The 250,161-nt window shown below is 43.0% G+C and overlaps 5 protein-coding genes across 19 annotated transcripts; 2 read left to right on the forward strand and 3 right to left on the reverse strand.

Moving 5' to 3' along the window:
- Positions 1–8,580: 8,580 nt before the first annotated feature.
- On the reverse strand, positions 8,581–57,466 carry slc25a42 (solute carrier family 25 member 42). 6 transcript variants are annotated; one of them, XM_078556114.1, is made up of 8 exons: positions 56,085–57,460; positions 38,797–38,888; positions 34,957–35,068; positions 34,150–34,175; positions 26,230–26,396; positions 18,322–18,438; positions 14,422–14,573; positions 8,581–12,508 (listed from the first exon to the last, which is right to left on the reverse strand). In XM_078556114.1, the coding sequence occupies exons 2-8, from the start codon at positions 38,839–38,841 to the stop codon at positions 12,183–12,185; spliced, it is 945 nt and encodes a 314-aa protein (XP_078412240.1). In that variant the 5' UTR covers positions 38,842–38,888; positions 56,085–57,460; the 3' UTR covers positions 8,581–12,182. The 6 variants fall into 6 exon arrangements, with proteins under 6 accessions (XP_078412240.1, XP_078412242.1, XP_078412241.1 ...); XM_078556116.1 differs by lacking the exon at positions 56,085–57,460 and adding an exon at positions 54,489–54,589; XM_078556115.1 differs by lacking the exon at positions 56,085–57,460 and adding an exon at positions 51,456–51,592.
- A 7,574-nt stretch (positions 57,467–65,040) lies between these two features.
- On the reverse strand, positions 65,041–82,518 carry armc6 (armadillo repeat containing 6). 3 transcript variants are annotated; one of them, XM_078556110.1, is made up of 8 exons: positions 82,431–82,518; positions 81,361–81,680; positions 80,644–80,723; positions 75,765–76,335; positions 73,784–73,929; positions 70,565–70,696; positions 68,487–68,624; positions 65,041–67,784 (listed from the first exon to the last, which is right to left on the reverse strand). In XM_078556110.1, the coding sequence occupies exons 2-8, from the start codon at positions 81,479–81,481 to the stop codon at positions 67,572–67,574; spliced, it is 1,401 nt and encodes a 466-aa protein (XP_078412236.1). In that variant the 5' UTR covers positions 81,482–81,680; positions 82,431–82,518; the 3' UTR covers positions 65,041–67,571. The 3 variants fall into 3 exon arrangements, with proteins under 3 accessions (XP_078412236.1, XP_078412238.1, XP_078412237.1); XM_078556112.1 differs by having other exon boundaries at positions 81,361–81,548; positions 82,431–82,482; XM_078556111.1 differs by lacking the exon at positions 82,431–82,518 and having other exon boundaries at positions 81,361–81,847.
- Positions 82,519–82,969: 451 nt separating this feature from the next.
- Positions 82,970–87,509, forward strand: LOC144689011 (testis-specific serine/threonine-protein kinase 6-like). The gene has a single exon (XM_078556113.1). It carries the CDS (start codon positions 85,209–85,211, stop codon positions 86,160–86,162), a length of 954 nt encoding a protein of 317 aa, XP_078412239.1. The 5' UTR covers positions 82,970–85,208; the 3' UTR covers positions 86,163–87,509.
- Positions 87,510–96,909: 9,400 nt separating this feature from the next.
- Positions 96,910–97,722, forward strand: tssk6 (testis-specific serine kinase 6). The gene has a single exon (XM_078556120.1). It carries the CDS (start codon positions 96,910–96,912, stop codon positions 97,720–97,722), a length of 813 nt encoding a protein of 270 aa, XP_078412246.1.
- Positions 97,723–121,429: 23,707 nt separating this feature from the next.
- Positions 121,430–243,566, reverse strand: gatad2ab (GATA zinc finger domain containing 2Ab). Of its 8 annotated transcripts, none has more exons than XM_078556103.1 (13): positions 243,134–243,566; positions 189,135–189,202; positions 175,209–175,506; positions 148,856–148,985; positions 147,685–147,816; positions 143,311–143,400; positions 137,927–138,058; positions 136,168–136,338; positions 131,262–131,538; positions 129,905–130,107; positions 129,232–129,318; positions 127,837–128,020; positions 121,430–126,218 (listed from the first exon to the last, which is right to left on the reverse strand). In XM_078556103.1, exons 2-13 carry the CDS (start codon positions 189,154–189,156, stop codon positions 126,085–126,087), a joined length of 1,860 nt encoding a protein of 619 aa, XP_078412229.1. In that variant the 5' UTR covers positions 189,157–189,202; positions 243,134–243,566; the 3' UTR covers positions 121,430–126,084. The 8 variants fall into 8 exon arrangements, with proteins under 8 accessions (XP_078412229.1, XP_078412227.1, XP_078412228.1 ...); XM_078556101.1 differs by having other exon boundaries at positions 136,168–136,359; XM_078556102.1 differs by lacking the exon at positions 243,134–243,566 and adding an exon at positions 198,013–198,040 and having other exon boundaries at positions 136,168–136,359.
- Positions 243,567–250,161: the final 6,595 nt, after the last annotated feature.

Below are 250,161 nucleotides of genomic sequence, written 5' to 3' on the forward strand. Positions count from 1 at the left end.
GTATCTTTTAACTCCATCTACCTGCCTTGGTTCAGTATCCCTTCATACCCTTGCCCAACAAAAAACTCCATTTTGAAGTTTTCAATTGACTCCTCACCTCAATAGTTCTTTTGGGGAGACAGATCCAGGTTTCCACTTCCTTTAGCTGAATAAGTGCTTCTTGACATCACCCCCTAAACAGTCTATATATATCTAATTTTAAGTTCTGGACACTCCCACCAGAGGAAATAGTTTTTCTATGAATTGCATTAATCGTCCTGAACACCTCGATTACATCACCCTTTACTCGTCAATAGTCCAGGGAATTCAAGCCTATGCCATCAATTGTCTTCAGTATATAATTCTTTTAGCACAGTTATCATTCTGGTTGCTTGCAGTAGGTAATGCAGGTGGTAAATATGCCACCTCATGCCCCTACCTATGGCCCCTCATGCATTCCATGCCAAGGTATGCCCCCCACCTACCAACCCACCCACTCCTGGCCCCTCATGCCTCCATGTCTAGCTGTGGCGCCTCCATGCCCATTCACCCACTATACACTGTATAGAACCAACGCACTCTATTGGGGTTATATTGACAATAGAATGTTTTAAAAAAAACTTTTAAAAATCATTCATTGATAATGTTCCACTTTATTTTTTTTAAAACTGCTTTTTACTACAGACCAATAAAAGTGTCAATCACCCAGACCCTTTAAAGTATCAATAGCAGTAACTGCAAGCACTTGAAACCTCTTTACCTTGTGTAAATAAACATTGTGAAATTGGCAGCATTGATCAGAGCCAGAGCTGTCAATCAAGCAATGTTTTCCCTGGGGCTTAAGTGTTTCAACAAGCTAATGGATTTCTGGGCTCTGAGCCAAGCCTCATTATGTATTCTTGGCTAATAGCTCAGGTATCCATTGGAGTACAAAAGTATCTGAGCCCCAGGGAAAATGTTGCTTGATTGACAGCTCTGGTTCACTGATCTTTTCTGTCAATTGTACAATGTTTATTTGCACAAGTTAAAGAGGTTTCAAGTGCATGCAGTTTCTGCTATTGGTTCTTTAAAGGATCTGGGTAATTGACACTTTTATTGGTCTGTAGTAAAAAGGAGTTTTTTTTTAAAGTGGAAAGTTATCAATTAATGACTTGTTTTAAAGCTTTTTTTGCACAGCCCATTGGTTCTATACAGTTTAAAGTAGGTGAATGGGCAAGGAAGTACCATAGTTTGGTTGGGGGCATGAGGAGCCAAAGGGGTTGGATAGGGAGCATAGAGAGCATGACGGATAATGGGAGTGGGTAGAGGGGCATAGTCTGGCATAGGGGAAATAAAAAGGACCTTTTGAACATACTTTCAATAGGTTCCCTCGTGCAAGCTATGGTCCATAACACCTTTGAGGTGCCATGAACAATGATTCTTTGAAAAACTGGCCCAACTCCATGAAAATTGCAGGGGGCCTAGGACATGCCTATCCCCACAATAGAGCCGGCCAGGTTGGGAATGAAGGGGGTAAGCTCATGACATGAACTAGCCCCCACCCTTAAAAGACCCAGTTAAAAATTGGGAATCCCTGGAATGGGGTTGGAAATCCTGGAATCAGGTCACATTCGCCATTTTTAATGGTCTGTGGAGTCTCCCCGGATTGGAGAAAATACAGCCCATTACCTCTGTTCTCTCTCCACAGACAGTGCCAGATCTGCTGAATATTTCCAGCATTTTCTGTTTTTATGGCAGAATTGGCTAGACCTTCCATGTCAGGTCCCTTACCAAATGCCACCTTCTCCTGCAGCAGCACCTCCCAAACTCAAAACCTCCACCGCCGAGGACAAGGCTGGAGTGTACATGGGAACACCACTGAGCTCCCCGCCAAGTCACAAACCATCCCAACTTTCATATGCATCAGCCATTCTTTTGTCATTGCTGGAGCTCCCTCCCTAACAACACTGTGGGAGCACCTTCACCCCATAGACTGCAGCAGTTCATGAAGAAGGTCCACCACCAGCTTCTCCAGAACAACTAGAGATGGGTAATACATATCTCAATACATATCTCATTGGGGGATATTGGAAGAGTTGCCTAACAGGGCAACATTTCATGTCCCAACATGGACTCACTTTCCTGCTACCTCTATATTCCCACAAATAGCCTTTAGTTACTTTGGCAAATTTTTCAACATCTATTTCCTGTGTTTAGTAATACTGAAAACATCTTCCCCCATATGCAGTCACTTTCCTCCACATTTTTTACCAGCAGTCCTTCAGACAACAACTACTTGCATTTATATAGCAACTTAATGTAGCAAAATGTCCTAAGGTGTTCACAGAAGCATCATCCTAACTCATACCCGAGCACCATTCACTGGCAAACATTGGCTCCTATCGTGTAACTCAATTCTGAAAGTCTCACTGTCACTTTCAAATCCCTCCATGGCCTCACCTCCCTCCCTATCTCTGTAACTTCCTCCAACCCAACAACCCTCTGATTCTGGCCTCTCACGCATTCCTGATTTCCATCGCTCCACCATTGGCGGCCATGTCTTCACCTGCCCGGGCCCTAAGCTCATGAATTCCCTCCCTAAATGCCTCTGTCTCTCCACCTCGCTCTCCTCCTTTGAGATGCTTCATAAAACTTACCTCTTCAAACAAGCATTTGGCCATCTGACCCAATATCTCCTTGGGAGGCTTGGTGTCAAATTTTATTTGATAACGCTCCCGTGGGATGTTTTATTACCTTAGAAGCGCTATATAAATGTAAGCTGTTGGTGGTGTTGTTACAATTCAATCTTTAAAAAAGGGATTGATATGGGCAGATTTAGGTTTAAAAACCATCTATTTTAGACATACATTTCTCAAAATTAAACAACACCCTGTGTCTCAAAAGTTGATGTTGTTCCTGCCAGTCATAAAGGTCTCTCACGATGCTTTTCAACAGCTCTGTATATTTGTGCCATCTTTTTGGATTAACAATATCAAGATCTTGCTCTTTCGTTCAGTGTCGGTGGTAATCAACCTGCTGAGGGCTGCCAACTCGGTTCAGATGTGTTCCTGAAAATGTTGATACCTTGCCTTGAACTTACCAGCCCAATCAAACAGCATTTTACTCATCTCCAATGTTTTTATAACTAGTCACAAAAATATTCAAAGAATATTCTTTTCCCTTGGGTTTGTTCACAGCTGTGTCCAGGAGATTAATTTTTAACTCCTGCAGACTCCAGGTCAACCCTGGAGGGTTGGCAACCTTAGACCTGCTCTATTCAGCACTCAAAGAGTTAAAGAATATGCTGCCTGTCTGGCCTCCACATTAAAAACATCAGTGTAATGAAATGCTAGGATACCAGGTCTCTCCTGCAATACCAAGGTTAAATGGTGCATCTGTTTTTGGGCCTAGTTAGGCCTTCATCGTAGCGACAGTTGCTAGGGTGTAGGCTGAGGGTAGTGGCAGCAGACATGTTTAACAGACATCCCAGACAGTATCCCTTGGGTATAACACAATGAATTATACACTGTCTGGAAAACCGAAAAAAAAAAGGAGTTACATTCTGATTCCAGATATTCTCATCCACGCCTAATTACAACTCAATTCATGAGCTCAAAACATTTCATCCCAATGTAGAAAAATTCTCGATCAGAGAGTGATGTTTTCCACGGCAATTCATGCTCCTCACAAATAACGCATGGGACATGATCACTCCAATTGTTTTATCTCACCAGAGACCATCATAATCCAGCAAATCTGATTAAATGAGGCGATGTTTAAATACCAATTGTGAAGGAGAGCCCCAGTAGTTAGTTCCCCGCTAACTAGCTAAATCACATTAAGTCGCTAACTAGGTTGTATTTATAAGGCAGGAACACCAAGGTGTTCATTTGCATTTTGATATCTAATGGACCAGTTTTGCCTTCAGTCATTTATTTCCTTTTGTCTCTCTCGAAGTCTTAGAGGTCCATGTGGGGTATATTTTTGGTCATATTCTGACTCATTCCAGTATCGATCTGGTGGTTCCTCTTCATTTGCCATTAAATGCAGGTGCCGTACGCGTGTGATGTTGGCAAGACCTACCCCCCTTCTAATTACTGTCTGATCCTGCTTCTCATGAGTTAGAGCATATTGAGATTTACTAGGATGATACCAAATCTGAGATATTGTACCCATCAGGATAGACTGAACACAGTCTCTAGCCAAGAGAAGGATGAGGGATGAATGGATGGAGGTCTATCAAATCCTGAAAGGCGTTTGATTGGATAGATGGAGAGAATTCTCTGCTTGTGTGTGGAGTGCTAGCAGCCATGAATATAAGATAGTCACTAATAAACTGGTCCTGGAGCAAAATAATTCCGTCAGTATACACTCATTGCTAAGTTAATAATGTCTGCGTTGGCTAAGACCTTCTGTACAGTGAACTGACCACTGGGTCACGGCCTCCTGGGCGTCCATACCACCACTTCAAGGACACCTGCAAGAGAGATATGAAGATGGCGGACATTGATACTGACAATTGGGAGACAGTTACTGACAGCCATGCCCTCTGTAGGCTGACTGTTTTGGAAGAGCCTTGGAAGAGGTGAGCAGAGACGAAAAGCTCAGCTGGCCGAGAAGAGGGCCCAGAGAAAACAGAGGCCAGCAAATTGTGCACCTCCTTAGCCCACCGTCTTCCTCTACGGCAAATGCGTCAGAGACTACCGTGCCGGAGTGGAGCTGCTGAGGCAGATCAGGTAATGGTTAACACAGAGCTGACCACCGCAGCGCAACCCAAAGTTTTACGAGACAGAAGGCCCCCTAATAAATCCAGTCAGGAATTCAGAAAAAACTTCTTTACCCAGAGAGTGGTGAGAATGTGGAACTCACTACCACAGGGGAGTGGTTGAGGTGAAAAGTGTAAACACATCTAAGGGGAAGCTGGATAAACGCATGAGGGAGAAAAAAGTGGAAGGATATGGTGATAGGATGAAACAAAGTTGGGTTTAAGGAGACTTGTGTGGAGCATAAAGACGGACACAAACTAATTGGGCTGACCAATCTATTTCTGTGCTGTACACCCTATTTGAGTGAGAATGGTGCCACACAGTGGCTCTTGTGAGAACTGACCAAAATTCTTTGTGACAAGAGTGGTAGGTAAGTCATTGGGTTTTATTATCCTTAACCACTTGCAGCATGGATCAAAAACAATATTTTCTCCCAAAATACATTTCCTGTATATTTAGTCTAGTTTGTAATATATTACAAGATCACAAGTCAAGACCAACGGTGTAGTGGGTGGGAGATATTTGGGCCAATGCACGTAAGTGTAATTCAGCCCTCAGTTTCCAATCATACAAATATTTTGAATTAATATTGTTGAAGTAGCAGGTTGGTGAGACAACAGAAGTCCCTTGAGTAATACTGAAGTGGTACAGTGCCACCACTGATGGGAGGTAGCAACCACAGCATGACATATTTACATGGGAGGTGTACATTATAAATTACTACACCCACATTAAAATGAAAATAAAAGTTGATATAAAAATTTGACAACAGGAACTGCATAGAGATGTAAAACGCTTAATATATTAATAGATATGCAGTGTTTATATCCTGCTAATCGATCGCTTGTCTGTATCTTCTAGGCGCCTCTATTAATATGTAACAAATTGAAGAACATATTGACTCCCCTCTCAGTTTAGAACAACGGGACCATGATTTTTTGGAGTCAATTTTGTTTGAGTAATCTAGAAGGGATTATTTCTCGTTCCTAGTTGTAGACATGTGGTTCCCAGGAACTAATGCGCAGCAAATAAGAACATAAGAGCTTCAGAAACAGAAGTTGGAGTAGGCCATTTGGCCCTCCGAGCTGTCTCCCGCTACTCAATGAGATCCTGGCTGATCTTCTACCTTAACACCGTTTTCATGCACTATCCCCGTGTCCCTCGATGGTCTTAATATGTAGAAACCTATCCATCTCAGTCTTCAGCATACTCTCAGTCTCCACAACAGTCTCCGCAGCCCTGAGGCAGAGAATTCCAAAGAACCACCACCCTCTGAGTAAAGAAATTCCTCATCTCAGTCTTAAATGAGCTGCCCCTTATTCTGAGACTGTGTCCCTTGGTTTTAGATCACCAAGCCCCCACCCCCCCCCCCCCCACCCCAACCCCCAACCCCCAACCCTTAACTCTTGTGGGAGAATCTAGAACTAGGGGTCACTGTTTAAAAATAAGGCGTCACCCATTTAAAACAGCGAGGAGGTGAATATTTTCTCTCAGAGGGTCATGAGTCTTTGGAACTCTCTTCCTCAAAATGTGGTGGAAGCAGAGCCTTTGAATATTTTTAAGGCAGAGCTGGATAGATTCTTGGTAAGCAAGGGGGTGATTGGTTATCAGCGGTAGGTGGGATGCAGATTTCAGGTTACTATCAGTTCAGCCGTAATCTTATTAAATAGCAGAGCAGGCTCGAGGGGCTGAATGGCCTATTCCTGCTCCTTCTTCGTATGTTCCTTATTCATATGTTCGTGAGGTCGAGCTGGGTGTTGTCAGTGTGCATATGAAAATTAACATTGTGCTTTCAGATGATATTGTTGAGAGGCAGCACGTAGCTGAGAAATTGGAGGGGGCCAAGGATGGATACTCGGAAGGCACCAAAAGTAATGGGGCTGATGTGGGAAGAGGAACCACTACAAGTGATACTCGGGCTATGATTAGATGCTAATTAATCCAAGTGAGAGAAGTCCAACACACTAGACAATGGCGGAGAGGCACTGGAGGAGGATGGTTTGGTCAATTGTGTCTAAGGCCGTAGACAGGTCAAGAAAGAAGAGGAAAGTTTACTTCTGTCACCGTGGAATAGGAAGTAATTTGTGATTTCCAGTCCATGGCAGGGACAGGAACCTAACTGGAGGGATTCCAACATGGAGTTTCAGGAAAGATGGGCAAGTATTTGAGAGGTGACAACATGTCCAAGGGTTTTTGGAGAAGAGATGGGGCGGTGGTCTGCAAAGACAATGGGGACAAGGGTTGGTTTCTTTGAGAAGGGTGATGATGGAAGATTTGAGGGAGAATGTCTGAAGAAAGAAAACTATTGGCTAACATGGGGACCGGCGGGGGGGTGGTGGGAGTTGGCGGGGGTGGGGGGGGTGGAGGAAGTTGAGCGGTCAGCAGCAGCAGCAACAATTTGCCTTTTTATAGCACCTTTAACAAGTGTAAAATATCTCAAGGTGCTTTACAAGGGAGATGAATCAAATCAATTTTGACACCAAGGCACATAGCAAAACTTACATTTATATGGATGACAACAGGATGTCCAAAGCACAGCCAATGATGTACTTTATTTTATTCATTTACAGGATGTGGGTGTCACTGGCTGGGCCAGCATTTATTGCCCATCCCTAATTGCCCTTGTTTAGAGGGCATTTGAGAGTCAATCACATTGTTGTGGGTCTGGAGTCACATGTAGGCCAGGTAAGGACAGCAGATTTCCTTCCCTAAAGGACATTAGTGAACCAGGTGGGTTTTTACAACAATCAGCAATGGTTTCATGGTCATCATCAGACTTTTATTCTAGATTTTTATTGAATTCAAATTCTACCATGGGATATGAACCCGGGTCCCCAGAGCATCACTCTGGGTCACTAGTCCAGCGACAACACCACTACGCCATCGCCTCCCCCTAAAATGAAGTGTAGTCACTGTTGTAATGTAGGAAATGTGGCAGCCAATTTTTGCACAGCAAACTCCTACAAACAGCTATGAGGACCAGATGACCATTTTTTTTCAGTGATTGAGGATAAATATTGGCTAAGACACCAGAGGTACTTCACCTGGCCTTCAAAATAGTGCCACGGGATATTTTACACGCACCTGAGAAAGCAGGTGAGGCTTTAGTTCAACATCTCATCCAAAAAATACCACCTCTGATAGTGTCAGTACTGCACTCGCAGTGTCAGCCTTAATTTTTGTGCTCAAGTCCTTGAACAGGATTTGAACACAACCTTCTGGCTGTGGCTCAGTGGGTAGCGCGCACATCCCTGTCGTAGAAAAATACTAGGGCAGGTAAGAAAAAGCTGGTCAAAGGGACAGGTTTTAAGAAGCAGCTTAAAGGAGGAGAGAGGTAGCGGTTTAGGGAGGAAATTCCTTAGGCAGCTGAAGACATGGGTATGATGAAAGCTGGGGAAGCACAAGACCCCAGTTTGGAGTAATACAGAGATTAGTGCTATCATCCCATACCGTAATGTTTTAAATTTTGAATACAAAGTATTTTGGCCACAAAACTTAATGTCAAGAGGGTAAATGCATTTATAGTGTAGTCTCCCGTGCAGCTACCAGCTGTTTCTCTCTCTTCCATCGCAAAAGATGGCAGTAGCGTCTTCACAAAAACCACTGCAGGCAAATTTTCAAACGATCTCCTGTGAAACAGCACCCTCTGCTGCCAAACAAATTTACTACAGAAAGCAACAAAAAATAAATAGAGGATAAGGTCTCTAAATCTGAAAATTTCAATGGTGTTCTTGACCCTCTCCTCTTACGAAGGTACCAGTCAACAGGGTGGTTATCTTGCGTAGCCTGGACATTGTTATTAGAAGGCTTTGATCACAGCACAGCCCAATCCTGTCCAGATTCTACTATTCCACTGTTATTTTGGATTTCCAGCATCCGCAGTTTTTTGCTTTTATCTACTATTCCAATGCTCTCCTGGTTGGTCTCCCACTTTCCAATCTCATTAAACTTCAGCTCATCCAAAACCCTGTTACCCCATTTCCTAACTCACACCAAGTCCTGTTCACCCATCCTCCTCTGCTGGTTGAGCTATATTGACTCCAGGCTCAGAAATGCTTCGAGATCAGAATTCTCATCCTTGTTTTGAAATCTCAGTCACCCTGGTCGCAACTTCCTCCTGCAGCCCTAGAACGCTCTTGGCCACTTGCACATTCCCAATTTTAACTGATCTACCATTGGTTGTCACACCTTCAAGCTCCCTTTGCCCTAAGCTCTGGAATTCACTCCCTGATCCTCTCTCCTTTAAGACACTTCTTAAAGCTTTATCTTTGACCAAGTTTTTGGTCACCTGCCCTAATGAATGGAAGGTGTTGCTGTCTCACCAAATACGCACACTTTTGAACTGTATCAAGAGCTGGACCTCTAATTTTCTCTCCACGTCCTTTCTTCCCAGCCCTGGAACGACAGTGGTAGCATACATTGTCTACACACACTAGTGCAGCACTTCTCTTTGAACAGGTTGGCTGAGGATTAGGTTCAGCATGAGGTGATGAGAAGTTCAAAGATAACCTTGAATAATTAGTGTTTAAAACTACCCTCAGCTGTGACATGCGCACACACACTCATTTCCACTGGCACATACATCACACACTACAGAATAACACATGCATCAGCAACTTCTATGTCCAGCTTTGCAAGGCACTGCCTGCCATTGAGATGGGACAACTTTGGTGCAACGCTCCCATGGTGGATCCGTGACTTTCTGTTCTAAGGAGTCACTCAACACCAAGCCCCTTAGGTTGAATCCAGTTTGTGTTGAAATAACTAAACTTGTACGTAGCAGTGGCACCACATGGAGCTACAAATGGACTCTGCGCCCCTGTACTTCAATGAAAATTTGAAACAGAATGGGGGGCAGACAGACAGAGTTCAAGGTCAGTTTCCAGTAATGTCTCCTTCCCCAGGAAGTTTATGAGCAGACTACAGGTGAAGATGAGAATTAAGCTTGACGCACCCCATGGTCAAACAGCTGGAAGTCACTCCTGGTCTAGGCTGGCACTCCTGAGAGGATGGCTGGCTGGCTGACTGACTGACATTGGCTGAATGGCTCCTTATCCAGAGTTACAACTTCAGGTAGCGATGTGGAATCAGATGGGGAACAAAAATGTCTGACATTCTCCACAATTCTTGGGTCTTCCCCCCACCAAACAAAATAACAGCAGTCTCTCTTTTTTTAAACTCAAATAATTTTATTTTTCATCAACTCAAATAACTGACTGCAGTTCAACATCTTTGAATCAAAGTCACTTGTGATAAAAGGCAAATCCCAGGGCCACATTGGGTCTTGATGCAGACTGGAATCCAGCAATGAAGCAACATGACTGGTCCCCTCTCTCCCCATATACACTGCGCACGTCCACACCAGGTCTCCTGGCAGTTACTGTTGCGGTTACACAGCAACCAGTGCTGCAACTTGTGGGTTTGGGTAACAGGCCTGATCCTACAGAGTCCTCACTGACAGGAGGCCCCCACCCCGGTGGCGGAGGTCCATTCCCTACTGTGTTTGGCGACCTGAAATAGCAGGACAATGCTATGGGGAAAAAAATGTCGAATTGCAAATATCATACAAGATAATCATTACGTTTTGTGAAAACAAGACAGAATAAGCTGGGCTAGAGAGATACTTTGGGTAGGCTGAGATATGGGAGAAGAGAGACTTTTTGGGTGGGCTGAGTAAGGGGCCCAGGAGAGAGTTAATTCACTCCAACACTTCATCTCCCTTGAGAACCTCTGGAGATTTTCCTTTCTCTACAGATTTCATTGTGACTGCTCCTTTACCAATGGAATTTTAAAGCAGGAAAGTGGGAATGTGTTATAGGAAACAGGATCAATTATCTCCTTTCTTTTTTGTTCTTTAAACATCCGTTCCGGATTTATATCCTTTCATGATCTGACTGGGACATAGTCCAATGAGTGCCATTCCCCCTCTGCACCTCATCCTTGTTTTCACAAATTAGAAGCACTCCTTCAATTTGGCTTTAAATTTTTGTGCTCATCGAGGCAAGAGGATAATACTGCAGAAAAATGGGACCAAACCCATTTCAGGCATCTAATGACAGATCGAGCAGTTCCAGCTAAGATGCATAAGTTAGATACAGAGTAAAGCTCACTCTACACTGTCCTCATCAAACAATCCCAGGACAGGTACAGCACAGGGTTAGATACAGAGTAAAGCTCATTCTACACTGTCCCTATCAAACACTCCCAGGACAGGTTCCGCACAGGGTTAGGGAAGAGATGTACATTCCTTAAAGGAATGTCACCTCCTCAAGAGATACATTAGAGCTAAAGAGAGCAGCAGGGTGAGATAAGGAGCTTCTGTGTTTGGCAACATCCAAATCACTTGTCAATAGCCCCTTCATAAACAGATAATTTTAATAAGTTATTAGTGGGATATCTCAGAAACCTTTCAGATGAGAGAACTGAACACTTGGCAATAGTAAACTGCTAGGATTCCCAAGTTCTCTTGTCCCAAAAAAGTGGGAGCCCTTTGCAAAAGGGATAAAAGAGGAACAGCTGCTAGTTTGGGCTTCATTGATCCAAACAGCAATGGGTTAAAGCCTCATATGTAATGTTCCAACTATCAAGGAAACGTCATCTTGTCCAGTTTGAGGGTGTAGGGGCTTTGTAAATATTTTAAAAACTAAAATAAATTACTTAAAAGTTTGACAACGTGCAGTTGTAGACTTCCAACCCAGCATCTGTCATTTTAGATCGCGGATTGTGAATGTGTGCCCAAAGCCTTTTTTGTAACCACTTCTTGAAGGAGTCGGCTCCAGCTGCAATACAGCTCATAGGGCGGCTCTCCTCAAGTGGCTGATCTTCAAGGGCGAGGCAGCACAGCTGTTTCTATAGGCTATCTTCAACAAGGTTGGGGCTTGGGGAGGGTGGTGGTGGTGGGGGGGAGGGGGTAGGTGGACCTTGCAGGGAAAAGCACAACCCACCCAAATCTGCACCTGCTCTCCCTTGGTATGTCCACAGTGCTGGACAGCAATCAGGAATCCTACCTGCTTCTCATCCAGTGCCCACAAACTTCCCTAATGCTGAGACCAATGGCAGGAACCAGACCTGGGACCTTCCAGCATGCAGTCAGTCACAGCCTCTCTTTACTGAATGGGAACATTATTCGCATATATGTTGCATGGAAGCCGTGCAGGATACAGAGTATTCCTGTGCTGTGTAAACCCATTAACTTTATCTTGAAAAGCAGACAACTTAAAGAGGCCTCAACAAAAATCAATATTAAATTAGGCTATTTCAACAGTGTCAGGGTGGGAGATTCAGGACGCAGTGTTTCAACTGCCATTATGGCACAATTAACTCCACTGCCTAGCACACTGTTGCTCCAGTTTGTAAATACTTGTCCAGCAATTGTCAATTCCCATCCTGGACACTTATTAGTATGACACGTCTTTCTTCATTCAATCTCAGGTTCCAGATTGTCCGTCCTTGTAATTACTACCTTTGTAAGGTACCATGGTCCTGAATTTTGCGGAGCAGAATCTGCATGAGGTCGAAGGTGGTGAAACTGGTCCCCACGGCAATGGGGCCCTTTAACCAGTTCATGCTGAGGCCCTTGTACAGGCCACTGATAGAACCCTCTTCTGCTACAATCTGGCGCATCGTCTCAACAATGCCGGTGTACTTGCGGCATTGCACCCCCGCTGTCTGCATCCGCCGCCGCACCACATCCAGCGGGTAGGAGGCTGACTGGCCAATCAGGCCAGCACATGCTCCGAAAAGTAGCCGCTCATGGGGGTACGGATAGGATCTCTCAGTGTACTCTGAAATCAAATCACACACGTACATTATAAGCTACAGGCCCATTAAAACATGTCCTTTCCTAGTGATTAGTCTCACAAGATACTTATGAATAAGGGAGGGTATTCGGCCCCTCTTAATTAATCCATACAGGGCTTCAGATACGTGGGTCGGCTGGAGAAGCTGGGATTGTCCTCCTTAGAACAGAGAATGGTAAGGGAGATTTGACAGAGGTGTTCAAAATTATGGGGGGTTCTGATAAAGCAGAGGGGGGAAAATATTTTCACTGGCTGGAGGATTGGTAACCAGAAATCACAGATTTAATGGAATTAATGGAAGAAGCTGAGGCAACATGAGGAGAATTTTTTTGTCTTTTTTTAAACACAGATTATGATCTGGAATACTCTGCCTGAAAGGGTGGTGGAAGCAGATTCAATAGGAACTTTCAAAAGGTAATTGGATAAATATTCGAAGGGGAAAAATTTACAGCGGCAGAGCATGGGATTGGATAGCACTAGTTACCAAAAAGCTGTCATAGGCCAGATGGGCTGAATGGCCTCCATGTGTATTGCATCATTCTATAAGCAGACTATTAATTTGCCCATTCAATGTGTTCTTCTGCCCTCTTGCATTTGACCCTTTCTACTTTCCATGTTTAGGGTTAAAGGCTACTGACTAAAGCAAACCTTGGAGTACAAGTTCCAAAGGCTAGTAGCCAGCAATAATCATTGCTCTGGTAAATTGAAAATAAATACAGGAAGATGCTGGCCCAAGTCTCTGACTCCTCAAGCAACACTTCATAGGGAGTGGCATTTTCACACATGGGATTGCAGTGGAGGGGGTCAGTGGACATCACAAGTTGCTCTCTGGCTACACCTGCTGGTAGTAACTGGCACAGTTCCTACAGAGCAGCACAACACAAGAACACAAGGGATAGGAGGAGTAGACCATACAATCCATCGATTCTGTTCCACCATTCAATATGAAGGCGGCTAATCTTGGGCTTCATCTCCACTTTCCCACCCGCTCTCCATATCCCTCGAGTAGGATTAACTAGATAGCTCTTGGAAAGAGCTGGTGCAGACACACTGGGCTGAATGGCCTCTATACTCTTCTATGACGCTCTCTCATCTTTGCTCCAGTTATGTTCAGCTTTGTTGCACTTGGCCCTACATCAAGGCTTCAGTGAAAAATAAACTGTCCCTTCTGTCCCCCAGAATAAGGAGGATTAAAAAAAACTGGAAACCAAAAAATAAACACTGGTTAAATTTGGGCTTTAAGTGGGTGAGAGAGAGATGGCCGTATAGAAAAGCTCAGGGTACAAAAAAGATAAGTTGGGATTTTAGTTCTAACTCAGCTGCAATTAGGACAGAGAGAAATAAGTACAAACTAGTAATTCTAGCTTCAACTTTATCATTGACCTTCCCCTTTCTTCTTTCCTTCCCTCCACTATTTTCCTTTCTCTGTACTTGCTTAAAAACCAATACATTTCCAATGTTTGACAGTCTGACGCAAGGTCAATGACCTGAAATACTGACTTTGTTTCTCCACCAACACTGCCTATTGTGCTGAGTGTTTTCAGCATCTTCTAATTTCATTATAATCAAAGTTAATGTTAGGACTGACAACAGGAAAATCTTCAGGAACGAAGACGTATGGAATTGACTTGCAGATGGAATAATGGAGGCAAAAATCTAAATTATATGTCTCATTGGGGACGAGGGCACAGTGGGATTAGGACCTTTCTGGATGTACGAACTAAGATAGAACAAAAAGCCACACTCAGCCAAAATGGTATTGTAAATCGCATAAAATCCCATTTGTTGATGGGGGCAGGGGTCTCTCAAGCTTGGCTCCACGACCTGCTCAAACAACATGGAAACTGTGTTCTGCGCACTCCCTCCAAAGCTCACCATACTGCGAGCTGCAGCCATACCTGCGTGTAATTTCTTGCACGTTTCGTAAGTGAAGAAGCTGAGCCCAGCATAAGGAATTACCCCAAGGATGGTGGGCGAGAATCCACTGTACAAGGTCTTGAGTCCTTCATCTCGTGATATCCGGATGAAGACATGTAAAATATTACCATACCTATTGGCACAAGAAATATAAAATACACCATTGCCATCATGAAACACTTCACAAAATATCTTGATAGAGTAAATAAGGAAAAAATGCTTCCAGTGGCAACCTGAGGATGCAGATTTGAGGTGATTAGAAAAAGAACCAAAGGTGACATGAGGAAACATTTTAAATGCACTACCTGAAAGGGTGATGGAAGCAGATCCAATAACAATGGCAACTCCCAAACCTGTAACCTCTCCCACTATCTAGGATGACAACGGCAACAAGTACATTGAACCACTTAAAAGAAATAAAATAGAGCTGTGGGGGGGAAAACTGCACAGCAGTGGGATTAATTGGATTGCTCTAACAGTCAGCACAGGAATACTGGCTGAATGCCCTCCTTTTGCGCAATATAATACTTTGATTCTGCGCCGTCGTCATGTTAATGGCTAAGTAATCCAGAGAATTCAAGTTAACAGGTAACCGTGGCAGTTTAAGAATTTAAACTCATTCTTGAAAAATAATCTTGGAATGAAAAAAAACATACTGGAGTCTTCAGCTCTCAAGATGCTCAACACCATCCAAGATAAAGCCTGATTGACATCTAACACCATCAAGGATAAAGCTTGACTAGCATCTCACCTACCAGCTTAAAAACTCACTTCCTCCATCATTGACTCTTTCCCTTCACTTGTGGGCTCTGGCACCTTTTCTCTTTCAGAAGTGTCACCCTTGGAATGAAATATGAAACTAAGACCGTGTCTGTTCAGTAGGTGTAACTTATTCCATGGCATTATGAATGCACAATGGCAGCAGTGTGTACGATTTACAAGGTGCACTGTATCAACTCGCCAAGGCTTCTTTGATAGCACCTTCCAAATCTACGACCTCGACCTTCGAGAAGGACAAGGGCAACAGGCTCATGGGAACACCACCACCTGCAAGCTCCCCCAGCAAGAGACACATCATTCCGAGAGGGATGTTCCTTCATCACTGGGTCTAAAGCCGGGAGCCCCCTACGCAACAGCATTGATGGAGCACCCTCAGGCAGACTGCAATGGTTTAAGATGGCTCACCACTCAACACCTTTCAAATGCAACTAGGGGTGGTGAAATAAATGCTGGTGTTCCAAGCAACATCTAAGTCCCGAATATATGAAAAAATGTAAATAAGAATGACCATGAGATTGTTGGATTGTCTTAAAAAAAACACCAGGTTCACTAATGCATTTTAGAGAAGGAAACCTGCCACCCTTATCCAGTCTGGGCCTATATGTGGCTCCAGTCCTACACCAACATGGTTGGCCTTGTACAACCCCATGAAGTGGGCCTAGCAGGCCAGGCACCTCAGGGCAATAAGAGATGGACAACAAATGCTGGTTTTGCCAGCATTGCACATAGCCCAAAAATTAATAAAAATAAAACGTTCAGAATGTATGAACAAGATGGACTCTTTCATATGGTTTATGAATGTCGAGGAAGGACATCAGAACTCTGCTCTTTTTCAAATAAATAGGATGGTTTATGTCCACTGAACAGACATCTTTGTTTTGTTAGGAAATAGAGATAGTTTAAGTAAGTTATATTGGTATTTGTGGGTGTTAGGAATGAGTTTTAGCTTTAAAGCTTAAGTTTGATTTGTATTTGTGTGTGTGTGTGTGTGTGTGTGAAAGATCAAATGGAGCTTTAGTTTCACTTTAGAAAGGTGCTTGCATTTCTAATGAAGAGTTTTAGGACCCCTAAAAAGAAAGTAAACATACAAGGGAAGAAGGATTGGACTGTTGCCTAGCAACAGGGGCCCAGGGAGGCAGGTCCCTCCCACAGGCACACACACAAGAGGAGAAACAGCAATTTGTTTTGGAAGCTGTTGAAGTTCAGTTGGTTTGAAGACAGCTGTGAAGAAGCAGCCTAGAAGGGGCAGATAGCATTCCCAAGTTAAAGAAAAACCCCACAAATCCAGGACAGTGGAAGAGGGGAAAGTCCAAAGATGACCTTCTAGTCAAAGGAAGCACAGGAACCTGGGAAAAGGTCCTGTTGAGTGAAGTTAAGAGTGAGGGGCAGAGGGAAAGGTTCCAAGCTTCAGATTTAAAGAGACAAAAGCTGCAGAAAGCAGATTTAAAGTGAGAACAGGTTACAAGAGGTAAGAAGGCCCAAAGAGACAACTAAGGTCTATAACTCTTTGCTATGAGCATATGAAGCAGTGGTATACTGTTGACAGCTGAGGCAGTGAGACAGAGTGTGTGGAAGACAGCTTGAATGTACATGGTGATCCAGAGAAGGGGATTATCGGAAGGAGAGTTTGAAACCCTGGAAGTGAACCCTTGCGGAAGGTGTCTGAGAGAAAGCATCGGTTTGAGAGAAGATTTCAAGGCAAGGTCTTGGAGAGTGGAGATTGGAAATCCTCAAGTGAAGGATGGAATTCAGTGAGACTGGTTGGCTCAGTGTGACAAACGTCGGGGGGGGGGGGTGCTCAAGGAGAGATCCACGGCGTGTTTGAGGTGGCATCTGTCATTTTGTTTCAGATTGTGGTGTGTCTGACCACAGGGTGCCATAGGTTTACATGGACTGTGTAATTACTGTGTACATTAGAGTATAAGATAGCTTCTGTAACTTGTGTTATCCTTACAAATCTCTACATATCTGTAAAGGTATCGTTCTGGGTGAAGGAGTGTTGTAATATAGTTCATCTTTTCTTGTTGAATAAATGTTTTATTCTTTTGTTAAAAGTTCATCAGCTGACTCCTGTGCCTCTGTTCAGTAGCTACTCTCCACATATCCAAACAAACAAATAAAAGTTAGGATCTATCAAGCTGGGTTCCACTCTGGGATCAGGCTTGTCCAGGGGTAACCTCAGCTAGGATCATAACAGTTTCACATTTTGTTCCAAGGGTGGCACTTCCGGGAGAGAAAAAGAGCTAGAGCTCATGAGCAAAGGGAAAGAGCGAAGAGACAAAAAGAGAGGGAGAAAAAGTACATATCTTTCATAACCTCTGGACATCCCAAAATATGTCTCAGCCAACAAAAGTACCATTTGAAATCTAGTCACTGCTGTAAAGTAGGGTAAGGCCAGTCATGTTGCACACAGCAGGATCCCACAAACAGAAATCTGATAATGACTATAAATGTTTTAGTGATTTTGATCGAGGGATAAATATTGACCAAGGTACAGAATCAATGGGCCGAAGGGCCTCTTCTGCACTGTGATTCTGTGTGAAGGACATCAGAAAGAACTTATGTTCTTCTTTAAAATAGTGCCATGGGATCTTATACATCCACCTGAGAAGGCAGACAGGACTGTAGTTTGACATCTCATTCGAATGATTGTACTTCCAACAATGCAGCACTCACTCAGTACTTGAGTGCACGGGCAATTTGTTTAAGTGTGCAGCCTCCTTAATTATTTTTACCCAAGCTGCACATGTACAGTAACTTACTTTATGCTGTAAATTTTTCCCATCAAACTGATAAAGTTTTGAGCCTTCTGCTTATTTCAATGTGTGATACATTCCAGATTGTTACATGGTCTTTCGTGCACAGACCTTTGAAGGAGCCAGTCTAGGTCGTTGAGCACAACATCATGGGTGAGCTGGTGTGGGATGGACTAGACGGCAGCAGAGCTTTGGATGAGCTCAATTTTATGAATTTTATTTTATTATGAATAAAATTATGAATCAATTTTATGGGCTGGCCAGCAGAGCCATTTTGGGCAAACTACGGTTAAGGGAGGGTTGCTTCATTCAGTCACTCCTCACGGTGCTGCTTTCAATACTCACATTTCCTTTTGAGTTACAGCCATTCGTGCTCGCACCAGGTCTAGTGGGTAAGTCAACGTGGTGGCTGTAATACCGGCCATTGAGCCGGCCAGCAGCCGTGGGAGGGGTGGTAAAGGCCTGGAAAAGAGAGAGGAAGAGACAACCATAAAATTAAAATTCAGCAGAAAGATCTGTCATAACTGTTGATGGGTGCTCAACACAAAACAGGAGATGGGATGATACTGAAACCAAAAACTGCATTCCTTCCACGGACCACGTATTCTGTCATGGAATCCCAAGAGATCAAATTAATCTCCTCTGGTAAATACCTAGCTAAACTCACATCCCATTCTGGACATTTCAGAGGTTGCAGTAACTCAGAAACAAAGCTTGAAGGGTAACCTAGTTCTTAACACAAGAGACCTCAAGTCTACTCAATTACCCCAATAACTGAGGGAGATGTCAATGAGCATCTCCTTGTTTTACATTTACCCTTTAGAACTAGGGATTTGAACCACCCCGGGAGCCAACATTCTGTACAGACCTCCATCTTACATAACCCATGGTGCAGCTCTGTCCAAGTTACAATGTGTCTGCCCTCACCTCCCCACTCCCTCGGTCAGATAGCCTGTTTGATTACGCGGTGCATGTAATATTTTAGTTAGGGTATAAATTTGCTCTGGTGCTCTTCACTTCACATTCTTTCTAACACAATTAACCCATTTAAACAAGTTGACAACTGCTTTAAAACAGCACAGAAATAAGTCTTATTTACGGTGACACATTAAGTCAGACTGCCATAACCCACTCCTGCTCCCTTCAGCTCCCTCACACTCAGGCTCACTGGTTCCTCCCTTCAGTGCACCATCAGACACAGTGGCTGTCCAACCTTCTGGTACATGAGCAAGTGTACAAAGAGAAGGACATGGTGGCCTTTTTTCACTTTGTTTTCTGAAATATGATTGATTGTTTTTGGAAAAATGGGGAACAGTGCTCTTTGATTATATATTTTCTGCAATAATCATCAGGAGAAACTGGTTGGAAGGAGTTAGTACGGTAAATGTGACAGTGCAAGAGAGTTCAGGGGCAGCAATCGTTCTAAACAAATAGGTAAGCAAGTACCTAATTTCCCAAGACCGATAATAATCATATTTTAGAGAGCAGAACCTGGAATCCAAGACTGCTACCTGGTCCACCCCACTGAACAGACTTGGCTCAATGGGAACTATCTTGCCTGACCCAGAAAGATGTTATGTTCAAACCCCAAACTTGTGTTGAATGCATTATCCAAGGCTGACATGCCAATGCACTACTGAAGTGGGTGTGGCACTGTTGGAGGTGCTACCCTTTGGATGACACTAACTAAGCTGCTGTCTGCATGTTCCATGGAGTCACGACTCACGGGGGGATAGTACGCTGCAATATCAAGTCCCACTGCTCCCCAAGCTACGACAAGTGTGAAAAGGTTTGATCAACCCACCTAATTGTTTAATTTAGGTTAACAGAATACGAGCACCAGTTTGTAAACAGAGTGCAGGAATCAATGGACTGATTTTGATTGATGTCTTCCAAATTTCTTTCAATTCTTTGTTGATGACACAAGGTGGTCTTCCCAGCACTTTCAGTCTTTAGTTCACTAGTTGAGCACTTGCCTTTCAATATCTTGAACAGTGATTTTCCCCTTTTCCTTTTGACAAGGGTTTTCAGAGAGAGAGCAGGTTATAGAGATATGAGGAGAAAAAGCCAGCCAGCTATTATTGTAGAATTACTAGAATCTGACACACAAGAGCAAGAAGTTTTAGGTATTTTTTCTTTTCAGGCTAGGAGCTATTCTGCTGCATTGCTCTCACACAAACCCTGATCACCTGGTCAGGAGGCAAACTAAAACATTGTTGCCAGGCAGTTCCACATTAGAACGGACTCCTCCTCGGCACCGTCCCTGTCTTTCATGGCGCACACTGTTCCAGGACAGCAACATTATACATATCCCTCACACTGTTCCAATAGACATGTCTTTAAAACTGCAGCCATTGTAGTTTTAGTCCAGAGTCCAACAGAAATAAAAGATATGTTCTTTACATGCCTCCACCCTTAAAAGAGATGCAACACCATTTCAAAAATGCGTTTCATCACAAGGTATGTGACACATGGACAACAAAACACGAGACTTACTTCCATTCATCTTTCCTCCCCCTTATACAATCTTCAGCATTTCTTACCCCTCTAACTTATTTTAGTATTTTACTCTCGAGTCAATGCATCCACAATCACATTATCTTTGCCAGCAATGTGAAAAATCTTTACATTGAACAGTTGAAACAACAGACTCCAACTAAACAGTCTCAGATTTCAAGTTTTAAACTTTTTAATGAACGGCAGTGGATTATGGTCAGTGTAGATTAGTGTTCCTTTGTTATGGTGTTGGACATAAACTTCAAAATGTTGAAGAGACAACAACAATGCTAGAGTTTCTTTTTCTACTGTAGAGTACTTCCTCTGATATTGATTTAGTTTCTTGGAAAAGTACCCCAACAGCTTCTCTATCCCTAATTTATCTTGTAATAGGACTGCACCTGCCCCCTAAATCACTAGCATCAATTGCCATTTTAAAAGGTTTGGTAAAGTCAGGGGTGTGCCAACACTGATTCATTTATTAAGATTGTCTTCAGCTTTTCAAAGGCTGCTTGGCATTCTGCCGACCATACCACTTTTGCCTGTTTTCTTAACAAATTGGTGAGAGGTACAGCTATTGTGCTGAGGTTAGGCACAAACTTCTGATAAAGTCATAAATTCCCAAAAACCTTTTGATATCTCGTTTAGTTTTGGGAATGGGAAATTCTAATAGAGCATTCACTTTTGCTGTTCTTGGCAACATTTGCCTTGTCCTACGATGTGGCCTAGGTAAGTTACCCTTGCTTTTGGCACATTTATGATTAAGCCAGCCAACTGCAATTACTTAAACGGATCATCTTATTGCTTTACATGTTCTTCCCATGCGTTATTATATATTACGACATTGTCTAGATAAACCACAGAGTTATGTACTTCAGCTACAACTTGATTCACAACTCTCTGGAATGTAGCTGGGGCTTTTTTAAACCTAAACGGCATGAATCAACATTGGTACAATCCACTTGATGTAACAAAGGCAGATATTTCTTTAACCCTTGATGTTAATGGCACTAACCAGTACCCCTTCAACAGGTCAATTTTAGAAAGAAATGAGGCAGTACCAACCCTATCGGTGCAATCTTCTAACCGAGGAATTGGGTACAAATCTATCCTGGTTACTGCATTCACTTTCCATCACTCCATACAAAATCTAGTTGATCCATCTGGCTTAGGAACCAGCACTCCCAGTGAACTCCAGCTGCCTCGGCTAGGCTCAATCAATTGATTTTCCAGCACATATTGGATCTCTATTTCTACCTGAGCTTGTTTCTCTGGGTTCAACTGATAAGGATGTTGTTTTATTGACACCAAGTCTCCTACGTTCACATCATGTCTAGCTAATGTAGTACATCCAGGTGTATCCCTACAAATTCCCTTATACTTCCTAAGTAACGTTATTAGATCTTCCCGTGGTTCCCCCTTCTAAATATGTGAAGACAGTGTCTAACTGTCCCAGTATTTTCGCAATGGCTAGTTGAATTGTAGGAGGTTTGCTCTGTGCACTGTCTTCTTCTCCTTCTACCTTACTCTTACTGTCTGTCATCTTCCATTACTTCTACCACAAGGCATACTTGCTCTTTCCCATCATCTTCCCTGCAATGGTATTGCTTCAACATGTTTATGTGACATAACCGTTTCTTCTTCCTACATTCAGGAGTATCTATCAGATAAGTCACTTTACTAACTCTCTTAACAACCTTGTGGGGATCATCAAATTTCGCTTTCAGGGGTTCACCCTGCAAAGGCAATAATACCAATACTTCGTCTCCTGTTTGGAACGTTCTAGTTGCAGCATGATTTATCTACCCATTCTTTCATTTTGGCTTGGGAAATTTTTTAATGCTCTTGTGCTACTTTTCATGCTCCTGTGAGTCTTTCTCGAAGCATGGACACAATCTAACATGGAGGATTCAACTTTCTGCTTTAGAAACTTTTCCTTAACCACTTTTAATAAACCTCTTATTTCATAACCATAAATCAACTCAAATGGACTAAATCCAGGAGATTCACTGGGAGAATCTGTGGGAGCAAATAGTAAGAAATCTAATCCTTTGTCTCAATCCTTTGGGTATTCATGGCAACAGGTCTCAATCATGGTTTTGAGAGTCTGATGGTATCTCTAAAGTTTCCTGTGTCTGTGGATGATAGGCGGTAGACTTTGGTTGTTTGATGCCCAAACTGCTGATTATGTCCTGGAAAATTTTACACATGAAGTTAGAACTTTGGTCAGATTATATTTTAATTGGTAGCCATAACGAGTGAAAAACTGAGTTAACTTTTCCTCTAGCACCTTAGCTGTAATTGTCTTTAAAGGAATAGCTTCTGGAAATCGGGTTGTCATATCCATGATTGTAAGGATATACTGATGTCCCGCTTTCATTCTGGGTAATGGTCCTACACAATCTACTAATGTCCGACTGAATGGTTCATCAAAAACTGGAATGAATATTAAAGGTGCTGGTTTGATTACATATTGAGGTTTACCTACTAACTGACATGAATGAGATGTTTTATAAATTGCACTACATCCTTATGAAGTCTTGGCCAGGTAAATTGCCTGTTTATTGATGCTTGGGTTTTCTGTATTCCTACATGTCCTGTCATAGGAATTTCATGTGCTACTCACAATATCTCCTTACGATATTTGGGTGGTACCATTGTCAGACGAACAACCGTCCATTCCTCATCCACAGGTCTGTGAGGGTGTCGCCACTTCCTCATCAGAACTTCATTTTTAATGTAACAGTACTCCGGAACTCCGTCAGCGTCCCACTTCATTACAATGAAAACACTTAGGCCTTCAGGTCTCACCTCCACCTTCATTGCCTCCCTTCCTGATCAGGGGAGATCATCTCAAGGTATTCCCAGCTATCCATTCTTTACCCTGGCTACTTGCCTTCCTTTCACTCTCCTACTTTCTATCCCTTTCAAATTTATGGGAGTGATGGAAAAAAAGTTTAGCTTTATGGATCAGCTCGTAATCGTCAGTCATTACTGCTGCCTGTCTAGCAGTTGCAACCCTTTGGTCTTCAACATGGGTTCTTATTACAGAAGATAGGGAGTTTCTAAATTCTTCCAAGAGAATGCTCTCTCCGAGAACTTCTTAGGTAGTTTCAACTCCTATTGCTCGTATCCACCTGTCAAAACTACTTTGCTTAACCCTTTCAAATTCAATGTAAGTTTGCCCAGGCTGTATCCTAAATTTTGAAACTTTCATTTGTATGCTTCAGGGACCAACTCGCATGCATTCAAAATTGCCTTTTTCACCCTAGAAACCTCCTCTGACAGTGTAGTATAAATTTCCTGTGCTCTACCTATCAATTTGCTCTGCATGGGCAATGTCCAGTTTTCCTTTGGCCAGTTCATCTGTTTAGCTATCCTCTCAAATGAAATAAAGAACGCTTCAACATCCCTTTACTCAAATCTTGGAAGAGTTTGCACAAATTTAAACATCTCCCCACTGGGTTCTGATCTGGAAATAAGTCCTGCCTCACCAACTGGTGTCTCTTTTTTAACTGCCAGCCTTCTAAGCTGGAATTCTCTCTCTCTCTCCTCACCATTTCTAATTCCCTTTCTGCCTGTTCCCTTTGGAGGTCAGGTTTTCGCATTTCCATTGCTTGTTCAAACTCAAGCCTCTTTATTTCTAACTGAAGTCTCACCGCCTCCAGCTGTGACTCAGTGTCAGGTATCACTTCCAACTTTAAATGCTGTGCTATACCTTCGATAATCTCTGCCTTCCTGGCTTTGGCGAGCAATCCTACTCTTAATTTACTTGCCAATTCGATTAACCTGGCTTTTGGGATTCCTTGTAAAATCATCAGGGACCTCTCCTCCACTTGCAGGAAAGCTTTAGCAGTTTCCAGTGCCATCTTATTTTTGATAGCACAAACCTGGTGTTTCCTTTTAGCTTAAATGACTTACTAAATCTACACCCAAATTGTCGATGTCTTTTGTTCTAAAATATCCGGGATGAGCCCCCAAACTTTGTTACGACTCATTGGGGACGGTGCGCTGCAATATCAAGCCCCACTGCTCCCTGAGCTGTGACAAATGTGAAAAAGTTGATCAGCCCACCTAATTGTTTAATTTAGGTTAACAGAATATGAGCACCAGGTTTGTAAACTTAATACGCAAATAATTGTTTATTGAACAAATTGTCTTTAACCAGTGGCAAAAGAAAGAAATATGAACTAATTTCTAACTCTATAACCTAACTCTACCCCTTCTTAAATCTCTACACACACACACACATACAAGACACACAAAAACAGGGATTTTAAGGATGGGATAAAACAGTTCAATAGCACCAATTCCAGAGTACAGGATTCGATGGGTTGATTTTGAGCGATGTCCTCCAAATTCCTTTCAACTCTTTGTTGATAACACAAGGTGGTCTTCCCAGCACTTTCAGTCTTTAGTTCACTGGTTGAGCAATTGCCTTTGCCTCAAACACTGATTTTCCCCTTTTCCTCTTGACAAGGGTTTTCAGAGAGAGTGCAGGTTATAGAGATATGAGGAGAAAAAGCCAGCCAACTATTATAGTAAAATTACTGGAATCTGACACACAAGAGCAAAACGTTTTAGGTATTTTTTTCTTTTCAGGCTAGGAGTTATTCTGCTGCACTGCTCTCACGCAAACCCTGGTCACCTGATCAGGAGCCAATTAAAACATTGTTGCCAGGCAGTTTCCCATTAGACCGGACTCCTCCTTGGCACCATCCTGTCTCTCATGGCACACTCTGTTCCAGGAGAGCAACATTGTACGTACTCCTCAAACTGTTCCAGTAGACATGCCTTTGAAACTGTAGCCATTGTAATTTTAGTCCACAGTCCAACAGAAATAAAAAGATATGTTCTTTACAATGGTGAAATTGTTCTGGGAAGGTGGTAGGGTTGGTAAGAGGAAAATGAGGAATGACACCACCAAGTGGCCAAAAGGTACAACTACAGCATGACAGGTGACATGGCAAAATTGAATTGGAAATGTCGACATGGCAATTTATAATGTTCAAGGCAGGAACAAAACATGACCAAAAATATCAGGGAGTCAGGCTTGCAGACAAGAAGTCTTGAACCCAATACCAAAAGACCTAAACCCAATACCAAAGTTTTAAATGTACAGATAAACGTCAGTATACGATAAGTTCCTGTCAAAAAGTAGGAACGAAACAAAAATATGATCAAATCTCATCCTGTACATTACAACATTTCTGGACTGGCTGGTATCTAGAAAACCCTTTCTTCTTCTCACAATTCCATCCAACAATGCTCTTCTCCTCCAGTATTGCACCATTTAAACAACTACTCCCCCCTCTGCCTTCAAATCACTACACCTTTCAAATCTCTTCTCCCTCTATTTACCTTGCTGGGACAGATCCAGTTTAAGCTTAACAGTGGGGCCTGGACTAAAATCAGGATGGAAAAGTTGCCATCTAAACATTAGTGCTGGATGAAGCCAGGGGTATGGTGGCAGGGTTGGGTCCAAAATCTTTGGCACAATTGATTCATTAGAAAGTCAGCTAAGAGGGCCCTCTGAGCAAAGATATAGCTTTTGCATAAGATAACCTCAATATCTTCCACTATTAATCCTCTGCAGCTATTTAAATCCAGAGAGTTCAGGGAAAGGGTAAGGAGATGGCAATAAGAGAATGGCCTATTCTGAGCCGTGGTGAGGGCATGATGGGCAAAATGCTGCAAGATCACATGACAGTCCCTAATGAGGACGCCTCAGTAATGGTCCAGCTCCTGTGTACTGACCTTCCATGGGTCCCGCAGTAGGATCCCAGAATCTGTTTGTACTGTTCATGAGAGCAGAACTGAAGTGCAGCGTAAGGGACAACTCGGACCATGGTGGCAGAGTTACCCCGCCAGAGGCTGAAGAAGCCTTCCTTCTGATAGGTGTGGTAAATCAGCTTCGCAACTTCCTATGGCAAACAGCAAAAAGAACAATTACTCTTTGGTGTGGAAAAAAAGGTGGAACTTGCATTTATACAGAACCATTCACGTCCTCAGAACATTGCAAGCTGCTTTGAGAGACAGAGAAAGCACGCATAAGGGGGAGGGAGGGCACACACGGGCATACATGAGGGGGAGAATTCAGGTGCAAGGAAAAATGTGCAGGGCATTATTTGCAAAGGAAAATTGTTCAGGGCGACAGGAAAACGCAAGGGAGTTGCACTGTGAATTGCTCCAAATGGCCTCCTCCTGTGCTGTGACCATACAGAGAGTGAGAGCGAGCGAGAGCAAGCATAAGTAGAGAAACTGGGGCAGGCACAGGAAATGGGTCAGGGCAGGGGGCAGAGAAGAAAGAGAATGAGAAAGACTTATGCTTACATAGTTCCTTCCAAAACCTCAGGATGTCCCAACCATTTTACAACCAATTAAATGTTTTTTGAAGTTTGCAGCCAATTTGCACACTGCATTTCCGACAAGCAAAACCGAGGGAGATGACTACACCACTATTTTAGTGATATTCGAAGAATAAAAGTTGGCCAAGACACCAGAAGAACCAAACTGCTCTTCAAATAGTGCCTTGTGATCTTTTAAATCCAACTACATAGGCAGCTGGGATCTTCAGCGAAATGTCTCACCTGAAAGGCGGAACCATAGAACAGTGCAACAATCCCTCAGCACTGAATTTGAGTGTCAATCTGGATTATATGCACAAGGCTCTGAATTGGGACTTGAGCCCACACCTCTGATTCAGATGTGCATAGAGGTTTCTCCCCCAATGGAACAGCATATATGAATTTTCCTCCTCCTCCCCACGTCTGCGCACAACTATGGCACCGTATTTATGGCCAGATGTTAAAACTAAAAACAAACTTATTAAAGTGGGCAAGGCTTTTAAAAAAAAAAAGTTATTTTGTACATGGATCAAGATTAGTCTCTAGGGCAAGTTTTGAACTGTTCTGAACAAGAGCAAAGGCACAATGCCAAACATTGGGTGTCAGGGAGTAAGTGAGTTGGAGTGAAAGAGAAACAAAGGCCATGGGAACAGATGTAGAGAATTCATAGGAACATAGGACTTTGGAGTAGGAGTAGACCATTGAGCCCTTCAAGCTTGTTCTGCCATTCGATAAGATCATGGCTGAACTGATTGTGGTCTCAAATCCACCTTCCTGTCAGTCCCCATAACCCTGAACTCCCTTGTCTACCAAAAATCTATCTAACTCAGCCTTGAATACATCTAATGATCCAGCCTCAGTGCTTTCTGGGGAAAAGAATTCCAGACTAACAACTCTCAGAAAAATAAAAAGTCTCATCTCAAGTCTTAAAAGGGAGACTTCTTATTCTTAAAATGTGTCTCCTAGTTGTAGTCTTCCCCACAAGAGGAAACATCCTCCCAGTATCCACCCTATCAAGTCCCCTCAGGATCTTATATGTTTCAATAAGATCACCTCAGTCTTCTAAACTCCAATGGTTATAGGCCCAGCCTGTTCAATCTTTCTTTAGAAGATAAGCCCTTCATCCCAGGAATGAGCAGGGTGAACCTGCTCTGAACTGCTTCTAATGCAATTATATCCTTTTTCTATTAAGGAGACCAAAGCTGTATATAGTACCCTTAGGTAGCTAGGTAATTATCTGTGATCCATGAGGGACCATAGGCATCTCTCTCTATGAGAGAGAGAGATAATTGGTTATATAGATTGAGGCGCACAACTCCACAACTGCATGGGGCAGGCAAGAAGGCAGGTCCCAAGTCTGCCTCAGACAGAATAGGAATTGAACCAGCACTGTTAATATTATTCTGAACCAGATGCTAGCTATCTCACCAACTGAGCTAACCAGCCCCTCCCTGATACCCTTGCCCAACAAAAAATCTATCAACCCAGAAGGCTCTAATTGACCCAATATGCACAGCAGTTTGGGGGCAAATTTTTCAGGTTTCCACCAGCCTGTGTAATCAAGTGCTTCCTGATTTCACTCTTGAATAATCTAGCTCTAATTTTGTTATGGTGTCCCCCTTTGTTTTAGATTACTCCACCAGAAGAAAAAGATTCTCTTTCTCTACCTCATCAAATCCTTTCCTCATTTTAAACACCTCAATTCGATCACCCAGACCCAAGCACATAATCAAGGTTGACACTTCGGAACAGTACTGTATTGTTGGAGGTGCTGTCTTTCAGATAAAACATTAAAGTGAAGCCCTGTCTGTCCTTTTAGGTGGATTTAAAGCAATCCGTGGTCACCATTTTGAAGGGGAGTAGGGGAGTTCTTCCCAGAGTCCTAACCAATATTTATCATCCAACAAAAATCACAAAACAAAGTATTATCTACTCATCATCACATGCTATTGAGGATCTTGCTGTGTGCAAACTGGCCTTTGTGTTTCTTACGTTAGAACAGTGACTACACTTCAAAAGTATTTTATTATCTGTACTGCACTTTGGACATTGAGGTCATAAAAGGCTCTATATAAGTACAAGAGTTTCTACAAGGGAAGACAAGCCAAATTTTTGTCCTTAATTTAACCCTTTACCCCGAGTACCAGCGCACAAATCTGGTTAACAGTTTACAGTATTTTCTACTGCAGAAAGAGTGACTTCTGACAACAGCTACACAATCTGTTTGAATAGCATATATATATAAAAAAACTTATGTGCAAACCCAATTAACCAACGCAAGGGAAGGACAGGCTTCCAACTCTGGCCATTTCTGCAGATTCCACACACCAGCACTACCTCCGACGGCTCACTGCACCCCCAGCAAAGTTTTCAAGCTGCCACAGTTCAATTCTTTGCAAATGTCTCACAAAATCTATCCACCTCCAAACAAATCTCTTGGACCAAGCTCTCGGGCAGCTCTCCTAGGTGCTCCCCTCCTTCACAATTTGGCAACTGTTTTTCCTTCGTGAAGTCTCTTGGTGCGCATAAACCAACAATGCTGTATGAAGAATGAGCCAATGTACATTTATAATGCTCCTTTGCACCACCTCAGAACACGCCAAAGTGCTGCACAGACAACAAATGACTTCTGAAGCCAGTCATTGTTTTGCAAACAAATGCAGAACCAATTTGCACACAGCAAGCTCCCACAGACAGCAAAGCAACAAATGAGGAGTTATTCTTTTCTGCTGTTTTGCTGGAGAGTGGAACATTAGCTAGCCAATGCACTGGGCAAGCCCCTTCAAATACTGCTTTTGCCAGTTCCAATATCTGGTGCAATGCAAACCACCTCACAATGTTGAAATTAAGCTCTAGAATTCACTCCCTAAACATCATAACATTCAAGGCAATGGGACAAGTGCTGGTAAACGGGATTAGGTAGGTAGATCAGGTGTTTCTCAGTTGTCGGTGCAGACTCGATGGGCCAAAGGGCCTCTTCTGCACTGTGAGATTCTGTGATCTCTCCCTATCTCTCCTTTAATCCTTTAAGATGCTCCTTAAAACTTACCTCTGAGTAAGTTTTTGGTCCCCTGTGCAAGTATCTCCATATATGGTTTAGCGTCAAATACAGTTTGACAACGGTCCTGCGAAGTGCCTTGAATGGTTTTAAGATAAAGGTGCTATTTAAGCGCAAGTTATTACTGCATTGCAGGCAATTGCAGTACTGCTTGTCAGTCGCAAGATGGTACAAACTTATAAACAAACACCTCAGTGGAAATGTTGAGTGGGGTGCACTGTGTGTTTGCAGTTAGGTTCATGCTATAGAATCTAGGTGCCAGCAGCATTTCTTAGACTTTTCACCCCTACCATTGACTGGTTCATCTTGCCCATTTCTCCCACAGAGAGATCCCTGAAGGTGTAAGGTCACTTTTCTTGTTAGCAGCTAAAATCACTGGCATGATTTGTGATGTAAAACAAACCACAAACAGCAGCTTCTGGATTGTTCAACAGGAGCTGCAGACATCAGAGAGCAGCTCATCTAAATCACAGACACATACATGCACAGCAGGCCATTCAGCCCACCATGCCCATGCTGAATCTATTGAAGAGCTATCCAATGAGTCCCATGCCTGCTCTTTCCCCATAGCCCTACAAATATTCCTTTCTCCAAGTATCTATCCAATTCCCAGTTGAAAGCTACCAATGAATTTGCTTCCATCACCCTCTCAGGCAGCACATTCCAGATGATAACTCATTGCATAAAAATAAATTCTCATTTCATGCCAGGCTGGTTTGCCAATTCTCTTAAATGTGTGTCCTCCGATCATCAACCCTCCTCCCAAAGGAAACAATTTCTCATCTACTCTCATCAAAACTCTTTGTAATTTTGAGTACCTCATTTGAATCTTCCCTTAGCCCACTCTGTTATGAGGAGAGCTTCATTAGTCCGCCCACATTACTGAGCTCCCTGATCCCTGGTAAATCTCCTCTGTACCCTCTCCAAGACATTGACATCCTTCCTAAGGCAGGGTGCTCAGAAAGGGACACAACACTCCAGCTGAGATGCAACAAGTGATTTAGTTCACTCAGACTTTTCACAAGAGACACTGTTCGATTATTTCTCACCAGTGTGGAAATGAGAAGCAAAACAATCAAGGCTGCAAACTCTCAAAAATGCCTCATCGACAACAGCCTCTTTAGTCCCTCCCCTAACTCTAATTCCAACTGCTGGTCAAGTATTCAAACATGATGGGAACCTTGCTCGGCCCTATATGGGTCTGTGCTGTTGGTGGATCCCACTCGAAGCTTGCTTCTCATTCACTTGCTGACAGCTGCATATTATATCCCGGTTTTCTCTCTCTCTCCACAGATACAGTCTGGCCTGCTATTTTTAGCATTTTCTCTTTATATTTCAGATCTGCGGTATATTGCTTTTTCCTTTTTATCTCGCTATTTTGAGGTGGTCTTGTCTCTCTGGGGAATTTTCACCCCTCACCTCCTTCAGTGAATTAATCCACCACAAACAAGTCCAACATTAACTCTGGACTGCGCTGAGTAAGCACACAAGCCAAAGCAAAGTGCAGATTCACCATCGTCCATGACCTCCTGTGGTTGGGTTGGAGGCCAGTTAGACACTCGGGAGTGAACAGAATTTGTACCCAACAGTCAGCAAAAAATAAATAAATGTGGACAAATTACTGCATGCTCAGTTTTAGGCACCACACTTTATGAAAGATGTCGAGGCCATGGGGAGGGTGCAGAAGGAATTTACTATGATACCAGGGATCGGAGGCTTTATTTTATTGAATAAGTTAGAGAAACTGATATTATTTTCATTAGGGAAAAAAATGGTTTAATGGGAAATCTAATGAAGGCGTTCAAAATTTAGGTGAAAGATCAAGGAGAATGATCTTGATTGTTTGGAGAGGGGTACCTCGAGGGTATCAATTTAAGTTTACCAAGAGAACAAGGACAAAAATTAGGGGATTTATTTTATGCAGAGAATTGCTGGGACATGGAATGTCATATCACATATTATGGCAGCAAAATCCACAGTAACTTTTAAAAGGGAGAATAGAAAATATAAAAAGATGAGAGGGAGAAGGAAAGAGCAGGGGAACAAAGTTCTCAGAGCCAGCACAGGCACAATGGGCTGAATGGCCTTCTGTGCTGTGTGATTGTAAACAGGCAGTGGAGGGGGACAGGACTCGTAGGTTTGTCGAGTTTGAAAATCCAAAGTACTAACTGATGATGTTGGGTGGAAGTGGGGTACAGGTAGAGATGGTTTTCAATTGAATTAGGTGAAGGTTACAAAAACAAAAATAACCTCAGGGAAAACATTAATGTTCATGCTGCAGTACAGCAGGTGTGGAACTATCAGTAATTTAACACCTGAACTTTTAACTCATACTTGCATATTTCATGCTTCACTACTTAACACAGACATTAATTAACAAGTCTATTTTAAGTCAGTTGAAACTCCACTAAAATAGCAGCAGACTGTCTTGTTTCATGGGCAGTAATTTCTCTGTTGGACAGATTTACAAACAAACAGAATTTTTTTCTTCAAATGAAGACTGAACAGGCTGGGGTCTTTCCTCTAGAAAGAGAGAGGCTGAGGGGTGACATGATAGAGGATTTTAATATTAAGGGCTTCGATAGGGTAAACTTATATAAGACATTGCCACTTCTGAGCGAGTCCAAAACTAGGGGCCATAAATATAAAACGGTCACTAATAAATCCAATAGAGAACTCAGGAAAAACCTCTTTGTCTAGTGAGTGGTATTAATGTGAAACTCACCACCACAAGGAGTGGTTGAGGTAAATGGCATAAATACATTTAGGGGGAAGCTAGATGAGTACATTAGCAAGAAAGGAGGAGGAGGACATGTCGATAGGATAAGATGAGAAGTGCAAGGAGGTTTGTATGAAGCAGAAATGCCAGCACAGGTCAGTTGGGCTCAATGGACTGCTTCTGCGTTTTAAAATTCTAGCTAGTTAACTCCAAGAGATCCACCATTACATCCACCAATCATAACACCTTCTCGCTCAGGTGGCAGCTATTTGGCCCTTCACACCTGTGCAGGCTCTTAGAAAGAGCTGTTCAATTTAATCCCACATTCCAGCTCTCACTCCATTAACTTGCAAATTAATTTTCTTCAAACACCCATTGAATGAAATTGTCTTCTCGGAAATTGCTCGTTTCCCACACTTTTGTTAGTGGGTTCCCTCATCAGAAATAAATGTATACATCAAGTCTACAGCACAGGAACAGGCCATTTCCACCTTGTCCATGCCGGCAGTTCTGCTTCACACAAGGTAAACTTGGTGAAAAGCAGGAGTTTAAATTCACACTTGAAATGAGCTAAGGAGCTCCCTCCAGTGACAGTAAGAAGATACAGCAGCAGATTATACATTCTTGCCGGGTGCACCAAAAAAGGAACTTTTATTTACATACAGTGCCTTACATGGCCTCAGGAAATCCCAGAGTACTTTATAGAAGTAAAAAAATGCTCTTAAAATATAACCACTGTAATGATAAAGTCATCAGATTAGTCGCACACCCCTGCTCTTTTTTTGCATATAGTTAATTCCCATTTTTGAAAAAGTTACAACTGAATATGCATCTATCAACCTTTCAGGAAGTGCATCCTATGTCATAACTCGCTGCTTAAAAATATTTATTTTCTCAGCCTCTGGATCTTTTGTCAATTATTATAAGTCTATGTCTTCTGCCAGTAGAAACAGGTTCTTCCCATCCCTTCTCATCAAAACTCTTCATAATTTTAAACACCTCTACCAAATCTCCTCTTAACCTTCTCTGCTTTAAGGAGAACAATCCAAAAATTCTCCAGTCTCATGATATAAACTGAACTCCCTCATCTCTGGAACCATTCTGACAAATCTCCTCCACACCCTCTCCAAGGTATGGTGACCAGATATGGACATAATGCTCCAGCTGAGGTCTAACCAGAGGTTTATAGTTCTGTTAGCTTTTTCAAAAACCAATCGACTTCAGGTATATTTATGTGACACTGCTCACACTAGGTCTAGGGATACATCATTTTATTTCATACATGAGTTATACAATGCACAATGCATTGCACTGCCGATAAAGGTGGTGTATCCCTTTAAGGCCACCTTGTCCTCAGGTCGATTTGAGACCAATTGTTCCAAGACCAACCTCAAGGTCTGTGAGGGGGTCAGAAGAAACTAACAGGAAATGACTGGCTTGCTTGATCTCTTTTAAATGAGTGAGACACAAACGATGTGCAACAAACAGATGGGTGGGTGAGTGGGGGAGTCGGGGAGAGTGCATGGGGTGAAGACAGAAAGAAATATCCTCACCTTGGCTGAGAACCCTCTTGAAGATACTGTGGATAGGGGAAAAAGAAAATAGTTAGACTTGACAATGCTACAACAGACATTCCATCAACACATATGCAGAGGCATCAAATTAAATGCTGAGATCAAACATTAATAGGTCAGGTACAACATAAAGTTAACCTCCCTTCAACTTTGCCCCAGAAGCACCTTTCATTTCATAGGTCTCCAATTCTCACATCAGCAGGCTGTAAACAACTGGGTTGAGGCTGCCAATTCAGTACCAATATGTGCTGAATTATAGGTGGGTTTTGAGAACGTACATTACATAGAAAGCAAACTGAATTTCCAAACTGGTGGAGAGAGTTGAAAGGAAACAAGAGTGCGAAATGCAAGCACGTTCAAGAGCAAACAATTGGGCAAGGGAGCACCCGAATAACTGAGAAGAGAGAGAGGGAACAAGAGAAAGACAAATAGAATATTATTCAGACTGGGTTTGAACCCAGGCTGATTTTTTTATCCCCCAGCCCTAAAGCCAGATAGTGACCCTCGGCCCACTCAGCAGAATATAAGGATGAAGCTTGCCGCCTTTGTTTCTGTACGACACATGTCAGGCAGTAACTTTACCCACAGCTTTGAGACTCAAGCCAGTCTTTGGTATACTCTCCAAACCAGATGCTAATCTGTGCATCACTGCCAACAACTGCAAGCTCCAATGACCAGGGAACATGCGAGTTGAGCCTGCACTGTGGCATTCTCCTTCATATAAACTAAACATGTAGAGCACATACAGAGTAAACAATGAATTCCACTGTGGCCATCTCCTCCTACCTTGAAATATTATTTTGGCTCTATCCAGTGGTGCCACTGTTGTCTTTGCAACAGCTCCAGCGATCGCCCCCGAGATGAGGGAATTAATTATGTGTCGCCTCCCTCTCACATCCTAGAAAGTCGGAGCAAAACACATGTCAATCCAGAATGATAACATCTTAATTTCCATTTCATAAGTTTGTGAATTTTTCGGTTCCACAAGGTCGGGGTGTTGGGAGGAAAGGTTTCCAATTCAGGCATCAAGTACACAGCACGGGTTAGGTACAAAGTAAAACTCCCTCTACACAGTCGCCATCAAACACTCCCAGGGTAGGTACAGAACAGCTTGATACAAAGTTAAGCTCCCTCTATGCTGCTGAACACTCCCAGGGTTTTCCTTCGTTCATTCACAGGATATAGGTGTCATTTGCAAGGCCAGCATTTATTGCCCATCGCTAGACATTTGAAAAGGTGGTAGTGAGCCAACATCTTAAATCACAGCAGCCCATAACGTGAATATACTCCTGTTAGGGAGCGAGTTCCAAGATTTGGACCCAGTGACGATGAAGGGACGGTGACATCAGAATAGTGAGAGACTGGGAGGTGAATGTGGAGGTATTAACACCCCCGCGAGCCTACTACCCTTGTCCTTCTAGGTAGAGATTGCGGGTTTGGAAGGTACTGTTGAAGAAGATTTGGCAAGTTGCTGCAGTGCATCTTGTGCACACTTCAGCCACGATGCATCAATGGCACAGAAATGCCAATCAGCAGTTTGTTTATCCTGGTTAAGGCAGAATGAGGGACAGCTGAGTGGCAAGAGGCAAAAAAAAAGCTGGCACACAACACGAAGAACAAAGTACAGGGCTGCAGATAAAAAAAAAAACATGAGTGAAAGTGAAAGCACAAAAACAAGCAAAAGACTTGCATTTATATAGCCATGAAATCTGGACATGCCAAATCACGATACAGCCAATTAGGTACTTATGAAGTGTAATCACGACAGTAAGTCCTTGCTGCAACTCACCAAGGCTCCTTAGACAGCACCTTCCAAACCCACAATCTCTACCAGCAAGGTGGCCAAGGGCAAGGGAAAACCAGCATCAGCAAATTCCCCTCGAAGCCACACACCATCCTGACTTGGAACTATATTGCCATTCTTGCATTGTCACTGGGTCAAAATCCTGGAACTCCCTTCCTCACAGCACCTTGGGTGTACCTACACCACATGGACTGCAGCAGTTCAAGGTGGCTCACCATCACTTTCTCAAGAGCAATTAGGGATAGGCAATAACTGTTGGCCGAGCCAGTGACATCCACATCCATGAAAGAAACAAAAGTCACCCTGCTTAATGTTGTTTCATTTTAACGTTGTCACTTCTTTAGGGCCTGTTTTTCCAATTTGCGTCACCATTTTTGTTTTCACATCGTCTGTACTCTGGGCCAGTTGTCACCATGTTCTGATGCCAAAGCTGCCATCGCAGTCACCAGAGGCCAAGGCTGCAGGGAAAGAATGAGGCCCAAGATCCTTGGAGCAGGAGCACAGGGCAGGGAACCTGACCCAGAGGCTCAGACAGGATAGTACCGCCTCTAGGAGAGGTGCCATGGCAGCTTGGGGGCAGGAAGCTGCTGACCGCCAATCAGGTGCTGAAGTGCGAGTAACCTGGGGGTGGGGGCTGTGGAGGAAGGAAACGAGGCTCCCAACTCAAAATGCGGCCAGGACAGGGGCTCAGCCCCCTGCAGACTGTCAGCAGTGGAGTGGGGTGGGTGGGGGGCAGGGTGGCAAAGGGAAAGCTAGCAAAAAATAGAGTTGAATTTCAGGGGTGCTGTGGGTGAGACATAGAAGCCATGATACTCAGGGCTTGTTTGGGTGATTTAGTGTTAACTAATTTGAATTTATACAATATTTCTGTTAGATTCAGTTATTTGTTTTATTTTGCCAGTTATTACAACTAAGAATGCACAGTGCTGCACATGTGCAGTACAGTATTTCAATTTGTACCAGTTCAAAAAGTCATATTGGACTCAAAACGTTAACTCTGTTTCTCTCTCCACAGATGCTGCCAGACCTGCTGAACTCTTCCAGCACTTATGTTTTTATTTCAACCTGTACATTGCTTTTTCAAGGCAAGAGGTTTCTGAAGGAACCTAACTTTGGCTTTAACATTGATTCCTATGGGAACCCATGATTCACTTAAAGTCACAATTTTCAGAAACACAGCCACAACTTTAAGGACTTACTGTATTGTAACTGGAGGGACTGCAACAGGCAGCATAGCAATATCCCACAAAGAGCAATGAGATAATAACCTGTTAATTTGGGCTCGAGGGATAAACTTTAAGGGAGAGTTGCTACTCTTCTTAGCTGCTATGTAATAAGGAGGCAGATCCAGCCGCTACAAATGAATGCACCTTGGTGATAAGGATTGTCTGCAAAGAACTGCTTTAAATACACAGCCAGCTACTTCTGTGCCAGTGTTAAATCCATTAAAGGTTCCAGATTTAGAGATGCTAACAGGAAGGAGCAAACGTATTTACTGCTCGATAAAGTTTGTTACTTGGTTTTCAAATCATAAAAATTCCAAATTGAAAATGTTCTGAAAAGATATAAAATGGCTTTGGGATGACTGGAATCATATCAAACACAGAATCAGAATGAATTCTAATATCGGATGAGGCATAATGAATAAATACAGTGTTGTCACCTAGGCTTATTTAACATAGTGAAACTAATATCCTCCTCCTCCTTCAGGTACCATGCCCTAACAGGGCATTGGTGACCCTGAGCTTCCATTGGCTCAGGCCATGATTATGCTTGGCAACGTACTGCAGTGGTTTGCCGTTGCCTCCTGCAGTATGGCTCACCAGGAAACTCTCCCACTCTTACCACCTGCCATCGGGCATATTACAAGCTGATAGTCAACCTGTTTGGCCATATTATGAGCGCACCTTCTGTGGTCAAGTCCTGAAGTGAGACTTGAAACCAGAGCTTCTGGCTCAGAGGTAGGGACACTACCACTGCACCCCATGACCTCCTAAAATCAATATGCCACAAATTAATAGCATGTCACTTTCTTTCCCATTTACTAAGTTCCGTTTCTGAAAAAAAAATAACGCTGCTGTTCAAGGCAATGTATTTGTTAGGTTTTCATTTAAGGCTCTCCCACTTGTTCATGCAATTGCTTATTCCTAACTTGACAGTACTGATGATAGGTGACAGAAAATTATTTCACCACAGAGCAAATTACAGCCAAATCCAATTCTGTCTTCATCTGTTGATTTTCCTCTCCTTTGCCCACTAAAGCTAACTGTAGCATACCAAACTAACATCAGCTGTCTTCACACAGGTTATGGAATCTGACCATGCAGCAGTATGTTAATTGTATGATTAGCACAATTTTCTCCCGGCAACGCATGCACCATAGTCACAGTCAAACCGGTTTCCACCAGTACTATATCCCAGGTTTTACAGTGACAGATGTGCACCCATCAGTAACGTACCCCGGTGTTACAGTGATGGACCCATACCCACCAGTTCAACTATAGTATACCTACTGCATGCCGGACTGAGGTAAATGCACTCAATACTGAGTAGGAATCATACCAAGCATCCCCAAGTCTAGGCGGTTCAATGCTACGCCTTTACCCATTAGATCATCGGGATGTTTCTTCGATTGTAGCCTAGTGAAAACACTAGGTTTACCAATCTATGCACGGACATCATTTTCCACGTGGATATTAACCATGCCGTTCCACATTTCCATTCTGAGCATCAACGTACTAAGTTTTGGCTTGACAAGGTAATCATTGAGATCTCTGGAGAGGCCTCAATCATCCTACTCCATTCTTCATTCTTACCATTACCTGAATGGGAGTAGTTTCAAGAGATTTCTTCGCAACATTCTCCATACCAATCCCCCTCACATATACAGGACAGGGTGAGGATCACAGGACTCCTGTAAAAGAATAAAGGATCATCGTCAATGACTTATTGCAAGGGTGGCCAAACTGCAGCTCAAGAAAAAATATGGATTCAGTGAGCAGGATGAAAGCAGGCTCACACTGTGCGGCTGCGCTGGACACGGTGGCACAGTCAATGGGATGGGAAGGACGGTCAGACAATTGGTGGAGTGTCCTCATGCTCTAGTATGAATGCAGCAAGTTGATCAGCGACCATGCGCTGTTTGTGACCATGCCTGGGACCCTTCCCTTTCCTGCGTTAATTATTCGTTCATTCATTAATCAAACATTCAGCGAACACATGCAAAACCTTCACTGCGGCCTAAACACGATGGGTTTCTTGCTGAAAACAGTGAGCATTCTGGCAGAAGAAGCAGGGCACTGAGTCTCTCTTCAACTGTGTGCCAGTTTGCAAGCAGTGAGCTGATGAAGGAAGTTGGTGTTATGCTGGAGGTTGGTGCGCAGATTAAAGCTGAGCTCGGGAAGGAATGCTGGATTGCAAGAAAAGCTGCGGGAGCAGGGAGATAAATAAATACATATATTAGTAAATGTTCTTGAATACAATTACGTTTTGTACTATTTGCACTTACATTTTTGTTAAATATATTTCCTCACCCAAGTGTGCGCAATAGTAATAAAATTGGTTCTGTAAAGGTTGTCCTTTTCTTGTGGCTCTCAAATGTCACATTGAGGAGTTTAATAACGGATGCTATTGCTATTGCACTTTCAGCTACAGATTAAAGCCAAACTGGACCGCAGATGTGCTTCCCTAACCAATGGAAATCCTGATCGAAACAAATGTCAGTAATTAAAAAAATGCACACAAGAAAAATCAAAATCCTGAAGGCATTTGAAGTTTTTGTGCCAAGCTGGAGGACGTGAACAGAGTATCTAAGGTAAATAATCTGCCTACAGCCACAGCTTCCATCTCTCTCAGCAATTCTGCAAAACCTGCATCACACATCCCCTTCCCAATCTCTTTGGAATGAGAGTTCAGCCAGCATCTTAACAGTCCAAAGTTCTAGAGTCACCAGATCGTTCTTTCAGTCAACTCTCCGCAAATATCAAGGTTATTTTAATGTAGTGTGCTGGAGAGCCTGCAGCTGATATTTTGCATTCAGCTTCACCAATAAATCGATTCAAGGGTACAGTAACATTCAGACTTTTAGTCAAATGCCCTGGAGTTTTTGCGCCAGATTTGGTTTGTGCTGCATTTTGATCTTATAAACAACTCAATCAAATCTGCAACAGTAAAAGTAAATATTATTTTCAATATTTTTGTTACTTTGTCCCTTCAGCCTATTGTGGTGCCAACTGGTGCCAATGTGGTTTTTCCAACATTACCATTACTGATTTCAAACACACTCTCATGGGCGGGGCGGGGGGGGCTCAAAGCAAAATCCAGCAACTTACCTTGCAAGGACAATGACAATGATTTGCATTTATATAGCATCCTCAGATCAGAAAAATGTCCCACTGCAATTGCCAAAGTTGGGACGGACGAGTGCACAGCAAGCAAAGGTGGCGGTAACCAGGAACAGTTGACCAAAATCTTAGCCAAATGTACATTTTATAGGAGGCTGTTACCGGAAGGGAAAGAACTAGAGAGTTTTGGGAGGGAATTCCACACAGTGGGACCATAGCAGCTTAAGGGGCAATCAATAGGGTAAAAGGTTGGAGGTGCACAAGAGGCTCGAGCCAGGGGAACAGACTGATTGCGAGGTGGAGTTACAAAGAGAGGGGGATGCATTCTTTTTATTCTTTCATGGGGTGTGGGTATTACTGGCAAGGCCAGCAATTGTTGTCCATTGCTAATTGTCCTTGAGTGGCTTGCTCAGCATTTCAGAGTGCAATTAAGGGTCAACCACATTGTTGTGGGTCTAGATCAGAAGAAGACCAGGTAAGGGTGGCAGACTTCCTTCCCTAAGGGACATTAGTGAAATAGATGTGCTTTTACAACAATCGATGATAGATTCATGCTCACCATTATTAAGACTAGTTTTCAATTCTAGTTTTAATTTAATTTAAATTCTACCAGCTGCTGTGGTGGGATTTGAACTCATGTCCCCAAGGCATTAGCCTGGGCCTCTAGATTACTAGTCCAGTGACATTACCACTACCCCGCCATCTCCCCATAATCTGAAGCTTTGGGAAACCTGGAGCCAATGTAGGTCAGAGGACAGCAGGGGTAATGGAAATCAGGATGGATCCCCGCTTACACCTGTATGATGTTAGATTAGGTGTAGCTGCAACACTCCCACAGTCGAATAGACAGTATCGCATAGTCTCAAACTTGACAGCAGGTCACTTAAATGAGGAGCAGATAGGACTGCCAGTGCTGTTGGAAGCACAAACAGCAAACGTCAACAGCTTCTGGAGAGGAGAGAAAAATTAGCTGACAAAACAAAATAGGAATGGAAGAAAATATTGGAGTATACAGACAAGAAAAGCTAAACACTAATTTAAATTAGCAATAAGTGTCTGAAATGCAGGCCAGTTAGCATCCAACAGAAAGAAATGGATAAAGCATCAGCATTGATTAAAGATCAAGCTTCAGTTTCTGCTTTTTATTTCAAACTTCAAGCATTCATTGTCTCTCTTTTCATCTTTGCTAGACTAATGCTAGATCACGTCCTCTTTCAAAGCAAAGATTTATTCTTGGATGCAATCCAACCTGTATCAAGGGTCAGTGCTGTCAATGCTTCTCAGCACGTGGCAAATGCTGCAAGTCCCATGTTCTCAGTTACTGAGTATTTTGAAATGACTGATGTTGAATCACCCTCCATCTGCAGTCTGGCCTGTACACAATCACTCAACACACTCGACACTAAATACAACGCTGCTCCAGCACAATCTGTCTTACCAATAACTATTAAAGCCAAACATAACATGGGGACCAAATGTTATGAATATAATCTAAAAAGATAAACATCCAATGAGGCAGACAGAGAGGCATGGTGGGGTATGTTGTGTGTGTGCAGAGAGAGGGCCAGGTGGGAAGGAGTTGGGGAGAAGACAGTGGGTTAGAGAGAAGGGGATGGGAGACAGGCCAGCAAGGTGGGGAGGGGGCGGAGACAGGAGGGCTGGGGTGGGGGCAGGCGGGGGGGGATATGGAGACAGAACCAGCAAGTAATTTATCACACCTTTCAATACCTCAGGGCAGCCTATTATGTACTTTTGAACTGTACTTGTTGTTGTAATGTAGGAAACAGGTATAAATCTTCAAAAGGAATATTGGTGGAAGCGTGTTAAACATTAACCTTCCTACATTGGGACCTGGGCACAAATCAAGCCCAGACTGCAGGACAAAAATCTCCTCTCTGCTGGCTATGGGAGTCCAATATGAAACCAGTTTAAGCAATTTTAATCCAGCTCCTAGTGATATTGGGCCTAGAGCACAAGAGAGATAATTATTGACACTAAACTGGGAATCTACATTCCTCTAAATCTGGCCTCTTGAGCACCTCGATTTTAAACCACTCCACCACTGGTGGCCATGCTTCAGATTCCTAGGCCCCAAGCTCTGGATTACCCTCTCCTCCTGGTTATCTCACTTTCCTCCTTTAAGACACTCAAAACCTACCTTTCCTACCTCCTTGGTCAAACTTTTGGTCATCTGACCTAACATCTCCTTCTGTAGCTCGGTGCTGTACTTTGTTTTATAACGCTCCTGTGGAGGGCCTTGGTCCCTTTTATTACATCCAAGGCGCTATTTAAATATAAAGATGTTGTTGCTGTTAATCCCACTCAGGGAGGCCAGACAACAGCTGATGTAGTAAGCAGGAAAATTTAATTTGGGTTACTCGTCTAAAGTTGGTACAGGCACAATGATGAGGCCTAACGGAAAATGCACGAGGAGCCACATATTAGGACCAAAATCATGTACAGCCACAATGTCTTCCTCAGTCAAATACCCTATCCACAGCAAGCTCCCATAAACCACAATATGATAATGACCATGTGATGTTAATTGAGGGGGAATAATAAAAACTATACACAGAAAGAAAAAAGATGGTTAGTTTAGACTAACCTAGCTTAGACTAAAACATGTACCCGATATTGAAATGGTTAAAATTGAGTACAAGTGCCCAAAATAGAAGGCATTCCATTCTCCAACAACAAACATTATTTAATGAGCCCAAAACTTCCATTTCAATAATAATTTCAAAAATGGGTCCCAATCACTCCCACTAATAAAATTTTAAATGCAAAGATGACAGGCATTCGGCATGCCCTGCCGATATTGGTTCTTTGAAAGAGAAAATCCTGCAAATCATTTCTCAAGTACGTGTCCAAATGCCTTTTGATAGTTTCTATGGAATCCTTTCAGGAAGAGCATTTCAGATTTTAACAAACATCTGAATGCAAAAAATTATCCCAAATTCCTGTTTAGTTCTTTTACCAACCATTTTAAAATCATAGAACCACAGAATGGTTACAGCACAGAAGGAAGCCATTCAGCCCATCACGCATATGCCAGCTCTCTGCCAGAACTAAAATAGTCCCATTCCCCCACCTTTGCCCTGTAGCCCTGCAAATTTTTCCTCCTCACAATTATCCAATTCCTCCTTTGACAGCCATAATTAAATCTGCCTCCACCATACTTTCAGGCAGTACATTGCAGATCAAAGATCGGTGCATAAAAAAGGTTTCTCCTTATGTCTGTTACCTCTGGTCACTGATCCACTTGCCAAAGGAAACAAGTTTCTCCTTGCTCTATCAAAACCCCCCATAACTGGAACACTGCTACTAAGGTCTGCCCTCAGCCCTCTCTGCTCTAAAGTGAACCACCTCAACTTAACCAATCTCCCTGCTTTTGGCCTCTTGCCACTTGTGACACAGAGATGAGTGCAGCTCCCACAACACTCAAGAAGCTTGACACCATCCAGGACAAAGCAGCCCGCTTGACTGGCACATTCACTTCCTTCACCACTGACGCACAGTAGCAGCAGTGTGTACCATCTACAAGATGCACTACAGGAATTCTTAGGCAGCACCTTCCAAACTCACGACCACTACCATCTAGAAGGACAAGGGCAGCAGATAGATGGGAACACCACCACCACCTGGAAGTTCCCCTCCAAGTCACTCACCATCATGACTTGGAAGTATATCACCGTCCCTTCACTGTCACTGGGTCAAAATCCTGGAACTCCCTCCCTAACAGCGCTGTGAGTGTACCTACACCACATGGACTGCAGCGGTTCAAGAAGGCAGCACACCACCGCCTTCTCAAGGGCAACTAGGGATGGGCAATAAATGCTGGCCCAGCCAGCGAAGCCCACATCCCAAGAATAAATTTTTAAAAATGGCTTGCACAAAGGAACATTTTAAGCGGTGTCTTAAAAGGAGAGATATAGAGAGGTGGAGAGGTTTAAAGAAGGAATTCCACAGCTCAGCTGAAAGCAAGTCTGCCAATAGTGGAACAATTAAAATCAGGAATATGCAAAAGACCAGAAGAATTGGAGAAGCGCAGAGATTTCGAAGGTACTGGGGAGTATCACTGACCCTGACATGCCCTAACAGGTCAGTGAATTCAGGACAGCAGAGAGCAAAAGGGAGAGATTGAAAAAGGGAGGGAGGGAAATTACTAGGCAACAGCCAAAATTAAGCAAAATATACCAAGAGTGGAAGGCAGCAAAGGGCATGAAAGAAAAAGACAGCTCAAAAGTGGACAAGGTGAAAACTTCTAAAGATAAATTAAAAGCGTGTATATCCTATTTCATGAACTGGGTTTAAATACTTTGAAGAAAAAAATTGAGATATTAGGACTTTGTGACTTTCCTGAAAGATACAAGTGCAATAACTTAAATAATTTTCAGTGCCAAAGGCTGCAAATTGTGCTGCAAACACTAACGCAGGACATGGATTGTAATCTCTCTCAGAACCCAAGGATGCAGACACACAGATGTCCATTTCCTAAACTTCCAGGTGCTTTCATGCCACCTACCGATTTGCATCTCTCAAACATTTCAAAACTGCGAATTACACTGACTCTTGCATGGGTGAATGCAGCAGCCCTCTGAGCACCATAAGATTCCACGAGGCAAAATTTCAATGGCATCAGTGGCTCCCACAGATCAATAATTTCACCTGAACCACTGGAATAGCCTGCGGCTTAATTTCCCTTTCAAAAGATTGTACCCTGGGAGGTGCAATACCTCTCAATGTTGCAGATGTGTCAGTCCAGATCACTTAACACACCAGTGCTGTTCTGAGTTAAGTGTTGCATTGTTGAAAGGAAGGATAACAAAACAAAAAGAACTTGCATTCATATAGCATCTTTCACAACCATGAGACACCTCAAAGCATTTTACAGCCAATGAAGTACTTATTGTAATATAGGATATGCAGCAGCCAATTTATGTCCTACAAAGTTCACAAATGGCAACATGATACTGAACAGGTAATTTATTTTAATGATATTAGTGTGGGATAATTATTAGCCGGAATGAATTCCCGATCTCTTTTCAAAATAGTGCATTGGGTCTTTTATATTCTTTAGTGCCAGTTTGACACTAGTGCATAAGGTTTTGAAATGTATGAGTCACAACCCAAACTGAGAAGACCATTCCTTCAGACTGGTCTCATCTTAGGACAGCGAAACCAGTAGGGCATATACTTGAATCCCAGCACTGCCTCTGGCTAAGAGCTGCATTGCCCCTGATTTTGAGGCCAAAGTTTCACACCATTCCAATAAATCAGTCAATATGATACACATGGCACTTCTGGACTCTGAACAGAATCAGAATATGTCAACTAAACAAGCACAGCTAACTGGGCTGTTAAATATTGGTAGAAGATTGGCATGCTTATAGTGTAAATAGTGAACTCGAACAAATCAAACTGTGTGGGAGTTTGTGTCACTAAGCTCAGTACTGGAAACTCAGATCAAAACAAGTAATATTAATACGTCAGGACTAAAAGGAGACACAGTCATTTATATTACAACTGCCAAACCTCAAAGCACTTCTCAACCAAGAATTATTACCGAATTGCATTCACTTATGGGCAAACTTAGCAACCAATTGGTTACAGCGTGAGAATTAACAGTTGATTTGTTGGTTGGTGGGCATTAGGAGATTCCCTGCTCTTCTTTGCATAGGGTCACGTGGTCTTTCAAATCCACATGAACCAAACAATAAGGTTTTGATTTAGCAGCTTTCCTAAAGAGGGTATCACAACAAGAACTTGCATTTATATAGTGCCTTTAATGTAGTAAAGTTTCCCAAGATGCTTCAGAGCAGTGTTGTAAAACATTTGACACTAAGCCACATTAGGATTGGTGACCAATCCTAATTAAAAATTTTTTAAGTTTTAAAGGAGGAGACGAAGAGGCTTAGAGAGGGAATTACAGAGCTTATGACCTAGGTATCTGAAGACACAGTCACCAATGGCAGAATGTTGGAAATCAGGGATATACAGCAGGGGCAGATTTGGTGGAGCGCAGAGAACACAGTACCTGGATAATGCACCGGAACATTCAAGAGTGCTCAACTGAACTGTTGTTCAGCCCTAATCACCTGCTGCTGCCTCTCATTCACTCTTTGAGCTGGTGATAATGCTTCAGAACTGCCAGAGGCAGAGTTCAAATCCTGTGTGTGTGCCATCATAAAGTTTTACTCCAATAACATGGAGAACAGGGTAGAGAATTAATGGTATCACTCTGGATTCAAGATATGACTGGATTGAAATGTGACATCAGATGTAGAGTTTTTTTGATTTGTTCATGGGGCATGGGCGTCGCTGGCTAGATCAGTATTTATTGTCCACCCCTAATTACCTTTGATGTGGTGAGCTGCCTTGTTGAACCACTGCAGTCCATGTGTTGTAGGAACACCCACAGTACTGTTAGGGAGGGAGTTCCAGGATTTTGACCCAGCAACAGTGAAGGAATATGTTCAGAGCGCAAAGTTGCAACAGTTTCCTCACCTATCCACTAAAGCTTAAAGGTAGTGCAAAAAGCAAGTTCTAATCAGGCTTTTCAAATGTTGAAACGATTGAATTTTATATCAGTCTTCATTCACTAACAGCTGTAATAGACTCAATATCACATAAAACAGAGGAGCATAGAAATTAGGGCCTCACGGATTGAGTACAAATAACTTATTCTGAAACATGATGAATAAGTGGCAGAATTTCAGAAACCTGAAAAGTTCTCAGATTTAAATTTAAACTATTATGGCCACAAAAAAAGTTAATAAAAACACCCTCCTTGTGACAGGTGCACACTGGTAAATCAGGCATCAGCCTCCCAACCTGAAGACAAAATAGTAGTGAATATACTCTGTTCCTAATGGATTTTCAATTTAATCTGGTGCAATCAATTAAAACACAATTAATATCCAACCTCAACTGGTAACTGATTGCATCAACCCTAATGGATTTCTGTTATTTGGAAATGTACTCCTGCTTCCACCTCAGATACTAATATTAGAGTCCAGTGATCCTTGCCAGTCAGATAGTGATACTTTCAAGGTCTCCAGCGCTTTTTTTTTTTAAATGCTAAATCGTCACTGGTTTAATATCCTGAAATTCCCTATGTAGCAGCTCAAGGAAAAGGCTTGCATTTCAACCTCAAAGTCCAAAGAACTTCTTCAGCCCATTAAATTCTTGAGAAGTATGCTCACTGTTGACAGCAAGGTCCCACCAACCAGCAATGAGAGAAATGACCAGATAAATTGTCTTTAGTTGCTATATAAATATTGGCTACGACACTGGGGGAAAACTCTGCAGCTCTTCTTCGAATAGTGCCGTGGAATCTTTTACATGCACTTGAGGGGGGGCAAATAGAGCCCCAGCTTGACATCTCATCTGGGAGATGACACCTCCAACAGTGCAACAATCCTTCACTAATGCACTGGGAGTGTCAGCCTAAATTTTTGTGCTCAAGTCTCTGGAGTCAGAAAGCTGTGGATTCTCGCAAAGCCGCAGCTGATACCACTGGGAGCATCACAAGGACTACAACAGTTCAAGAAGCCCCACCATCACCTACTTAGAACAACTGGGGATAGACAAGAAAATAAGAGTCCTGTCAGCAGTAATCATAACACAAGAATAATAATGACAACACTGACAGCAGCTGGCATTGCACTTATCAAGTGAAGGAAGTTGCAGCATTTTATGCCATGCCAATAAAGAAGCATTCATATTCCACCAGAGAGTGAGGATGTTCCATCCCAAACTTAAACAAGAAAATCTCAGTAAGAACTCCTGTCCCGTCAGGAAACTATTGGAGAAAATTCTGAAGGAGAGAATCTATCTCCACTTGGAGAGGCAAGGTTTGATCAGGGAGAGTTAGCATGGCTTTGTCAGAGGGAGGCCATGCCTAACAAATTTGATCGAATTTTTTGAGGAGGTGACCAGATGTGTAGATGAGGGTAGTGCAGTTGATGTAGTTTATATGGATTTCAGCAAAGCCTTTGACAAGGTCCCACATGGGAGACTTATAAAGAAGGCAAATGCACATGGGATACAGGGTAATTTGGTAAAGTGGATTCAAAATTGGCTTAGTTGTAGGAGACAGAGGGTGACAGAAGGATGCTTTAGTGACTGGAAGCCAGTGTCCAGTGGCGAACCACAGGGATCTGTGCTGGGTCCCCTATTATTCGTCATTTATATAAATGACATTGATGACTATGTGGGGGGTAGGATTAGTAAGTTTGCAGATGACACAAAGATTGGTCGGGTGGTTAACAGTGAGGTTGAGTGTCTTGGGCTACAGGAAGATATAGATGGGATGGTCAAATGGGCAAATAAGTGGCAGATGGAACTTAACCCTGAAAAATGTGAGGTGATATACTTTGGAAGGAGTAATTTAACAAGAAAGTAGTCAATGAACGGCATGACACTAGGAAGTTCTGAGGAACAAAGGGACCTTGCCGTGTGTGACCATAGATCTCTGAAAGCAGAGGGGCATGTTAGTGAAGTGGTGAAAAAGGCATATGGGACACCTGCCTTTATCAATCGAGGCATAGATTACAAAAGTAGGGAGGTCATGTTGGAGTTGTATAGAACCTTGGTGATGCCACAGCTGGAGTACTGTGTGCAGTTCTGGTCGCCACATTATAGGAAGGATGTGATTGCACTGGAGATTCACCAGGATGTTGCCTGGGATGAAACATTTAAGTTATGAAGAGAGGTTGGATAGACTTGGGTTGTTTTCGTTGGAGCAGAGAAGACTAAGGGGGCGACCTGATCAAGGTGTACAAGATTATGAAGGGCATGGACAGGGTGGATAGGGAGCAGCTGTTCCCCTTAGTTGAAGGGTCAGTCACGAGGGGACACAAGTTCAAGGTGAGGGGCAGGAGGTTTAGGGGGGATTTGAGGAAAAATTTTTTTTACTCAGAGGGTGGTGACGATATGGAATGAGCTGCCTGGGAGGGTAGTGGAGACGGGTTGCCTCACATCCTTTAAAAAGTACCTGGATGAGCACTTGGCACGTCATAACATTCAAGGCTATGGGCCAAGTGCTGGTAAATGGGATTAGGTAGGTAGGTCAGGTGTTTCTCACGTGTTGGTGCAGACTCGATGGGCCGAAGGGCCTCTTCTGCACTGTGTGATTCTGTGATTCTGCTGCCACCCAATTGTGTTTGCTGTTCATAGAATGGTCATACCAGATAAATATCGAATCTACATCAGGATAGTAAAAATGCTCTGTTCACAATGGCTGTGAGAAAAAAGGATCACATCTGTAATGCCACAGAAAGCGCTAAAAACTAAAACATTAGAGCGTCAGTATGCTTGGCCAAATGTTTGACTGGAGGAAGAGGGACTGAATGTTAACCAAGAACTTTGGAGTTGGGTTCAAGTCTTACATTTTTTCTTTTCATTTTAAAAATTTGTCCTCAGGATGTGGGAAACATGGACAGCAGGTATATGGGAGAACCATCACCTCCAAATCACATACTGTCCTGACTTGACATTCGTCGCCATTCCTTCATCGTCACTGGATCAAAATCCTGGAACTCCCTACTTAACAGCACTTTGGGGGCATCTTCACCACACAGACTGCAGTGGGTCAAGCTGGTGGCTCATCACCACCTCAAGGGCAACAAAAGGGAAGGCAATAAATGCTGGTCTTGCCAGCGCTGACCATATCCGAGAATTATTTATTTTTTAAAAATACTGGCAAGGGTTTGTTTAATGCTAATGACAGCAACATTCTCACTACCTGATTTGTCACCGCCTTTGGTGCACCATGAAAATGTACGAATTATCCAGCGATAAGAATCCAAACATGTCCTCCTTAATATCACTGCACTCCCAGCAAAACAAGTTGAACAAGTGCTTGCCCAGTTTTAGCTGCTGACCCGTGCTGTGGTACAAAGCAAAAACTCGAAAAGACATCCACTGCTACCTCATTTATGTACCCATTCCTCAGCCGAGGACTTGCCTTGTTGCCCAATGTGGTTGTTTTTACATTGCGGCAGATTGCTAGGCAACTTCAGTAGGCATTAATCAACCACTAAAATAAAAGCAAAATACTGCAGATGCTGGAGATCTGAAATAGAAAGAAAGTACTGGAAAAACTCAGCAGGTCTGGCAGCATCCACAGTTGCTCTTTCAACAGATGCTGCCAGACTTGCTGGGTTTTTCCAGCACTTTCTGTTTTTATGTTAATCAATCACATACCATCAGTAAAACCAGGTACAGGTGTCAGGTTCCCTTCCCTGAAGAGGAGTCAACATTTTCCCTTAGTTCCAGCCATAAATCGCCAGATGTTATCAAATTTAGTTTTTTGCAACTTGGCATGGTGGGGGTTTAAATCCACCTCTAAGCTATCCTACCCTTTTTATTAAACTAACCATGTAAATGCAAAACGGGCTTCAAATCAACAATGTCACAGCGAAAGTTAAGTAAGTTAAGTACTATAGATTATTTAACTTGCATAAAAACAAATGATATGGTATTTATCTCATTCTTGAGTGTGGGAGCTTGCTGTGTGTAAATTCGCTGCATTTCCTGCATTGCAACAGTGCATGTCAAAAACATTTCATTGGCTGTAAAGCGCTTTAAGACATTTGATGGTTACGGAAGGAGTTACAAAAATGCAAGTTCTATCTTTCTTTACCTCATTCACAATAAGTAGTTTCAAGTCCCCAGTAGCGACGTAGTGGCTTTCTGGACATACACACAGTGACACTGCATCTTCAGCCACCATGCAGCATGTGTTTTCCAGTAATTGTACCTCACTTTTCAACTAGCTGGTCAGACAACCCTCCCCTCCCACCCTGCCGAGGCCACACACCACACTCTACCCCTGACCAGCTGCCAGGAAACATCAGTGAACATAGAGGCTAACTTTCTTCATTCCACCTTCACCTGGAACAATTCGGCAAAATTCTAATCTGCAAGCACCCAGACTGTCATCTGTTTTTGCTCCAGCACTCATCACTAGGACCTAAGTCTTCCCATTCCAACCCCAATAGATCTACTCTCAAACAAATGTAAGCATCATAAAAATTAGAATCCATTCAAAAGTGGCAGAAGCCAAAGGACAGCAGAGCCAGTAACACAGAATCATTAATCTAACAACTAAATACAGATTAAAGTACACTTACGATTAGCATGCACACAAGCATGTGTTCAGGGGAGGATATCAAAAATCTACACGTTGATCCTTTTTTAGAAGCCTAGCAAAAAGAGTATACACTTGTTTAAAGTGCCCTGCTTCACTGCTGGACACTCCCAGAGTCTCAATTCTGTTGTTGATTTTCTTTCTAATCAGGCTCCTGCAGCCTCATGTGCTAAGCATTTTTAATGATGACAAGGCTATCACAAGCCAACCCTTCCCATCCTTCCTCCACTATTGCTACTCTTTACCCCTAGTCAGGGAAGCACTAATTAATACATTTCTACTGCAACACAGAGCAGCTTCCTCAGTATTCAACACAGTCTTCAATACACTATGAACACACTCTCTTTAAGCAGCCAAAAGTGGAAAACTGGCACTGCTGCAACATCTCCATGAATGCCTTGGTCTCTGTTGGAAGGAAAGATCTGTACCTCATGACATGTATGAAGCAAAAATCATCACACTGTACAAAAAATAAGGGGGAATTGCAGTGACTGCGACAATTACTGAGACAGTTCCTTGTTAAATATTGTGGGGGAGGCCTTCACTTGCATTGCTCTGACCAGATTACAGGCCCTGACATCTGACATCTATCTGAGTCTCAGTGTGGCTACAGAGCTGTCAGGTCAACAGTCGACATGACCTTCTCACTTTTGCAATTACAGGAGAAGGGCCACAAACAGCACAGACCACTCTACATTGCCTTCATAGACTTCACCAAAGTCTCTAACCTTGACAGCAGAGGATGACTCTTCAAACTGCTACAGAAAATAGGCTGCCCTCCTGGACTCTTGGGGGTCATTTCTTCTTTCCACAAGAACATCCACAGCTCCATCAGCACAATGGAGCATTATTGGAGGCTTTCACGATCTGCAGTGGGGTAAGGCTAAGCTGTGTCCTGGTGCCAACTCGCTTTGGCATATTCTTATCCATGTTGGTGTACGCTTTTGGCAAAATAATCAGGGTGCCCACCTGCATACCAGAGCTGATGGCAAAGGTGTCCAAAGTGTATAAAGTCCTAACTGGTGAGTTGCTGTTTGCTAATGACTCCATGCTGACATCCATAATAAAGTTTACTTGCAGCAGGCTGTAGATCGGCTTTCTCGCGCCTGCAAAGAGCTTGGACTAACAATCAGTGCCAGGAAGACCAAGATAATGGGCCAAGTTGTAGGAACTCCACCTTCCATCAATATTGACAACCTCACTCTGGAGGTTTTCAACAGTTCACATACCTTGGATCAAAGGTTATGAGCAACCTATCCCTCAATGCTGAAATCAACACCAGGATGGCCAAGGCCACAGCTGTCATGTCAAAGTTGTGAAGTTGAGGGTGGACCAACAACAAACTAACCAAAAATACAAAGCTGTGTGTGTGCCCGGCTTGCATTCTCAGCAGCCTCCTTTACAGCAGCGAAGCATGGACGACTTATGCAAGCCAAGAAAAGCAGCTGAACAGCTTCCACCTCCATTGCCTCAGACAAATACTGGGCATCTCCTGGCAAGAGAGTGTCGAATACGAAAGTGCACCAGCATGCGGGGAACACCAGCATGTTTGCCCTCGAGTCAGCGGTGACTCCATTGGTTCGATCATGCGAGCTGAATGGATGACGGCCACATCCCCAAAAACATGCTTTGTGGTGAACTTGCTATCGAGACCAACAGGACCCCATGTCTGCAAGCGAGGCCTCAAGTTGACTGGGGTCAAAGTCAATACATGGGATGCCCTCGCTGCTGATTAGAGTGCCCAGAGACAAGCAGTCAGGAAGGGCGTGGAAAAAGTAGAAGACAAAAGAAACAACAGATGATGGAAAAGAGAGCCCACCAGAAGGAAAAACATCAGTTGACCTCAGGCCAATGCTATTCACCTGTGCCATTTGTGGAAGGGACTGCCATTAATGAGTCAACCTTCACAGCCACAACAGACGATGTTCAATCCAGAAGAGAGATACATCACAGACACAGTCCATCGTTTCCCAAGACAGACGGATGCCTGCTACAAACAATGCATCCTCAATATCACATACTCTAAAGAAAAGGACAGAACTTGCATTAACAAAGAACAAAGAAAAGTACAGCACAGGAACAGGCCCTTCGGCCCTCCAAGCCTGCGCCGATCATATTGCCCGTCAACTAAAACATTTTGCACTTCCGGGATCCGTATCCCTCTATTCCCATCCTATTCATGTATTTGTCAAGCTGCCTCTTAAACACCACTATCATACCTGCTTCCACCACCTCCTCTGGCAGCGAATTCCAGACACTCACTACCCTCTGCGTAAAAAACTTGCTCCGCACATCTCCTCTATAGTTTTCTCTTCTCACCTTAAATTTATGTCCCCTAGTAATTGACTCTTCCACCCTGGGAAAAAGCTTCTGACTATCTACTCTGTCCATGCCACTCAATTTTGTAAACTTCTATCAAGTCACCCCTCAATCTCCGTCACTCTAGTGAGAACAATCCGAGTTTCTCCAACCTCTCCTCATAGCTAATAACCTCCAGACCAGGCAGCATCCTGGTAAACCTCCTCTGCACCCTCTCCAACGCCTCCAAATCCTTCTGATAATGTGGCGACCAGAATTGCACGCAATGTGGCCTAACCAAGGTTCTACACAACTGCAGCATGACTTCCCAGCTTTTATACTCAATACCCCTGCCAATGAAGGCAAGCATGCCATATGCATTCCTGACTACCTTTTCCACCTGCGTTGCCACTTTCAGTGACCTGTGGACCTGTACACCCAGATCCCTCTGCCCGTCAATGCACTTAAGGGTTCTGCCATTTGCTGTATAATTCCTGCCTGTATTAGACCTTCCAAAATGCATTACCTCGCATTTGTCCGGATTAAACTCCATCTGCCATTTCTCCGCCCAAGTCTCCAACCAATCTATATCCCATTGTAACCTTTGACAATCCTCTTCACTAACTGCAACTCCTCCAACCTTAGTGTCATCTGCAAACTTACTAATTAGCCCAGTTACATTTTCCTCCAAATCATTTATGTATACTAAATACTTAACTGTGTCTGTCACAACCTCGGGAAACCCCAACACGCCTTACAGCCATTTAAGTACTTTTTTGATAGGTAGTCACTGCGGTAACATCAGGAACCCAGCAGGCAATTTGCACACAACAAAGTCCCATGTTGGTTGAGGTTTAAATATTGGCCAGGACATTGGGGAGAACACCCCTACATTTTTTTTCCAATAGTGCTTTGGGAATCTTTTCTATTCAGCTGAGAAGGTAGACCAGGGTTTCAGTTTAACATCTACATTCAAATGACAGCAACTCTGATAGGCAGCACAGTCCTCAGTGCTCAGCTTGGATTATGAGCTCAAGTTCCTAGAGTGAGACTTGAACCTACAGCCTACAGTCCTATTAATCAGCTTCTAATGTATTGCTAAGTCATTGTTTTATTATCTGGAACCACAGCCAAGCTCTCTCCTGATCAGTCTGTATGCTGATGTTTTAAACACCAGTAAAACAGAAAACTGTTAACTAACATTTGAAAATTTAAGGCGATCCAGCAGATCACCTGAAAACATTTTCTTTGCTCCAGGTGCAACAACATTGCAGAACTTTATGGAGTTAGTAGCATTGAGAAAGTCAGTTAGCTTCACATCAGAAGGGTAAGTCCAAACTGCTCTCAGTCTGGGTGCTGTTACAGTATATACTTTGCATTACACAGTGAAGCCAAAATTGCTTCTGAACAATTCAAAATATGCAACAGAATTTCCCATAAACCTGCCTCTGGCAACTCAGAAAGGGTGACTCTAGAAATAATCCAAGCAAAATTAAAATCCTTTGCCCTGCAGTTTGGTAATTATGTCATCAAAAACCTTTACCAGAGAGATGCGATGTCTGCATTCTGATGTACCTACAGAACCTCATGCACCAGAAACTGAGAGGATGTAATCAGGAATAAAAAGCACTTATTTATGTTTTCTTCAGAAGGAGAGGCATGTGATTGCTTCATTAAAAAAATAAATCCCTACAAATTTGAAAATAACAGAATGCTGAAATCTGAAAAGGAGGATTAATGGGCCAAATCAGAATTGCAGAAATCGCACCATCTCTTCAGATGTTACATGTTGGATACATCCAGTATTTTCTTATTTTGTTGCCTGCTCTTTGATTCTAAACTGGAATCTTTAAAAGGCAGGTTGTTTTTCTTCAAATATTATAAACTGCTCCCAATAAAGCAATAGGGTATATCTGAATTAAAAGCACAAGACAGGTGTTGCCTGTAAAATGGCAATATTTTGGAATATGTCCTAATCAGACAGCTCCCTAGCTGCACTAAAAACACAAAAAAATACATGTAGAAAATCCAAAACCAGAAAAAAAGAGAAAATTTACAGCAGGTCTCAAATCTGGAAGGCGAAAAGATTTAATTAATTAAAGCCCATTCAGCATCCTGAATAAAAATCTCATCCCAAAACACTAACCTGCCGTTTCATGTCACATACGACGCAGCCCCTCTAAGAGGCACATTTCCCACTCGCTGAATATATTTATTCAAACCGTTCCTTAAACATCAAGCTGAACATAGAAAATTCAGTTTGACATTTTTGACAGACTGCAGAATCTCGTGGACAGACTTCCACTGCATTTACCTTAGTCCGCGTGGTCTCTCGATTGATTTTTTGCAAACAAGGCTCTCTGCTGTCCTCGTTCAGCCCAGTTCGAACCTGTGTATATCAGCTATCCTGGCTCAGTCTACCATCCTGATCCTCACTATTCGAACTCACTCTGCCTTGAGTTATCCCTCACACAAAATACTCTGCTCTATCTGCCCTCCTTCACTCACTCTGGCCTACCACAGACCCCTCAATCCCTGCCCCTCCTTCCCTGACTTTGGCCTACTCTTCTCTATCGCTTCGTCAGCCTACGCTGCCCTTCAGCCTGGGTGTTTTCACTGTACCTTGCCCACCCTCTCAATATGTACTGTTCCAGGACACCCTTCTCTCACTCTGGTTTGACGAAGGCTACCTTTCTTTTAGCCTGGCCTGGTCCCCGCTTACTGATTCAGTCCCCCTTGCCCTGGCCTGACCTAGTCCTCCCTCAGTACCCTTTACCCTGGCCTAGTCCCCCCTCAGTCCCCTTTACCCTGGCCTGGGTTGGGCTAGTCCTCCCTCAGTCCCCTTTACCCTGGCCTGGCCTGGGCTAGTCCTCCTTCAGTCCCCTTTACCCTGGCCTGGGCTAGTCCTCCCTCAATCCGCTTTACCCTGGCCTGGGTTGGGCTAGTCCTCCCTCAGTCCCCTTTACCCTGGCCTGGGCTAGTCCTCCCTCAGTCCCCTTTACCTTGGCCTGGGCTAGTCCTCCCTCAGTCCCCTTTACCCTGGCCTGGGCGAGTCCTCCCTCAGTCCCCTTTACCCTGGCCTGGGCTAGTCCTCCTTCAGTCCCCTTTAACCTGGCCTGGGCTAGTCCTCCTTCAGTCCCCTTTAACCTGGCCTGGGCTAGTCCTCCCTCAGTCCCCTTTACCCTGGCCTGGGCTAGTCCTCCCTCAGTCCCCTTTACCCTGGCCTGGCCTGGGCTAGTCCTCCCTCAGTCCCCTTTACCCTGGCCTGGGCTAGTCCTCCCTCAGTCCCCTTTAACCTGGCCTGGGCTAGTCCTCCCTCAGTCCCCTTTACCCTGGCCTGGGCTAGTCCTCCCTCAGTCCCCTTTACCCTGGCCTGGCCTGGGCTAGTCCTCCCTCAGTCCCCTTTACCCTGGCCTGGGCTGGGCTAGTCCTCCCTCAGTCCTCTTTACCCTGGCCTGGGCTAGTCCTCCCTCAGTCCCCTTTACCCTGGCCTGGCCTGGGCTAGTCCTCCCTCAGTCCCCTTTACCCTGGCCTGGGCTAGTCCTCCCTCAGTCCCCTTTACCCTGGCCTGGGCTAGTCCTCCCTCAGTCCCCTTTACCCTGGCAGGGATCCTGGGATACTGGATGACCAGCCTGCTCCGACACCGCTCGCGCCCCGAGGCGAACAACCGGCAATGCGAGCAACCGCCCCGCCCCATCGCCCTCGGCCCAGAACCACATTGGTCCAGCAGGAAGGGCATTCCAGTGATTTCATCGTCCACATCCAATCATAAAGCGGTTATATTAAAGGCGCGACTGATTGGCTGCTGCTCAGGAAGGGCGTCACAGTGATTGCCGTGAATCTACGCCAATCGGATGTCCGTATGACCGACAGGGCGCTTATTGGGTGGGAAGGCGCATGATGGACGCAGTCAGAAACCAATTATAATGCATCAGACAAGTTACGTACGCGATGTAAACATCATCTTGACCAATCAGGAAAGGGATAAGGCGGGACTATGGGTGCGGTTTGGGGAGATCATTCATCATTTGTAAGTAAATTTTATTTGCGACGCGAAATAACAAAAAATTACTTATAAGGGAGGCGAGAGGGGGAAGAGGTATTTAAAATGCTTTGCCTTCGACTCTGGTATAAAGTAAATTTCATTCACTTTTACCTCAGCTTCAATCCCATCCTTTGGGGCGGTGCAATGATTGTTGGCTGATTGACGGAGAAACTGACCAATAGAATAGAGGCGGCGGTACCCGACTCTTGTCAATCATTTATTTAAATGACGACCTATTGACGCTGAGTGGCTTGTGAGGCAGTTAAACCGCGTCGCTGTGGGTCTGGGGTCACATGTAGGCCAGACCAGGCAAGGACGGCAGATTTCCTGACATTAGTGAACCAGATGGGTTTTTAAACAACAATCGACGATGGTTTCATGGCCATCATTGGACAATTGATTCCAGATTTTCATTGAATTCAAATTCCACCCTCTGCTGTGGTGGGATTCGAACCCCGGTCCCCAAAGCATTACCGTGGGTCTCTGACGATAATACTGTGCCATCGCCTCCCGCTATTTAAATGGGCGGGGCTTGGGAAGTGCCAAAAACTTAAGCAAAAAAAAAATCTGACTTGTCATTCATGACATTTTTCTCCCTCCCCCACTTTCTGAAGATACTGACTTTTGCTAGGGATATGGTCACCCGCAGGTGACCCTCTGTGCTAGCAGCCAGCTCAGCTCTATGTGCCAGTCAGCTATTCGACTATAGGGGCTTCACATCACAGCTCAGTTCAACTCTTGTCCTCACTCCAGGTCCACACACCTTAATACTCCAGCAGAAATCACGAATCAAGAAGGTGAACCTTAAGTGCCCCTGACCCCCCACAGCCTCAACACACAGTTCAAAGAAAGGATTGCATTTATAGAGCATCTTTCACAACTTCAGGGTGTCCCAATTACAGCTATTTCTTGCAGTCTTCTGAAGTGCAGTCACTCCCGTGAGATAGGGAAATGTGACAGCCAATATGCACAGAGCAATGTCCCACAAACAACAGAGATAAATGATCACAAAATCTGTTTTTTGCGATGTTGGTTGAAGGATAAATATTGCACAGGGCACTGTGCTCTGCTCTTCCAAAAGTGCCATGGAATCTTTTTATAGGATCATGGAATAGTTACAGCACAGCACGCCATTCAGCCCATATGTCTGTGCAACTTCAGCAGCAACAGCAGCTCACCCAGTCCCAGTCATGACTTTTCCTTGTAGCCCTACAATATTTCTTTTCAGATAACAATCCAATTCCCTTTTGAAAGCCATGATTCAATCTGCCTCCACCACACTCTCTTAAGCAGTGTGTTCCAGATCCTAACCACTTACTGCATAATAATGATCATTTAAATCAGTGTGCTCTGGTTCTCAATCCTTCCTTTATCAACCTTCCCTGTTACCTCATCAAAAAAAAATCAGCACAATTTACCCTTAACAAATCTAGACTGGCTTTCCTTGATTAATCCACATTTGTCTACCTTAGTTTTGTTGTTTCTAAAATCTTTCCCACCACCAAGGTTAAACTAACCTTGTAGTTGCTGGGCTTATCCTTAAACCTTTTTTTGATCAAGGGCGCAACATTTACAATTCTCCAGTTCTCTGGCACCATACATGAATATAAGGACGATTGAAAAATTATGGTCAATGCGTCCACAATTTCCACCCTTACTTTCCTCAAAGTCCCCAGATACATCTGATCTAATCCTGATTTATCAACTTTAAGTACAGTTAGGCCTTTCTAACACTTCCTCTTCATCAATTTTTAGCCCATCCAATGTCTCAGCTATCTCCTCTTTCACTATGATTTTGGTAAAATCTTCTTGGAAGCTCAGCTATGCCCCCTACCTCCATGGGTAAATCTCCCCTTTGGTCCCTAACGGCCCAACTCTTCCTTTTACCACCCTTTAACTGTTATATGTCTATAGAAGACTTTTAGATTCCCTTTTATGTTGGCTGCCAGCCTATTCATATTATATCTCTTTCCTTCTCTTATTTCTCTTTTCACTTTCATCTGAACTTTTACCTCTAGCCAAGAGGATAGATGGAGCCTCCGTTTAACATCGCATCTGAAAGATGGCAAAGCATCAGCCTGGATTTTGGTCTTAAGCTTCTGGACTGGGACAGGGAAACAAAGAACTGTAATATTAGTTAAAAAAAAGTACTAGAGAAATTAATGGGACTTAAAGTAGATAGATCCCCAGGACCTGATGATCTACATCCCAAAGTGTTGAAAGAGGTGACTATAGAGGCAGTAGATACATTGGTGGTCATCTTTCAAAATCCTATAAATTCTGGAATAGTTCCTGCAGATTGGAAGGTGGCAAATGTAACCCCACTATTTCAGAAAGGAAGGAGAGAGAAAACGAGAACTACAGACCTGTTAGCCTGACATCAGTAGTAGGGAAAATGCTAGAATCTATAATAAAGAATGTGGTGACAGGACACTTGAAAAATAATGTTAGGATTGGGTTTAGTCAACATGGATTTATGAAAGGGAAATCATTTTTAACAAACCTGTTGGAGTTTTTTGAGGATGTAACTAGCAGAATAGAAAAGGGGGAACAGGTGGATGTGGTACAGTTAGATTTTCAGAAAGCTTTTGATAAGGTCCCATATAAGAGGTGCGAAAGCAAAATTAGAGCACATGGGATTGGGGGAATGTACTGGCATAGATTGAGAATCGGTTAACGGACAGAAAACAGTAGGAATAAATGGGTCATTTTCAGGTTGGCAGGCAGTGACTAGTGGGGTACCGCAAGGATCAGTGCTTGGGCCCCAGCTATTCACAATCTATATCAATGATTTGGATGTGGTGATTACATGTAATATTTCTAAGTTTGCAGACAACACAAAACTAGGTGGAAGTGAGAGTTGTGAGGAGGATGCAAAGAAGCTTCAAGGAGATTTGGAGAGGCTAAGCGAGAGGACAAAAGTTTGGCACGTGAAATAAAATGTGGAGAATTGAGGTTATCCACTTTGGTAGGAAAAACAGAAATACAGAATACTTATATGGTGAGAGGCTGGGAAGTGTTAGATTTCATCTGGACTTGGCTGTCCTTGCTCACGAGTCATTGAAAGCTAACATGCAGGTACAGCAAGCAATTAGGAAGGTAAACGGTATGTTGACCTTTATTACAAGAAGATTTGAGTATAGGAGTAAAGATGTCTTGCTGCAATTATGTAGCGCCTTGGTGAAACTGTACCTGGATATTGTGTGCAGCTCCGGTCTCCTTAACCTAAGGAAAGATGTACTTGCCATAGAGGGAGTGCATCAAAGGTTCACCAAACTAATTCCTGAGGAATTATCCTGTGAGGAAAGATTAAATTCACTGGGCCTTTATTCTCTTGAGTTTAGAAGAATGAGCAGTGATCTCATTGAAACATACAAAATTCTTACAGGGCTCGACAAAGTAGATGCAGGAAGGATGTTTCCCTAGAACCAAGGGATATAGTCTCAGAATAAGGGGTAGGCCATTTAGGATTGAGATGAGGAGGAATTTCTTCACTGAGGGTGGTGAATCTTTAAAATTCTCTACCCCATAGGGATGTGGATGCTCGGTTGTTGAGTAAGTTCAAGACTGGGACTGATAGGTTTCTACATATTATAAACATCAAGGGATATGGGGATAGTGCAGGAAAATGGTGTTGAAGTAGAAGATCTGCCATGATCTCATTGAATAGTGGAGTGGGCTCAAAGCGCTGAATGGCCCACTCCTGCTCCTATTTCTTGTTATGTATGTTCTTATGTTGAACCTTCTGACTCAAAAGTGAAGGTGCTAGCACTGAACCACAGCTGACAATCAGACCATTTATAAAGCCTCTCTAGCAAGCCCAGATGAGATCAGCTGGTTAGTACTGACTGTTGTATCAGAGGTCATATTCAGTTTTTTTGTTTTACTTAGTTCTGTTGAAATCATACGGACTCGAAACGTTAACTGTGTTCCTCTCAGCAGATGCTACCAGACCTGCTGAGTTTTTCCAGGTATTTTTATTTTTGTTTTGGATTTCCAGCATCCGCAGTTTTTTGCTTTTATCATATTCAGTACAGCTCAGTACCATAACAGCTATTATATCTACTCTTGCCCTATTAATTTTGTAAATATTCAACCATTTATGGCTGGGAAACCAAGAACAGCCACGTTTTGTTTTCTTCATCACAACAGAACTTAGGCACATAACCTAAGCTTGAGAGGCACTGTATTCATTAGGGATTCCTGCATTGTTGGGCGTTTTGTCCTTCAAATGAGATGTTAAACCAAGGGCATGTAAAGATGTCCTGCTGATACAGGAGGATTGCAAAGATTCCCAAGTACTATTTGAAGAGGAGGGGAATCAGCCTTCTGTTCTGACCGAGATAACTTCCCAAATATTCACCACAAATAGATGAGCTGGTTATTTATAAAGTGCAGTATGTCAGACCTTGCTGTGTAAAACAGTTACTGTATTTATGTACACAACAGTAACACCACTTCAAATATTTATGCTTTAGGACAGGTGTCTCCAACCCTGGTCCTGGAGAGCCTATCCAGCTAGTTTTATAGGTCACTTGTTTCTAAAGATTGGGAACGCCTGTCAGTTACTGATCAATGATGCAAGTAATCTCTTCAATTAAGAGAACTCCAGTCCTTAACGGCTGAACTTACAGATGTTTCCAATCAGATTTTGGTCCCAAATGATCTTTAAATTAATTAATTTATCTGCTTAATTGATCACAATGAAATTGATTCAAGTCTTAAATTGGTGATTTAATGGTGACCTACAAAACCCGCTGGACTGGGGCTCTCCAGGGGTAGGGTTGGAGATCCCTGCTTTAGGATATCTACAGTGCAAAATGCTGCCTCAGTGCAAGTGTTATTACAACATACATGTGTGACATTGTCATAGTTTTTTCCCAATACTACATGTTTTTCAACACAATTTGCATCGGATCAGCTTTTAATTTTTGGCTGAATGAAATTTGCACAGATTTTCAATTGTAAATTCTGCACAGTTTGACATTTATGCAAATTAACAGGAACAGGGATTCAACACTAAGATAAAAGCAAAATACTGTGGATGCTGGAAATCTGAAATACAAACAGAAAATGCTGGAAAAACTCAGCAGGTCTGACAGCATCTGTGGAGAGAGAAACAAAGTTAACGTTTCAAGTCCGTATGACTCTCCTTCAGAGCAGAACAGGAATTTAAACTTGCCAAGAAGATATGAAGCTAATTCACCCACAGCTTGAACACTTCTTCTTTGGGTACATCAAGTTTGTGATTCTGAGGGAACTAGCAAGAGGGATAGAGGATAGGAGGGATTATAGGAACTCTGCAACTCATTTAGATCACAGCTGATCTGTGTCTCAATTCCATTTAATTGCCTTTGCTCAATGTAACTTAATAGCTTTGCTTAACAAAAATCTGATCTCAAAATTGACCCCCAACATCCACAACCTTTTGGGGGAAGAGAATTCTTGATTTCCACTACCCTCTTTATGAAGAGGTGCTTCCTGATTTCACTTCTGAAAGTCCTGTCTCTCGTTTTAAGATTATGTCCACTCATTCTTAATTCCCCCTCCAAAGAAAATAGTTTCTCTGCATTCACCCTATAAAGTCCCTTCATTATTTTAAAAGCCTCAGTCGTATCACCCTAAACATTTTGTAATCAACCTAATACTAATCAAGATTATGCAACCTGTCATCATAATTTAACCTTCTAATTTCTATCATATTGGTGGGGGGAGGGGTGTTATATTTTTCAACTTCTACATATACATTCTTGTCTCCACATTTCACCCTTCAACTAAAATGGTCAAATGCAGTCCAAACATTGAAGTTGCTCCCTAATTCTGGCTAGTCTGGTTTAAGAAAAACCCACTCGCTGGCTACACTTTTCATATGCATTAAACTGGTCAACAAACCAGCAGCAAAAATACCAAGAGTTCTCATTCTTCAAAAGAGAATAATTTGCAGAAAGGAATAATTGCTGTAGAAAATGTTCCCTTTGGAAAATTGGGGAACTAAAGCTGTTCAAAAACCAGCATAGATCGCACTTCCACCCTTCGCCTTTTAATATTGCACATTTGTGTTCTGTATGTACAGGAAATATTAGGAACAGGAGGTGGCCATTCAGGCCTTAACTCCATTTACCCACCATGGTTCTTTAAACCAAACAAACATCTGTCAATCTCGGTTATGGGATTCTGCAATTTACCTCCTGTCTCAAAAGTTTTTGTGGGGTGGGGTAGGGTGAGGGCAGGGGAAGAGTTCCAAATTTTCACTACCCTTTGTGTGAAGAAGTGCATCTGACAATATCCCTGAAAGGCCTAGCTCTAATTTTAAGGTTATTCCACCCTTGCTCTGACTCATGAGTCAAAATGATAATGCTACTTTGAAGAAAAATATATTTACAAAGTGTTATGTAAGTCTAACACTCACCCACTCCACCCACCTCAGCTAATGATAGATAGATAGACCTTGCTCCTTAATTATTTTTGCAGGTCATGCTGACAATGCGCCAACATTTGGGGCCAAGTTGACACTTCCAGTTCTTCCCAGAACGGCACTGCAGTGAAACACATTGTGTTTCTATTTTTAGCCACGTCAGACCTCCTGTTACAACACTCCATCCTTGACCGAGAGAGGCAGATGCAGTGCAGAATTTGTTGGTATTGGGAACAGAAGACTATTCAGCCTCTCTATCCTGTTCTAACACTCAATTAGATAATGAATGATCTGTATCTTAACTCCATCCATCCTCTGTGGTTTCATAACCCTTAATACTCCTAATTGTGAAATTATCTATTGATGCCCAGCCTGAACAACTTTGGGGGGCTGGAGAGAGTTCCAGATTTCCACTAATCTTTGTGTGAAGAAGTGCTTCTTGACATCACCCCTAAATAGCCTGGCTTGAATTTTACAGTTCTGTCCCCTTGTTCTGGACCTCCCTCACAAGAGAAAAGAGTTTATCTCTACCACTCCTATCAACACCTTTCATCATCTTAAACCCCCTCAATCACATCGCCCTGTAATTTTCCATATTATGGGGATTACAAGCCTAGTCTATGTAAACTGTCCTCATAATTTAACCCTTTCAGCCCCAGTATAATTCTGGTCAATCTGTTCTGCAACCCTCCAAGACCAATCTTTCCTTGCTGAGGTGCAGCATCAAGAAACTTTCCTTCCTCCATCTTATAATGGGAGGTGCCTTAGAAGCGAAATTCTCAGTCTACTGTTGCACAGTTCCACCAGCAGGGTGAAAATGGGAAACCTCTGACCCAATAAGCAGTTGGAACTACAGCACCTCCACTGCTGGAAGGTTATAATTACAATGTGATGCGTTTACATAGACATTTCCAGTATAAATGTGGATATAGCAACTTATAAAAGGAAAAAAAATCCATGCAGATGGAATATTTTTAATACATTAAAAAACATTAAAAACATCTGAGCTTGACTGCTGAGATGAAACAATAAAACTGAAAATTTGAAATATACAACAGTTTGATCACCATTGGAAATTGGAAGGTTTATGCAAGTGCTTTCAGAGAAAATGTATATGGGTTACTGCTGTGAAAATCACTTTGCTGGACTGTAGTGTAGACTGAAAACTCAGCCTCTGACTCCCCACAGGCAGAACAGAAGAGACAGCCTCACTTACAGCAGGCACTCCTCCCAACCGCAAGACTATAGTATAAATGGGATTTCAAATACACAGTTCAACACAGTGGGGTTTCCCACTTCACAATTTGTACAGGACATGCCTAACCTACGGTAGCAGCAAAGCCTCGATTATCCTCAGATACTGAAGCAGTCCATGTCCAAAGGCAGCAAGACCTGGACAATATCCAGGATTGGGCTGACAAGTGACAAGTAACATTTGGGCCTCCAAGAGCCAGGCAATGGGCATCTCCAACAAGAGAATCTAACCACTGCCCCTTGATGTTCAATGGCATTACCGTTGCTGAATCCCTCACTATCAACATCCTGGGGGTTACATTTAACCAAAAACTGAACTGGCCTAGCCATATAAATACTGTGGCTATAAGAACAGGTCAGAAACAAGGAATCCTGTGGCAGGTTACTCACCTCTTGACTCCCCAAAGCCTGTTCACCATTTACAAGGCATAAGGCAGGAGTGTGATGGAATACTCCCCACTTGCCTGGATGAGTGCAGCTCCCACAACACTTAAGAAGCTTGACACTGTCCAGGACAAAGCAGCCTGCTTGATTGGCACCACATCCACAAACATTCACTCGTTCCACCACTGACGCACAGTAGCAGCAGTCTGTACCATCGACAAGATGCACTGCAGGATCTCACCAAGCCTCGTTAGATAGCACGTTCCAAACCCACGACATCTAATATCTAGAAGGACAAGGGCAGCAGATAGATGGGAACACCATCACCTGGAAGTTCCCCTCCAAGTCACTCACCATCCTGACTTGGAAATATATAAACTTCATTGTCACTGGGTTAAAATCCTGGAACTTCCTCCCCAACAGCACTGTGGGTGTACCTACACTACATGGACTGCAGCGGTTCAAGAAGGCAGCTCACCACCACCACCACCTCGGGGAAATTAGAGATGCGTGATAAATGCTGGCCTACTAGCAATGCTGACATCCTATGAATGAATTTTAAAAAAATCCACCTGAGATCTCAAATATACACCAGGATTCCCATGCAAGCCAGAGCTTCAGGTGGGTGGGAGAAGGGGGAGCTGGATTACTCGTATGAAAAAAAATTGTTTTAAAAAGTAATGGTAAAGATCGTCTAGTTCTAGAGTTGTAAACAATTTTTGGTTGGGGAGTGGGGGGAATCTCTGAATTATAGGATCAATTCTGTCATCAACCAGGAAGGGGAGAATCTCCTCAGTTATTAATGGAAGTCCCATGTTGCAGGAATACTGAGACACTGGTAGGCTGTCTTCATTCCTGATTAGGCTTAAAATTTCCTTTTGGATGTTTTATAGTATAATGTATGTCACCAATAGCAGAAATCACTGCATTCTAAAATTAACAGCTTCGTAATGTGTGCTAAATTTCATTCACAGACCCAGTGAGGGCTGTGGCATAATTAAACAAAAGGATTTTTTTAAAGAAACAGACAAAAAAGTTGAGAATCATGCAGTGTGCACATTCAATTCTTAATGTGGTTATTAATATTGTCGACTGATGGGATTGTGGAAGCAAGTGAGGAGCCTATGTGGAAAGCTGACATCTGTAAAATGACATGCTTAATGCCAGATTATCAACCTGTTTCAAGGTATAGAGGCTCCCAAGTTTGGTGTTAAACACTTTAATATCCTCTTTGTGGCAAGAGATAAGTACTGCGGCAATACAATATTCACAACCGCTGGTCTTGAAACACTTTGCATTCTGCTGCTGAGTATTCACCGAGAAAAACAGGCCCTGGACGACAAAACAATGGAATTTCCAGAACCCGATTACCTGTCAAAGTGTGAGAATGTTCAGACGTGGCAATTTTTAGTGGAAGGATCCTCTGAGTGTGACAGTGATCATCAGCCGACAGCCTACTCCCAGTCTCCCAGAACTTGTCTGCAACGTAGCAAGTCCCATTCATTGAAGCAGAGTTGAGGGTTGCAGCTGGTAGATTCTGAACTCACTGCAGCTGAAACAGTCACCTCAGAGCTTCTCTGGTTGCTTATTCAACGTCTCAGATGGCCACAGAGGAGTTAAATGTTAGAAAAATCCAGCAATATGCAAAGAAACATGATGTGTGTTTTCTGGGTCCATTGTCTTGTCTTATCCCAAAATGGCAGTCAATGGGAAATCCCACCTTTCTGCCCCGTCCAGAACTCATGTAGCTCCACTTTGCAGCCAAGATCCCTCAGGGCAGCTTTCGCCAGGTCCTCACAGTCTTGGTGCGTGGTCTTAGCCTGCAGGATGAGCACCTCAGCTCCCATCTCCAAGATCAGCTGGGAGAAGTCAGGATTGCGCGCCACCAGGTTACGGAGCAGCATGCAGGCCTGCTTCTGTAAAGGAGAGAAAGATCAGCCAACGTTAAAATGGAGGTTCAACAATGGTAATTGTATATTAATTGATAACAAAATCAAAATACTGGATTTTGGATGCTGGAAATCTGAAATAAAAACAGAAAATGCTGGAAAAACTCAGGTCTAGCAGCATTTGTGGAGAGAGAAAGAGTTAATGTTTCGAGTCCATATGACTCTTCTTCAGAGTATATTAATTGATGTTTAATTGTACTGTATTCAGGTGTTGGGCATTAACTGGGGATTCACTTGTGCTCTATATAGCACCTTGGGAATTACATTTTAATTTAAGTTTCATTTGAAGTGTTTGTTTTCGTTAGTAGGTCAGTAGTGCTTTTCAAATGGGGCACTAAATTGGTAATGGGTTTACAGAAGAGGTATAATAGCAACAGACTGAAGCTGCAGTTGTTGGGGTTTGGAGGTGTATACCTGTAACATATTACTCTGTAAATAAAAGCTCCTAAATATCTAAATATTAGGCTCCAGTTCTATTCTTCACTGTCTGACTCTCTGAAAAAGAACAAGCAGTAGACTCTTCAAGCCCCACCTATACACCCTTTCCCCGATCCCTTCCTCGTTTCCCCCCCGCCGTCCCCTTCCATACCACCCTGTCCCCATCTTCATTCTCTGTGCCCATCCTCTCCCCTTCAACCCTTCTCCTTCCCCTCACCCTACCCAACTCACCTGGACGTTCACCTCAGCTGGATGTGTCTTCATCGCCTGCAGCGCCATCAGCGCTCCACCACCCTCCATGATCACGCGACAGTTTTCTGGTTTCCGAAGGGCAAACATCCCCAAGGCAGCACATCCCTGTTCACAGATCTGCACCAACAGAAAACAGTCAGTGATAAAACCCCAGCCTCACCCTTTGATCCTTTAGAGCAATGATGGTTGGGGGGGGGAGGTGGGATGGTGAAGGGGAAGAGGCTTTAATATGGCTTCTGTAAAAAAAATTTGTTCTGAAGGAATTTGGACTGCTAAAGGAATGGGCTGGAAACCTTGGATTAATTATTGACTAAAGGAGCTGAGTTTGGTTAGAAGTATTAATTCACCAGCAAGGCTGACCACATTCAAAAAAATGTTACATAGACTGTCTGGAAGACTACGGAGAAGGACAAGCTATGGAAAACACCACGTGCTGTTTCTGCAGCATCAGTCTGTGCAATCCTTGGAAAGTTCCTATGAAATCCAATAAATGCCTATTATCTTGAGGAATTACTTATAAAATGTAAGAAAGAACATCCATTCCCTGATAGCTGTTGTTGGGTGTCATCACTACATAAACACTATGTTCTTGGTCAGGAGCAGAATTTGTCTTCCTGTCACCAAAGAAAAGCACGCTTCATGTGGGAATATTTAGAGTTCTAATGCACGTTATAAAGTCTGAATGCTTCTCCTCCATTGAGAAGTCAGGGTCAGCAGCCACATTCCTCAACCAAATTCCACATTAGCACTTCCATTGCCTAGAAGGAGTAGAAGCTGAGCAGAGGCTCAAGACCAGAAGGAGCAGGAGCTGAGACCAACTCAAACACAGGTAGAAATTGAAAGTGACTTCAGAATCAATGCAGAGAAGGAGGAGCAGCAGAATCCTGGACAAGTGAGAGGAAAGTTACCTAAAAGTTTGTTTAGTTAGTGAGAATGATAAAAGAACGGCCCTTCTGAAGTCCATAAGAACACAAAGATAGACAAGAAGAACGCCACACAGAATGTGGATGAATAATTAACCCCTCGGTCTCCCAAAGCAAAAGAATTGGTCATTCAGACCCTCAAGTTATACTATTAATTAAGGTTGTATGAATCTCGATCTGCAAACCTTGTTGTATTTTAATGTTAATAAAACCATCTGTTAGAGAAGTTTAAATTCTTTGTTTATTTTGTCTCTGATTATTGTAAAGAGGAAAGAAAGTTAAAACAAAAACCCATACTATTTCATAGAAGCATTGAAGTTACAGCACAACTTGCTAGTCCCCGACTGGTGTTAATCCGGTAAACAGTAGGCATATTATGAGGGAATGTATTGAAGTGAGTGTCTTTGTTATGGTGCTTTGAGCTGAATAATTCAAAAGCATTTGAAAGGGCAAATGAAACAATATTGTTAAAACTGATATGGTTAATAATTGTGTTTATTACACAAAGTTTTGATGCTGTCTTTAAAAGCTGTCGGAGTTGTACAAAAGTTAACATCATCTTAGTGAGTGGTGGCAACTTCTGAGCTTTAATATGATAAATATTGCACCTCCCATACCTTGTCTCAGGTCACATAATCCCAAAATCACAACAGTGCCATAATGTCCTGGACTGTTTTCTTTTGAGAGTGGTCAGTAGCGCTGCATCAGTGAGGGATCTAAGTGAGTCTACACATGTGCAAAGAGAATTGAGAGAATATTACTTCCTCTTCGCCTCCCCCCCCCCACCACCCCCCTCCATCACCACTCCCAACCATACATGCATATTAGAATTCGACTCCCTTCATCCACACTTCCAATTCCATTGATACAAAAGCAAAATACTGCAGATCCTGAAATCTGAAATAAAAAACAGAACGTGCTGGAAATACTCAGCAGGTCTGGCATCATCTGTGGAGAGTGAAACAGAGTTGATGTTTCAGGTCAATCTGATTAATGATCACCAACCTGAAACGTTAACTCTGTTTTTCTCTCTCTCTCCACAGATGTTGCCAAACCTCCTGAGTATTTCCAGCATTTTCTGTTTTCATTCCATTTCCACTGCCTCTGCCTCTGGCTGGTTTGAAAGATCAGTACCTGTGGGCTTCCCATGTGGCGGTTCATGGCTAACACGATCAGGTCTGTTCCACCAGCGTTAATGATTGCATCCTTTACCTCGTCATTACCTGCGATGGCTCGGAACGCACCCAGTACCTGCTTCACCACTTCCTGTAATTTGAGAAGACACAAAAGAGTACTTTCTTAACAGTGGTACACACATTCTGGTGTGCAGTTGTGTAAGTGAGAGGGGCTGTGCTGCTCAACGTGAGTGCACTCTGCCTCAGAAGGGGTGGAAAGTACAATGGCACTTGCAGTCACCATGTGTACTGGTTGAGTTACCAACCTCAAGCAGGAAATGGGCACATACCCAGCTGAGGCGGTTGCCCACAGCCCATGGACTCCTAACCCTGGTCTCAAAGCTGCATTGCCGTAAAACTTGGTCAACCTCTTGTCCCACAAAGAAACCTTCACGCCAACTGCATTCACCAAGCCCACTGCCAACAGCTCCCCCAATTCACAGCCTTCAAATTCTTCATCTCCAAACTTCTCTATAATTTTCTTCAGCCTAGCATGCACTATTCATTCTTCTGACTTTGGCCTACCATCAATCCTTTCTCTCTACTCCTACGTCAACAACACAGCCTCTAGCCACCAGACCCCTACACTCTATCCAAATGCCTTTGCTACAGTTCTTCCTGAACTTTAAAACCCTCTTTACGAATCAAACCTTCAGTCGTCTCCCTAATTTCTCTCTGGTGCTATGCCTGCAACACATTCAAGATACTTGTTAGGTGAAATCACTAAAAATAAAAGCAAGGTTGTTGGACAAGTAGTAGAAAAGTCTCCCTCTCACCAAAGAAAAAGATGTCACATGTAAGGATGATTATAGGGCTCCAATGCTTACTGTAACACTTGAATGTCCTCCTCCATCGATGAGGCCAAGCATTTAGGGCTAATGGACACTTACCCAAGCAGGTTTCCAGGTAACCATTTTTATTTCAGTTCAGAAGAGGTTTACTAGATTGATACCTGGAATGAGCAGGTTGTCTTATCAGGAAAGGTCGGACAGACTGGATTTGTTTCCACTGAAGTTTAGAAGAGTGAGGGGTGACTTGATTGAAGTATATAAGATCCTGAATGTTCTTGACAAGGTGGATGTGGAAAGGATGTTTCCTCCTGTGGGTGAATCCGGAACTAGGGGGGCACTGTTTTAAAATTAGGGGTCACCCTTTTAGGACAGAGATGGGGAGAAAATTGTTTTCGAGGGATTTTTTAAATTCATACACGGGATGTGGGCTTCACTGGCCGGGCCAGCATTTATTGCCCATCCCTAGTTGCCTTTCAGAAGGTGGTGGTGAGCTGCCTTCTTGAACCGCTGCAGTCCGTGGTGTAGGTACACCCACAGTGCTGTTAGGAAGGGAGTTCCAGGATTCTGACCCAGTGACAGTGAAGGAACGGTAACATATTTCCAAGTCAGAATGATGATTGACTTGGTGGGGAACTTTCAGGTGGTGGCGTTCCCATCTATCTGCTGCCCTCGTTCTTCTAGATGGTAGTGGTCGTGGGTTTGGAAGGTGCTGTCTAAGGAGCCTTGGTGAATTCCTGCAGTGCATCTTATAGATGGTACACACTGCTGCTACTATGCGTCGATGGTGGAGGGAGTGAATGTGGTGCCAATCAAGCGGGCTGTTTTGACCTGGACAAAGCTTCTTGAGTGTTGTGACAGCTACACTCATCAAGGCAAGTGGGGGGTATTCCATCACACTCCTGACTTGTGCCTTGTAGATGGTGGACAGGCTTTCAAGAGTCAGGAGGTGAGTTACTCGTCTCAGGATTCCTAGCCTCTGACCTACTCTTGTAGCCACAGTATTTATATGGCTAGTCCAGTTCAGGGTCTGGTCAACGGTAACTCCTAGGATGTTGATAATGGGGGATTCAGTAATGGTAATGCCATTGAATGTCAAAGGGCGATGGTTAGATTATCTCTTGTTGGAGACGGTCATTGTCTGGCACTTGTGTGGCGCAAATGTTACTTGTCACTTGTCAGCCCAAGCCTGGATATTGTCCAGGTCTTGCTGCATTTGGACATGGACTGCTTCAGTATCTGAGGTGTTGCGAATGTTGCTGAACATTGTGCAATCAACAGCAAACATCCCCACTTCTGACATGATGGAAGGTCATTGATGAAGCAGCTGAAGATGGTTGGGCCGAGCGTACAACCCTAAGAAACTCCTCCAATGATGTCCCGTAGCTGAGATGACTGATCTCCAACAACCACAACCATCTTCCTTTGTGCTAGGTATAATTCCAACCAGTGGATTGTTTTCCGTGATTCCCATTGACTCCAGTTTTTCTAGGGCTCCTTGATGCCACATTTGGTCAAATGCGGCATTGATGTCAAGGGCAGTCACTCCCACCTCACCCCGGGAGTTCAGCTCTTTTGTGCAACTTTGGGATACACTGTCTCAGAAGGCAGTGGAGATGGGGTCATGAATGTTTTTAAGGTGGAGGTAAATAGATTTTTGTTAGGCTAGGGAATCGAAAGTTATCAGAAATAGATGGGAATGTGGAATTTGAAACACAAATGGTTCAACCATGATCTTATTGAATGGCAAAGCAGACTCAAGGGGCCAAATGGCCAACTTCTGCTCCTATTTCATATGTTCGTATTTGCTTGTACGTTTGAGTGTGGATCTTTTTCTCAGCTCCTTCTAATAAACTAGTTGTAAGAATCCCTGACACAATTGCACAGGTACATGTTCACATTGTCAAGTACTTTCCTCTTTCTACATAAGATGTCAGATATATAATTTAGCATAAATGATTATGAGGAAGGGTAAAATTATAAGTAATAGAGCTAAGTATGCCTTTTATAGAGCAATTGCATAGAATTAAAAGAACAGAAATTGGGCTATGTTAATGTTCAACACAAGCCTCCTCCCACCTCATTTCATATCTATCAAAGTACCTTCTGGTCCTTTCTCCCTCAAATGTTTATCCAGCTTTCCCTTAAATGCATCTACATTATTCGCCTCCATGCGGTAGTGAGTTCCACATTTTCATCACACTCTGGGTAAAAATGTTTCTCCTGAATTCCTTATTAGATTTATTAGTGACCCTTAGTGTTGGTCTCTCCCACAAATGGAAACACCCTCTCTACACCTACTCTAATGAACTTCTTCGTAATTCTGACTTCTATCAGATCGCCTCTCAACCTTCTTTTCTCTACAGAAAGTGAAAGGACCTGTTCCGCACCCGATGTTCGATGCAGTCCGCTAGCAGGGCTATCATGAAGTTGAGGCCTCCAAGATCCACGATGTCCTGGCAGAACTCATTCCTGACAGCAAGGCGAGACAGCGTAGAGCACAGTTCACTGAGGACAGATGGGTCGTCTGTGAAAGCTGAATAAGAAAAGGAAGGATTTGCATTTATCCAGAGCCTTGCACGAGCACAGGAAGTTCCAAAGCGCTTTACAGTCAATGACGTTCTTTTGAAGTTGGAGACGTTGCAACGTGGGAAATGTGGCAGCCAAATTTGTGCAGACCAAGCTCCAAGCAAGCAACAAACAGCAACGTGATAAATAATGTTGGTTGAGGAATTAAATATTGGGCAGGACACCAGAGAGAACTAACTTTTTCTTCAAAATAGTGGCTGTGGGATATTTTGTGCTCATCTGAAAAAGCAGATAGGGCCTCAGTTTAACACCTCATATGAAAGGCATGTAGCACTCCCTCTGTGCTGCACTGGAAGTGTCAGTCTAGCTCAGGAGCGGAGCTTGAATGCACAATCTTCTGATTCAGAGGGGAGAGCACTCTCCACCGAGCCATGGCTGAAGGAAGGCAGAGGTATACCAGCAAGTACAAACATTGTTAAATATTTGTTCAGTTGATGGCAGGCTCAGGGCTGGGACTTATTTAACTGGTTGGAAACATGTTACTCTGTTTCTGTTCTGCGATGGGGAAAAAACTCATTTCCCTCCCTCAAACTTTGTCACCAAAACGTCAATCTGTCTACAGGCTTTTCTGAAGGCTTAGTCAGTGACAGGGATCCCACTGGATTGGGATACTGAGCTATTTGAAAAGAAAGATCCTTAGGTTGTGCTGATCTTGGAAGGGGAGTGATGGTAGGCCTGCTCTACAAGTGGTCTTAGACAATGAGGACAGGGTTGGACATACTGATCATTTCTCAATGCTGAGTGAACTCTCTGCTTAAGCTTACACTTGAATGGTCATTTTGACAGTGTCTGAAAGGCAACAAACATAAAGACAGATGGAGAGAAGTATACAGACACATGCAGATATATGCAAAGAGATACACACCACAGATAAACATCGTCACATATACACTAACGTATACACATTGGGTCACAGTCAAATATACACAAACATACAAGCAATGACACAAACACACACATTACATGAAAGGCTCCCAGGGCAGGTTTAGATTCAGAGTAAAGTTCCCTCTCCAATGTCCTGATCAAACACTCCCAGGGCATCTAACCCATGCAATAAATGAACTGAGGTGGACAATTAATGAGGCAGTATGGAGGGAATGCTATGTTTTTTTTGAAATAGGAATACTTAATACTAACACTCAGAGCAAGAACTAGATAAAGATTTCATTCCCCTACCAATCACATCCCTTACCTTAATAAGGCCAATCCCTCCTATCTCCAGTGAAATGATCGTATTCTTGCTATTCCTGTGACTACAACGTTAGAATTACATAGAATTTACAGCGGTAAAACAGGCCAATCGACCCAACTGGTCCATGCTGGCATTATGTTCCATACAAGTCTCCTCCCATGCTACTTCATCTAACCTTACCAGCAAATTCTTCCATTCAGTTCTCCCTCGTGTTTATTTAGCTTCCCCTTAAATGCATTTATGCTTTTTCCCTCATGCACACCTTTCAGTAGCAAGTTCCACATTCTAACCACTCTATGGGTAAAGAAGTTTCTGCTGAATTCCCTATTGGATTTATTTACAGCCCATAGTTCTGGTCTCCCCAACAAGTGGATACAAGTTCTCTTCATCTAGCCTATCAAACCCCTTCATAATTTTAAAGACTTCTAATTTTAAAGACTCAGGTCAACCCTCAGCCTTTGCTTTTCTTGAGAAAAGAGCCCCAGCCTGTTTAGCCTTTCCTGATAGTTGTAACCTTTTAGCTTTTGGACGTATTAGTGACAATATTATTCGTTAGGACAGGGTTTCCTGTCGTAATTTCTGTCCCCTACCTTTTGCAGCTTCAATAATGATACGAAGTCCATCGTTCTCCATCACTATCAATTTGGCGTGATCGTGGGAACGGCCAAAGGGCACTCGGATATCGTCATCGTAGGTCATGACCCGCAGGGCTCTGCCCGCCTCCCTGACCACATCAGCCTGGGTACCATGGTTCACGATGGCGCTCGTCAGCAACGCCAGGACCCCGAGCTGCACCAGGTCCTGGCGGTTCTGCTCATGTTTCAGGCAGCTGTGACGGATAGCGCGGATGGTCCCTGCGTTCAGGGCTGCGTGGTCCCGGTGCTGCTTTAAAATCTCCAGCAGGAGTTGCTGGCCCTCCGAGTCAAGGAGGTCTGGCTGACCGTCCAACAGGGCAGCCAAGGCCTGGACTCCCTTCAGCAAGCAGGGTGTGTCAGACATCAGTTGCTTGCAGGTGGAAAGGACTGTGGGATAGGCGGACTTTTCAGCTGCCAGATGACGGTGAGCGAAGTCGAGGCTGCATTGCTCACTGAAGTTAGTCAGGTGATCCCCCATTTCGTCAAGAGCTAAGAGATCCAGGGCTTTCTGAAGCTCATCGAGGGCCTAAAAACACACAAGTAATCACTTGGTAAGCCAGTAACAAATTGTATTTATATAGCATATAATAAACTGTCCAAAGGCACTTCACAGGATCAGAGGGTTGTGGGGCTGGAGGAGATTACAGAGATAGGGAGGGGCAAGGCTACAGAGGAACTTGTAAACAAGGATGGGAATTTAGAAACTTGAGGCATTGTTCAACTGGAAGCCAATGTTGATCAGCAAGCAGCGAGCACAGGGGAGATGGGTGAATGAGACTCTTTGTGAGCGATTACAACTTCACCCAGTTGCAATCTCTGTGTCACAATAAATTATCTCAACCGATCCTCATGTTGAAACAAAGAATCAAGGCAATGTGTCCAATGCTGGCCTTGAGCCATCACATAACTTGCTCCATTTCACAAAAAGAACATGAATTAAGCATAGTTCCATCCCCCCAAAAAGGACTAGGACCAGGAGCCGCCCAGTGCATCAATGGTTCAAGCAAGGACTCCGTCAACAAGTTATTAACATTGCTATGGTTAATGCCATTTAAGCTGTTTCTTGCCAAGAATAGTTACCTAAGGCATTAACACTCAATGCATGTGTTCTGATTGAGTCCCAAGCCTTTCCCACCTAGAGAATGGGGAGCCTGTCTCTACCCTTCATCAAACCCCATTCGGATACACAGCGGAAAATGTGCAAATGCAAATCAGGCAGACTTTCCCATCCAATTGGAAGTTGAGCAGAATCAGAGGGGACTGAATCCATGTCATCACATTGTGTGTGTGGAAGCACAGTGTCAGTCATGGCTCAGTGGGTAGCACTCTTGCCTCTGAGTCAGAAGGTTGTGGGTTCAAGCCCCACTCCAGAGACTCGAGCACATAATTCAAGTAGTTTTGAGGGAGCACGGAAGTGTCAACTGTTGGGTGAGACATGAAACTGCGGCCCCAGTAGATGTAAAAGATGCCATTGCACAATTTGAATAGTTGGAGTGTTCTCCCCTTTGTCCTGGACAATATTTATCCCACAACCGACATCATTAAAAAAAAGATTATCTGGTCACTATCAAACTGTTTGTGGAAGCCGGTGTGCAAATTGGCTCACATGTTTCCTCCATTAAACAGTGACTACACTTCAAAAATACTTCACTGGATGTCTAAGCCTCTTTCGATGGTTGTTGATGAAAATCCACATGTCAAAGGGATAGGAAATCAAGCAACCTGGTGGAGCAGGACAATGATGGATGAACACGCTGACTCAAAGACTCCCATCTGATATCTCCCTCTCCCTGGGTATTTGCATCAAAATATCACAGTCCATCCAAAGAACTGACAACCTGAGCCAGGCTCTCCATCACTTTGTAACCAGAGATGAGCAGAAGTAAAGCAGTGGAGTGGGGAGACTGCACAGATGTGGCTGTCCGCTGCTTTCAGTAGAGCATGGCTATGATCGAAAACTCATTACATGCAGAGAATTGCAAGTTGGTGCTAGACAAGCAGGAGTGGTTTGTCTACATGTATATGGAAAGCTGGCTGAGAATAGTGTTCTCCCCAAAATCCACAAACAGGATTGTCCCGGTAGACCGATCGTGTCAGCCTGTTCCTGCCCCACGGAACTCATTTCTTCTTATCTTGACTCCGTTCTCTCTCCCCTTGTCCAGTCTCTTCCCACCTACATCCGAAATTCCTCTGATGCCCTACATCATATCAACAATTTCCAGTTCCCTGGTCCCAACCGCCTCCTCTTCACCATGGACGTCCAATCCCTCTACACCTCCATCTCCCACCAGGAGGGCTCTCCGCTTCTTCCTTGAACAGAGAACCGAACAATCCCCATCCACCACCACTCTCCTCTGTCTGGCTGAACTTGTTCTCTCACTGAACAATTTCTCCTTAAACTCGTCTCACTTCCTCCAAATTAAAGGTGTGGCTATGGGTCCCCGCATGGGCCCCAGTTATGCCTGTCTCTTTATGGGGTATGTGGAACATTCCTTGTTCCAGTCCTACTCAAGCTCCCTCCACAACTCTTTCTTGATGACTGTTTCAGTGCTGCCTCATGCTCTCGTCTGGACCTGGAAAAATTTATTAATTTTGCTTCCAATTTCCACCCCTCCATCACTTTCATATGGTCCATCACTGACACTTCCCTTCTTTGACCTCTCTGTCTCAATTTCTGGTGATAGACTGTCCACCAATATTCATTACAAGCCCAACGACTCCCACAGTTACCTCGACTACAACTCCTCACACCCTGCTTCCTGTAAGGACTCCATCCCATTCTCTCAGTTCATTCGCCTCCATTGCATCTGTTCAGATGATGCCACTTTCCAAAGCAGTGCTTCTGACATGTCTTCCGTCTTCCTTAGCCGAGGTTTCCCACCTATGATGGTTGACAGGGCCCTCAACCGTGTCCGGCCCATCTCCCGCGCATCCGCCCTCACACCTTCCACTCCCTCCCAGAACCATGATAGGGTCTCCCTTGTCCTCACTTTTCACCCCACCAGCCTCCGCATTCAAAGATCACCCTCTGCCATTTCCACCAACTCCAGCATGATGCCACCACCAAACACATCTTCCCTTCACCCTCCTGTCGGCATTCCGTAGGGACCATTTCCTCCAGGACACCCTGGTCCACTCCTCCATCACCCCCAACACCTCAATCCCCTCCCACGGCATCTTCCCCTTGCAATCACAGAAGGTGCAACACCTGCCCCTTTACTTCCCCCCTCCTCACTGTCCAAGGGCCCAAACACTCCTTTCAAGTGAAGCAGTGCTTCCCTTGCACTTCCTTCAATTTGGTCTACTGCAGTCTCCTCTACATTGGAGAGACCAAACGCAGACTGGATGACCGCTCTGCGGAACACCTTCGGTCTGTCTGCAAGCATGACCCAGACCTTCCTGTCGCTTGCCATTTCAATGCACCACCCTGCTCTCATGCCCGTCCTTGGCCTGCTGCAATGTTCCAGTGAAGCTCAACGCAAACTGGAGGAACAGCATCTCCCGATTAGGCACTTTACAGCCTTCCGGACTGAATATTGAGTTCAACAACTTCAGATCATGAACTCAACTCCATCCTCATTCCTTTTTGATCCCCTTTTTTGAAATTTTTATTTTTTATATATATTTATTTCCCCACCTTTTGTTATTATTTTTAAAATTTACTCCCATTCATTGTTTTATCCCCACCTTTTAGCCTATTTTGATCCTTGCTCCCACACCGTCCCCTCCCCCCGCCCCACCCCCACTTCGGCTATCTATAACTTGCTCATTCCGCTTTCTACTCTTAATGTCACCATTAGCACCTCCTTTAGCCACTATCACCACCATCAACACCCCGTCAACCTTTTGTTTATGACATCTTTTGGAATCTCTCCTTTGCCTCCACCTACCACTGGCCTTCTATCCAGCTTCACCTGTCCCACCCCCCTTAAACAGTATATATTTCACCACATTTTTACTTCTCTTTAGTTCTGAAGAAGAGTCATATGGACTCGAAATGTTAACTCTGTCTTTCTCTCCACAGATGCTGTCAGACCTGTTGAGTTTTTCCAGCAATTTTTGTTTTTGTTTCAGATTTCCAGCATCCGCAGTATTTTGCTTTTATCTGAGAATAGTGTTGTCAAGGGAGCAAGATGCAGATGATAAATAGGAGAGGGAATCTTTGGGCATGCCCAAGAAACCTATGCAGGGAGGAAGAGAGAAAGCATTGCAGTTTGCTGGTTACAATGTGACAAGGGCAGGAGGAGAACTAAGCAAAGCTGGTATCACAGAAGAGAAACAGTGCAGGAGAATGAAATGGTGTTAAAGACTACAGGAACATCAAGGAGGGATAAAGTGACTTGGTCACAGTCATGAAGGACTGCAGTCGTGACTTGAACCATGACAGTCTCAGTGCAATGACAAAGGAAGGAAATAGATCTTAAGGGATTTGTACAGGGCTTGGTAAAAGGGGTGAGTGGTCAAGATCCTAGAGGCAAAGATTAAAAATAAAGCAGTAGTTGGGGAGCATGGAAGTATTAAAGGTGGGACTTTTTAAGGCAGAGTAACAACATCATTTCTGAAGGGTGGAAGAATAGTGCTTGTGGAAAGGGAGTTGCTGATGATTTCAACAAAAGAAATATGGCTGGTGGTCCAACATTTGGTTTGGAGGGGACTAAAAGTATAGGACTATCTGATATGAAAAACCGTTTCAAAACAAATGGAATCTCACTTTTTGAAGAGAGACACCATAGAAACACACCTACCATTTGATAGCTTCATCTTAAGAAAAAATACGAAGAGATATTTTTAAAATTACATCAGAAGCATGCAGTCTCTCACACATTGCCATCACCTGCAGGACATTATGCTTCTGGTCGCTGGCTTCTGCAGTTGTATTCTGGACAGCTTTCACTACATTGATGAGGTCGACACCTACAGGGAAAGGGAAACAGATCCCAAAAAAAGTTAAAAATCTCCAGCACTATCAATTATTTTACTGAGCAACTTTAGTGCATCCAACCCCAATGCTCCTTTTTAACTATTCTTGGGATGTGGACGTCGCTGGGAAGACCAGCATTTATTACCCATCACTAATTACCCTTGAGATGGTGGTGGTGAGCCACCCTCTTGAACCACTGCAGTCCACATGATGTAGGTATACTAAGAGTGTTTTTTTTCCTGTAGTGGTTTTATACAATTGAGTGGCTTGCTAGGCCATTTCTGAGGGCAGTTACGAGTCAACCACACTGCTGTGGATCCCTGGTCACACGTAGACTAGACTGTGTAGGGGCAGCAGATTTCCTCCCCTGAAGGACATTAATGAACCGGATGGATATCTACAACAATCCAGCAATTTAATGAAGTTAGCATTTTAGTCCAGATTTATTAAATAAATTTAAATTTCCTCAACTACCATGGTGCGATTTGTACTCATTTCTCCAGAGCATTAGGCCAGGCCTGTGGATTACTCATTGAGTAACAATACCATTATGTTATTGTCCCCATAGTGCTTTGTCTCAATGTGCCTTTGTACAATCCGTTTATTCTGAATATTGCAAGCTTCACGCACCTTGTGACTCAAATTGTTGTATTGCTTCATTCAAAGCCTCCTCTGGCTCCATTTCAAACTCGGTTATGTTTTCTTGCACGACAGAATCGAACGTCTCCTGAGTAATCCGTCTGCTCGCCATTCTTCTGTAAATTTCACTGCCTTACAGTGGATCTCTGTGACTTTTTTTTTAAATGTATACTTAGAAACTGTAAAACGTACCAATGGATTTGTTAGCGGCATGTATGTAAAATCTCAGCAAAGCTTTATAATTCGGTATTTCATTTCAGATAACCATCACCCTCTGGAATAATTCCTGTAGCATGCAATGTGCATGGGATCTAGAAAGAGGTTGTGAGAGAAAAGGGACATTCTACTTATAAGGAATAAGATGCAGGTGAACTTGAATTTGAAGGATTTGTGGGTTACATGAGGGACAAAGGAATAGATTACGTTGATGGAGTGAGATATGAAGCAATGGAGGCTCATAACCAACATAAAAACCTGTTGAACCAAATGGTCTGTTCTTGTGCTTTAAATTTTTTATAGAATTGCTAAGTTAGGCTCAGTCCTTTTTTATTACTTCTCCCAGAAGGTCACGTGGTTCGGGAGGGTAAACCAGTGGCAATACAATGTCAGGATAATTCCAACTTGACAATCATTGCTCTCCTTTCCAGATGTTTGGAGGTTGCCTGGTCGCTTTCAAAAGGGAACTGAACAAAGGATCATACTCTGGCACACTGGGGTAGGGTCAGAATGAGCAGTGTGGTTTCCGGGCTTGTATGGTATAACATTAGGAACATCCTTCTCACGCCTTCTGAGCCAGAAGAAGCCACAAGTTAAGCACATTTCATGCCACCCAATTCAGTAATTTTACACTTTGCGAAATTAATGAAATTTAGGGGTGGTCCCTAAAATCTGAATGCAGCCTCATGGTGACTGCAAATGGCTATTATTATTTTATAACCAGTTAATCGAGTTTTAAATAAAATGCTCGTGTATTTGAAGAGAGAAACATCCCATTGCTGTGCTGGCAGCCGCTGAATTTGTGGGCTTAGTTATTAATAACAACCTTTCTGCCATCCACCTACCTCAGCCTTGCAGTCCCTCCGTGTCACACCCTTATCCCTCCTCCCGCTCAGTGGTTCCTCCTGTTACTATGGCAGCAGCGGAGATTCGTTCCTATCCGCTTGGCAACAGAGAGGCGGAACAGTTCTACCTGCGCACCCGCTTCCGGTAAAATAATCTTGTGTTTCATGGATTTCTTATTTTTAAGATGAGAAGGAGGAAGGGTTTTTTTTTGGTTCAAATGTGGTTGTTGGCCACATACTTGAGTGTGACCTGGGTTACTTCAATTTTCCTCTTAATAAATGCATTCTTTCCTGTTTATTAATTTAGTTGTACAGAAACCCCTGCAAAAACATATACACAAAATTAGGTCACAAGAATTTACATCAAGTCTACAAAGAGGCCATTTGGCCCATCTGGTCCATGCTGGTGTTTATGCTTCACAGGACTCTCCTCCCAGCTCTCTTCATTAAACCCTATTCCCACCATTGTCTGGATAAAGAAGTTTCTCCTGAATTCCCTGTTGGATTTGTTAGTGACTATCCTATAATGACGGTCAGTTCTGGTCTCACCCACAAGGGATATTGTTGCTGGTTTAAATCAAAAATCGAGCTAAAAGTCATTCTTGTCTACACAATTTAAATTATTTCATGTTGCTATCTTGGCTCAGTTGATAGTACTTTTGCCTCCGAATATATGTGTTAAGCCTCACCAATTGTACTTAATTTAAGCTAATGCAATACTGAGGGAGAGCTGTACTGTCAGAGGGGCTGCCCTCAGAGATCATTGAGGTCTCCATCTGGTTAATCACTTGGATGAATAGATCACTAACATTTAGATCAAGTCTACAGAAACAAGCCATTCAGCCCAACTGGCCCATGCCAGTGTTTATGCTCCACAGGAGTCTCCTCTCAACTCACTTCATTAAACCCCATCAGCATATTTATCTATTTTCTTCGCCCTCATGTTTACCTTGCTTCCTCTTAAATGCACCTATGTAATTTCCTCTAACATTGGGAAGACTGAAAATCTTGTCTTTGGTCCATGCCACAAACTTCTTACCCTCTCCACCAATTCCATCCCCCTCACTGGCCAATTCTCAGGCTAAACTACTGTTAGTAATCTCAACTTTGAGCTGAGCTTTCAAACTCATATTTCTCCATCATAAAGGCTGCCAACATCCACCTCTGTAATATCAGCCACCTTCACTCCTACCTCTGTTCATTAACTAAAGTTCTAACTAATGCCATTGGCAACCTCCAGGCTTGAGTATTCCAATGCTCTCCAGACCAAACCTCACACCGTCCACCTTCAGTATATTTCAAATTGTCCAAGACTCTGCTGCTCATATCCTATTACACTCAGCTATCACCGCTCAATGGATTTTGTGCTCAAGTCTCTGGAGTATGGCTGGAGCCTACAACCTTCTGATTTAGAGGCAAGAGTGTTATCAACTGGCAAGCTTTAAGAACATTGGAAAGTGAGGAAGAGTCACCCAATCAACTCCCTTTCAGAGACTATGAACAATATTTTAGATTCTACCCCATCCATTGGGCTCCCTCAAGAGGAGTTCTGAAAGGTATCTTTCTACGTTTCAAAGTTATATCAAGCAAAACATCTAAATTATTGGTCTAATCTTATATCCTATCTTATAATTTCTTGACCAATTGCCTTCCTTGTCAAGCATTTCTGAATTTCCATGAAAGTATTATATTCCAGGCACACCTAGCTCTACCTTATCTTTCTAAACCTTAGTTTTAATTTCAAGCATTTCTCCAACCCATTTTATAATTATTAATTAAGCTGTGCAATTTTGTTCATACAATCATTGAATGATACAGCACAGAAAGCTACTATTTGGCCCATCATTCCTGCGCTGCCTTTGTCAAGCTGTCCAATTAGTCCCATTCACCCGCTTTTTCCCCAGAGCCCTGTAAATGTTAACAATTTTTCTATGATTTATAGTGTACAACCAGATACTCAAGAAGCCCTCAATGCATAGCAAAAAGTTTTTCCATTTATTGAATACCACAATTACCTGTGTTATAAATAAGGTACACAAGTAGGAGGGGTTGTTGCCTCATGAGTCAAACCTATATCTCCCCCCTCATGTCTCCTCTCATTAAATCGGTGTTTATGTCTCAGTGAAGTTACTTTAGCTCATCAGTGAATGCCATAAGTTACTGAGCTGATGAAGTCATGACCTCCCTTGCCTGTCAAACCTATGATGTCATAGAGGTCAGCATGTCAGTTTGACCTCTTGCCTCTGCAAGAGAGCTCAAAGGTCACCTGATGTCATCCATGGAGACGTTAAAATAAAGTTGTCAAAGCTCGATATAACACATACCACGCAGAGTAAAAGCAAATATGCAGTAAAACTACATAATATGGATTGTAAAAATGCAAATAATTAAGGAATTAATTTGTACCTGGAGTAATCTCAAGGTTTAAATATATCTCTGAGTTGCTAGGGCAAACTTTGCTAGGCCTGAGGTGGGCTTGGGACCAAGATAATGCAAATTTTCTTACATCATTGCTGCTTTATCATTTAGCTCTTTACAATCTAATTCCCTGTCAAACTCCACTGCACTATAATCCCAGAAGGAAAAAACAGTTTGGACCAGTATTCTTATTTCCCAGATTATACTGGTGTTCCATTTTAAGGTATACAAGACCAGTCCAGACCAATATTCTTATTTCCCAGTTTTTACTGTTTTTTCATTCTGGGATCTTTTTGGGGGATTCCCAGAATCAAAAAGGCATGACTTTTGCCAACATTTTGAAACATTTCTTCCAAGGTTATGTCTATAAATGGCCACAAGGTGCATGATGCCTGCAGAAACTTCATAATTGCAAATTATTACAGCACAGGTGTGAACTGGTTTACTCATAAGGCTAATACCTCAAAAAAAAATTGGGGAAAAAAAACATGGCTATGCACCATGTCCGGAGACACATTTTTGACAGAGTTAGGTTATAAACTAGGGAAAACAATCGGTGAGGGCAGTTATTCTAAAGTGAAAGTAGGGAGTTCCAAGAAATACAGGGAGAATGTTGCCATAAAGGTAGTAGACAGGAAGAAGGCACCACCAGACTTTGTCAATAAGTTTCTGCCAAGGGAGTTGGCCATCTTGAGAGGAATCAAACACCCTCATATTGTTCAGGTTTATGAATTCATTGAGGTTTGCAATGGGAAGCTTTACATTGTTATGGAGCAGGCAGCAACAGATCTTCTCCAGCTGATTCAACACAGGGGCCACATTCCATGCAATGAAGCCCGTCATTTATTCACTCAGATCGCCTGTGCTGTCAAATACCTTCACGAGCACGACATTGTCCACCGGGACCTCAAGTGCGAAAACATCCTGTTGACTGAAGAAATGCAGGTAAAGATCACTGATTTTGGATTTGGCAAGAAGATCCATGGCTATCCTGACCTCAGCAGCACTTACTGTGGTTCTGCTGCCTATGCCCCTCCCGAGGTCCTCATGGGGGTCCCCTATGACCCCAAAAAGTATGACATTTGGAGCCTGGGGATCATCCTTTATGTGATAGTGACTGGGTGCATGCCCTTTGATGATTCAAACATCAGTAAGTTACCCAAGAGCCAGCAGAAAGGAGTGGTCTACCCAGACAGCATCCAACTGGAGGAAAAATGCCAATCTTTGATTAGAGAGCTGTTGCAGTTCTGCCCCTCAGGACGACCAGCTGCCAGCCAGATTGTCAAGCACGTATGGCTTAGAGACAACAAGTAGAATGACCCAGAAACCCTATGGGGCATGAACATTAGTTTCTTCATAGTGTTACCATAATGAGTGTAAGGACGTTTCTAAAACCATTCGCAATTAAAGCTTTGAAAGGCACACACACTTTTTCCAGTCACTATTGAAGTTTTGATCGAAGGAGATTCTACCCAGTGAATTGTGCCTGAGGGAAAACCAATTTTCCTGTTGTCACTTAAAACCCTACTGCTATCTTCACTGAAGTACTTGGCAGTTTGGAAAGAGCAGCCTTATTAGAGATTAAACGTCTGAACCATAAGATTATGAAGGAGTTTAATAGGATAGACAGATGTTTCCACTTGTGAACAAAATCAGAATTAGGGGGTCATAAATACAGGATAGTCACAAATAAATCCAATTGGAAATTCAGGAGGAACCTCATTGCCCAGAGAGTGGTGAGAATTTGGAACTCACTACCAAAGGTTGAGGCGAATAGTATAGATACATTTCAGGGGAAGCTAGATAAATATATGAGGGAGAACAAAATAGGATTTTTAAAATTTGTTCTTGGGATGAGTGTCGCTGGCAGGGCCAGCATTTATTGCCCACTCCTAATTGCCCTTGAGAAGGTAGCGGTGAGCTGCCTTCTTGAATGGCTGCAGTCCATGTGGTGTAGGTACACCCACAGTGCTGTTAGGGAGGGAGTTCCAGGATTTTTACCCAGCGACAGTGAAAGAACGGTGATATATTTCCAAGTCAGGATGGTGAGTGACTTGGACAGGAACTTCCAGGTGTTGGTGTTCCCATGTATCTGCTGCCCTTGTCCTGCTAGATGGCAGAAGTCGCAAGTTTGGAAGGTGCTGTCAAAGGAGCCTTGGTGAGCTGCAGCCATACATTTGTAGATGGTACACACTGCTGCCACTGTGTCCCAGTAGTGGAGAGAATATCTAAGGTGGTGGATCGAGTGCCGATCAATCCTATTGTTTTTGCACAAGGGAAGGAGAGAATTGAGAAAGAGAACTTGCCCTTAATTAAACAACAGAGTTCATCAACATGTATTAAATGAAATGCTACTGGAAATCTTTCACCCCTATTAGGAACTGGGCAACATTCCACCATAGAGCAATCCAAATATACGACTACCTAATACCACCTTTCAGAACTTTTTAGTCATCTTTCTACTGAAAGGAATTTCTTTTGAATTTCAAGAGCAATTTATATTCTCACAACTTTTTTTTGAAAAGAGGAGCTCAAAAGATTTGCAAACAGAAATTGATTTTCCCAACAACTAATTAATAAGCAATTTATTATCTTAAGAAAGAACATAGGCCGGGATTTTCCTTGCCTGCATCAGGCATGTTCGGTGGCGAGAGCAGACAATATGGCACGATCGGTTTCACGATGGTGTGAAATCAGTTTGCGATCGTCTGCTCAGCCCGCAGATGGTGGGCAACATTCTCCGCCAGGGGACTTCGGGCACCTCATTGTAATACATATCATATCATACAGCATATCATTATTAGGCCTGCCCGCCGGACTGACCCCCACCCCCACCCCCACCTCCGCCTCCAGCCCCCCACCCCGCGTCGGCAGGAAAACACACCAATGTGTTTCACATCAGCACATAAGCGATGTGCATCTGGCAGGCTGCATTTCGCTCAGAACTTCGAGGTTTGTTTACCTACCTTGCTTCGGTCAGCACTTGGAGTCATCAGTGCCAGGCTTAACAGGCAGCACCACATCACTTTTAGGGGGGCTTACAGCAGGTCTGTACCTACGAGACCAGCCATATGTGGGTGGCTTATCAATGGCTTCAGGGCTAGGGCTTGCTTAGTGTAGAGGGAGAAGTGGCCTCAGGCATGGGAAGAGGCTGCAGGGCAAGGGTCGTACTGGGGAAGGAGGGTATCCCAGGGTGTGTGGGGCACATGTTGATCTGTGCAATTGGCCTCAAGATGGTGAGGGCTGGGGAGGCAGTCTCCAGAGGTGATGAGACCAGATGGACATGTGAGGGTGTGTGTGTGAGAATGGGTGGTGATGTCCCTTGAGCTGGCAATGAGTGAGATGCCAGTGAATGTGTGATGGGCTTCAGTGTGTGAGGTAAAGAGTGATGAGATGGTTGCCATAACCTGGCTGCACGGATGAGATCATTCATCCTCTATCTGCATTGGATAGCCAACCTCTTCTGTGCAACATTGGCACTGATCGCCACTGCCACCACCTCCCATGCCTGGTTGGTCATGCTGCTGCCCATCCTGCGGCCAGAGCTGAGGTAGAGAACATCACGATGGGCCTCCATGGCTTCCAAAAGGCATTCCAGTAACGCGTCACTAAACCTGGGGGTTGCAGTCTTTTTGTCTTCCCTGCAGTGGTCATGGGCTGGAAGCACTGAGATGTGTGCACGTGGCTGGACTTTAAATTTGGCGCCTGGCATGATAGAACCATAGAACCATAGAACACTACAGCACAGAAAACAGGCCATTCGGCCCTTCTAGTCCGTGCCGAAATATTATTCCGCTAGTCCCATTGACCTACACCTAGTCCATAACCCTCCAGACCTCTCCCATCCATGTATCTATCTAATTTATTCTTAAAACTTAAGAGTGAGCCCGAATTTACCACGTCAGATGGTAGCTCGTTCCACACTCTCACCACTCTCTTAGTGAAGAAGTTCCCCCTAATGTTCCCCCTAAACCTTTCCCCTTTCACCCTGAAGCCATGTCCTCTCGTGTTTATTTCTCCTAATCTAAGTGGAAAGAGCCTACTCGCATTTACTCTGTCTATACCCCTCATAATTTTGTAAACTTCTATCAAATCTCCCCTCATTCTTCTACGCTCCAAGGAATAAAGTCCTAACCTGTTTAATCTTTCCCTGTAACTCAACTCGTTAAGACCCGGCAACATCCTAGTAAATCTTCTCTGCACTCTCAATCTTACTGATATCCTTCCTGTAGTTAGGCGACCAGAACTGCACAGAATACTCCAAAGTTGGCCTCACCAATGTCTTATACAACCTCACCATAACATCCCAACTCCTATACTCAATACTTTGATTTATGAAGGCCAGTATGCCAAAAGCTTTCTTTACAACCTTGTCTACCTGTGACGCCACTCAGGGAATTATGTATCTGAACTCCCAGATCCCTTTGTTCCTCCACACTCCTCAGCGCCCTACCATTTACTGTGTAGCATGGTGGACGAATGACAGCCCACCCGCCATGGAAACAGCGTGTTTCCCAAGAATGCATAATGAATGCATGGGTTTGGGATGATACGGTGTGAAAACCCGCCATTGCAACGTTTTACCCGCCCGCTACCACACTTAGTGCAGATCTGGGACGATTCCACCCATAGTAACTGGTCAGCCATTCAGCCCCTCAAGCCTTCAGTTAGTCATGGCTGACCTATATCTTAACTTCATTTATCTGCCTTATGGAATCTGGGTCATCAGAAAGACACCTTTCACCCATTGCTTTGGAAATCCTTTGAGTTCAGTCTGTCTGCCTATGAAACGGGTGATAATTCTTAAAGACAGAGATTCCAAAAAAGGCAGTCTGGACTTTGCAGACAGATCTCTGCATGGACAGCCAGGCCAAGACTGGTTTTGAAAAAATAGTAATCTGCAGGGAAAGGAAGTTGTACCCTAGGTGATGGGTCAGAATATAGAGATTAATCTCTTTAAGTCAAACCATGATGTGGGGTAACAAAGTGTCATCATTATCTTTCTGTTGTTACACAGATAACTGGAACTAAGTATAAAATTAAGCCACCTCATGTTAACTCCGTCTGCCAGTAGAGAGAGTAAAGAAATGTGTGTGACAGTATGAAGGGTTTAACTCACAGAGTTCCACTGGGGTTCTGGTATTATAATATATGATATAAGGGAGTGTGAGTCAACTCCTCGAAAAGTAAGATGCTCAAATCACTTATGGTGGGGAGGAGCCGGTGGGAGGGGTGGCGAGGGGAGTGCAAAAATTCAACTGAATTCAAAATGTTATCTATATAAATTTGGAAGTTGGTTAAAAGCAACATGCAATATTGAAACACATAAGAATTAGAAACAGGAGGAGGACATTTAGCCCCCTGAACCTGCACCATTATTCAACTGATGTTCTACATCAACTCCACTTTGCCACCCAGTTCCCTTGATTCCCTTAGTGCCCAAAAATCTATCAATCGCCATCTGGAATATACTCAATAGCTGAGCATCCGCAGACCTCTGGTGTAGACAATTCCAAAGCTTCACAACCCTCTGAGTGAAGAAATTTCTCCTCGTCTCGGTCCTAGATGGTTGACCCTTTATCGTGAGATATGACTTCCTAGTTCTCGACTCTCCAGGCAGGGGAAACAATCTCCCAGTGTCTATCATGTCAAGCCCTCTAAGAATTTTATACGTTTACATGAGAACACCTCTCATTCTTCTAAACTCCAGAGCGTATAGGCCATTCTACTTAATCTCTCCTCATAGGACAGCCCTCTCATCGCAGGAATCAACCTAGTGAACCTTCATTGCACCCTCTGGAAGGCAAATATATTCTTCCTTGGGTAAGAAGATCAAAGCTATATATATTATTCCAGGTAAAAATAATATTCTTGTGATTAAGGTGATCTGAAATACCCATAATGTAATGGTAAATGGAATAAAAATAGCAACATTGAATCACGCTCAAATCATAGGTAGTCGTGCTTGAGTTTGCCAGGTTGGCAGCCAATGAGAAAGCAAAAAGGTTTAAGGGAGAAGCTTAAATTAAAACCAAGGAACATAGACACAGGAGGAAGCCATTCAGCCCATCAAGCTTGTTCCAACATTCAGTTCATAACTGATCTGTATCTTAGCTTCATCTGCTTGCCTTGGTTCGGTACTCCTTAGTATCCCTACCTAACAAAATTCCACCATAGTAAGTCTTCAAAATTTCAATTGATTTCCAGCCTCCACAAGATTTTTTGGGGGAAGAGTGGTCCAGGTTATCACTACTCTTTCTGTGCAGAAGTGCTTCCTGACATCGGCCCTGAATGGCCTAGTTCTAATTTTAAGGTTATGTTCCCTCGTTCTGGATTTTTTCCACCAGAACATGAGGAATGAAGAGCAGAAGAGAACTGAGAAAAGGAGCAACGTAGGTTGCAAAGAGTCAATGATGTGACGGCCACCAGTGAGCTGGTAAGTTATGTGGTGACGGGCAGTGTAGATAGATTAACTCTGAAGAGAACACACAGTCTTTGCGAACAAGCTGTATAGCTCATCCACGAGGGACCACGGAGGGGAAGGGGGAAGCACAATTAGGAGGGATATACCATGATTTTGAATCATTTTTCCAAACTGAATAATTGGGGAAATAGTTACTGATAAGCCATGTGTTTTAAAAGCAATGTGTACTTTAACAGAGAAACAAGTGCATGCAGATAAATGGACTAAACAGGAATTGTTTCTCCAGAGACCAGGCAATAAATGGGGTTTGTTAGCTTGTCTGGGTAATCAGAAACATGCCTCTCATCCATTGTGCTGGAAACCCCCTTGATCTCAGTGTCTCTGTGAAGCCAGTCCTAAGAACCATCAAACACAGATACCAAAAAAAAGTCAAGTCTGGCTTTTGCAAAAAAGGATGTTGCGCAGAGAGTCAGTCAATAAAAGGCTAAGAATAGACAGGGATCTGCAAAAAGAGGAGCTCCTGCCCTGGCCTATACGCAGAAGAGTTCATTGTTTAAACCAATCGAAACAACCCACTGAAGGGAGGCAGTGAATATCCTTTTGTAATTGAATCTTCAAATAATTGAAGTAAAATAATTGAAGTGAACTTCATTATTTTTCTATAATCAAATGGCAATAAAGAAAGAACTTGCATTCGTATAGCACCTTTCATGACCTCAGGAAGTCTCAATGCACTTTAAAGTCAATAAAGTACTTTTTTGCCATCTAGTAGCTGTTGTGGAGATAAATTGTATTGTTTGAAGTAAGAGAACCTGATTGTGACTATTGCTCTGCATGTTCAACTTACTGTGGAATAAAACAAATTATCAATTCTAAACAAGTCTCTTGGAGTTTTATTTTGATCTGCCTTTGCAAAGATTGAAGAAATGAACATGCTAAAGACACAACCACCTGGTTTAGGTCACAAACATGGCTTCCACTGTTGCACACCCACATATCATTACATACAAGTGTGAACACTTAGACTACTGACTTGTAACATCTGATAAAATATACAGATGAATGTTCACTTCCAAAGATTCAATTACAAAAGGATATTCATGTTAACCAACCAGTATATATTATATTGGACTTCCACAGACGAGGAAACTAATGTTGGAGCCAATTAAAGTTCTACAACAATAATGGAGTTGTTAATTAATTACAGCAATAATTCTCATCAATGAGTCTCCAATAGACCTAGACATGAGGTGAGGATCCCACCCCCATCCAGTGATGGAGAGGCTTTGGGATGCATTCAGTCACTCCAGTGACTGGCCTGTATGACATCGATGTCTCTATGATGGCCGGACTAACAGATTATCAATTACCAAGGTTACTGCCAGCAGTAATGATTGGGTCTGCACAACATGACAGAATAGGACTGGGCACTCTTTGAAAGAGCTATCCAATTAGTCACACTCCCCCTTGCTCTTTCTCACTGCCCTGCGAATTTCCTCCCATTCACGTATTTTCTAAATCCCCTTTGAAAGTTACTACTGAATCTGCTCCCACCACCCTTTCAGGCAAGGCATTCCAGATCATAATCACTCACTGTGTAATAAAAATCTTACCATCTCAGTTCTGGTTCATTTGCCAATTATCTTAAATCTATGCCCTTTGGTTACTCACCCTTAAGCCTTCATGATTTCGAAAGCCTTTATTAAATCTTACCTTCTCTGTTCTAAGGAGAACAATCCCAGGTTCTCCAGTTTTTCCACATAACTGAAGTCCCTCAACCCTGGTATGATTTAGATTGAAATACTCTACAGAAGACCAAAGGAGCCAGTGTAGGGAAATTCCCCAGGACACTGTTCAGATAGTTGACAAGAAAAGTGATTGAGGGCTCTGAGAGATACCAGTGGATGGAATTTTACAAGCTTTGGGACCAAGCAGACACTAATGGTCTTTTCCATTATCATCCATCTGGTTGGTCCAGAAGTACACCAAATCCCATCCACCACCAAAACTAGAATTTATATGTAGTAAAACATCACAAGGCACTTCACAGGAATATAGTCAGACAAAAACAATAGACACCAGGCCATGGAAGGAGACACCAGGACACTTGGTCAAAGAGGTAGGTTTTAAGAAGCATCTTAAAAGAGGGGAGGTAGAGACAGGGGGGTTTTGGATGAGAAGTCCAGAGCTTAGCGATGGCAGTCCTCAGCACAGAGCAGTCACACTGTCACTAGACACAACTCAGACACTTTCTGGTGTTTGTGAAAATAGTTCGAGTGAGCACATTCTCTTCTGAATTACCGTTAATGAAAAACCAAAGCAAAATAATGTGAAGCTGAAAATCTGAAATATAAACAGAACATTCTGTGAAAGTGTCATCAATCTGCAACGTTAACCCTACTTTTTTTTATTCATTCATGGGATGTGGGCATCGCTGTCTAGACCAACATTTATTGCCCATCCCTAATTGCCATTGAGAAGGTGGTGGTGAGCTACCTTCTTGAACCGCTGCAGTCCCTGTTGTGTAGGTACATCCATAATGCTGTTAGGGAGGGAGTTCCAGGATTTTGACCCAGCAACAGTGAAGGAATTGCTTTTTTCTCCACAGCCTATAGCTGACCTGCTGAGTGTTTCCAGCTTTTTTTTTAGTATATACAGTTACTACACATTGTGTTTGTTCTGTGCCCTGTTCACTGCGAGAATTGGCCTTGGCTCCCCAAAGGTTTGGTTTCTACTAACATTGAATCCTAGTTTCAACTATTGGTCTGTTGATCTGAGCCTGAGATGTTATCAGGATTGACTGTTGCCTCAGTTCCCCTGGGAAGGGGAACTAAGTAATCACAGATCCTGACTCCTGATTCCTACCTGGTGACTCCTGTTTGGGATCAACTGTGCAAATTTTCCCTATTTTCTCACTAAATCCTCTTGTCTCACATTCAACACCCATATCTCCTTTGTCACTGAAGTAATCACCAACAAGATCTGTTTGCTCTTTCATGCCAATGCATCTTTTCCATCCAATTCTACTGACTCTTTAATAAAGCCAACATCCATCCAATACTTAAATCCTGTTTTGGGGTGCTTTTCTAACACTCCTTGGACACTCCATGACATGATACAAAAAGAGCGTTGGCTGACTCTTCTCTCATCTCTGGTCTCCGGTCTGACTCCCTTCATACCAACCTACTTTAACCAATAATATTGTGGTCATTGTTCCTCTGATCTTCAACCATGCTCTTACTTATTGCAGTGTCTTATCAATTGAAACCAAGATTCATTGCACTGCCTCCCATTTGAATACATTCTTTGTCAGAACCTCAAAACTGTCCACCTCCTTAACCCCCTCACAATCTTCCCTCCTGTCCATGAGGTGCAGGGTTTTAAAACCCAAATGTGGTGTCACCCAACCCATTATTTCCTCATGAACCTCTCAACTCTATTGTGCTCTCTCGAATGTTGGTGATTTTCCTGAACAACAGGCTGTGAGCCTACACGGGGTTTCTCAATAAACAGAACAATAGAGAAAACAGGCCACGGAGTCTACTGAGGTGGTGGATCATGACAATAGTGTTTATTCTTTCTCCAAAAGCACACTAGTCCCAAGAACATAGGAACGATTAATAATGGGTTAATGTGGCCAAATGGTGTCAAGACCAACCCTGGAATAATAATGGGAGAATATCCCAATGAGGATAAATCTCCAGATTTCTTTAAACCACCTCAGAGAGCTTCGCCATGGGCTGAGGGAATCTCACCATCTGCACGCCCTGTTCAAAGGCTTTTCGAGGAAGAGATTCTTTTCTTTAAGAGACCACCTTGAAGGTGAGATTTCCCACTTGAAAGGAGCTGTTAGTGATAAGAGTTCGACTATGCGGGAGCCTGAGTGAGAAAAGCTGTGTTAAAAGACAAACAAAATCATGTTCATTCCCTGCTTATAAATGGTGATATCTTTAAATAGGAGAAGTAGGATCATAGAAAAGTACAGCGCAGAAGGAGGCCATTTGGTCCATCAAGTCTGTACTATTTCTTTCAAAGAACAATCCAGGAGTTGTCATAGCCCTGCAACTATTTTCTTTAAGTATTTATCCAATTTCCTTTTGCAAGTTACTATTGAATCAGTATGTACCCGTCCTATCAGGCAGTGCATTCCAAATTCTAACCATTCGTTGCATAAAAATGCTTTTCCTTGTGTTGCCTCTGGTTCTTTTGCTTAAATCTGTGCCCTCTGGTTATCGACCCTTTAGCCATCAGAAACACTTTCTCTTTATTTACTTTATCTAAAGCCTTAATTATTTTAAACATCCCTGCCAAATCTCCTCTTAGCCTGCTCTGCTCTAAGGAGAACCACCCCAACTTCTCCAGTTTCTCCATGTAACTACAATCCCTCAACTCTTCTGCACCCTCTCCAAAGTTTTCATGTCCTTACTAAAGTGTAATGCCCAGAACGGAGCACAAAACTCAAGTTGGGACTGAACCAGTGTTTGTTGACGCATTACCTAACTTTCACAGATGTGTCCATTGTTCTCTGAGTAATGATTATTTTGACATTCTCAGGGTTTTTCATCGTAATTATCTTCTTTAACCAATATTTAAAGGTGTATATGAGCTCTAAGCAAAATTTGATTTCCTCTTCTAAGCAGAGTTTTTTTCAAAAATATACTTTATTCATAAAATTTGTAAAAGTGCATCCCAGAACATTCCAAACTGAAAATTACAGGAAGCGCAATAGAATTCAATTACTTCTCCTAATACAGCATGTTCCACTCTGAGATGCCTCAATACAATATCAATCCTCTTGATATTCACAATGTACATTCCATGTCAGGCATACAACCTGAGGGGTTCTCTACAGCCACCAGCCCATGGGGCAAGCCTTCCTCCCGATCTGAACGAGGCTAATGGTGAGACTCCCTGGTTTGTGTCTTTCCCTGGAAGCCCCTTTTACAGTGACAGTGGATATTTCCACTGGGATTGTGATTCCGGATGAGCCAGGAAGATCAGGTTGGAGGAGTAGGAGAGCAAGAGCCAATGTTCCTTGAGATCATCCAATTAGAAATCTCAAGGAAGGAGGATTATCCAATCAGAAAATAACTGCAAGTCAAGTAGGAAAAGCTGCCCATTGGCCACCCAACTTGCCTGCCTTAGGTGATGCAACATGAGCTATCCTATCATTGATGAGGGATCTCATAACTCATAAGAGTTGAGGTCAAGGGTCACCTCCGACTTTGAAATGCAGAAACAAACCTGTCACATTTACCAATTATATATTCTATTTTTTAGCACAAGAACTGCAAATGAATCCCTTATTTTCTTTCCCTTAAAGCAAAAATGAACATGTTTGTGCCTTGGAATGAGTGGAGCTGCATTCCATTATGAGGGCACAAAGGGTTGGCAAATTTGGAAAGCTCGGGTGAAGGGAGTCAGGTTGATGACTGGAAGTGGCAAAGCAATTTATATCTCACTGCAAAATTATTGCAGTCAATATTTTTTGAAAGCATTTGGGTACATGTCTATAAAAGGTGATGGGATGGGGATGTGACACTAGGGAAACTTCATAACTGCAAATTATTACAGCAGATGCATTGATTGGACAAGTTCGCTCATCAGGGTATTGCCTTAACAAGATGGCCGTGTAACATGTCGGGGAGCAAACTACTAGCACAGTTAGGTTATAAACTGGGAAAAACTATAGGAGAAGGCAGCTACTCCAAGGTTAAAGAGGCCATTTCAAAAAAGTACAACAAAAATGTAGCAATCAAAGTGGTCGATAGGAAGAAAGTTCCAAAGGATTTCGCCACTAAATTCTTGCCGAGGGAGTTGGCCATTTTGAGAGGGATCAAGCATCCTCATATTGTCCATGTCTATGAGTTTATTGAGGTTCGCAATGGGAAAGTCTACATTGTAATGGAGCTGGTCTCTACAAATCTTCTACAGTTGATCCAACAAAGAACCTGTGTCTCATGCCAGGAAGCCAAGTGCTTGTTTTCTCAAGTCACCAAAGCCATCAAATACCTCCATGAACGTGACATTGTCCATCGAGATCTCAAGTGTGAGAACATCCTACTGACAGAGCAGATGCAGGTGAAGCTGGCAGATTTTGGGTTTGGGAGGAAGAGCCGAGGCTACCCAGAGCTCAGTACTACCTACTGTGGCTCTGCAGCTTACTCTCCTCCTGAGGTTCTCCTGGGTGTCCCTTACGACCCCAAAAAGTATGATATCTGGAGCATGGGAGTCATCCTATATGTGATAGTGACCGGGTATATGCCATTCAATGACTCCAGCATCAGCAAGTTACCAGAGAAACAGCTTATGGGTGTGATTTATCCAGAAGAAATTACTCTAGAGGAGAAGTGCCAGTCTTTGATAGAGAAATTGTTAACGTTCAGCCCACCGATGCGTCCAACGGCTAACCAAGTTACAAGACATGCATGGTTTAGAGAACGCAAATAAAGGAATATGCTCTAAAGAGGGTCAAACAAGAGCCTTGTTGCATTATTCCTGCAGGCACGGTTCTAAATTTTCCAAGATGGTAACTTGGTTTCAATCAAAGAAAAGTTTCTTTGAACCAGACTTTGGTTATCAACAAAGGTGAAATTGGGTACATACACAGACTTAGCATAAGAGCATAAGAAATAGGAGCAGGAGTTGACTATTTGGCTTATTGAGCCTTCTCCAACATTCAACAAAATAATTGATTTTCGACCTCAATTCACCTTCCTACTCTATCCCCATATTTTTTTAATTCACTTCAGCCTCTGTCTTGAATATACTCAATGGCTGAGTATCCAAACCTCTCTGGGACAGTGAATTCCAAACATTCGCAACTGTCTGAGTGAACTAATAGCTAGCTTCCTTTTTTTAAAATTTGTATATGGGATGTTGAGCATCACTGGCAAGGCCAGCATTTATTGTCCATCCCTAATCACCCTCGAGAGGTTGATGCTGCCTTCTTAAACTGCTGCAGTCCATGTAATGTAGGTACACCCGCAGTGCTGTTAGGGAGTTAAGGATTCTGACCCAGCGACAATTCAGGAACGGTGATAAAGTTTCAAGTATGTGACTTGGAGTCCGTGCTGCCCTGGTTTTTCTAGGATTTAGAGGTCGCAGGTTTGGAAGGAGGCATCGTAGGTGCTGTCATGAGAGAGAGTCTCATGAAAATGAGTGGGAGAGAAATATACAAGGATAGAAGGAGAATGAGAGGAAAAGGAAAAAAGACCTGCATTTATATAGCACCATTCACAACCTCATGACATACCAAAGTGCTTTACAACTTTTGAAGTGTAGTCACTGCTCTAATGTGGGAAACGCAACAGTCAATTTGCACACAGCAACTTCCTTGAAACAGCAATGGGATTTAAAAACTAGCTCATTTTATTTTAAGCGCCGTTGTTTGAGAAATAAACTTTGGCCCCAGAAACTGGGGAGAACTCACCTGTTCTTCTAAATAATGTCTTGGGATCTTTTACATCTGCCTCAGAGGTCAGACAGGGCCTTAGGTTAGCATCTCATCTGCAAAATGGTGTCTCTGACATTGCAGCAATCACTCAATACTGGCATTGGGAGTGCCAGCCTGGGTTATGTGCTCAAGCCTTTGGTGTGGGACATGAACACAGAGGGACATGAACACAGAACCTTCTAATTCAGTGGTGAGAGTGCTACCCATTGGGCCACAGCTGACACTGAATTGTTTGAATAATTTCCTTCCCATCACTTGCCACTGACTCAGTGTCAGAGGGAAAGAGTTGGACAGTGGGATTAGTTCATTAGTAAAGGGCTCTGCCTCGCCAACTCAGTTAAGAAGCCATTTTCAATTCATGAGTTTGAAAGGTCGAGAGTTGGAAGACTACTGGGGTGGGGGGGTGTGGGTGCGCTGGGGGGGTGCAGAAGGGGATCAACAGATTCCAATCCAGTCATGTGATGAGAAGCTTGCCAATTAGCTTGCAATTTAGGCAAGGATCCAAGTGGTTTACTAGTGCCTGTCACCCCTTGTCCTGAACTGAGCGTTTAGAAGATGAGGGCTGAAATTTGTAGCCTGCTTTGTAGTTTTAATTTTCTCCAAAGTAAAATTCATAGTCTTCTCAACCCATGGTCAATTTCAACCGACAGCTTAATTGCTGCTCAATTGGATGGCTAGCTGAATGAGCATGAAAGTCAATACTGCTCTTTCCAGAAGATACCAGATATGCAGATGAATTTTCATGGGTAACCTTCACTCACTCTCAAGGCTGGAGAAAAGCCAAGTTTAGGGGGCTGAGTTTCACCTCCAGGGCAACTAGACTGGGCCCAGAGTTCAGATGGATGAACGATCAAGTAGGTGGGAGGGGAAGACAATCTTTACTCTCCTTCTGTCCACAATGGATACTTCTGCGAAAACTCAACGTTGATGTCATACAGACTGGGAAAGTTGCATGTCCTGTTTGTTGGTTGATATTGAGCCGAGCAATTGGCCAGGTTACATAAATTGCGCTCAACCTTCCCCTTCGGAACAGGGACAAATCAACTCAAAGTTTCTGCACCTGATTACTGTCCAGTGATGTTTGCTGGACATCTTATAAGGATGGAATCATAGAATTGTGCAGCACAGAAACAGGTCAAGGCCAGTGATTGTGCTGGACAGCAATGTATTCAGTCCCATTATCTGCTCCATCTCCATAGCCCAATGTAGTGAAAGTGTTCCCACAGAGCTTCATGTTTTTTCCCAGGATTTTGACCTTGTGACAATGAAGGAATAATGAATGATAACCCTGCCACCTTTGGACCTTGAGCTATACCAGCAGGATGCTTTCATCCATCCCAATTGACCTGCTTTCAATTATTTCCATAGTTTGGATTGTATGAACAAACCTTTCCATTACATTGAAACTTTTAAAACAAAGCATCAACTGGGGGATAGGTGAGACAATTCAACTGGTCCTTTAGTGTACATCCTAACAGATTATAACACAGACTCATGTCAATTGCTGCACTTATTACATTACATATTCAATCATAATTTATGCTTGAGATATGGGCAGCGCTTTATTTATTGTTCATCCTCACTTACCCAGAGTGCTTTGGGAATCAACCACACTGCAGACAACTGGAGTCATATGCAGGCCAGACCAGGCAGAGGTGGCAGATTCCCTTCTCTAGCCAACATTAGTGAACCCGTTGTGTTTTGAAAACAGCTTTTGTTGCCAATATTCCCAGTGCCAACCAACAAATTGACTAGATTTATCCAATTTCATTATTACAACTTGCCCATGGTGGGATTTGAACTCCCATCCTGAGTGGCTCGTCAGCTACTGGAAACGTAACACATTAATTGATACCTTTTTGTACCAAAATGGGTTTGCCACCACTCACAGTTCCTGAGGAAGATAAAAGTGCTGGGGAATGAGGGCGGGAACGATCTTTTCTGCAGAGCCTGGAGCATCAGCGAGGTGGTGATTGGGGGAAGCACCAACAGGGGAGCAGCCAATAAAAGGGCCACTGAAACCTGGAGACCTTACAGTGAGTAACTCGGGAAACAGACCGAGGATTCCCACTGGGAAAATGAAGGGAGAAGGAAGTTTCTTGAACAGAGATATGCTAGAACATGGAAGGCTTAACCACACGTGGCTATTGTGGGAGAAAGTAAAACCTAATTTAAAAGGAAAGGGGATAAATATTTGAAAAGGAGGAATATAAAATGAGCTGGGGTGGTGGAAAGGGGACAGGAGAGTTCACCAGCACCGAAGACTGAATGGCCTCCTCCTCCTATGCTATGGTTTCTATGGAAATTCTCCTTTATCAAATCCAAACTGAGAGAATGCTTTGGAAATGTTGCTGCTGAGCTGTGGTTAGGATGGTAAGCCCTGTGGAAAATGCCCTAAACGTTCAGCCCACTGCCCTAGTTGGTGTGATCTCTTGGCTGGGTTCATGTCAGTCTGTGCTGGTGGCTTCTGAGGTGTGAAGGCCAATCTCCAATGGGGGCTCCCAGCTTAGAGTCGTCACTTTTACATGGAAGCAAAATCAAACACAGAATCCAAGGCGAGATGGAACCAATGGGATTGATTGTGGGGCCTGAAGACTACTTCGTCAGAGCAGGGAGATAGAGGTTATGATTTCAGGGTTAATGTCGAAGAGTTAAAATGATCACTGCTTGTCAAAGGTAATATTTTAAGAAAGAATTGCCTTTATGTAGCACCTGTCATAACCACTGGATGTCTCAAAGAGTTTTATAGCCAAAGAATTACAGCCAATACATTATGGAGACATGGTTACAAGGAGATCAAAGCTGAGAATTAAATCAGAGATATGTGACTTTTCAAAAGGACAAGGAGGAAGGTAAAGGTGGTGGGGTAGCTTTGTTAGTACAAGATGGAATAAGTACAATAGCAAGAAATGATCTTGGATCGGAAGATGTAGAATCCATATGGGTGGAGGTAAGAAATAGCTATACTGTAGGACAGAGAATAGATCAGGAGATAATGAGGGCATGTAAAAAAAGGCAGTTCATTAATCATGGGTGACTTTAATCTTCATATAGATTGGGAAAATCAAATTGGCAGAGTTAGCCACAAGCAAGAATACATAGAGTGTATTCGGGACAGTTTCCTGGAACAATGTGTTGTGGATCCAACCAGGAATCAGGGTATTTTGGATCTGGTAATGTGTAATGAGGCAGGTTTAATAAATGATCTCAGAGTAAAAGATCCCCTAAGAAACGGTGACCATAACATGGTAGAATTTAGCATTCAGTTTGAGAGTGAGAAACTTGGGTCAGAAACAACTGTGTTAAACTTAAATAAGGGTAATTACAAAGGAATGAGGGCAGAGTTGACTGGAGTGGACTGGGAAAGGAGTTTAGCAGAAAAAACTGTTGATGAACAATGGCAGACGTTTAAGAAAACAGTTCATGACTCACAACACAGATATATCCCAGTGAGGAAGGAGGATTCTAGGAAGGGGATAAACCAACCATGGTTAATGAAGGAAGTTAAGGATAGTATCAAATTGAAAGAAAAAACATACAATGTGGCAAAGATTAGTGGTAAGCCAGAGGCTTGGGAAAGTTTTAAAAACCAACAAAAGATGACCACAAAAATAATAAAGAGGGAGAAAATAATCTTTGAGGGTAAACTAGCAAGTAATATAAAAATGGACAATAAGAGCTTCTTTAAATATATAAAAAGGAAGAGGGAGGCCAAAGTGAACATAGGCCCCTTAGAGAATGAGGCTGGAGAAATAATAATGGGGAACCAGGAAATGGCAGAGGAGTTGAATAAATACTTTGCTTCAGTCTTCATGGTAGAAGACACTAATAGCATTCCAAAAATACCAAATAATCAAGGGGCAAAAGTGGGGGAGGAAATAAATACAATAACTATCACTGGAGAAAAAGTACTGGGGAAACTAATGGGGCTAAAGGCTGATAAGTCCCCTGGACCTGATGGGTGGCATCCTTGGATATTAAAGGAAGTAGCTACAGAGATAGTGGATGCACTGGTAGTAATCTTCCAAGAATCCTTAGATTCTGGAAAAGTCTCAGAAGTTTGAAAAACTGCCAATGTAACACCCTTATTCAAAAAGGAAGTCAAAAAAAAACTAAAGGCCAGTTAGCTTAACATGTCATTGGGAAAATGTTAGAGCCTATTATAAAGGATTTAATAGCAGAGCATTTAGAAATACATGATATGATCAAGCAGAGTCAGCATGGCCTCATGAAGGGGAAATCACGCCTGACAAATTTATTAGAATTTTTGAGGAGGTAACAAGCAGGATAGATAAAGGGGAACCAGTAGATGTAATATATTTGGATTTCAGAAAGGTATTTGATAAGATGCCACACATAAAGCTACTTAAAATAAGAGCTCATGGTGTTGAGGGATAGTATATTAGCATGGATAGAGGATTGGTTAACTCAAAGAGGACAGAGAGCTGGGATAAGGGGGGCATTTTCAGAATAGCAACCTGTAACTAGTGTAGTGCCACAGGGATCAGTGCTGGGGCCACAATTATTTACAATATGTATTAATGACTTGGATGAGGGAAGTGAATGTACGAAGTTTGCAGATGACACAAAAATAGGTGGGAAGGCAAGTGGTGAGGATGACACAGGAGTCTACAGAGGGATATAGGCAGGTTAAGTGAGTGGGCAAAAACTTGGGAGATGGAATATAATGTGGGAAAATGTGAGGTTATGCACTTTGGCAGGAAGAATAGAGGAGCTAAGTATTATTTAGATGAAGAAAGACTGCAGAAAGCTGTATCACAGAGGGATTTGGGGGTCCTCGTGCATGAATCACAAAAAGCTAGCATTTCAGCAGGTAATAGGGAAAGCAAATGGAATGTTGGCCTTTATTTCAAAGGCAATGGAGTATAAAAATGGGGAAGTCTTGCTAAAACTATACAAGGCACTAGTTAGACCACACCGAGAATACTGTGAACAGTTTTGGTCCCCTTATCTAAGGAAAGATATACTGGCATTGGAGGCAGTCCAGAGAAGGTTCACTAGGTTGATCCTAGGGATGGAGGGATTTTCTTATGACGAGAGATTGAGTAGGTTGGGCCTGTGCTCAATGGAGTTTAGAAGAATGAGAGGCGATCTTATTGAAACATATAAACTTCCTAGGGGGCTTGACAGGGTAGATGCTGAGAGGTTGTTTTCCCTTGTGGGAGAGACTAGGACCAGAGGGCATAATCTCAGAGTAAGGGGGCGCCCATTTAAAACAGAGGTGAGGAGGAATTTCTTCTCTCAGAGGGTAGTCAATCTGTGGAATTCTTAACTGCAGAGGGCTATAGCGGCTGGTTTGTTAAGTATATTCAAGGTGAGATAGACAGATTTTTAATCAGTAAGGGAATCAAGGGTTATGGGGAGGATGCAGGAAAGTGGAATTGAAGATTATCAGATCAGCCATGATCCCAGTGAATGGCGCAGCAGACTTAATGGGCTGAATGGCCTACTTCTGCTGCTATGTCTTTTGGTCTTAAGCATTGTTGAAGTGGAGTTGCTGTTGGAATGTAGGAAATATGGCAGTCAATTTGCACCCAGGAAGATCCTGTGATAATGTGATAATGACCAGATAGTCTGTTTTAGTGATGTTGATTGAGGGATAAATACTGGCCAGGACACTAGGGAGAACTCCCCTGCCCTTCTTTGAAATAGAGCACTAAGAACTTTTACATCCAACTGAGAGATGGCACCTCCGACAGAGCAGCACTCCCTTGGTACTGCACTGCAGTGTCAGCTTGATTTTTGTGCTCAAGTCTGGAGTGAGACATGAACCCAGAACCTTCTGACTAAGAGAAGAGAGTGCTACCCACCGAGGTATTGTACATTACACTTATTACTACCAGAGTATCAGTGAGTTATTGTACTCCTGTTGGTTATAAGGAGAATCTGACAACATTAGTTATGGTAATTTCAGTGAAATTACCAGAGAATCAAAATTCTTCCCGTCTCTCGACCTCCCTCTTTCTCCCTGGTGGTTTTCACTCACTCTGCTCATGTGCATCCTCCTACTTCTCAGAAATTCACAATAGCGGCTGAAGCAAAACTACAGGGGACCTGACTATTACAAAATTAAGTCCAATAACCTTTGCAGCCAACAGGTGACCAGATGTAAAGCGGTCAGACATCACGTGATTAAGATACAATGCTGTCAAATGTCATGTGATTAGATGCTACACAGTCAGATGTCACATGATCAGATGTTATATGGTCAGAACATGACTTGATCAAACCTTTGGAAATGCCTCCGGCCAAAGTTGGCAGCCCTATTGTGGAACAGAGAAGGGCCTGCTTACTTTAGCAGTGAGGTCAGTGATGAGGGGGCATAGATTTAAAATGATTGGTAGAGAGATTAGAGGGAAGATGAGGAAAATTATTTTCACCCAGAGGGTTGTGGGGGTCTGGAACACGCTGCCTGAATGTCGAGGCAGAAACCCAGAAGACATTTAAAAGATTTCTGGATATGCACCTCAAGTGCGTAACCTGCAGGGCTTCGGGCTAAATGCTGGAAAGTAGGATTAGGCTGGGTGGCTCAGTTTTCGGCTGGCACAGACAAGATGGGCCAAGTGGCCTCTTTCTGTGCCATAAATCTTCTATGATTCTAACAGAAGACAATCGGAGGACTTAAATCAAAGGTTTAACAGAGGGAGCTTTAATAATAAACTGAATCTATTATGGATGCAGGGACCAAAACCATACATCTAAACTGCCTAATTTAAGGCCAAAAATAACGACACAGTTTCTAAAAAACGATCAATGCTGATAAGTTAGAGGGGTAAAGTTCCACCTTTAAGCGAGGGCAACAGAGTATGAGAATTTAAACAAAAACAGAAAATGCTGGAAAAACTCAGCAGGTCTAACAGCGTCTGTGGAGATAAAGACATAGTTAACGTTTCGAGTCCGTATGACTCTTCTATCCTATTTTCGATCTTTTTTCCCACTACCCCACCCCCACTAGGGCCATCTGTCACTTGTTCATGTTGTTCTTTCCATAGTGCTTACCCTTCCCCTGCTATTACCACATTCTGCTTCCTGACCTTAATGCCACCATCAGCACCTCCTTTAGCCAGTACCACTACCATTAACACCCCTTTGTCCTTTTGTTCGTGACATTTTTGTCAATCTATCCTTTGCCTCTACCTATCACTGGCCTTCTATCCAGCTTCACCTGCTCCACCCCCCCCTTAAACAGTACAATTTTCATCACATTTACTTCTTTTTAGTTCTGAAGAAGAGTCATACGGACTCGAAACGTTAACTCTGTCTTTCTCTCCACAGATGCTGTTAGACCTGGTGAGTTTTTCCAGCATTCTCTGTTTTTGTTTCAGATTTCCAGCATCAGCAGTATTTTGCTTTTATCTTAGATTATGAGAACTTCACCAGCCAACGTGTGCCTGGGGCCGGGCACCAGACTATTTAGGAACACAGGGCAAGAAAGCTTTATTTTGCTGGGCACAAAGTGAAAATTCCGCTATGTTACCCTTTCTGCCAGCAAGGTCTCAGGACATGTTCACTTTCAGAAGCAGACACTAACTTGCAGACTTGGGAGACAGACAGCTATGACCACTCATACATTAAGATATATTAAGATAAGGGTAAAATAAACATTTTCCCCAATCCATTCAAATGTACATTGTAAATATACTCTGTAATGGTGAGCATAGTGAGCACTTCGTGTACTGGATTGAAAGAACTGAACTGTATTGTACTTAATGTAATGTCAAATTTGAACTGTTATGTAATCTATTTTTACAAATTTTATGAATAATATATTTTTAGGAAAAGAAATTCTCCCACTCCCTCAAACAAAGGCGAGGTGAGGAGGCCAATGTCACTATAGTGCACAAACTGTAACCCCTACCTTGTTTTTTGGATTAGCATTGCTCTGCCAATGAACAATGAATCAGGTTCACCATGTGACCACTAATAGTCAATCAGCTGTTTAGAAAATGACACATGCACAATGGTCATGTGATTACTATTGACCAATAAACTGCTTCGAAAATAGCATGAATTTCTGCTCCCTGACAACAACAAAAGCCTCAATATGGAGCCGAGCCTAAAATGCAGGCTAATGTCTTAGATTCAGGACTAAGGGAATGCTGCACTGTCAGAGGCGCCTGCTTTTGGATGAGGTCCCATCTGCCCTCTCAAGTGGATGTAAACTCACCACTCACCCTTGTGCTTGCTGACCCAAGAAGATGATCTAGTGATAAGGTAAATCGAGAACTACAAACTAAACCCGAACTGAAAAGATACGGCAATGGAGACCAAACTGGCAAAAGGAAAATTTAGCAGATACTAAAACGTTTTTCTTCACACACAGAGTTGGATTCTGGGTAGGGAATTAAAACAAATAAGCAATAGGAGGTGATGGCGTAGTGGTATTGTCGCTGGACTAGTAACCCAGAGACACAGAGGAACGGTCTGGGGACCTGGGTTCGAATCCCACCACGGCAGATGGTGGAATTTGAATTCAATAAAAATCTGGAATTAAGAGTCCATGATGACCATGAAACCATTGATTGTAAAAACCCATCTGGGTCACTAATGGACGGAAATCTGCCGTCCATACCTGGTCTGGCCTACATGTGACTCTAAACCCACAGCAATGCGGTTAACTCTTAAATGCCCCCTGAAATGGCCGAGCAAGCCACTCAGCTGTATCAAACAGCTACAAAGTCACAAAAAAGGAATGAAAGTGGATGGACCATCTGGCATCGGCCTAGGCACCGGAAACGACAACGGCAAACTCAGCTCTGTCGTCCTCCTTACTAACACCTGGGGGCTGTGAGACAAAATTGGGAGAGCTGTCTCACAGACTAGTCAAGCAACAGCCTGTCATAGTCATCCTCATGAAATCATATCTTACAGATAATGTCACAGACACCACCATCACCATCCCTGGGTATGTTCTGTCCCACTGGTAGGACAGACCCAGCAGAGGTGGTGGCACAGTGGTATACAGTGGGGAGGGAGTCACTCTGGGAGTCCTCAACATCATCTGCAGACCTCATGAATTCTCATTGGCATCAGGTCAAACATGGGCAAGGAAACCTCCTGCTGATTACCACATACCACCCTCCCTCAGCTGATGGATCAGTGCTCCTCCAGGTTGAACACCACTTGGAGGAAGCACTAAGGGTGGCAATGGAGACCAAACGGGCAAAAGGAAAATTTAGCAGATACCAGAACATTTTTCTTCACACACACAGTTGAATTCTGCGGGACTTCAATGTCCATCACCAAGAGTGGCTTGGTAGCACCACTACTGGCCGAGTCCTAAAGGACATAGCTGCTAGACTGGGTGTGTGGCAGTTGGTGAGGGAACAAAGAGGGAAAAACATATTTGACCTCATCCTCACCAACCTGCCTGCCATGGGTGCATCTGTCCATGACAGCATTGGTAGGAGTGACCACCGCACAGTCATTGTGGAGATGAAGTCCCGCCTTCACATTAAGGACATCCTCCATTGTGTTCTGCGGTACTACCACCATGCTAAATGGATAGATTTCAAACAGATCTAGAAACTCAAGACTGGGCATCCATGAGGTTCCGAAGGCCATCAGCAGCAGCAGAATTGTACTCAAAAACAATCTGTTACCTCATGGCCCAGCATGTGCCCCACTCCACCTTTACCACCAAGCCAGGGGATCAACCCTGGTTCAATGAAGAGTGCAGGGGGGCATGCCAGGAGCAGCACCAGGCATACCTAAAAATGAGGTGTCAACCTGATGAAGCTATAACACAGGACTACTTGTGTGCCTAACAGCATAAACAGTAAGTGATAGACAGGGCTAAGCTATCCCCACAGCCAACAGTTCAAATCTAAGCTGTGCAATCCTGCTCCATCCAGTTGTGAATGGTGGTAGACAATTAAACAGCTCACTGGAGGAGGAGGCTCCACAGATATCACCATCCTCAATGATGGGGGAGCCCAGCACATCACTGCAAAGGATAAGCATTTGCTACAATCTTCAGCCGGAAGTGCCGAGTGGATGATCCATCTCGGCCTCCTCCAGAGGTCCCCAGCATCACAGATGCCAGTCTTCAGCCAATTCGCTCCATGTGCTATCAAGAAACGACTGAAGGCACTGGATACTGCAAAGGCTATGGGCCCTGACAATATTCCAGCAATAGTGCTGAAGACTTGTGCTCCAGAACTTGCAGCGCCCCTAGCCAAGCTGTTCCAGTACAGCTACAACACTGGCACCTACCCAGCAATGTGGAAAATTGCCTAGGTACGTCCTCTATGCAAAAAGCAGGACAAATCCAACCCGGCCAATTACCACCCATCAGTCTACTCTCCATTATCAGTAAAGTAATGGAAGGGGTCATCAACAGTGCTATCAAGCAGCACTTGCTTAGCAATAACCTGCTCACTGACCAGGGGACCAGTTTGGATTCCACCAGGGGCACTCCGCTCCTGACCTCATTACAGCCTTAGTACAAACATGGACAAAAGAGCTGAACTCCCAAGGCGAGGTGAGAGTGACTGCCCATGACATCAAGGCCGCATTTGACCAAGTGTGGCATCAAGGAGCCCTAGTAAAACTGGAGTCAGTGGGAATTGGTTGGGGGGGGGAAACTCTCCACTGGTCGGAGTCATACCTAGCACAAAGGAAGATGGTTGTGGCTGTTGGAGGTCAGTCATCTCAGCTCCAGGACATCACTGTAGGAGTTCCTCAGGGCAGTGTCCTAGGCCCAACCTTCTTCAGCTGCTTCGTCAATTACCTCACTTCCATCATAGGGTCAGAAGTGGGGATGTTCACTGATGATTACACAATATTCAGCACCATTTGCGACTCTTCAGATACTGAAGCAGTCCATGTCCAAATGCAGCAAGACCTGGACAATATCCAGGCTTAGGCTGACAAGTGGCAAGTAACATTCGCGCCATACAAGTGTCAGGCAATGACCATCTCCAACAAGAGAGAATCTGACTATTGCGCCTTGACGTTCAATGGCATTACCATCAGTGAATCCCCCACTATCAACATCCTGTGGGTTACCATTGACCAGAAACTGAACTGGACTAGTCATATAAATACTGTGGCTACAAGAGCATGTCAGAGGCTATGAATCCTGCAACGAGTAACTCACCTGCTGACTCCCCAAAGCCTGTCCGCCATCTACAAGGCGCAAGTCAGGAGTGTGATGGAATACTCCCCAGTTGCCTGGATGAGTGCAGCTCCCATAACACTCAAGAAACCCGACACCATCCAGGTCAAAGCAGCCCACTTGATTGGCATCCCATCCACTAACATTCACTCCCTCCACAACCGACGCACAGTTGCAGCAGTGTGTACCATCTACAAGATGCATTGTGGGAATTCACCAAGGCTCCTTAGACAGCACCAACCAAACCTATGACCCATTTCCATCTAGAAGGATAGGGGCTGCAGATAGATAGGAACACCACCACCTGGAAGTTCCCCTCCAAGTCACCCACCATCCTGACTTGGAATCAAGGGCTATGGGGAAAAGGCAGGAAAGTGGAGTTGAGGGTTATCAGATCAGCCACAATCTCATTGAATGGCGGAGCAGACTTGATGGGCCAAATGGCCTACTTCTGCTCCTACATCTTATGATCTAAATATATCGTCGTTCGTTCACTGTCGCTGGGTCAAAATCCTCGAACTCCCTTCCTAACAGCACTTTGGGTGTACCTACACCACATGGGCTGCAGCAATTCAAGAAGGCAGCTCACCACCACTTTCTCAAGGGCAACTAGGGATGGGCAATAAATGCTGGCCTAGCCAGCGAAGCCCGCATCGCATGAATGAATAAAAAAAAGTCAATCTGATCTTGGCTGATCTGCATCTTAACTCCATATATAGATAGATTATCCTTAATCTTCTATACTGGAGGTCAAGTCTATGTAACCTGTCCCCGTAATTTAACCCTTTTAGCCTCGGTTCTTTATTGATGAGCTAAAAGGGTAAATTAACTTGTTTATCCACATCTATTGCATGGGCAGTGTAATACACACAGAATGTCCAGTTCTGGGGAATGGATGTGGATCCAGCCCAGGTTGAAGGGATGTACGTAGCCCTGGGAGTGTTTGATGGGGACAGTGTAGAGGGAGCTTTACTCTGTATCTAACCCCGTGCTGTACCTGCCCTGGGAGTGTTTGATGGGGACAGTGTAGAGGGAGCTTTACTCTGTATCTAACCCCATGCTGTACCTGTTCTGGGGGTGCTTGATGGGGACAGTGCAGAAGGAGCTTTACTGTGTATCTAACCCCGTGCTGCACCTGTCTTGGGGGTGTTTGATGGGGATGGTGTAGAGGGAGCTTTGCTCTATATATAACCCCGTGCTGCACCTGCCCTGGGAGGTCAAAAATCACAAGAAAAATAAAATGGCACCAACGACAATCTTCAGTGTTACTCATTCATTAAAGGCACTGTCAGCATCTCAGGCTGCGACTGTACCATTCCTCTCCTCCCAACATCTACATGCAGTTTAAACAAATTCAACCCATCATTGTGTCTTCAGTTCTGTCTACTTACCTCTCAAGATCAGTTTGCAGAGTGCAGACCAATGCAAGCCACCCTGGTCAAGTGTTGACTCCACTGCAACTAGTTTCTTAAAGGTTAAACATTGCACACAGCTGGCGCACAATCTGTGGGTCAGAGCTCTAACTAAACCGGCAGCTCACGCATTGAAAGAATGGTTTGAGTTGTTGGGAGAACATCTTAAAGTGGTTATGCTGCTGATTATTTGGGGTGAGAAAAAAATAAATTTGACAGTTGTAAGTGAGAGAGGCCGGGATTGGCACAAACACCCACTCACAAATGATCACACACTTACACAAACACAGAGGTTGGTCCCAGGATGGACCCTAAATGGGCCGTTGCCGTGTGAGTGAGGTCAGAATGGGATTTTCAGTGTTGTTAATCTGGTGATGTCACAGAGAGTCCTTTTTTTTGAGCCTCTCTTTTGTGTGTCACGACCTCTTGAAAATGAAGGTATGACCACAAATGCTCACCTTCCATCTGGCCAACAGTGTCGGATGGGATTTATCCTTGCAGGGAGGTGAGATTGATCTTGGCTCAACTGGGCTAAGGAGGTGAAAAGAAGAAAAAGATTTTGACCTGTTTTCTGGTTAGAGATGTCGCAGACGAGAACAGGATGTAGATGAGAACAGTATCAGTTCAAGACCCATAAATCTGAGCCAAAGTGCAAGTCCTGCTGCATTCAAGACAAAAAAAAGGAAGTTTTGTTTTGGAGTGGGCTCTGTTTTTTTTTTATCCTATCTGGTCCCTGCTAACCCACCTTCTCACCATATTCCTCAATCCCACCCACTCATCATGTCCCTCAAACCCAGCTACTCACCATATCCATCAATCCCAATTTCTCATCCTACCCTTCAATCCTACCTGCCCACCATATCCCTTAACCTCATCTCTTCAGAAACACGCCCGATTGTCTCAAATGCATCACTGGCCTTCGTCCACAACTTTATTACTATAGTGGTCAGCACTGAATGAATGTTAGAAGAGCTGTTTGTCTATTTTCAGGGCATCCGACTAGAGTCTCAGATCTCATAAAGCTCCCTGGGCCTTTGCAAAGCAAAGCCAAAAAAGAAAAAGAATTGATACAGTGTCTTTCATGTCTTCAGAATGTCCCAGAATGCTTCACAACAAATTAATTACCTTTCAGAGTGTCATCACTGTTGTTGTCTATGCAGGAGCCATTGTAGACACAGCAGGATCCCAGAAATAGCAAATGCAATAACTGATTAATTAGTTTGTTGGTTAAAGTTTGAATGTTAGCCCAGGATATTAGGAGCGCTGCTATATTGATCTTATTGCTACTTATATTTTATACGCGCTAATCTAATTTATGTTTTCTGGGTCTGGAGGTTTGGAAGGCCTGTTTTTGCCACCGTTGGCTCATTGCTTAAATCCGCAATCAGGACATTCAGCTCTATAATGTTATCAGTGACTGAGGATCAGTGCAAATTAATGGAAACATAGCTTTAATCTGTATAACTGGCACCCTCCAGGCTCTGCACTATTCATTCATAAAGACAATAACTTTGAGGCCCCTGGTGCATGTCTCAGGGAGCAAAATATGGCCTATTTCCACTTCCCCTCTCTACATGTAGTCAGTGTGTACGTGTCTACCCATTCCTCAGCCCCTACTTTTGAAATCAGCCAAGGGACGGCCTTGGCTGCGACACGGGTTCATTGTCTCAAAGATTAGTTAACAGGCCATCAAAAGGCGTACAAACAGCAAATAGCTAAAATAGCAATAAATCTACCCCTTGCAACAACAACTTGCAATTATACAGCACCTTTAACATGTTAAAACCTCCCAAGTTGCATTAGGAGGGTGATCAAAGAGAATTTGATAATGAGCCACAAAGCCTTCTAGGGTGGGGGAAAAAAGCTTGCTGAAATAGCTAAATTTTAAACCACATCTTAGAGAAGTGATGTGAATTAGGGAGGGAATTCCAGAGCCTAACATCTTGGCAGTTGAAGGCACAGCCACCAATGATGGGTCAATTAAAATTGGAAATGTGCAAGAAACCAGAATTGGAAGAGTGCAGAAATCTCAGATGGTTGTAGAGCTGGAAGGAGTTAGAGAATAGGGAGGGAGAAGGCCATGGAGGGATTTGAAAACAAGGATGAAAATTTTAAAATTGAGGTGCTCCTGGACTAGGGGCCAATGTAGATCATTGAGCACAGGTGGTGATGGCTGAACACTGTGGCCAGTTACTTTGTGATCAATACAAGGCCCACCAGGAGCTTTGACAATTCTGTAGCAGTGTTGCACTGTAACAGATGGAACCTTTCAGATGAAATGTTGAAAATAGGTTCTGTCTGTCCTCTTAGACGGACATAAAAGATACATACCAATATACAAAATAAGGAGCAGGAGCAGGCCATTGAGTCCCTTGAGCCTGCTTTACCATTTGACAACATCATGGCTGATGAAGAGTCATACGGACTCGAAACGTTAACTCTGTCTTCCTCTTCACAGATGCTGTCAGACCTGCTGAGTTTTTCCAGCTATTTTTGTTTTTGTTTCAGATTTCCAGCATCCGCAGTATTTTGCTTTTATCATTGCTGACCCGACTGTGGTCTCAACTCTACTTTCATGTCTACCCCCGATACCCTTTGACTTCCTTGTCAATCAAGAATCTTTCTAACTCAGCCTTAAAAATATTCAATGACCCAGCCTCCACTGCTCTCTGAGGAAGAGAATTCCACAGACTAACGGCTCTCAGAGAAAAGAAATCTCCTAATGTCAGTCTTAAATGGGAGACCTTTTATTTTTAAACTATGTGCCTGGTTCTTGTTTCCCCCACATCCTTTCAACATCCACCCTGTCAAGTCCCCTCAGGATCTTATATGTTTCAATAAGATCACCTCTCATTCTTCTAAACTCCAATGGATAAAGACCCAATTTGTTCAACCTTTCCTCATAGGATAAACCCCTTCATCCCAGGAATCAGTCAAGTAAATCTTCTCTAAACTGTTTTGAATGCAATTATATCCTTTCTTAAGGAGATCAAAGCTGTACACAGTAGTCTGGATGAGCTCTCACCAATGCCCTGTACAACTGTAGCAAACTTTTATAATCCATTCCCCTTGCAATAAATGACGATATTCCATTTGCCTTCCTAAACACTTCCTGTACCTGCATACTATGTTTTGAGATTCATGTACCAGGACACCCAGATCCCGCTGTACTGCAGAGTTCTAAGTTCTGCAGTCTCTCTCCATTTAAATAATATGCTGCTTTACCATTCTCCCCTCCAAAGTGGACAAGTTCGCATTTTCCCATGTCATACTCCATTTGCCAATATTTTGCCTATCATTTAACCTATCCATATCCAATTGCAGACTCATGTCCTCTTCACAACCTACACTCCTACCTATCTTTATGTCATCAGCAAATATAGCCAACAATACACTTGTTCCCTTCATCCAAGTCATTGATATAGATTGTAAGTAGTTGAAGCCCCAGCATTGATCCCCATGGCACTCCACTGTTTTCAGCTTGGCAACCCGAAAATAACCCACTTATCCCTACTCTCTGCTTTCTGTTATCTAACCAATCCTCTATCCATGCTAATATGTTACTCCAACCCCCTACATCATGAGCTCTTATTTTGTGTGGTAACGTTTGATGTGGCGCCTTATCAAATGCCTTTTGGAAATCCCATGGCACTATTTAGAAGAGCCCTGATGTGGCCAATATGTCAGTCAAAATCACTGAAAGATGATCCATTCACTGTCACATTGCTGTTTGTGGGAGTTTACTGTGTACAAATAGGCTGCCACATGTCCTACATTAGAACTCAAAAGTAGTACTTTGTAAGGCATTTTGGACATCCAGTTGATGTGAAATGCATTATACAAATGCAAGTCTTTCTTTCTCTCACAATGTTCATACCATTAGCCAGTTCTGATGATTTAAACACAAAGATCTTTTGTGACTTGTCATTAACTCTTGCAGTGAATAAGAACTTTTTTATCAAGCAAGTAGCTCCATTATTTAGTACAGAAAATGCTGGACGTTTACAGCAGGTCCAGGGAAGCCAAAGAAAGGCAGGCTCTTTGGATTGCAGCTACTGCTATAAAGTAGGAAACGTGGCAGCCGATTGGCATAGAGAGCTCCCACAATCCGCAATGTAAATGACCAAACAATCTGTTTGTGATGTAGATTGAGGGATAAATATTGGCCAGGACACCAAGGATATTCAAAAGGTAACACCTGACACTGCAGCAGTCCTTCAGTACTGCAGAGAAGAGTCAATCTAGATTTTTGTGATAAAAACAAAAAGCTAAAAGCTACTGCGGATGCTGGAAATCCAAAACAAAAATTTTTGTGAACTTAGAATCTTCTGACTGAGAAGTAAGTGCAGGGGCATTAATTTGACCTTACACTTTCTCTGTATTTCCAGGGATGTAATTTTATCTTTCTCTACAACTACTTTTTGATTTGCTAAATCATAATAAGAGACAAAGTGATGACCTGCATCCAGTGTATCCCACCAGTTTCAACTCACCAAACTCAGTTGGATCCAAACCTGGAACAACTCTACTGTATGTTATACGATTTTAACAGCAACAATGAGATTGTTCCTTTAATGTATTCAAACATCATTTGATGCTTCACATATAGGTGCATAGAGAACAGATGCTTGATTTGGTAAGGATTGATGAGGGGTGACCAAACACTGTCAGCAAGATAGATCTTGATGAATAATTTAAAGGTGGAGGGGATTATGAGGCTTTGAGACGGGGGTCCAAAGAGTAGGCCAAGGTTGGCTGAACCTTCATTAACCAATGATACAGCAAAGGGATTCACAGCAAGCTAGAGTCAAAGGAACAGTTATTTGAGAGGAGGTTAGAGCTGGGGAGACAGGGAAGATGGGGTGGAGTGAGATCATGGAATGATTTATTAAGAAGAGGATTTTGAATCTGATGCATTGCGGACGGGGACCCATTGTAGATCAGTAATGGACAAGTGGTAGAGCTACTTTCATTGTATAACACTGGGATACAGTACCGTCATTGTAAAATATTAAAGCATTGTACAGGTGGTACAGGTCTGTCACTCAATAACACTTGGATAAAAGACTTAGGTTTATGTATAACCTTTCACATCACATTCCAAAGCACTTTCTGAAATGGAGTTGCTGTTGTGATGTAGAAAACATGGCAGTCAACTGGCATAAGGAAAGCTTGCACAATCAGCAATATGAAAACGACCAAATAATCTGTTTGTGATATAGACTGAGGGATAAACATTGGCCAGGACACCAAGGATATCTGAAAGGCAGCACCTGGCATTGCAGCAATCCCTCAGTACTGCACTGAAATGTCAGCCTAGATTTTTGTAAACTCTCAACCTTCTGAAAAGCAGGTTACAAACTGAGCCACAGTTGGCATAGTATTTGTTGGGACAGGTCTGTCACTGCATAACACTGGGGTACAGTGCTGGTGGGGACAGGTCTGTCACTGTATAACACTGGGGTACAGTGCTGGTGGGTACAGGTCTATCACTGCATAACACTGGGGTACAGTACTGGTGGGGACAGGTCTGTCACTGTATAACATTGGGGTACAGTGCTGGTGGGGACAGGTCTGTCACTGTATAACACTGAGATATGGTACTGGTGGGGACAGGTCTGTCACTGTATAACACTGGGGTACAGTGCTGGTGGGGACAGGTCTGTCACTGTATAACACTGAGATATGGTACTGGTGAGGACAGGTCTGTCACTATAACATTGGGGTACAGTAGAGGTGGAGACAGGTCTGTCACTGTATAACACTGGGATATGGTACTGGTGGGGACAGGTCTGTCACTGTGTAACACTGGGATATGGTACTGGTGGGGACAGGTCTGTCACTGTGTAACACTGGGGTATGGTACTGGTGGGGACAGGTCTGTCACTGTGTAACACTGGGATATAGTAGTGAACAATTCTGAAATACCATTGAGTTAAGCAGCAGCAATGATGCCTAAACATCGACTTCAGCCATTGCTCGAAATGGCCTACGGCATCTGGTTTAGAATTGATGAGGTTAGTGGCCGTGGATATGTTGAGAGTCCAACAAGTGACATGTATAGCTACAGCCAATTAATCAGGCACTGATTCCTTCCTTGTTGAAAGCAAAGTCTTATGTTTAGGTAGCACTTCACACAACCTTGGGACATCGGAAAGAGATTTACAACTAAATAAATATTGTTTTGAAATGTAGTCACAGTTGCAATTGGGGGAGATGGTGTAGTAATCCAGAGGGCCAGGCTAATGGCCCTTGAGTCACTGGTTCAAATCCCACCACAGCAGCTGTGGAATTTAAATTCAGCTGATTAATTAAACAGTCTGGAATTGAAAGCTAGTCTCAGTAATAGTGCCATGAAAAATTATAGATTGTCGTGAAAACCCATCTGATTCACTAATATCCTTTAGGGAAAGAAATCTGCCATTCTTACCTAGTTTGGCCTATATATGCCTTCAGACCCATGGAAAATCTTAAACTGCCTCTTAAATGGCCTAGCAAGTCGCTCATTTGTACCAACCAAAGTCAAAAAGGAATGAAACCGGACAGACCACCTGGCATCGACCAGCAGCACTGTGGGTGTACCTGCACCAGATGGACTGCAGCAGTTCAAGGCAGTGGCTCACGACCACCACCATCTTCTCAAGGGCAATTAGACCACATTCCATAAAAGAATTAAAAAATCTGGCAGCCAATTTACACAAGGTAAATAGTAACTTGATAAGAACATGAATTTGTTTTTAGTGACGTTGGTTGGGAAAATAAACCTTGGACGAAGAACCCTCCTGTCTACTCTGCAGACTATGGTCAAAGACCCTCAATCTGGGACAAGCCAGCCCTTGCAACTAATTTCTGTTCGATTTGAGTTTTTATTTCTTGCTTGGTTGATTGGTCGTGTGTGTGAACTTTGAGACCCTGATGGGAGAGTGGACAAAAAAAGGATGAATATTTCACCAAATGCTTTTCCAGAACTATTTAATGGCCATTACAGGTTGCACATCATTCCAAGCAATTTTTCCATGTAGGATTTAAGCAGTGTTCTCAAGAGCTATAGAACACTGCTCTGTGACTACCAACAAACAAAAAGTAGGAGCAGAAGTAGGCCATTTGGCCCCTAGAGCCTACTCCACCATTCAATAAGATCATGGCTGACTTGTTTGTGTTTTGAATCCCACATTCCCATCCAACCCCGATAACCTTTGATTCCCTTGTCTAACAAGAATTTATTGACCTCAGCCTTAAAAATATTCAATGAACCCCACCTCCACCGCCTTTGGCGGCAGAGTTCCAAAGTTGCACAACCCTTGGAGAAAAAATTTCTCATCTGTCCTAAAACGGCACCCCTAATTTTAAAACAGTGCTCCTTAATTCTGGACTCACCCACAAGAGGAAACATAATTTCCATAATATAAAAGTAAAATACTGTGGATGGTGGAAATTAAACAAAAACAAAAATTGCTAGAAAAACTCAACAGGTCTGACAGCATCTGTGGAGAGGAAGACAGAGTTAATGTTTCGAGTCCGTATGACTGTTCTGATGAAGAGTCATACGTACTCGAAACGTTAACATAATTTCCATGTCCACCTTGTCAATACCGTTCAGGGTCTTATATATTTCAATCAAGTCACTCTTCTAAACACACATTTTCCAGGAGAGGTCACCAGAGAGCAATCAGAAGTGTGAATTCACAGGACCTTACATTCAGAGACCATTCAGCCAATTGCGCCTTTGCCGCTCTTTGAAAGAGCTGTCCAATTAGACCCACCTCCCCCACCCCCACCCCCAAAAAACCTTTCCTTTTCATGTACTGGCAGGTTTTTTTTTAACTACTCCCTTGCCCAGAGACATTGACTGCAATCTGTGCCATGGCTGCGATCAACGAACAGCGCATACTAAAAAAAATATCAATAGAGACAGTGTGAAGGCGTGGGAAGCTTTCAGAACACTTCTCCAAAACCAACGGTCAGGAGAAAAACAGTGCCAGGTTTTAACTTTTAAAATTAAAGCAGGCAACTGTTTTAATTAAGCCAAGAATGCAGCACACTGCATGAGGCAACCCTTCAGTACAAAGTGGAGACAATATGAGGAGACCTCTTGATCACTCTATAGCATTTATTGGGCATGAAGATGGTCTAGTTGCTAAATTTGCTGATGACACAAAAGTAGGAAAGTAAGTGTGAAGAAGGCATAAGGAGGCTGCAAAAGCATATAGTTAGGCGAGTGGGCAAAGATCTGGCAACTGGATAAAAGCAAAAAACTGCGGATGCTGGAAATTGAAAACAAAAACAAAAATACCTGGAAAAACTCTGCAGGTCTGGCAGCATCTGTGGAAGGGAGCACAGTTAAAGTTTCGAGTCCGCGTGACTTGAGAGTCATGCGGACTCGAAACATTAACTGTGCTCCCTTCCACAGATGCTGCCAGACCTGCTGAGTTTTTCCAGGTATTTTTGTTTTTGTTCTGGCAAATGGATTATGTGGGAAAATGTGAGGTTGTCCATTTTGGCAAGGCGAATAAAAAATCATATTACCTAAATGGTGGGAGATTGCAGATGAGATGTAGAGGAGTCTGGGTGTCCCAGTGCATGAGTCGCAAAAGGTTAGTATGCAGGTGCAGCAAGTAATTAGGAAAGCCAAAAGAATGTTATCGTATACTGCAAGGGGAATACACGTGTAGGGAGGTTATGCTTCATTTATAAAGGGCATTGGAGAGGCCACATTTGGAATACTGTGTACTCCTTATTTAAGATGTAAATGTGTTGGAAGCAGTTCAGAGAAAGTTTACTAGAGTAATACCAGGAACGGGCAGATTGTCTTGAGAGGAAAGGCTGGACAGATTAGGCTTGTATCCACTGTTTAGAAGAGTAAGAGATGACTTGATTGAAACATATAAAAATCCTGAGGGATCTTGACAGGGTTAATGTAGAATGCTTCCTCTTGTGGGAGCCTAGAACTAGGGTCACCGTTTAAAAATAAGGGGCTGCACATTTAAGTCAGAGATGAGGAAAAATATTTTCTGAGGGTTGAGAGATTGGGAATTCTCTTCTTCAAAAGGTGGTTGAGGCAGAGCCTTTGAATATCTTTAAGGCAGGCGTAGATAGATTCTTGATAAGCAAGGGATGAAAGGTTATTGGGTGTAGGCAGGAAAGTGGAGTCGAGATTAAAATGAGATCAGCTATGATCTTATTAAATGGCAGAGCAGGCTCGACGGGCTGAGTGGCCTACTCCTAATTTGTATGTAAAGAAAAGCCTCTCTCTGTACAGTACGTCTGAATCTTCAAATATTCAAAGCTGCCCACTGTTCTTGCTGATTGACATTGTTACCCAACCCTCCCGCAAACTGGAGTCAAAGTTTAAAATTATCACCCAGCGTTTCAATCTGTTCATGGCCTCCATTTTCTCTCACCAACCACTGATCCGGCACAACCCACTAATATCCTGCGAGGGTGCCTTCAGCTGGCTGAGCCCAAAGCTCTGGAATTTACTCCCCAAACCACTCCATATCCCATTTCTCCTATTAAGACCCTCCCTAAGACCTCTTGGAGTGGGCAGTTTCAATGTAGACTGAGCCTGCTCTGGGAGTCTTTGATGGAGCAGCATAGGCTGTAGAGGGAAGTTTTACTCCCTAAAATATATCTTACCTGAGCATGCTTGACACTAGCTTTGGGGGGGGGGGCTTAGTGATAATGACTAGTCATCCAGAGACACAGGCTAATGCTCTGGGGACAAGGATTCAAATCTCATCATAGCAGTAGTTGGAATTTAAATTCAATTAAAATCTGGAATTGAATGCTGGTCTTAGTAATGGTAATCGTGAAAGTATAATCGATTGCTGTAAAAATCCATCTGGTTCACTAACGTTCTTTAGAGGGGGAAATCTACCGTCCTTACCTGGTCTGACCTACATGTGACTCCAGACTCGACAGAAATGTGGTTGACTCTTAGCTTCCCTCTGAAATGGCCTAGTAAGCCACTCAGTTCAAAGGCAATTAGGGATGGGCAACAAATGCTGGCCTTGCCAGTGACGTCCACATCCCATCAAAAAAATTAAAGTCTTCATTTATTCATCATCAATATCCTCCACTTCAAGAGTACAAGTATACAAAACAAGAATGTAAAACAAACACCATGAAGTACAGACAGAAGTGCCACAATGCTGTTTGTCCTGTTTATTTGTCATTCAAATGCTAAAAATCCCTCACAATACAATATACATAATCCATTTCAAGCATGGATTTAAATTCCCCAACAGGGCTTCAGTGGGAATGGACATCTCGAGCAATTTCTTTGAAACTTCTTTCTATTAAAGGCTATAGTCACAGTAAATAGAAGGTCCAGAAGATAACCGACACGTCTGCATCGACTCGTGACTTCAGTCACCTGGAATATAAATTTGCTGACAATGCAAAGTGGAGATAAAAGTTCTTTTGCACAGCGCGACTTTTCTGTTAAAACTGCAGTTATTTCCACGTACACGGCCGCTCTCCCACGTGAAAACGGTTTCTGCTTACAGACAATGTGTGCTTGAGGTTTCTGGGGTGTTTGCATTCATTCTAGAAAAATACCTGTCGGTTGCTCTTTCTTCATTCCTCTTCTTTCCCCCAACCATCAATTTTGGGGAAGGAAGGGGAAGAGAAGAGAGTAGGAATGGGGTCCGAAGAGGAAGATGGGAGTCGTAGCTTTCCGATTATCCTGCAACCCAAACTCTCGCTGTCGCAGTGAAGTTGGGCACTTTATTTGGTATCAATTTGTTACTATCGTCCAAATGAGGCACAACGATCTCCTGTAGACTACATTTCCTTCAAAGTATAAAACAATTGTCGAACATAGTTATGTCTGCCCCCGCCCTGCCACAAAACCAAAAAAAAGGTGATGGCCCTCGCCTGACCAGATTTAAAAAGTCCAGTCATGGTCCAAATATATTATACTATGTGTGCGTGTAGGCCCATGTCCACTAGGAACTGCATTAATCGAGAGTGCCCCCCAAACTAACACACATGCCAGCAGGCACGAGACTTCACACCAGGTGGGGTTCAGGTTGAATCCTGGTTTCAGAGGTTGGATCCCTTGCGTCTGCATCTCCATTCCTTACTTTGAGAGGTGGGTTTGGGGCGGGGGTGGGGGAGGGTGGAAGAGGAGCAGGAAGGAGAGAGAGTCCCAAGATGGGATGGTGGATAACAAGTTGAAGTTATTAACCCACCCCATCTTGAAGAATACTCCGGTTCTCGAGTTCCCAATCCCAGGTTTAAGGGATTACACCCCGTTAGAGAGCAAAAAGTACAGGGCACACAGTTTATCATTTATAATGCATTACATTAACTTAACACATTGGATATGGCTCTCCAAAACTTGTAGTATTTGTATCAGCTGATGCAACCAACTTCAATATGTAAACAGTTAGGGGAGCGAGAGGAGAAATGATAAGCGAACCAACACATTCTTAAGGATAGAAGTACGTCTCCTTCTGGCTTAATGAGCAGTGGGCACAGTCAGCAGAGCCCAACTCTCCCAAGAAAGCATGCTGGGCAGTGAGAACAGAAGAGGGAGTGAGTCAGGGACAATCAAAAAAAAATACCATCACACGGTTTAACCCAATCTCTGAGTGGATTACAGTCGGGCCATTTTCTGCACCCACTGCAAGTCTACAATCCACCCTGAATCTTGAATGCCATACCGCGTAAAGATCCAATTAAAGATCGCAATAAACTCAAACTTCTACAACAAAAAAAAACTTCAGTTATGTACATTGCAACAGGGAACCCGAGTCTCCAAGAGAACTTCTAATTATCCAGCTCCGCCCAATATGTTACAAAACGGACAAACTTCCCAGTCTCACCACCCCGCAGCAACCCCCCCCCCACCCCGCCACCTCACCACTCCAAACAAAAAAAATACAATATAATGAAAGACACTGGTACAATATATCCAGGAAGGTGTGCATTTTGTTTTGCAATGAGGGGACAAAATTGTTCTGGTAGTCATACACAAGTAGTATACAGGAGGCAATCTGGAGCAGTGACTAATATGTGAAGGCCTCATTCCTCTACCCTCTCAGGTCTCATTGTGACCCGATTCCACAGAAACCGGGCAGTCCTCTGGAACCTCATCCAAGTGGTCGCTCTTCATGCATGAATTGGCTGAAGGGGAGGGTTTTCGATCACCGTTATTGTGGTTTGGGGTGTGTGTGTGTGTGGGGGGGCCAGGAGGGTCTAGAGGCTGCGTCAAACAGTCGTGATCAATCTTAACCTCCACATACGCAACTGGACTTCCCAATAGGAGTCACTGGATGGCCACCAGCAGCATGAACCTTGGCAGATGTTTCCTAGCTTAAGGAGCACAGAGGCAAAGGGTAGCAATTTCCTGGTGCCCCTATCTGCTGAGATCAAACTGGGATTAAACCTGAAACCTGTTCTATGGTGCTCAGCTCTGCAGTGCATTGGTGTACTTACTAAGTCTCTGCTGTTCCTTATTTGACCCTAGGAGCACTTGGTTGGGTTTTGAAGCTGAATTGTGCATAAACTACCACACGTCCCTGCACGCAGGTTTATAAAATCACAAACATGCTCATTTTGACTCATTTCCATGAGGGTTGAGCCAGGCTCTGATCATTTGCAAATGCTGGGGTCTCTGAAAATTACACTTTGATCTCTGCAGTGGTCCAAATGCACTCCACAATATTAATCTAACTTTGGTGGAATTAAATTTCTTATTCCAGCTAACCAATCACATCCAAAAAAAAACCCCTAAGATTTAAAGCAAAAAAACAGAGACAACCGGCAAAATCTATTTAATGGCTTCCTAATGACTAATCAGATATCAAAAAGGAAGGGGAAAATAAAAAATTTCCCTAAACGTCATAAGAAATTATTCACACTGGAAGGAGAAACAAACAGAGTTAAAACGACAGCTTCAATTCCAGTTTCTCGGAGCTTGGAATGGAGTGCAGAGGTAGTTGGCCACACTTGAACGTTATGGGCGTTCTTTATTATGTCTGCCACCCCCACTCCACTTCTTCCTCCCCCAGCTTTGCCTTTGCAACTTCCGCCTTGACGAAATAGCCTTGACCCACCACTGCTAGTCCGTCACTGCCCAAAAGTAAACACATGGCTTAACATTGGTTAGAGCGTTTTAGCATTCAGATAAGGGCAACTGACCTAAATGGCCTGGGATCACATATGCAGCAAGAGCCTCCTGCTCTAGCTAGACTCAGTGCACATGAGTCTTAAGAAGAAAATCTTCACCTCCCCCCACAATGAGTTTGGAACGCAGACTGAGATCCAGGCCCCTTTAAAAATCTAGCATTGGAAACATAGAAACTAGATCTGCCTTGGACACAATAGGGTAACAAGCCCAAGCACTCCAATGTGGAGGTTCCCAAATAGCAGCAGAGCCACAATTGTGGGGGGCGGGGAATGGAGGGTAGAATGAGGGTAGAGGAGCATTAAATAAAAATGAAGAGATTATTCACCCTTCTGAAATGTCTTGCGCAAAGTGGAACAATGTCTGTGCTCATATCATGTCCTTGACCAGAATGGATATTCAGGACAGCCTGCTCACCAGCTAACTTCACATCGAACTCTCAAAAATCTCAAAACCCTTGTTGAAATAACCTCCTCACCCAAAACAATAGAAAACAACCTGCGTCTCAGGTTACCCATCTATTCCTACAGTGTTAAATGTGTTGCCTGTAAACTAAGTGATGTTCATTGGTGTGTGTGGGGTTTTTGGAGAGTGGCAACCATGAATGGGAGGAAGGAATCACTGGGCCACTTCTGCTGGTAGAAAGTGGGCTCTGGGCAGCAAGGAAACTGACACACTGGAAATCCCCAGCCTCATTGCACATAATGTAATATCGGGCATAACCACCTATTTCTATCCTCAAAAATGAATTCTTATTGTGAAAAAGGTGACACCCCCCTCCCCCATTTAAAACTAAGGTTATGTAGTTAAGTGAGTACAGGTGGACAGCAGGTTGGGGGAGTGGGGGTTAGGTGGATGAAATCCTAAAGAAATCACATGGTTTGCTTAAAAGCGATTAAGCAAGCATGCTTCAAGGTGCAAGAGTGGGAGTTACAAAGAATATATTATCCATATCATGGGAGAAGACAGGGTCCTCATAGTTTGGACAGCATAGGCTGAGCTACTTGGTGGTCCTTCAACACTGCTCAGTCTGCTTGAAAAATCAAGTCTGTTCCCAAAAACGGAACACTCCAAAATGTCCGACTATAACCGGCTCAGTAGCCCTGTTCTCAATTTTACCCCTCACGTTGATTGACACAAGGTTGTGTTTGCGGTCATGATGTGTGAGAAAGAAAAAAAACCCCAAAAAAACTATACAGCTATTGTAGAACTTGAGACTTATGGTGGTGTCCTTTATACTATGAAGGTGAGAAACAGAACACAAACACACACAAGCTCGTGCTCACACACACAGACATGCGCTCTCATACACACACGCACGCACGCACGCGCACACACACACACACACACGCTCACACTCACACGAAGAGCAAGTAAAAAAAAAAATTCTCATTTCCCCATACAGCTTTCATTATAATCTGACAAAATGAATACCCATTTCTAATAGTCACATGTTGTACTTTTTCCTTATACATTGTGTAAGAAGTGTCCAAAGGGCAAAGAAATCCAGAATTCATCCGATAGGGCTACAGGAAAATCGCCGGGTTGCTGGGTTGACGTGGGCTCCACACCTCTGACTGTTGGACTGCATGTTAGCAGTTAGAGGGGTGCAAGGTGATGGCAGCTGTCTCTCGGAGCTATTTCCCTCCCCCCCTACCCCCACCCCGATTTATTTCCATGTGGTGGCCGATTGGCTGATGGATCGTGAGGGGATCATGTCCAGCAGGTACTCGCGCTGACGATCCACGGCTGAAGTTGTCTTGTGCACCGATAGATTCGGGCTAACGTATGCCATGGTAACCCCTGGAAATGGAGAGAAGCGGCAGAAGTTAGTCACCGCACCAAAAAGACAGCATCCTCACAGAATCTGATGAGCAGATTCCAAATTATTTATGTCTGAATGGAAGTTGGCACATTGGCCTGAGTTTTCAATTCTTTTCTCCTCTCATTCTTATCCCCCACTGACTAACAGTTTTGACTGTTACAAATTCTTTACCCCTTATGGATGCCTTTATAGTATTCAATCTCCACACTGGCTTGTGCTCAAAGCATATCGCCTGAGGTATCCGAGTAAAGTTAGGAAGCAGCTGCCTGCACCAATTTGGATCATTTAAACTGAATAATACAGCTATGACACAATAATACTTGCTGCGTCATTTCTTGGACCCAACTTATATGGCAGGTGGGTAAGAGAATACCCATGGAAACAAACACTGGGCTACAGATTAGAGGGCCTATAAAGCAACTTTCTGGGAATGCAGACTAAGTGTCATTTTAATCTAAATTGGGTAACACAAGATGGCATTGCAAGAAAGGATGCCATTTAACTGCTCTTGACAACATCCAGCAAGGTTTCACTCTGGGTTTGCACAGCATACAAGCCTTTCTAAGGTCTGTAGTACTGCACTGTTTCCTGCGAGCAAACCCCCACCAGTAACAAGGTTTAAGGTTCAAGCTGGGGATGTATGAAATGTGCAAAGTCTGGCTTCTACGGAGCTAGAGGGAAGGAAAATTGTTCGCTTTGTGGAGCCCACAAAACAACACAGCTTGGATACACATCCTCAATACCATACATACGTTAAAAACAAATATCACCAAAATGACCATCAAGAACATGCAAGATTGCACCCCAAATATGAGAAACTAAGCTAGTTAAGGAACAAAATCTACATATTTTGATCAAATAGAAAGTCAAAAGGTGAACATGAGACACAGGGAAGGGGAAGACAGAGAGAAAATTACAGGGATGGCAACAAGAAATACACAAGCTAATGTGACATGGAATTCAACTCAAGCAAGTGGATACATTTCAGAAGAGTGCTGATTTTGTTTCTTCAGTTTTGGCAAAGTGTGTCATTCTGCTCAATTGACTATGTTTTGCTGCGCATGGCCAAAACTATGATTTCACTGATATCAAAACATTTTCAGCTGTCCTTTTCATGTCAATGTTAACTTCATTTAATTTTGTGTTCCAATCCCTCCATACCCACTCCACTCTGTTACCTCCTCCACCCTGAGAACTCTGTGCTTCTCCAATTTCTGGCCTCGTCAACCCTTCACTTCCCTCCCCCAAACCACTGGCAACTGCACCTTCATTCCCCAAACATCGCTGTCTCACTCTCCTCCTTTTAAGGCTCTTTTCTTTGATTGAGCTGTTGTGGCAAATTTTGATAACGTTCTTGTGAAGCTCCTTGCAACATTTTACTATGCAAAATGCAATAATCAACGCAGGTTGTTGTACTGAATACTCTAAAGATCTCATTGAAGTCAGGATAAGCTCATGTCGTCCGCTGTGTATTCAGTTTGACACAAAACAGAAGTTTGTTCGATTGCCAGGGAGGATAGGCACAGGCTGAGAACGAATGCATGGGGGCAGAGAGCGAGACACAGAACTAATAAATGGAGAGTCTTGTTGATCTACCTGTGTTGGTGATCTGTTTCCTCCAGGTGGTGGCGTTGCCTTTGCTCCCGGCTCTCTCAGTATGCTTACTCTGCCTACTGACTAGAGCCGCATTCTGCAGCTGAGACGATTGGCTAAACGTGTGCAGCACTCCTCGTGGGTTGGCTGTAATCGACTGTGGCCCTCGAGACAGCTGGCCAGAGCTCTGGATAAAATAAATTCATCATAGTTATTTACAAAAATGCAGGATTTAATTATTGTCTATTTACTTGACTCAGATTCTGTACTCAAAAGATAATGAACTTTGGGGCTTAAGGGCTTTCACACTCTGAGCACAGAAGGTAGACATTAAAAAACTCACAGGTCAAGTACGAGAAGGGTTAGATGCAAAATAAATCTCTCCCTACTCTGCATTAGTCCTAACCTTTGAAGAGAACACTCCATTCACTGCACCAACATCACAATTACGCACTTCCAACAATAGCTTATCCAAGTAAAATTCCAATTACTGTCAAGTCTCAATGTTCAGGTGGATTGCATTTTTAAGATATGCAAACAGGGTTTATTTCAGATCAGCTCAAGAGAGGACAGTGTTTTCTGGTATAAGATGACAAAAGAAGTTGCCTACATCAGGTATATTTTAATGCAGCCTGTCACTATATCTTTAGGTTATTTTTTCGACCACTTAGCTCATCACAGCTGTGAGGTGGAACAGCATGGTCACCCAAATCTGAATTATGGAATTGAGACGGTATTAATCATGTCAATTGTTAAGAGTATACAGGTGGAGGGGATTGATTGGATGGTTACTTGAGCACATAGAGACTCTCAGAGTCTGGGTCGTGTGAGGAAGTATATACCTGTCATGTTTTACTCTGTGAATAAATCTATTCCAAGTAAATACTGGCTGATTTCTTCCTTCACCAACTGGCTATTAGGATTATTACAGAAGGGATTCCACAAATATTGAAAACTTCAGTTATTTTGAGCTCAGAAATCTATTCAACATTCCGATGAAAATTAAATATTACATCACTTCTGATTGGATTTAGCTTCTGTGTAAATTGCATTTTGCAATAAACTTGGATTTCTGCTGCAGCCTGAAATATAATGCATGGCGTTTTTCCATCTTGCACAGCAACCAGAGGAGTTGGGTGGGCATCCAGTACATCTTTCCAATGTGGATCTCGAGAGAGAAAGGGTCACTTGTTAATTCTGCAGCAAGCTAACACATTCATCTCACCCATGATGTGCTCAAGTTTCAGACCACATGAAAATGCTCCATCTGCTGTGATTACAAACAGAATGCTGGGAGAAGTCAGCATTGGAACAGTCATAATTAATCACGGAGACAGCTTTGCAATTCAGTGCTTTCTATTTTAAAGGTTCATTTTGTGAATTATTTGTCTTCCATACCTGTTTCAACGTGTGATGTTGTACTGCAGGGTCCTGCTTGCTCTGTACAGTAGATGATGTCTGTTGCAGTATCCGTTGTTCAATCTCCTGCAAAATGAACAGTGTTTTTTCTATGCCAGTATCTCCTTCATACACATGCATCGAGGAGAAAGGTAAATGCCTGCAGTGGAGGCTTTGGCCACAAGCCCCCCACTCTCGCCCAGCTCCCCCCTCTGACAACCTAATCTGTTTACATTGCTGTTGAAGACGACATCTCACTGCTCTGTCAGGAAGAGATAATTGTGCTGGGAACCTCTATCTATTGGCAAGTTGAATTCTCTTCCCCCTCAAAGTAGACAATAAAAACTTAATCCTCCCAAAATAATAGTCACGCATTTAATACAGGTGGTACATGACAACACGTACATGGAAGATGATTAAAATGTATTGCTTAAATGCATTAAAATGTATTGCTTATCTCAATTCTGTGGTTGCAGTACAATGTGTGGTACAGGTCTGTCACTGTATAACACTGGGACACATATCTCACTGTATAACACTGGGGTACAGTACTGGTGGGGACAGGTCTGTCACTGTGAACACTGGGGTACAGTACTGGTGGGGATAGGTCTGTCACTGTATAACACTGGGGTAAAGTACTGGTGGGTAAGTTTGTAGCTTCTTGCCTGCTCACCTGTTCTTGCTGAAGGGCCTTCACAAATGCTGCTTTCAGACGATTGGTATGTTCAGCTTTCAATGCCTTTTTCTGGTTGGATGTCACGCACTGCTCGCACATGATAGTCCCAGTTTTTCCTTGCCTCCAGCGACAGGTGAAATCGGTTTTACATTGAGAACAGGCATATGGCTCTTGGGTCAGTCCCTGTGCTGAACCTTTACCTGAGATAGCAGGAAAACACATCACAATCGGAACACAAGGTGAACCCACTTGGTTTCCCCACACGCACTCCCCCCTCAAGAGTTTTCATCCGTTTGCTTAACATGACAATTATAGTAAAAACTTGCTCTGCAACAGTTGTGAAACACTGAGAATGTGGTCCAGCAAGGACTGTCCCACCCTCCCATCCACACCTGTACCTTGAGCAGTCATGGCTCCGGGGTTGGGGGGGGGGGAGGCGCGGCGTGTTAAGCCTATGTACCCTAACTTGCACCAAATGCTGGACTCACATCACTGAAGTGCCTTGGGATGCTTTACTAAGTTAAAGATGCTATATAAATGCAAGTTGTTGTTGGTGTTGATGGTTCAGCTGAGAAATAAATTACCCACTATGTAACTGAGCTGTACAGACTGGAAAGGAGGACTTGCATTTCTATAGATTTTTAAATGTAGTTACTGTTGTCATGTAGGAAGATGTGGCTACCAATTTCCACACAGCAAGCTCCCACAAACAGCAATGTGCTAATGACCAGATAATCTGTTTCTAGGTGTTGGCTGGGAGGCAAGTATCAGCCAACAGGCAGGTCAGGATAAACTTAATGGTATCTACAGGATGAACTTGGCTAAATGGATCATGTGGCATTGGTAGAACCCCCAGTCTATCTGGAGTTACCTGATCTCTGCCGGGCTGAAAATGAAGGTGCTGTAGTTGGCCTTAAACACATAGCAAAACTAAGAAAAAAACGAGGAGCAACCCTTTCAGATTTACACCACAGTCTCGTAATTCACAGCTGAGCCCATCCATGACTTCACTCTACGTACATCTGCCAATCATGATCAGCAGTTGCAACCATGGGTTGGTCAATTGTCATCCTGCCTGAAATCTGCTAATGGTGAAAATTGGGTTACATCTGAGCTGATTTAATGATGGAGAATGCTGATTTAGTATGAGAAAAAAAAAGGCAGGTGAGGAAAAAGAATTACAATGATCTGGAATGTACTGCATGAAAAGGGGGAGGTGGAAGCAAATTCAACAGTAACTTTCAAAAGGGAATTCGATAAATACTCCAACTGCCCTGATTTTGGAATCCCAGAGGCAAGTTCCTATAGCTCTAACCAATTGGCAAAATATTGTGCACAAGAACTACCACTCTACCTTGGGTTTCTAGAAGATTATGCACCACCTCCTCTAGGCCCACCAGGTAGATAAACTCGTTATTGGCAGCACTAGGTAGGAAGTTCAGCTCGGGAGCTGGCGGTTTAGGCGGTGGAATTTCCAGCAGCGTTTTTTCCAGCTGCTTCCGGAGAGCAAGTTTGGCCGCTGCTTGCCGACTGGCTGGTGAGTCATTGGAATTCATGACTGACGACACTGTATTGGTGTTGGCATTTGATTGAGACGAATTCAGCGTTGAGGCTTTCATCGTACTCGATGCCTGTAAAACAATTAGAGATTAAGCTGCTCGGTAGAAACAGAGTGTGGTAAAAATTGAGACAGAACAGAGCTCTTTCCCACCAAACACCTCAAAACTATCCTTTTTCCTCCCAAAGTCACAGATTCTTACTGAAGCCAAGTTACAAAAGTACTCTTAACCTCTTTGTTCCCATGCCCAAATTTTATTTACTCATTCACAGACATGGACAATGTTCTTTGTAAGCTACATGTGCATGTAGCCATGCTGCAACCCAAAAGGTACTGTGCAGGCTGCTCAAAGCTGCACTCTTAAAATACTGCACGTAAGCTGCAGCACAAACTTTTTTTTTAAAAGGTACTATGCAATGAAGAGAACAGATTGCCCTCCACCAAAAAAATTTAGATGTGTGTGTCACTAATAAGGCGAACATTTATTGTCCATCTCTAATTGCCCTTTAGAAGCCGCCTACTTGTAAAACTTAAGGCGCGTTATGAAGGTGCTTGACCCAGTAATGAAGGAGGAATGGCCAATATATGTCCAAGTCAGGATGGTGTGTGACTTGGAGGGGAACTTTCAGGTGGTGGTGTTCCCATCTACCTACTGTGGGTTAGCAGATAGATGGGAACACCACCACCTGGAAGTTCCCCTCCAAGTCACTCACCATCCTGACTTGGAAATATGTCATCGTTCCTTCACTGTCGCTGGGTCAAAATCCTGGAACTCCCTCCCTAACAGCACTGTGGGTGTACCTACACCACATGGACTGCAGTGGTTCAAGGCAGCAGCTCACCATCACCTTCTCGAGGGCAACTAGGGATGGGCAATAAAAGCTGGCCCAGCCAGCGAAGCCCTCATCCCAGGAATGAATAAAGAAAATGAGGAAAACTTACTTTGCTCAAAGGACTGTGACTCTTTGGAATTCTCTACCCCAGAGGGTTATGGTATTCCAGCATAGAATAAATTTAAGGCTGGGATAGACATATTTTCAGTCTCACAGGGAATTAAATTATATGGGGAGCGGGTAGGAAAGTGGGGTTGAAGCCCAAGATCAGCCCTGATCGTACTGAATGGCGGAGAAGGTTTAATGGGCTTGCTTCTGTTCCTTGTCAGACTTCTATATTCTTGTGCTTCAATCCCCTTGCAATAAATTCCAACATGCCATTTGCCTTCCTAACTGCTTGCTGCACCTGCATGTTAACTTTCTGCATTTCTTGTATGAGACTTGGAGGGGAACTTCCAGGTGGTGGTGTTCCCATCTATCTGCTAACCCCTTATCCTGAGGCTGTGCTCCCGTGTTTTAGATTCCCCAACCAGTGGAAACATTCTCTTAGCATCAACCCTATCAAAACCCTTCATAATTTTGTAGTTTTCAATGAGATCGCCTTTCATTCTTTTAAACTCCAGAGAATATAAGCCCAATTTACTCAGCCTCTCATCATAGGATACCCCCTCATCCCAGGGACCAATTTAGTGAACCTTCGCTGTACCGCCTCCAGTGGAAGTATATCCTTTCGTAAATGGAGACAGAACTCCAGATGTTGTCTCACCAAAACCCTGTACAATTGTAGCAACAATTGTATATTCTTGTGCTTCAATCCCCTTGCAATAAATTTCGACATGCCATTTGCCTTCCTAACTGCTTGCTGCACCTGCATGCTAACTTTCTGCATTTCTTGTATGAGCACACCCAAATCTGTTTGAACAATAACACTTACAAGTTACACTTTTTAAAAAAAAATTGCTTTTCTACTCTTACAACCAAAGTGAATAACTTCACACTTCCCTACATTATACTCCATCTGCCATCTTGCTGACCACTCACTTAATCTGTCTACATCTCTTTACAGCTTTTTTGTCCTCCCCACAGCTTACCTTTCCACATGGCTTAGTATCATCAGCAAACTTTGACACATTACCCTCGGTCTCTTCATCTCAGTATTAATTGAATTAAATAGCTGAGGCCCCTACACTGATCCTTGCAACACTCTGCTATTTACTGCCCATCAACTTGAAAGAAAACAATTTATGCCCACTCTCTGCTTTCTATTTGTTAACCAATTATAAATCCATGCTTGTATATTACCTCCAACTTCATTAGATCTTGCCAGTCTGCAGTCAGTATATTATTAAAAATGATGCATATTATAAGTCCACAAGTTTATAAAACTTCTGTGGATTAGGTGCAGCTTTTCGATAAGCTCACTGAAGGGAGTTCTTTCAAGATGAATTAAAACACAATGGAGAAACTGGGCAAGGTACCATACGATCCACAATCAAATCACAATACCTGAACCTCTAATTGTGGGGTACATAAGCAGGGTTCAATAATCTCAACCTATTTCCCAGTGAACTGCAGACTGTACTATAAAATCACCTATTGTCAAGAAACAACTACAATTGGTCAATTACAGCAGCTTTAAAAATTTTGCTGAGTATGTCCTTGGTGGCTTAGTGGCCAAAGGCAACCCTGGAACCACTAGAACCAGCTGGAGCTACTGTTTGACCTCGGGTATTTGACCTCAACCAGGGCAGATCTAATGGACACTCTTTCCTTGAACTGGACTGAAGGTGTCAGGGTGTGGTTGGAAGCCAGGTTCCACCATGTTTCCAATCTGAAGCACGTCAGGAAAGAAGAAGATTGGATTTAGCTGCGATTCCTTCCACAGCAGATATCTCCCATTCACAGGAGAGGTGGGAGAGACACTGGTGTAAGAACCTCAAATGTCACTTTGATGCAACATACGTCGCTCTTCTGAAGTTTGGGGAGAGGCAGAAGGGCTAGGTAAACTATCAAGGGAAATGGAGAAAGGGCAGGTAAATGGCGTTAACATAGAGACCAGCTATAATCTAACAGTGTTTCTCAAACTAGGTCTCTTGGAGACTTTCCAGCGGGTCCACAACACAGGCCTGGGCCTTACAGGTGGGCAATCATTCAGGGTGCTGTGGTCAAGAGAGAGTGAATGAGTGGTGGCCAGATGCATGTTCTGATCCTCTTTTTTATTCATTCACAGGATGTGGGCTTCGCTGGCCGGGCCAGCATTTATCGCCCATGCCTAGTTGCCCTTGAGAAGGTGGTGGTGAGCTGCCTTCTTGAACTGCTGCAGTCCATGTGGTGTAGGTACACCCACTGTGCTGTTAGGGAGGGAGTTCCAGGATTTTGACCAAGCAAAAGGAACGGCAATATATTTGCAAGTCAGGATTGGTGAGTGATTTAGAAAGGAACTTCCGGTGGTGGTGTTCCTATCTATCTGCTGCCTTTGTCCTTCTAGACGGTAGTGTTCATGGGTTTGGAAGGTGCTGTCTAAGGAGCCTTGGTGAATTCCTGCAGTGCATATTGTAAATGGTACACACTGCTGCTACTGTGCATCAGTGGTGGAGAGAGTGAATGTTTGTGGATGTGGTGCCAATCAAGTGGGCTGCTTTGTCCTGGACGGTGTCAAGCTTCTTGAGTGTTGTGGGAGCTGCACTCATCCAGGCAAGTGGGGAGCGTTCCATCGAACTCCTGACTTGTGCCTTGTAGATGGTGGACAGGCTTTGGGGAGTGAGGAGGTGAGCTATTCAGCGCAGGATTCCTAGCCTCTGACCTGTTCTTGTAGCCACAGTATTTATATGCCTAGTCCAGTTCAGTTTCTGGTCAATGGTAACCCCCAGGATGTTGATAGTGGGGGATTCATTGATGGTAATGCCATTGAACATCAAGGGGCGATGGTTAGATTCTCTCTTGTTGGGGATGGTCATTGCCTGACACTTGTGTGGCACTAATGTTACTTGCCACTTGTCAGCCTAAGCCTGGGTATTGTACAGGTCTTGCTGCATTTGGACATGGGCTGCTTCAGTATCTGAGGAGTCGCGAATGGTGAATATTGTGCAATCAGCGAACATCGTCCTATGCTCCTGCTCTCCCCTAGTGGTCTGCTATCCCTGCTCCGAGTGCTTCTTGCAGGCTCCTGCCAAGGATTGGCAGGCTCTGCAGTGAGAAACAGGCACACGCATCTTACTGATACCTATCAGAAAATACTGTTTTCTTAAAAGGCATTATTGAAACAATTTTTTACATGCAACATTTTCACACAAGTATTATATGGTATTATAACTTAGGTGGGGAGGTTCTGTGATTAATGCATTTAAAAAAGGGACCTTCAACCAAAAAACAGTTTGGGGACCACTTATCTAACTGAATTACTGTACAAGTTCAAGTGGCTGAATGGCCAACTCATGTCCTTATGGGGGAAGGAGCTTTACTATGCAGTTCACCTTTGATGCACCTAACCCGGCAACATTTGAGTTAACAGTGGGTGAAAGAAATTTGATAACGTTCCATTTCCTGATAGTAATGCTGTTGAGCACAAAACCCCCACATTCCAGAGTATCCACAGCAGGTTAAATAATCAGCACCAAGTCTGATCACACCGTGTTGAAATCAAGATATGAGCTCCATCACCAACCTTAATTCATTCTTTCCTACAATCTCAAAGTTGTGGAGCCCCTTGACGCTCTCACAGTCCTCCCTTCCTTTCTTTCCTCTTATAACCTTCAGAAGTTTCAAAATCCAGACTCCGTGTCACCTGTCTCTCATTTCTCATCGTCCTTGACACTAAACTTCAGCCTGAGATTTACCAAGTTGAGGTATATCCTCCGTCAGCAGCTTACCTGTGGAATGTTGACGAGCAGGCTGGTGTTGGGGACATTGGCCACACGGATTAGTCCCTGCTGAAGAATCCTTTGGCCCTGAATCTGCACCGAGCTGGGCACCGATGCCCGGGGAGCCAGTAGCAGGGGTGGTGGGGCAGTGCTGGCATGTGGCCTGATGGCATGGATTTGCTGGGGAGAAACAGACATTGGCTAACAGAATGGGACAGTGATGGATGAAATGGTGTGACCAGGATGGCGGAAATGAAAGCAAGGCAGAAAAGAAAAGGAAGAGGTTATTCAGTGTTCCTACCAAATACATCACATTACAGTGCAGTCGCATAGACATAAGCAACCAGCTCACAACTGGAATAGCAAGTTGCATTAAGGGGAAAAGTGTGCAAAAACAAGTTAAAAAGTTGAGGGTGGGGAGAAGGGTGATTTAAATCTATGGAGGATAAGGCAAAGAGAAAGAAAAGAGGGCAAAATGTATTTGCAGCACATACTTTCCTGCTGCCCACATGAATATAAAAAGTATTTAAAACCTTACATGTGCAAGCACATTTGTCAACATTTATAAACTTCCACAGCGACATATATAAGAACCACCAAGTGCGCATGCTTATTGCACTAACAACGCAGTGGCTTTGATATGGTAACTTAGAGCAAAACCACAGCAGTGCTCAGGGTGTGCAAGATCATCTCATAAATCATAAGCACACGGTTTAAGGGATCAGCCTCACATCACAACACATGTGGCACTATTCAACCTGTTAAGTAATTTACACAATTGGATTGTGGTAAGATATTCAGCTTAAACACTACACAAAGTCACTAAGGTGATAAAATGCCACTTTATAAGCATGCATCAAATTACAATTCAGTTGTGGAGGGGGAGAAGGGGGGTGATATTTATATCTTTTTCAGCATCGCTGTTGCTGCTGACAGTCTGTAGGACAAAGGACATGATTTTCGCATTCCAAAACTGTCGCTTTGAAGTGCTATTCTATAGCAAGTGAAGACTAAACAACACAGATGTTAAGTTAAACTTTACTACAGGCACAAGGAAATGAAGGCTTCAATGCGGGAACACTAATACAGGTTTGATGCTAGGTGGGCTCCCTCTATATTGAAATCAACATTTTTAAAAAGGTTTTTTCCTTGGGATTGAGTAACACAAACAAGGCATCATTTCACACTTGTCCTATGTTGCCAGTGGGCATGGAGACAACTGTATATTCTCTCAGAGGCATGAGTGAGTCAGTTGGGATTTCAGTAACAATCTGGCAGTTTTAATATTAACTAACCAAGCTACTCAGGGATCCAAGTAAAGCTGTCCTCAAATAAGGAGGTCACATCATCACAAATCATCAAAAAAATTGCAGCTAAATTTATTTTGGCCCTCATCAACATGTATGCAAAACGAATGGGGCTGATTCCCTCAAGTATAGTTACTAATTAATTCGTTGTTAAGTGAAGCACCTAAAAATATTCAAGGGTTGCTACAAGCTGCTATGAAAATAGCAAATTGGCTTCTCTTTCAAATATTTTTTATACTTTAGATGGGGCTACTTGGAGAAGTTTCTGGGTCAAGTTGTATGAGGGAGATGAATGATCACAACTGAATTGCCATGATCACCAATGTCATCCTCCCCAAATTAATTACCAGATCCATTTCTGTATTGAACTCCATGCAATAAAGGAAAGCCATGTATTTTTAGTGGCTATTTCACCATTCCACTAACCCAGGAAACACTGATTCTCCTAGCCAGTTGCTTACCTGTGCGCCTCTCACTAATGGTGGCATCGCTATCTGAGAGTTCTGCTGGGATCCAGGTTTTGAGGTTCCCTGTTGACCACCACGAACCAATGGTGGTGGGATTACCGTACCCACTGTGCGGGCAGTGGTTACCTGCAAGACAGGTGTGCATGTTTAGGAATAGTTTTTATTAAAAACATTGACACTTCTTCTCTCTCCCTCAAATTTCTATGCCAATTTGCCCTCTTACCCAAGCCTAGTCGGATTTAGCTTTATTGGGCATTGTTCAACCTCTGCTCCTTGCCCAAGTGGCCATTATTCATGTGTCAGTCTTGACAGCAAATGCCAGCACGTGTTCGTCAAATCCAGACACAATCATGTCCCAACCTAAAGACTGATTTAGGTGATGCTATAATAGACAACAAGCAAAAACAGAAAATGCTGGAATTACTCAGCAGGTCAGGCAGCATTTGTGGAGAGAGAAAAACATAGTTAATCTTTCAGGCTGATGACCTTTCTTATTGTTAAATGAGTATTTATACTCATTTTCAAAGAGGAGGAAGAGGACAAAATTCCAGTGCATAAATGAGAAAATGATGTGACTTTAAATAGACAAATCTCCAAGACCTAATGCTTCCCACTTCAGACTATTAAAAGAAATGGGTGAGCAAATTGCAGGTGCATTAAGTCAGAGTTTTTCAAAGCCCTCTCAGTACAGGAATTGTGCCTCTGGATTGGAAAATTGCAAGTGTCACTCTGCTACTTAAGAAGGGAGGGAGAGAAAAACAAGGTAACTACAGATCTGCAATTCATCATCAGTTGTACGGTAATTTGCTTGGTACTTGAAATGACACCTTTAAAGCCTTTCAATCAACTTTTTCAGCTCTTATGAAATGCCAACTCATCCAGTGAGTTTAACTAACTCACCACAACCTGGGTTGTGCAGTTCTTAATTCATTATCTCAGATTGATTACACTGCTACCATCAGCTCCAGACCTGTAACCAGTACTTTGCCAAACCTCAAGATATTCAATGTTAGGTGGGGCATTAAAATCTACAATCCAATTACATAATAGGGGCCTTCCAGATATCGAAATGCTTTAAAAAAAAAAAATCACAGTAGACCAGTTCATTTCACTTTAAATATGGTGACCTTGGTGAGATTTTATTCTTGTGCCTCTCTCTTTGGCACTCACTGCTCATATATTTAAATCATTTCCAGGGTAATGTTCCCTATATGTAAAACTTTACTTTGGTCAAGTTAGCAATCAAGGTAAGGGATGTTTAGTGGAAAACTGGTGTCAGCATCAAGCTCTCTGTGCTCTGCCCTTGCAAGCTGCCTCAAACCCAGGGGCTCCTCTTCCTGCCACCAATCTATTTGACACACCTGTAAATTGCCAAATAGCACCACTTTGTGCAGTGGAGACATTTCTGTAGTATAAAGAGTTAACAGATGGGATATGCTAATATATGATGCAGATGATGATGTATCACAGTCATCAGTCAGTCATGTATTAAGACTCTAGAGAGAGAGAGAGAGAGAGAGAGAGAGACTGGAACACCAATCCTAGGAGCAACATGCCTACTCTGAGTTCTGTTGAAGAGTCGTGTGGACCCGAAACGTCGACTCTTTTCTTCTCCACTGATGCTGCCAGACCTGCTGAATTTTTCCAGGTAATTCTGCAGTAGTTTTTTGTTTTTATGCCTACTCTGTAACCTGTTTAGAAATAGTAGAGCAAAACTGAACAGTTCACGTGTTTCTGCAAATCCAACAACTTTAATCGAGGTAGAAAACAAGAAAATATTTATGAAACACATCCCATCCAAGAAATTGGAAATCAAGATAAAGATGAAATTAGAGCTCCTAGGCTAAGTTGATAGTCTTAGTCCAGGCCACTGGTCAGTTACAGTGCAAGTTTAAGTCTCCGATACCACCTTTAAAATCGATACTGGATCTGCTGTTAAAATATTAGGTGATCTCAACTGGCTTCAACCGATGACTCTTCATCCATCAGACATCTAACTGGTCCAGGTGGCACAGAACTTCCAATTAAAGGCAGGAGTATTGCTCTTCACTACAAGGGGCGACAGACCATTGATTTGATGTTCTCCACAATCAATGTACATCCTATTGAGTGGCAAGGTTGGCATACTTCTAGGAATCCCAGAAAAACTAGCTGATGCCCAGCATTTGAACAGCTCACTGTCTTTCAAGGGACAATCTTACGCCCTTTATTTAGAACCAGTGGAAATTCAACCTTCAGAAGCTGAGGGAGTTTATACAATCAGCAACAAGTTCCTTTCTTTCACAGAGGCACCACCCACTATACCCTGGATGGAGAATGAAGTTATGAATCTTCCCATTCTTCAAGACACTACGCCAGAGGTGGTAGATACAGAAGGTACTGTGGCAGGTGGCGACCATCCGCATGAAGACTTGGTGGACCCGAATTGGATTTTCTTAGAAGAAAGTGATGAGGAAGAAGTCCTTGCAGTGCTGCAGGACTTCAGTGCTGAGTGATCGGTTGGAGGTTGAAGTCCTAGAGGATGATCCGCCTTTCCATAGGCGCACCATATGAAGCCTCTGTTGTCTTTATAGAGGAGTCAGTTGCATTTCTAGTGGTTATGCAGCATTCAAATCTTTGTTCCACTGAATCTGCCAATGCATTGCCTAGTCTACCTCTAGATGTCCATGAAGAGTCTTCCAGAGAGAAGGTCTTGCCTGAGTCGATGTCAAGAGTCCATGAAGGAGCACAATGTCAAGAGCTGATAGCATCCTTGGATGAAAGTCAATGGACACTCTCACTTCAGTCCCAGCTGAAAATCATCTTCCCTCCAGAGCTGGATGTCAGCACAGAAGCTGTGACAGAATCATTAGCACTTCTGAAGTTGCAGAATCCAATACAGCAATCTTGTCCCCATATTAATTGCATACAAGAAATCTGTCTCATTACTGAAGATGATGCTGACTGGCCTCCATATTCTCAGCAATTCTTCCCATTACCCATAGTGGAGCAACTTCGTACAGAGAGAAACGTGGCTCTCTTACCACTCCTACAAAACGCAGACAGTCTTTCCGGAATATGGGGAAATTATTGCTGCTACTTTTCCTGAAAGGCTTACAGGAATTTTGTCTTTTTTTCTTAACCCTCTAAGTTCACTGAAATCTTGGATCTTCAATGTCTTTTCACTCTTCGATGCTGCAGAGAATGATGTGGCTGTGAAAGTCTTCCCTGGAGTATAAGGTCATTCCTTTTCTGAAGGTCTTTCCCAGTGTACTTTGAGGGAGCAACAAATTCCTCAAAGTCCTGAGTTTTTCTCTAGTCCTAGACAGTCTAAAGGTCGATGCTCTTCAGTCTTCTCTCTTGGATCAGTCTTCAACTGAAAAGTCCTCATTGTCCTTGCAGTTCAGTCATCCTGAACTCTACGCTCTGGGGCAGCAATTTAGCATCATTGCTGGTAAGTTGGTGATGATGTCCCCTGAGAGGAAGAAGAAACCCCCCCATGTCTCCAAGATGTCTTCCCTAAGGACCGAGAATACTATGGGAGATTGAATCCTCCAGGACTGTGACTTGGGAGGGGGAAGAGTAGGAGTTGGATAGAATCTGTAGTTCTAAAAAGCGAGTTACAGAAATACAATATAAATAATTGAAGACATAGTTTCATATTATTTTTGAAGACTGGATAGTATACTTGGGGGAAGGTGTAGTAAAAAGGGTTAACAGATGGGATATGCTCATGTATGATGTAGATGATGATATACCACTGACTTCAGTCAGTCATGAGTTAGACTCTTGAGAGGTTGGAATCATGCCTAGGAGCAATGTGCCTAATCTGTAACTTGTTTAGAAGTAGTACTAATAAACAAGTATTAAGTAGATATCAGAGTATGGCTGCAGTCTGTCTACTAAGTACCATGCCTAGAGTCCACAGACAGAGGGACCATCTCATAACAATTTCCTACAAACTTTCTCTGATAAAAGGTCATTGACCTGAAACATTAACCTCCATGGATGCAGCCTGACCTGCTGAGCATTTCCAACATTTTCTCCTTTTTATTTCCTGTCAACTTGTTTCTGAGAGACACTATGGAGAACCAGTGTCTTAGTTCACTGCACCATCCAACTGTCTGTCCCATAATAATAATAGGCTAACAGTAGGTTTGCTCTGCATATCATGGGTGGGTGTTTGAACCAATCTGCAGCAATGAATATGAATGGAGGTCTGGTGATGTCACAATGCACCAACAACAGGGCAAATTATAGTCAGTAATGCAGGAATTCAGAAGAAGCAGTAAATAATATGTCGAAAAGTAGCTTTGCAAAACATTAGAACGAATTGAAATTCATGGAAAAATTCTTCCTAAAAGAGTGAAAAAGCTAAGGTCCAGAAGTCAAATAGCTAAGAATTTTAATTCCAAAGAACAGGTTAAGAATCCCAATCCTATGGTTAGCTGTCATTCAGAATTGGTCTTCAGCTAGGTGAGCTCATGATTAAAGAGAATGCAGGCAAGAGATACTCCAGCTCAGAATTAGGAAAATTTTGAAAATGTTTAATTTTTGCCATTTCAATCTGTTTTCAGGTCGTTAACTGATACACACCCTCAGCGATACAAAACAAAAATAACATTGTGATCCCTCTATTTCACACAACTCTCTTGGATGACACGTTCAACGTACAGAATGTTGAGTGTAATCAATGACCATTGGTAACATTTTCAGCAGCAATTAAATTTGACCAATCTGAGCAGGCAGTTACTTCCATTCAAAAAAACTAAAGTCAGGATATACACCCAGTGTTGTCACTAACCTTATTTAGTAGAAGTCCTAAAGGAGTTTCCCATAGGTTATGATATTTCAATTTTGTGTGATGTCATTTATCTATCACCTCACATTACTACCACAGCTGTACCCACCAGGATGTCATTCTGTCAAACAAAATGCTCCCTCCGGACAGAACTCCTAACTCCAGAATTGCTGAGTGCCAAGTGGAAAATTTTCACCAGATTCACTGCACTTCACTGAAATCCCAGTGACAACACTGTGCTTATATTCTACAAAAAGTAGATACGAAGGGGATTATAAGGCTGTAACTCAGTTTTAAGATTCTGATGACTGCGCATTCTTTCAGAATGACTCCCAATGGGGAATTACATCTTTGCAAAGCCAAGCGAAATCTTCAATATTCTCTTGCTGCAATGCCAGTTTGCTGGAACATATCTGCTTTTAGACGTACCCAAGAGATCAGTCTTGGAGCTCAACGTTCTGACAAAGAATCCTTATCTCTTACTGCTACGCTCCTATCCAATCAAGAACTCACCTCAATCCCTCTGTTTCTGTGCCCCCCAACACCCCCTTTTGATTCTTAACCCACAGCCTGGCAAGGCCCCAGTTGCTACACTGACCTGGAAGTTGGGCTTGCCAGTGGGAACATGCAGCGTTCCTCGGACCAGCGGGGGTGGGGTGGCCATGGCAGTGCCTGTCGAAACAGCAGGCTGGGAAGAGAACATTGGAAAGAAGCACAAATACACATGAGAAAGCTGAGGAACACAAGGGCACAAAACAAACATATATTGCCCATTTGAAGAGATATACTGTTGTAAACACCCAGGCCAGTCAGACTGACAAACAATTCAAGTCAGTTGTTTTAAAAATAAGCAATGCAGATAAATTCCAAACTCAGTGAACCCCTTATTACACAAGTAGGGACTTCCCCACTTATTACACAAATAGGGACTTCCCCCCTCGCCCCCAGCCATTTCTCAGCAACATTATAGCTCCTCGTAGTGAGATTTCCACCATAATGTCAACTTTCTCTGCTGCTTAGGCTTGATACAACCTCTGGTTAGTAGTCGTGAGCACTGTACCACCCAGACTCAATACTAAGATTTCTGATCTTGAGTTCATATTTTTCCAAAATTTCCTTTCCTTGAGTCAGGAGCCAAGTGCTTCCATTAATTTAATCATCTGAGAGATAACCAGAGGAGCTGGAGAAAATACAGGGCTGCTGCTACTAAGCAGCTGCCCAAAGGCAAGAGGTCCCTGGCTTTGTCTGGCTCAGGTGGGTAACCTGCTTGGTTCAAATATTAAATGGACAATGGCAACTCACTTTTGACTCTTGGATCCCATTCTGAGGATGCATATTGCCCCATGAAAAACTCTTCTTGTGCTCTGCTTGCCCCAGTGAGACCAATTTTTCTTTTAAAAATAAAAAATGACCAAAAGAATTTGTGAAGTTCATGACTCCAAACCAATGGGTGACTCACATCCAATAAACAGACAAAAGACAAAAGGTGAACAAAGATGGGGGGCAGTTGGTGGAGCACTGGTCATATCACTGGAGTAGTAAGCCAGCGGCCCAGGCTAACGCTCTGCGGACATGGGTTCAGGGCAGCTAGAGGAATTTGAATTCAGTTAATAAATTTGGGATTGAAACTAGCCTCAGTAAAAACCTACCTGGTTCCCTAATGTCCTTTAGGGGAGGAAACCTGTCATCCTTACCTGATCTAGCTTACATGTAACTCCAGACCACAGAGCAATGTGGTTGACTCTTAGCTGCCTTCTGAAATGGCCTAGCAAGCCATTCAGTTCAAGGGAAATTAGGGACGGGCAACAAATGCTGGCCTTGCCAGTGACGCACACATCCCATAAAAAAGGAAAAAGGGTCACATCAATACCTCCCCACCCACTAGATGGTGCATTCTCCTGTACTAGCCTATCCAACCACACTAGTGATTATTGATTCAGGGCAGTGAAGGAAACAGTTTTAAAAAAAACACTGACCAATTTCAGGGGCAGGTAGGTTATCTGTGAAAAATCTGCCAATCAAATATCTTTCAGGAGGTCATGACACTCACGAGGTATTATGAGGAAAATTCATCTTTATCCACTCCCAATACATCGCCATAACTTTCTTCACTCAGGAGCTGGCTCTTTAAAGGGATCACTGAAAAAAGCTCAGTGTATTTACAGCCACTTTAAACCTCACTGGGACAGCAGAAAACAGGAACTCCTAATTCAAATAAGATTGGGCAGTGTTAAGAAAGTGTTAGCAAAAGGTGAAACTTTTAAATTGCATTGCTTGCACAATCCACATTTATTGGCTACTTTCATAATAACTGGGCCATAAAACAGCGATTGATAAAGGTTATGGTTTTAGAACAAGATATCTCTTCAAACATTTCATATGCAGCCTAAGCAAGTCATGGCAAGGTTCATAAGATAACATAGCTGACACAGGGAAAGAACCAAGTTGAGCAACTTAACCATTTGACAGAGTGCCCCCTGGGGCTTTTACAATAGGCATTCCACCACATCACATGCAAAACTTGAGTTTCCTGCAAGATTTCCAGGCATTGAATTTCCCATCTCTCTTTCTCTTCTCCAGCTCTCTACCTTTTCTCTTCATTGCTCTGCTGAAAACAGTGTCTTTTGCTGAGGTACAGGTTATAAGGGGCAGTAGGGGGGTGAGATGCATGCAGCAGTAATTTGTAAAGAGAGAGAGCCTGGACAGCCAGAATTGCCATGCTGCACAGTATTACAATCAGCCCAAACCTGTTCTCAGCTCGGTTTGTGGGGTGAAATGATAAGGGCAGAAATAAGGAGTGGGAGCCTTGGTCAACTGTCTCCTACTCAAGGTTAGGGGCACTAAGGCCAATTACAGAACCACACCTCCCCACCCCTCCCCTCAATCAATGCCACTCCAATTTGCATCCCACACCATCAATACCACTCCAGCTGAGATCAGCTAACTGAACTGAGGCCAGAAACCGATTGCAGGACTTTCTCATCTGTACAGAGAGCCACATACTACCCTTAATAACAGACAATGAAGAGAGTGGCTGCATTTTATTTTAAAGACAGTGATTTTTGAGAAATAGATTTTAGTTAGGCAAGAGTATTAAGGATTACAGAATCAAGATGGGTCGATGGAGTTAAGATGCAGATCAGCCATAATCTAACAATAGTGGACAGGCTTGAGGGCTGACTGTCCTCCCTCCTGTTTCTATGTTCTCACTGTGCAGTAATCATGTGCTGATCTGATTGGTATAAAGCAGCTGCAGCACTTGGCTTTGGCTGCTAGGGGGCAGCTAGTCACCACATTAAAATAAACGCCAACAATTTCTAATATGGCCTTCTGAATCTTGAATCAAATCAGATGGAATAATCAACCCCAGAACTTGATCGAGGAAAGGTTATTCTGAACTAAGCATCATAGAAATCTCTGCAAGAGCTTCAAACTCAAAATAATAAAGAATTTTCTTCTGTAGCACAGAGATATACTTGTATTTCTTAATTAGTCTGCAGCAACAGGTTAGAACTGAAACAAAAGACAAGATTCCAGATTCTGGAAATGCATTTTAAATCAATAGTCAGCAATGAGGCAGGATGGAGGAATACTATCATTGTTTTAAACCCATTAACAGGCCATGCATGGCCCTACTCAGCCCTGTTTAAGGGTGGTCGATTAAACAGAGCTTCCAGAATCCATTCCCCCACACAGGTTATGGTTGTAAAAGATGCACTAACTGTTTATTCACCCTCCCCAAAAATCAGTCACAGGTTCCCCTATTCAAAATGGAATGCTTTTTGGTGGAATTAATGTGAAACAAGTTTTGAATTTTTTTGGGGCTTCAAGTGTCAATGCAGGCACCACATGCTTCCAAATATTCAACCAAGGAAAGCATCACAATCACACTGGGTCCTGTTCCTAACTTATCTCCATGTACACCTTCCATCAGAAATCATTGGACAGCCATCAAAGGGACTGGGGAGTGGGTGGGGTGGGGGAAAGAGAACCCCGGGTTGATTTTCCGGTGTCTGGTCCACAATTGAACATAATGCATTTAGGGACGTGGAGGATAACTGCAGTGACTATCTTGAGATCTGCTAACTCCCGGTGATCTTTAAAGTCAAGCGTTACATTGCAGTTAACAATTACATCTCACGTGAAATACAAACGAGAGAGTGGAGGATCCAAGTGTAGAAGCCTCCAGTCAACAAATCAAGACTGAAATTCAAGACAAAATAGGTGAGCTCCCAATGTTTTTAATCTAGTCAAAAAAGGAAATACATGAGGCAGGTGGGGAGAAGAGATAGGTGAAGTGGTGAGTCACTCTCCTAGCAAAATTTCATTAAACAAAATCCACCCTCAAGTATTTGAGCATTTCAAAAGGGAATTGGATCATTATCTGAAAAGGAAACATTTGCAAGGCTCTAGAGAAAGGCAGAGGATGACATTGGTGAATTGCTGAATTGCCCCCCTTCAGATGGCCAGCACAGAAAACAGGCTGAATAGGCTCCTTCTGTGCTATAACAATTTTATGATTCTATATGCATCTTGCTTGCTAACCAGTTATCTATATTACCTAGCATTACATAGAATATACAGCACAGAAACAGGCCATTTGGTCCAGGCCTGTCTGTGTTAAGAGTTTATACTATACCTGGGTCTCCTCCCATTCTATCTGTCTCATTGCAGTCTTTCAGCATGTCTTTGTTCCCTTTTCTACCATCATCTTGTCTAGTTTTCTTCTGAAAGCATCTAAGCTATTTGCTGTAAAGTGAGCTCCACATTTGTGGAATCCACGTAAAGCTACTCCAGGTACTTTGAGCCATTCTAAATGGCTGAGTTTTAATTTTTTTGATGGTTTGTGATGTATTAACAAATATTTCCATTGCCTTTATTGAGAAAATTGAAAAAAAAACATGGCACTGATTTGGTAGGGTGGGGGTGGGGGGAGCGGATTGCAGGAGACGAGAACAACAGTACCGATTACCTTCGGGATGGTGGCTTCCTTTTGAATTTGGCTCTGTCGAAGTTTCTTAAGCAGGACAAGTTTGGCCTCCTCCAGCCTTAGCTCTTCCTTTAACTGCTTGATCATTCTCTCTCGCTCCTCTGGTGTGCTTTTCTGAAAGGAAGTATTACTTATAAAATAAAGTCTGCCAATTCTTTCCCACTGCCCAACAGGAGTTGGCCAATTTGTCCAAGCAGCCAATCTTCACGTGCAAACCTAGGCATTCATTGTCAGTGGGCTAGACCACCACGGCAGCATTACAGAACCTGATCGGATCCACGTAAGTACAATTTCCAGTGAGGTTCACTCGATCACGATCAGGATCTAATCCTTCCTTCAGGCTAGGGTAAACAGTGTCGGCTGCAACAGTCTCCTAAAGTCACCTTGGTGGGCATCAGCTAATTAAACAAAATGTTTTGTGGGGAAATCTAATGGTGCCTTGTCTGTGTGTTTTTTTTTATTTCCTTGCAGCATATGATATTCCTAGCTAGAAATAAGACTTTCTCTCTGATTGCGTCAGCGTCTGGCCTCTGATCAATAACTGCTCACAGGAGCACCGCTGGAAATAGAACAACACCGTTATTCTCAGTCCACTTATGGTGCAATAGCTTCTCCTGAAGCCAGCAAATTGTGCTGGGATATGTTTTCACAGGCAACTTGAGCAAAAGTATTTTAATTTGGACAGGGGCGACAACAGAAACAGGAACGAGAGGTAAAGATGGCTGTTCATAAGCTAATTTAAGGAGTGTTTCTAAAAGTAAATTATGAAATGGAAATGGCCAGCTACAAAGTGTTAATAATTCCCAAAGTGTTTTCTCCAGTCAGCCTTTGTAGCAGGTGCTGCATTCAGGAAAGAACTGGGATATTATGTATAATCCCATGAATGGAACAGGAATAAGAGTAAAGCTACATTTGTTCCAAAATTCTAGCCACATTTTAAAGAAAAAATGGAATCAGCTAGAACAAGGAAGCAAGCACAGAATTATAAAGCAAAGAGGCCATTTGGCCCATCATATCTTTGCCTGTTTTTGAAATTGCTTTTAAATTCATCCCAGATATATGCAGATACAATAAAGATAATTGTGCATAAACGCTAGCTTATAAAAATAAAATTAAACTGAAAGTTACTGGCTTTGATGAATGTCTGTCTCACCATAATATCGTCTGTATTTGCATTCCTTCCTGGATCTTTAGAGAGACCGTTCATCCTGGGACTTGAAGGTTCGTTGTCAGAAAGGATGATGATATCTGGTGATGGGGCACGCTTTCCCTTTTTCATTTCGCTGCAAGAGATTGGACGAGAGGCTGAACAAGGCAGTAGAGGGGGTTGAAAATGAAACGGCCTAAATTTTTAAGTCTCCAGCTAGCGAGTACAACTTCCTGTCTCATTCCAACAGAATCTAAGATGTCCCCCGTTACCTGTACAAGTACACCCTTCTAGCTCACAATTTACAGCACAGACAAAGGCCATTTGGCCCAACTGGTCTGTGCCAGTGTTTGTGCTCCACGTTAGCCTCCTCCTACTCTACTTAATCTAACCCCATCAGCATACCTTCTATTCCTTTCTCTCACTTGTATACTTATCCAGCTTTCCCTTTAAAGGACATTTGAACCATTCAGCTCAACAACTACTTGTGGCAGTGAGCTCCACATTCTTACCACTCACTTGGTAATGAAGTTGCTCCTAAATTTCTTACAGGATTTACTTAATCTTCATGGTTTGATGATCCTCAGTCTCAACAGCCCAGGGAGCTGCTTCTGCAATACCTGCCTAAGTATGTCTCATCACCTGTGCCCACAAACATAGCCACATTTATTTGTTTTTCGGGTTGCTGTTGGGGGGCGATGGGGAGAGAAAGAGAGTAGGGGTTGGGAAAAGAGGGGCAGGGGATGATAAGAAGTGATTCTCCACACAGACCTAATCACAGGTGTAGAGAGCAATTGGGCCTCTTCTTTGTTGATCCTTGCTTCATTTCACTTCTTTTTAAAAAACAATACAAGCTCTGACAGGCTGTGTAAACTTCCCCGTCTCATTCCCAGAAACAGCAGCTGCCCCAAATGTGCACTTTATAATCTGACTGTTCACACATACATCAACAGTCATGGGAGAGATTGATCATTGGGGAGGAGGGAGGATTGCATGGGAGAGGATGCATTACCTGAAGTCCCCTTGGAGATCTGTGCAACTTTGGCCTTGCATTTCTCATTGCCCCACATTGCAAAGTCAGCAGGTGACAATTACTATAGTAAGGACTGTTCTTAATATTTTTGAAAAGCAACTGTCCTTGAAAGTTAAGAACTGGTCCTGGTGCATCTCAACAAGTCACAGGACTTTTATCAATTGCTGCGTGAAATGAATAAAGTTTTATGTTAACAGCATGTTCACAGAGCTCTTGAATGCTGTGGCACATCTATTTTCTGCTGTTATCTACATATACTGCTTAATCAACAGGCTCTGGCAGAGATGATGCCACTCATCAACTAACAGACAGCATCCTTGCATCTAAGTGACTGGGAACCAACTTCCTGTATGTTAATTGGCCCCAGAAAAAAAGTTATCACATGACTTAGGTATTTCCCTTCCTCTGTCACATGACCACCCCCAGTGAAACCCATGGCAACAGCCGGCTGAAACTGGTCTGTGACACATTGCCTTCATTTTGTGAAGGGAGGTAGGGTTCAGGTACTGAAACAAAATGGAGCCCATCGAACAGGCAGAAAAAGCAACCCTGGTAAGACAAAGAGCAGGCTTCCAACAGCTCAGCCATCACTCCTTCACAGGCTTTAGTTTGAGGGGCTCGTTGTGAATTTAAGGCTATGCTTGATATGTACACAAAAATACTTTTTAAAGCCTTTTTTTTTAAAAAAGTCCTAACGTGAAAGTTTCAAAAATTTCTTTGGAACTCTTGATTAATCCAATGCAACCATTTTATACACAAGAAAGTTTACAGAAATATGATGTACTGTTACAAGAGAAGATCTCTCAACTTGCTCATGTCTGAGGGTGGGAGCACAAATATAAAATTGCTTCCACTTTTTGAAACACAGGCACATTTATCTCAGCATTGTTAAATTTTGTGTTAAACTGAACCATTGATTGGTTTGTGACAGCTTGACCTTTCCGAGGGACTGAGGCAGCCCCTGAAACCTTTAGGTACTTGATCAAGACTCAGTGTTCATCAAATAGTGAGGAAAGTCGGCAAGGGGCAGCTTTTGGACATGGTCTGATATTTGGCCTTCGCTGGAACACTGTTTGAGCAAACTGCACTCCTGAACTTGATGTTATTGGCTGAAAACACTGGAGCAACTCAGGGAACCCAAACATGGTTTTATATGCTGAGGTTTGGGATAATGTTTCAAGTTACTAATTCATTTTATTAATTAAGGTGATTGAGAATATAACATGGAGAACCTGCACATCAATGTAGATGTCTTTCTTGACTCTGTAGTACCTACAGCACACAATTCAGGAGTATGATGAATACTCTACATTTGCCTGGATGAGTTTGAAACCAAGAAGGGCGAAAGCAGCCTGCTCGATGGGCACCTTATTCACTAGCCTAAACATTCAGCTGTGCCGCCAAGGCTTCTTCGGCAGCACTTTCTAAAACTCCACCACCGAAAAGAACAAGGGCAGCAGATACATAGGAGCACCTTCACCTACAAGTTCCCCTCCAAAGCACCATCCTGAAACTCCCTACCTAATAGCATGGCGGGGGCACCCTCATCAACTACCATTTTCACATGAACAGGCAATAAATACTGGTCTTGACAGTGATGCTCATATCCCAATTTAAAAAAAATAAACTTGACAGGATGCTTTTCTTGCAGAATACATATTTGGAACAGCCACTCATCCCGAATGGAAGTATCTTGGTAATCACCAGCCGGAATACCTCCCATCAGATACTTGCAGAGCACGGGACAGCAGAAAAGTGGTCATTTTAATGTCAATGGTAATCTTTAGTTAACAGTAAAAGTTTACTTTAATTGGTGGAAAACTCTTGCAAAGGGCTATTTAACAGTTGAATTTACAAGGCATCCCAACTCCAAGTCACCTCCTATTGACGCACAGAACTTTACAAAAGAACATGAGGACTCTTGCACACCGGCAAGTCCCCAATACATCCATTGTTCTATCTTAAATAAGCCTCAAAATTTGGAAAACATGAGACATCAACAAGATCTATGATCCAGCTTGGTGATTTACAGATGAGGAAATCAGCTAGCCAGCTCTATTGGATACATTAGCTCGTTGAATACATTACGAATCAGCCTATGTTTCTCAGCTTTTTATAACTTTCAGCATGACAATGATTGTAAAACACATCGAAAAGATAATCAACGAAATTTGGAAACACTTCTTCAGATCTAATGTCTTTTTTTACACATACAGGAAATGTCAATAATGCTTTTCCTCATGTGGACTATAAACATCCTGTTTGACCGTAACAAACTGCTCCATTAACCTCATGTGAACTACAATGGTATATGCACCAAGGCAGACAAGTCATGGCACTGAAGTATATGGATAGACCTGGATACCAATGCACAGTTCATGCCATGGATAAAGGCATGGATAAAGGATAAAGTGTCTTGTCAGTGTCCAGGTAGTGAAAATTTCTCCATCAGCAGAACAATTTTTCACGCCAATTCTTCGTCTCACATTGTCCCTCATTGTTATCCATTTTCACTTTGAGGTGTATTTTCCCAAAGCCCTTTATGCTCACAAGTCCAAGCTTTCTACCCAAGCTCTTTCCATTTACATTGTAGTTTGCCATATTTGAATACACTTGCCCATAGCTACCGCTGCCCTATTGGGTCTACTTGTAAGGCCTCATCAGCCATCTTTGGACTCATGGAAGACAATCATCCTCGCTGGTGCCAGGAGCCAATATTTGTGAGGTACTCCCTTACAGTTGCTGATATATCTTTTCTTTTGCTTTTTCCCCTAAAATATCCTCGGCCCAGTGGTTTTCAGACAGGAAAGCCAGCTGTAGCCTCACATAAAAGCATCTCAGGTAGAAGTAAGATAATATCAATGTATCATACATTTTTCATAAACTGCTAACTTTTTTGGTAACCTATTTAGCTTTTTAAAAAAGTCAAATTTGGTCAAGTCTATTGAGAAGGTGCAGATATTTGAGCAGCAAAAATTAACATTCTGGAATGTTAGTTGGACACTTGGCCCTCCAAGTCTGTTTTGCCATTCTATTAGATCATAGCTAATGATACATTCTCCATTTACCCACCCATACTCATCTCTTCATGCCCTTAATTTAACAAAATCGCATTCTTCTTGGTGTTAAAAATGCCAATTGGTCATCATCTTCTGCAGCATTTTGGGGAAGAAAGTTCTCGATCTTCACCCTGTGTTGAAAAACTCCCACTTAACTTGGCTGGGGTGCCTAGAACTAGGGGTCATAGTCTTGGGATGAGGGATTGGCTATTTAGGACTGACTGAGATGAGGAGAAAATTCCTTACTCAGAAGGTTGTGAATCTTTGGAATTCTCTGCCCAGAGGCTGTGGTTACAACATCATTGAGCATTTTCAACTCTGAGATGAATAGACTTTTGGACATAACTAGAATCAAGGGATATGGGGATAAGACAGGAAAGTGGAGTGGGGTAAGACTATCAGTCAAGACTAGGCTCAAGGAGCTGTATGACCTACTCTTGGTCCAGTTTCTTGTGTTTTTCCCATGTTAGACATGTGCCTTTCATTTCTGGGCCCTCAGTTCAAATTCCGCTCAGACTTTTGCCACATCAGCTGTCTGCAAAGGTCTGACGTGATGAAAGCTTGGGTAATATTGCTCCAGTTTCTGGTGGAAACCTAAACCAACCATAATTTGGTACAATTTGATCCAAAATGCATCTCTTATTATAACGTGCCATGGACCCCAGAGGACAGAATGCAACAGTATGACATTTCCTACACTGACCAGGTTGTGGTATGAGCGGATTGCCATTTTAGTGAGAATTAGTACCACTCAGAACTGCAATGTGTGCAGAAACAAAGATCAGTGGGGGGAAAATGACATACACTATATTTCTAGTTTTTGCACAATAACCATTTGCTTGCTCTTCCAGGTAAAACCAAAAAAGTTCTAAGTTCTGCTGGGACAAGGACAGTTAGTCAACATGTCTGCTTGGCGCAGCAGTAGCACACTCAATCATAAGGTCAGGCTTCAAAACCCACTTCAAAGCTTGAGTGCACCATCGAGACTCTCACTGCTTAAAGTCCATGACTTCTAAATAAGGTGTTAAACCAAGGTCTTGTTTGCCTGTTCAAACTGTTCAGTGAGCCAGAAGGGTGGGTTCAAATTCCGCTTGAGTGACTTAAGCACAAAATCTTCACCTGACACTTCCAGCGCCAGTACTGCACTGTTAAGAGGTGCCAACTTTCAGGTAAGATGTTAAACCAAGGCCCTGACTGCCTTCTCAGGGGGATGTAAAATGTCCCATGGCATAATTTTGAAAAGGAACAGAGAAGCTCTCCCTGCTGTCCTGGCTGTGTCACTGAATCAACATCACTAAAACTGGTTATTTGTTTATTTATTTCATTAATGTTTGAGAGAACTTGTTGTGCACAAACTGACTGTCATGTTTCTTTATATTGATGTTTACATTATAACAGGAACTGCACTTCAAAAAAGTATTTAATTGACTTTGAAGCGGTTTGGGGTGTCCTGAGGTCGTGAGTGATGCTATATAAATGCAAGCCTTTTCTTCCTTTAATACCCTATGGCACAATCCTGGTGTCCTAGCTAACATTCATCCCTCAATCAATACCATTGAAAACAGGTTAGATGTTTTTTTTAGATGTGCTCTGCTGCTGTTTGAGGGGCTTTGTTCTGTCCAAAGTCAGTGTTAGGCTCTGGCTACTGTCAACGATAGATACTTGGCATGAAAGAAATTAGAGTGTGCCGTGCATGCCCACCTCCCACCCTTTCACCATGTGCCCAGGGGGTTCAGAAAAATATATGCTTCATCATACTTGAAAATAGTGTGTTTACATTCTTCAAGGGTTAACAAGGAAAAAGAATGAATCCTGCCAATCGTTCCAAAATGGCTGACTTAAACCTCAATTGCTGCATGGGCAGACACAACTATTCACCATTTGTGTCATGTGACACCCACTAATCCTTGGTACTGATTTCACTACTTTGCATTTTTTTTAATTCAATCATTTTCCTGGAGGTACCAGAGCTAAAAACAGTTTCAGTTCAGGATACACAAACCTCAACATGGTGAGGTGACTGGACTTGCTGTAGGGACTGGCATGTCTTCACAATGGGAAATATCATGGAAAAGAATGTTGTTTTGGAAGAGTTCAACAAACACAGGAGCCTATAAGGACTGAAGAAACCATAGTGTTCCCTCCAGGTGATACCTTAGTTAAAGTCTCCATAGATTGTTTGCAGCCATCATTAAGTTCATATTAACAGAGGTCTAATATGCAAGGATTGGTAACCTTTGTTATATACCATTCATCTGTTTTTTGTCCTCCCGTCTTGCTGTCAACACCACTCAAACTGGCTGTTCTTTCCCTCCACCCTTGATAGTCTTGTAGCTTAGAAACATGTCTTCTTCTCAACAGTCCCTTGGATCGAGGATAACCTGCTTCCACTCCAATTCAAGGGGTTCCGAGATAAGTCCAATGCACAATCTGCAGACTCTGCCACATGCAGGTCAGATGGTGCTTGAAGGGTCAAGTAGATTTGTTTGGAGGTTTATGCAGACTCTCTTGACGCTTTGACATTGCCTTTTCGCATTCCCAATGAAGTCTTTCGATGTGCCCGGTGCTTCCTGAATGAAGTTTTGGTTGGTCACATGCCAGGGACCAAGTTGCTGGGGATGTTTGACCTATTCAGGGATACTTTGACGACATCCCTAAAGCATACAATATGCCCCTAGCCAACGCCCAAAAGGGGCTGATCAGTAACTTCAATTCAAGGTTTCAAAACCGACATCAATTGGCTTTTGTAAGGGAAAGATATAAAGGGTTACAGAACGAGGGTGAATAAATGGAATAAAGAAACATCAGCTGTGATCTAATGGAATGGCGGAACAGTTGAGGGAGTGGCTACACCTGAAGCTAGCCATGTCCCAATCAGAGTTATGCAAGAGGGAATGAGGTTGACTCCTGCTGTTCATGTGGGGAACAGACACCATGATGGCATGAAACTAGCCAGGTGAAAGTTCTGTGCAGATACCCTCACCAAATAACAAAATGCTGGAGTTCTGTGTCACTACAACATCATGCTGCTAGTGCTGAGCAAATTAACAGTTGAGATCACTACCAATGGCTGCCACATACATTTAAAAAAAACTCCCAACATCTCATAATACTCTCCTTCACGGTCAACCTCCTACTACACCAACGTTTACTGAGACAGAACAATTGCTCGACAAAAGCATTTTCAGTTCCCAGACTAAAGTCTCCAGGCTTTTCATGATCCAATTCTAGAGTACATCATTATATTACATCCAGTTGATATAACCCCTCAGTTCAATACCAATTAACTCTCCTCTTTCCTTCATGTAAGGTGTTGTTGACTCATGGCTGGCTACAGTTCTACAGACACCAATCACCCTCTGCCAACTTGCTCAATCAGCCCACTTTCACAAGCACAAATAGGCAGTGAGTATGGGCAGGTGTATGTCTAGGTGGATGCATCACAGTGAAGGCCAATTTTCTCTCCACTTGAAATACATTAAATTTTAAGCATTGGTAAAGATATTAAGGGAACAAATAGGCTATTTCCACGTGCAGCAGAGTCTAGGCTTTTTCCACATGTTGCAGAGCCTAGGTATAGGGGGTAGGGTCTCAATGGAGTCAGACATTTCAGGAGTGAAAATAGAAAACACTGCTACACAAAAAAGGCAATTGATGCTGGAATGAGTGATAATTCTAAATCTCTGAGATTGATAGGTTTTTGTTAACCAAAGGGTTTTTCGGGGACATGGGGCAAAGGTGGACATGTGGAGCTAAGTCCCAGGTCAACAGTGATTTCAGTAAATGGAAGAACAGGCTCACAGGGCTGAAAGGGATCCTCCTGCTCTTACGCTAATGGATTTGCTATTCCCATCTGAGGAGCCTTAATGGTCAAGGGCAGCAGCACTAATGCCATCCAACTGAGAACAGCTAAACCAGCACAGAAAGGAATTTGAACTGACTGGCCCTTATAGCTCAGGTTCACAGGGACTTACCAGCTAGGCATTTCTTGTGATACTGCACTTGGTACACTGAAAATGATGTGGGGACACGCCAGGTATCTTGCACTGATGCAGCAATTGGGCAGTGTGCTAGTTTTATTAATTCCAAGAGTTATCCATCCCTGGCCACAAACTCCATTGCATTCAGGACCATTGCCTGCTAAGGCACCAACATAGGTACCGCCACCCATTCATTCCTACTGCTGCTGAAATCCTTCATCCACAATTCTCACTTCTACACTCCATTCCAAAACACTCAACAGTTTTGCCCAGCTTCACTTTACACAACACCAACTCAGTCAGGCCACAGCGCCCAGTCTTCCGCAATTCTGTCTCAGGCAACCTGCACCACCTCCCTGCTCCCCAGCACAGTGATTTCAAAATCCTGGTCTCCATATCCAAAGCTGTCGGTGTCCTTGCTCCATCCTGGCCCCCACCTCTCGTTTTCTAACTCTGCTTCAACGATGGCAGAATCTTCAACCACCAGGCCACAGAAAGAAAGCTTATCATAAGAAAGCTTATCATTTACATAGCACCTTCCATATGCTTGGGATGTTCCAAAGTGCTCTGTAGCCAATGAAATACTTTCTGAAGTGTAGTTACTACTGTAATGTAGGAAATCTGGCAGCCAATTTGCACACAGAAAGATCCACAAATAGCCCAGATAATTTGCTTTTAGTGACGATGATAGGAAGGTAAAGGACAGAGGAGAACTCCTCTACTCTTCCTCGAATAGTGCCATGGCATCTTTTATGTCCACCTGACAGGGTAGATGGGGCTTAACATTTCATCTGAAAGGCAGCACTTGAATTCTCCCCCGAATGACTTGTGCATCGCTGCACCATGCCCCACACCCCCCCCACCTCCTGGGAGATGGTGTTATGGTGGTAATGTCACTGGATGAGTAATCCTGAGGCCCCAGCTAATGCTCTGGGGACACAGGTATACCCATTCCTGAATATGTCCTGTCCCACTGACAGGACAGACCCACCAGAGGTGGCAGCACAGTGGTATGCAATTGAGAGGGAGTTGCTCTGGGAATCCTCAACATCGACTCTGGACCCCATGAAGTCTCATGGCATCAGGTCAAACATGCTGGTTACTACCTACCGTTCTTACTCTGCTGATGAATCAGTATTCCATGTTGAACACCACTTGGAAGAAGCACCGAGGGTGGCAAGGGCACAGAATGTACTCTGGGTGGGAGACGTCAACGTCCATCACCAAGAGTGGCCTGGTAGCACCACTACTGACTGAGCTGGCTGCGTCCTAAAGGACATAGCTGCTAGATTGGGTCTGTGGCAGGTGGTGAGGGAACCAAGCGCAAAAACCTACTTGACCTTGTCCTCACCAATCTACCAGTCGCAGATGCATCGGTTTCGTAGAAGTGATCACATCAATCCTTGTGGAGACAAAGTCCCGCCTTCATACTGAGGATACCCTTCATCATGTTGTGTGGCATTACCACCGTGCTAAATGGGATAGATTCCAAACAGATCTGACAACTTAAAACTGGCATCCACGAAGTGCTATGAGCCATCAGCAGCAGAATTGTATACAACCAAAATCTGTAACCTCATGGTCCGGCACATCACCAACTCTACCATTACCATCAAGCTGGGGGATCAACTCTGGTTCAATGAACAGTGCAGGAAGGCATGCCAGGAACAGCACCAGAGGTATCGACCTGGTGAAGCTAGAACACAGAACTGCTTGTATGTTAAACAGTGGAAGCAATATGTGATAGACAGAACTAAGTGATCCTACAACCAGATTTCAGATGTAAGCTCTGCAGTGATGCCACATTTCAGTCATGAATGGTGGCGGACAATTAAACAACTAGAGGCGGCAGTTGCACAAATATCCCCACCCTCGATGATGGTGCAAAAGACAAGGCTGAAGCATCTGCAGCCATCGTCAGCCAGAAGTGCTGAGTGAATGGATTCATCTCAGCCTCCTCCTGAGGTCCCTAACACAGAACCACAGAAAAGTTAGTGCAGAAAGAGGCCATTCAGCCCATTGTGTCTGTGCCAGCCGCTCATTTTTAATCCCACTGTCCAGCACCTGGTCCGTAGTCTTGCAGGTTACAGCACTTCAGGTGCAGATTCAGATACCTTTTAAATGAGCTGAGCGTTTCAGCCTCAACCAACAATTACAGTGAATTCCAGATGCCCACTACCCTCTGGGTGAAAAAGCTTTTCCTCATGTCCCCTCTAATTTTTCTACCAATCACCTTACATGTATGCTCCCTGGTAATTGATCCCTCAGGTCTTTCCTATCTGCCTTAACTAAGCTCCTCAATTTTTTACATCTCAATTAGGTCACCCCTCAGCCTCCTCTGTTCTAAGGAAAACAACCCTAGCCTATCCAATCTTTCCCCTCAGCTGCAATTTTCAAGTCTGGCAACATTGTTGTAAATCTCCTCTGTACTCTCTCCAGAGCAATTATGTTCTTCCTATAATGTGGTGACCAGAACTGTACACAAAATTCCAGCTGTGGCCTAACCAGCATTTTATACAGTTCCACCATTACATCCCTGCTTTTGTAATCAATACCTCATCCAATAAAGGAAAGCATCCCATATGCTTTCTTCATCACCTTACCCACCTGTCCTGCCACCTTCAGGGAGCTGCGGACATGCACTCCAAGGTCCTCACTCCCTCAAGCCTCTCTCAATATCTTCCCATTTATTGATTATTCCCTTTCTTTGTTTGCCCTCCCCAAATGCATGACCTCTCACTTTTCCAGATTGAATTCCATTTGCCATTTTTCCACCCACTCAACCAATCTTTCTGGAGACAGCTATGCTCTTCACTATCAACTACACCGCCAATTTTTGTGTCATCTGCAAATTTCCCAATCATGCCTTGCACATTTAAGTCCAAATCATTAATATTTACAACAAACAGCAAGGCCCCCAACATGGAGCCCTGTGGAATGCCACTGGATACTGCTTTCCATTTGTAAAAGTACTCATTGACCATTACCCTTTGTTTCCTGTTGCTGAGCCAATTTAGATCCAGCTTGCCACCTTTCCGTGTACCCATGGGATCTCACTTTTCTGACCATTCTGCCATGTGGGACCTTGTCAAATGTGTTATGACACAGCAGCTTTTAAAGGCTGTCATTTAAAATCCCTGAAGGAAATTTATTTAAATAACTGTCATAACCTAGATTTTCAATTGGTATGTTTGAGATGCAGCTCTAAATTCAGGAATAAGACCACCAGTTCAAGAGGTTTTTATATCAAACTAAATGAGACATTTATTAATTTACAACAAGGTATTAAACACACACACAAGGCTATAAATTGATACTATCCTAACTTTTAACAAATTCCCAAATTAATCTCCACTAAGGCAACAATAACCAATAGATTTAACCAGACACCAGGCAAAGCATTTTCACCTTACAAATTCAAAATGAGGTTCCTCTGCAGGCAATTGTAGGCTTACAGGCTTTGAAGTTACATGCCTCTGCCTTTCACACACAAACTACCTTCTGCTTTACCCACCCTGCTCTTCGAATGCAAATTCTTATTGCATCACGAGGCCCTTTGAACTCCTTTCATAATACTAATTTTACTAGTAATATAAACATTGCTTGGTGTCTCCTAGCTAGGTGCAAGATTTCACTCCCACTCTTGAATGCTCTATTCAACAAAATGCAAATATACCTCTACCTCCGTTTACATCTCAAAATTATTATACATTAAAGCACCCAGACTAGCTGGTTTTAATCCAATTAAGACACACACCGACACAACCTTTATTTGAAAAATAATTTCCAATAACATTATATACATTAATAGCTTCATAACAAATGCCTTGCTAAAATTCATGTAGACACATCCACTGCACTTTCCTCATCAATCCTCCTTGTTACCTCAAAAAATTCTATTAAGTTAGTAATGCACAGCCTCCACCTAACAAAACCATGCTGACCACCCCTGATCAATCCGTGCCTTTCTAAGTGACAGTTTATCTTGTGTCTCAGAATTGATTCCAATAATTTGCCCACCACCAAAGTCAGTCTGACCAGCCTATAATTTTAAATATTGGTACAACGTTCGCAGACCTCCAGTCCTCTGGTACTTTGCCTGTACCTAGTTAGGATTGGAAAACAATCCTCAAAGCATCCAATATTTATTCCCTGGCTTCGTTTAACAGCCTGGGATACAAGCCATCCAAGCCTGGCGATTTAGCCATCTTCAAGGATGTCAGTCCCTCCAGTACTTCCTCTCTCATTATGCTTATTGTATCTAATATTTCACACTCCTCTTTAACTAGAATGTCTGCATCATTCTTCTCCTTTGTGTAGGCAGAGACAAAGTACTCATTGAGAACTCTGCCTACATCTTCAGCATCAACACACAAGTTACCACGTACATCTCTGATAGGCCCCACCCTCTCCTTAGTTATTCTCTTGCTATTAATGTTTGGGCCTTCTTTGATTTTACTGGCCAATAATTTTTCATATCCTCTCTGCTTTCTTAATTTCCTTTTTTACTTCACCCCTACACTTTCTATACTCCTAGAACCATAGAAAAGTTACAGTGCAAAAGAGAGGCCATTCAGTCCATCATGCCTGTGCTAGCCAAAAAGAGAAAAAAAAAACAGCCGGTCATTTTAATCCCACTTTCCAGCACCTGGTCCATTGCTTTGCAGGTTACAGCACTTCAGATGCATATCCATGTACCTTTTAAATGAGTTGAGCGTTTCAACCTCAACCACAAACTTAGGCAGTGAATTCCAGTAGCCCAGCACCCTCTGGGTGAAAAAGTTTTCTCTCATGTCCCCTTTAATCTTTCTACCAATCATCTTAAATCTATTCCCCCTAGTAATTGACCCCCCAGCTAGGGGAAACAAGTCTTTCCTATCTACCCTTTCTAATCCCTCATAATTTTGTACACCTCTCGGCTTTCTACAGTATTAAGCTTTTTGTGACTGTCATAAGCTTTCCTTTTCTGCTTCATCTTACCCTGTATGCTTCCCGACGGCCAGGGGCTCTAGATTTGGCAATACCATCCTATTTCTTTGTCAGGACATTTCTACGCGCTTTTGAATATCTCCCGCTGATTTGACACCATTTTCCCTTCTAGTAGCTGTATCCAGTCCACTTTCGCTAGTTCACCTCTCAGCTTTGTAAAATTTGTCTTCCCCGTTTTACTCCTGTTCTTTGTCCTTTTCCATAATGATGCTAAATCTAACTGTATTATGGTCACTATCTCCAAAATGGTCCCCCACTGCTACTTCATCCACTAGCCCAGCTTCATTTCCTAAGACCAAATCTAGAATTGTGCCCCCTCTCTTTGGGCTTGTTATGTGCTGGCTGAAAAAGTTCTCTTGAATGCAGTTTAAGAATTTTTGTGCCCTCTGTGTCCTTCACACTGTTCGTGTCCCAATTGATATTCGGGTAGTTGATGTCCCCAACTATTACTGCCCTATTGTTTTTGCACTCTGTAATTTGCCTATATATTTGCCCTTCTAACTCCCTTCCACTATTTGAGGTTTATAGTATGCACCCAGCAACCCCTTTTATTATTTCTGAGCTCAATCCATATGGTCTCATTTGATGCTTTATTTAGTACACCATTCCTCCTCACAGCTCTAATTGTTTTTTTTAAGCAATAATGCTAATACACCCACCTTTTTTTAAAATCAGTCTCTTGATACTGTCTGAAAACGCTATATCCAGGGATGTTGAGCTGCCATTTTTTCTCCCCCTTAAGCCAAGTTTCTGTTATAGCAATGATATACTGCCATGTATCTGGGCCCTCTACTCATCGTCTTTATTTGCTATACTCTTTGCATTTACATATACACTTTTTAACACTGCCAAATTCCTGTCTTCAGCCAATTCAATTCACTCCACTTGATATCGAGAAACGGCTGAAAGCACTGGATTCAGCAAAAGCTATGGGCCCTTACAACATTCTGGCAATTGTGAAGATTTGCGGTCCAGAACTAGGCCGTGTCCCCTAGGCAAGCTGTTCCAGTACAGCTAAAACACTGGCATCTACACAGCAAGTAGAAAATTGCCCAGGTATATCCCCTCCACAAAAAGCAGGACAATCCAAACTGGCCAATTACCATTCCGTCAGTCTGCTCTCAATCAGCAGCAAAGTGATGGAAGGGGCCGGCGACAGTGCTATCAAGCTGCACTTACTCAACAACAACCTGCTCACTGACACTCAGTTTAGGTTCTGCCAGGGCCACTTGGCTCCTGATCTCATTACAGCCTTGGTTCAAGCATGGACAAAAGAGCAGAACTCCAGAGGTGAGGTGAGAGTGACTGCCCTTGACATCAAGACCGCTTTTCACCAAGTGTGGCATCAAGGAGCCCTAACAAAACTGAAGTCAATGAGAATCAGGGGGAACACTCTCCACGGGTAGGAATTATGCCTATCACAAAGGGAGCTGGTTGTGGTTGTTGGGGATCAATCATCTCAGTCCCAGGACATCGTTGCAGGAGTTCATTAGGGTACTGTCCTAACCCAACCATTTTCAGCTATTTTATCAATGACCTTCCTTCAATCATAAGGTCAGAAGTGGGGATGTTCGCTGATGATTGCACAATGTTCAGCGCCATTCTCAACTCCTCAGAGACTGAAACAGTCCACATGCAGCAAGACCTGAACAACATTCAGGCTTTGGTTGATAAGTGGCAAGTAACATTCGTGCCACACAAGTGCCAGGCAATGACCATCTCCAACAAGAGAGAATCTAAACATCTCCCCATAACATTCTATGGCATTACCATCACTGAATCCCCCACTAACACCCCCCTGGTGGTTAGCGTTGACCAGAAGCTGAACTGGATTGGATTTGGATTGGGCAATAAATGCTGGCTTAGCCAGCGATGTCCACGTCCCATGAATGAATAATAAAACACGAGACCATCAAAAAAGAGTTAGGAGGGGTAGGTCATTTGGCCCCATGAACCTGCTCCACCATTCGATACCAGGACTGATCCGATTGTAGCCTCAACTGCATTTTCCTGTCTGCCCCCCACAACTTTGACTTCCTTGTTGATCAATGATCTAACTTGAGCCTTGAATATATTCAATGATCCGGCCTCCGCTGCTCTCTTGGAGAAAAATTCCGCAGATTGACGAGAGAAAAAAATCTCATCTCAATCTTAAATGGGGGACCCCTAACAACTCTTGTTCTTCTAAACTCCAAAGAGTATAGGTCCGAACTGCTCAACCTTTCCTCATAAGCTAACCCTTTCACCTCAGGAATCAGTGGAGTGAACCTTCTCTGAACTGCTTCTAATGTAATTATATCCTTTGGTAAGTAAAGAGACCTAAAACTTTTACACAGTACTCCAGATGCGGTCCAACCAATTCCCTGTACAGCTGTAGCAAGCTTCCCTACTTTTACACTTGATGCACCTTGCAAAACATGTCAACATTCCATTTGCCTTCCTAATCATTTGCTGTACATGCATATCAACCTTTTATGATTGAGAAATATATTGCTGTTCCTTCACTATCGCTGGGTCAAAATTCTGGAACTCCCTCCCTAACAACACTGTGGGTATAACTACACCACATGGGCTGCAGTGGTTCAAGGCGGCAGCTCACCATCACCTTCTCAAGGGTAGTCAGAATCATAGACGTCTACAGCACAGAAAAAGGCCCTTTGGCCCATCGAGTCTGTGCCGGTCAAACAAGTACCTAACTATTCTAATCCCATTTTCCAGCTCTAGGCCCATAGCCTTGTTGGATGGTTGTATGGCATCTTAATTAGGGATGGGCAATAAATGCTGGCATAGCCAGCAAACGCTCATTCGTAATGAAAGAATAATTGAAAAAAAACCATACCAGCGCGTCCAGATCCCTCTGTACCGTACAGTTCTGCAGTCTCTCTCTTTTTAAATAATTTACTGGTTTTCTATTCTTCCTGCCAAAGTGGACAAGTTCACACTTTTCCACATTATACTAAATCTACTAAATTTTTGCCCACTTAACCAATCTAGATCCCCTTTAGACTCTATGTCCTCTTGACAACTTACTTTCCTACCTTTGTGTTATCAGCAAATTTAGCTACAGTTGCCCCTTCATCTATACCTCTGATCTTCCCACTTAAATGCTTTCCAGCTTTCACTCATCTCCCTTGCCTCCCACTTCACGAGAAGTATCTTGGGATGTTAAACTGTGAAAGAAGCACTGCAGTTTGGGGTACTGTCGTCTTCAATTCTGTCATGGTGCACTAGGGGTCACAAATGACCTTCACTCTCAGAAATCAGGTCCCGGTGCAACCTGATACAATATTGTAAGGGTTACTGGGCAGTTTATTCACAGGAGCTATCGGGTCGCTCAGTTCAAAGGCAAACATCCTACGTGATTTGCTCAGATATGCATCTGAGTGTTAACTTTTTGAATTGAACAGTTATTAAAATTCACAGTCTCTGCTACTGTTTCAAAATATGCCCAAGAACAGACACTGCTTATATCAGGAATATTGACTCCCACCCTTGGAACTGCTCAAGTGCAGAAGCTAAATCAAATACAGTTCACTCAGTGAAGGGCAGAAAAAGTTTTTTTTAAAATTAAGGCACAAGATTTAAGATAATTTGCAGAAAAATCAGGAGAATGAGGATTTTTTTAAAAAATGCAGCAAGCTATGATCTTTAATGCACTGCCTAAAAGAGTGGCACAAGTAGGATTCTATGAATCTTTAACTGCTATAAATTCCAGCACTATGTTACTAACACTTTTCTTGGGCTTCAACTTTTAAACCTAATAATCAACCTGCGCCAAAATCTTATTGGAGCCCTCATTTTAAAAATACAGACCAACAATGGTTGCCAAGATATCCCGCAACATGCTGCAGGGCAGCACAGCATTGCTAGCAAAACTGAAAAAAAAGTCAACATTTTTAAAAATATAGATACCATCAAAATAAAGGTTTGTGCAAACCTTTTTGAAAAACTCAAATGGATCCCTTTTTGAAAAACTCAAATCGATCTCCCCTACCAGCTCACACCCAAAGCTCTCTCATTAAATCAGTGAATTCCAACAGTGTCTTGTATGGAACTCAGTGGCTCCGTATATAGTTACCCAAGAGCTGATGAGATCCTTGCATTGGACTACATCAGGCCCTCAACCAAGATTCCTGCTTTCAGTTGGAATCAACTAACTCCTGCTCGGAAACAAATGCATGAAAACATTATGCACGAGGGATCCTGTTTGCCTGTGATACACTCCATGACACTGTTTGCTGACACTCTTGCCTAATGCAGCCATTTAAGGCAGCAGAAAGCTGCTGGAACCCACAAACCACCTCTGATACCACACCCAAGTTGTTAATTGAATCTCAAGCCAGATGGTGAAGCATGAAACTAGATGCAAATCCTTCTCTTGATGATAGGTTTATTAACACAATGCAGCATTACATGTCTGCCTTCTACCTACTACCCGTGTGTCCTTGTGGTCTCGCTTTATAGTATTCTAGGTGTCTAATTAAACATTGTCCTTCATCTGTGTATTTGTTCAATATAATTAACATACCGTTAACACAGGTGACCATCCTAAATACAAGGAGCACCATGTAAAATCCAGTGCGTTTGGTGTAAGGGAGCTCTGAACTTACTTTCAAATTCTCCCTTCCTCCTCCTCTCTTTCTCCACCTCCCCCATTAAAGCCCCACCTCGACTGAAGGCACTAATTTCTTCTTTTAAGACGTTCCTTAAAACCTACACCTTTGACCATGTTATTGATTATCAGTCCTAAGATGACCTTAATGTGGCTCAGTGTCTTCTTTCTTAATATTCCTCAGTGAAGTGTCCTGGAACGTTTTACAACAGTAAAGGCACTGTATAAATGCAAGTTATGAATCTAGACAGCGAGGAAGGATAGTGCAATCAGCTGAATAGGCTATTAGTTAACAGCAATCAGTGCCTTGAGTCGAGGTGGGGGGAAATAGGGGACTTGTGGGGGGTAATGGGAGGGAAGTGAGGAGGGGGAAAAGGGGTAGGGAGAACCAAGTAGCAAGCTCAGAACTGCAGTGCACAGTAGAGCCTCACACAGTGATGCAATGGATTTTAGAGTGCTCCTTTCACATTTAGCTTCAGCCACCTGTTCATTTTGAGAGCTCCAAAGATGGTTTCCTTCCACTCAGAGCTGCCATCAATTGTTGTGAACTGCTCCAGGATAGCTTTCCCTCATTAGACTTTACAATAGCCACTATGTAGAAGCCTAAGTGGTGGGTTTGTAGCCTATCCCTCCCTATATTGCAATAGATAGCCATTAAAGAACACACAAACTCCTCTACTTCAATGCTGCCAAAACTCTGCTGTTAATAAAAGTGACATTAAAAACGCCTTCTCAGGTTTGACATTTCGTGTTTTGTTCAAGCCACTAACAGGTGCCATTAACACACATGGTGATGAAAGCCCTGCCAAAAGGCTTTTCCTGTGGAGAGCTCCCACTTTGTAAGGTGTTTTTGCACGTTTGGTGGAGGTGATTAAAAACATAAACTGTCTGAAAACTGAACAGGCATTAATTTACACAGTGCCTTATCCCATCCCTGAAACATTGCAAAACTTTGCACATAAAATGAAGTACTCTGCAGAGAAGATTAAGCAAACCTGGGAATTATTTTGTGCACAGGTGATCCCACTAAGTGTTGCCATAACGAGCAGAGTGACAGAGGGCTGCTGGCATAAAGTTTCTCTTGCCCTCTAGTACCATGCTCCAGTATATTTTTTAAATCTATGAACCATGATAGTTGAGGGCGATGATCTATTCAACAGTATGAGGTGTCATAACCAATCCTGTCACCACCCAGCAAAAAGAACTTGCACTTATTTAGAACTTTTCACAACTTTAGGGATATCACAAAGCATTTTAAAGCCACATTAAGGCAGTTAAATGCTTTTGAAGTGTGGTCACTGCTGCAGTACAGAAAATGTAGCAGTCAATTTGTGCATAGCAAGCTCCCAAAAACAGCGATGTGATAACAATCAAGTCATATGCTTTTCATGATCTTGATGCAGGGACAAATATTAGCCCAGGGCACCGGGGAGAGCTCCTCTTCTTCGACAAAGTGTCAGGTAGGACCTCAATTTAACTCTCATCAGTACTGCACTGGAGTGAGCACTGAGATTTTTGCACTCAAGCCTCTGGAGCTGGGACTGCATACAGCAAACATGGTGACATACAGAAAGGAGAGATTCAAGCCTTTACCAAAAGCATGAGACAAAGATTCATTCCTGCAGCTCTTACATGGAACTAAAGGGGTTGTGTTTGTGTCAGATCAAATCCAGCTCTGCAACACAAAGTGATAAACTTTGTCGTCTTTGGCTTCTCCCCAGGCTGTGAGCCCTGACAATCGGACACTCACCAGTGTTGCTCTATTATGTAGCTCAGTGTGTGAGCTGTTGGATACCACTGACCATTCCAAGCTTTTGTGTCACTGCCACGTTGGCAATCGAAGTAGTTAATGAAGGTAATGCGGTTGGAATCTGAGCATACAAATCACTCACCCAGCCACACACACACACACACACACACACACTTACTTCTGCTTCAGTTTATCTTTTAAGTCCTTCAGCTGCAGACAAAAACCATTCTAATAGCGTTAAAACATGCTTGTGTAATGAAGTGCTCAGAGACAGCCTTACTAAGATTTTTAGTGGAGGGGGAAAACAGAATTGTGTGACGAGGCAAGTCCAATACAATAAGGGCCCTATTGATCCATCACGAGTCACTCAGTTTAACTGAGATCCACACATTGTGCTTTAGAAATGCAAGCCATTTTAATGCAGCTCACTCTTCGAAGTTAAACAGCACTTGATGGTTTCAAATAAGTTTATAATCAGCATTATTCTTGGATCATGAAACTCCAAATGTTCCCTCAGCAGGAGCTGAACTTTAGCAACACCACAGAACCACCATATAAATCTATAGCTGCCGTTGAAATTAGTGGACACAGGCAGCTCATTGCTGTCAGTGAACAATGCAACAACCCAGGGGTGAATGAGACCTGAAATGGCCGGGGGGCGGGGCAGTGCAGGCATGGGGGTGGGAATGGGCTGGATGGGTCCCAACTGGGCTGGAAAATTTCAGTTTTTCAAATTGAAAGTATTTAATTCATTCAGAGGAAATGAAATGATTCAATGATCAATCAAATATTTACGTAAACTTTGAGGGTGTCCTTTGAAGTATTACAATTCACAGAATCACAGAATTTACAGTACAAGAGGCCATTGAGTCCATCATTTCTGCTCTAGCTCTCCTGGAGGAGCAATTTACTTATTGCCACTCTCTTGACTTCTCCCCATAGTCCTGCACATTCAGCCTTTCTACATAACAATCCAATTTCCTCCTGAATGCCTCAATTGAACCTGTCTCCACCACACTCAGGCAGTGCATTCCAGATCCCAATCACTCAGTGCGTGAAGAAGTTTTTCATGTCACCATTGCTCCTTTTGCTAATTACCTTAAACCTGTGCCCTCTGGTTCTCGATCCTTCCACCAATGGTAACACTTTTTCCCTATCTACTCTGTCTAAATCCCCCAATTTTGAATACCTCTATGAAGTCTCCTCTCAACCTTCTCTTCTCCAAGAGAAACAGTCCCAACTTCTCAGATCTATGTAAATGGAGTTCCTCATCCATTCTCGTGAATCTTCGGCACTCTCTCTGATGTCTTCATATCTTTCCTAAAGTGTGGTGCCCAGAACTGGACGCAATACTCCAGTTGAGACCAAACCAGTTCAACATAACACCCTTGCTTTTGTACTCTATGCCCCTATTAATAAAGCCTAAGATGCCATATGCTTTATTAACTGTGCTCTCAACCTGCAATGATTTGTACACATATAAACCCAAGTCCCTGTGCTTCTGTACCTCCTTTAGAATTGTACGCTTTATTTTATATTGTCTCTCTGCATTCTTCTTATCAAAATGAATCACTTCACACTTCTCTGCATTAAATTTCATCTGCTACTTGGTCGGTCATTCCACCAATCTATGTCCTTTTGAAGTTCCACACTATCCTCCTCGTGGTTCACAATGCTTCCAAGTTTCGTATCATCCGCAAATTTTGAAATTGTGCGCTGTGCACTAAAGTCTAGGTCATTCATTTATATCAGGAAGAGCAAGGGTCCTAACACCAATCTCTGGGGAATTCCACTACAAGCCTTCCTCCAGTTCAAAAAACATCCATTAACCACTACACACTGTTTCCTGTCACTCAAACAATTTTGTATCCATGTTGCTACTGTCCCTTTCACTCCATGAGCAATAAGTTTGCCCTTAAGTCTGTTGCGTGGCACTTTATCAAATTATTCATTTTAAACTTCCATTCCCCTTTAAGAGTTCTTTTAGGTGAAATTCTTCAGTCTGCATGTCAGCTCCAGCTTAAGACCATAACCTACTAGAGAATTGATTAAATGGAGTATAAACACTTAATCTCAATTCTCATCCATAAATCAAACTAATCCATATATTTTATTTCTAATCTGAGGCCCAAGTTATTCTTATTCCATGCTGCCAATCAAGTGTAATTATTTATACTTACAATTGATAATTTCATTGTAATTCAGATGACCTCAGTAACATTATCCACTTTATACCATTTTGGAACACCAGGCAGTTTTAATAAGGAAAGCATGGGGTATGTATTGAAGTAAAGGTTGATATACAAATGGAAGCGTGACACTGGTTAGGTTCACTTTTCCTGATGGCAGGGAGTTGCATTACTGGTTTGCTACAAACTTCCAGCCTGTACGAAAGTCTTCTCCAACTGGTCTCAGCTAAAAAGCCAATGCAGGGGGAAAAGGTGTTCCCTGGCATTCAGAAGGTAAAAGGGGTGATTTGGTCGCAGCTTTCAAAATATTAAGGGGAACAGATGGGGTAGATAGAAATAGTTTCTGCTGATTGGGGGAAGTCCGGGAATAGGGAACATAGTTGAGCCAATGTTTCAGAAGTAAAGGTTGGAAACACTTCTACACATAAAGGGTGGTAGAAATTTAGAACTTGGGTCAATTGTTAATTTTAAATCTGAATGACCATTCTTTGTTAAAGAAGTGTATTGAGGGATATGGGGCAAAGCAAGGTATTTGAAGTTGGGTTGCAGATCCATCATGATCTTAGTAAATGACGGAATAGGCTTGAGGGACTAAATGCTCCCATGCTTCTAAGAAAGAGGAAGCAAAGGAAGAGAAACATTATCAAGTGCTCCCACTTCCCAATGCCACTTAACTCTAGGAAGTATTTTGTTCCAAGGACGGCATTTCCAGCTGGAGGGAAAGTTCCAGGTTAGCTGGGATTAGAAGGATTAATGAGTTTTACCATTGGTTCCTGGAGCTTTGCTTGATTCCCAAGTCTGAAAGTCATTCTCCAGAGCTTACCTCTGATGAAAGGCCACTGACCTGAAAGGTTAATGCTGCTTCTCTCTCCACTGTTGGAGCTGACCTGGGTATTTCCAGCATTTTGTGTTTTTATTTCAGATTTCCAGCATCCATGGTATTTTCTTTTGTCCTTCCATTCAGAGATGGGCAAGGGCACCAGCAATGAAACAGTTCTTGGATTAAGCTCATTCACCACCAGCAACCTGCTCCATCTCTCAGGTATACAATCATTTTTTTTCCTCTTTGACTTTCTCCCCTTACTCTATCCTCTCCTGCAGGCACTGTTGCACACTGTGGTGGGAGATGTCACAGACTTTTCGATACTGCATCAAACAGGTTACGCTGAGCCCAAACTTTTCCTCGCCTAATGACCAAAAACTTACACTTCAAGTGTCACTGGAAAATGACAACAGTAAGGCCAGTAGCTCCACTTCCCCAACTATAGTGGCCTCATTACTATCTCACTGACATCAGCTAGCTCTGCAGAGACTGGGGAATCACATTGAACTGTAAGACTGAAATCTACACAATTACGCATTGATCACAACTACAAAGTACAACAATTCCAAACATATTTGATCCCCTTATCAATTTTTAGACCCATCCAGAGTCGTAGGCTCTCCAATGATTGGATATAGTTTCACTCTATCTACTTTTTCTGTTCCCTTTGCATGGGAGCAGAGCAGAGACACAATGTTAGGCTTTTGCTGCCAATCTGAGAGCACTTAATCCTGACTTGTTACTGTTTTTTAAATTCTTTCATGAGATGTGGGTGTCAGCATTTGTTGCCCATCCCTAATTGTTCTTGAACTGAGTGGCTTGCTAGGCCATTTCAGAGGGCAGTTAAGAGTCAACCACATTGTGGGTCTGGAGTCACATGTAGGCCAGACCAGGTAAGGATGGCAGATTTCCTTCCACATTAGTGAACAAGATGGGGTTTTACAACAATTGATAATAGTTTAATGGTCACCATTATTCAGACTGGCTTTCAATTGCAGAGTTTATGAATTAATTGAAATTAAATTCCACTGGTTGTTATGGTGGGATTTGAACCTGTGGTTACCAGGGTATTAGCCTGGGCCTCTGATTAGTGGTCCAGTAACATTACCACTATGTCACCATCCTCACCATTTGAGGTAGTTTTCCCATAAGGCATGGATGATTGCAAGCATCATATCACCATACTGCAGGACAATGGACTGAGATCAGAAAATTGCCAAAACTTGAAGTCAGAGATGAGCCAGGACTTCAAGGCCTTAAGCACTGCTGCCTAATCAGTGTTACAGTGCTTGTCGACTAGTAACATTCAAGGGTCTGCTTCACAGGGACACTCCAACAGTAATCAAGATAATTACAATTGAGCAAGGCCCCTGTGCCCATCTTAATTCATCCAACCGGAAGGCCTTAAAATTCTTCCCACTCCCACTTCAATTGTTTCTTAAACAATTCAGGCATTTTTGCCTCCACTACTCAGAGATCATTCTACATGCTGATGCTCCCTTGTATGAAGAATCTCCTGACAAGAATTCTAAATTTATTGGTTTGACTCTGTGCCTCCTAGTCCTACTCAAGCCATTTCATTTATTGGAAATTTCCAGGTTTACCCTTTCCTCTACCTTACATGCCTCTATAAGATTGTCTCAGATATACGTCTAGGTTAAAATCTTTTCTGATAACTCAACAATTGAACGCGTCTCTCGTGTTTCGGTGATCAGAACTTGGCACTGTACTAAGACAGTCTAACCTCAATACTGTAGCTTGATCATAACTTAATCTGACATATTATCCCATGCTGCACTTGCTCTGTGCAGTATTTTGCACAAGATGTGTTTGCAAATTTTTGCTTCAAAGGAAAAATAAATCTGATTCTGAAAACAGGAAAAATCCATTAACTCTGAAAAGACTATCAGTTCGATGCTCACCAATTGCACCTACCCATCTTATCTCTCAATCTCCCTCTCTCCAGAAACACATCTTAATGCTTCTACAGCCCATGTACACTGTCTGCTTCGAAGGCCTTTCTTTGTAACTCATTCAACAATAACTTCATGCATTACGTTAGCGGTCTGGGTTTAAAGAGTTAAATTATGCAGGCAGCATGTACGGACTAGGGTTATACTCCCTCAAGTATAGAAGATTAAGAGGTGATCTAATTGAGGTGTTTATGATGCTTTGTTGATAGGATGGATAGAAAGAAATTATTTCCTCTGTTGAGGAAGTCCAGAACAAGAGGACATAGCCCTAAAATTAGAGGCAGGCTGTTCAGATGTGTTGTCAGTAAGCACTTTTATACTAAGGGTAGTGGAAATCTGGAATTCAACCACAACCCCTCCTCCCCCTACAAAATGCTATGGAGAGTGAGGGCCATTTGAAAACTTCAAAACTGAGAATTATAGATATTTGTTAGGTGAAGCTGTTAAGGGTTATAAAACCAAGGTGGGTAGATTGAGAAAAGATACAGATCTAACAATGTTGGATGAGGCTTGTGGAGTTGAATGGCCTCTTGTTCTCTCTTATATTCTTCCTTTCTACTCATGCCTTTCTCAAAAAACATGCTCACCAGGATGTCAGAAAAACACAACAGCTGGTTGTGAGAAATTTTTTTTTTTAAAACGATGTACTCCCAACTCCAAAAAAAATGGCTAGTAGCAAAATTATAGGTATTGTCATTTCAAATGTGCGCTGTATTTGAAGAGCCTCCACAGTTCAATGCCACAGTAGATTACTGGGATTACAGCACAGAAACAGGCCATTCGCTCCATACTAGGGTTCATATTCCACATAAGCCTCCTCTCAACCCATTTCATCTGATCCCATTAGCATAACTTTCTAATCCTTTCAACCTCAATTGGCAGTTGCAGGTCTGTCAAGAGCAGTGAGGAGCAGAACAGGGCTTGAACAGAAATATTCAGCGCAGTATGAGGGGAGTGCTGCACTATTGGAGGTGCCATCTTTTGAATGAGAAGTTAAGTGGAGGCACTGGCTGCCCTTTCAGATGGATGGAAAAGACCCCATGGCACTATTTTGGAGCAGCAGCACGGGCTTAGCCTCAACTGGAACAGTGTGTCCAGTTCAGAGCACCATACTGAGGAAGGATGTGAAAGCATTAAAGAGGGTGCAGAAAGATTTACAAGAATGGTTCGAGGGATGAAGGACTTCAGTTATGTAGATAGTTTGGAGAAGCTGTGGTTTTTCTCCTTGGAGGAGAAGGTTGAGGGGAGATTTGACAGAAGTTTTCAAAATGAGGTGGGGTCTGGACTGATTAGACAGGGAGAAACTGTTCTCATTGGCAGGAAGGTCAAAAACCAGTGGACACCAATTTAAGGTGAATGGCAAAAGAACCAAAGACAATGTGAGGAAAAATATTTTTACGCAGCGAATGGTTAGGATCTGGAATACACTACTTGAGAGAGCATGCAGGTAGATTCAATCGTGGTTTTTGAAAGGGAATTGAATGATTACCTGAAGAGAAAAAAAATTCAGGACTATAGGGAAAAGGGGAGTAGGACTAGCTGAGTTGCTCTTGCAGATAGCTGGCACTGACAATAGGCTGAATAGCCTCCTTTTGTGCTGTAACCACTCCATGATTCTAAAAGCGAGGAGTTCTCCCTGGTGTCCTGGTCAATATTTACCCCTTAATCAACATCACCTTTTAAAAAGATTACGTGATCATTATCACACTGCTGCTTGTCAGAGTTTGCTGTGCACAAATTGGCTCTTGTATTTCCCATTACAACAAGGACTATGTTTCAAAAGTATTTCACTGGCTGCATAGCTGTTTGGGAGGTCTTGATCGGTAAAGCCACTATATAGATGTAAATTCTTTGTTTTTCTCTTTTTACTAACATTACTGACAAACCAAGTTCTCCATTTCAAAGAAACACAGGCCAGCTTTAAAAGGACCAATTTGTGCTGCGTACTTACGTCTTTGATGTGCTCATGTCAACAGGTTCATCACCGGCCTGTACTTCTACTTTGATTGTTGCTTTCACTTCACCCGGCCCCTTTAACAACCCAGGAGTCCGACCACCACCCCGATCAACAGGTTCTGTTTTAATTCTTATCTCCCCTTTCACATCGTCCAATTCACTGTCCCTATCAGTTCCTCTGGAACATTCCATTTTTGGTTTCTTCATATCCACATCATTATGCAGGCTTTCTCGCTCCAATGCTCTCTTTTGGCTCCGTGTTCTGTATACCTCGTCTGTCATAGCAGAAATATCTGTCGATATAAGAGGGAAAAAGAAGTATTTAGGAGCTTCAATTTCTCTACTTAGCAGGACTAAGAACTCATTTTCTCCCCCCAAACTTCTTGCTATGGTACCCAAGATGGGTGAAGAGAGAGTTGTAAGAAGGGCCCTGAAGCACTAGAGATGTAAAAAAAATAGGTATGATACCAGAACTGAAATTACAACTTATCAGACAAGTCTTCTCTAGAAAAGAGATGGCTGTGAAGCAACCTGATAGAGGCCTTTAAGATTATGAGAGGATTTAATAGGGTAGACTTAGAAAGGATGTTTCCAATTATGACAGAATACTACAGTACAGGAGGCCATTGGGCCCATTGAGCATGTGCTAATTCTTTCAATCCAGGTACTTCCACTCCACCTGTTCTTTCCCCACATCCCTGAATTATTTCTTCTTCAAGTATGTATCCAATTCCCTTTTGATGGTTATTTTTGAATTCATATCCATACCCTGAATCAGTGCATTTCAGATCCTAACCAATCATTGCATAAAAGTGTTTTTCCTCATGGCTCCCCTGATTCTTTTGCCAATCACCTTAAATCTGTGCCCACTGGCTATTGACCTATCAGCCATTGGAAAGAGCTCCCCTTTATTTTATCTTACCAAAACCCTCTACCAAGCTCTCCTCTTAAGCTTACTAAAGAGCAAAATAATGCGGATGCTGGGAATCTGAAATAAAAGCGGAAAACACTAGAAATACTCAGCAAGCCTGGCAGCATCTGTAGAGAGAGAAATAGGGTTAACATTTCAGGTCAGTGGCCTTTCATCAGAATTTCTCAATCTTCTTTGCTCTCAGTCTACATAACTGTCTACATACCCTTATCCCCAAAACCACTCTTGAACCACAGATTGGCATTTGAAGCCTTCTCTGTGCAATTTGGCAATGCATCTGGACATTGCCTCCACCTATGCAACCATCAGGGGGACAAGCAGCAAAAAAATTCAAAAATAAACTAACAAAATTCCTGAAACAGGGAGTGACCATTTCCTCTGTTCCAGATAAAAATCCTCAATTCATGTCAAATGGAGGCCAAGGTTAATCTAATTTCATTTAAAAATTTTTAATTTAGCAAAGTTTTGTGATGATTGCTCGATTTTCTCTAATACTGAAGATCTTAATAGATTAGCACTAATGAAGCTCAGTCCCGCTAGTTACTGCATCATCTCATCCATCCCAAATGCAATTATGGTATTGGATTCCAGCTATTTTAACAATCACATCTGATTCCCCCCATCTTCCCACAGAACATTTGCACAAAGCAATTCTAATTAAGACTGTGCGTACAGACGAGACTGCAACCAAGAGTCGAGAACTGCTCATGTGTTACAGCATTGGTCGTTTAAAAGCAGCATCATCACAAAGGCTATTTAGCTTATTGATACCAATGGGGAATTCAGAAGGAGCTTCTTTACCCAGAGAGTGATGAGAATGTGGAACTTTCAACCACAGGGAGTAGTTGAAATGAACAGTATAGATGCATTTAAGGGGAGGTTAAATAAACATGAGGGAGAAAGGAATGGAAGGTTATGCTGACAGAATTTGATAAGAAAGTATGGGAGGAAGCTCAAGTGGAGCAGAAACACCAACATGGACTGGCTGGGCCGAATGGCTTGCTTCTGTGCTATATTCTAAGTAATGCTTGGGGGCGAGGGGGAATCATCCTTAAGCCAATGAGTACTCAATCATCTTAAAATGCTTCTACCACGAGTGACAGGTGTACCCACCAGTACCTTACCCTAGGTGTTACAGAGCTCTAAATATTCCATCCAGAAGCAGCCCAGATTGGAAGGACACAATCTATAATGGACGAAAGGCAAAATGCTGGAAATGTGAAAAAAGTGCTCAAAATACGCAGCAGGTCAGGCAGCAAATGAGGAGAAAAAAAGGAGCTAACTTTTCAGGTCAATGACGTTGCAACTCTCTCCACAGATGTTGGGCATTTTTAGCATTAACTATTTATATACCTATACTTGCACTGTTGGTTGTCTCACTGTTCAAAGTGGGAACAGGAAAGATTCATCCACCCAACATCAAACTTGGCTAAAATCCTAGTGACAGTGCTGCAAAAATCAGCCACATTTTCCCAATCCGCACACAATTTGCTACACATGTAGGGTGGAGTGAGGGCAAGCACGAGAATTTGGCTGTGGTCCTTTTTGCTAAGCAACGGCCACTGCAAGGAAGCCTGTGCGTGTGGATGTTCATCATTGTGGTGTTGAGCCCAACGTTCCTTCTAACTTCTGCTTATAATGCGCGGCTCGTTTGTTGTACTGCACAGTCTCTAAGACTGATGCATGGCTGCACATACGCATCCATAAACAAAGTGTTGCTTATGCACATCCTGTTTGTTCCCTGTGTCGCTTACTTGTGCAGCTTAGTGGGAACATTGGTCAAACCCTGCAGGTGTGACAAAGGCCCAGTAATGTTCAGTGTGTAAAGAAGAGCACCTAGGGTACTGGAGTGCACTGGTAACCAGGAGAACACTCCAACAAACATCCTTCAGGGGGCCAAGTCAGGAAACTGGATAGGAAAAGAGAATTCAGTAAAGCGGATACAGAGGCACTGGAGAAGATGCAAAAAAAGGATTTATCAGCATGATACTAGAACTGAAAGGCTGAATGGGTTAGGCTCTTTTCATTAGGAAAGAGAAGGCTGCAGGATGACCTTCTGTTTTCTAATGAAAAGAGCCCAGCCTGTTCAGCCTTTCAGTTCCAGGAGTTCTTATCATTAAAGATAGATGTAGAGAAGAAGTTTTAACATATGGTGAAGACCAGAACTATGGCCTATAAAAATAAGATAATCACTGATAAATCCAATAGGGAATTCAGGAGAAACTTCTTTACCCACAGTGGTTAGAATGTAGAATTCGCTAACAAAGGAAGCAGTTGTGACGAGTAACACAAGTGCCTTTAAGAGAAACATACAGAAAGGTATGTAGATAGGATAAGATGAAATAGGATTGCAGTCAGCTTGTGTGGTACATAAACGCTGACACAGACTATTTGAGGTGATTTCCCTGTTTCTGTGCCGTAAATTTCATCTAAGAAAGAAATCAAGTTACAAGTACTTTCTTGCCCAACCATTAGTCTTTGAGCAGGATCATTTCAAGACTGGCAGCTTTAACCCAATCTTTCCAATTACCACTCATGGCCCCTCACCATGGTGCATAGCTTCAGTTCCCATTTGGGCTGCTGCGGAATTAGAACTTTATTTGAGAGAGCTTTGACCATTAGCAACACCAAAGCAAAAGAAATCGCACAGCCGCCTTTAAACCAAAACATCACCCTCTGCTTTTGCCAACAAGCTAAATAAAGCATCTTTTCAGGCTACAGAAACAATTCATTTTTGATTCACAAATGTTTCCCACTTCCACCAATATTATTTTGGATGGAAATTCACATGTCATCTCAATTGAGGCAAGGGTAGAGATGATGTAGGTGGGTGCGCCACCCGCGCCAGGTGAAGTTGGGCTAGGAAAACCCTTCCCACTCCTGGTCACTGTCCAGCACTACACCCTGCAGCTGGAAAGTGCGCAGGCATCCGATGGCAGACAGGACTGACTGGCTGGTAGTGTGTTAACACTCACTGCCCAGACTCTGATTAAGAACGAGCACTTGGCTGAAGCACCAGAAATGGACTTGAACACAAATCAGCACTTAAAGAAAGTCAGGGACGCGGAGTGGCAATGCAAAGGTACGTGCAAATGAATATTCTGTACGAGATGCCCGCTGACTAGGTCAAACAATGTTAACATCAGATTTAAAGTTGAGAACTGACTTTTGTAACTGTATGTTTAAATGGACCACTTTCATTGTTAAGAGTTAAGTTTGCTGACTTGAATACTTCTCAAAAGTTTTTAAACAAATTTCTCACCAGCTTCAATTGGCCAGAACCTGCCCGCCAGTGTGAACCTTGTACAGAAGTAGCATTTAACCTGGTGAGATGTGGTTTCTGGGGCGGACTGAGGGAGCGTCACTGTCTAGTTACCTGCACTCATCTGATAAATGGCTGAGTCACATTTGATCTCATGACATCACTTGGTCTCCACACATGACCCTTCCCACAATTCCAGGCGACACACAAAGCACTTTCCAGAGAACCAGCTTGAACTGGCTCCAGACGGAGCTGAGTGCTGTTAACCCCTTGCACCCCTGCACACATGGCACACACATATAGACAACAAACACAGGATTCATGCATGCGTATGTGCACATGCATCCCACTTGCACCTTCCTTGCATGTACAATTCGCACACAACCCCCCAAGCATGCACACACTATCCCCCCACATGTAACCCCCACACATACATACACACAAAGCAGTTTCAGTGCCTGTCTGATGGCAGGCTGACATTCCAAAATATTAGTCTGCTACTGTACAAGCACCCTCAACCTTGCTCTCCCCTGACTGTATACTACACTTAAGTTTTACTCTGAGTGTTTCTATAACTTTTGACAACTACACCACTTTTGTTTCAAATAAAAAGCAATGGGTTGCATTGGGGTTGCGGGGGTCGGGCAGCGGCGGTGTGTGTGTGTGTGTGTGTGTGTGTGTGTGTTAGTCTAGCATTTCTTAGCTTCCGTGTCCAAACTTTCAAGGAGCGTTTGTCGCCTTTGTGGGCAAATTTGAGATATTTCCTCTCCCTTCAATATAGAAATACAATCCACACTTCCTCTCCTCATTCAGAGAGTGCACTTTCAGTTCATTGAGTAAAAATTTTGGCAATTTTTTTCTTTCCAATTTAGAGAATCTGGACCCCTGGCTGTGCTTTTCCTTTTGCCTAGCCCAAGGACTACAAATGCCATCATAGAACATCTAACGCAACTAATGCACAATACAGGCAGAAAACAGACACAAAGGAAAAATGCTTTTTTTAAAATGGGAGAGCGGAAAAGAGATGACATCGAGGGTCAAGTGGGAGGGTGGGGGGGTGTAGGAAAAGCAGGGAGCAGAGGAAGAGGACCGAGGTGTGGGGGGAATGCAGAGGAAAGGAGCATGGGGGTGAAAGAGTGTGGAGGAAAGAATCAGGGACAGCACAGTGCACAGCTGAAGGGAGACAATGCACCTGTTTTGACCCAAACTTCAGCAATCAAATATTTAACATTTCCCTTACTCTAGATGTAATGTTCAGCAGCACTTGTATGAACAGACATATCAGTTGGTTTAACCTGTGTGAAGAACATTTTTATTCAAATAAAGATGTGATCTATCCTCCTTCTCCTTCCCAGTGATGCAGGACACAGCATAACATACTAACCAGTACTGTTAACCCCTTGCACCCACAGAGGACACCTGGTGGCCTCCTTGGCATGCAGCCATTTGTACAATGCAGTACCAGTCTCAAACCAAACAGTGCCTGTTCTCATCAGTATAATGCTGTTCAGAATTCATCCTCTGTCTCTCTAGTTGTCCCTCTGAACCCAGGCAACTTCAGAACTCAGTCCCTTTCAGTGCCATTTTCCTATGTGAAATTATGCCCTACTGGCTGAATGTGCTTCACTGAGGATAAAGCAGAGTGCTACGTCCTTGCTTGGGCAACTCAAAATCAAACGTTGGAGCTGTATTCAGACAGGCATTTTATGTACTTTTCATGCTCATCTGTTACTGATAACCTATACAACCTTTGCTGGTTAATTTCCTCACTTTCATTCTAGAATTGCAACCTGGAACAGTCAGGTTAGCTACCAGAGATTTGACAACCTTCCAAGGCAGATAAAATCCAAATAAAGCAAAATGTACTCAATACTAAAGATGGGGTTGGGGCTGTGTAATGAACAAACAGGTAAGCAGTACAGTGTCCTTCATTAGTGGGGTTACTAGCTCTCAAGTCCAGTTTCAAGGCAGATCACATTGTGTCATTTTGCACATCCTGAGTAGGTGTTTTCCAGAAACCAAATCACACAATAACCAAAGTCCAAATGGGTGTGGAAAATGGGAAATGAAGAAATATAAATGGCTATCAATTCAATTGTAGATGCATCTCTTTGATCATATTTGGTTTTAGCATACAAGAACGAACCAAGATATTTATGCTATGTATACAGGCCCCACTACGTATGTAAAAGCAAGGCTGCTTGGATATGTAAACCATCAATTCAGATGTTACACAATTCTGAACAATATTCCATTGCAGTCACAAAAATCAAGTGAGTTTAGTTGGGTTTTAAAAGGAGGAATAATTCAGTGGTCTGAAACAGCTGAACTTTGGAAGACATGTTAGGACATTGTGATCCTATTTGATTTGAACTATAATTTCACATGGGGCTAGGCTCAAAGCTTTGGTGTTAATCCTTTCAACATTCATGCTGATCCTTTGTCACACTGGGAGCAAATGTGGGAGTTAAAAAATATGGATAGAAGGTTTTCCATTCTACCACCTCTCTGTATCCCAATGGTGTTAAAATCAAAATTCATGACACTGTCTTCTTCAGCAACTCATTCTTCCAGGACCTTAAAGCTGTCGAAATCTTTATAGCTCTCTCAGTCTTCCCTTCAGTTATAATATCGGGACATTTTAAAATCCAAACTTAGTGCTACCAAATTACTAGTTCCTGGTTGCTTATTTTAACTTTGATATGCTGCAACACAGCTCTTAATCTTTCAAAATAAATGTACTGTCCAGTCCCAATAAATAGTGTTCAATTTCAGACAAATCAAACTCATAGAAATTCCAGTTCTGGGTTTTCCTAATAGTTTGTTAATAGCAATACATAATTTAGTCACCTGGACTATTTTGTGTGTTGAATGCATAATATTATTTGCCAATTATAAAAAAGTCTGATTAATTGGTAATGAAGGTGCTAATGAGATAGTTTTGACTGTTTCCTCGTCAACTGTAAATAATAATCAATTCAGTAGTTTCTCTTCATTATTGTGTTGAAGCATTTGATCTTTTTCTGACCAAACATTGAAGTGTTTCATCTTTTTCTGACCAAACAGTCGGAAATAAAACAGAGTTAAACACCTAAAAGGCAGGTTTGCTTTTCCAATAGAAGCGTCTGAAGGAAAAGAGCCGCATAAAGAGCAGCTAGTTTAAATCAAGCAGAACAATCCACAGAAATGGGGCGGGATAGCATATTCATTATTTTTATGTTAATACAGGAAGAAAACTTGTACTGATAGAAATAAGCATATCTAAACAAAACTATTATTGATTTATCTGACCTTACTGTGGAATAAAGCAAAACTGAGCCAAGCTAAGTCTCCATATCTAGAGCCAAGTCTCTCTGAAGGTACAGTGAATAAATAAATGTGGCCCAGGCAATAACATCCCTATGTTGTGTCATCATTCAAGTAGGTACAAGGCAGTCAACTCAGAAAAGGAAGATGCTCTGATCGCTTAATGGAGTGACAACACCAAGGAATCCAAGCAGGTATTTACAGCAGACTTGAATGCCTATTAGCAACAACTTGCATTTATATAGAGCCTTTAACATAGTAAAACCTCCAAAGGCACTTTACAGGATCGTTATCAAATTAAATCTGACATTGAGCCACAAGGAGCAGTGCCCAAAAGCTAGGTTTTAAAGAGCATCATAAAGTAAGAGGTGAAGAGGCATAGGGAAGCAATTCCAGAGCTTAGGGCCAAGGAAGCTGAAGGCAAGGTCACCGCTGGTGTAGTGATTAAAATTGGGGATGTGTAGGAGACCAGAATTGGAGCAGTGCTGAGATCTCGGAGGATTTTACAGCTGGGTGAAATTACAGAGATAGGGAGGGGCGAGGGCCAATAAGGGATTCTAAAAATAAGGATGAGAATTTTAAAAATTGAGGTATTGTCAGGCCGGGAAATAACATTGGTTAGTGAGCACAGGGGTGATGTAAATGGAACTTGGAGCTTGGGCAGCAATTTTAGATGATCTCAAGCTTACATGGGTGTAAAGTGGGAGTTTGGTCAGGACAGCACTGGGATAATCAGATCTAGTGGTAACAAAGGCGTGGACAAGTGTTTCAGCAACAGTTGTGCCGAGGCGGGCGGAGTAGGGCAATGCATTGAAGGTGGAAAGGGATGGTCTTTTTGATAGTGCCATTGGGGTTAGGAGGTACAGGTTTGAGTTCAGCACTCTGTTAAGTCAGTTAATCTCTCCTGGGGCAGCAGGAGGGTCAGAATAATTAACCACAGAAAGGTTAGGGACCGAGGCTGGAGGGGGAAAAAATAAATTAACCGGATACCCCATTCACTACTGTTAACCAGTGACCCATGCTGTACATGTACACACACCAGGTGAGGACAGTATCAAGTTGGGGGGGTATGTCAGTATTCTGATTAAAAAAAAAGCCCATATTTCAGGCAAGCTCAAGTTAGCAAGGAATGGCAGCCTTTTAACCATACAAGTCATAACAACACATGCACATCTCAGTAAGCATGAATGCTAACTTTACCCTTTGGCCTAGCTGGAAAGGAACATAGTCGGGGTAGCGTTGCGATCGGTCAACTCAGCACAACTTATGGATTGACCTTGACCTCCCTGGTTTGTATGGATGAATGACACAATAGATGCTGAGATTAAATAAGCAATTTTACATGTCATTTTTCTAAATCAGTGTTGTCCAATACATTGTCCCCAATGTGGTAAATTAAGAATCCAGATCTGGCTAATTGCATTTCTGATTAGTTAAAAAAAAGCTATAAGCAACAGCCATCATCACTTGTACTGTGATCTTATTACTTGTATTCGCATCACATGTGAATGTGGACTTTAAACTTTGTTGGAATTTGTTAGTAAAACAGTATAGCTATAGTCAGAAGATGCAAGTATTTTTGATCGTTGTGAGTGCTTTAGTTCCTTGGTTACTAAATGGTCGTAGCTGAGGGGGAATCTAACCAACTCCCCTTTTTACACTCAATGGCATTACCACCTCTAAATCCCCCACAATCAACATCCTGGGGGGTTACCAAACTGAACTGGATCAGCAATATAAATTCAATGGCTACAAGAGCAGGTCAAAGGCTGGGAATTCTGCAGTGAGTAACTCACCTCCTGACTCCCCAGAGCCTGTCCACCATCTACAAGGTACAAGTCAGGAATGTAATAGAATACTTTCCATTTACCTGGATGATTGTGGCAAGTCAGCGATTTTTATTGGACGGCCACTGTCTTAAATCTAGTCCATGTTTTGCAATTTTAAACTAAATAAACATGATTAACCTCACTCCTCCCATGTATACGAAACTTAAAATACTACTCACTTTGCACTTGGGAAGGAGACTACATCAAATTGAAGAAAAAGAGACAACACCTTAGCGGGATGAGGAACAACCAAACAGCCTATAATTTTTGATCATAATATCAGGCATTCAAGTCAGATTTACAGTCCTTGTGCTGTCTGCTTACAAAGAAATGCTGCCGCCAAGCACTTCAAGCAAGGTATTTAAGAGGGTGCCATGTTGTACAAATGGTGAATTGAGTTAAATAATTGCCACCATACACCCATCCAAAATCAAAATTGGTCAAGAAATTTCTTAGATTGGTATAAGTGGTAGGGGTTTGGGGGTGTGGAGACAGGAAGGAGAGCACAAGGATTAACATTGAGGAGGCAAGAGTGGGAAAGAATGAGAGGGAGAGAGGATGTTTGGATGAAACTGTAACACACACAGAATGGGAAGAATGAAACAGTCAGTGGACCTAAGTGCAGAAGTCTCAGCAGCAAGCTCCATCAACAACAATAGCACCAAGTTGGCGGAGTCCTGATGGACATATTTGCCAGACTAAACCTGCAGCAGGTGGCGGGAGAACCAGCAAGAGGCAAAAACCTACGTGACCTCGTGCTCATCAATTTACCCAGCATAGATGCATCAGTCCGTGACAGTATTGAAAGGAGTGACCACTGCACACTCCAAGTAGAGAACAAGTTCCATCTTCACATTGAGGGCATGCTCCATCATGTTTTGTTTGGCACTACCACTGTACTAAATGGTATAGAAATAGTCGTTTGGTAGCACAGAACTTAAGTATTGCTGAAAAAAGAGACATGCCATCAAAGCTTTTCTCTTGCACTCATCAGTATAGATACAAGGATACCAAATTTCAAAGTGATCAGTAATTTATACTCTATGAGAAAAGGGTGCTGTTTGGTTGGCACGTGCACTCTAATAGATCAAGGCATTGTCATGGAGAATGCATCAAGGAACAGTTATCCCCCAAGCTTTTGTTTAAATTCAAAGGAGGCAAGCCGACTCGGAATGGTCAAGGTGTTGCCATGGGAAATGCATCAGGAAACTTTGTCCCCATGCCTTTGTTTAACTGAAAAAGGTGCTATGTCTGGACATGTTCTTTCTGCTTGCAGAGGTCAGGAGGACAACTGTTCCCTGGTGCATTTTTCATGGCAACACCTCGACCAGTGTCCACTGGTCAACCAATCAGCACCATTTTCTCATGCGGTATGAATTGTTCCCTTTCAAATTTGGTATTTTTGCATCTGTCTTGATGAGTGCAAGACGAAAAGCTTCAACAGCATGTCTTTCTTTAGCAATACTAAATGGGATCGATTCAGGCCAGATCTAGCAACTCAAAGCTGAGCAACCATGAGCTGTTATAGGTCATCAGAAGCAGAAGAACTGTATTCAACCACACGTAGCCTCATGTCCTGTCAAATCCCTCATTCTACCATTATCATCATGTCAGAGGACCAATCCTGGCTCACAGAGGAGAGCATGCCAGGAGTAGCACTAGACATACCTAAAAATGGTGAAGGTGCATAGGACTACCTGCACGCAAAACAGCAGGAACAGCATGTTAAAGAAAGAGCTAAGCGATCCCACACTAGGTGAAACTATTTCTTGGTTCCCCTGTCATTCCCCTGACAAAGCCTCAATCAGAGTGCATGTGCCAATCAGCACCCTTTTTGCATGCAGTATAAATTATTGTTCCTTTTGAAATATGGTATTCTTGCATCTGTCCTGATGAATGCAAGAGAAAAGCTTTGACAGCATGTCTCTTTTTTTTCAGCAATACTCAAGTTCTGTACAACCAAGCAACTATCTCTGTACCATTTTGTACGGTGATACAACGCTGGCATTTACCTGATAATGTGAAAAATTGCCCAGCTATGTCCTCTCCAGAAAAAGCAGGACAAATCCAATGTCCACTGATCAGAGTCATACATAACACAAGGGAAGATGCTTGTGACTGTTGCAGACCAATCATTTCAGATCCAGGATATCACTGCAGGAGTTCCTCAGGGAAATGTGCCAGTCCCAACCACCTTCAGCTGCTCCCATAACATAGTTAGAAGTAGGGATGTACACTGATGACTCACACTGAGGAACTGAGAGTAGTATTTGAAACTTCTCAGTTACTAAAGCAGTCTGTGCCCACATGTAGCAAGACCTGGCAGCATTCAGGCTTGGGCTGATAAGTGTGGCAAGTATCATTCATATCACACAAGTGCCATGCAATGATCATCTCCAACAACAGAGTCTAACTATCTCTCGTTGGTATTCAATGATATTATCATCACTGAATTCCCCCACCATCAACATCTTTGTGCGGGGGGAGGGGTCACCACTATGCAGAAATTAACTAAATCAGCCATGCAGTCGCTGAAGAGGTCAGAGGCTGGGAATTCTGTGGCGAGTAATTAATCTCTCAAATCCCCAAAGCCTTTTGAACCTCTACAAGGCACAAGTCAGGAGCCTCATGAAATACACTCCATTTGCCTGAATGACTGCAGCTCAAGAGGCTCAACACCAAACAGGCCAGGGCAGCCTGGTTATTCAGCACATCATCCATCGTCTTGAACATGCATTCCCTCCACCACCTACACACAGTGGCAGCAGTGTGTACCATCTACAAGTTGTACTGCAGCAACTCTCAGGCTCTTTCAATGGTACTTTCCAAACCAGCAACCTCTACCACCTGGAAGAACAAGGGGAACTGACGCATGGGAACTCCACCACCTGCAAGTTGCCCTCCAAGACATATATCATGCTTACTTAGAACTATATCACCGTTCCTTCACTATCATTGGGTCAAAATCACAGAACTTTCTTCCTAACAGCACTGTGGGTGTACCAACAACACATGGACTGCAACAGTTCAAGAATGCAGCTCACCACTGCCTACTCAAGGGCAATTAGGTATGGGCAATAAATACTGGCCTTGCCAACAATGCACATATCTCACATGAATGAAAAAAAAACAGGATCAGGACTAGATTTGGCACAGAGAAAAGTCTCATCAGTTAGCTCCCAGCATAACATCAGTTTTTAAATTCTAGACGTACCAAAGTTCAAGGAGTAGAATAGCTTCAGTAATGAAGCTGGAGCCATCCACTTTCCCTCTCCCCTGCATGTGAACGATGAGACAAGACCTTTATGCTGAAGAACTGCGCAAGTATTTCACCAGCAGGAGCCATTTCTTTTTAACCGGAGCAGTTCTGCTCTCATTCTGGGCAATTGACTGTGCCTTTAGTACTGTCAATGTATGCCTAGGTAATTTTTAATGAACATTTAAATTGAATAAAGTAATGAAGGTCACATGTGATTAGCAACTTCAAGAACATTTCTCCTATGCTGAAGGTATTCATGTGTTATAGCCATGTAATAGGATTTTTAAAAATCCCTGCTACTGACAAGCAGCTCCATGAGTACAATGCTCTCCAAAATATAGCTTAGGGCAAAGAGGAAGAGAGAATGGATTGGTTAAAGCCACCCTAGACAATTGAAAAAACAAAGCAAAATTTGAGGGTGAGAAAGAGAGAGAAGCTAAGCCATAGAGCTCACAGCATAGTTACATTCCCCTAATTCCTCACACCCCTTCAACCATTCTTCCATGGCACCACCTCAGACTTCAAGTACCTTGTTCCAAATGAATTTTCTTAGTACTGGCCCTGTAGAGGCAAAGTTAAAAAAACCACATTGCATAAGCAGCTTGGTGTCCAGCTACAATGGAACTGCAAGCTTGTTAGGGATTGCTCAGTCTTGCAGCCAAGAGACCCATTGATATGAGATTGTTGTTTTTTAAACACACATCGAAACACTATTCAACAGTTTTGTTTGGTTCACTATTACACCACACCATTATGGAACATTGTGCCCTTTCACAAACCAACGACTGGAAATTGCACCACATAATACTTCCAGAGACCTTAACACTAGTATACTTTCCTCCCAATATTGTCTAACTCATCAGAATCCTTAGTCTGAGTTCTGCAGGCTGTGTAAAATGCAGGAGGCCTAGCTGCTAGTGTAGCTTCACCTCAGGATGCTTCCTTCATGAGCAGAATTCCCAGGTCTGGCACAGCAGCATTTAGATGCTAAATGGGCAATCGCACTGCACTTCAAGGGAGGTTCCGGGACCCACAGAACACGACATATAGGGCTCCGTTGCTCCACACTGATGGTAATTTGTGTACATTGGCAGATTTGCTATGCATGGGGGTGCACAGGCAAATAAATCAAAAGTAGTTTTGAAGAAATTGGCTTTTGAGTGTAGAGCTACAATAACTAGGTGAGGTCATAAACCGCAAGGGCCAAACTCAGTGAGGCGCTGCACCCTTGTCAAGATATAAAATAAATCAACTGTCACTAATTTAGCTAACTTCTTGCAAGTACCACCACTTTGGACACAAACAAATACAAAATACACTCATCACTCACTCACCTGGCAAGTCTTGTAGAGCCATTTCCACAGGCAAAGGGCCTTGATTTCCAGAGTAGCTATTGCCCCACCTAGTTTGAAAGCGAAAAAAAAACTTTAGCCCTTTGACAGGGATATTTGCAATTTTCTCTTTGACAGATAGTCAATACAAACTGATTACCGATATAACAGAAGCTCTGCATAGCACTCCCAACTCACCACAGACCAAAAGTCAAACCTGGGATCTTGCTACTCCAGACTGTGCCTTCCCTACTCAGATATTGCAGAAGTTTGCCTGAAGTTCTAAAACGCTCGAAGAGTTCTGTAATTGGTCTTTCGGGAACAAATTAATGAAATACCTATCCACTGGCTTGGTCAAATGGCCTTGTAGGAAAGCCTGTGATTTAGTCCAGTAGACAAAGAGTATTAAAATATAAGCACTTTAAGTGGCAATAATCTAAGTCTACTGTTTTGGAACACTGCAAAAGTGGAGCGTCCATCATTAAGCATTTACTCAAAGGAGAAAACACTCCCCCAAAAAGAGCTTTTGGAAAATGGTGAATTTTTTCCCCTTCTCTTACAATGATCTCATGTCTGTTGATATTAAAGTCTATTCTCTAACGTAGGAGCAATACTCCATGAGAAAAAAACTGAGTTAATATATGGGTGATGAGCAGCCAGAGATCTTTGGGTCTGATTTAATGGTCTTGAACTTCATAGGAAAATTGAAAATTCGGGCCTATGGACAGTGGGGAGGGAGTGAGGGAGGTGGGACAAAAGAGGATAGGAGTGTGGAGAGAGACGTATTTTAACCATCCATAGCAATTCATCATAGATAATCATGTTCCCCTCATGGTTGCTTCAGGAATTTCTGAAGAAATTTCCACCAGTTCTTTTCCCTGAAATTGGTCACAGGTTCTCTTCCTGAAGTTTTGCTTCCCTTAGGAGTTTGTTGGTAGTGATTGTGAGGGCACTACACAAGGAGATCTGCTGGTATTTTCACCCTTTTCCACTAAACAACCTCCTCTATTCCCTGCTTCCAAACACAATATAATCTTTATTCATAAGGACAGGAATCTTCGCTGATAATAAGTGATGTGAACTTATTGGTCATCCCATGAGGAATCACACTCAATGGAGCTGCAATGCTGTTACAGATCTGATCTTGCCCGACCATCAGTTGAGGCTGCATTGCAAGCATAGTGTTCAGTCACATGGCTGATTCAAAACTATCACTGTTTTTGTGGACATTGTCAGAGGCATTAAAGAAAGATGGGCTTAGTGAACCTGACAACAAGCAATTAAGTTATGGAAAGCACCCAGACTTTGCTCTCTAGTCAGTTATTAGGTAACTTCAGCTAGGGAAGAGATTGGGTATCACAATAGGCACAGCAGTGGTCATATTAGTGGACAGACAATCTAGAGATCATGAGTTCAAATGCCATAGTTATTTCACATCAAGATGTTGGATTGTCCTAGAAACCCAACTAGTGTATTCCTGCCCTTCAAGGAAAAGTATATAATAAAAGCAAAATACTGGAGATGCTATCCGCAAAGTGCTGGAAAAAGTCAGCAGGTCTGGCAGCATTTGTGGGGAGAGAAACAGAGTTTATGTTCTTCAGTTCCAAAGAATCATATTGGACTTGAAACGTTAACTGTTTCTCTCTCCAAAATACTACCCTTAGCCAGTCCGGCCTAAACGTAATTCCATAATCCTGTCACATAATTGGAAAAGTGCAGTTACTAAGGCAGCTCATCAAATACCTCTTCAAAAAAAAAAATGGTCTTAATGTTTCTCGGTTGAGGGAGGAAGTAGTCACTAACCCAGCAGCGAATTATGTACACATCATTATTAAGGGCAGGCTTGCTGAGGATCCTTCCATTCTGGAGTTTCACGTGCACAAAGAATAGGAAAGGCACTGTAGGCACACCTCCTGCATGAATCAATGCATTTAGAAGGGGGGTTTGGAGAAAAATACAAAGTAAGCTAGGTTATCAAAATCACAAGATACTTTGGATACAAAACCTTCCAATGGAGATGTGGATTAAAATTATTAGAAAACTATCTAAGTATTACACTTTCCGCTTGATGTCAGTTTAAAAGCTAGTTTGAAATTTAAACTGAACCAGGCTGGTGAACAGAATAGGCTTTCAGAAACATAAGCAATATAGAGTGAGTATTTAACACTGGAAGGAGTGTTAACCTGCCCAACTTTTCCACAGGTCAAAATCCACTCTTCCGAACAACTTGGCCAATTCTAATGAGTTCCCAGAGCAGAGGCCTTAAGCAGTAATGCATAACTAGAAGGCCTATAACATAGGAAAAATCATAAGGGAAAAACAGATGGCTTGTTGGCGAAAGAGTTAGGAGAGTGAAGAGTCAAAAAAGGTAGAGTCTGAGAATGCTGTTAAAGACAGTGAGCAAGGCTACAAGGTAGCAAAGTTTATTTGGGGAGTTTGAAAGTTAGACTGAGATAACTGAAGGCTCTGACATTGATGGGTAGAGCACGGGAAGATGGAACGTACAGGAAACCAGAATCAGAAACAAAAGCAACAAGTTGGGCCTCAGGCTGGAGGGGGTTGCAAAGATCAGGAATGGTGTGGGGGGTGGGGGGGGAGAGAGAGGGAGAGAGAGAGAGAGAGAGAGAAGAGAGAGAGGTGGGGGGAGAGAAGAGAGAGAGAGAGGGGGAGGGAGGGAGGATGAGAGAGGGGGCAGGGAGGCAGTGGGAAATGTAAGGTAAGAAGAGAGATTTGGAATTTGACATTTGAGGGAAAGGGAACCTGCAGTGGTCAGTGAGAATAGAGGCAAGGGCAAGCAGACAGTGGAATTTTATTCATTGCAGTGATGAGAAAGAAATTGAAAATGCAGAAATTAAACACAACATTGGTAATAAGCAGCAGGTCTGTCAGATCAGAATTACCAAAACAGGTCATAGCTGTGTACCATATACGATCAACTGACATTACAGTTAAATGGAGAAGAGTATCGAAGCAGGTGGAAAGGATGAGTTTTGTTCTGAGGAATGGTCTCACAAATAGTAACCCATCCTTTCTGTTTCAAATGCTGATGCTGATAGTTTTAACCACTATGTAATTTCAAATACCCATTGCATGATCCTAAATGAAATCTCATCCATATAAGCTACTGGACGGTTCAGAGATCAGTGGCGGTAAAGACAAATCACAAAATTTCCGCAACTTCTAAGATATATGAGCATGGTTCAGCCACATTTCATTTTTAAGATTGTGGAAGATAACCACAGGCCAGCGACACAACCAGGTTCAATCCCTGGGCTGTGCTGAGATAGCCAGTTTCAAACAGAACAATGAGTACGGTGGCACAACTGTGATGGGGGAGAAGAAAAACAGACATTTCTATTGATTGGGACGATTTCCACTGTCACAAGGCAACAGATTGAGGGGAGTTGGGTGGAAGGAAAGATTGAGGTTTTTTTTTATTAAAAAAAGAGTTTGAAAGGAATTTTGCTTTGCTGGAGGAATCTATGACAAGATTCAGATCCTTAAATTCAGATCCAGGCCTTTCCATGCAAAAAGTTGTAGAAGTGTGGAACCTCCCCTCAACAAAAAGCAGATCCTAGCTCAATTAATAATTATAAATCTGAGTGTGATCTCTTCTTGTCAGGCAAGGATATACAGGGATACGGAAATAAGGTGGGCAGATCAAGTAAGGATACAGATCAGCCATGATCTCATTGAATGGCAAAACAGGCTTAAGAGGCTAAACGGTCCCCTCATGTTCCTACGTTCCCAATGTAGATTCAGCAAAGATGCAAGCACTTGGTGGTTTGTTTTTGGAGAAAATTAAGTCAGGTGGTGGGGCAAATAAATTTTATCCTAAAAGGGTCAAGATAAGGAGCAACTTGGGGAAACGCATCATTAGATATCAGTCAGATAGCAGATACCTCCTTCCAGTGGCAGAAGGGTCAGCAGCCAGAGGAACTGGATTTAACGTGACTGGCTAAAAAACCAGAGGTGGCATGAAGGAACATTTATTTACCAAAGTGAGCTATGATCTGGAATGCACTGCCTGAATGAGAGTAGAAGTGAATTCAATGGTAGCATTCAAAAGAGAATTGAAAAAATACTTAAAGGGGATTTTTTTAAATAAAGGGCTAGGGAAAAGATCAGGAAAGTAGGATTAATTGGATAGCTCTACCAAAGAGCCTGCTCAGGCACGATGGGCTGAATGATCATCTTCTGTGCTGTGAAATTATATGGGGCAATAATTGGAATAACAAAGGCAGACAAGATGGACCTTCTCTATTCTATGACACCTACTGGGGAATGCATTTGCTGGGGTGCTACGGGGCTCAGACTGCCTATGGTGGCCAGATGATGAGCGGCCACTTAGGCAAGGTACCAGAGGGCAGCTGTACCTGGTGGACTGTAGCGCAGCACAGCACTAGTCAGCAGTTCTGGAAGGGGAGAACTCAAATCTTCATAGCAGAACAAAATGTCAAAATGCAACATTAATTCAGAAATGCCACACTTTTCATCACCAGCTACAATTCAGTGAAACAAATGCAGCTTCACAATTTATCCCAAAGAATTTCTTTGAAGTATTCATATATTTATTCTTACCACAGGATATCAGGGACTGCCTGAGAACACCTTAATATTTTACTGAGTCAAGAACGTTTTGTTTAGTTCCAGCAGCTCTAAGATAGAGCATTTTCTGTCCCTGTCCTAATCACCGACCCATAACGCCCGCCTGCAACCCCCATCCACCGCACCCCAACCACACCATTCTGCTCAGGCTGGTCTTAGTCCTTCCTCAATCAAATGGAGGAGCATTGCAATAAAATATCTATCTTCAGCCGAACAAACAATTCAAATGAATCAAATAGAAATCACCCAGAGAGGGAAGTTGATGCAGAGAATGGGAGGGTGGGATTCAGTCTATAGTTTCCCAGATAGACCTTACAGCATTCCAAAATGAAATTGAAACCAACTGTTTCCTTTTGCAATGTATTTCAACACATCTGCTTCTGACCGTACAGCCAAAAGGAATTGGAGCTTACTCTAAAGCACCTTTCTCTTCCCCTGCAAACAGGACACCCAATTGGTATTAAATATTTCTTAGTCATCGCTTTGTAAATAAAACACACCAGAATGAAACAATTCACAAGCAAGCTACAAATGCTGAATACAGCCACAATTTCCAGACCATGTCCAAAAAAAAGCCTTAAGATTACAAGCTTCATTAATCTAGTCTGTCCCAACTATGGCTAAGAGGTTAACTGACTAGGCCTCTGACAAAGTAAACAAAATGGCTGCACTTAACCTTTTGAGGGCCACAGTAGCTTTTCCCTGCGATGTTTTAGAAACTAGATCAGAAAACTCAAAAGTTTTGTACTACTCTCAATTTTAAGAGTACTTGATACCTTCAATTCCTGAAATTTAATTTTCCTTTCTAGCTTTCATTATATTTCAATACTGAAATTTTCAAAGGTTAAAGCATATTCCAAAATTAAATAATAAATACTGCTTCCTTTTCCTTCAGCAGAGAGAAAAAAACAAATAATTTTGGAGGTGGGTGCCAGGAGATGCAACCAATTTCAACAGCTACAAAGATAAAGCCACTCACCAATTGCACTGTGATCCCTTTCCAACAATGCACTAATCAATGTCTCACTTGCTGAGTGCATACAATGGAAATATAGACAACTGCCTATATCAACTTGGTTTGAAGCTGGATGTTGGTAGAACCTTGCAGTAGGTGCCACAGGTCCCAGGGCTATCCGACATTTGAATGCACCACTCACACTTGGAACGGAAGCCATCATCTCTCATCCAGGCTAGAAGGAAAACTCTTCCAGTTGCAATGCCTAAAACGTTTTTTTTTGGCCAAGGTGAAGCTGAGATCAGGGACAGAGGAGAGAGAAAGAGAGAATTGCCAGACACTGAGTGCTTCACCTCCATCAGTACATTCATCCCTCAGCCTAAATTTAGGCTTATATTAGGGGATTGGGGGAAGAAGGGGATTGAGAGGAGAGATAATGAGAACTATTCCCATTGTACCTGACCTAGAAGTTACGACCAGCTGAGTGCGTCAGGAGACAGAGTTTACGCTGCTATCATTCTTGGCCTAAACGCCATGGTTTTTTCTTAAATGTTAAAGCTAAAATCGTTATAACAATTTATGTTATAAAAGTTCTGAATTATGTGGGAAAGACCCATAAGTGCTACAGGAAAAATGGAATTAGGTCAATCTACCAAGTGAAATCAAGCCTGCAACATTATAAAACCAATGCAATTTCTAATTAATTTAATGCTGCAGACACTGCAGGATAGAAATTTGGCGTGAGTGATGGCATGATATGGCTGGTATCAAATCAGCTGCCCGTCCTACTCAGCACCTAATATTCAATGCTATTGATTCCTGTGAATCAGATTACCTGACGCTGCGTATAATGTACAGCTGATCTGATGCTGTCTGATTTATGTCAAGGCCAGACAAATTTCTACTTGCCCACAACCATTAAAATAAAATATTTATTCGCTGCTTGCCGTGTGGGCCACCAATTCCTGCCTACAAGAACATGGAAGATGACTTGAGTCAAAGCCTCTTAATCTGCCTCAGAGCAGAAAGAGGACATTCAGCCCATGAAATCAGTGCCGGTGCTGACGATTGAAGCCATCTGCTCTAATCTCAATTCTCTTGCTCTTTTGTCTTGAATATTCTTCCTTTACAAATGATGTGACAGCTTCTGCCTCAACAGCTTTTTAATGATAGAGCATTCCATATTCTAATAGTCAATGTTTGTCATCCCTTTCATTCTTGTCTATGCCTCGAGCCAATTCTCCACCCTTTAGTAAATGTCTCATTATTTAATTCTCAAAGCTTTTACCAATTTCGAAAACTTCAGTCACCTCTTCTCTGCTCAAGAGAAAAAAGTCATAATATTTTAATACGTTCTTCATAACCCTTTCATTCCTGCCATCATGCTGATGAATCTTCACAAGAGTTATTCCATGGGCTGTATCTTTCTTATCCAGCATTAAGTCATGAAAGATGTTATAAACATGCAAGTTTTCTTTCTTCTAAATTGAGAGTTCAGCCCCTCCACCTGTTCTGCCATTCAATTAGATCATGGCTCATATCTATCTTAAAACTCCATCTACCCACCTTTCAATACTCATGCTTAACAAAAACCTATCAATTTCAATTAGGTATCTTCAACTGACCTAACCTAAACAGTTTTTTGGGGAAAAGAGAGTTCCAGATTTCCACTCCCCTTTGTATAAATAAGTGCTTCCTGACATCACCCTGCATGGCTTGACTCTAATTATAAGGTTCTGCCCCCTTGTTCTGGACCCCCTCGACCAGAGCAAATAGTTTCTCTCAATCAACCCTATTAATGCCTTTAATCATATTAAACACCTCAATCTGATCACCCCTTAATCTTCTATATTCCAGGGAATACAGGGCTAGTTTATGCAACCAGTCCTCATTTTGATTATGCGCTGAAGCCTTGGTGTGAGGCAAACACATTACTATCTTCAAGTAATGTCATGGGTTGACATCTACAGTTTTCTAGGAGCAAAGTTAGTTGTGTGAAAAAAGAGGAAAACAGCGGGCACACTGTAACAAGGGGAGAGTTACTCCAGTTACATTGTGGAAAATTAAGCAGTTGGAGTTAGAGGCCTAAGACCAGATAATTTGCCCATGCCCACAACCAGAGGTGAATGGATGCCATGGGAAAGTCTAGAGGAAGGAAATGAACATAAAAGAAATGCCTTATAAGAGCCAATAGGGAAAGCGCAAATCACTTCATAATAATAACTGTAAACAGTTTATCTTGGAGCTATCCCAACAAGCTTCCAGATTGGCAGCCTCTACCTATAACCATTTCACATAATAGATAGTACAAGTAATAGTCCGTTTTCCATCTTATATATGTGAGAAGATGACCATACTAAGATTTAACTGCAACAGAACATGGTAGCATGCCATATATACCGGGAAGAGTCACAGGTTTGATCCACAGTCTGTGTGGAGTGAAGTGATCTCTATCAGAGCAGTGGGGCATTAGTAAAGGATTTGTCTCCTCTGGGTTTTTTCCAGAGTGGAAGAGAAAAGGAGGAAGCAGAGGAGAAAGGATGGAAAAACAGCCAATATTTCTGATATTCAGAAAGTGCATACATGGACATCAGGTTAAACGGCTTGCAAACATTAATTGTCAAGCTAAGGCATGAAAAACAGTCACCTGGGCAATGTGCAGGAGGCAGTTGGGCACTTCAATGGGGATATACTATGCTGGTACATGCCAGTAAGCCTCAGGAGAAAGGAAGGAGGAGAGAAATCTGGGGTTGGGGAGGAGGGGAAAGAGGGGTGAGGGGAGAAATTGGGAACTGTGACAACAAAGACATTAAGAACAGCAACAGAGGCTCTGTGATTGTCATCAATATCATCATTTTAAAAAAGATATACAATGGTCCACAGAAAGAAACACACTGACAATTACACTGAGTCCTGGAACAGCATCCAGTCTCAATAACCCAGAGCATGTGATAGAATGGGTGAGACAGACAGAGACTCTTATTTTGACACTGACGAGGTCTGGCTGCCAGCCGGGTTGTGCCACGATTGGGGCTCAAGAAGGGAGGGGGAAAGCAGCAAAGAAAAAGTCCAACACACAAGTCTCTTGTCCTCCCACCTCATAAACCTCCTCCAGGCTCCCTCCAAAACCTTTCAGGGGAACCTGCAAAGGGTGAGTGCTGGAGCAGTTTCTTTTTGAAGACTCTGCAATGGGCTTTCCCGCAGCACAAACTCCCCAGTGGCAGAAGCTGGAGAAGGAAGAGGAAGGGAGAGAGAGAAGGAAAGGGGGGTCCCTTTAAATTACACTACAAGTCACTAAATGTAACAAACCGCACCTACCGGCGGCCCAATGTGGCGGTCTGGCCAGGTTTGGAGACGCTTCCCCCCTCCCACCCCCTCCCCACTCTCTCCCCTTCCCGAACCCCGGTTGGAGCCGTGGTCACAGAGCGAGGGGAAGGAGTCCCCGGTACTCGAGGTGGACCGCCGCACGATGCGCATGCGCGGACTCCCTCCTCCGCCCCCTCCCAACCCGTTCTCTTAAAGAGACAGTACACAGCACGGGAATGAAATGTGCAGAGCAACAACTTAAGGCTTGTAGAGAAGCAGCCCAACTCGTGCATGCTCCACAACAGCCACATCCCACCCAATCCCTAACTTCCCCTTAAATGCACAATTTATCCCAAAGAATTCGTCTTCATGTGGCAGCACGTTCCAACTTCTTACCACTTTCTGCTTTGCACTGACAAAACACTTTGAACATAGGAAAACATCACAAAGCACTTCTCAGAAGCATGATCAGGGGAAAAATAAATAGATGGCGATCTAAAAGCTTGGTCAAAATCAGAGATCTCAAAAAGAAATAATGGAGGTGAAACATGGAGGTACCTAGGGAAGATATGCCAGAGCAATGGAGACGGACGGGCAGAGAGGCTTGTGGGGGTATGCCAGAGAATCTGGTACAAAAGTATTGGGGGTGGGTGGGTAATGCAAAATAACTGGAGTTGGAGGCATAGAGAGTATGGGTGGCTGCAGGGAGTTACAGAGAAAAAGGGCAACAACATGAAGGAACCTAAACCCAAGATTGAGAATTTTAAATTTGATGTGTTCCAGTGTATCAGGAGCCAATGTAGGTCAGCAAGGCTGGGGTGATGGAAAAGCAGGAAGGATCTAGTGCAAGATAAAATACAGGTAGCGGGCTTAGGGTGAACAAAAGGTTATGGAGAATGGAAGCCAGCTCGGTCAGCATTGAAATAGAGGAAACAAAGGCATTAATGAATGTTTCAGCAGCAGATGAGCTGAGGTTGAGGCAGAGGTGAGTGATGTTATATAGATGAAAGTAGATGGCTTTTGTGATGCAGAAGACATGAGGTCAGAAACTCAGCTTGGGGATGCTGAGACTGTGAACAATCTAGTTTAGCCAGGAGTGGTGGCCAAGGAGAGGTGCAATCAGTAGCAAGGGTATGGAGTATGTAGTGGTGGGGGAGGGGGAAGGTGTGTAATAGCTTTCTAATGACAGGGGAGGGGTGGGCAGATGAGGGGTGAAAAAAAATAGCTTTTAGCTCCAACTCCTGACCTCTGTCCAGGAACCCCTTCTGGAATCTGAGCATTGCTGAGCAACAGGAAATATTCACTGTTTGAACTATGAAGAATGAACACTTTGGCCAGATACCAGAGGACAATCCATAGAAGTATATGCCTTCAGGAGTAAAGAAAGGGGGATGGGAGGAAACCGTGCTGTTTTCCCAGTAAAACAAAAACATGCTTATTATCCCTTAGAGAATGCCATCAAGCAGAGAATCTTTTGTTCTGCTAGTATTTTTCCCCCCTCAGTGAAAGGTCCCATGGGAGAAGGGCAAAAAAGAAAAACACAAGACCAGGCCCACCACAAAGTAAGTGCAATCACTAATATTGAACTGACAGCTGTGACTCAGGCAACTCCATCTTGTCAAGTAAAGGGTGTGATGCTGCAGGATGAGGTGGGTGGGTGGGTACGGAGACTGAAGAGACAGGAGTTGGTAAGGGGAAAACTGAGCCCTGAAGTACTTGCAACCAAATTGGCTTAGCCCAGTTTACAAAGCACTTCTGATTTATCAGTGAAATTGGCAGATTTAATTTTTTAAAAGTCCTTTGGTTGATCTCAGGAACACAGTGGGCAAGTAGGCATCTTTTGTGTCAGCTGGGAAGGGAGGGGAACATCAAAGATTCTCACTCCTGATCACTTTTCAACAATCACTACTCGAAAGTGACCCATTGGGAACATCAGCTAAGTTAGGTTAGCTGGCTGGCTTGGTTCGGATAGCCTTCCCTTCTCCATTCCACCCCACTCCCCCCTAGAAAAATCAAACATCCAGCATACAGGCCGATTAGAAAAAGGGCAAAGGAGTTGAGCTGGCACTGTTAGAAGTGTCCCAACACAAGTCACTGATCTTATGGGAGGTGCTTAAAACATTCTCATCTTCCTTCTTAGCTGGTTTGGAGAGAGTTGACAAAACCAGCAAGTACAGGTAATAGTACAGATGTCACCAAGTCAGCCCCTCAAGCTGCTAGAGGTGCACTTCATCAATCTAATTCATCAACATAACCAGTATATAGCCCTCAGTCTCTTGCATGGAGTACTTATTGCTTTCCCCATTCTGTATACTGCTTCCCCAGCCACCACCCACGCTTTCCTCCCTGCATCATCCAGCTGTTTGGTGCAAAACTAACATTGAGTTCTCTGTGCCTGAAGGTGCAGTTGACCCAGATGCTGCAATCAAAACTGTATGTACCCCAGTACTGTAGCTATCATGAATGGGCAAGCTTTAACAATCCTTCTGTAGGTTTTAAATTGCTGAGTTATAGTATAGACTCAGGAATTAAAATAGGCTCAGGAGTCAAAATGATCCAACATCTATAGCTCTGTTCAGCCTTAGGATTTGGGTTTACATCTGAATCCGGATAACTCTCAGATCTTCAAGGAGAAAATTAGCTGCTCCGTGCATTTACTTCTGGTCACAAGAAAGGGAGCCATTCCATAGGAGAAATGCACAGGATTCAATTAAGTGGAAAGTTTAGAATGACTTAGATCTTTAGCTTTGAAAGAATGGATAAACTTGTGCTTCTATAGCCCCTTTAACATAGTAAAGTAAACCAAGGTCCTTCACAGAAGCGTTACCAGTGAGCCACAAAGAGAGACGAGAAGAAGTAACCAAAAGCTTGGTAAGAAGTAGGAGCATCTTTAAGGAAAGAGAAGCAGAGCAATTTAGGGAGGGGAATTCAAGAGTTTAGGACAGAGGCAGCTGAAGACATGGCTGCCCAATGGTGGAGCGATGAAAACTGGGGATGCTGAAGATGCCAGGAATTGAGGAGTGCAGACATCCTAGTGGGGTGGGCGGTGGGGGCGGAGGCAAGGTCAAGGAGGAATTTGAAAACAAGGATGAGAGTATAAAAATTGAGGTTTGCCATACCGGAGGTCAAGACAGGTCAGCGAGCAACAGCAGCTGATAAGTAAACACGACTTAAGATACAGGCAAGATTTTTGATAAACTGAGGTATATAGAAGATGGAAGATGAGAAGCCAGCCAGGAGAGTATTAGAATAGTCAAACATAGAGGTAACAAATGAATAGATGAATGATTTAGCAGAGGAGCTAAGGGAGGGGCAGAGAAGGGCAAGTGGAAATAGGCCAAGTAAAATATAAAAAAATATTAATCCACAGCTTGGTCATAAGCTAAATCATGATTACAGGGCAAGGGCAGTTTCACATTTAAGAATTTACTTCAAACATTTTCCTCAGACAAAATTTATGATATGGATTTGTTTTTAAAATTCAACATTAAAAAGTAAGCATATTCAAAATAATGAGAAGGGAAAATTAACCAGTACAGAAATACTAATGAGCTAAATCATGATAGCAATTCTGTATAGACTGTAAATAATAAGCAACTTGTTAGTCTGGCTCAGGGATATTTTTTTATTCATTACAGAGTAATGAGCATCGTTGGCAAGGTCAGCATTTACTGCCAAACCCTAATTACCCTCCAGCCACCTTCCTGAATATAACTGCATGGCTTGCTAAGCCATTTCAAGGACAGTTAAGAGTCACCCAACCACGTTGCTGTCAGTCTGGAGTCACAGAGGCCAGACCAGGTAAGGAAGGTAGACTTCCTTCCTAAAGGACATTAATAAACAGATAGGTTACAATAATTTGGTAGTTTCATTGTTACCATAATTGATACTAACTTTTCATTCTGCTGCTTATTTAATTAATTGAATCTGATTTCCTCAGCTGCTGTGAAAGGATTTGAATTCTCTCTCCCATTCATTAATCCAGGCTTTTGGATTACTAGTTCAGTAACATACCGCTATACTTCCATATCACAAAAGAATGGAACACTTTACACCTTTGTGCTTGGCAGGGTCAAGCTGGCAGACCTTATCCCATCCCCCTCCTGTGAATACAAAAACCAAGGCACAAGTGGCCAGTTACCATTTAAAGGAAGCTGCTAAGCTTTGGCAAGGCTGAGGATATTGAAGGACAGCAATTAGGAGCTATTTTACTTAAGTCAATGAAGACTATCCACTGTTAGATAGAGGCATAGTACGTCGATTATTTTTATATTGTTACATGAAACCATATTGTCCTGATTGAATTAAATAAGTCTGATCATAACTGTTGCGACGTATGGTCACTTGCTACGATATGTAACAGCTTAAATGCTCTGTATCTAGCTTCGTCTTACCAGGTGTTTGCTTGATAAAACTCCAAAGAGTAGGGATCCAAGAGGGACCCTGTCCAAAGAATGGAATATAAAATTCTGATCAGAAGGGGCATCACTGGACTATGAAAACGCCTAAGTATATTAGACAGCAAGACTTTAATTCGGCATGAGATTCCAGATATTGATCACTCTTTGTGTATCCATTATGAACTTGCCTTTTGCCAATTAATGTCACATGTCTGTTATAACGTATCTGCTGTAGTGAGTTCCGCAGCGACAGTCACTCCTGTAAGTGGATCCCATGCTGCATGTATTCCATAAAAGCTGGTGTAGCAAATCAATTTCTCCTTCCAGTATGAACAGCAATGCCTTAACCTTCATCTAACAGGATTTTAAAAAAATAACTAGGGAAGCTTAATTGCCAGCAGTTAATACTTCTGAATTAACTTCCTGCAATGTCACTGGGTTAATGTCCTGGAATCACCAAACTCATCACCAGAAGATGATCATCAGCATAAGGATAGCAGCAAGGAGGCCCAATACAACTTGTCAGAACAACCCAGGATGGGTTGGAAATGCAGTCTTGCTAGCGTCATCCACATTCCAGAGAACCAACAAATAAAAATGGAGTTAAAACCTGAAGCAGCAGCAGTTGAACACTTTGGAACACACTAATGTTGGGTGTCAGTTTAAAACAAAATCATGCTTAACAATGAAAGCCTCACAGAAAGATGATTGTGATGGGCAGGTCAACTGTGCTTTTTTGCTGATACTGGACTTGGAAAAGACTACATGGAACTCCAAAGCTACATGTTGAACTGTGTACGGAATGGAAAATCAGCTAGAGAGGGGGCCTGTAGCATCAGTGGCCAAGTTATGAGTGTTCTAAAAAATCTTGGTTATGATTGACGGACTGGAACCTCTTCCAGGAATCCACACAGAGGGCCAAACAACAGGAAGCCAATTGCAAGCCAACAGGAAAATCAATTTTCTTTGGATGTTGCAAACAAAGCACCGTAGCCAGTTTGCAACCATCCGCTATTGAGAGCACAGGACAAATAAGGGTTCCTCCTCACCTTACCAAAATACGCCACCAGCGTCATCTCAGTCACACTTCTACAAGATAGTTCCTTGTCTCAGAGACAAGAGTTCCAACAATTCGACTTATTTTTTCAAAGGCCAGCTCAATTAATTCAAAAATGATGTATGGCAGTATCTAGACACTCTCCCCCCCACCCCCCCACCCCCACACTCTCAACCTATGCCAACTATAGACAGAAACCCCATTCCCACAAAGTAAATCACCCATGTGATGAATCCACCTTACAATTCCTACTGTAAACCGTACCCAGACTGGCCTCTCTATTCCTGGACACTGTTCAACATGAGTGATTTACAATCCATCTTGGGCATCACGGATCCCATGAAAAGATAAACATCAACCAGTGCTCTTCTTACAAATCACTGTCCGCTAGACTGGAACTGTAAAATTCTCGTAACAGCACTTGAAATGCACCCGAAGATCATTAGTAAACGGACACAAGCTGATCAAACGATGCTTATCTGCTGGAGAAACTGTTTAAGGACAACAGGTAGGTTTCCATGATGCAGAATAAGCCTGATTAGGCGGAACAAGGTTTTCTTCGGAGAATGCTTTGGGAACCACTGACATCTCTAGAAGATTTTTCCACTATATTCCAGCCCCAAACCCTCAGTTTTCACCAACATATGGTCTCTATAAGCTCTGAGCTATGGTAGTTGCTATCTCTTCTGCTCTTGCCCTGTTTTCTCCAGCAATCAAGTCTCTTGCAGGGCCTATAAGAGCCAGCTACATCAGGCAAAGTTTAGAAATAGAAACATCTCAAAGTCCACTGGTATCTCTCCCAGTATAAACACTGCAACCCATTTAGATAGAAAACAAACTGTTCCAAATCAGATGGCATTGCCATCACTCCTCAATTTTCCTTTAGAAACATGTTGGAGGGGTATTTCTCACACTGGACAACTATGGGACCACTAGGCCTGGCAGATTGGATTTCCACTCGAGACCACTGAGGCCAATTAAAATATCCTTACCATAGCTCTTCCTAAGCACTGGCTGTATATTGAAACTGGAATTGTGGAACATATGACTTAGTTCCATGCCAGACAGCTCACTAATTAGGGGAAAGTTGTAACCCATGCTTGAAGATGGCACTTTGTACTTGTACCTCTCTTCCATTACATGGATAAGTTGGATAAGCTGGGGCCATTCTCTTTAGAGAAGGAAAGACAGGGCAGATTTGATAGAAGTGTTCAAAATCATGAGGTATCGAAAGAGAATAGATAGAGAGACTGTTCCCATTGGCAGAAGGGTCAAGAACCTGAGGACACCAATTTAAGGTGATTGGCAAAAGAACCAACAATGATATGAGGAAAAACTATTTTGCACAGCAAGTTAGGATCCAGTTTGCACTGCCTGTGTAGTGTAGTATAGTGAAGACAAACTTGAATGTGATATTGGACATGCATCTGAGGAGAGAAAATTTGCAGTGCTCCAGGGCAGGGGAGTGGGACTGGCTCAGCTGCTCTTGGAGAGACACGGCACGAACACCATCAGCCAAATGGCCTCCTCCTGTGCTGTAATCATTCTATGAACTCTATTCTGTAAGCCTCTGAACCGACCATTTGCTTGAGATGCACTTCACTAGCTTTAATTTCATCTCACAGGGAAATACAGGTGAAAATCCAATCAAGTAAAGGAAACGCAAGAAGCTGTAACATGGAAATGTCAAATGAATAGTGATAGGTAATTGTGTATTGCTATACAAATTTTCAAAGCAGCTCAATATAACATTTCTTAGAACCCTAAACATGCTACACACTTTGCAATTCATGGTAGAAAATAAAACAAGTCTTGGAAGGGAGCAGTAACTTCCTTCACATTTTGCAAACATAAGTCCATAACGCATCCTGTTCGTTTTCACCATAGTCTTAGTAGGGCCATTGGCATCAACTTGCTTCTTCTCTGGCTTTCTTCAAGCCTCCCTCAGCCTACATCCATAATGGACCATGCTTCAGAAAAATTCAATCATCAGGATCTCTACTAAAGATACTAAAACAATTGCCAGCGGAGAGTCCGCCAACTCCTACTTGGGCGAATTAACTGATCCTCTGGTCTTGTGTTCTATGTTGTTCACAACTGCATCCTGGCCAGGGTGTTGACTGGTACTGCAAAGGTCCACTACTGTCCAATCCCTTGGAACAAAGTTAGTTTGGTACAATTGCATGCTTAAGCAAAGCGAACCTTGGGAAACTGCTTCACAGACTCCTCTATTTTTGGAAATCTTCCATCTGACTGTCATAATTAGACCACAAAAAGTTAAGCTCCATTTGACTGCATTACCTGGTATTTACACCAGCAAATGAATTCAAACTGACATCCTTTGATGTGTGAAAAGAAACTGCATACAGCCACATTGTATCATACAGCAGCAGGGTAAAGGCAGCCATTTGTTATGTCACTTCTAGCAAGTGTAAATGAGCCATGTTACGAGCGCAACTGATTATGTTAAATTGGTTGTTAGTGTAGCTACTAGCACACCCAGGATTGTTCAGCAAGTGTTGTCCAGTAGCAGAATCACATCTAACATTAAAGGCTTATTTTGGGTTTTGCAAGCGTGGTCTGTACTCCACCTATTATGAACAACCGAAGGAACAAGCTGTTGGATTTGATCAGCCAATCATTGGGGCATATGGCCTACATATCTAACATCACGACATACATTCATATGCAGGGATACACATTCATATGCAGGAATCCACTCTCCGCAAATAAAAGGAATATGTTCAAGCCTTATGCTTTTTTCTGAATTACCAAGGAGCTTGGGGAGCCTATAGTTCCCCGCTGCTTTCTCCATGGCAATGCCTCAGCCAGAGAAAACTCGCTAACCAATCACCACCCTTTTCTCCTGTTGTATAAATCATTTTGATCATTTGAAATTTGGCATTCTTGCATTTGTCCTGATGAGTACAAGACAAAATGCTTTGGCAATGTCTCTCTTTTCAGCAATATTCAAGTTCTGTACTACCAAGTGACTGATAGTAAATTGTCACAAGGTGGTTCACAGAAGCATGATCAAACAAAATTTGACACCAAGCCACAAAAGGTGACATTAGGACAGGTGGAGGTAGGTTTAAGGAACATCTTAAAAAAGGAAAGGGACATAGTGGTGGAGAGGTTTAGGGATGAAATTCCACAGCTTAGTGCCAGGCAGCTGAAGGCATGGTTGCCAATAATGGAGCAATGAAAATCAGGGATACTCAAGAGGTCAGAATTGGAGGAATGTAAAGATCTAGGAAGATTGCAGGGCTGCAGGAGCTCAGAGATGGGAGGGAGCAGGGCCAAGAGTGATTTTGAGAACAAAAATGAAAATTTTAAAACTGAGACAGTCCAGGCTGGAAGTCAACGTAGGTAAGTGAACAAAGAGGTAATAGGTGAATGGGACAGTGCAAGTTAGGATATGGGCAGCAGAGATTTAGATGAATTCAAGTTTACGGAGAGTAAAAAGTCAAAAGTCAGTAGAGTATTGGAATTGTCGAGTCTAAGAGTAATTGAAAAGGCATTGATGAGGGTTTCAGCAACAGATGAGCTGAGACCGATGTTGAAATAAGGAATGTATGGAGATGGAAGTAGGCTGTCTTGGTAATGGAGAGGATATGAGGTCAGAAGCTCACCTCAGGGTTAAATAGGATATCAAGGTTGTGAATGATCTGATTCAACCACAGACAGCAGCCAAGGGGAGGGATGGAGTCAGTGACTCAGAAACAGTTTTTGGTAGAGACTGAAGACAATGGCTTTGATCTTCCTACTATTCAGTTGGAAGAAATTTCTACTCATCCAACAGTGGATGTTGGACAAGCAGCGTGACAAATTGGAGACAGTCCAGGGGGAGAGGAGTGTGCAGGTGAGGGACAGATGGGTGACATCAGTGAATATATGGAACTTGATGCCATTTCTTCAGATGATGTTGTGAAGGGACATGTAGATGAGAAATAGAAAGGGGGAAACCAGGGATAACTCCTTCCTGGACTCCAAAGGTAATGGTACCTGGCAAAGCATAACATGTTCCAACAACTCTAATGAAATCTTTCCAGCCCCTCCTCACAGTGATTATTTTAAATTGAAAGCCCCTCATTACCTACACCCCAACCAGAGCAAATAACCTTTCCTTATTCATCCTATTAAAAATTCTTCCTAATTTTTGAAGATTTCTGTTAAATCTTCTTTGCTCCAGTGGAATTCACAGAATACATAGCACAGAAACAGACCATTCAGCCCAACTGGTCCGTGCCATGCTCCACATATCCTTCCTGCCATCCTACTTCATCTTACCTCATCTACAAATCTTTCTACTCCTTTCTCCCTCCTGTGCTTCCTAACTTCCCCTTAAATACATCTATGCTATTCACCTCAACTGAGACACATGTCCTCAGCACACTCTGAAAGTGTTATTCAAATAGGCCCAAACCCCTGCTTTTTCCTTTTAGCCTGTTCAAGCATGTATCCAGTGCCCTTTTGAAAGTTACTGCTGAATGTTTCCACCACCCCTTCAGACAGTGCATTACAGATCATGCCAAACCCCCATGTAAGAAATTCTCATCTCATCTCCCGATTCTTTTGCAAATGATCTTAAATCTGTATCCTCTGGCTGTTGTCCTTCCTATCAATGGAAACAGTCCCAGTATCTCATGTCTCCCTTCACAACAATAGTATGTTATCCCTGGTATCATCCTGGTGAATCTTCACTGTACGCTCTCAAAGGCTTTAATGTCCTTTCTGTATTGGGACTGTGAAAAATACATACACTATTCCAAAGTGTGCTTTCCTTTTATTGTGCTATGAGGTGCAGCAGTGGTCCAGTTAATTTGGAGAAAATCATAAAGACTGTGTTGAGAAAGGCTGCCATGTCAAAATAGGGGAATTTGTTTGTGGAGTCCGCCCACTTGTTCTTGCTGCTCTACATGCGTCATAAGTCTCCCTTTATGTGAGGCCAGCTCTGTTTCTTTGGCATACTGCCAATCCAAAAATGATGCATTCTGGTGAATTATTGCAGGAAAGTAGTCACACTCTCATTAGATCCAACTCTTCCTTGAAAAGCCATCCTTAGTGTAAAATGGATTCTACAGAAAATTACAATGGATGCATTTCTGCTGAAACCAGGAATAAAGTTAGGTGGGCAGGTGGATATTAATCAGGAAGAGACTTGGTGGGTTGTTCACAAAAAAATATTTTGAGCAAACTTTACTCAATGATTCTGAACTTCCTACATTCTCCCTATTCACTAAAAAATTGAATGGGCTGAGACTTTCTTTTGTGGAAAAGAGCAGACTGAGGCATGACCTGAAAAAGGTCTTCAAGATTGTGAAAGAGTTTTACAGGGTAGGCTTAGAGAGGATGTTTCCACTTGTGGGCAAGATCAGAACTAGGGGCCATAAATATAAGACAGTCACTAATAAATCCAATAGGGAATGCAGGAGAAGGTTCTTTACCCAGAGAGTGGCGAGAATGTGAACTTGATAACAGAGGGATATAAGGGGAAGCTAGATAAGCACATGAGTGAGAAAGAAATAGAATATATTGAAAGGGTTAGATGAACAGGGGTTGGAAGGGGCTCATGTGCAACACAAACAACAACATGGACCTGTTGGGTCGAATGGCCTGTTTCTGTGCTGTAAGTTTTATATAATACTTTGTAATATGTATGTCACTGGCTGAGCCAGCACATCCCTACTGCAAAGACATTTCAGTGCAATCACTCATCTAAAGATCAAGCCTTTCCAAGATTCCAACAAAATATAAACTGTCATGAAGAAACTGCATGAAATTAATCTGGTAGTGAAAAAAGCTATGTAAAATTCTTTCTTAAAAAACATGTAACATATCTGTAATACAGAGGGAGGCCCAGTCTGAGAGGTAGAAAAAGGCTACTGTGGGAAACCAAAGCTCAGATGCAGAGAGAAATAGTTTTGACAGAGTATAAAGAAAAAGTGTTTCCAGTGGCAGAAGGGTCAGTTATCAGAGGAGGCAGATTTAAGGTGAGTGGCAAAAGCAGAGGGAAGATGTGGGAAAATAATATTACACAGCGAGTTATGGTCTGGAATACACTGCTTGAGAGGGTGGTGGTGGAAGATTTAATAACTTACAAAGGAGATTTAATAAATACTTGACAGAAAAATATTGCTGGGCTATGGAGAAAGAGCAGGGAGCGGGACTAATTGCGGATAGCTCTACCAGGGGCATAATGGGCCGAATGGTCTCCTATTGTGCTGCACCATTCCATGAGTCTAAACAGAAACACTAAATCAGTAAGAGGAAAAAAGGCACTAGTGTTAATCATAAGCTGATGAGTGGCTTTGTTTTTTTTTTCAATATGCCGAGGCTGGGAAGTAACTCACCCCTGTCTGGTGGATGAGTGGAATTTTCCAGCTCTGACTCATCCACGAGAAGAGACGCCATTTGGCCTCGCCTGCTCTGCAGTCCCCAGTGGCTTTATCACAGCTGTGGGATCAGGCTACAGCAACTAATGACACAAGCGCAGTGTGTCGTGAAAGACACTCTCGTATCACCATTGAGAAAAGAAATTATTTTACAAACTAGAAGAATTGCTGGGGTTGGATTTCCCCTTAGTTTTTTCAATCAATGTGGTCAAATTTAATTATAAAAAATATAACTGGGACAGTGTGGTGCCTCAATGTTCTAAGTTCCAATTCCCAAATAGCAGGCCTAACACTAGGTGGGGGTCAGATCAATAGATCTTTTTTAAACTCCCCTGATACTTTAGTTGGTTAATGCACCACCTGGAGTGGCTCTCATACAGAGAAAACGAACAATCTATCAAGCATTTTGGCAGCTGGGCCTCAGCACCATTAGAAGCATAGAATAGTATAATAGAAGATAGCCATTCAGCCCATCGGGACTGTGCTGGCTCTTTCAAATCAATCTGGTTGCTTCCACTAATCTGCTCTATCTCCAAATCCCTGTAATTTTTTTTCTCCTTCAGGTACTTATCCAATTCCCTTTTGATGACTACTATTGAATCTGTATCCACCACTTGATCGGGCACTGCATTCCAAATCGTAACCACATGCTGCATAAAGATAATTTTTCCTCGTGTCATCCAGTTTTTTTGCCCATCACCTTAAAACTATGCCCCACCCCCCAGTTATTGACACCTCAGCCATTGGAAACAGTTTCTTTTTATGTACACCATCTTAACCCTTCATGATTTTGAACATCTTTATCAAATCTCATTTTAGTCCTTTCTATTGTAAGGAGAACAACCCCAGTTTCTCCTGTCTATATGACTGTAATCCCTCACCCCTGGAACTATTCTAGGCTTCTGAGGGAAAGGTTTCTGATCTCATTGAAATATGTATTCTTAGAGAGTTTGACACAGTAGATTCTGGGAGGCTGTCTCCACTTGTTAGAGAGTATAAAATGAGGGGTCATTCCCTCAAGATAAGGGGGCAGCCATTTAGGATTACAATAAGGAGAAGTTTCTTCACTTGGAGGGTTGTGAATCTATGGAATTCTGAACCCCAAAGGGATGCTCAGTTGTGGTTTGTATTAAAGACTGCATTCATAGATTTCTAGACGCTTAGGAAACCAAAGATATGGGGATAAGATGAGAAACTGGAGTTCATGTAATGTTCAGCCATAATATTATTTGATCTTCACTATTTGGAGAATGCAGATATATGGATGTGGGCTAAGGATATAATCAGGTTCAGCAGCAAACCCAAACTGTACTCCACTCCTATTTTTGAATCTGAGGGCTATATGTGCATGCCTTCAAATGGGAGTTGGATGGGTTCTTGCAATTTATAGGAATTAGGTGGGTTAACTAGGGTTGGTGATATCAGCCTATAATCTGATTCTCTGCCTCCCCCAAGAGATTGCATGGCTGACAAGCAGATTGGTGGTTTATGTGACATTCGACATTTTGGAATGGGCAGGCCTTTGGACCAGTTGGCCTTTTCCCCAGATTCACAACTACACTTTGAAGGTGGTATGGGGCTGTTTGAACTTACACATTCAGGTACCTCAGACAAGATTCAGGTAGGTGGCTGGTGTTGATGGAACTGCATCCAAGAACAAGAAAATTGATTAAAAAAGAAATTTTGAGAAAGCTCTTTGAGAAACAGTGCACTGCTAGAGTGAAATGAAACCAAGTGGAGAAAATCCTGAAGGAGCAGGTATGTCAGTGGGGGAGAAGAGAAGTGGAGGAGTGAGAATTTTTCCTGACAAGGTGCTCAATTTAAAATCCCCCAACATTGCGAACCATCCATAATAGTTCATATGTGCAAAACGTTTTGGACTGCAACCTATTCCAGTACAATTGATATAAGAAAGCATCCCTTAAAGAGCAGATCAGAGGCAGACATCTAAGGCACTTTGACATATGCTTCAGTTAGGCCCAAGATGTGGAAATTAATTGAAATCACATTTTATGCTTATGCACATTTAGGACTGCAGTTTAATTTTTTTAAAACAACTCTCAAGGGATCATATTTCCTCTAAAAAATACTTTACATTAGATCTTTGGCCAAAAAAACCATTCCATCCAATGATGATGAGAACAGAGTATAACTGCCATCTTTTGACACATTAAGGTAAACAATTTAAATTCCTCTTTCCTGAAGCCCAATTCGCACAGATTGAGTTTCTCTCATACACACACCTTGCCAAAGGGAGCTTAGACAAAGAAAGTGTTGGCAAGCTATTTGGCTGTGGAGGCCATCGCAGCCACAGCAAACCAAGTCCTCACCTGACGCTCCCAGACACTGAAAGGGATGCGGAAGAGGCAAAGAGACAGTGTATTTTCAGCAGACCTGCACCTTTAGTTTGGAGGTCCAAACCACACAATTATATCTTGGGGCAGTGCACAAACAGGACAGGGACGAAGGAAAATAAAGTCAGCAACCTGAACAAAAAATGGTGTTCTTTTGCCACACACTCTCACGCCTTACAGCATTCAACTTAGGACAACAAAGCTAGAGAGTGGCATAATCAGAGATCTAATTGTTATGGGGAAAAAATAAACAAGTCACATGTACTACAAGGTGACTTGTGAGACTCCCAGAGAACAAGATTCATTTGTACGAGAGATAGCCTTTTACAGCCAGAGAACAACACTATTCAACAGGAAATGGCTCTCCACGTAAATAGTTTCATTAAAAAGAAAAGCAATCTAAACAACCGATCTTCCCTACAATCTGAGTGACAGAACTACTTTGCCTACCAGTCATCACTGGACTGCAAGCCCCATTTTCTGATGGGAAGGTAGTTTCTATGACAACATAGCATCTTTGCTCTTGGATTGCTGGGGGATTCTCTTTGGCTCCAAAGTTTCCTTTGGTCTCAATGAAATTTAAGCCAAAACAGATAAAAAGGTCTGCATTGAATATGCTAACCAGTTCCTTTTAATTAATCTGTCCTTCAGATGAGCCATTAACCAAACCACCTGCCTTCGAGTGGACATAAAAGGTCCCACAGCACTATTTTGAAGAGCAGGGGAGTTTTCCCAGGGTTCCTGGCCAATATTTATTCCTCAACCATTAAACAACAGATTATCTGGCCTAAAAATTAAAAAATGCTGGAAAAACTCAGCAGATCTGGCAGCATCTGTGGAGAGACAAACAGAGTTAACGTTTCAAGTCCCTATGACTACCTCAGGTTATCTGGTCATTATCACATTTTTGGGATCTTGCTGTGCACACATTGACTGTTGAGTTTCCTACATTAAAACAGTGACTACACATCAAAAAAGTACTTCACTTACTGTGAAATGCTTTAGGATGCCATGAGGCTGTGAAAGGTGCTACATAACTATAGGTGAAATTTTACTTTTAATTCAAAAGCCACGTACAAATTCAGAACAGTTACTCGTTATATTGTGTGGCATGCTATATGTGAACAGGAGATTTTCCTCTCCAGCATTTACCCCCCCCAACCATCATCTCTCAAGGGCACTGCTTATTACTGGAGCATAACCTCACAGGTATCAAGGCACCTGTCAGTATGGCACTATTATTGAACATAATTGAAAATCAAACCAAGCACTGGAAGCTACAGCTCTGGAACTGGCAGCACCTTGAGGACAGCAAAACATAACAAATGTGTGCCAGCTTCCCGACGCTTGGACCCATTCTCTGGTACGTACGAACATACGACTTAGGAGGAGTAGGCCACTCGGCCCTTTGAGCCTCCTCTGCCATTCAATAAGATCATTCCAGGCAGGTAGTAAGTGTGGGCGTACCACTCAACCATGGGGACATCACAGCAACTCTAACCCTGTGCTCACCCAATATCTGCACAGTTTTGGTTTGCCACCAGGAACCAATGCATTGGAATCGAGTACACAAACCCTGGTTGATTCCCTCTCAACCCCAAGGAACTCACCAAAGGGCGAGACTAACAGAGGCATTGTAGATTTCTTCTGTGCCTGAGATTAGATTCCAAAACAAAGCTTAACCCCGTGATCCTCTAGTTAAAAGCTTGAGTTTTGCACTTTCGTCATATGCACATATACAGTGCATTTCTCCTCCTTTGGCAGCCCCTCAGGATCAAGGATAATTTGCTTCCACTCCAGTTTGATGAGCTCTGAGATGGCTGATAAGTCTAATGTGCGATCTCCAGTCTGCCATATGCGGGGCAGGTGGTGCTTGAAGGTAGACGGGCTGTTTGAAAGTTTGCATACTCCCTCCGACGTCTCAACTTCACCAGTGCATGCTCCTGACGAGGTCTCTTGACGTGTTTGATATCTTCCCAAATGAACCTTCTCCATTTTGGTCAGACACAAGCCAGGGGCTCCCGTGAGTCAGTGGGGATGTTTGATCTCTTCAGGGATGCTTTCCTCAGTCAGTTGAATGCTGAGCTGGCTACATTGGAGGAAATGGTGAATTTTGCCGTCTACGTCTGCCTTCATCAAGGGGAGGCTCCCAAGATAAGGAAAATTTGGAAATACAGAAGATACATTTACGCTTATTGGACCATAGGAACATAAGAAATAGAACATGAGTACACCATTCGGCCCCTCGAACCTGCTCCACCATTCAATAAGATTATGGCTGATCATCGTGTATTTTGATTCCCACATTCCCATCTAACCCCGATAAACCCTTGATACCCTTGCCTAACAAAAATCTATCTACTTCTGCCTTAAAAATATTCAATGACCCCGCCTCCACCACTTTCTGAGGCAGAGTGTTCCAAAATCTCACAATGCTCAGAAAAAAATTCTCCTCATCTCCATCCTAAAAGGGTGACCCCTAATTTTAAAACAGTGCCCCCTAGTTCTGGACTCATCCACAAGAGGAAACATCCTTTTGACGTCTACCTTGTCAAGGACGTTCAGGATCTTGTATACTTCAATCAAATCACCCCTCACTCTTCTAAACTCCAATGGAAGCAAGCCCAATCTGTCCAATCTTTCCTCATAAGACAACCCACTCATTCCAGGTATCAATCTAGTAAACCTCCTTTGAACCGCCTCCAACGCATTTACATCCTTTAAAAGAGACCAAAACTGCACACAGTATTTGAGGCGCGGTCTCACCAATGCCCTGTATAAAAGAAGCATAACATCCTTACTTTTATATTCAATCCCTCTTGTAATAAAGGATAGCATTCCATTAGCCTTCTTAATTACTTGCTGTATCTGCATACTAACTTTTTGTGACTCATGTACTTGAACACCTAGATCCCTCTGCACCTCAGAATTTTGCAGCCGTTCTCCATTTAAGTTGTATTCGGCTTTTTTGTTCTTCCTGCCAAAGTAAACAACTTCACATTTCCAACATTAAACTCCATTTGCCAGATCTTTGCCCACTCACTCAGCCTATCTATATCCGTCTGCAACCTTATGTCCTCTTCGCAACATACTTTCCTACCTATCTTTGTGTCATCTGCAAATTTAGCTACCATGTCTTCACTCCCCTCATCTAAGTCATTGATGTAAATCGTTAAAAGTTGAGGCCCCAGTACAGAGCCCTGTGGGACTCCACTCGTCACATCCTGCCAATCAGAAAAAGACCCATTTATGCATACTCTCTGCTTTCTGCCAGCCAGCCAATCTTCTATCCATGCTAATATGTTACCCCCTACACCATGCGCTTTTATTTTCCGCAATAATCTTTGATGTGGCACCTTATCAAATGCCTTCTGGAAATCCAAGTACAGTGCATCTACAGGTTCGCCTTTATCCACTGTGCATGTTACTCCTTCAAAAAACTCCAATAAATTGGTTAAACATGATTTTCCTTTCACAAAACCATGCTGACTCTTCCCAATTGCCTTGAGCTCTTCTAAGTGCCCAGCTATAACCTCCTTAATGATCGACTGTAATAACTTCCCCATGACAGACTTCAAGCTAACTGGCCCATAGTTTCCTGTTTTCTGCCTCCCTCTCTTCTTGAATATAGGGGTTATGTTTGCTACTTTCCAATCTGATGGAACCTTTCCAGAATCGAGCAAATTTTGGAAAATTAACACCAGCGCATTGACCATCTCGTTAGCCACCTCTTTTAAGACCCTAGGATGTAGTCCATCGGGACCCGGAGACTTGCCAGCCTGCAGCTTCATCAGTTTGCTCAGTACCATTTTCCTAGTGATTTCAATTTCACCAAGTTCCTCTCTCCCATTCACCTCCTAATTTGCAGCTATTACTTGAATGTTTTTTGTATCCTCTATAGTGAACACAGAAGCAAAATATTTGTTTATTTCTTTCGCCATTTCCTTATTATCTACTATTAACTCCCCACTGTCACTCTCCAGAGGACCAACACTCACTTTACTTACTTCTTTCCTTTTTAAGGACCACAGTGGAAAGAGATGGCTGATAACAAAAATGAGAGAGAAAAAAAACAAAAAAAGTATGTGCACCCCTTTATAGGGTCTCCCCTGTTTCACCCTCAAACGCAAACATACACAAGAACTACCCTGCAGGACACGTGGGAGATTTACTTTCAAGGTGTCCTGAGGGTAGAGATGAGGTAATGCTCAAGGTGTGAAATCTCACAGGTTCTCTAATAAACTAGCTCCAGCACACCATCAATTTACCAAGACATTTTTAACCAGTAAAGGGTGTAAATACAGTTCAAGCATTCTCCTTCACCATTCCTTCCCCACCACCCGCAAAAAAACTCCTCGTCCTCCCCAGCCAGTAAAAGAAGCTGCTAGAGGGGCTCTGCGGCTCCCAATATTATTGCTCGGACTAAGCAAGATTTGGTAATGAACCACAGAGACTAGGTAGTTCTAAGATTGATTCCCAATCTCTACTGAGACAGATCAGCCCTAGACTAGCAAACTAAAAGAAATGAATCGAGTTCCTGATCACTGCCCAGTGACTCACGCTTGGCAGACTACATGTGGACATTGGGCAAGAACAGGGTTTAACAGGCAGTTCTAGGCTCAAAGAATGGCCACTTGGATGTGGCATCAGGATACTGAAATAAAGAGAATAGAGCACTAGTTGGCACCTTCTGGTATGGTGCGGAGGAAACACAGGCAGTAAAAGCATTTAACAGCTGAGGTGACACATTCACTGGGTTCTTCTCCTGCTAAGTTACACTATATTATTTCACACTATGCTTTAATTTTAACAAACATTCCATGCTTAAAAGCTGCAAGTGAACCTGGACCAGCAGTTTTCAGAACTTTTACACTCCAAAGTCTTGGTCTGAATAAGCCTGAGGTCTTTGGTGCATCAAGATTCACCCACAAGTCACCTAATAACTTGCCGCTTATCTACCCTATCCTTATTTTACCAGTTGGTTCTCTGCATATTATAATAAGATGCATGTACATCAGCTGCATGGAGAGAAGGTCTGAACAGGTTCCTTAGAGATACAAACGACATGGTTACAATTGTACCACTGAGTGAATCCTGGTTGAACTGGAGCAGAACAACTAAATCTGCTGCTCTAAAGTAAGAGTCTCTTTATAATGTTATGTGACACTTCACAACCACTCATTGAATATCCATTTTATGATTCTTGCTAATGAGAAACCCTTATAAAGATCTCCTTTGTACTGCTCTCACAGACATAGTGAGGTGTTGTAGGACTGGTGGATGGCCGCCCTTCTGTCAATAATCAAAAAAACAAACAGGATGCTGGCCTTCAATATCTAATGGACTAGAATACAATGGATTAGAAGTTATGCTACAACTATATAAATCCCTGGTTAGGTCACACCTGGAGTACTGATAGTAGTTCTGGGCAGCACATTTTAGGAAGAATATACTGATCTTGGACAGAGGGCAGAAAAGATCTACCAGAATGATACCTGGATTAAATTACAGGAAAAAATAAACAAACTAGGGTTGTATTCCCTGGAATTTAGAAGGTGAAGGGCTGATCTGATCAGTTTCCAAGGTATTAAGGGGAACTGAACGGTTGGAAACTATTTCAGCTGACTAGGGAGTCCAGGACTAGGAGACAATCTAAGATTAGGGCCAGGCCTTTCAGAAGTGAAATTAGGAAACACTTCTTCACACAAAGGATGGTAGAAGTTTGGAACTCTCTTCCACAAACAGCAAAATCTGAGATTGATAGATTTTTGTTTGTTAAAGGTATTAAGGGATATAGGGCAAAGGCAGGTATATGGAGTTAAGTCACAGATCAATGATTTCGTTGAAAAGCAGAGCAGGCTTGAAGGGTTTAATGGCCTCCTGCTGTTGCTATAGTATGGTTCAGTCTGAAGAGCCTTCAGGTTTTTTAAAATAGTGTTTTTTTCCTGGAATTATAGGAAGTGAATGTCCAGGACAAACTGCTAGGGGGTCTGACAATTAAAGTGGCAACAGGTTTGGGAGTCTGGAACGGAAGGAGGGGGAGAGTGGGACAAATTTATCGGTTGGGTTAGAGAGTAAAGCACAGATGAAGTTTGCCTCCAAGAAACATGTTCAAAAGGAAACAGTGCTTTGAAATTGAAATAGAATCGCTAGAAGGAAGGGAAAGGGAAGAGATGAGAAATTTGGCAAATTGCTAGGTGTCCCTTCGTATCCAAGCATTCTCTCCATGTTTAAATAGGTGCACCACTGATGTTCACAGTTCATAAAATATTACACCCTTCTTAGCCTTTCCTTGAAGGGGTGGGGTTGCAGATGTTCTTAGCTGGGATTCAAACCAAGTCCCTGTGGGGAAAAAAGACACTGCAGAATCACTTACTCTAACTTAATCATTGGCATTAAGCCAATTATTCTTCAAACTTAAATGCTGCAGGATTCAAAAGATGAGTTTGAACAGTATGTGTCTTTGGGCTGTTGTGTTTCGCTAATATCATTAAAAAAGATTTTTTTTGAAATTGACACTAGTTACTCACCAAGGCAGACAAGTGCTTGGTAATTAGCAGGCCTGACATGGCTGCTGCCTCCATTTTGTCTTTCCACCTCATCTGTGCCAACAGCACAGTGACAGGCAGTTCAATGCCACATTTGTTTCCAATATCAACGAGAGTTCAAAACAAAAAACAGGCTAAGTTTTTGAAGTTAAAGTGTCACCAAATCTCAATCTCACAGCAAGACAAGACTGTGCACCTGTTAAACAGTCTCTGGTACACACACAGGAACAGCACACAATATTGGTGAAGAATCAGCTGAAAAATATAATACTGGAAAATTTGCTACTGAACTACTGAAATTATAGCAGAAGAGGAGGTCCCCCAATCCACCAGGCTTTCATTGGTGTGAGCTCTTCAGCAGAAGCAATCTATTTCAATACTATTTCTCTAACTTTTCTCTGTCAAGGTTTTTAAGTCTTGACAGCTCAAGGGACTTAGATAAAAAGCTGATGTCATACACGATGTGCCAAGGTTGGAAACAGTAGAGGAGGTAATCACAGTGATTAGACAACTCTAAACTTGGATTTCAAAAGTCCATGGATTGGAGAAGGAAGCCAGAAAGAGTTAAGAGCTCCACAGCTTTGAAGTCCCAGGAAATGTGAAGGGCTGTACTTCCAACAATGCAGCACTCTTACAGTACTCCACTGGAGACTCAGCCACCTTAGTATCCTTCCGACTTAAGAGGTGTTGCCAAGTGAGCTGGCTAACACTGTACACACCAACAGCCTCAATCATAAGTCTCGGCAATGTTGTGCAACAATTTTCTTTTTCCTCAGTTCTCTGCATCCAGTGGATTACCTGCACTGTGTCTCAAATTGCCTTCCGCCTCCATTTCATTAAATTTTTTTAACCAAACGTTTAGGCTATTTTTTTGAATATCCACCAGAATCTGTTAAAAGTAATTGCCTATATAATTAAAAACAAAAACAAAAATACCTGGAAAAACTCAGCAGGTCTGGCAGCATCTGCGGAGAGGAACACAGTTAACGTTTCGAGTCCGAATGACCCTTCAACAGAACTAAGTAAAAATAGAAGAGCTGGCTTAAGGCGGGGTGGGACAAGTAGAGCTGGATAGAGGGCCAGTGATAGGTGGAGATAACCAAAAGATGTCACAGACCAAAAGACAAAGAGGTGTTGAAGGTGGTGATATTATCTTAGGAATGTGCTAACTATGGGTAGAAAGCAGGACAAGCAAGGTACAGATAGCCCTAGTGGGGGCTGGGTGGGGTGAAGTGAAGGAATCAAAAAAGGCTAAAAGGTAGAGATAAAACAATGGATGGAAATACATTTAAAAATAATGGAAATAGGTGGGAAAAGAAAAATCTACATAAATTATTGGGAAAAAAAACGGGGGGATCGGAAAGGGGGTGGGGATGGAGGAGAGAGTTCATGATCTAAAATTGTTGAACTCAATATTCAGTCCGGAAGGCTGTAAAGTGCCTAGGCGGAAGATGAGGTGCTGTTCCTCCAGTTTGCGTTGAGCTTCACTGGAACAATGCAGCAGGCCAAGCACAGACATGTGGGCATGAGAGCAGGGTGGTGTGTTGAAATGGCAAGCGACAGGGAGGTCTGGGTCATGCTTGCGGACAGACCGAAGGTGTTCTGCAAAGCGGTCACCCAGTCTACGTTTGGTCTCTCCAATGTAGCCAGGGGGGGTGAAGGGAAGAAGTGTTTGGTGGTGGCATCATGTTGGAGTTGGCGGAAATGGCAAAGGATGATCCTTTGAATGCGGAGGCTGGTGGGGTGATAAGTGAGGACAAGGGGGACCCTATCATGTTTCTGGGAGGGAGAGGAAGGTGTGAGGGCGGATGCACAGGTGATGGGCCGGACACGGTTGAGGGACTGAGGTTTTCCACCACCAAACACATTTTCCCTTCACCCACCCCGGCGGCATTCCGCAGGGATCATTCCCTCCAGGACACCCTGGTCCACTCCTCCATCACCCCCTACACCTCAATCCCCTCCCACGGCACCTTCCCATGCAACCGCAGAAAGTGCAACACCTGCACTTTCACTTCCCCTCTCCTCACCGTCCAAGGGCCCAAACACTCCTTTCAAGTGAAGTAGCATTTCACTTGCACTTCCCTCAATTTAGTCTACTGCATTCGTTGCTCCCAATGCGGTTTCCTCTACTTTGGAGAGACCAAACGCAGACTGGGTGACCGCTTTGCAGAACACCTTCGGTCTGTCCGCAAGCATGACCCAGACCTCCCTGTCGCTTGCCATTTCAACACTCCACCCTGCTCTCATGCCCACATGTCCGTCCTTGGCCTGCTGCATTGTTCCAGTGAAGCTCAACGCAAACTGGAGGAACAGCACCTCATCTTCCGACTGGGCACTTTACAGCCTTCCGGACTGAATATTGAGTTCAACAATTTTAGATCATGAACTCTCTCCTCCATCCCCACCCCCTTTCCGATCCCCCCCTTTTTTCCAATAATTTATATAGACTTTTCTTTTCCCACCCATTTCCATTATTTTTAAACGTATTTCCATCCATTGTTTTATCTCTACCTTTCAGCCTTTTTCGATTCCTTCACCCCACCTTGCTTGTCCTTTCTACACTTAATTAGCACATTCCTTAGATAACATCACCACCTTCAACACCTCTTTGTCCTTTTGTCTGTGACATCTTTTGGTTATCTCCACCTATCACTGGCCCTCTATCCAGCTCTACTTGTCCCACCCCCCCTTATTTCACCTCTCTTCTATTTTTACTTAGTTCTGTTGAAGGGTCATTCGGACTCGAAACATTAACTGTGTTCCTCTCCGCAGATGCTGCCAGACCTGCTGAGTTTTTCCAGGTATTTTTGTTTTTGTTTTAGATTTCCAGCATCCGCAGTTTTTTGCTTTTGCCTATATAATTAAGTTGGGTGGTAATCCAAATCTGGCTAAGCATGTTATATTCTATGCCTTTTTCTTATCCTTCTGTGCCCTTCCGCATTCTCCAAAGCTTCCTGGTACCTGATTTCCCACCACCCCCCTTATTTTACCCTCATCCCTCTCTTTTCCAGTTGCCTTCTCTTTCTGAAGGCATTGTTTTGTACTGAAATATGGTTCATCTGTATCTCATTCAAATGGGCATTCTCCGTCTGCAAGCCCAGATATTGGATGTTGTGATATTTAACCACGAGGGGCATCACAAAGAGCCTGACCATGTCCTTACTCATCTTCCGTACATACTCGCTTTCCAGCGTGAATCACTGTTGAGACCTGGCTAGTTCAGAATACTGATATGATGTTTAGTGTCCTTATCGCTACCCAAGCTGAGCTAACAACATGGATCAACGTTGATCACTCTTTCAGGAATTCAGATCAAAATGAGATAAGCACACAGGAAACAGAAGTGGAGACACAGGTTTTGAATTGGGAGGCACTCCTTATACTTCAGACTGATATGGAAGTCAACCTATCAACATTCTAGCCAGATATCCCCAGTTTTGGAAGTCCTATATCAAGGTTACTCCAGAAGTCCTTGCTCAAAGACATGAGCATGCACACTCAAAGATATTTAAATACACACACATCTAAGACTTTCATTCTCAACTCCAACTGTCAAAAAAAAAAGCAAGCAGCCAAAAAGAACTGTTTACCAAATCACACATTCATCAATTTTCCAATTGGATGGTGCAAGAGCCACATGCCTATCATGCAGTGAGCTGACCCCTATGCACATGTCCAAAGCTGTGAGCTCCAGGTATGGAGACCGCCGATGGTTTGTGCAATGTTGCTGTAGGCAAGGCTTGTAACACAAAAGAGAAGGGTTAAAAGGAAAACCACAGAACGCCTCAATGACGGGCAGGCAGAAATGCTGACAGAACCAGAAGACAGGCAGCTCTTTCAGTGTAGAGTGTCACTATTCCCAAGACTGCAAGAGCAGCCCAAGAGAAAAGGAAGCAAGTGACCATCAGTGTGTCACCTAGACTGCCACCTCCACAACATAACACAGCTAGAAAGAGTGATTAAAAGAGAATCCACCATGATTGCAGGGCAGTAAGCAGATATGGCACTTAAAATGGCCTTCCCTCACGTTGCCTTTCAACTAAAGAACTTGCATTTCTACACTGTCTTTCACAACTGCACGACGTTCCAAGGTTCTTTATAGCCGCTGTAGTCACTGTTGTAACATTAGGAAGGTATGTGAGGTTGTGTCTTAAAGAAATGCAGCAGTCAATTTACACAGCAAGGTCCCACAGGCCACACACATCACTTTAACTTGGAACTATATTACCATTCCTTCACTGTTGCTGGGCTAATATCTTGGAACTCCCTGCTGAACAGCACTCTGGACGTACCTACGCCAAATGGATTGCAGTGTTTCCAGAAGGCAACTCACCATCACGCACTCAAGGGCAATTAGGGATGAGCAACAACTACTGACTTGCCAGCAATGCCCAATTCCTGTGAGCAAACAGAACAAAAAAACAGCAACGTGATAATGACCAGTTAATCAGTTGCACTTATGTTGGTTTTGGGATAACTGTTGGCCAGGATATTAGGCAAAACTTCTCTGCCCTTCTTCAAATAGTGGCATGGATCAAGAGGGGCAGCAGAACCTTGGTTTAACATCTCATCCAAAAGACAGTACCTCTGACAGAATTGCACTCGCTCAGTCTAGATTATGTGATCAAGTATAGGAAAGGGGATTTCAACCCACAACCATCTGACTCTCAAGTCACTCAGCCATTTCCCATTCTTGAATACCCATAATGCAGCAGGTTGTGACTGGCATCCAGCTTTTATCTGTAATTATTCCTCAGTCCCTCAGATATATTCAACCCAGAATCATCCTGTCATCAGATGTAGAAGAATGCAGTGTGTATATGTCATTTCCAACAGTGACTACACGTCATTGGTTGTAAAGCGTTTTGGAATGTCCAGAGATTGTGAAAGCACTATACAAATGCAAGTCTTTCTTGGATAAACTTTGTGTGGTGTGAAAGGAAAAACATTACAGGTATATAGGAAAGAGCAGAGGATTGGAATTGATTGGATAGCTTTATCAAGAGCCAGCACAGGCTTGATGGGTGAAATAGTCTTCTTCTGTGTTGTCTCATTCTATGATTCTTTCCTTCACACACTTTAGGTTGCACATTGACATTTGAGCACTACTGCATCTCACTTTGACACTTCTATTCCAGCTGTGACAGGCAGGACATGCACCAACATTCACTCGCTAAACCCTTATAAAGAGGGAAACAAAGCAGCAGGTTAGCGTGTGGGGGGGTGGATTCAACTTCATGGAAAATTATGAAAAAACTGAAAAGAAAGGAGAGCCCAGGAGAGGCTATTAAAGTCTCCAGAACACAAAATAGGACAGAGTGTTTGGAAAGGGCTAGGAATCTAACTTCAAGCACATCAGATAAAGGGACGACAATGAGAAAGGGGACAGGAAATACAGTACTGAAGGTGTTGTATCTGAATGCATGCAATATACGAAATAAGGTAAATGAGCTTGTGGCGCAGATTGAAATTGGCAGGTATGATGTGGTGGGCATCACGGAGACATGGCTGCAAGGGGATCAGGACTGGGAGCTAAATATCCAAGGATATACATCCTATCGAAAAGATAGGCAGGTTGGCAGAGGGGGTGGGGTTGCTTTGTTAGTAAGAAATGAAATTAAATCGATATCAAGAAATGATGTAGGGTCAGATGATGTAGAATCTGTGTGGATACCGCAAAGGTTAAAAAAACCATAATGGGAGTTATGTACAGGCCTCCAAACAGTAGTCAGGATGTGGGGCACAAGATTCACCAGGAGAGAGAAAAGGTGTGTAAGAAAGGCAAGGTTACAGCGATCATGGGGGATTTCAATGTGCAGGTAGACTGGGAAAATCAGGTTGGTAGTGGATCCCAAAAAAAGGAATTTGTGGAATGTCTACGCGATGGCTTTTTGGAGCAGCTTGTGGTGGAGCCCACTAGGAAACAGGCAATTCTAGATTTAGTGATGTGTAATGAGGCAGATTTGATAAGGGAGCTTAAGGTGAAGGAACCCTAAGGAGGAAGTGACCATAATATGATAGAATTTACCCTGCAATTTGAGAGGAAAAAGCTGGAATCAGATGTAACGGTATTACAGTTGAATAAAGGCAAATACAGAGGCATGAGGGAGGAGCTGGCCAGAATTGACTGGGAGATGAGCCTAGCAGGAAAGACAGTGGAACAGCAATGGCAGGAGTTTCTGGGAGTAATTTGGGAGACACAGCAAAAATTCATCCCTAGGAAGAAGAAGCATACTAAAGGGAGGACGAGGCAACCATGGCTGACAAGGGAAGTCAGGGACAGCATAAAAGCTAAAGAGAAAGCATACAATGTGGCAAAGAGCAGTGGGAAACCAGGGGATTGGGAAGCCTACAAAGACCAACAGAGGACAACCAAAAAAGAAATAAGGAGGGAGAAGATTAAATATAAGGGTAAACTAGCCAGTAATATAAAAGAAGATTGCAAGAGTTTTTTTTAGATATATAAAGGGTAAGAGAGAGGCAAAAGTGGACATTGGGCCGCTGGAAAATGACGCTGGAGAAGTAGTAGTGGGGAACAAAGAAATGGCGGAAGAACTGAGTAGGTACTTTGCGTCAGTCTTCACAGTGGAAGACACGAGTAACATCCCCAAAGTTCAAGAGAGTGGGGGGGCAGAGGTGAGTATGGTGGCCATTACCAAGGAGAAGGTGCTAGGAAAACTGAAAGGTCTGAAGGTGGATAAATCACCTGGACCAGATGGATTACACCCCAGAGTTCTGAAGGAGATAGCTGAAGAGATAGTGGAGGCGTTAGTGGTGATCCTTCAGGAATCAATAGATTCAGGGAGGGTTCCAGAGGATTGGAAAATCGCTAATGTAACCCCGCTGTTTAAGAAGGGAGTGAGGCAAAAGATGGGAAATTACAGGCTGATTAGCCTGACCTCGGTCGTTGGTAAGATTTTAAAGTCCATTATTAAGGATGAGATTTCAGAATACTTGGAAGTGCATGGTAAAATCGGGCAAAGTCAGCATGGTTTCATCAAGGGGAGGTCATGCCTGACAAATCTGTTAGAATTCTTTGAGGAGGTAACGAGTAGGTTAGACAAAGGAGAGCCAATGGATGTTATCTACTTGGACTTCAGAAGGCCTTTGACAAGGTGCCGCACAGCAGGCTGCTCAGTAAGATAAGAGTCCATGGTGTTAGAGGCAAGGTACTAGCATGGATAGAAGATTGGCTGTCTGGCAGGAGGCAGAGAGTGGGGATAAGGGGGTCCTTCTCAGGATGGCGGCCGGTGACTAGTGGAGTTCCGCAGGGGTCAGTGCTGGGACCACAACTTTTCACTTTATACATTAATGATCTAGATGAAGGAACTGAGGGCATCCTGGCTAAGTTTGCAGATGATACAAAGATAGGTGGAGGGACAGGTAGTATTGAGGAGGCGAGGAGGCGGGGAGGCTGTAGAAGGATTTGGACAGGTTAGGAGAATGGGCAAAGAAGTGGCAGATGGAATACAATGTGGGGAAGTGTGAGGTCATGCACTTTGGTAGGAAGAATAGAGGCATAGACTATTTTCTAAATGGGGAGAGAATTCAGAAATCTGGAGTGCAAAGGGACTTGGGAGTCCAGGATTCTCTTAAGGTTAACTTGCAGGTTGAGTCGGTAGTTAGGAAGGCAAATGCAATGTTGGCATTTATTTCGAGAGGACTAGAATATAAAAGCAAGGATGTGCTGCTGAGGCTTTATAAGGCTCTGGTCAGACTACATTTAGAATATTGTGAGCAATTTTGGGCCCCATATCTCAGGAAGAATGTGCTGGCCCTGGAGAGGGTCCAGAGGAGGTTCACGAGAATGATCCCAGGAATGAAAGGCTTAACATATGAGGAACGTTTGAGGACTCTGGGTCTATACTCGATGGAGTTTAGAAGGATGAGGGGGGGGGGGGGGAGGATCTAATTGAAACTTACAGAATACTGAAAGGCCTGGATAGAGTGGACGTGGGGAAGATGTTTCCATTAGTAGGAGAGACTAGGACCCGAGGGCACAGCTTCAGAGTAAAGGGAAGACCTTTTAGAACAGAGATGAGGAGAAACTTCTTTAGCCAGAGAGTAGTGAATCTATGGAATTCATTGCCACAAAAGGCTGTGGAGGCCAGATCATTGAGTGTATTTAAGACCGAGATAGGTTCTTGATTGGTAAGGGGATCAAAGGTTACGGGGAGAAGGCGGGAGAATGGGGTTGAGAAACTTATCAGCCACGATTGAATGGCGGAGCAGACTCGATGGGCTGAATGGCCTAATTTCTGCTCCTATGTCTTATGGTCTAAGCCAAAGTAATTCAGGATATAGAGGGCCTCAGATGGAGGAAAAGGCATGAGTTCAGGGGTCATGATAATCTCTTGCTGCTCATCATATGCTCTCATTCATTTACTGGCATAGATCGTTAACATATCACTTTTTCTACTGAAAGCCAGCCACGAAGCCTACCCAAAAGGACCACCACTGTAACCTGCCTTCCTCTTTCCTTTCTCTCAACGCACCGCAGGAAGAAGAATCATGTAGCTTGCAGATTGAGCAATGTCGACATTTTACAGTCACTCACAAACACCAGCTCATATATATTTAGAGGTCCACAGTAAGTGTCCTGGGTAACACACCACACAACAAAGTTTATGCAATGGAGAAACCTGTGGGAGGTGGGGACAGCTTACGCTCACTCTGCTGCAGAGACCTCGAGTGCATTGGGGGAAACCGGTTGGAAGAATCCGCTCATCCCAGGTATTACTTAACTTGATAGTTGCTGCAACACTGCAGCCCGCCATGAACACCAGCATGCCAGAGACTCCAAGTGGTTGCGTTTCTCCCACAGGTGCTTAGACCACAGCCATTGTGGCTTGGGATTGCAGAATGGAACAAAATATCTCTTCCAGCGCCAACTAGCTTGAGGATGGGTTGGAGAGAACCACGAGGCAGAGCTTTACCGATCTCAGCAGTGCCTTTATGATTACTATCAGGCAAACCCATGGCCATGATGAGGCAGAGCTCAGCAACAGGGTCACAGATGAATGGCAGAGCACTTGCTCAATGCACAGACCACAATCATCTTAGCAACATGGCTACCATGATCCGAAGAAACTCTTCTGCGTATAAAACAACCATTAACGTAGTACCTCTGCCAAAGAAGAGAGGCCAAGAACTTAGGAATAACCAGCTAGGAACACATTCATCACAAAATGACACACTCACACAACACAGTTTGACAATGAAACTGAAAAGAGCATTCCTGCACAGTTGGAAAGTCAGCACGCATGTTTCACCAGGTGGCGGGAACACAATTTGAGAACTTGCCTGGAATCTTTATAAGGCATTGCAGGTGGACACCTGTTTGTAGAGGACAATGGAAAGATACAGGCAGCGCTTTTAATCTAGTAATTAAATATCAAACTGAAACGTTTAACTGTTTTTTTCTCTTTTTCCACAGATGCTGTCCAACCTGAATGTTTTCCAGCATTTGCTGTTTTTATTTTTGATAATTCTGTGGTTCTGTTGCCAGTTGAGACGTCCTGAGGTACATTGGCAGAAGAGCAGTGTTTACGGTGCAGCCTAACCTGTCTAACATCCTCTCGTTCTTCCAATCAGATGACATGGGAAGGGAATTCTCATGGGGCAATTCTACTATGTCACTACCGCAGCTGTTGGGGTAATGGCTGTACCATAATAATTGCCACAAAGGTCCCTGAAAAGTCTATTCAAAGCTGCTAAACCTCCCGGATAAACAAAAATAACCTGAAAATTCTTCAAAAGAATCATCTTTCAGAGCTCTTCAGGATATAATATACCCTCACCCCCACAACTAGAAATGCAAGTAATCAACTTATGATCAATCCAATTTCCTGACTGGTGACACCCACTTTTCTAATTGGAAAATACACCCCAAAACCAAACTGCATTTATCATGAAAATCCACCTTAACCTACTGAAGCTTTGAAACTGCATTGTCTGATGATTTCTCCAAACAATCTAAATCATGTCCCACTGCAGATAATATGGTCTTATCTGAAAATTCACCTCACATACCAAGATACCACCCAGAAACTTGCTATTCTTCCCTCCAACGACCCCATTTACTGTAAGCAGCCAAATATTTAGGGAACCTGAATCACATCTAAAGAATGTATAGAGCGCCAATCCCACTGGTTGCAACTTTGGTCTTCTTGCTCCACTTTATAGTGGGAACCAACTGGCATCCAATTACAGAACTAGAAGGGAAATTGCAAAGAAGTCACTCCCAAAGGCTGGACAAAAACCTGGTAGAATTTTAATAGCAGGCAGGGTCAGATGGAGGTCCAGCCCATTCCAAAAACGTTACTTTCTAACCCCAAAGTTAGTGCTGTAGCAACTGCAGCTATCAGCTGCAGCCATGAAATGCCGCACTGGCAAAGTTTAATAATGTTAGGTTCAAAGCGCTGACAATATCAACCCATGCAGCAATTCAAAAGCTAAAATTCAGCCGAGGAGCCCTGTGGAACTGAGTGGCTGAAACACAGCCATTGAAGCTGGGACTCCGGTTTAATAACCTTGGTTACACCACACTTGTAGAGCACTGCACAAATTTGGTCTCCATTTTTCAAAAAAGAATATAGAGGCAAAGGGCAAGTTTCAAAAAAGATTTACAAGGATGATACCAGAACAGAGAAGCTATAACTATCAGGGCAGACTAAATAGGCTGGGGTTCATTTGATAGGGGGTCATTAAAATTATGAAGGGGTTTGACAGGGTAGATGTGGAGAGGACGTTTCCACTTGTAAAGTGGAGTCCTAGATGCCGTAAACATGAGGGTCATCATAAATCTAATAAAGAATTCAGGAGGAACTGCACCCAGAATGTGCTTAGAATGTGGAACCCGCCAGCACAAGTAGTAGTTCAGGCAAAAATCAGATGCATTTAAGGGAAAGCTGGATAAATACGAGAGAGAAAAAAATAGAAGGATATGTTGATAGTTTTAGATGAAGTAGGGTGAGGGGATGCTGGTGTGCTGCATGAACCTGCACAAAATATGGACCTGCTGACCCAAATGGCCCATTTCTATATTGTAAATCATATGTCATAAAAGGTCTATATTGCAACAATCAGGGAACTGATCAGCAAATGGATTATAATAACCTCCTAAATCTTATAACACCTGCTGGTTGCTCTGAAATTATAACTGAGCATTTTCTTGCCTTTGGCAATAGGAAAATTGGGTTAAACTTTACATTCTGTGCATTCCCTACTCCCAGTATCTGGAGTCCTCTGGCTGAGGGGGAATGGATGATCCATGACCAGTCACCCAGGGCCAGAAAGGGTGTGGAAACCAGTGGCGATTTCCCTTTCCCGTCAATTAGGTATTGCATCACCACAGCGATTGGCAGTCTGCCATATTGGGAAAGCCTGACTACTTCAGTGAGGCTAGATTTCGTGAAGAGAAGGGATTGCTGCTTTTTCACTGCGCTTGTAAAAAAAATAGAATTCCAAAACCTGCAATGTACTCCCGGAAAATTCTCTAATATTTGTGCCACACAGTTAGCTGGAAATTAGATTCTGGAAGCAGGTCACAGCCACCATGAAACTGACCTCCAGGCCAAGTGAGCAAAGAATTCCCAGCCAAGGGTTGGAATTTCCCTTCTGTCTCAACGGCCTGAGGCTGAGGAAAGGCAGGAAAGTACGCAGATAGGACACATTTACTACAGCAGAGTTGGGGTTGCCCAGACAGCCATTTTAGTTCTCTCAAAGGGAGGAAGCTTTCACCAGGAATGGAACAGTCTAATGTACTGGATGACATGATGCACCCTGACTACTGAGAGACTGTAGCGCCTGAGTTTTATATTGAACTGACGGAATAACCCAAATTAACTTACATATTCATATTTTAACAGCGTAACTGCAAACAATTATTTTTTAATCTCCTTTCTCTTGCCAATCAATAAAGCCACCTGCATTCATAGAGCACCTTCTACATCCTCAGCACATTCTAAAGCTCATCGCAGTCTACTCATTACTTTTGAAGTGCAATTGCTTATTATTTAGGCATACAGGGCAGCCAGTTTTTAGTTAAATGGTCAGTTAATCTGTTTTACATGGTGCTGATGGGTAGAGGGGAGGGTATATTGGTTGGGATACTGAAGGGACTCCATGTTCCATTTCAAATAGAAACTTTATATATACCTGAAGAAGCTGACCCAGTCTTAATTTAACATCTCATCTGATAGTCAGCACCTCCAAAAATACAGTACCATGAATACTGCAGTGAAGTATCAGCCATGATCATATGTTCAATCTGGGGTGGGGTATAAACATAAAAAAGGAACTGGAGTAGGTATTTTGGCCCATCAAGCCTGCTTTGCCATTCAATAAGATCATGGCTGAGTTTCCACCTCAACTCCACCTTCACGCACTCAATCTCCTCAGAATCCAAAAATCTAAGGACCTCTGTCTTGAATATACTCAAAAACTGAGCATCCACCGTTCTCTGGCGTAGAGAATTCCAAAGATTCACAAGCCTTTGAGAGAAGAAATTTCTCATCTGAGTCCTAAATGGCTGACCCTTTTTTCCATGTTGCAGACACCCCAGCCAGCAGAAATATTTTCTCAGCATCCATCCCTTTTATATGCATTCCAACTCAAGAGGCAACAAGCCTGCTATCTCACAGCCACTAACATTTTAAATGGCAGAATCTTTTCTCCTCCTCAGCTCACTCGCAAATGCTCGATTGATTCCAGTTTTTTGTTATTGGCATGCTAAACAGCTGCATCCGAGCCACTGCATAGAGTTGACTTCCCAGTCTCTACACCACTGGAATCCTTAGTCATATTTCCGTCGCCTCCAAACTCACGCACTCTAACACTCCCTTTGCTGGCCCCTCATCCTTCATGAACTCTACCTTGTTGAAATCTCTGCTGCATAGATCCTGCTCCACTTTAAAGTCACATCATAACTGTTCTTGCTGACTGACACCATCACTCCTTTCTCCAAGCAATCCATTCACAAATATCATCATCTGGAAATGCCTCCGGGTTTTTTTCACTGCATCTCTGCAAACTCTTAGAGCTTGACATTTCTTCCCAAATGTTTTCATCCCTTTTATGCACTTCCCCATGCCCTGCATCCCATCATTACTGAAGGGGCCTTAGTCCTCCGTTTTGCAAGTCCTTTTCACGTTCCTCTTCAACTTTAAAATTCTAAAGACTCATCTCCCTTTGAATCTCTCCCTACCTGGCTCAATGTGCATTTCTGTTCTGAACACCTCAGGACATAACTTTACATTAAAAGTTACAAGCTGTATATAGGAGGTCCAGATTAGTTGCAGTATACTATTGATAATTCAGCCACCTTTTCGCAACCAAGTTGAATTAATAATAATTTGCACTCATATAGAGTCATAGAGGTCTACAGCCCAGAAAAAGGCTCTTCAGCCCATCGAGTCTGCGCCAGTCAAACAAGAACCTAACTATTCTAATCCCATTTTCCAACACAAGGCCCATAGCCTTGTATGTCATGGTATTGCAAGTGCACATCCAAATACTTCTTAAATGTTGAGGGCTTCTGCCTCTACCACCCTTTCAGGCAGTGAGTTCCAGATTCCCACCACCCTCTGGGTGAAAAAATTCTTCCTCATATCCCCTCTAAACCTCCTGCCCCTTACCTTAAATCTATGCCTCCTGGTTATTGATCCCTCCACCAAGGGGAAAAGTTCCTTCCCGTCTACCCTATCTATGCCCCTCAATTTTATACACCTCAATCAGGTTCCCCCCCCTCAATCTCCTCTGCTCCAGGGAAAATAACCCCAGTCTGTCCAATTTCTCTTCATAACTAAAATTCTCCAGCCCAGGCAAAATCTTGGTAAATCTCTTCTGCACTCTTGAGTGCAATCGCATCCTTCCCATACTGCAGATTCCAGAACTGCATGCAATCCTCTATCTGTGGCCTAACCAGCGTTTTACACAATTCCAGCATAACCTCCCTGCTCCTATATTCTATGCCCTGGTTAATAAAGGCAAGTATCCCAAATGCCGTCTTAACCACTGTATCTACCTGTCCCGCTACCTTAAGGGACCGGTGGACATGCACACCATGGTCCCTCTGATCCTTGGTATTTACCAGGGTCCTACCATTCATTGTATATTCCCGTGCCTTGTTTGTCCTGCCCAAGTGCATCACCTCACACTTATCCGGATTAAATTCCATTTGCCACTGATCAGCCCATCTGACCAGCCAGTCTATATCCTCTTGTAATCTAAGGCTATCCTCCTCACTATTTACCACCCTACCAATTTTCGAGCCACCCGCAAACTTACTGATCAACCCTCCTACATTCAAGTCTAAATCGTTTATATATACCACAAACAGCAAGGGACCCAACACAGATCCCTGTGGAACCCCACTGGTCACAGACATCCAGTCACAAAAGCACCCCTCGACCATCACCCTCTGCTTCCTGTCACTCAGCCAATTCTGGACCCAATTTGCCAAATTGCCTTGGATCCCATGGGCTCTTACCTTTGTTATCAGTCTCCCATGCGGGATTTTATCAAAAGCCTTGCTGAAGTCTAAGTAGACTACGTCAAATGCAATGCCCTCATTTACACACCTGGTCAGCTCTTCGAAAAATTCAATCAAATTGGTCAGACATGACCTCCCCTTAACAAAACAATGCCGACTATCCTTGATTAATCCCCGCCTCTCCAAGTGTGGATTAATTCTGTCCCTCAGAATTGCTTCCAATAGTTTCCCCAACACTGAGGTTAGACTAACTGGCCTGTAATGTCTTTAAACATAGAAAATGTTGGCCTGCAATGCACAAGAGGATGTCAGGCATATGGAGATTTCTGGGAATGGAATTTTCAGGCCTGGAGGTTAACAATGGTGGGGGGGGGGGGGCGCAACATCATGAAGAGATTTAAACATGGGGATGGCAATTTAAAATTTGAGACGTCATTTGCTTTTATTCATTCATGGGATGTGAGCGTCGCTGGTTATGCCAGAATTTATTGCCCATCCCTAATTTCCCTTGCTCAGAGGGCATTTAAGAGTCAACCTCATTGCTGTGGGTCTGGAGTCACATGTAGGCCAGATCAGATAAGGATGGCAGATTTCCTTCCCTAAAGGACATTTGTGAACCAGATGAGTTTTTACCACAATAAGCAATGGTTTTATGATCAGACTCTTAATTACAAATTTTCTTTTATTGAATTCAAGTTTTCATCATCTACTTTGGTGGGATTCAAACTCGAGTCCCCAGTGCATTACTCTGGGTCACTAGTCCAGTGATAATACCACTATGCCACCGCCTCCCCATTGAGCTTTTTTTGGTGGGGGGGGGGGGGGGGGGGGGGCGCCGCCATTATATGTTAAAAGTATAGGTATAAGGGGTGTGCAAGAAAGGATATGGGCAACAAGTCTTTGGTGAACTTGTTATTGGACAGCGGAGACTGGGAGTTTGGCCAGGGGAGCTTTGGAATAGTTGAATCCGGACATGACAAAGGGGCTGAGCAAGGGCCATCAGTGATGAGAGAGAGAGTATAAGAGGTTGGAGGTTCAGCTGGGGTCAAATAAGATGCCCAGATTGGCCAAGAGTCCAGTCCAGCCTGAGTCAATGGCCAGGGAAGCGGGGTGAGTGGCCAGTTGTTTGAGTTAAACAATGTAAACACAGCAAATTGGGAATTCAGGTGTACAAAAAACAGACAATTTGTGCTAAGGGACTTTGAATGAAGAGTAGTCTGCAGCATCAGCGAGGAGTTTGTAGAAAAGAATGTGATTCACAATGAGGGAATGCTTAAAAACAGATTTTTGGTGTTACCTTTATGGAAAGTGCCATCAGATCAGCAAACTCATGGCAACTATCTCTCCCAGTGTGAATAACAAGGCCTCTGCTCAACACCAAACATGAATTTAACTGAAATGTGTGAACTCAGCGGTTTAAAGAGAAATTGAAACTAACCTTGCTACTTTGTGTTGGAACAGGGCTTCTACTTCGACTCCACTTTCTCACCCTATCCCTCATATCCCTTAATCCCCTTATAAGAACCAGTCACTCTCAGTCTTGAATGCTCAATGACAGGGGTAGAGAATTCCAAATTTTTCATCATCTGTCTTAAATGACCGCCTCCTTATGATGAGTCTGTAACCACTACTCCTGGACTTTCTAGCCAGGGGAAACATCCTCTCAGTATATGATTCCCCTGGGGATGTTTTACTTCATTAAAGGTGCTGCATAAATACAAGTTATTGTTGTTGGGGTGGCATCAATAATGATGCTCCAATCAGCTGCACAACAAAAACTTGCTTGTACAAAACTGTGGGGTAATACCTACCCTCCCATACGCCTGTGGCATATGGACTACCCACTCCAGGCATATCAAGCAGTTGGACAGGTTCCACAAGATGCATTCAGAACATCATGGGCATCAAATGGGAGTTCCCAACACTGAGGTGCTTTAATATTTGGAATTAATATTTAAATATCTGGAATTGAAGCACTCATTGAGAGTTCAGCTCAGATGGAGTGGACAGGTAGTATGTATGACTGACAATAAAATCCCTAAGGCAGTCATGTTGCTACAATCTGGTTAGGGACCATTAACATTTAACAGAAATTTGAACACCTCATTTTAACCATTAGAACTACGCCACAGGTTTCATGTTTTTAAACAAAAACAAACTTTATTGTATATAAAAACTTGAACAAAACAAGCAGCATTAACTTAACAATATGATTTATAACTAAAAACAAAAAACTACTGCGGATGCTGGAAATCCAAAACAAAAACAGAATTACCTGGAAAAACTCAGCAGGTCTGGCAGCATTGGCGGAGAAGAAAAGAGTTGACGTTTCAAGTCCTCATGACCCTTCAACAGAATTTATAACTACGTATTTATGCCCTCAGCTTTACTTCTTACTTCCCAAGAATTCTCATATTTCTGATATCTTAATTATTTACTTCTGTCAAGACCACCGAAAAGGATGCCACAGTCCTCTGGAAACTACTCAGTTCCAACTATTCTCAGAGGTTGAACTTTCATCTTCACCTGTGGATGCCAGTCCTTGTTCTGGTTGCCTTCTCAATATTTTCAAGCTAATCTACTGGGTGCATTCTTTTGTCACAAACCTCAGAGGACAGGATAGATTCTTCCAAAAGTTACAAACTAGGCAATCTTCCAGCTTCTGTTCCCTCTCAAAATTCAAACTGAAGTTAAGCCTATTCTGCATTCCACACAGCGAGTGAAGCAGTTAGCTTTTTCTCGGCTTACCACGCAGGCCTACTGTCATTTACTCAAGTTATCTTCTCTCAGTGAACTGCAACCAACTCTCTCGGCAACACCAGGATAAACTGAAACTAGAGAAACTAAGCTCCATGCATCTCCATGACGATGTAGCATGCTCTGGGATGTCCTCAAAAAGACCCTTAAGGTTAAGCATCCTTCATTTAAAATTCCTTCCTTGATCTGATGAAAGAAATGGATTGTACAACCTTCAGGATTTACCCAAATACTTTTAAACTAATATAGCTCTAACTCCAAAAACAAAAACAGCTCTCTGGACTGCTCTTACTGAAGCTAAGTAAGTCCACTTGCTCTTTTATGATCCTACCTATCTAATTGTTATCCCCTTAAGACAACATGGCCCCAACCTTTTAAGTGTAATAGACTCCAAACTTGTTTAAATTGCATTGACCCCATTTTCTACAGTTAAAATTTTAAGCCCTAAAATTAGAATTTCTGTTCTCAAACATGTGAACCATGAACGAGATATTTGCAACAATTTATTCACAGCTTAAACTTGAACACTGCTTGCGTGGTAGGCCGAGATTAAGGTTCAAGGGTTCCTTGAAGGCAAATCTCAAAGAAATGTGGCTTGACCACCATGGACTGGGAGAAAACGGAGCAAAAAAGAACTACCTGGGGAACAATCTCAAATACTGGCGTTGCTTTCTTCAAATAGCTAAGAATATAGGCAGCTAAGGGCAAAAGGGCAAGCTAGAAAGAGCAGGCAATCCCAACAAAATCAGACAATTCATTCCTGCCTGAACTGTGGAAAGTCATGGGAGGTCCACAATCGGCTTCCACTGCTACATTAGAATGTACAACAGATGACTCTACATACACAAGAAACAGCCATCTTTGATAATGAACGAATCAGCTGTAGTAATTTGCTGCCCTAAATAAACTCTGCCAAGTACATAGTCACCACACCCGTTTAATCTAGTTACTCGATGGAACTCCAAATTCTCCTGAGGATCAACAATTTTAAGCACTGTAACTTGGGCAAGACAGATGGTGGCCACAGAGGAACATACATATGTAAAACACGTTAGTTTTATATTCACTGGCAAGATTGATTTGAAACATCAACATGGAAGTTTGGAGTTCCAGTTTCCAAACTTTCTCTCCTTGAGATACAGAGTCTCACTGGGTACAGTTCCAACAACATCTGTCATCCACTTGTTCAAGTAGCCATCCCTCACCAAAAAACTTTGATAGAGTCCCTAGGCTAACTGATCACAGCAGAGACTGATTCTGTCCTAACCACACACCCCCACCCACCCACTTCCTTCCTGGCAGAAGACACTGAATAGTATCAGGAGTAGGAGACGGGGCAGATTTTGGCTCCTTAACACAATGGCAATTGTGCCACCCTCAAGTCAGATCAGCTAACCATGCAGGCCAGAAGAAACCAAAACTAGAACCCTAAACAGCAAACTTTCTAACAAATACAACCAACAAGCTCCTTGGAACAGTCAAGCACCTTGTTTGAAGCAAAATTAGCCACATAACTTATATTTACATTGCATCTTTACCATAATGAAAAGTCTCAAGTACAACACCTAACTCTGAAATCCAACCTGCTCTTCCTATTAAATATTTGCCCATTTCCAAATTGCCAAAGGCTTCCACAAATCCAGTCTCAGGTCCATTTATGGACTGATTCAGATGCTTGCCAGGACAAAAAGATACACAGACATGCTGAAGTTAATAAAAGCCAAACCACAAGTACTTCCTTCTCCATATTCATCTCATCACAGTTAAAAAAATACTGCACAACAGAGAATGTCTCCAATGGCTCACTTGAAGAAATACTGACCCACCCAAACCAGAAAGTCAGAAGCTTAATTCCAGCTTTATATAGGTAGATGTCAAGTTTGCTTGCCTTGCCCCAGAGCAGCAACTGCAGCACCTGAACTGGCTTCAGTTCTCCCAGACTGGGCGGAGGGGTAAGGCTAGGGTACTCATTTACGGCTGTTCTGTCACTAAGTTCTGGAAAATACACAAATTGAGGCCAGCAGCAGACTCGGCTCTGATGCCTTTCAAGGGGAAATGCCAGCAAGTGAAAGTACACATCAGTACAATGCTTTCAGGATAGAAATTGGTGCTGAGGAGGATGGCAGAGTTGAGGAGAGAGAAAATATTACGGATACATATACAATATCCATACACACAAATAAAATTAAAGGAAAATTGAAGCATAGGATGGCAGCAGAGGGAAGCAAGGACAAGACCAGCCTAACCCACCACTAACTGACCACCTTCACTACTTTCAACTGCTGACCAGGTTCACACCGTATTTAGTCTTCAAAGGATCTAATGATAAGGGTGAGGAGGTGAGAACAGCAAGATGGTGAGACACATGGTTACTGACCTCAGCACATGCTGACTCAGGAACTGGAGAGTCCATCACTGTGAGCTGCTGGTTTTATCTGAAGTCACACTTGCAGGAGAGGAACAAATACTCGAGCTGGTTACAGGCCCTACCCTGAGGCTGGATATTAGGCTTGACAACCAAGGCCAAAAATAGATTTCAATGTCACATAACACACATATTAATACTGCAACAATATTGCCAACACAACACAAAACCCACTGGTGGATAAGCAAGTTATAGTACAGACCAGAGGGAGATCACACTAGACTCAGGACAGGAAAATTCCAATGTAAACAGGGATCAGTCTGCTCAACATCCTAATGGTCAAACCTGGGAACTAGCTGGACTGCATAGTTCTGAATTGAGTGCTGGATCACATTTATCCATCAAGGAATCATACCTGATTTGACAACTTCCTTCAAAATCTCCCCGCTGACAAGGCAGCAGTGTTTGACATACACGTCGTATTTTGCACAATGGTAAGAATTGTTTGGAAGCACAGCTTAATAGTTCAATTGAAGCTGCCCAGAAATTTTAATGATGATGGGTTCTGGATATGGCATCATGCCTCAGCATAAAGAGGATAATTTGATAAACTCACACCTGCTTTCACATTAATCTAAAACATCAAGCCTATAGATTTGGTGGGTGTAGCAAACAACAGTTAAGTGGAGGAAAAACAGCTGCAGGGGTAGTTCCTAAAATCAAAGAGACCCATTTGCCACATCCTGTTATACATGGCAGAGGACAATTAAACACCGAGGGAGGAGGCGGCTCCAAGAATATCCCCATTCTAATTGCTTGGTCCAGTATGTAAGTGCAAGAGACAAGGCTGAGTCATTTGTAATCTTCAGCCAGGGTGTCAAGTGAATGATCCAATATGGCATCCTCCTGAGGCCCTCAGCATCGCTGATATCAGTCTTCAGCTAATTTGATTCACTCCACATCCTATGACTGACACACACCAAGCACACTGGATACAATAAAGACTATGGGCCCCAACAACATCCCAGGTGTATTGCTGCAGACTTGTGCTGCACAACGAGCCATACCTCTAGTCAAGCTGTTCCAGTACAGCTACGTTGGCTGGTATCTACCCGACAATGTGAAAAATTTACCAGGTATATCACATCTACAAAAAGCAGGGCATGTGCAATCCAGCCAATTACTGTCCATTCAGCCAATTCTCGATCAAAGTGATGGAACTGTCGTTGTCAGTGTTGTCAAGCTACTCACCAATAACTTGCTCACCGATCCTCAGTTTGAGTTCTGCCAGACCACATTACAGCCTTGGTCAAACATGGACAACAAAAGATCTGAAATCCAGAGGTGAGGTGACAGTGACTGCCATTGACATCAAGGAGCCCTAACAAAATTGAAGTCAGCAGGAATCAGAGAAAACACTCCACTGGCTGGAGTCATACCTAGCACAAAGGAACATAGGTGTGGTTGTTGGGGACCAATCATCTCAGCCCCAGGACATCGCTGCAGGAGTTCCTCACAGTTGCGCCTTAGGCCCAAACATCTTCAGCTGCTTTATCAATGACCTTTACTCCATCATAAGGTCAGAAGTGCGGGTGTTCACTGATGATTGCAGTGTTTAGTACGATACGGCAACGTTCAGGCTTGGGCTGATAAGTGGCATGTAACATGCATGCCATACAAGTGCCCTGCAATGGCCATCTCCAACAAGCGAGAATCTAACCATCTCCACTTGATATTCAACAGCACAGGAAGCATAGTAGAAATAGAAAACCTCACCATATTTCAAAGTACTCCAATATACATCTGAAGTACCATAAGCCCCATGAGCTGCAAAGTGGGACTGGACCAAATGGCTTCCTTCTGTGTTGTAAACCTCTATGATTTACCATTGTCAAATTCCCCATCAACACCCTAAGGGTTACCATTGACCACTTAACTGGAATGCCCACAGCTGCCTGGGTCCTAAGCCCTGGAATTCCCTCCCTAAACCCCCTCAGCCCCTCTTTCCTCTTCTAAAGATGCTCTTTGAAAACTAACTCTTTGGCCATCATCCCTAATATCGCTGCATGTGGCTCAATGTCAAATTTTACTTTATAATGCTCCCCTGAGATTCCTTGGGATATTTCATCGTGCTACACAAAAGCACTATATAAGCAACGTTCCTTGTAAGCTGCACACTGGTGCATCACCCATACAGGCTGAGCACAAGTTGGCCCCTTTAGGTTACCAGTGTATACGACCCCTAAAAACGTTAAAGGGCTTGCACACCTAAGTGAATAGGCCAGGTACTCCAAAATAAATTAGACAGAACATTGTTTTTAACTTCAAGTTGTTGCTGGACCAGCCATATAAAATAGTGTGATTACAAGAGCAGGTCACAGGCTGGGTATTGTGCAGAAAGTGACTCACCACCTGACTTCCCAAAGCCTTTCCACCATCTACAAAGCAAGGCTCAGAAACTTGATGGAATGCTCTCCACCTAATTGGATGTGTACAGCTCCAGCAACACTCAAAGAGGCTTGATAACAGCCCGCTTGATCTGCATCCTACCCCTCAACTTAAACTTCACTTTCTCTACCACTGGACACTGGCTGCAGCACGTACCATCTAGTAGATGCACTCCGGCAACTCACCAAGTCTTCAACAGCACTTTCCAAAGCCATTAGCTCTACCATCTAGAGCAAAAAAGCAGCAGGCTCATGGGAACAGCATCACCTCCAAGTCATAAACTGTCCTACTTTGGAACAATGCTGCCGCTTTGTTATCATCACTGAATCAAAATCCTGGAACTCTCACCCAAACAGCACTGTGGGTGTAACTGTACCACATGGACTGCAACAGTGCAAGAAGGTGGCTCACCACCACCTTCTCAAGGACAATTAGAGTTTGGCAATAAATGCTGGCCTAGCCGGCAACACCTCCAATCCATGAATGAATAAGAAAAATAGAGTGACAGTCATTTCTGAACTCAATGCAGAAACTTGCCCATCTTAAGAAAGTGAACGCCTCTGCTAAAGTAGCGAAGTGACTTCCAACTAATCATGCTCAGCACCCATCCACTATCACCACTGCAGTTCAAGGCCAGGGATTTGCATTTGACTAAAATCATAAATCTACCAGTGCTAAATTCAGGAATGGAGGTCCTTTAATAACTGTTTAAAAAGTGTTCACAAGATAGATACAGATGATGGAGACCAAAAAAATCCATGCATAATTAAAGACCCTAAAGCCCTTCTCCCAACTCTCTTACACATCCTTCAAATGCTTCCTCAAAACGATAGGGGTAGGGGGGGTGGAGGGTGTTGATCACTGAATCCTATGTAAGAAGTTTCGGACACAAGTCTGAAATTTGCTTTTCACTACCCTCAGGTTATCACCATTGTTTAATTTGAAGCAGTATTCCTGTATTCACCTTCTCTAGGCCAACTACAGTCTTGCAGACTTCTACAAAAAAGTTCATAGCCTGGTAACCAAGCTACTGCTGCTAATAATATTTAAGTCAAGGGTCCAGAGTCAGGCCCACAGACTTGATTGCACAAGGGTCCCACAGCTCTACAAAATACCACAATTGTCAATAAAACTCTTGCTTCCTGTCAGCTGACCCCCAAAGCATCCACAACCTTGAATGATGATATCATACCTTCCTGCAATACAAAGTGGCACCCAGACAAGATACAATGAAAAATCCAACCCTAAAATTCCCAACAGGAAAGCTCCAAATTTGTAAGCAAGTATTATAGCAAAGAGCGTTTATAGGGCTGCAGAAGTCTCAGAGGGTATTTGGACACTTCAAATGCATTAAAGCCTTGTGATGGGACACCACATCATAGATGGCTTTCCTACAACATAGTTTTGCCATTGTCCATACAAAACACTGCAGACACTTGAGCCTTAAAACAGAGTCACTGAAGCGATGGTGGAACTTCATTCTAAAGCATCTTCAACAACTCATTATAGACAAACACTATGTTTTGGTAAATATCTTACTCCTCACTCCCATTATTTGGAGCTGAGAACCGGGAGCCTAATGCTGTCTGTCGATTAAATTTTGCCCTCCTTCACGATTAACCGTACTCATTGTTTTCAAGAGAGCCCCTAAAGCTTCTCAAATCAGAAAAATCAGCATTTCCCCCCATTTACACACGTCTGGCCAATTGCAGAGAATCATCCCAACCTTTTACCATCAAGCCAACCATTTGTCACCAAACAATTCCATGAGATTTAACATCAAAAAATGGCACTTTTAAAAACAAGTTAAATTACACAAAGCCAACTTATTTTCCACATACCCCACAAATCAGAAAATATTTACTAATCCTGGTTGATTTTAGAACTATACGAGGCAAAACTCAATTTAATTACACGGCATGGTAAACACAAAAAGTAAAATCACAAAACTGTAAACAAAGTAAAAGACTGTAATGAATAACATTTTTTAAAAATTAGTATCAAAACAAACTTATCACCAAAACTTTTAAGCAGTTAAAGGCTTCAAACTCAAAGAAACTTTAGAATTTTTAAAAAAAGTTTTTCAAACTTATTACAACTTCTAATTAGAAGTTTATTACACTTTCCACCCCTCCCCACCCCCATCATAAAAAGGAAAGTTGGACTGGTTTGTTGCCTTAAACTCCCTCCCACATTCACCCTGTCAAACCCACCAAATGCAATAGGCATTTCTCTAGCATGGGATTTTTGGCTCAAACTACTTTAAACACAAAACAAGCAATAAATATTGAGTTGGAACCTTACTCTGATACCTGTTACTTGGCTGATTTCTTCCCTCCAGTGATTATTTGGGGTTTAGGGGTGGGGGCGGGGGGGGGGAATGTGGGTTGTTGCAGGGGGGAATTGGAGAGAACTCCGGGCGATATCTGTGTCTTTTTGTTTTGTTTCCTTTATTTTCTTCCTTTCTTTAAAAGAAAATCCCTTCACCTTCGGCGCCTCATGGACGCCGGGATCGAAGCGCGCCGGTACGGCCTGCCCACCTACTCGACCCCGAGGCTTCAGGAGTGAAGTTAGGCCTCGGGCTTCATAACCGCCATTGTAATTCTCTTTTTCTTAAAAGAAAAGTTTTTTTTTCTTTATGGGAGTCGATGAAAAATATAATTAAGTTTCAGGGGTGGGGGGGGGAGTTGGAGCTGAAAGGGAAAGGCGGGGGGGGGTTATTTCTTTTCTTGCCCGGTTTCCGTTGCTATGAGCGATGACCCGAATCTCCCCCTCTTTCCACCGTAACAATGGTTAAAATGGAGGCCGACTTCCGGGTCTGCCTCAACCTATGTTGATGCCGGGGCGGTCGGAGATCTGACTGACACCAGAATTATTCAATCTTCCGCGTGCCTGTGCCCAGGCTGTCCAATAGCAATCTCTAAAGGGGGCGGGTCTTTCGCGTCAGGTGTCACTCGAACGTAATGGCCTACGTGTGGGCGGTGGATGATTGACAACTACTTTAACCAATAGAAACAGCAGTATGCGGACGACTTAGCCAATCATCAAGGAAGGTGGGCGGGATATTATTGCTGAATGGCAGAGGGCGGTCATTGGAAAATATGACTGGCATCTAAATCGCCCAATCAGTTGTGTCGCTCTCCTTGAGCTGACCAATAACAGATTTTTAAAGGGGCGGGCCTATCTCTTTTTATTTTACGTCAATTGTCACCCGAATGTGCTGGTCAGAGTGAGGAGGTGGGCTGATTGACGTCCGCTGTAACCAATCGTAGTTTCACAATGCAACACGAAAACCAATCCTGGAGCCAGGGGGCGGAATAATATTATCAAGTTAGATTGAATGGCAGAAGGCGGGCCAGCCTGACAGGTGTGGGGTTTCTTAAAGTGGTAAACAGGGTCCTTTCCCACAATTCACTTTGGGTCTGCAATGATGCTCAATTAGGGTCAAAAATAGGGTCATTGTCTTTCAACCACTCCAGGCCAAAATTAGGGCCCTGACCCATTCAGTATTGGAACATGGTGCTCTGAACTTTAATTTGGTGCAGTTTTTTAGTTTAATTCTTCCATTGGAAACATGGAATCTATGGTGATGCCACCATCTTTGCCATTAACATCTCCCATTCGATAGATAGCAAAGCTTTGGCCCATCTGATGGGCATTAAAATGGGCCAACTCACAGACACTTCCTCCTACCTCCAACTGGACCATGACCCCACCACTGAACATCAAGCCATTGTTTCCAGGACTGTTATTGACCTCATCTCCTCTGGAGATCTTCTTTCCACAGCTTCCAACCTGATAGTCTCCCAACCTCGGATGGCCCGCTTCTACCTCCTACCCAAAATCCACAAACAGGACTGTCCCAGCAGACCGATCGTGTCAGCCTGTTCCTGCCCCACGGAACTCATTTCTTGCTATCTTGACTCCATTCTCTCTCCCCTTGTCCAGTCCCTTCCCACCTACCTCCGTGGTTCCTCTGACACCCTACATCATATCAACAATTTCCAGTTCCCTGGCCCCAACCGCCTCCTCTTCACCATGGATATCCAATCCCTCTACACCTCCATCCCCCACCGGGATGGTCTGATGGCGCTCCGCTTCTTCCTTGAACAGAGGTCCGAACAATCCCCATCCACCACTACTCTCCTCCGTCTGGCTGAACTTGTGCTCACACTGAACAATTTCTCCTTAAACTCCTCTCACTTCCTCCAAATAAAAGGTGTGGCTATGGGTACCCACATGGGCCCCAGCTATGCCTGTCTCTTTATGGGGTATGTGAAACATTCCTTGTTCCAGTCCTACTCCGGCCCCCTCCCACAAATCTTTCTCCGGTACATCGATGATTACTTCGGTGCTGCTTCATACTCTTGTCTGGAGCTGGAAAAACTTATTAATTTTGCTTCCAATTTCCACCCCTCCATCTTTTTCACATGGTCCATCACTGACACTTCCCTTCCCTTCCTTGACCTCTCTGTCTCAATTTCTAGTGATAGACTGTCCACCAATATCCATGACCAGCCTACCGACTCCCACAGCTACCTCGACTACAGCTCCTCACACCCCGCTTCCTGTAAGGACTCCATCCCATTCTCTCAGTTCCTTCGCCTCCGTTGCACCTGTTCTGATGATGCCACTTTCAAAAACAGTTCCTCTGACATGTCTTCCTTCTTCCTTAACCGAGGTTTTCCACCCATGGTGGTTGACAGGGCCCTCAACCGTGTCCGGCCCATCTCCCGCACATCCGCCCTCACACCTTCCTCTCCCTCCCAGAAACATGATAGGGTCCTCTCCCTCCCAGAAACATGATAGGGTCCCCCTTGTCCTCACTTATCACTCCACCAGCCTCTGCATTCAAAGGATCATCCTCCGCCATTTCCGCCAACTCCAGCATGATGCCACCACCAAACACATCTTCCCTTCACACCCCCTGGCGGCATTCCACAGGGATCATTCCCTCCCGGACACCCTGGTCCACTCCTCCATCACCCCCTATACCTCAACCCGACACTTTCCCATGCAACCGCAGAAGGTGCAACACCTGCCCCTTCACGTCCCCTCTCCTCACCATCCAAGGGTCCAAACACTCCTTTCAAGTGAAGCAGCATTTCACTTGCACTTCCCTCAATTTAGTCTACTGCATTCGTTGCTCCCAATGCGGTTTCCTCTACATTGGAGAGACCAAACGCAGACTGGGTGACCACTTTGCAGAACACTTTCGGTCTGTCTGCAAGCATGACCCAGACCTCCCTGTCGCTTGCCATTTCAACACACCACCCTGCTCTCATGCCCACATGTCCGTCCTTGGCCTGCTGCAATGTTTCAGTGAAGCTCAATGCAAACTGGAGGAACAGCACCTCATCTTCCGACTAGGCACTTTACAGCCTTCCAGACTGAATATTGAGTTCAACAATTTTAGATCATGAACTCTCTCCTCCATCCCCACCCCCTTTCCGATCCCCCCGCTTTTTTTTCCAATAATTTATATAAATTTTTCTTTTCCCACCTATTTCCATTATTTTAAAATGTATTTCCATCCATTGTTTTATCTCTACCTTTTAGCCTTTTTCGATTCCTTCACCCCACCCCACCCCCACCCCCACTAGGGCTATCTGTACCTTGCTTGTCCTGCTTTCTACCCTTAATTAGCACATTCTTTAGATAATGTCACCACCTTCAACACCTCTTTGTCCTTTTGTCTGTGACATCTTTTGGTTATGTCCACCTGGCTGTACTTGTCCCAACCCCCCTTAAACCAGTTTATATTTCACCTCTCTTCTATTTTTACTTAGTTCTGTTGAAGGGTCATTCGAACTCGAAACATTAACTGTGTTCCTCTCCGCAGATGCTGCCAAACCTGCTGAGTTTTTCCGGGTATTTTTGTTTTTGTTTTGGATTTCCAGCATCCGCAGTTTTTTGCTTTTATATTAAAATGGACCAATTGGCCTCCTTAAATGCTGTCTCGCTTGTCCTATGATTGTGTACGAGCTGCTGATCCCATATTCTCCACATCACCAACAATACCAACTCCCAGTAATATCGCCCGTCTCCAACTCTCCACTCCTGCCTCAGTTCATTTGCAGCAGGAACCTTCATCCGTGCCTTTTTTACTATTCCAACCCTCTCCTGGGTGGCCTCCCACTTTGCACCCATCATAAACTTGCGGCCATGCAAAAATCTGTTGCCTGTATCTCAACTTGCGCCGTCCTGTTTCACCCATCATTCCTCTGTATTTACACTGATTCCCAGTGAAGCAAAGCCTCAATCTTGAAAGTTTCATCCTTGCTTTTAAATCCTTCCACAGCCTCTCTCTTTGCTCTATATCCTCCAGTTCCACAACCCTCTGAGACCTCTGTGCTACACATAATCTGGCCTCTTGAGTATCCCCAATTTTAATTGTTCCACCATTGGTGGCCATGCCTTTAACTGCCAAGGCCCTAAGCTCTTAAATTACCTCCCTAAACCTCACCACTTCTCCATCTCCTCCTTTAAGGCACTTTTTAAAACCAATCTTTTTGACCAAACAAAAACAAAAAATGCTGGAAAAACTCAGAAGGTCTGACAGCATCTGTGGAGAGACAGTTCTGATGAAGAGTCATATGGACTCAAAACGTTAACTGTGTTCCTCTCCACAGATGCTGTCAGACCTGCTGAGTTTTTCCAGCTATTTTTGTTTTTGTTTCAGCATCCACAGTATTTTGCCTTTATCTTTTTGACCAAACCTTTGGCTACCTGTGCTTCTATCTCAGTGTGGTTTGGTGTTTACCCAGTGATTATAGAAGAGTTCGAATGTAATTGAAAGCATTCTTCAGAATGAACCCAGTGTCATTCCTAATGAAAAGAAAAAAAACTTGCATTTATATAGCACCTTTCACAATCTCAGGATGTCCCAAAGTGCTTTACAGCCGACAGAGTACTTTTGAAATGTAATCACTGTTGTTACTAGGGGATGCAGCAGTCAATTTGTGCACAGCAAGATCCCATAAAGGAATGTGATAATGACTAAAAAATCTGTTTTTGTTATGTGGATTGAAGGATAAATAGTACCCAGGGAACCAGATATGATTTCTCTGCCATTCTTAATAATGTTAAATGAACTCTTTTAAGGGGCAAGTGGCATCTCAGTTTAACTTCAAGTGAAAGACAACTCGTCTAACAGTGTAGCACTAGGAACAACAGCCGAGATTTTTGTGCCCCCCATATCTGGAGTGGGACTTGAACCCACACCCTTCTGACTCCCAGGCTAGAATGCAACCAGCAACTGAGCCACCAGCTGGCAAGTGGCATGCCTCACAGTGAGCTCAAAATAAATTATTAAAAATAGAAGAGCAGCATTATACATTTTTTTGAGAGTGAAGGATACTGTTGATCCAAAGAAGTCAATTATTTAACCCATTTTGTTCTTTCAGCGTCTTTAAAAGAATGAGAGGTGATTTCACTGAATCTTATAAAAAAAGCTTAGTGGTTTGGCATAGTAGATGTGGAGAGGCTGTTTCTCCTGGCTGAAGAGTAGGCAACTAGGAGGCACAATCGCAGGGTAAGAGGTCAGCCATTTAGAACTGAGATAAGAAAAAATTTCTTCACTTATGAACCTTTGGAATTCTCGACCCAAAGGGTATATTCGATTGTTGAGTATATTTAAGACTAAGATTGATAAGATTTCTGGGCACAAAGGTCATCATGGGGATAGGGCAGGAAAGTGGAGTTGATGTAGATCAGTCATTCCATTATCTAATGGTGGAGCATTGTGGCTGTGACTTCAATTGTCTAGGTCTCAAGCTCTCTACACTTCTCTGCCTCTCCTCTTTTAAGACCACACCTTAAAACCTACCTCTTTGACCAAGGTCATCTAACCTAATATATCCTTATAGAGCTCAGTGTCATATTTTGCTTTATAACACTCCTGTGAAGTGCCTTGGGATGTTTCATTATATAAAAAGTGCTATATAAATATAAGTTGTTGTTGGAGCAGGCTCCAAGGGATGTATGACCCAACTCCTATTCATACTTATGTTATTTCCATTCCTTCACTGAAATTACTTTTTATACCAACCCAACACTTCAACCCATTGACTCCCTCTCCGTGATTGGAGCGTAAGTTATCACTTCTTCCCCTCTCTCCTTTTCTCTTTTTACTCACCTAATTCAAATGCTTGCCTATCTTTTGATTTTCGGTTCTGTTGAAGGTCCACACCCGAAATGTTAACTTTCTGTTTCATTAATACTCATGTTTCTCTCTGCATAGAATGCTCGCTCATCAGGTCATATGGACAGGGTGTTATGAGTGGTGTGCCACAGGGATCAGTACTGGGGACTCAACTATTTACAATTTATATCAATAACTTGGATGAAGGGACAAAATGACAGAATATATGTGGAGAGGATGTTTTCTCTTGTGGGAGAATCTAGAACTAGGGGTCATGGTTTAAAAATAAAGGGTCGCTCATTTAAGACAGAGATGAGGAGGAATTTTTTTCTCTCAGAGGGTCGTGAGTATCAGGAAGATATAATAATTTTCATACTGTTATTGGAGATTATTGTAGAGTAATAGTCTGTGTGTGTGTGGGACTTAATTGAATTAAAGGCAACTGGTCTGAAGGCTTTGATGCAACAGGAGATAAGCTAGGTTTGAAATGTTAAGTAGATAAACATAGGTATAAAGGGAACATTTGCATTTTTAAATAAACCGGATTAGCTTGAATTCAAAAGGGGGGTGAAATGTTTCACCTAGCCAGGAGAAGTTAAGAAACAGTATAGTAATCTGATATGCAATACACCTTTAATACAAATATTGTAATGTAAGATCACATGATCTTTTTACCCAATAGCAGAGTAACGCAGGCTACCTCTGTACTCAGTAGCCTTGAGTTATAGTCTGAAGAGTAAAGAGAGAGTTTTGAGTTGTAAGCACGCAAGTGTAGCTGCTAAATTCCTTTGTAAATAAACAGAACATGTTTCTTCTAAGAACGGTCTACTGATCTTTTCTGTCTTTGTTCCAACTTGGTCACCCCCGAAACAAGCGACCCTGAAACAAAACTACCTGAATCCTTCAGCCCCAACAAACCAGGGCACTGGATCCAACAAATAGGCGACGAGAGTAAAAAGCAAGAAAGAACGAAGGAAATCAGAAGAACCAAAATCGGTCCGTACCTCGCGTGGTAGTTGTAAGTAAAGAAAAATTTCCTTCCTGATCGCTGAAGCAATCCCCTGAAAGCATTCCGCAATTTGGAAGAGTGGAGCCTTTCGATCCAACCTCGGACAACTGGTCTCACTATGTTAAGCGCCTTGTGTTCTTCTTCCAGGCGAACGACACTGTGGGGGAGGAGAAGAGGAGCGCGATCCT

Source organism: Cetorhinus maximus, chromosome 13 (assembly GCF_964194155.1).
Source record: "Cetorhinus maximus chromosome 13, sCetMax3.hap1.1, whole genome shotgun sequence".
Taxonomy (NCBI): domain Eukaryota; kingdom Metazoa; phylum Chordata; class Chondrichthyes; order Lamniformes; family Cetorhinidae; genus Cetorhinus; species Cetorhinus maximus.

Coding starts and splice junctions, on each gene's coding strand:
- gatad2ab (XM_078556101.1), bottom strand. CDS start 189,156: ATGGCTCTACAAGACTTGCCAG. Junction 175,507..189,134: donor GGCTCTACAAGACTTGCCAG/GTGAGTGAGTGA, acceptor TTATATCGACAG/ATATTTCTGCTATGACAGAC. Junction 148,986..175,208: donor GACATGAGCACATCAAAGAC/GTAAGTACGCAG, acceptor AATCTCTTGCAG/CGAAATGAAAAAGGGAAAGC.
- tssk6 (XM_078556120.1), top strand. CDS start 96,910: ATGTCGGGGAGCAAACTACTAGCACAGTTAGGTTATAAACTGGGAAAA.
- armc6 (XM_078556110.1), bottom strand. CDS start 81,481: ATGGCGAGCAGACGGATTACTCAGGAGACGTTCGATTCTGTCGTGCAA. Junction 73,930..75,764: donor CATTATTGAAGCTGCAAAAG/GTAGGGGACAGA, acceptor TTTCTTATTCAG/CTTTCACAGACGACCCATCT. Junction 70,697..73,783: donor CGGACTGCATCGAACATCGG/GTGCGGAACAGG, acceptor CTCAAATTACAG/GAAGTGGTGAAGCAGGTACT.
- LOC144689011 (XM_078556113.1), top strand. CDS start 85,209: ATGTCTATAAATGGCCACAAGGTGCATGATGCCTGCAGAAACTTCATA.
- slc25a42 (XM_078556114.1), bottom strand. CDS start 38,841: ATGGAGAATGTTGCGAAGAAATCTCTTGAAACTACTCCCATTCAG. Junction 35,069..38,796: donor TTGAAACTACTCCCATTCAG/GTAATGGTAAGA, acceptor CCGACTTTCTAG/GATGTGAGAGGGAGGCGACA. Junction 34,176..34,956: donor AGCCAAAATAATATTTCAAG/GTAGGAGGAGAT, acceptor CCCTATCCACAG/TATCTTCAAGAGGGTTCTCA.